This window comes from Haliotis rufescens, unplaced genomic scaffold (genome assembly GCF_023055435.1).
Source record: "Haliotis rufescens isolate VD_foot unplaced genomic scaffold, xgHalRufe1.0.p SCAF_2, whole genome shotgun sequence".
Taxonomy (NCBI): Eukaryota; Metazoa; Mollusca; class Gastropoda; order Lepetellida; family Haliotidae; genus Haliotis; species Haliotis rufescens.
This window is the reverse complement of record NW_025963890.1, coordinates 19,360,021-19,604,370: the sequence shown is the minus strand read 5'-3', so window position 1 is coordinate 19,604,370 and position 244,350 is coordinate 19,360,021. Positions and strand designations below refer to the sequence as shown.

At 39.4% G+C, this 244,350-nt stretch overlaps 3 protein-coding genes across 9 annotated transcripts; 1 reads left to right on the top strand and 2 right to left on the bottom strand.

Moving 5' to 3' along the window:
- Window positions 1-2,711: 2,711 nt before the first annotated feature.
- LOC124138812 lies at window positions 2,712-122,489 on the bottom strand. 7 transcript variants are annotated; one of them, XM_048399733.1, is made up of 33 exons: window positions 122,059-122,489; window positions 98,893-99,662; window positions 78,811-78,905; window positions 71,821-71,937; window positions 68,154-68,257; window positions 67,172-67,236; window positions 64,981-65,135; window positions 55,891-56,130; window positions 53,145-53,510; window positions 52,580-52,684; window positions 51,645-51,668; window positions 49,945-49,977; window positions 45,047-45,150; window positions 43,539-43,736; window positions 42,888-42,953; window positions 41,701-41,809; window positions 40,702-40,848; window positions 40,417-40,510; window positions 40,085-40,190; window positions 39,163-39,218; window positions 38,233-38,250; window positions 33,017-33,143; window positions 31,856-31,959; window positions 29,474-29,576; window positions 25,126-25,276; window positions 19,808-19,883; window positions 16,641-16,707; window positions 15,200-15,285; window positions 14,587-14,713; window positions 13,989-14,030; window positions 12,046-12,105; window positions 11,517-11,541; window positions 2,712-10,883 (listed from the first exon to the last, which is right to left on the bottom strand). In XM_048399733.1, exons 2-33 carry the CDS (start codon window positions 99,546-99,548, stop codon window positions 10,453-10,455), a joined length of 4,257 nt encoding a protein of 1,418 aa, XP_048255690.1. In that variant the 5' UTR covers window positions 99,549-99,662; window positions 122,059-122,489; the 3' UTR covers window positions 2,712-10,452. The 7 variants fall into 7 exon arrangements, with proteins under 7 accessions (XP_048255690.1, XP_046361645.2, XP_048255692.1 ...); XM_046505689.2 differs by lacking the exon at window positions 38,233-38,250 and adding an exon at window positions 34,370-34,384; XM_048399735.1 differs by lacking the exon at window positions 38,233-38,250.
- A 55,373-nt stretch (window positions 122,490-177,862) lies between these two features.
- LOC124138810 (NACHT and WD repeat domain-containing protein 2-like) lies at window positions 177,863-195,900 on the top strand. Its single transcript, XM_046505682.2, has 7 exons — window positions 177,863-178,338; window positions 186,205-186,293; window positions 187,212-187,331; window positions 187,583-187,795; window positions 188,358-188,502; window positions 188,949-189,520; window positions 190,077-195,900. Exons 1-7 carry the CDS (start codon window positions 178,221-178,223, stop codon window positions 194,067-194,069), a joined length of 5,250 nt encoding a protein of 1,749 aa, XP_046361638.2. The 5' UTR covers window positions 177,863-178,220; the 3' UTR covers window positions 194,070-195,900.
- A 451-nt stretch (window positions 195,901-196,351) lies between these two features.
- LOC124138855 (acetylcholine receptor subunit alpha-like 2) lies at window positions 196,352-200,040 on the bottom strand. Its single transcript, XM_048399217.1, has 3 exons — window positions 199,720-200,040; window positions 197,685-198,152; window positions 196,352-196,429 (listed from the first exon to the last, which is right to left on the bottom strand). The coding sequence occupies exons 1-3, from the start codon at window positions 200,038-200,040 to the stop codon at window positions 196,352-196,354; spliced, it is 867 nt and encodes a 288-aa protein (XP_048255174.1).
- Between the last annotated feature and the right edge of the window lie 44,310 nt (window positions 200,041-244,350).

Sequence of the window (244,350 nt, the reverse complement as noted above, 5' to 3'; positions counted from 1 at the left end):
CTCACTAGCCATCGATCAACGTTGTGAGGAATCCGCATTACAACTGGATCCACTAATTCCACTACAACACGTGACTATTACATTACGCAATGAAATGAAGCGTGTGAGTTTCGATCCTTATATAATTGTTGTTCTGTATAAAATTGCATATCTGATTTCTATTCACCATAAAAAAGAATTTTTCAAATATTGTATCTTGTGTAAATATGTATTTTGAAACAAGTCAAGGTCACTGAATAAATCCATAACATCTGCTACAAAACGCTTTAGGTCCACAGATGTGTAGTCGCCGTTGTGCTTTCTCGCTCTAAATCAATATACCAGTATGGAAATTGACATCTTGTACAAAAATGTATTTTGTTTGAACACAATAAGGATGAAAGACAGAGGATTATATTACAAATTTCTTGCGATTTGAAAGCATCCAAATCGTACAAATCTCGGTGATGAGTGAGTGAGGGAGTGAGTGAGTGAGTGAATGAGTTGGGTTTAACGTCGCTTTTAGCCGTATTCCAGTTATATCACGGCGTGTCAGCTTAATGTGGGAATAATGTCCGACGTTTAGACGTTCACCACCTTGGCTCAAACCCACGAGCACGGGTATGGTTCTGACAAACCTTGAAACATAATCGTGGTGAACCAGGATTCGAACTAACAATAAAAGGTTTCTGGCGTGCCCAAGCGGCGCAACTCTGGACCTCCTCAGCACAAATCCCCAACACCCCTTACTCGCCTCCTTTACATGGATGACCTTGAACTTATTGCCAATGGAGACTCCTATCTAAAATAAAGATACTCCTTGTTGAGCCCTTCTCTCATGATATTGGCTTGTCCTTTGGACTCGACAAATGCAACATTCTTCATCTAAAACGAGGTAAGGTAGAAGAGGGTGTATCAGTCAGTTTACTTGGGGGAGGAGTTATTAACCGTCTCTTGGAAGGTCAGGCCAATAGGGATGCAGGTTATAGACAAACTACAGACTGCCTATATCAAAGACAAACTTCGGGTAGAATACAAATGTAGACTTAAAAAAAAAATCTGGAGTTCAGAGCTGAATACTCGCAATAAAGTCAAATCCACAAATACTTATGCTGTATCTGCCCTTTCGTATTCTTTTCGTGTTGTTGGAGGAAACAAGAAATTCAGAATGATAGTATTGCATTGTGCACTTTTGCACACATTATTTGTTTGATGATCCACTTGTAAAGCATGTGATGCCTCATGATGAAAACAAGACCTGCTACAGGTTTCTTAAACGAGCCGAGGATGTAGGACATAATCTCAATGTCAATGTTAATTTTGGTGATGGTTCTGCACTGCTGGACGAGTGTCAACCAAGCGAAGTGCCATTTCAAATCAGCCCAGTTTTAGGAAGACTATTCGAACGAGCACTGCATCGAGTTTATGTACAGTGTTTTGAGATGAACGGCAACCCTGGAGAGTCCTTCGCTTGGGTGAAGTCGGCTAGCCTGAACGATGAAACAGAAGGCTTTCTGTATTCTGCCAGTCACATCCCACTCGAAACCGCCAATGTGTGATTTTGCATCAAGATGTCAAGATGAAATGTAGATTATTCAATGAATTTAATGAGACTGTCCAACACATTGTCAGCGGATGTCCAGCTTTTGCACAAACACAGTATCTTAAGCGACATGATAGAGTGGCTCGATCTTGTTTTCTTCGCCATGCTTGTGGGTTTGACACAGAGGTCCATCCATGGTACGACCAAAAACATGTAGGGCGTCATGGAAAATGACAAATACAAAATTCTTTGGAATAGGTCCGTATACAGCCTCAGACGTATCCAGCCCAACAAACCTGATTTTGTCCTTTTTGATAAATCCATACAGCCCTTCTGACAATCTGGGTAATGCAGATGGCTGCAGTGTTGGGGAGTCTTCACATTCTCCGAAAAGTGCTTCCTGGGAGTAGTCCCATTCCCTGTCTGGGCCGCGTGTAGAGGGGGCAAGGGCCCTGAGCTGATGATGAACCAGCCGACTGAGAGGATCCTGCATTTTTTATTTTAATCTGTAACTACTACTACTACTACTACTACTACTACTACTACTACTACTACTACTTCTACTACTGCTGTAGAGGGCGTCATGGAAAATGATAAATACAAAATCCTTTGGAATAGGCCCATTTACAGCCTCAGACGTATCCAGGCCATCAAACCTGATCTTGTCCTTTTTGATAAATCCAATGAAATCATTATATCATTGAATTTTCTGTCCCCTTTGACACTAATGTGATTGATTGGGGAAAAACATGGCAAATAGGCGGACCTCGCTTTCGAAATGTCACGCTTGCATCCCAAGTACCAAGTTATCCGACTCCCCATTGTTCTCGGTGCCTTAGGTTTGGTATCTCCCAATCTGTTGACTGACATTGGGAGAGTACCCGGGTTTCCTACCAGGAATACAACCCTTCTGACAATCTGGGTAATGCAGAAGGCTGCAGTGTTGGGGAGTCTTCACATTCTGGACTGCGTGTAGAGGGGGCAAGGGCCCTGAGCTGATGATGAGCCTAACCAGACCAGCTTGACTGTGCCAGGATCCCCCAAACCCTCTTTGCTGCATTTTTCTATTTTAATCTGAAACTACTACTACTACTACTACTACTACTACTACTACTACTACTACTACTACTACTAATCCATTTACAAAGCGAGAGGTGATGATCAGGATACAACAAAACAACGAAGATAATGATTTTAAAACAATTTGTATTTCATGAGATCTCGATGCATTTTATGGTACAACTCAAACGTTGTCTTGTTCATTAAATAACAAACTTCACATACAACACAATGATATTAACTGTGACAGATGGGCATGACAACTGGTGACACGAATATCAATAAAGTGACAACTGTACCACTCAACAATCAATTCCTTGTATGTATAGCATTATCTTTGTTTGTATCAGATGAGTTGATCATTAAATGCATTGTTTCCTGTGGGTCAAGGACTGACACTTAATTGTTCGTGTTCGACTTATACGGGATTCAACACATCCGACTCAATCTTATTGTCGTCTGGCCTAGCCATCAGGCAACAGAAAGCAAACCCACCAGGTCGTGCATTTTATGTAAATAGCATTAATATTGTTAGAAATATAAACTGGAGCATGTCTCTTGAAAATATATACTGATTTCGAGACATTCGATAATTCGACACAACCCAGTTAAACTGGTTATGCATACAGTAAGAGTTTTCTGGGACCGAACAATGAATTTGTTACAAGGGATTCGAAACATTTGAGTTCGAGATAACGGGATTCGACTGTACCTGTGGTTTTACAAATCTATCGAATGTGACAATACAAACTTTAGCCTGGTAAAAAAAATGGAGAGATCGTTTTTCATCTCACTTTGGTAGTATCTAACGGATAACCTTTAAAAAAATATAACGTAATACACTTCGAAGTATTCAAACGCACTTTTACCACGAGTAGTACGTGTCACACTTCACAATATCAAACGAAGTACAACAAGAAGTAACTGGTATAATACTTTGAAGTATCAGAAAATGACCCACAAGAAGTAATACGCATCCTATTTCAAAGTTGAAAGGCAACAAAATAATGACCACTACGGATGTAACGAAGATAAAGGTGTGTTGTAGTTAACCTTAGCGATCACAATAATAACATGCACTAAATATTTCGAACTGATTTAGAGGTCTGTTGTAGATGACATTTTCGCAGGATTCATTTTATGATAGGTACTGCTCAGCTGTTCAATATTCGTTTACCCAAAGCATGAAACAACTAATTGAAGATCGATGCGTATTGTTGACTAATGTGTATCAATCACATTCCTTTCAATTCCCTTCACTTTATTTGATTGGACATGCATTTTGTATTTTTTACATGCAGTGTATATTGATTTGTGTGGAGAAAGTATGTTGTAGTTCCCCTTAGCGATCACATTAGTAACACACACTAAATATATCGAACTGATATAGAGGTCTGTTGTGGATGCCAAGTATTGGTGAGCTGTGCTTTGAATGGACCTAGAAAAGGGAGTCTTTGATATGCATGGATGACCAGTTGAGCAAATATTGGTAGTAACCCACTTCCTCCTCACTTGTAGAAAGTTGCTTTAATTTTAGCATTTACTATCACTATAAAACATGTGATTGACGAAATTCGTTACAAAAATTGAAAATATAACTTATTTTCATGTTATCTTCCGACATGTAATCATTATGTGATCAGAAAACCTTTCCCAGTGGTTCAAAGCATAGCCTCTGATTTTTTACAAAAGGATCGAAGTAGCATTTCTGAAAACTTAGTCCTCCGAAATACCCTTCTGGGCAAAATATATACAGCCACGAAGGCACGTTTTCTTGTGTTTAAAGTCGTTACAGCTTAATACCAAACTGTCGAACAGACGTGTGAGCACAAATAAAAAGAAATAATTTTTTAGAAACATATTTATTTCCTTCTGACTCATACATTTTCGTACTACACATAATATTACTACACAACGACTATCGCGAAAGATTTACTTGTCTCATGTAAGAAATGAAAGACAATATAGTGATACCCATTAATGATGGAATAAATAATATTATGTAGCTGTTGAGCTATGCTCAAACCGCAATCTACTCTATGACAATTGTTATCATACGACCAGACAAACTCTCCAACGAGGATCTGACCTCAGCTGGAGTACGATTTATATAACCAGTCAATAAACCACATCGTCTAGAAAGGTCATTAATTTCAATATTTATCTTAATATGAAACGTCCAGAAATATATCTGTACAAAAGTGCATAATACTTATATGTTGATGCCAATGTCATAAACCTTTATGGCATGCATAATCCGAATTTGTCTGACTTTAAACGTTTGTATTCTGCTCATAGGATAAAATAAAAACTATAGATTTTATTTGCAGACGTCTTCTCGTCTGGCGAATATGCTTTAAAGGTCTGAGTTCACAAGGAGGATACTAAGAATATACGAAAAGCCACACTACCCCTCTTGCAAATTATAAGTTTGCCCACAAACTGAGATATCGTTATCACAAAAGACTGAATGTGGTTAATCGTATTGAACACTTTAACTTTTTTTTAAAGTATTATGCAATACTTTCGCTCTTCGAGGCCTCATTGTCAACACTATACACCGGGTGTCATGAGCTCGGTAGAGTATGCATGTACAACCACAATTTACTTCATTGCACAGTACCAGTGTATATAAATAATGGTTAATACACCTATTCACTTGTTAACATACCACATCAGGGATGTAAGGAGTGAAAATATTCAGAGAAAATATATACAAATTTCATACCCTCTGAACATTTGAAACAAACAACCCGATTATTTATATATAACATGGTTAGTATTTTACTTTATCGAAGATATGTATCTGGGTGCAAATGTTAGCATGGTTTGACACCGCTTTCTTTTTCATTTGTCATACTTTACAACCCGATGCCAATGTTAACATCAAAGCATTTAGACCATTTTTAGAATAGTAATATTTTTCGTGTAACTCACATTTCGAAAAATTAGGCACGTGTACTGCAATTTTGTGTATCAGAATCTTACACAAATGGACGAACGTTTGTCTGATACTGGAGAAATGAATAAAAGTATATTTATTGATCACATCTTATAGACTTTATATTTTAAATACACACTATTTGTGCCTACGTTAAAAATGCAAGTGTTTATAGCAGCAGAAACATTTGGTCAAATAGAATGGACAGAACTACTTGCATTTTCGGAAACTACATTTTCAAAAGTATTTTATTACAAGCTTTGCTTGAAATTAGGACTTCCTGAACAGTTTCAAAACGATGATATATTTCACTAAAACGTTAAATGTATGTACCTATATACCTTATTCACATAAACAATAGTCTTTCTTCAATCAGTATAACAACCTCAGATAAATGTTCACTCTGGTTTCAGAAGGATATCTATACTTGATGTTCAAAACCGGTACCAAGCTACCATTATAAATGTCGACTTATGATTTCGTTGTTCGTGGATTCATATACATGTGTGTATGATACATGGTCATTATGAGGAGAATGTTACATGGACATAATGAGGAGTATGATACATGGACATTGTGAGGAGTATGATACATGGACATTGTGAGGAGTATGTTACACGGACATTATGAGGAGTATGTTACATGGACATTATGAGGAGTATGATACATGGACATTGTGAGGAGTATGATACATGGACATTGTGAGGAGTATGTTACATGGACATTGTGAGGAGTATGATACATGGACATTGTGAGGAGTATGTTACATGGACATTATGAGGAGTATGTTACATGGACATTGTGAGGAGTATGTTACATGGACATTGTGAGGAGTATGATACATGGGTATGATGAGGAGTATGATACATGGACATTGTGAGGAGTATGTTACATGGACATTATGAGGAGTTTGATTCATGGGCATGATGGGGAGTTTGAGACATGGGCTTCATGGGCGGATACAGCTCTTGAAAAGGGGGTGCACACTTAAGATCTATTGTCTTTGGTGGTAATTTATACATGGGCTGGGTCAGGCGTTTGATTCATGGGCATGATGAGGAGTTTGAGACATGGACATTATGGGGAGTTTGATACATGGACATTATTGGGAGTTTGATACATAGGCTTGATGAGGAGTTTGATAGATGGGCTTGATGAGGAGTTTGATACATGGGCATCATGAGGAGTTTGATACATGGGCTTGATGAGGAGTTTGATACATGAGCTTGATGAGGAGTTTGATACATGGGCTTGACGAGGAGTTTGATTCATGGGCATGATGAGGAGTTTATACATGGGCATTATGAGGAGTTTGATACATGGGCATGATGAGGAGTTTGATACATGGGCATTATGAGGAGTTTGATACATGGGCTTGATAAGGAGTTTGATACATGGGCATGATGAGGAGTTTGATACATGGGCATTATGAGGAGTTTGATACATGGGCTTGATAAGGAGTTTGATACATTGAGTGAGTGAGTGAGTGAGTATGGTTTAACGCCGCTTTTAGCAATATTCCAGCAATATCACGGCGGGGGGACACCAGAAATGGGCTTCACACATTGTACCCATGTCGGGAATCGAACCCGGGTCTTCGGCGTGACGAGCGAACGCTTTAACCACTAGGCTACCCGACCGCCCCGTTTGATACATTGGCTTGATGAGGAGTTTGATACATGGGCTTGATAAGGAGTTTGATACATGGGCTTGATAAGGAGTTTGATACATGGGCATGATGAGGAGTTTGATACATGGGCATGATGGGGAGTTTGATACATGGGCATGATGGGGAGTTTGATACATGGGCATGATGGGGAGTTTATACATGGGCATTATGAGGAGTTTGATACATGGGCATGAAGAGGAGTTTGATACATGGGCTTGATAAGGAGTTTGATACATGGGCTTGATAAGGAGTTTGATACATGGGCTTGATAAGGAGTTTGATACATGGGCATGATGAGGAGTTTGATACATGGGCATGATGGGGAGTTTGATACATGGGCATGATGGGGAGTTTGATACATGGGCTTGACGAGGAGTTTGATACATGGGCTTGATAAGGAGTTTGATACATGGGCTTGATAAGGAGTTTGATACATGGGCATGATGAGGAGTTTGATACATGGGCATGATGGGGAGTTTGATACATGGGCATGATGGGGAGTTTGATACATGGGCTTGACGAGGAGTTTGAAACATGAGCTTGATGAGAAGTTTGATACATGGGCTTGACGAGGAGTGTGATAAATAAATATCACAAGGAGTATTATTGTGCATGGACAAGATGAGGAGTATGATACATGGATATGAAAACAAGTATGGTACAATGAATAGTATGATGAACAAGGTGAGGTGCAAGGGATGTAGCATGTATAAGAACGACCAGGATAAGAATCAACATGTACTCCCTTGACAAAGAAGAATATAAATAGCTCTCTATATATAATTGTAAAGGCAGGAATATATGTATACGTTTCAATTTCATTTGAATGCATTCGAAAACATATCACAAAACATTAGGGCAACTAAAATGTACAAAATGGTTCAATTTGCAAACACAAGTATTTGATTCCCCAGTCAAAGACAATATAACCATTACACCCTTTTCGGATAAATATTATAGACAAGATAATCATTCAGAGGGAAACTCGAAATGAGAGGAATGTCGATGTTAGTGGGAATGCTAGCAATGGAAAGCCAATTCACTAACGGGTTATTAATTTTCTTAATAAAAACTGTGTTTTCTGGGGTCGGTCAACCGTGTGTTAATGGAATGAGTATTGACTACCGGGACAATAAATGCACTTGCCACTTAAACGCCCGTTTCAATTATCAAGAGGAACGTCTCATGCATGGTGAAGTTATCATGCATACACAGCCAAAATACATTCCGTACCCATTTGAAACAAGGTACAGACTAATTACATGTTGAACAGTTCCGAAAACGTGATAGATAAGATTCCTATGTACACACGAAAAACACCCTTTTCTTTATTTAAATATATCCCGAACGTCCATAAATCTCTGGAACTATAGAACTATTTAGAAAAATGTATCAGCTACCTTCAATACCTGCTAATCAATTGGTGCTATAACATCTTGTTTTAACAGTTGTAACATGTAATGTAAAGAAGCAGATGGTGCGAATGAAAGAGTTGTCAAATACTATTGTCATGGAGCTATATAGTCAAGTGATTGGATAATCTACACGTATATCGATTTCATATCATGTGACGCAAAGGAAACACGGGGTGTTCTTAATTTTTCATGCTGACTTAACGTCATTAAAGTTGATTTTTTGGATAAAATGAAATATTTTTCAACTGAAAATCAAAAATAAAATAAGTTCAACTCAGCGGTATAATCATTTTTGCCCCTATTGAAAAAAATGGCAATTTTATATGGAACTATACAGTCACCGGTGCTAAACAGTTTTCCATGTGCATATTTACATATCCCTGGAAAGATCCATTCCCTTTCATGTCATCCATTCCCTTCCACGTCATAGATACACACATTCGAAAATGAACTTTGAAAGACAAAATACAATATTTCATAGTATTCCGATAGTATGGTAATAAACATGTGTACATTACATCTTGGGACATTGGATAACATGTCCTCTTGTCGCTCACACCATTCATTATATAAAAGATCAATATTGAAAATAAATTATTCAAAATATCGATCACTCATCACAGTATCATCATGCAGTGAATATATTATATGCATGTCTTTTGAGCAATTCATGTTGTAGCAAGATGTTGCATGTTGAAATATAAACTAAATTACTACATTGTTGACCAATCTTCCTTTGAAAGAAGAATTCTTCGTAATGCATTTACTGATATGAAGATTCGAATTAATTATTGTGATATAGACAACTTGCAAAATATTTGTTTTTAGGTATTTCATCTTACCCACTGATATAATTGAATGACTTTTTTATATCGTAAATTCGTAGCTATTTAATATTTAAAAAAATAATTTATTGATGAACATCTTGATATAAAGAGATATAAATACAATAGGTGTACGAATCTCATATGAATACAAGATTGTAAATGGCAACTAAACAACAAATATCAATGTTATGATAATGGTTCTACTTGAAATTAAAACCATACGTGTCCTCTTTATGTACATTTTCAACTATATATTTGTTTAAAGTCGTAAAGCGTTTTAAAAAGTTCTTTAATATTTCTCAGCTTTCTAACTAGACAAACACTCGTTGTGTTGTCTCTTTGAAACACCCACGGAGAGACAGAGTATAGTTTCATCAATAAAGATGTTAGAGAACATGCACTTACATGATGTTTACGTAGGTTTAAAATTATATTGAAATGGAAGAGAGCGGCCACGTGGTGATGTTAAAAACAATAACAAAATAGAAATGGTTTAATCTGTTATGAAAATGACCATTAGGGAACAACCATTTGAAATTGGTGCGAGTGGGAGGATGAGGAATGGGAGTGACATTGATAGAGAGAGGCATCTCATGTTTTCTTTTACTGCTTCAAGAACATACAAACAAATTGTTTTGAAACTAACAGACAAACTTTTTTTCAGACAACACACTTTGTTCCAACACATCCAGTGAACAATATTTATACAAATTATTTTTTTTCGATATAACTCGAAACAAACTCACTATTCACCCATCTTCCAAATCCACCCCTCCCATCCACCCCAAATGATCGGTGTCTTAACATTTACAAATGGATAGGGATCTAGCATTTTCCCACACCTACACTGCATTGTGAATGTAGGTAAGTCGCAGGGGCGGACCGAGATCATTATGCAGATTTCACAGAGTAAGTTATAGGACATCTTGCCATCAACGATGGACACCATATGCCTTATAGGCCACATAAATGAACACGGGAAGTAAATCCATGCTGTTATTGGAATGCACAGTTACGGATCATGTATGCAGAGTCACCAAAGACCGATCGGCCATACGAGAGGCACACACCAGGATCTCAGAAGGACTGTCCACTGAGGAGTCATCATCCAGATCCGCATCACAGTCATTATGATGTTCAGGGACGGGGGAAATGTAATGGATGTCTACAGTATTCTTCGTTGAACATATTTCACTGATGTCACTGTCCGATATTCCAGAATCCCCGGGTGTTTCTCTGTGAGGGGTAATCACAAAACGGATTTGACTCTCTCGGCTATTGTCCGATCCGGAACCGGAAGCGGAACCAGAGGACGAGCTGCCAAGGAGATGCTCTAGCTGCTTCTTACGCTCTCGCGTGAACTTATTGCGGTTGATCTCACTCTGATGTCTGTGGATGCTTTCCTCTATTGTTTCTCGCTGCTCGTCAATCTTCTCGGGCATCATGTATGCTGAAGTGGAAATTAACACAGAATTTTATCCATAATCGAGTGAAATGGGTTTGACTGAAAGTATTCAGCTATAGGCGGCAGCAAAATGTAGGAGACAGTTCTTCATTAATGGTGAAACCTACGAGTTCGGGTATGTTAGTATGTTTTTTGACAATGCATGGATCAGAACCAAGGGTGACCCTTACATTCGAATCCACGAATAGCGGATTCTGCCTCGGCCAAGTTGAACAACTCTACACAGCGAATGGATCAGTATTTCCTTTTCGGAGAAGAACTTGAAAGCTAGGCAAAGATTTTTTTATCCAAACTTAGTACATGCATTAGCCAGGGGCTGAAGTGGTGTCTTTTGCTATTGTAGGGGGCGGGGGATTTGTCATCTCCTGATGACTCTTGTACATGTATTTTTTTGAGGTAGTTGTAAATAGCCTCAAGCAATCTCCCTTAGATCAGTGTCCCTGGGCATTCCAGGGCATGATAGCCATGTAAGGATGCCCAAACACAAATATCTAATTAAGCTTTAAACAGCGCAATTTTCCAACATTTCAGGGGATATGTCGCTGAATTTATATCTTTATAATTTCCATTCCTTCATTTCTACGTTATCGCTGTATTGAAATACATGGTTGGTCTTACCTTTGAAAGACCTCGAAGAAAATTTCTGAAATTTGAAATTGAAAACACTTAACATTATTTCATGGTAACACTTTTCACAAGAACAAGAACAATAACAACAATGATACGAAACATTGTTTTCACAATATACAATTACGTGTATTATAATGTTAAATTTGGCTGCATGTGTACATTGCTATTGACATGTACCCAACATGTATCACTATTTCAACAATGGTTATGCAACACATGCAACAGTTTATTCGTATAAAGGTAATAACATACTTATGCATCAGAATGGTTTGATGTTTGTTTGTGTGTTGTTTACTGTCGCACTGAGCAATGTTCCAGCTGCCTGTAAATAATCGAGTCTAGACCAGACAATCCAGTGATCGATATTATGAGCAACAAGGTACGATGACATGCAATTAACCAATTCACCGAGGCTGACCTCCCGATCCATTAGTCGCCTCTACCGACAAACACGGGGCTACATACATGTAAAAATATTTGAAGTGAATGGCAACTAGAGAACTACAAGCTGTCTTACCCGTGTCATTTCTGACTTCTCCCCAGATCTGTTCAACATGAACACAAGGGACAAGCGAATCTAAAACATAGAAAGGATCGTGATGAATATTACGCACACACATTCGTCTTTTTAACAGTTATCAAGAAACATGTATCATATACTGAACAACAAAGGTTTCTGTGACATTGAATAAGATTTAATGCAAAAGTTTATGTTTTTTACCAAATCTGAAACAATTTCGGTTTGCAACAGAAAAAAGACTCCTGTAAGTGTTCAAATGGTTTAAGTTGCCATAATGACTTCAGAAAATGCGTGATTTCATAAAAAAACATGAACGTGCCAAATGTCAATTTACAAATCAATAGCGTGTGTGTCCACCTCTAGTTGCGATGCAAGCAATACATCTTCGTCTCATGGAATGGACCAGGCGTCGCACAAAGTCCTGTGGGATATCTGTCCGTATCTGCTGGAGCACGTTTCGAAGTTCCTGGAGTGTCTGTGGAACACGTGGTTGACGTCGAAGGCGCCGATCCATCTCATCCCACATGTGCTCGATTAGTGAGAGATCAGGGAAGCGAGCCGGCCAGGGGATGACATTCACATTGTTTTGTTGAAGAGAATCCTGAACAATTCGAGCAATATGAGGCCGGGCGTTGTCATGTTGAAAGGTAATGCCTGGGCTATGACGACGCAAAAACCGGTAGAACAACAGGGCCGATGATCTCGTCGCGGTAGCGCTGTCCATTGAGATTTACCTCTACCACTATCAAACGGGTCCTCTGTCTTGCTGTAATCCCACCCCACACCATAACGCTGCCGCCCCCGAACCGATCTTCTTCCATGACACAATGATTGACGTAACATTCACCTCCACGTCGGTACACTCGAATCCGTCCATCGCTGTGGCTGAGGTGAAAACGAGACTCGTCAGTGAAAAGAACTTGTCCGAACTGCATTGCTGTCCAGCGTAGACGCTGTCTGCACCACTGTAGACGTGCTTGACGGTGGTTTCCTGTCAAAATGGGACGTCTGGCGGGTCTTCTGGCAACAATCCCTGCACATCTGAGGCGGCGACGCACGGTTTGTGAAGATATTCGTCGAAGGCCAGGGATGCTTCTTGCAGTCACTGTTGCTGTCTGGAATCGATTTCGTAGGTGTGTTGTTCGAATCCAGTTGTCTTGTCGATTATTGGTTACGCGTGGCCTGCCAGGGTGGTCTCTGACTGCATTCGTCTGTGCCAACGTTGCCATAAACACAAAATGGTGTTTCTGTGGACGTTAAATTGTCTTGCAACATCACGTTGACTCGATCCTGCTCCAAGCATACCAATGGCTCGCAGACGCTGATTTTCGGACAGGCGTGGCATTTCGTAATTTTGAATAATTGCGTAATTTTGTTGTTTTTCTGAGTGGTTGTTGTCAGCACGAGGCTAAACAATGCATATGGAATCCCGGTAAAACGCATGTTTTTATACCCATAAATATGTGAAATGCATGGGGCTTGCATAAAAGTCAACTTTTGCATGGATTGCATGCTTTTCTGTAGCAGTTGGGTTTTTGTGACTTGATTCCAATATACAATACTGTTATACAATATTGAAAACCAAATTTTACTTGTTTGAAAAATACCCTAAGATATTGGTGTCACAGGAACTTTTGTTGTTGAGTATATATCTTATGGTAAAGGGGTCACTGGTGACCAAATCGGCTAAGCGCAGCAATTCACATTGCAGAGTTGCTTCACTTAGCCGCGTCAGGATCCGCTGATCTTTGGCTCGAATCTAAGATTCGCCCCGAATATGATCGTTGGTTTGCAAGCACCAACGCCATGTATGTGGGTTTAAGAAAGTCGTTAAATCTACGATCTGCGTGGCTTAGGACTTTCCTCCCACATTAGGGCGTTGTGTTTCAGACATATTCTTCGTATCTGCGTTAAACCACCTCACTCATACAACAACATACCTGACGCTTCATTAGGACAAGAAAGCAAAACACTGTCGTCCCCTGAAAACGAAAAAATGTACCATCTTAACATATGTAAGGAAGTACATAGTGAAAGCTCTACTCGATATGAATAAATATACATAACTTTACGCAGTGGTAAACGAGATAACATTCGAATGGTCGAGTAACTTTAAAATACCATGAACAATATCATATACCCATCCCTTTCCTACATGCGCCAGACACAAGGTCGAGAGATGTACACGAAGGCACAGTTCGTTAAGTCCCATACACCCCGCTAAACAGACATAATACGAATTTATCATTCAGTTCAAAAGTCTCAAGAGTTCTTTTGCTGAAATACGTGTGTGTGACGATTACACATCTCTTGTGACCTCCACTGGACTTCCAGCATGGTAACTCAAATGTGCGAACAGGAACAATTCTGACATGACTAGCTAGTGACATCACATCAAACATTATGATGTCATATAAACGATATTCGTACAGGCTGGTGGCCGACTTACAGGTGTTTTTTAAACAAGGGGCGACTGGTCAGTCAGATAGCAAGATTCTTTAAACTGTAATGATAAATATATGATGACGAATCACTTACTAAAGTTATCTCAACAAGAAGGAAAATGTACAGAAAGGAAGTGTGCGTATTGTGCTCTATGAAGGTCCCGGACACACAGGACATCGTCAGCAGGACCTGCAGGACTCCACACTTCCCTGCAGTGAGCCTGCGGAGGGATAATAATACAACTTGAACACTTACAACAACACTGACACTTAATATAATAGCGATTACCGAGACTCTAGGTTATTGCACCCCACTGCTGGTATTAGCTGCCATGCACAATACTTTGTCGAGTAAGAGTTTGTTCATTTAATGTTGCTTTCTATGAAAGCAAGAGCCGAATATTGTGTCAGAATATTTTGCCCAGAAGGTCTTTTTTTATGTAACACCTCAGGATAATTTATATTTTTCTGAATGTTGTGGAATGAACTATTTAAAAAAACAACACCCCAGACACACACATGTTCCCAGCCCCTCACAACCCACCCCACTAAGAAGATCAAATAGTCAGTACCATTAGCATTGCATGGCCAATATATAACTCAACGTCATCAAGCCATATTACGAATTTGTAAGCCACGATACTCGCAACTTTAATAACACTGTAGTAGATATATATGCATTGGTTTTATCATGGACGCATACGTACATATGTTTCCTTCTATCTTTATATCTCCATTCCTCTTTCCATCCCCGCACAGTGATGACACTGACTGTACAGAGAGTTAACTGGGCCTAAAGAAAGAAGCATAAGTAAAACTGTACACAGATTAAACTGAGCTTGATTCATCGCATGAGTAAAACCGTGCGTCATGTAGACTAGGCCTACAGACAGAAGATATAGCATGTGTAGAACTGTACAGAGATTAAACTGAGCTTGATTCATCGCACGAGTAAAACCGTGCGTCATGTTGACTAGGCCTACAAACAGAAGATATAGCATGTGTAGTCATGTTGACTAGGCCTACAGACAGAAGATATAGCATGTGTAGTCATGTTGACTAGGCCTACAGACAGAAGGTATAGCATGTGTAGTCATGTTGACTTAGCCTACAGACAGAAGATATAGCATGTGTAGTCATGTTGACTAGGCCTACAGACAGAAGATATAGCATGTGTAGTCATGTTGACTTAGCCTACAGACAGAAGAAATAGCATGTGTAGTCATGTTGACTAGGCCTACAGACAGAATATATAGCATGTGTAGTCATGTTGACTTAGTCTACAGACAGAAGATATAGCATGTGTAGTCATGTTGACTAGGCCTACAGATAGAAGATATAGCATGTGTAGAACTGTACATAGGTTAAACTGAGCTTGATTCATCGCATGAGTAAAACCGTGCGTCATGTAGACTAGGCCTACAGACAGAAGATATAGCATGTGTAGAACTGTACATAGATTAAACTGAGCTTGATTCATCGCACAAGTAAACTTGACCTAGGGGAAGAATATAAAGCATTTGTACCACTTAAACATGGTAACAAATGGTAACCAAAACATGCCGTTGAAATATTTTATAAGGGTATATTATTATGACAATATCCTTTGTTACGATTCATCTGTAGTGTTGTCAAAAGACAGGAAATTGTCCCACAAAACGATGTTAGTGCCCGTTACTGGAACGTGATGAAATACTTTCTATCAGATATGCCTAAACGTGTTTGACTAGCTTGTCTACATTAGCAATCTTAAAATGGAAATAATTTAAATTAATATTGAGTAATATATATGGACCTTTGCAACGACGTTGCCAAAGCTTTATATTAGTTTATAAGAAAGTATGTGGAATTGTATTAAATACATAACGTCAGCGTCAGAAAATAACCAGTCTCGATTATCCGCCGATACAGAATCCATTGGGATTGACACCAACCCAACTGAACCGAATATTCCAGTATCGATGATGTTTATTCTGGACTATTTTTTTATATTGAATTTGTCGCTTAGGTTCACGTTTTTCACTTTTGTCTTTTCTTGTGACGAGATACGTGCATGAATGCCACTAAGGTAATGGCGTATGAAATTCAGTTTCGTGTAGGATTCTAGAACAGATTCGGAAAGTACAGTGTTGCAAGCATCTGACTCACCACGACTAGAACTATAACAGGCACAAGGAAGGAGTAGAAATGCCAGTGAGAGTCCGACAACCAGCACCTGGAATAAAGGTAATCATAAAAGTCATATGACAAACATAATCCTTTCAGTTTAGCATCACGTTCACCCCACAAATATAAACCCTTTAGGTCAGCATCACGTTCACCCCACAAACATAAACCCTTCAGGTCATCATCACGTTCACCCCACAAACATAAACCCTTCAGGTCATCATCACGTTCACCCCACAAACATAAACCCTTCAGGTCATCGCCACGTTCACCCCACAAACATAAAAACTTCAGGTCATCATCACGTTCACCCCACAAACATAAACCCTTTAGGAAATCGCCACGTTCACCCCACAAACATTAAACCCTTCAGGTTATCATCACGTTCACGTCCAAACATTAAACCCTTCAGGTTATCATCACGTTCATGTCACAACCATTAAACTTTCAGGCTATCATCACGTACATGTCACAAACATTAAACCCTTCAGGTTATCATCACGCTCACCCCACAAACATTAAACCCTTCAGGTTATCATCACGTTCGCGTCACAAACATTAAACCCTACAGGTTATCATCACGTTCATGTCACAAACATTAAACCCTACAGGTTATCATCACGTTCACGTCACAAACATTAAACCCTTCAGGTTATCATCACGTTCACCCCACAAACATTAAACCCTTCAGGTTATCATCACGTTCATGTCACAAACATTAAAACCTTCAGGTTATCATCACGTTCACCCCACAAACATTAAACCCTTCAGGTTATCATCACGTTCGCGTCACGAACATTAAACCCTTCAGGTTATCATCACGTTCATGTCACAAACATTAAACCCTTCAGGTTATCATCACATTCACGTCACAAACACATACCCCCGTGTTATCATCACGTTCATAACACAGCCATGTCACTTACATTTGAAAGCACCATTTTGAATTGAGCTATGTCATGGCATCTCATGGGTGATAATGTATTATTGCCAATGTGCCACGGGGCACTCGCTAACAGTTTTGGTGTGTTAGTGAGCCATCAAGAATAAAATTATTGATCCATCTTTGATCTCAGTGAGGATCTTCACTACGAACTAGATAATTATCAGTTGTAATTTAGATAGTCCCCCCCCCCCCCCCTTCCTTTTCACTGAGATTGATAATATTCCCTTCAATTTCAGAATGCCCAAGCTTGTTTTATGAATTATACAGTGCATCAACCGGGTTCATATTGTCATCTTCGTCCATGTGTTTGTCCATCAAGATACACTCACCTTTTAGCAAACATCTGGTATTATCACTATTTGATAGTGATTCATAAACACATGCACATAAAATAGTCGGAATCGTAAATAGTAGATTTGTTATGAAAAAGAAAACTCTTTGTCGCTTTTATCTAGTGTTGAGAGACATCCTCATTTTTCCATTCATTAAATACTCATCATAAAAAGTGAGTGAGTATTTGTCTCTTTATTAGACTTGAATGATGACTATCAGTCGAGCTAATGATTGTTGTTGTTGCACAGACACAATGTCTCAGTTACGCACATGCGTCTACATTTCGATTGTTCTTGTTGCACAGACACAATGTCTCAGTTACGCACATGCGTCTACATTTCGATTGTTCTTGTTGCACATACACAATGTCTCAGTTACGCACATGCGTCTACATTTCGATTGTTCTTGTTGCACAGACACAACGTCTCAGTTACGCACATGCGTCTACATTTCGATTGTTCTTGTTGCACAGACACAATGTCTCAGTTACGCACAAGCGTCTACATTTCGATTGTTCTTGTTGCACAGACACTATGTCTCAGTTACGCACATGAGTCTACATTTCGATTGAAAATGGGAGCCTGACTTTGGATAATAGTTCCCCTTTAAAAACAAACAGGAGTGCGAGAAAATATATGCTAACAAATATCAATATAAAGCTGAGCCACATTAACAAATTAACAAACGCGTTCATCTCTGAGTTCAAGACACTGCGTCTATCTAACAATCTATTGATGTTTCCATCTATCAACAATCTCAATCTAGCTTACACTACACTCTTTGCCATGCTTCATAAAGTTTAAAGAGGGGAGCAATAGGCAAAAAACGTGGCCTTTTAATTTTCTTGTTTTATGACGAACAGGAAGAATAAATCTTTTGAAGTGTGAAAGTGATGAAACGATAGAAGTCGCCATGTGTTTCAGGCGCTACAATGTGTCCAGTTTTTAATAACGCCAAATCTATCACAAACGGATCGAATTGTCAGTCTTGGTTGAGGTACTTTAAAAAACAACCCCATCATGTTCACTGGAGCAAAGTCAGATATTTAGATGATGTAGTATAGTCACGATATACTTCAATTAAAAATACATTGCAAGCTGACACTCTTTTTAACTTTGTCTTTATGCTTCAATGCTATGGTTAGCAGTGTAGTGTTAGAGAGTGTCAGAAAGTTTTTTTTAACATCTAAACCCGTGGGTGTTAGAATTGGACCTCGGCAACCTCCTGGTCTTATGAGGCCACCAAATGGATCAGGTGGTCAAGCTGGATTGTATGGTCCAGATTGGAATATTTTCAAAATGCCGTCAAAAAGTGGGAACATTGCTGAGTGCGGCGTTAAACACTCACGCGAGAATCATCTATAGTCGTCTCAGCGTAATGTACACGCCTTTTCCTGACATAATGGTCTACAACCATGTTTGATACAGTGGTTTGCATAATGTGTTTGTCTATCATAAAATAACAATTTTTCCTGTAGTGTTTTAATAACTTCGTAGCTTCTTGTTTATTCGGACTAGTTTCCGTTACAAAGGTCTAACAGACTTATATTTCACTTATTCCTCGTTTTTTTACAATCATTTAGCGGATTCTATTTAATTGGTAATTTAATAACTTCGTCGCCTATTTAAGCTTCTTATTTCGTTTGCAGTTGTTTAGTTTCCACAGGAATAAATATTCATGAATATTCTGCGTATCAGTCTACCAGACTGCATTATAGGCGGATATGATAATATGATGACAGCGGCCATTACACTTTCACAAAGACAAAAACGCATACTCCGACCTGAATTACACATACGTTTTTTTCCCCTGGTCAGATTGTCATGTGCCAGAAAAGAATGTCATGACACCTTATACGCGCCATACCTACCACTCGTGACAACTTTCGTCGTAACCATATCTCTCCGAGGCGACAACGACACTCCCGGTTGCCAAAGTAGGGATTCCTGGAAGGAGACAGAAACATGAGTGAGTGAGTGAGTATGGTTTTACGCCGTTTTTAGCAATATTCCAGAAATATCACGGCGGGGGACACCAGAAATGGGCTTCACACATTGTACCCATGTCGGGAATCGAACACGGGTCTTCGGTGTGACGAGCGAACGCTTTAACCACTAGGCTACCCGACCGCCCCTACAGAAACATGAGGCAGAGGCATGTATTGTATGAACTGGAACGTGGGGTATTACCTACTTAGTATTTCACTTATAACACAGGGTGGTAGCTTAGTGTGGGAGTGGGGTCAGGTAGACCAGTGGTTGAAGCGTCGAAGCCGACGACCCGTGTTCAATTTCTCCCCGATTCCATTCACAATGTGTGAAGCCCATTTCTGGTCCTCCCCGCTGCTGGAATATTGCTAAAAGTTAAGCGGCGAAAAACAATATTCACTCACTCAATGAACAATCCTTCGGCGAAAAATGGAGTGATAGTGTTTCAAGATTTCACTGAAAACCGCATACAGACGTTTCCATCCGTATATAGTTCGTACCACACTACAGTCAGTAGGAAATGTGTGTAAAATTAGACCTGGAGCAACGTTTATTTATGGGTTAAGAGTGCCGCCAGACTGTGTTGTGTAATGTATAGTCACATGAATTTGTGAAACTAGTAAATCATGTTGCAATATAGATTCTTCACATTGCTGGCCGAGATAACCTATCTTCTACAGCCACCCGTTGATTTCTATTTCTATTATCATTTTTTCAAAAAAGATTCAGTTTTATGCTGACATGAAAACAAACTAACGTCTAGTAAACTGCCGGGCAAAAGAAAGCATACACCGATACCTGACTGTGGCTAACAATGAAACAAACAAGCAAATGTCACGCCTAAGAACCGAGTTCGATTCTTCACATGGGTACAATGTGTGAAGCCTATTTTTGGAGTCCCCCGCCGTGATATTCGTGTTGTATTGCTAAAAGCTGCGTAACACTATACACGCTCACTAATGTGGCAGGACATTACAAATGGATTTGTTGACGTATAAGTAAACTGCCGAGCAAGAGAAAGTATTCACTTGAAAGTTCACACTTCTCTCGCTCAGTACCATGTACTCTGACAATGCGGACTCCATGTTCCTTGAGACGCCATGTACATGTCACCTGTTGTGAGATACTCATTGATATAATGCATGTTATAGCGTCTAGGACTCCCGTATCAAATACATCGAATAACTATTTCTTTTTTGTTTCATTTTAGACACCGTCAAACATACTTTCCGGCAGTTAATGCATAGGAGAGCAGCACGGATATGGTGCTGACTAAAGATGAACAAACGCGAATCTCGGATTTGAACCCAGTATCGATTATTCGTTTGTTGTTCAATAGCCCAGCTCTATGACGGTTGCCTGTACATAACCGACTATGGACGAGGGAAACATGTGGCTGATTTTATGAGCGACCTCTAGGTACGATGGCATGCAATTAACCAAGTAAACGAGCATGTACACCTGATCTATGTAGTCGCCTCTTCACACAAACATAACATGATCCCTGTGTTAGACATCTAAGACGCACAGCTTATTAAAGTGACAAATTTGCGACTTTGTTGCCTAAATTACTGAGGCCTTCCATGGCTATCACATAGTCTCTCTCTTCCTCCCCTCACACTATGCAGGCGATTCTGTGCTTCTATCACGGATTATCAAAGCAACATGCATACACAGCGAATCGAGTACGCGAATGAATAGCGTTTTGCGCGCGGTAGGAATTTCCAGTTATGTGACTCTGGCATGTGAATAAACAGCCAGACCAGTGGTTAACAACATGAGCACCGATCCCTGTCGACATTGTAACCACCTGATCCTCATTTTAGTCGACTTTCACGACATGTGGCCGCACGGTGGCACACTCGTCTAAGGCGTCGCTATTAACTGAGCAGAGATGCGTCCGTTGGGCACACAAGAAACCTATGATTGTGGGTTCGAATCCCGGTTCGCCCTGATTATGTTTCTAGTTTGTCAGCACCATACCCGTGCTCGTGGGTTATTGGAACTATGACGAATTATGGCATCCATTTAAAAAAAAACCCCATTCAAAACATACTGAAGTGATAAACTAATGTCACAAATATCAAATATAAAATATCTTTACCATTTAAGGTGTATGGCACTGGTTATTGATTAAAATGAGACTTCGTCGAAAATGTGTCAGTAAAGCACAGTAAAAACATAGATATTCAACATAATATTTTTTACTCATATAACAGATTATTATTTGGGGCATTTTCACGTGCCAACCAACTCACATAAATTTGTGTGAAGTAAATTGCAATCAATAATTTCGCAGCGAAATTGACAGATTGAGGCACAGACATCATAGCTTGAATTTCTTTATCAGAAAACAAGATTCCCTCATTAAGTGCAGATAACAGGGATCAACATTGCCCATCGTTGAACATATTCCGCTTTATGACTTTCGTGTCGCTCCTAAAGAAAGTGTTCCTAATTACGCTGCACATGTTCGGTGGTTGCCATAGAAAACTGCAAAAGAAACATTTCTTCTGACAGCCGATGGCACTTAACTTACGTAAAATGTCAAAGTTGGAATAAAGTTGAAGTCCATTGGTTAGAAAACTTATCAATATTTCTAAGAGTCAGGTACAATTTGCACCCGGAGTATGGAACGTCATCATTTTCGTTTGAAAGTAATATATATTTCGTAAGAACCTACGGCCATCTTCTTAGTTGTAATTGTTAGATCATACTTTTGTTTGTGTGGCGGGGCTGTTCTCAATCGATTTAAAGCATGTAAAAGAGTGAAAGCTATGTTTGAGTTTCCGTCTTATGAGCGGGTGAGTGAAAATGCGAGAGGTATCACGAGAAACATGACAAGTGTATTGGTGCACGCCTGTCTGTGGCAACATCAGTGGGGCAATGAACCGACAGGGGAGACAACTGGTGTTGAGTATGAGTGTGTGAATGAGTGAGTGAACGAGAATGAAAGTAGTTAGCGCTGCTTTGAACAGTATTCAGTTACATTAAGATGTAGCAGCTTAGTGTGTGAAGAAAGCCCGATGTACGGAGGTCGTTGATTTTTATCACTGATATAACTCTCGCGAGCCAAGGTAAGTACTCACAAACCGTGCATCTTAAGCGGGACGAACGTTTAATCACCGGATCCTGACATGGCTATGGGACACAACTCTGCACAACGAATGACATATTACGTCAATAGTTTCTAAATTAAGTCAACAATCTCAGAGAACAGGTGAAATCATTAACTACGGTGTGCTTCGTATCTTGAACCATATGAGTAATACAACCCGTATTGGTGAGGAAATTGGGTTTAACGTCGCGTCAGAGATTATTGCACTTATATAGCGACATGCATGCACGTGTGTGTGTGTGTGTGTGCGTACGTGCGTGCGTGTGTGTGTGTGTGGCTGCTTGTACTAGTCCTGACTAATGCCGATTTATAGTGCTAGCTCACTGAGATACCATGCCGCAGTTTAACATTTATACCCCACTCAGACACAAAATACTGATTCCGGCTCGACCAGTCCTTGTTTTAGGCCCTTAACGCCGAGCCCCAGACAGGGTAACAACGAGTACCATCTTTTAACGTCTTTTGGTATGACGCGGCCGGGGATCGAACCCCATACCTTCCGCTCTCCGGGTGGACGCTCTACCACTAGACAACGGAGGCGGTCACCCGTGGTATTGGAAATGAAAAAGTTTGAGAAATTCCCGAAAATATGGTGTTGACGGGAAATTTTACGGTGAACAAATAAATCTACCAGCAAACATACAAACTGTTTCACCAGTCATTCCTTGTCTGACATCACATGACATACACCGTTGATTCATGTGATATTTCTGACAGTTGTTCAGCCTATCTCAAGAATGATACTGAAAGGTATGCCTTTTGTCCAACATCAGTCCACTGTCAATATCCCCGTTCGTAGTTAGATAAAGGGACATATATTCCGTCATAGTGAGTATTTGAGTGAGTGGATGAGTGAATTTTAGTTTACACTTTACCACTTTTGTGAAACCCACGAGCAGGGTTCAGGTTTTGTCAAACCTTGACAAAGGGCGAATTTGTTTCTTGTTTCCAAGGGACGCGAAACTGCAGAGCAAATGTGGGCCACCTGGGTCTCTCCCACCCAGCCTCCCCATCACTTTCAGATATATGCTAATAAGTTGTAAAATCTGGCAAACTTTTTCAATGTGTTTGCTTAAATAGTGGTAGTGGGGGTAAGAGGGTGTAGAATGTAGGCGATGAGATGGGGTGGGTTTAATGTCGCGTTCAAGAAAACTGCATTTACATAGCGACGTGCTGGCATGAGTGCGCGTATTTACTTGTACCAGCCAGGAGTAATGCCGTTTTATAGTGCTAGCCCACTGAGAAGCTCTGTGGCAGTTTAACATGAAAACTCCACCACTCAGACACAGTAAAAGGAAGCATTAATATGGTTAAATGGCCCGGGTGACATTTGGCCCAGGGTGCTGAACCTAATTTAAGTAGTCTCATTTGAATTATCTTCAGACGTCTGTTGAATAGGTCAGGCGCAGACGTAAATGTAGTTATAGCTATTTTGAATCATGCCATCGATACAACGCTGAACAGTTAACCGTTTTACTCGTTTTACTTCTTACAAGTTAGTTCGACATAACAATATCCTTTTTACGGATCCGACCCAAATTGCACAAGTAGGGAATTTTTAATAGGTATTTTGAGAACGGTTCCTATAGTTCATTTGGAATTTTTGATACAGTTCAGTTAATAGACCCCTGTGGGGGTTCAGGGTTAGCACTGTAGGTCACAAGCAATCTATGATGGTCGAAAGAGGCGACTTAATGGCTCGGGTATGGCCCGACCTGTATGGCGTGAATCGTTTCTCATGATATCAATCACTTGATTGTTTGACCTATACTCGATTATTTTCAGGCCGCCGTCAAATAGCTGGAACATTGCCAGGCTTGTACATTGAAAACAGATAATAAATTGTGGTCTTTTATTTGCACATCCGCGCATACAAATGATGCAGTGGTAGAAGGTGAAAATTAAGATGAAATAAAACATGCAGGAAGAGGTAAATCCTCGATTATATAGTGTACTATATATTAGTTCTATTGAGATAAAAACCCTGGAATGTCACAACGCTACAATAGCCGTCCAACCACATAACTCACATGAACGAACAAGTTAGTGACACGATAAATTCAGCACAGTTAGACAACCTACCCCATCCAATGAGGAAGTACTTGAGGAATCCCCCTGACACACTATGCCGGGAGTGTACTGTGACAAACATGTGGACAGCCTCAACGAAGAGGAAGGCGAATGCAGCGAGGTAGAAGAACTGGAGTAGGATCTTGCCGGCGGCACACAAAGTCTGGAAATACAGAGATGGTAACATGATTGCGTCTGTAGTGAGTGAGTGAGTGAGTGAGTGTGTGAGTGAGTGAGTGAGCTCACAATCGTAGGTTTCTGGTAAGCCTAAGGGACGCAACTCTGCACGCCGAATTGCGTGGCTTTAGACGACAGGGTCACCCTTTCCCCCCGTTGCGTCTTTAAACCTCGCATATCATTGTTAGAATTTCTGGTTATCTCCTACAAAAGAATAATCACACATTCTGTTGTGTGTGTTATGTGATTTTTATGATGTAATGAGCGAGTCGTATCTGTGGAGTCGTTTATCCACTCTTCGTTCCCACTCACAAAGATCACAGGGGTAGAATATATCTCCCAAATGCGAAACTGGATACTCTGGTAGCGCTCGTAATTTCGCCAAAGAAATACCACAAAGTATTACCAAATGTGTAACTAGTCTATGTTTCTTTTACATGCCATGAAAGTTTATAGCTACAAATATATGCTAATCATAACTGGAATGCACTAAAAAAGTTTATGATTCCGATGGCGCATACTTATGTCGATGCCTCGCGTCCGCTTGATCACTCATGCTAATTTAACTGAAAAAGTGTGAGTGAGTGTGGTTTTGCGCCGCTTTTATCATTATTCCAGCAATATCACGGCGGGAGTCACCAGAAAAGCGTTTCACCCATTGTACCCATGTGGAGAATCGAACCCGGGACTTCGGCGTGACGAGCGAACGCTTTAACCACTAGACTACCCCTCCACTTTAACTTTTTCAATTTTGTTCCCTTTTAAAAGAAGTAAGGAGTGTATACTTGATGTTTTAAACCAAGGTCAACATTGTATTGATCAATAATTAGAAACAAGTTATCATATTGGTAAATAAAATAAATATATATAGCTAGGCTAAAGGAAAATAATAATTCTTGTTTATTTCATTGTTAGCCACCGTCAGGTATCGGTGTATGCTTTCTTTTGCCCGGCAGTTTACTAGACGTAAGTTTGTTTACATGTAAGCATAAAACTGAATCTTTTTTTAAAGGATGATAATCGAAATATTATTCAAGGGGTGGCTGTAGAAGATAGGTTATCTCGGCCAGTGCGTTGATCGATGCTCACGATGGCAATCACTGGATTGTCTGGTCAAGACTCGACTATTTACAGGCCGCCGTCATTTAGCTAGACGCCGAAGATCCGGGTTCGATTCCCGACATGGGTACAATGTGTGAAGCCCATTTCTGGTGTCCCCCGCTGTGATATTGCTGGAATATTGCTAAAAGCGGCGTAAAACCATACTCACTCACTCATCTAGCTGGAATATTGCTGAGTGCGAAGTGGAACATCATTATCGAAAAGCAATTTCTGTTTTGCTTGTATCATATTTAGACACCATCAGACATGGATGTATACTTTCGTTTGCTCGCCAGTTGACATGAGTATCTACCCAGAATAAAGATGTACGGTCCGTTCCATTACATCTGCAATTGAACACCCCGAAAACCTCTCACATTATACAGGTGATTGAATGAGTTTCGTTGAAGGCAACTAAACAGTATTTCAGTCAGTTTGATGAGTGAGGAAAAACCGAAAGGATGAAGGTCTACCACGTTTAACACTTTGGTGAAACCCACGATCATGGGTATGGTGCAGAGAAATATGATATGGGGTTTGAGCCTAAGATTATAGGTTTCTGACTCTGGGCCTCTCTTGCAACGCGCCCTCCCTTTATTATTAAGGATGTCGGTCTGTAAACGTTTGACATGAAATAAGCCTGACACAAATTATCATTGTAAAACGTTCGTGGACATTTGATAGTATATTTATGTGGTAAGGCGTAAGCTGTATGACGGCAGAAATAGCTGAAATATCATGTTTTATTTTCGATGTCCATGGAACTTGAATCCCCCACGACGCGTTAGAAGCACTTTTATGAGTAATGAACGAGGCTGGTGCACCGTGAGAAAAGGTTTCCCTACACTGCCGCAATCCATCATCCAAACAACCAGATCAAAGAAATATCCTTTCTTCTTCCTGGGCAGTAATACAGTGGGGGCATATCACAGGACAAATTGGGCTACTGCGTATATCCTGTACATAAATATCTCAACCATCAATGACAAGATGACATGACGTACAGCCGTGTGTGTGGGTCAGGTCAGGCAATTCAATTTGTCCTTAGATAAAGTTCTGTTGTCAGTCATGCAGTCATGTTTTCATGGAAACAAATGGGACAAGCTCATGCTGTGTGATGGCAACATAGAATTGCAATTACAGCTTCTATTCCTTCCACAATCTATTTGATGAATAAGTTTATAATATCAATATCCTTCTCGGTGTAAGGGCTTTGAAGCGCGAAGCCCATTTCTTAAGCCATTAACCACACGAATATTTGTTTACCGACTCTCTAAATATCGTTCTCCATACCGGTTGGGGGGGGGGGGGGGGGGGGGGGGGGGGATCAAGGGGGATCAAGAAATTAACTTCCCCTAAAGTTTGTCATGGGATAGCGGTGGGTAAAGTAGTAAAAATTTTTTACATAACTGAATACTTTCTGCGATATACAAAAATACAGTAAATCTTTTGAGTCAACGTAGTATTAATTCCACTTGTCCTTCCTTGATTGTTTAAGTATTATGGCCAAGGTTCAAGGCAGGGATTTGGTGGTAAAAATCTGGACTCAGCAATTTCTTTTTGTATGGATATTTATGGAGCTTTGGAATCCAGTACAACAAAAGATGAATAGACATGTCTTCAGGTCAGACGAAAACTGTCAGTACCGATGCGTGGCTTTGGCAGATGACTGCCTGTATTTGGCATTATTTGATATGTCTCTTTTACCATAACCCGTGAAGATCCGGGGTCTTCAGCAACCCATTCTTGCCGTAAAAGGCGTCTATGCTTGTTGTAAGAGGCGACTAACGGGATCAGGTGGTCAGGCTCGCTGACTTGGTTGATGCATGTCATCAATCCCAATTATCGATGCTCATGATATCAATCACTGGATTGTCCAGACTCGATTATTTACAGACCGCCGGCGCGGCGGAAAACATCAAACCAAACCAAACCCAAACCAAGTCTTTTACGAAGTTCTTTGATCATCAATTTATGTGGTGATGCTGACATATAATGGTTATGTTATTTGAAACATTATCAGTGGAAACAACTACAAACATTTCATGCTGGGCAGCCAGACTTCGAACGACAGCTGGTGGACACAGAATGGGTATATTCCAATTCCAATTCTGTTTCCTCTTTTATATTTTGTGCATTCTACCAATGGCAACATCACGCACGCTGAAAGACATCCAACAAGTTGATCTTTTCTATTGGCCTATGTATTGGCATATCCATAATGATTAGAAAGTTGTGATCCCAATTGGCAGGAGACTGCTTATGATATTTTGGTCCATATTTGAATAACTGAAATGCTTCTATTGTCAACAATAGAGAAGTCACTTGTGATTTTTTAACCAACTGGTGATGAGTCTTGGCACCTACAAGTTGTGGAATATATCTGTAACTGAAATATACCTTTTGATTGTACCTGTATCCGTAGATTTGATACCTGAAACATTTAATTTGAAACCGAAAGCGTGAGGTTTCGAATTTGAAAACAAATACAGGTATTTAATCGAAATTCGAAACCTCTAAAATGAAAACACAGTAGGCTTAACTCCATTCTTCCATGGCACAGTCACAAATGATAGGGCATCGTTTGAGCTTAATATTTTCAGTAAGTCAGGAATTATTATATAAAGCATTATTCTAACTGACATTCCGATAGAAAACGAAGTCTAAGCATCATGAAGCGATAGACATTGTCACAGTGCGTGACAGTAGCGACAAAAGGTGATGCACAATGACGAACAATTACTTAAGGGGTGTATTGTAGTGCTCAGTAACACACTGAGTTCTACAATACATTTTCTAAGTAATTGTTCGTCAAATTTTCCGCCTGAAATTACCAAACATGCCGTTAATAATGCATGAACCGCAACACTTTTATTAGCAACCTTAAATAAGTAAGATCAGTATTTGCAATTACCAAACGGGCGGGCCTGCGAAACAAGTGCATCTGAATAAATAGTTCATGGTAATGCCGTCATTAGCAAAATCATGGCCGAAAGAACAATCGATATCTCTGACGGCCCAATCAGAATGCAGGATTCTAAAATGTCATTGTAAAATAAATAATGTAACATATCGGTTTTACCTGAATCTGGGTCTTCCCAAGACAAGCGATGCATATAACGTTGATGATGGTGAGGCTGAGCACGAAGTTGATGTGAATATAGTGGGTCTCTCCAACTAAGTGTCTGCAAAATATTGTCATATAAAAGGTAGCCATCGAACACCCGTTTCAAGCGCTTGTTAATGCATAAACAAGATTTACATTAATTTACTAGTTTTAGAGGTTTCCTACACACACGGTTAAAACCATTGTGAGTATATAGGGTCACCGCGCGACTTAAGCCTTCCTGTCTTTGAATGTTTTAATCTTCACATTGTAAACATGTATCTAGAACGGCAATAACAAATAACATTAAACCGTCGTTCTGTCTTTTTATGTATATAAACTGACGTCCAAAAGAAACTTTACCAGAGTTTGAAATCACTCTTGCCCAAAAACAACAAAACATACATGCATGAAGTTAAGTGTATTGAGAAGATCAATATATCAACATAATCAACACTGAAAATGACAATCATACCGCGACCGAGAATGACGTCAGAGCCCCCCAAAGTTGGGTGTGGTACAAAACTCGAGCTTTCAGAATCATGAACAATAGGCAGAGTACATAAACAATCGCTCACGTTCAATAACAAGTCATTAGTAGCGTGTGTGACCACCAAATGCCTAAATACACGCAAAAACTCTTCGACGCACAGAAAAAGTCAGTCGTCTGATGAGGTCACGTGGGATTTGACGCCATTCTTCTTGGGGGGCCAAGATCAGTTCTTGCCGGTTGGCTGGAGAGTGTGGTCGTTGTCGAACACGACGATCCATCAAGTCCTAGAGGTGTTCTATGGGGGACATGTCGGGTGAGCGTGCAGGCCACGGCAGGACGTTGAAGTTGTTGGCTGCGAGGAAGTTAGTGACAATTCTGGCTGTATGGGCTCTAGCGTTGTCATGCTGATAAATGACACCACGTTGCTGCTGTTGGAGAAATGGTAGGACAACTGGACGAAGAATGTTATCCATGTAACGCTGAGCTGTCAAGTTTCCGTCAACGATGACCAGCGGTGTCCTCTCCTGCCAACAGATCCCTCCCTACACCATGACACTCCCTCCACCATATGGTACGACCTCCTGTACGCAACACGCCGCCGTTCGTTCACCCCTTCGGCGGTAAACACGTTGTCGTCCATCAGCCCTAAACATACAGAATCGCCTTTCGTCAGTGAAGACAACCCTCTGCCAGTCACGTCGTTGCCAAAGTCGTACAGTCCGGGCCCATCTCAATCGCAGACGACGATGTTGCGCTGTCAATAGCTGTCCTCTGTATGGTTTAAAAGCCCTGATTCCATGAGCCCTGAGTCTCCTGGCCACTGTCGGTCGACTAACCCTGTGACCTAAGGCATTTGTCGCCGATGACGTTACTGTCAGGAAGCGATTTCGGAGGTGCAAGGTACGCAAGTACCGGTCATCATGGGGCGTGGTCACCCTGGGTCTGCCTGGTTTTTGGCCTGTCAGCGGTCCGCCCTGTCTGTCTGTAACGTTGCATCAAGTTGATAACGGCAACACGGGAGCAACCGATGGTTCGTGCAATATGGGCGTGGGTGGCTCCCATCTGTACCATACCCAAGGCTCGTTCACGTTGTTTGACTGTGAGTCGTGGCATTTCTTTTGTGTTTTTTTATAACTGTGGATGTCTGACTTGCCGTTGCAATCGTTTTATACCCTTACCCGCACGTGCATTTGCAGTTGTCCGTGGTGCACGTGTTTTTCACTTTTTCGCGTGTTATCTCGCAAACATGTAACAGACGATTAACATTTTCTGCATTCACTATTGTTGTATTTAGGTTATGTGTTTTAGATAGACTTCATCGAAATTTTTTTTACTTTGTCTGAAATTTATATTTTCAGTTGGTAAAGTTTCTTTTGGACGTCATATATATATCATTTTATTAGTCTCTAAAGAAAAAGTACGCTAAATCTTGATAACCTATAAAGCATCATACGAGTAAGAAGGGATGAAAGTGCAGACCCAGTAACTTCGTATAGAAAAATGACATGGACATGATTCATGACTATCTAGTTTTTCATTCTATTTATGCTCTTAAATAAGTACTTTAGATATAGATAATCTCTAAAGCACCACACGAGTAATATGGCAAGTAGTTGACAAATGGAAATGTTACCTTACTAACTAGTTTATCAAACATCAATACAGCAATGGACCACTAATTTTAGTTCGTTAGAACCGTAGTTTGTTATAAGCATATATACAACATCTATACAGCAAATGGCCGGGACCAAAAATTAAGTTCGTAATATCCGTCAGTTCGTTATAAGTGTGTTCGTTATAAACGTATTTTACTGTATTGTGATCAAATTTGTATCTGTCTCATTAAAATTTCAGGAACGTCCTACCTCCATGTGAACAGATACGCTATGAGGGTTAACACCAGTCCGCACATCGATGCCACACAGCCAGCCAACAGTACCCCTTCATAGGTATCAGGAATGACTGGAATCTAAATGAAAAAAACAACAGATATTGCCTTATCACATACATAACACACCACAAGTGTCATTTCTAAGTATCAATGAAGACAGGATCGGCATGTGGATTTCAACTTCTTTCTTATATTGAAATGCAACTGTTGGTAGAGATGCTAGCACATTATCAATAAAAAGGGTACTAGCATCTGTACCGATAGGTTGCATTGGCAGATAGAAAAGGACTTATAAAGAATGCATAAGTCAATCATTCAATCATCATAAAGATCACAATAACATGCACGCATATAGCAAAGGTAGGCAAATGTCAACAACACAATGGCATGCACGCCTATGATAAAGGTGTCCAAATATCAAAGGCTTTAAGTGTCACCAAACTTAACAGGAATACGATTTAAAGTACTTAGATTTATTATTCAGTACTCGGCAAATAAAGGCGATAAAACCCTTCCATATTCATAAGAAATCGATTGTCGATTGTACGACTTTGAATACAATTTCATGAGCATGTGTTTATGAATCACTATCAAATAGTTCGCGAAAAGGTGTGCGTATTCTGCCCCACCGGTGGCTCCCGTCACAAACACATGCAAAGGCAAGTTAAATGTTCACCTGGAAAAAACACGGGAACATATGGTACATGTCAAAATAGGGAACTGCATCGGACATGATGTCACTGATGCGTCAAATTTGGAAATGCCCTCCACATGTCCACCATAACACTTTTGAAAGTTTTAGTGAAGCCTTGAATGCTGTAACCTTGATCAAACAGTTTTTGAGCAAGAGTCTTGTGACGCTCTTTAAATCTTGAAACGGTTAAATCCGGATTAACGGGTTTCAGTGTACTGTAAATATGACCCATCCACCCATTCATCCATCCATCCATCCATTATTCAATAAGACATAACCTGTCAGATACTTAAACCACAGAGACTTACGTTTAATTCTAAACCATTTCAAAGAAAAGACATTCATTATCCTCTTGGTATGTATATTTCAATTCTAATATGAAACCATACGTATGACAAAAGATGTATCATTTGGAACCTTCAGTTATGACAATTTCTTTACCGTAACGTTTATTTGTTTGACAACAAGTGCAAAGTGACCAGGGACGTCACACCAACAGGTTGTGGACGTGGCATTCCTCTGTATGACGTCGCAATCGTGAACAGACCAATGACCGTTCAAGACATCGCTGAAATATACAAATGTAAAGTTTGTACTACGTGCCTAGTATCAGTCTAATAGAAACAAACATGAAAACAAAAATGTATTTATCAACCATGTCACGAATTAATTCCTGTAAAATTCCAGAAAATATTTCCTGAAAATTACACCTTGACACAAATTAAGAAAAGACACAACTTTATGGATGATAACGTCTGGTTCACTTCATGTGGATTCTGACACCGTTCTCAAGGTGGCATGGAAATAAAGTTGTATGTTTTCTTATTTATTCATCGACTTCTAGAATGTCCATCAAACAGTTGACTCAAAGTATTAACTTGACTTAAAACAATGGTATTTAATAAGATTAATCTTATCATCTCTTGAATCTGTTTGTCAGTACATATATGAACAGTAAAATAAATTAAATATGAATCCAACTTCTAAAACCCTTTGTTGTGTATTTCATTTAACTCGTATTTATTTAGTCTCAGTGGTGATGAAATATCTAAATATTGAAAGAACAAAACGCACTTGAGGATTCCTCAAACACAATGGGGGTAGTATTCTAAAGGGAAAAGCAGGGTAATATTGCAACTATCCAAGCATAAACAACACCACAACCGATCATTCTCCACATGCAATGTTAAAGCCCAATAAATCATGCACTTTATCGGTTTTCTTTATTTTACGATTGTGTTTTTTTTTAAATAAATGAAATAAATACAGTTTTAATCTTGAAAAATGTGTCTACAAACGGAGTGTATAGCCTTTATATATCATTTAATGTCTCAACAAGCAAGTTGTCACATCGCTAGTATTCATCTTATAACTAATGCTTTGTCGCTTTTTTGTAATGATGTAGAAATGAATGGTATAGTATCCATCACAGCAAAAACGACACACAATGGGAGTTGACTGCTGACATCCCTTTAAAGCAATAACCTATTCTGAATTACGTTAACGAATATTATAAACGTCATGTTTGATCATTGGCACTTTCGCTGATAGAATTCGTATCTAAAAATAACTTTAATGTTATTTTGAAATAAAATGCATTAAAGTTTACCTTTTATCGGTAAAAACAATAAAAGAATCATACAACGCATAAAATACACCAATATGTCTAATACAAAATGAACCCATAGACATCCATTAGCATAATGGTATAGGTTGCAGGTAGACTAATGCTTGGGCTTTATTTAGTGTCAAGATATATACCACAGTGTAGTCTTAACATCGCCTAATACTTACTGGTCCGTAACAAATCTATAAAATGAGATAACAAAATCTCTCATGACTATGTCCAGATGGAGTTGAAATAGGTCATGTCTAGGCCATGCCTAAGCCAACATCATCGCAGCAATGACTGTTTGATATTCTGTAAAGTGTGTGTGTATCTGTGAGTGGGTGGGTGAGTGAGTGAGTGAGTGAGTGAGTGCTTGTCTCCAACAAACCTATATTCTAAAACGCATAGATATGGACAAACGTCATTGATACTCTTTGTAGTGACTATAATGTGATGATCCAATATGAAACGTGAAAAACATCGATTGTTGATGTACAAAATCAATTGAATTCCCCTGGGTGGATGGAAAATATACCATCGTAAAATTTGCTCTACCGGAACATTAATAATGTAAGGTATGCTAAATAGGTTTCATATATAACAATCCTCACTTACAAATGCTAACAAAATCATATGAAATGGAAAATTGTGAAAATGTATTTTGCTATCAATATCCGTGATTGGGGCTTATCAATTATGGAAATTTTCATGTTCTTTTGTACATCTGTTTCAAAGGCCAGTTTACAGTGTATGCTGTTAAAAAATATGCAATATATGCATAAACGGCTCTGCGCAATAACAGGAAAACTTGAAAAATGATTATATTGAATTTTATGTCACATATGTTTCTTTGGCTCACAGCATGAACAGAGGCAGGAAAGGGCTTATGTTATTAACGCCACAACACAACAGCTAGTTTAGAAGAACGATTACAATTTTACAGCAATAACACAGCCATTACAACCTCAGGTACAACAACATATTATATATGATATAACGCACAAATACTCCAATGGGCGCTGTTCATATCTTCTTCCGAAATTAATCAGGTGTTATACATAACTTTAACTGAGTCATACATGATTCCTACTGATATTCAAATGAGGTGCTATGCATGACTTACTGACATTCAAATGAGGTGTCATGCATCATTCTTACTGATAGTCAAATGAGGTGTAATGCATGACTGTTACTGATATTCTATAGGAGACGTTATAGGTGTGTGGGGGCAAGTGACATTATGCACATGGCACAGATCACACATGAAGCACAGCAACGCTGAAGTCGGAGACGAGTATTGACGCGTGCCAACGCACGGCAAGATTGACTCTAGGGAGCGTCCTTGGCCTCGTTTCTTCCCCAAACCGAAACAAATGTGATCTAATGGTGTGTTTCCATTGGCGAGGTTCGTTGTTCGAAATTGACCAGTGTTCACCCAACAGAGAATGGGTACCCGGTGGGATGATATGATCATGTAATCCTCTTAGAGGACATTGCCCCCTTGACCGGGGTAATAATTGATTTATGCCATGAACATGATTTCAGGCATGGATACGACGCACCAAAGATATCCATCTATTTTGCTGTTACTGGTATTCTTCAGTGGTGGTATACCTCCTTTCCTTTTGTTCATTGATCAGATTCTTCAGAGGCCTGATACTTTACGTGACGATTGTAAAATGGACGTATTAAGTTAACTCATGTGCTCCCTATTCATAGCTCTCTTAAAAGGCGAAGAACAACGTAGCTAGCTCGCTATCTCTATTAGCGCTGACTGTTACTGTCACACAATTCAATCACCCCTTAAACAGAAATGCTCCGAATAGAAGCTCAAGCTGCAACAATGAACATCAATCAAAAATTACCTCCATTACATGATAGTATCGATTTCTTTAAGAAACATGGTTTTCTGAAGACGAGGTGAATGCGTACACGCGTTCTGAGTCCATGTAAAAGATTATGGATAACATGGATGCCATGCATGCAACGCTGTTTACATGTTGAAGTGCCTTAGTATGAACAACCGAGTGGCACAGCCATGCATGCAACGCTGTTTACATGTTGAAGTGCCTTAGTATGAACAACCGAGTAGCACAGCCATGCATGCAACGCTGTTTACATGTTGAAGTGCCTTAGTATGAACAACCGAGTGGCACAGCCATGCATGCAACGCTGTTTACATGTTGAAGTGCCTTAGTATGAACAACCGAGTGGCACAGCCATGTATGCAACGCTGTTTACATGTTGAAGTGCCTTAGTATGAACAGCCGAGTGGCAAAGCTATGCTAGTCTGTCTCTCAGATTCTAGAGAATAAAAAATAAAAAGGCAGTCAAACTCAAGTCTAGAATGATTTGGCAAGTCTAGATTGCCTCACCTCTTGAACCTGTCCAGATCTCTAGGGCTCACAGGCGAGATACTGGCTTGTTTGTATCAGTAATCTTAATCGGTACGCTGGTGTTTACAGCTGATACAATGCTGCGATGCTGTTTACATATTGCAGTGCCTTAGTATGAACAGCCGAGTAGCACATCCACGCAAACCACTCCGTGAACATGATGTAATGCCTTAGTATGAACAGCCGAGTAGCACATCCACGCAAACAACGCCGTGTACATGATGCAATGCCTTAGTTTGAACAGCCGAGTATCACATCCACGCATACAACGCCGTGTACATGATACAGTGCCTTAGTATGAACAGCCGAGTAGCACATCCACGCATACAACGCCGTGTACATGATACAGTGCCTTAGTATGAACAGCCGAGTAGCACATCCACGCATACAACGCCGTGTACATGATACAGTGCCTAAGTATGAACAGCCGAGTAGCACATCCACGCATACAACGCCGTGTACATGATGCAGTGCCTAAGCAGGAACAGCCGAGAAGCACATCCACGCATACAACGCCGTGTACATGTTGCAGTGCCTTAGCATGGACAGCCGAGTAGCACACCCACGTATACAACGCCGTGTACATGATACAGTGCCTTGGTATGAACAGCCGAGTAGCACATCCACGCTTACAACGCCGTGTACATGTTGCAGTGCCTTAGTATGAACAGCCGAGTACCACCCCACGCGTACAACGCCGTGTACATGTTGCAGTGCCTTAGTATGAACAGCCGAGTAGCAAATCCACGCATACAACGCCTTGTACGTGTTGCAGTGCCTTACTATGAAAAGCCGAGTAGCACATCCACGCATACAACGCCGTGTACATGTTGCAGTGCCTTAGAATGTACAGCCGAGTAGCACACCCACGCATACAACGCCTTGTACATGATGCAGTGCCTTAGTATGAACAGCCGAGTAGCACACCCACGCATACAACGCCTTGTACATGATGCAGTGCCTTAGTATGAACAGCCGAGTAGCACATCCACGCATACAACGCCGTGTACATGTTGCAGTGCCTTAGTATGAAAAGCCGAGTAGCACATCCACGCATACAACGCCGTGTACATGTTGCAGTGCCTTAGAATGTACAGCCGAGTAGCACACCCACGCATACAACGCCGTGTACATGTTGCAGTGCCTTAGTATGAACAGCCGAGTAGCACACCCACGCATACAACGCCTTGTACATGATGCAGTGCCTTAGTATGAACAGCCGAGTAGCACATCCACGCATACAACGCCGTGTACATGTTGCAGTGCCTTAGTATGAAAAGCCGAGTAGCACATCCACGCATACAACGCCTTGTACATGTTGCAGTGCCTTAGTATGAAAAGCCGAGTAGCACATCCACGCATACAACGCCGTGTACATGTTGCAGTGCCTTAGAATGTACAGCCGAGTAGCACACCCACGCATACAACGCCTTGTACATGATGCAGTGCCTTAGCATGAACAGCCGAGTAGCACACCCACGCATACAACGCCGTGTACATGATGCAGTGCCTTAGTATGAACAGCCGAGTAGCACATCCACGCATACAACGCCGTGTACATGATGTATGAACAGCTAACCGATAACCACAGCCAAAGCTGCAACGCTATTTACATGCTAAATACCTTAGCATTCACAGCCGAGTATACTTACCGTATTGTGTAAGGGTATCTGCCAATAGCAATCTAATGTTTCTCAACACCCAACGCCTTACTTACATATCATCGATAGTTCAATAATGACTGAGGAGAGAATGTAATTCAATGTAATATGAACCATATTCTTACACAAACACAACCTGTTATCAAAAGCAGAATTGAAACTTTCTTTTTTAACAACATGTTGAACGCCACAATAATGATTGGTGAGCGTTATTCTTTTTTTAAAACCTGTTTCATTGGGTCTGTTTGTTTTCAGAATCTGAATTGTAAAATAATTTTGACTGTTATAGGGATGGTTGCTTTGTGTTAAAGCTTTAGTTTTATCATAATGTATTTAACAACGGACCAAGTACTTTTTTAGACGTTATTCATAGAAATAACACTACACTGCTGAAACAAAATAAACGAACTAAAAGGGAAAAGACTGGACAAACCGAACAAAACATGTAATTTTCCGTAATGTCCGTAAAATGGGGATCCGGAGTAAAAGGTTCAAACTGGTACCGTCTCCCACAAACCCGGTTTTTATGCTCTCGTCGACAGTCTAAACAATTCTGAAATATAGCTGACTTCAATCAGACTAGCACTTTGTTCAGAATATCAATAAAAGATGTTTGTTTGAACCAAGGCGTTCTAAATTCAATATATGTGTCTAACTGTCTGACCAAAGCTGATATATATGACCCTTCCGTGCTACAAGTCACTCATCGACGTTTAAGAAATCATGGATTGTAGCACTCTTGAAATCGATTCTCCTCTCTTTGTTGCCTTATAGGCTTGTGAGTGATGCCATGGGAATGCCAATGCCATTTTGTGGACCGCGAGTTACATCGTTGCCACGGTGATAGATTGTTTTATTTGAAGAATTTCCTACATTAAAAATTAACAACGGCTGTAAAATGACACATTCATGTACACCTACCTGCGAACAGTTCTCCATGAAATGCACGTAGTTTCGTTTGATCCTTGTAGTATCACCTTAAATTAGATGAATAAAGAGATAAATACATGACTGAGTGACTGAGTTGTATTACACATCACACATTCCTTGCGTCTTTCAATTACCACATTCAAGATGCCATTAGGAGAGTAACGTTTTTTTCGTCGTTTATGTCAATATTCCAACAAAATATAGGAATGAGGCACAAAGAACGGGTTACACACATTGATTCAAACACGGATCTTTGGCGAGATGAATTAACGCTTTCACCACTTGTCTATTCCACCAAGATCAGCTTGACATGTCCCATGGCCCTTATTAAGCAATAACATTTAGGACATGTACAAAGTCTGTGGATTAGGAAGAGTTAGATTGTCAGATGAGTCACTACATCCAACTTTGCCATGCCAGCCAACTATGTCACATTCGATGTCAACTTCGTGATGTCCGGTGAAAAGTTTGTCTTGTTTGGAGATATATTCGTCAGATCCGGAGTTAACTTTGTCATAGCCGGAATTGGCTTCGTGATATCCAGAACTGACTGTCATGGCGGTTTAATATCGGATATAAAGACGTAGGGCACATCACTATCAAACTTAAGCCATACGACCGGGTCAACAAAACAAAAAGTAATCTCAGTATTGTAATTTACATATATCATGTAAGAAAATGAAAGCGGTGAACCTTTAAGCTTCTCGATATGGAAGGGCGAGAGGGTAGCAGAGCGGTTAAAAAACTCGGCAAAAATACTTAACCTCAATCACGCGTATTTGGAGAGTCAACTGTCTCCGAAAAAATTAAGATATGGACTGATAAAACCAAATATTTCTGTTTTAGAAATGAAAAAATCTGAACAATACACGTTTGTTTAAGCCTTAAGCTAACTAAATAGGTCACTACTTACAGAATGCGGATGCTTAAATACTATTTCAATTTTCCTGATCTTCTGGAGATAGAAGTTGTCGAGGGGAAACACTGATCGTATTTCTGTGATGAAATCGGGATCATGACTGAAAAAGAACCAGAAAAAAAGTATTCAGATTTGAGAATTTTAAAAACAAAAAATCTTGCTTTCATTATTCTTTCCAACAAGAACCATATTCACTTTTCCCATGAATAAAGTTACTGTATAAGATTATTTATTTGTACAATTACTGTAACTATACATAATGCAATACAAGCACAATGCATTGTGGAATAGAACATAATGCCATCAATCAACCAAAGTATACCTACATGTTCTCTGCATAGTTGTCATGTAACAATGAGTACATATCAACGTAGTGACATATAAACATTGGTTCGTGGCTGTACACAACATCAGAGTGGTCTGAAAAATAGAGAATAGTTTTTAGTCTTTCAAATCCAGCAGTGTGTTCCAAATCGGGTAGTTTTGAACTTTCCGATTTATAAAATAAAGATATATATAAACATGTAATATGTTAATCTTCAGTGAAAATTAAGCCAAACATGATTATTACGTGAAATCCGAATTGTAAATTTTTAACGACCTGCATGTACCTGAATGTCCATTTGTTGATATTGAAACCTTTTCTCTTCGTAATCGAGAACCGCGGGCCAAGGTCGTCCCATACTTCTCTGTATGGTTAGCCAGCTTTGGTAGACTTGCATTAGGTGGTACAATCCGAACATTCTCCATCAGCGCCACTGATGAAAGATACAGAAGCATAATGTCTGTTTCAAAAATGTACATCTAAACGACGATGCAGTAAAAGTGTGATGTCAACTCATCTGAGAAACAAACAACCAATTAATGATGAAATACAAATCAGTGGGAGGTAGTAAGTGAACAAGTTGGCAAGTTATATGGTATGATGTTAACAAATCTAGGGAACATTATTGGGACGAACCGGAATTCGAACCCAAATTCATAGGTTTCTGGCGTGTCCAAGGGACGCAACTCTGCACTCAGAGGTGAGTTGAGATGAAATCGATTTTAACGTCGCGTTCAAGATTATTGCACTTTTAATAGCGACATGCGCGCGTATGTTTGTTCGTGTGTGCTTGTACAAGTCCGGACTTATGTCGGTTTGATAGTGCTAGCAATAGTTTCTGTGAGGTTTGTCCTTGTAACATAATGGTGAATTTAAACCTCAATAGATGTTGCTTTCTTGGATATGCCTATATTTCCGTTGACATTCATCCTATCAATAGGGACGGCGGGTGCTTAAAGCGTTCGGTCATCACGTCGAACGGCCGGTTTCATTTCCCCACAAAAGTACAATCTGTGAAGCCCATTTCTGGTGGCCCCCGCCATGATATTGGTGGAATATTGCTTACTCACTCACTCACTCACTCACTCATGTCAATAAAAAGGGAGATCCTACGAGTACATTAACTATATATGCATTTCACTGGCGAAATATACAAACGCATACTCATTAACGGACTTCATATCTTGAGCAGAACAATCAACACAAACATGCATGATCCTGCTGAGATTTTTCAACATTAGTCAAAACTGTTTGACTGCTTTACTAAAATTGATATTATACTTACCTATTTTGTCGGTTGTGATTTTTAGTCCAATTGAGAAATTGAAATTTCTGAGATGAAGTCCACAAGTCATCTCAGCAATCTGCATTACCTTTGGCCCAACATACAGGGACTGAAACAAAGCGCATAGACAGTCAAATCTCGCAAGTCCGGGCCCCGTTAGCCAGAAAAACTCGTAATCTGGACGGTTACGGCCGGGAATGTTTAAAGTCAAATATAAAACGAAACACCCATTTCCATTATCAGAAGAAATATCTACTAAAAGCTGATTCCATTGTTCGATTCCGATTATATCATTAGCATGTGTTTATAATTCACTGTCAAATCGTCTTCGCGAAAAGTGAGCGTATCCTGCCCCACCCGTCACAAACACATGCAAATGCAAGTAAAATGCTTCCCTGAAAAACATATGGTATAAGTCAAGATAGGGAATCGCATTGTATATAATGTTTGTCAATGGTGCGTAATTTTGGAACCATTAGCAGTTAATCCGTAGATCCGGAAATGCGATTTCACTGGAAACGGTATTCGTTCATATTGACAGGGTATCATTATACATCAGTATGACACCGAGAAAGTTTTGACACGTGTAATGGCAAGTTTCGTACCTTGTCACATCATGTAAACGTGCAAAAACAACCCTAAAGTAAGGTTTACACAGATCAAAGCTTTCCGAAGAGGAGTATATTTTTCAAATATGTCCGAATCATAGTGTCAGTAGGAATATTTTATATTCCTTATAATTATCATCAATACCCGACTTGCCAAATAGTAACAAAACTGATCATGTCTAATAATATCAATGGTCTTGTCCTATATTTGGAAAGAAATATGATTACATTATGACAGTTACATGTATATGCTTTGACTACCAATTGTATACCTACTTGTGTGTATAGGTGATTATTTAATCTGATATAACGACAGAGATTAATCAGTCACGATTACCTTCCAAAACAGATTCCACTGGGCGTAAAAGGAAAACTAGTGATGAATGGACCACCGAAAATCTTATACCAGAAATTGTAATCTTGTCCATGAGGACTCCTATATCGAATCGAATAAAGAATTTCAGAATCTCGGTATGACTCATTCAACAAAGTCTTAAGTGAATTCGAATATTGATCCACGTATGAAGAGCCTACATAAATCGTTGCTTACTCAGAATTAACATTATCATATTTCCTCACCTCTTTTTCTTCACTTGTTGTAAGAAGAGCCTCTGCCATCAAGATGTTCGTAAGATCAAGAAGACTCTGTATAGGTACAATGAAACAGTTTAATGTAATTTCAAATTGAAAACCCTCAATACATATAACTGTTTAGAAGTGCATTTGTATATGCTTTCCCTGCATCTCGAGTTTAAGTTTCACATTTTCTAACGTTCTTACAAACAGAAGCACACGACGATTGAATATAAGACTCTTTGCTGAAATGGATAGCATTATGTACTTGTTAGTTGATTTGATAATGCATAAGTTTCCTGTTGTCGTCTATATGAGCAATCTTATCTTGAAGACACACGTATTTACGTTTTACATCTTTCTATATTAAGAATTATGGTGGCGAAAGTAATGGCGGCGACGACATTAAATATGGTGGGTTAAAAAGATTTAAGACAAAATCAATTTATCTTCCTTCTTATTGACATTTTTTTGCCAAAGGGCCTTTTTACTATCGGGGGGGGTGGGGGGTGGGGGGGGGGGTGGGGGGGGGGGGTGGGGGGGGGGGGGGGGGTGGGGGGGGAAAAGAAAAATAATAAATACCCACTTTTGCAGTTCAATATTGAAAGTGGATTCTCTCGACAAATTTGCATTATCCTATTTCAGTGTGGGTATTACCATGAGAGAGTACGATCCGTTCCTGGGGGCGAGTGACGGATATTGTGCCAGCGTTTTGACAAATGTGTGAAGAATTGAGGAGGAGACATCCACATCGCCGGCGTACAACTTCCCCCTCGCTTGTCTGATTAGGCCGTACAGATCTTCCCATATAGAAGCCATCTTATCATGCTGGTAGCCCAACTTGATCTTCTCAAGCTGTCGGGTATGTAATACGCATATGTCAACTACAGTGGCATGTAATAAATGTATTTAATTGATATCTTGTATGTTTGAGTCCAGATCTTCTAAACAGCTGCATCTATCTATTTTCTGCCAACTAATCTCTAAATTAATGCGCATGTTGTTTTTCACTGAACAAACTGCTTTGAACATGTCGGGTTCAAACACCTCATTCGGTCCGATTATGGAATTTGGTTTGTAAGTACTCTTACACACCCACACAAACACCCCACCCCCACCCTCCCACACAGCCCCCCTCTCTCTCTCTCAAACACACATACACTAACACACACACTCCCTCTCTCTCTCCCCTCTCTCTCTCTCACCACATTCATTTACACAGACACTCCTTCCCTCCCTCCCCCTCTTTCTCTCACACACATACACTAACACAAACACTCCCTCTCTCTCTCTCTCTCGTTCACACACACATACATAACACACACACTCCCTCTCTCTCCCCCTCTCTCTCTCACACACACATACACTTACACACACACTCCCTTCCTCCCTCCTCCTCTCTCTCACACACATACACTTACACACACACTCCCTCCCTCTCTCTCTCACACACACATACACTAACACACACACTCCCTCCCTCTCTCTCTCACACACACATACATAACACACACACTCCCCTCTCTCTCCCCTCTCTCTCTCTCTCACAAACACATACACTTACACACAAACTCCCTTCCTCCCTCCCCTCTCTCTCACACACATACACTAACACACACTCCCTCCCTCCCCCCTCCCTCTCTCACACACACATACACTAACACACACACTCCCTCTTTCCCTCCCCCCCTCTCTCACACACACATACACTAACACACACACTCCCTCCCTCTCAAACACACACACACACACACACACACACACACACACACACACACACACACACACACACACACACACACACACACACACACACACACACACACACAAACACGCACGCACGCACGCACGCACGCACGCACGCACGCACACACACATGCCCTCAGTGTGTCCAGTGTAGAAGATCTCCATCCAACAAATAACATTGTCACAGTCGAGCAATGCACACGTCGGCCTGATAATAATCAAATCTGAGTATATATCTATGTAAATGAAAAAGATAATTAAGATGATATGAAATGATGTCCCCTGTCAAATGTTATAACCACATGCGATGATATAAAGTAAGGTTCCTTATCATTTGTTATAATCCGATGCCACGATATTGTCATGTACCTCGATCAACTGTTAAAATAAGATGTTATGATACAAAGTCACGTTCTTACCCTATCAAATGTTATAATGAGATGTCCAGACTGGCATTTGACAAAGTTCGGCTTCGACCATTCGCAACGCTGATCGATACACTTGCACCAACGTTTAGAATATCCTGTGGACAAATGTCAGTCTGTACAAGACTATTCATCATAACGACATCAATCTGAAAACTGTCATTACAGTATTATAAATAACGACCATCATTCATTAATACTAGTAAGTGTGATTTTAGAAACAGCTGTCATATGGCCTGAATATTGCTGAGTGCGGCGAAAAAAAACCTCCACACAAACCCACATAATATGTATAATAACAGAGGCGTAGAGCCTTAGGGAAACTACACGAATTTAGGATATGAAAGTGTTATGCATCATCGAAATGATATTTGTAAATGCCATGTTCAATTATGGCGTATCTTATGAATAAACATAATGATATGTCTCACGCGACAATATGCTCTCTAGAAGTTTTGTTTGTTTCAATGCTGTTTTCTGGTAAAATATAAAGTTTCAGAAAAGATTTTGTTTGAAATGTATCTGAACACACATTGAAGTATAAAGAAGAAGAGACGACATGAAAAACACATATTATGACACAATGCTTTTTAAATAGAAACAAAATGAATAGTCTAGACATGGATGATTGGAAAGAATAGAAATAAATCAAGGAAAAAATAACATTGATGGGTTAACTAATTGAGAGCATTGTGCATTTGATATAATTTCGAGGAACAGTTAACTGTATCCATCAATAATGTCAAGTGTTTCCTGCAGAACACACATGGAGCGTTAAAGAATCCACCCTACCTGTCAATTGAATGTGGACATGAACGGTATTTCATTAAGGCATTAGAACAAGCAGGCATATCAAAATATAACATATACTAATAATGCTAAACTATGAGTATATTCATACAGAAAAGGAGATTAATACTGGTTAGCTGAAACAAAACAGGTAACAAGACACCATGCTTTTTATATATGCTGTAGGTATTCCCATGCATATGTTGTTCTGCAGAAGGATATCTACACTACAGATTCATGCTAGAGAATCAGGAACTATAGAAATAATCAAATTGTAAATCTACTATGAAACATAAAATAGTAAATATTAGCATGCTAGCCGTTCTAACAGAGTTCTATGAGAGTGTTGCTGAATTTTGTTCAAGAGAACTTGTCTGCATGAGAGAAGTTCAGTTGTTATATCTAAGAGGTCCATTTACATGACACCCTAATTGGTTTATCTTTGGTGGAACATTTTTTTGCTGAATTCCTATATGTTTATTCTTTTTGGAATAGCCAATTAAGGACACAGTCATCATAAAGACGACATACAGTCATCATAAAGGCGACTAGCAGTCATCGGAAGGGAGGCTGACAGTCATCATAGAGGCGACTGGCAGTCATCGGAAGGGAGGCTGACAGTCATCATAAAGACGACTGGCAGTCATCGGAAGGGAGGCTGACAGTCATCATAAAGACGACTGGCAGTCATCGGAAGGGAGGCTGACAGTCATCATAAAGACGACTGGCAGTCATCGGAAGGGAGGCTGACAGTCATCATAGAGGCGACTGGCAGTCATCGGAAGGGAGGCTGACAGTCATCATAAAGACGACTGGCAGTCATCGGAAGGGAGGCTGACAGTCATCATAAAGGCGACTGGCAGTCATCGGACGGGAGGCTGACAGTCATCATAGAGGCGACTGGCAGTCATCGGAAGGGAAGCTGACAGTCATCATAAAGACGACTGGCAGTCATCGGAAGGGAGGCTGACAGTCATCATAGAGGCGACTGGCAGTCATCGGAAGGGAGGCTGACAGTCATCATAAAGACGACTGGCAGTCATCGGAAGGGAGGCTGACAGTCATCATAAAGGCGACTGGCAGTCATCGGAAGGGAGGCTGACAGTCATCATAGAGGCGACTGGCCGTCATCGGAAGGGAGGCTGACAGTCATCATAAAGGCGACTGGCAGTCATCGGAAGGGAGGCTGACAGTCATCATAGAGGCGACTGGCAGTCATCGGAAGGGAGGCTGACAGTCATCATAAAGACGACTGGCAGTCATCGGAAGGGAGGCTGACAGTCATCATAAAGGCGACTGGCAGTCATCGGAAGGGAGGCTGACAGTCATCACAGAGGCGACTGGCAGTCATCGGAAGGGAAGCTGACAGTCATCATAGAGGCGACTGGCAGTCATCGGAAGGGAGGCTGACAGTCATCATAGAGGCGACTGGCAGTCATCGGAAGGGAGGCCTATTGGTTTATATTGTCTAGGTAATTACCTCACAAGCAAGGTAGGATCTGAGAAGGAGATTTCGTGTTTTGAGTCTGAAGAAGATCTTCGCATATACATCACATATTTTAGGACAATGAGATGCTTGAGAAACAGATCTATCATGACAGTGAATTTATTTATCACAAGCAAACTCCCAAATATAATGACAATAATGCCCCCAAATGGCGAACAATTGACCCATGTCTTAACCAACAATGACGAACGACAGACACATATACTCATAGGCGTAGCTTACTCGTGTTCATTTTTATAATACGGTGATATTTTGAAGCTCATAGCTCAAATCTCGTATAATTATTTCTGAAGATTACATATACACTTTTGTTATATATGGATGAAATCGGAATCAAGGGCTTTCTAAAATTCGTTTATATATAACGATGAAATGAAATGACACGGGCATTTCAATTATCAGCAACTTAAACGGTCGTTTAAAGTAAAGCCCCTCTTCTAAGCAAAAGGTTTGAGCCCGTATTCAATGTACAAAGGGCACTCTGATTTAAAGAATCCAGTTCAGTCCGAGTTTCTGTAAACGTTATTCCGACGAGTGAAACATCGTTAATCAAATGAAATTGTTCCGATTAACGCATTTCCGAGTAACGAATCAGAAGTACGTTGCCAAATTACTGGTAATTTATCTATATTCTTCCAAAAAATAAGAAACGCAATACCGACCTTAGCGGACCAAGAGGTGCAAAATGAAGAGGTTGAATGTGTTATAGTGTCCGTGACAAATTTCCCGGATCAAAATGATTACAATAACGACATGCAAAACATTAGTCGGGAAACACGTACGATTCGGAAAACCGCACACAGTGCATCAACAAAAGGGCCATGGAGCTGAACGTACTGCACGTGCAGCAGCACTATGAACGGTATTAAAGTGCAGGGGTTTTGATTGCCTGGCATCTGCGTCAATCGAACAGTTACAGTTCAACAACATGCTAAGATTAACAGAAGTGCAAAGCAACAACGTCATATGCCGCTTACAGGCAGGGGAATCCCGTTTAGCTGTAGCCAGAGTTTTTAATGTAGCGCCCGCCAACATCACAAGGCTATGGGATCGGTTTCAACGGCATGGGCCAACACGTGATCGGCCAAGGTCGGGACGAACAAGCGAAACCAACCCCGCCCAAGATCGCTACATCCGACTGCGCCGCCTACGTGAAAGGACGACCTCAACCGCACCCCAAATACTCAGACTGCGCAGAATCTACGACCAGACCGTACGAAACCGTTTAAGAGCAGCAGGTCTACGAGCAAGACGTCCTGTTCGACGCGTCATATTGTGTCGACAACATCGCCAAAAACGACAGCATTGGTGTCGTCAGGGTATGGCCTCAACTGCGATAGAGATGGAAGATGAAAGATGGAAGAGCACGGGTCTACAGACGTCGGGGAGAACGTTACGCCGGAGACTGTGTACAGGAAGTGGACAGGTTTGGTTGGGATAGCGTTATGATGTGGGTGGCTATCTCTTATCATGAAAGTACAGGTTGGTCCATATGCAGGGCAATCGTACGGCTCAACCAAACATCAACGAAATTTTCCTACCACACGTCCTCCCAATTGCAGCCAACGGCAACGGTGTATTCCAGCAGGACAACGCCCTGCCGCATACAGTGGGATGAATTGGATAGACGGCTATGCCGACGTCAACTCCAACGACAGACGTTGCAGCAGTTTGCTTTTGCGTTGCAGGCCGAGTGGGCTACCATTCCCCAGGATGTGATACGCATACTCGTCTCTTCCATGGGCAGGGGATGTCAGGCGGCTATCGATTCCAATGGGGGACATACCCGTTGTTGATGGTAGCTGACCTTCACCTTGGACTTTTCCTATGTACCGATAACTGAGATTACAATCACCAAGTATTCTCACAACACCATTTTGGCTCAATACCTTGTACGGTTCCTCGCATAAATGTATTTTCCTACCTCACACAAATCTGGCTTTGCGTTTCTTTTTTTGAAGAGTATATATAAATACGTTTCCAACAATGAACATTTTTTTCTGGTAGTGCTTGTATACTATCGTATCTTGAATTGTTTACCCTTCTTGTTTGTGGCAGATATACTGTTTTACATAATTTCTATCTTACCAATTATTGGTTATATATTGATACATCTTATACACTACCACACACGTACTAAAATACGATCAGTTTGAAATTATTACACATCATAATGCATAGGTATGTAAAATGACATTGGCAGCATTACATATGTGATCCACAGGCACAGTATAATGTTTTGAACCCTCAGCTAAAACTGGAACGCAATATGAACTCGTTAAGCATAACATAAAAATGGTAGCCCAAGCCTACTAAATACACATTATGCCAAAATAATAAATAAACAAATACTGGTCGATAAAACAAAAGCTAATATCCGCACAGCACACTCTCTTGCAAGATTATATGCAAACGATCTCACATTGCTAACCTACTTGACTAGGAGCACTAGTATGAGGCACCTAGAACTTGACGTTGCCTCTGCGATTTACTCACATCTACATGCCCAGAGTTTCGAAACAGGTTGGTATTAATGAAAGCATGCAATTGGCTAGGTCAGCCTGACAGCTGCTATGAAGCGCTGACGCCCACTTACCCTTTCCGTACAACCGGTTCAACCAAACCAAATCTGAAAGAATGTTCAACACGTCCCAAAACCTGTTACATACACAACACACACAAGGCCACTACAAATCTGCAAAGGAAGGTTGTTGGTCAAAGCGAATCTAAATAGAGGGTTATAGAGATAGGGAGGTTGAATGAATGTCGCAGGTAAATGAACGACAGAAGAAGGCACAGGTGATGCGTGTACATACACAACACGCAGTTACAGAAAACTGGTATCAAAGAAGGCCATCAAGGTTATATCCATCTCCAAGAGTGAAGCAACTATCTACACATCACAGGTTTTAGTGAATGCAACTAAACCCCACCCTCTTATGGTTTGTATATATATATATATATGTACAGTTATATGTACAGTTATGATGAAACTATGAAATGATCTAAACTAAAAATTATCAGGCTGTGCAGTGTTCTTTCGATGATCATCTGTTCTGTTCCAGATTAGAAGATATAATGATCCTTGGTCTCTCATTCGTTACCAGGCTCTGGGTTTCGCAAAGTGGTAACTACACCAGTTACATATTCTGCTGACATGCTATGGTATAACTGAAAAGTTGAATATGTCTCTTTAACTGTCCTCTTCTGTATGTTCATTGTTCGATCCGCAGTTCGTTAGGGCTATACGGATCATTGCATGTTCTTGTTTTTTTTATAAGACTGTGCATAGCAATGCCCATTGTGGGTCTTGTTGTCAGTCCATGTCATATATAATGTCCTTGGGCGTCCTTTCAACTCAACACTGCAGTTCTTTACATATTCACACCTTGGGTATTATAGAAAGAGGAGACACCAATAGCCAAGACTATTAGCTGCACATTGTGACAACACATGCACCTCGCCAACTCTTCACAGCGTCTACTCAATACGTCCTTTTGTAAGAGCACTGCGAAGTTACACAGATTATCTCCACCAAACATTGATTATATTCTTTGTCGCTTGTGTTAAACCATATACACCAATACTGCTTAAGCACATGTAGTACAACGCAATGCACACACCACTTGTGGTGATAACATTGCAACACAGAATATTACACATATTGCACGTACATGTATGCACACGTTGCATGCTTGTACCATTTTGTGTCCAACTGCACAACCTTCGCCACTACAGCGCCTGCATACCGACATACAAAGCGCAATGAGCATTCGCAGCAGTTGGCATATACAGCGACAGCACCTGTTCGCCTGTTTAAAAAATACGTCGCACTAGCGCGCTCTTCGTCCAAGTGGCAAGTTGAGAGTCTTACCAAGGATGTTCAGATGGAGGGAGTACATACGCCCTGTCGCCGTTGCAATTAATATTGTCTTATCTGTTTTAGCAAATTATATCTGTTTGCATTTCTTTTATTGAAATTTCATGTCAGAAACCGCATCTAAGATAGCGTTGATGGTGCGCTCTTCGTCGAAGTAGCCATTTGAGAGTCCAATAAAGGACGTTCACGTGAAGCGTGTCCATATATCCGTTTGCCTTTCTAATTAACATTGTACTATGAGTTACATTTGATCTGTGTGTACTTGTGTTACCAAATAATAATTTGATGTCAGAAACTACAACATAAAAAGAGTGTTGACAGTTTTAGTAAATGCAATCTGAATGAATGTGCAGAGTAACATAGCAACATATGTGCGGCCTGTTGGGTGTGGGGTTATTGGCTTCCTCTCAACTTACCAAGCGCTTTTAAAACTCGCAAATCTGAAAATCATTCAATTTCAAAAGAAGTATGTCAATACCAAATCCATGTTAATGAAGCAATCCAGTAGACAGATATGATAGTGATACATATTACACATCTTTCAGTATCAACAAGAACGTGAAATTATAAGTAAAGATACTCCAGAATATAAAAGGGTTACTATCAATATCATAAAGTTAATATCATAAGTTAAATATATATGGGCAAAATATACCAACCAAATAAGTTATTTTATATGAATTGTTTCAAAAGCGTTTTCGGGCTGATATATCTTGATAGACACCTGAACACACGTGACCTAAAAGTAATCAAAAGAGCAATGAGACATATTCCAAAGGAAATGCTGTTTATTGAATTTTCATCTGAGCATCATTGTAACTTGATATGTTATGTATAATTTTATATGGAAAATGTTTACCTGTATATAACATCTGAACACATGGTCCAAGTCAAAATAGGGAATTGCATCGGACATAATTAGTAAGCTCCCCTGAAGCCTTGGGTGTTGTAACAAAGTTTGAGCAAGAATCGTATGACACTATTTGAAATCTACGAAGCATGATCGCTGATGATGATGAGTTGGGGGTGAATATAATGTAACTAATGAAAACATTTAATAATGACATATCAACATGCAGCTTACTGACCTCAAGCCCAAGTGTACATATATTATACTAAAATCATTTACTTTACATAAAAAACAAACGTATAAATATTACAAATAATCTCTTACACGCGTCACTACGTTGTTTTCAGCAATTTCTCAGCTATGTAGAGCCATAAAGTAATACATTAAAGTATAAAGTATATAAAGTCATTCAATATTCATAATACATATAGGCAGTTCTTCAATATTTCATAGTGTATACGATAAAACATTCAGGAATGAACGAAATAAGGAAATGTTTACCTCCGGTATCGGTTGGACAACGTTGTACATCAAAACATCCACCAAAGGTCTTCTTCCAAGTGATGCCCTCGTAAATATCTTGTAGACAGTAACCTTGAATATCCTCTGGAAAATAGCAAATAAGGTTCCCCATAGGAGTACAACCAAGAACATATTTTGCCATGGGGGAACTATGACATCTAAACATCAATACTTAAAGACTTAAAAGGATTTGGGTAGTGACAAACAAATATCAATAATCCATGGAGATGATAAGAAAACACGTAATATTGAGAAAGATCATCAAAGAAGTGGCAAGTCACAGCACTGAATTTATAGTAATCTGAGACAACACAATTCGTTGCGTCCCACAAGCTTGAGATAATATTATTTAATTCGATTTCCAGATTTGACTGATTACATTCTTGTTTTGTCGGCACTTGTCGGTTTTCACTAAAGTTGTGAACGTTAAAGAGTTGCATCAATTCAGGCTTTTCCACTAACATTAAACTGACCCGCCGTGATATAACAAGATAATACTGTTTAAAGCGGCGCAGAATCCAACTCACTCACTCACCCTAAGTACCTGGTGTCTTGACAAAGAGATGGGCAGTTTTATTGGTAGATCCTGCTGGGTTCGTGATGATACATGTGTAATTAGCACTATGTTGTGCATTCCTGATGTTGAGACGCCTCCCGGTGGGGAAAACATCTTCTATTATTTCAGACGGAGAATCAGGTGGTATTTGGTTGTCGTTCTTGAGCCATCTGTAGGTGAAAGTGCCTTTCTCTATCGTGTCGTCAGGGGATAGACACCGGAAGCTGGTGGCGCCACCTTTCGTAAGTGACACCGCCAGAGGGCTCATTTCCAAAAGAGGAAGCGTGATGACGTCAACGATGACAGATGCATTGTCTACTTCATTAAAATCCTCGATTTCGCAGGTAAATTCGCCTAGTGAGGGAAAATACACATTATTCACTGATGAAAATATACCACGATATTTGGGAAATGAATACATGTAAATATTCATACATACGTTTGGCTAACCTTGGCTATTTAACAAGAGCTAACATAGATGATGGCTATCCATGATTGTATTGATCTGTGATATAACCTCCCAATATTCTTGAAACTAATGAATCACCAAAACTTAATATTAGCAGACACAGAAACGTGTTACCTCCAAGTGCGATACGTCCATTTGTCTTCCAGTACGAAGAAGTAAAACGACGTATATATGTCCATTTTGGAGTGGCCCCTTGTTTCAGGGTAAGTGTCATCGTACACCGACGGATAGGACATTGCTCAAAAGATCAATCGTGTTTGTATGTTCCAAACACACAGTCTTCATACAGCTGGAATATTGCTAAGAGCGGCGTTATACAAAAAGAACTGAACAACGATGAGTGTTTCAACAAATGCGTATTTGTGGAAGAGCCATACCTACAGACATTTATCATTAAAACCATGTCATGAACCTTCGGAGTGTGTAGGTGGTTTAGAATAGTTCCCCTGCACTAATTGGAAGAGACTTCACGAAATCTGTTGTTGACAATGTTTGTTTAGACAATGAGACTGATTTTCAGTGATCCATTCAATTAATTGTTAGCCCTATGATGCCTTTTACGTCCAATGGAATCTGTTTCGGCAGAAAAAACGGGATTGATTATTCTCTGGCTTTGACGTTTTGTATTTATGGACACATTCCCAATTCTTATTTGCTTGCTTTTTAAGACATTTTTGACATAATGTATCTGTCAGGTGTCAGAATGTACGCAGTGCAAAGAATCTCATGAGGAGTGCACTATATAAGCATACAGGTTAAGAATGTATTGCATCTTACGAGAACACAGCAATCCTAGAGGGGACATTGTCGCGTTGTCGCCCTTACAAATACAATCTATCGCATTGTCGCGCTTTGGTTAATTTTGACACTTTATGCTTGTTTTGGTAAGGGCGACAACGAGACAATGTCCCTCCTAGGATTCCATTAACTGGCGAGAGTATCATATCTGCTTAAACATGTGGAAGTTATCCACTTTCATAACCAGGGTATGAAAAAAGTATGAAATTTACCGTTTTAGATCGAATGAAATATTCACACTTTTAATACAAATATTCTCGACCCTTGCTGTCCAATACTCAAATATTCCAATTCAAAAATGTAAACATGCATTGATGAAATATATTAAATAAACTAATGATAGGTGAACTTCTTTGGCAGAAAACATTGCCCATTCTGTATTTAACATTTTCGACAAATACTGTAATGCGTGGAAGCTCACCCCCCTTACTCGCATGGGCAGCACTGGTAGTTACCGTCTCACTTGTATATGTTTGTATGTTTGTATGTTTGTATGTATGTATGTATGTATGTATGTATGTATGTATGTATGTATGTATGTACTCAGCAGTGTACTCACATCTGTTCATTCATTGACAATACCCAGTCAGTAAAATATAAAATACTACATTTTGTTGGTAAGTCATGCATTATTTGAGGAAGTATTTGCATGCTGAAAATATTTTCTTCCAAAATTAATATTTTATAACTTAAATGCTACTTCTAAAGTTACCTTCTCGTCAATAAAGCTTTGTATTGATGAAAGCTTATCGACGAAGCTATATACATGCAATGTAGTCCAGCAACAAACATCCTTCTTCGGGTTCCCTGATAGTTCGATTATATATCGCAAATAAACATTGTACTTAGCGAGCCTTGAGGCCAATATATATTTTGCCACTATTTTCTGGAAGACATTATTTTGGGGAAAAAATGGCATGCCCTTAAAGGTACCATACCTCATTCTGCAAAACAGTTATAACCCAAAGACAAGACAAGCACCCGAAGAGTCCATGATTACTTCAGAGTGTGTACCACAATGAGATTTAGTTAATCAATAAGTATATGATCAAGGATGTCAGTTGAACATCGTTTGCTAAAATGTTGTTTATATGTCTCAGATGTAAGTTAACAACGTGTAACAATAATCCAACGTCTAGTTATTTGTTATTGTATGCAGCTGTTTTGTCTGTTCTTACTTACATATCGTGGGAATTTCTGAGCAGTAAAGTTAAGAAAAACGGTAAGCTTGTCGTAAGAACCAATTAGGGATCAGACGCTTACACTGTGCCACCTTGCACTGATGGCGTGGATACCATCAACAACTATTTTGACTGACATAATCGTGATTGATCTGTCGGCTGCTTAACTTAACTGACTAAATGTGACTCTGGTGTCGAACAACATGCACTCACTCACTATCACGATTTTCATTTTACAACAGCTTACAGTTTTACTCACTCATTCACAAAAACTTTAAACTCTCACCTTTATCATAAAACTCAACTCCGTCTATGTTCAGTACACTGATCTGTTTCTTCCTGATGGTCCGAGGGATTCGAATTTCCCATGCATTCCTCTGACTTAGCGTGGTGTTCAACAAGGAGCCGTCCTTATACCAGCGGTATTTCATCTGTCCTGACCCTCGGGCTGTACACATGATGGTCAGTAAGTTGCCCTCAACGGCTGGCCGCTGGCCGTAGTGTTCAACCCCCAACAGTTTCATCTCTGTGAAAGAAAAACGTATACATGGGAACGTCGTTGATAGGAATCGCATGGAAACACAAGGTCTGATTAGCACCCTGTTTGCCCAACTAGATCTGTATATTTTGAAATGAGGAAACCTTTCGGAAATATAGACGAATGTTGTGTGGATCAGAATATACATATGAATAAGGATCAGGGGTTTTAGGAGTAGTTTTGTGATATAAGAAGAAGGCTTCCTTGGTCGAAACTGAGGACAGTACAAAAATTTATCTGATATATATAGTGTTAATGACATCTATTTGTCATGTCTGCATGGACTGGGGCCGAGTTTATGAAAAGACAGAAAAATCGCAAAATCACAACCACGGTTTGGTTTTCATTGATTCTAATCTTATAATTACAGCAAGTGAACAGCGAAAGTATGCCACGACTGACGGAAACCCAACGCCACAACGCCATCGACCGACTGCAAACAGGAGAAATGTCTTAAGCAGTGTCCAGGGTTTTCAGTGAAGCACCAAGCACCAGTACAAGACGGTGGAACCGTCATCAGACACACGGGACAACACGGGACTTTCCCGGATCCGGTCGATTACGTTTCACTACTAGAGCACAAGACAGATTCATACGGCTACGTCACTTACGTGAAATAACCACCACGGTCACCTCTACGACTACGGCAATACCAGGATTGCGTAGGATATCAGACAAGACAATGAGGAACCGTTTACGCGCTAAAAGTATTCGCGGTAGACGATAAACTCGATGTGTCATTTTGACGGACCTGCATCATCGGCCGCGACGTCAATGGTGTCAAGGTCACAGGGTATGGCCACAACTGCGAAGGAGACAAGTTTGGTTCAATGACGTGTCACGTTTTATGCTTCGCCGTGCGGATGGTAGACGTCGTGCTTACAGGCGTTCAGGGCACGTTTTGCACGAAACTGCATAGAGGAAGTGGCAGAATTAAGTAAAACTGACGTGGTGCTGGTTCTGTGAATTTAAACGGCACAACGTTACACGGATAAGATTCTTTGGCCACAAGTCCTTCCGATTACACAACAAGCGAACGTCATTTTCCAACAAGACAACCACCAACCTCGCACGGCAAGGCTGACAACAGCCTATTTCAGGATTCATTACATCCAGGTCCTTTCATGGCCCTCCAGGTCTCCATACTTAAACCCAAAGGAACATTTATGGGATGCACTGGATCAACGACTGCGAGCACGTCAGCAACAACCACAGAACCTCCGACAGTTGGCACAAGCACTGCAGGCAGAGTGGGTAAACATTCCCCTGGCCACAATTTGAGATCTGATTGCTTCCACGGAACGACAAAGCCAGTGCGTTTTTTACTATAATTGTGGCCATACAAGATACTGAGAACAGATGACCTTCACCTTGAAATCTACTCTTCCACGTGTTCCATATGGAAACTGGGTCAATGACAATGATGTGTGCCAATATCCATCTGTTGTTTATTTATATAATAAATAAAATATACATCTAAAATCTCTTTTGCGTTTCTCTTTTTTGCAAAGTATATAATTTCTATCGATGTTTAAAATGGTTTTTTCTCTCATTTTAGTTATGTTCCAGTGGTTTAATGACAATATTGCTTAAGGTTTCCATTAGTATATAAATTGACATTTACAGAGAGACATAAAGGGTCCGCCTTATCATGACATTTTGTTCCGCAAAATTGCTTGGAAGGCTTGTTGGTTATGTAGTGAGATACAAAAAGAAAAGATTTGATAATGAAAGAGAATCAAATTAAGGGAGATTTATATTTTTGAACAACATACAATATCTTGATTTTTAGGTGATGCAAACAGCGTTAAGTATGATTAAACTTGAAAGAAAGAGAATTAATAGTATTAGTATTGATAATTTGTGTCAATGTGTTAACAAATGGACTGTCTCATTTAATTGAAAGGTTGGTAAGCTTGTATAAGTGTAAGCAGAATGAGTGTAGACAGGGTGAGCTGTAAGCAAAATGAGAAGTCACCAGGGCGTGCATCGATCCATGACACGGTTCAGTGACCAGATAAATGAGCAATTTCTTATTTTGAGGATCGCCTTCCAATGAGGTTCTCATGAAGGTACACACATCATATATACTACAGTTGATACAAACTGACTCAGAAGCTTTCTTGAAACAACATGATTTAATGTGGAACCATTGTGCTTTAGTGAGCTTCACAACAAAAAGCACATAGTAGTCGATTTTCTATCAGAATTCCTCACATAATGCTTCATATCTCCGACATGCAGTTATCCACTGTATTTCTATTTTCAGTGTGCTTGCTTGTTGGTTTACTCACTGTGTGTATGTGTATGTGTATGTGTATGTGTGTGATTCCTTACCCAGTGTGTGTATGTGTATTTGTGTGATTCCTTACCCAGTGTGTGTATGTGTATGATTCCCTTCTGCATGTGTGAGTATGTATGCGATCCCCGGCTGCACTTGTGTGTAATGCCTTTCCAATTGTGTGTCTGTGTGTGATTCCCTTCCGCCTGTGTGAGTCTGTGTGTGATCCCAGGCTGCACTTGTGTGTGCATGTGTGTAGGCTTTCTTTGATATGTGTCTTTTGACTAATCTTGTTTATGGAAATCTATGAATGGTCCCCGACTGGCAATATGTGTAATGGTGCTTATTACATTGCCTCAATCGAATACATTATTTGTCAGGAAGTCAAGCTTTTGAACACAACAGCACTTCGATGCATACATTCGAAAGATCTCGTTAGATGTGTAAAGCAAATAAAACGAGTTCCACTGTCAAAACTGTTGAGACGTTAATGGCTGTTTATGGTTGTGAGAATGGCAGTTTTGCTCCGAAGCAGGAGGAATGGTACTTGACTTCCGTTTCAAGCGTCACGTGTGATTTGAGATAGCATGTTATACGTTATGAATGCAATGAAACCAGACTTGGCCGACACTGGAATAATATGAGTATATTTTCACGAGGCGAATTAATATACACCCGCTCTAAGAGAGTTAAATCTTACAACATTCTGGCTGGTAGTTTATAATTATCTTTAAAATGTTCTCAGACATTTCTATATTTGGCCACAACGATAATTGTGGTAATATGGATAATAATGATATAATGATATCATGTCGATCGGACACATGACCAATACATTTCACAACGAACCGCCATTAACCGACGGTGCCTTTTTTCCTACAACGCCATAGACACGTAACAAGAAGAAAAGAGAAAAATGCCATTAGCATGTGTATGTACACCACTGCATCACACGTTAAAAGCATTACATTACTTGACTTGGAGACAAACCAAGGTTATATCATTCAAGGTTAATGAAATCATTTCAGAAAATCACAGAAACTCGGTTTTGGTCAGTAAATAAAATATGTACCCCCTATATATGTAACGTGAGGTAATATGTGACGTCTGATTATATATAGGGGGCATATATTTTTAGTTACTGACCAATAACGAGTTACTGTGTGAAGATACAGCGTAGCGTGGAAACATCCTCTAGAGATGCAGGCTCACAGGGAGTACAATAACACCAGTCAATATATTAAAATAGACTTTACGAGAACACCAAACATGCTCTTGACAGATGACTGCAGTCTGTAGGTCACCTTCATGAGGGAGTGCAAAGTTTGGGTGAGAGCGCGGCGGCAGACTCGAGTGTGGAGGGATTGGTGGTTGTGAGAGTGCGGCAGACTCGAGTGTGGAGGGATTGGTGGCTGTGAGAGTGCGGCAGACTCGAGTGTGGAGGGATTGGTGGCTGTGAGAGTGCGGCAGACTAGAGTGTGGAGGGACCGGGGGTGTAAGAGTATGGGAAACTCAGAACATGAAGGGTGTGTGTAGCTAGGCGTCCGGGCAGGGAGCGTGGAGGGGAGGAGGAGGGTGGAGGGGGTTGTGGTTGGTGTGTGAGGGGAACATGCCCCAGAATAGTTACACTTCCTGAGATCACACCGCCCTTGATTTGACACGGTAATTGGGAGGAGGAGGGTGGAGGGGGTTGTGGTTGGTGTGTGAGGGGAACATGCCCCAGAATAGTTACACTTCCTGAGATCACACCGCCCTTGATTTGACACGGTAATTGTCTGTGTTTCCCATATCTTGCCGGTCCTAAATTACCCTTCCGCTAAAAAATAATTGAGACAAAAGTGTTTTTTTATATCCATCCATTCGCACGCTTGAAACTATGTCAAGCCGCCAAGGACTAGATAACCTCGACCTATATTTGACACGGTACTGTTACGAGCGGTGAAAGAGCCAGCGGTAACAGCGGTAGCTCGAATTCTGCAAATGGTTTCAGTTCAGTGTGTAGAGACCGTCGCTGACAGAAAGCTGACCCTAGCTTTCACTCAAAACATGTTTCTTATGGTATGATGGGTTTGGGCCACGAAAAATCTTTCGTCTTGTTCTTCACGAATATGTTAACTTCAATATGCTTCTGCTTTTGTAATATCCTCTCCGTGACGCCAGATGACTGAAGTAGTTTCAAGTTCAATTAGCCTTTTGGGTGTTTTCGACCTTCCCCAAAAGATACTTTTGAATTGCTTGGTAGACGATGTCGGGATAAGAAACGGAGTAGAGTTGTGTCACTTAGTAGCGCCGTCAGGATCCGCTGATCGCATGTTCGAATCCTAAATCGTTTATGATGATTAGTTTTTCAACACCTTGGATAGTAGGTTTCATTTTTGGTTTTACTCACACATGATATTAACACCCATGATAGAACTAAAGTGCTTGTCATAGAGCTGTTTAACCAAACTCATTCACTCACTCAAAATACACTTACTTAAGAGGACCTTCATTCTGTAATAAATAACATGTCCCATATTTTCTTGTTCGGGTAAGTAATTCTTAAACAGTAACCATAAGGAAATAACAAATAACCAAAAAATTATGTTCACATTTTGAATCGTTTTAGACACACACTGATCACTTGCATATCCGTATAGAGAAGGGAGCTGTACATGTGCACGTTTCTTGCTAAAGTGACAACATCGAGTCGATAGCTTACAGTATCTGAACGTATTTACCATATAAAAGTAGATATATACAAGGAGCACTATTTGTCGGATCGGCACATAATGATAGCGGTGGTGGAGGTGCTCCGGAGCACCTCGCCTAACCCCCTAGCTAGCCTAAGGGTGAGTCCTCACTCTGTCTCTCTGGACCAAGACATATATAGTAAAGGTCACCCTGCACGGATTGAATCATAAATAACAGTAATTAATGAGAAGTGACACAGTCACAAAGCTCGTTGGGGTTGGCTGACATTAAATGAACAATCAACATTAATAAGAATAACAATGAGACAAGCATATTTAAATCTGTAATGGTAGTTGAGTGATTCTACACATATACATGTCATGGCTACATGGTAAATAGCCTTTGGAATTAAATGTCAGTTCAGTCAAAGGGTGTCCTGAATCGGTCTCCATGACAACATCTTGAATTCAAAATGTATATGTTTTAATCTAAATTGTTTTAATATAAATCTGTGGGTCAAAAGAAAGCATACACCCGCGTTTTAATGGTGGCTAAAAATATGAAGAAAAAAAAAGGTCATTCAACGGTGATGTGTTCCTTATGTGTTCCGGCGACTGTTTTCAGCCAAGTATTGTTTGTTTGTTTGTTTGTTTGTTGTTAAACGCCGCACTCAGCAATATTCCAGCTATATGATAGCGGTCTGTAAATAATCGAGTCTGGACCAAACAATCCAGTAGTTGACATCACGAGGATTGATCTACGCAACTGGTATACGATGACATGCATCAACCAAGTCAGCGAGCCTGACCACCCGATCCCGTTAGTCGCCTCTTACGACAAGCATGCGTTGCTGAAGACCAATGCTAGCCCGGAATCTTCACGGGACCTCAGCGTAGTAACGTTTTGATAACGTTTGTAATTGTTTAATCAAATCCAATTTTCAAGTGAATTCTTTCTTTTACCCTGCACTGAACACCATCACCTATCCATGCAAGACCGTATATCTTTCGCCTGCACGAATGTGAAACACAAGGAAAATGATTATCACGTCTACAGTTGAGTGAGTGAGTGAGTGAGTGAGTGAGTGAGTGAGTTAAAAGTTAACGTCACATTGGCAATAGTTCAGCCATATCGTGATTGAACAAGTGGTCTATGCACTGTGTTCTTTTATTGTATTTTACATACGCTGTGTTCTGTCTTGCTCTGAATACAAAACTTTTTATTATTATTTTATAATTATTGTTACTTTGTTATATTCAGCAATATTCATTATGACGCCAACTTGCGAATAATCGAGTCTGGACCAGAGAATCCAATTATTGTTATGTGCAAAACCCCACACCATCGTTGTCTGTCATACAGACCCTGAACCAAATAATTATATCTAATACAGCCCATGCAAGTCCACAATAGTGAGTCTCGATTACTGCAGTTTTAGAACATCAAGAGAGTCTCCGGGCTCCTTTTCATAATATTTTATTGATATAATTCAACAACTGCTTCTTTCTGTAAAATATGTTCATTGCTGAGACTAGATGTTAGTCAAACACTATCGGCGTACGGAGACAGGCAATCAGCCAATCCAACGACTCTGAACACCCGTTCCATTACGTCACCGCATACAGTGACGGGTGTAAATACTCTTAACCTGAAACCCCCTGGGATCGACATCAAAACGAATAAATGAAGAGACATTTTCCTTGTAACAATAGCGTCGTGATGTGAAATTGATATTCTTCTTGATACTAATGAATCTTTAATCGATACATATCTTTTACATTTGAAATAGAAATCACCTAGCCAATATGCTCTCGGTTTCCGTATAAGAGGAAGTGCATTTATAGCAAATGTAATTTGCCCTTACTTCACCTCAAAACTGGACTCTCGGACGAATTAGAAAATTATACAAGACGAATCCCTGAGCAGCGACAGACAGACAGACAGTTTATTCAGTAAGAAGGCCATAGGCCCATAATACAGACAATGGTTGATTGCATGAACTACGCATGCCAAGGAAGTAGTCGATTTAAGTTTCTCTTAGCCGTTGGACTTTATATATATATAAACATGTGTTTTATACAACATCAAAGTTTTCTGATGAAATAATTTCAGTAAAAGATGTTACAGTTTGAAACTTGATATATTGTTTAAGATACATATTTCTTAGGGCTGAATAACGCTCACATACAAGTAAAACATGAAATTCATCTTCAATAAAAGATATACCATTTTCTATACAATATTTACATAATCGTTCAGTGTATGGGACATTTGTGTATCTCCCCAAGTCAATTGCAAGTTTAAACTTGCTACATCTGAAACGAGTCATACATATTCTCAGATGTACCTGAGCAGCGACTGACTATAGGATCAGCTGATTTTAGAAATAGCCGAAACAATTGAAACATTCCAGCCTTCTACAAAATATTTCATTGATTTTCTCTTAATTTAGAAGAATACCAGACGAAGAGGCAAAAGTAGCCTGTGTGTGCATGTGTGTCGGTGTTAAAGTGTAGGCCAAGGGAGATGCTTTGCCGCAGTTTCACAGGGATACCATACTCAGACCCAGTATACTGACTCGAGGCGACCAGTCCTTGTTTTATTCCTTTAATGCTGAGCGGTCAGACGCGTATATATAGTTACTGATAACCAAGCCATTAAACTATTGTAAAAGGTAAACTACACTTAAACAAGGGTTTTGGAGTATTTTGGGGGTGGGGGTGGCGTAGTTCACCTTGGATCTGATACATAATCAATAATCGAGACAAGAGATTAATGTACGTTGTCCTAATTCACACGCCGAGCTACCTTCAATCACATTGACATCTGACCGTAATTCTTTATCTGTCAGAGACAAAACAGATGATCAAATACATGTAGTTATTATTAGGACAGACTATCTCCTCCATACTACTTGAGTATTCTATGGTGCAAACTACATGGTCCATTCATCGTTTTGCCTTCTCGATAGAGTGAGTTCGGTTTAACGCTGTCTTTGAACGGTATTTCAGTTATTTCACGACGTGTAAGGTTAATGTGGGTTTACAAATCCATGGGCACGATGAGGATGCTGACTAACCTAGAAATATAATCACGGGATTCGAACCAACGATCATAGTTTGTAGCACGCCTAAGTGACGCAACTCTGCACCTTAAATTGCGGCGCTTTATACGACTGGGTCACCCGTATTCCCATTCGATAGATCTTACATGAGACACACTAACAAGACATACCAAACAAAATGTGTGTGTTCAGGTGTGTGAACCGTTTTGTGAATTACCCAGAGTCCCCACAGCTGTTTTACTAAGACAGAATTTATGTTATGACTAGTAGTTCAAGAACTTGATCGTACATCTCGCTATACTCGCTTGCTGTAAGCTCATCTGTATTTTCTCATATTTGAGTATCTCACATCCCACCGGATGCTTTTTTCATATCCACACATTAGCACGCGAGACTATATGGCCTGCCCTCGTTAAAAATAACTATTTCCCGATATGAGATAACCTTGCTACGACCCCATCGCCCTATATTTGACAAGGTGCCATTCGGAGCAGAGGAAATCCAGAGCCTTGGCTTTCAACTTCGACACAGAAACTGTTGCACTGCGAACATAGCACTACTTTAAACTAATCAATTGTCAACCGTTTTCTCAAAATCTTCAACAAATCAGTTGTAAAATCAATTTTGTTTATTTTTATATTTAAAAATGTATTTCTCCCCATTGGAGATAAGCAAAACACACCAAAAATAATGTGCAGGGGCGACGCATTGACCCAGTGAAAATGTCCACGTAAGGGACACAGGTTTGTCTGGAATGACACGAAAGGCTTTAAGGAGTAACGCATGTTCTTGTTCTTTGACGACCGAGGTAATTACTCACCTGGATCTGCCTGATATTTCATGGCAGCATTGTCGACTTCTACACCGAATAACCTACTGCCCGTGGTCAAGAACTGCAGACCTCTGTAGACCAGTTCCAACTCAATGTTCTCAACGTAGAAGTGGAACGCCATGACCTTCTCGTCAGATTTATCTCTGTAAATATAATGATGACAGTATTATGTAGTATGTTTCAAATGACCATTATGCATACATAATGATTGCAAGTAATTACATGTACTCTAGTATTTAAAAAAATATAAGGGCAAAGTTTAAAGAAGCACATGGTGGACCCCAGTCCTTTAATAGAAACCCACGAGCATAGTTATGGTACTTAAGAGTTGGCGCAACTTTGCATAATGCACTTGCTCCATGGCGATTAAACGGATATGGTGCTGAAAGGATAATAATCCGGGTGAATCTCAAACACACGACAAGCCTATCCTTGGGTTAAGCGAGTTGCAAACTGCGGCGCCTAACACTTGTTCCCAATTGCTATATGTGCTTGCCACGTTACTAGGACCTAGTAAATATAACACCTCAGGGGGCTGAGAATGTAAATTGAATGTTCACCGATCCTGGGTAATAATTATATATCATCAGCTCAGGTCCCTTGCCTACTCTACACGCAGCCCAGACAGCGAATGGGACTTCTCATTGGAAGCTCTGCCCAGTCGAATCCACCCAGAACTTTTCGGAGAATGTGAAGACTCCCCAACACTGCCGTCTTCTGCATTACCCAGATTGTCAGAAGGGCTGTGTTCCTGGTAGCAAACCCGGATCCCCTTCCAATGTCAGTCAAAAGATTGGGAGGTACCAAACCTAAGGCACCGATCATTGGATTTATCAAAAAGGACAAGATAAGGTTTGTTGGCCTGGATAGGCATGAGGCTGTATACGGGGCTATTCAAAAGAATTTTGTATTTATCATTTTCCATGACGCTTCTATATATTCTGGGTCGTACCATGGATGGACCTCTGTGTCAAAACCACAAGCATGGCGAAGACGGTAATAAAATGACCGAGCCATTCCATCATGTCGCTTAAGATATTGTGTCTGTGCCAAAGCTGGGCTTCCACTGACAATGTGTTGGACAGTCTCATTAAATTCATTGCATAATCTGCATTTCATGTTTACATTTTGATGCAAAATCACACATTGACAGTTTCGAGTAGGATGTGACTGATCCTGAGCAGCAAACAGAGAGCCTTCTGTTTCTCTTTTCAGGCCAGCCGACTTCATCCAAGCGAAGTACTCTGCAGGGTTGCTCATCTTCTCAACACACTGCACGTAAACTCGATTCAGCGGTCGTTCAGCTGCCTCTCCTTGAGTCTGGGCTGATTTGATACGGCACTTCGCTTGGTTGACACTCATTTCTGTACAGCCCAGCAGTACATGAACATCAACAATATCAACACTGACATTGAGGTAACCATCATCATCATTATTATTGCAGAATGAGATATATTCTATGTTTACTAAATCAATCCTTATAGAATGTTCTCCGAGGATTTAAAATAAACGTAATGTAGTGGTTAAAAAGTTGTTGTTGTAAAGTTATTTAGCAAGGAGGTGATTGAGAAACATGCGTTCAATTTGGATGTTTTCAGCAAGGGAAATAAATTATTTGCTGAGGAAAAGCATATGATCCAGGTTTACATCCGGTAGTACTCTTGCACCACTACGCTTCTCTAGAACTGTGGAGCAGGCTATGCGAAGTAATTTCTGAGCTTATTTTCTGAAGAAATGTGTTCCACTTGCCAAGAGCAAAAAATAGAAAACATTAAGCGATAAAACTTGCATTTGAACCAAATGCTATCCACGGCTGTGAGTGAGTGAGTGAGTGAGTGTGTGAGTTATGGCATGTCTCGCAATTATAGTTATTCTTGTGTACTTTAGTGCTGCTACATTGCTGCTACAAGCTACAATAATGCTACTCTGATAACTACTACAACTACACAACATCAACGCTACACTGACGCTTGATGCTTGATGCTATAACGATGATACAGTGATGTGTCAAGTGATGCTGCTATGCTTTCGCGCTATTTTTGTTTTATATGCTCGAAAAATCTATTACATGATAGACTCTACTTAAAAAGGTCTATAATGGCCCCCATGAATCGCTTTATGGAATCACCAATCGTCTTAAACATGTAGATATAAAAACAGTAGAGTAAAAATAACAAACCTGACGCCATCAAATCCAAATCTTGTTACAGATTTTATTCCCGAGAGATCCAGGGTATAGATTACCTGTCGCATGAAAAGACAATTGTTTCATGATGTATATGTAACAGAAATAATAATAGAAGGTAACGTTCTTTATAAATTTGTCTTCCGACATTAGTGAGACAGCGATTGTATCAACTTATGCAACTTGGTTGTGTCGCATGTCGCAGACGTTTGCGGCTTTGGTGGAACCCACAAGAAAGGATATAGAATTGACAGACCAAGGGTCATTCATCACCCGATCCTGCCACGACTAAGGACACGACTCTGCACAGGAGAGCTGCGGCTCCTATATCCACTCGGCCATCCATCCCTCAATATTCAACATCATCATTAATAATAATGTATGTAATTGTGTCATATTGTAATGTGAGACATTAACTGAAATATGTAATGTTGAGATATATCTATTCCCCTCGCTGGCAAACCATGCGCTATAATTGAATCTGAGATTCGAACCTACAACCCTCTGATTCTTGTACTTAAGAGTCACAACTCGTTCCCCCTACGAACTTAAAAATAGAAATAAGTATAGCTGAACTTATTGAAGCAGAAGTGTTTCTCGCCATAATCAGTCCTTATCTGAAAACATCCAATCTTCAAGGCGATAGATAATTTTTGGTTTTGTCCGCTATAAAATCCGGTTATGATTTATATTCTTAGAATGTCACTATTGGCCGGATTTTAACGGAAGATAAATGAAAGCGTCAAAACTATAAAGACAAGACTGTCCAGAGTAATCTTTTCTTGTCTTAACTATGCCACCATGGTGCTTGCACCTTTTCCTCTGTCTGAGATGCAGCAGAAACCCTTGTCATCTGGTCCCCGTCCCACAAAGTATTCGTAGAGCTAAGGCGATCGTAACTCCAATACTAACTAACCGTATCTACTGTCATAAACGACTCGTGGTTTAGGTACAGCTTTTACAACATAACACATACCCGTCCTTTCAAGGTGGCCGTTGCATCAAACTGTGGTGATGTAAATCCGGCAGGGATCATCACGCCTTTTCTGACCGGTACAGTGACAGTAATTCGATACATTTCTGGGAATCAAAGAAAGGAAGTATTTGCAAAATATCCAACATAGCATTCAGGAAAAGAGGAGTGTCGCCGATATCCTTTTGTTCGACAGAGATCATGAATCTTTATATCGGACAACACGGCGTTTGATGCAAATACACAAAATAATATTCGCATTTATTTTGACTTGGTAAATGACACCTTTATGTTTTTACTTAGGTCTACCTCTCTCGTTCGTATTTCCAAATTGTGAAAATGGTGTTGAATCGTCAACAGAGTTGGTGAGTAAGTGAGTACGGTTTACGCCGCTTTTAGCAATATTCCAGCAATATCACGGCGGGGGACACCAGAAATGGGCTTCACACATTGTACCCATGTCGGGAATCGAACCCAGGTCTTCGGCGTGACGAGCGAACGCTTTAACCACTAGGCTACCCGGCCGCCCCCGAATCGTCAACAGAGTGAGTCTTAGCGATGGTTAGAATAACGTAATTACACTATCGTGTGATTGCTGATAGTTGTTACAACCAAGCTTTTTAAGGTAATATGTTGATATCGTACAAACCATATCACGCTTAATTTCAATTAACCCCGAATGGCAAACCACAATATCCCATACAAATTACCATTACGTCTTTGTTTAAAATGAAATCATGATGAGATGCGAAATTAAGATATTTTAATCAGATCAATCCAGTTTAGAGGTTGATGATCTTTGTTGAAGAGGTTTTTCCCCAGATGTGTTGAAAGGACACATTTGTCTGGATTGTAAGACGTTCGTTGAACTGTACTCAACTAACCGTATCTACACTCATACTCATACTCATCCGCATGCTTGAACAGAGACACTCTGGTTTGGACAGATGTGCCATGAACTATCAATGACACAGGACATAAAGAAGATGGCCTAAGAAGTAGTTTTAATAATGTATGAGTGAACCACTTAGGGGCTTTGTGGAAGAACTTGGTAACCTTATCTGCATTACCTTTAGAATAATTATTTACAATAGCAATAAAGGTTCTCCAGCAACAGGTTACGCCTTTTGCCCCACCTACACACGTGCATACTTCAGGCCTCCTCGAAAATTTCCCTCTAATGCCTCGTTTCACATTTATGGTTAGTTGTGCGGATCGGAGAGTTCCTTTGAAATTTATATGACAAGCACTAAATTATTAATTTGACAGTGTGACGTCAGTGTTTGCAACACACCAAACCTGTTCAATGGGGCAGCATATTATCAAAGCTTTAAGCCCGTAGTGCTCTTAATCTTGCATCACTACTGCACCATTATCTAACAAGGAAGGCGTATCAATACCATGATTTGGGGACTGAATGGCCATACTCGGGACACATTGCGAGAACTAGCCATCTAGCCACTAGCCGAACGCAGTAGATTACGGTTGGGCTTTTCCAGTTCAGTTCTACCAATGGTGCATTTTCATGATATGCTCTCTAAATCAGGGTTTGATGGTGAACGTACATCCTACTTTGGCATAAAGAGCCCCAAGCGCACTGTCATATGAAACCTTGCATGAAGCGCTCCAATTACATTATACTATATACCATACAGGCTGCATATGGGACATACATGCGTTATTAACAGTCATAGACATGTGAGTCAGTTTGCCTTGTGATTATTATTCCAGAGACAGATGGGATCAATACCAGCATGCTTCTCAAAGCTAAAGTTCTAAAAAGCAGGCCTCATTAAGACCCCGTGATAAATCTATTAAAATCAATATTCATAAAACAGATTGCGTCTCAAATCGTTAATGGGGGCATGATGAAGCCATTGAGATCATGAGACTAGCTCTTTGATTTAAAAGCACATACACAACGGCACCCTGACCGTAGCTTCTAGCATGGGTTTACAGCCTTCGATTTTCTATCTTCACCACAACGGTAGGCTTGATATGGGGAAATAATGAATCGACAAAGCTGCAAGGGTTACTGTAGAGAAACACCAAGAGCAGTGCAGAAACATCCGCCATATTTCGGACACTTCCACCTGTAATTTAGCTACACTAAAAATCACTTTGGCCTATAAGAAATGGGTTTTTTTATAAGGAAGAATGATCTATTTCTACATCACGACATGTCCACACGTTGCTATTTTGATGACTTTACATGATTCCCTTTTCCATGCTTATGGAATTTCGACTTTATAACATTAACTATTTCCAGATCATTTTTAGAAATGTTTTTTTTACATGACATCGGTACGTCATGACTCGCAAAGAACAATGATGAACGAAGCGTTGTTTATTCCACGATAAAAATTGTTCTATCGTGACGTCGTTTCTGGAGATTCGAACATGCGCTCGCAACTTGATGACGTCGTATATATAAAGATGTTATTTTTGAGAGGGGAGAGTCTTGTGAGTTGTTCCACATAGATGTAGCTGGTCAATGCATATAAACGCAGTAGTCGAACGATCGCATCCCGAATCGGGAGAGATATGATAATCAGTATTGGGTACAGGTAACCTGAGTGAGGAATGTAAGAATATACGGGAAATACCCACCTGTGCATAAAGTGGACCGGATTCTATTGAGAGTGTCATTATTATTTCCATATATATTGCGTTACCTATTTACCGATGCACACAACTTTTTAATGAAAAGGTTTTCTTTAGCTTTACGCTGCATGGCACCAGCAGTATTCATTTAAAAGAAAAGGAATATCTTAATATTACGCCTTTACTGCTACGCATTTGTCGAAGTGAGCGCTTAAGGGGATGTACTTTATTTTTGGGTCCTTTATTTGTTTTTTATGGACGCGCATTCTGTCCGTAAAGCACTTAGTTTGTCGAATCTATTCTTCAGGACATCCTTGGCGTATAATAACATAAATAATATGTTTTGCGGAGCTGTGCAGTGTAGTTTTACGCCGTCGTTAGCAATATTCCAGCAATATCACTGCGGGGGACTCCAGCTATGGGCTTGTACCCTTGTTGGATATCGAACCCGGGTTTTCGGTGTGAGCGAACGTTTTAACCACTAGGCTACCCTTATGGTAATGTATAGGAATTACTCATTTTGTCAGAGCATCTTCTTTTAACAGCGATCAAGGCATATACACACTCAGTATATACTCAAATCAATCATCAAAGAGGCGACTAATGGGATCGTGTGTTCAGTCTCGCTGATTTCGTGCATGCATTTCACCGTATCCCAAAAGCGAAGATCGATGCTAATGACTGGATTGTCTGGTGCAGATTATTTACAGACTATCGTCATATGGCTGGAATATTGCTGAGTGCGGCGTTGAAGAACAAATAGAACAATTATCATTACCGCCATTGTTAATCTTTCATTACTGCCCCCTTGTATTCCTGTTTGCATTCCTAGAAGCTTCTTAGCTTTGTATATGAATATACTCCCCTGTGTAAGCGTAACCAAACAGTATCCATATGTATTGATTCGATCATAATGAAGAGGGAAGAGGTAGCCTCGAAACGTTGTAACAAACACGTTTCATTTCTTCAAGAAACAAATTGTCAATTATTTACGTACCAAGGCTTGTAGTATTATGTAATTACAATATCACAATATGGGCTAGAGACTCCATTTCGTAGGCTTTACCTTTCTCCATGCAAGTGGCATTATCGGTATCCAGCTTAAATCCCTCCAAACACGAACAATAAAAGCTTCCATCTTGAGACTGTTCACACAACTGACTGCAACCAAGGTTCTCACAGTCTGAAACAAGACAACCAGGTGTTTTACATTTTACAAAAATGGGTTAGTCAGAACAAAAGAGATTAGTTCTGATACTGATCTGAGCAAATAACATTTGAATATTTAGTAATAGTAACCTAAAATGTTTTGCAATGGGTGCCGAAGAGAGTTTGAAAAAGCGTGATATGGTTACTTGATTATTGTTATGAACGGTTGGTGCCGTAACACACACGTTAGGTTCATACGGTTAAGTCAGAATAGAGAAATAATGTAGTGGAAGTAATAATAAAGACAGAAGATAGAGAGAATAGCTTAGATGAACATTTGACAATTATACGCGTAAAAGACGATACATCGTTCACGGATTAGTATCAGTTAGTGTCCCTTTCAGATAGGTTCCATTCACCTGACAGCTTTCCAAAAGCATCAGTAAATTACTCCATATAATATCCCAATGTATTGATATTTGTAGGGCTGTGGAGTTTCGTTACCCATGACAATCTTAAAATCACCCAGGACACAAACAGCTTTATACCTTCATATCACTTATTCTACTTGGTGTGATTAGCTATTGTATAACACAACGTCAAATCATTGATGATGTTTTCTTGCAGTTGTTTAACGTTTTGTACTTCCACCTCTGACGCTGATAACAGGAAATATGTTTTACATTTGTATCAGTCCCAACTTAGTCATGACGAGCATGAGTGAGTGAGTGAGTTGGGTTTAATGCCGCTTTTAACAGTATTCCAGTTATATCACGGCGTGTCAGCTTAATGTGTGAGGAAAGCCCGAAGTGATGCAGGTCTCAGACGTTTACCACTTCGGTGAAACCGACGAGCACGGGTATGGTGCTGACAAACCTAGAAACATAATTGGGGCGAACCGGGATTCGAACCCACAATCATGGGTTTCTGGCGTGCCCAAGGGACGCAACTCTGCACAGCGAGTCGCGGCGCCTTAGACGACTGGGCCATCCGTGCCCCCATGACGAACATGAAGTATTAGGGGTCTATTTTATTCCCGAGTCATAAACGAGATGTTTTTTGGAAAAGTAATAATACATGGATATTTTGTAATGCGCTGTAGGCCATCCGTTGACGGATGCTCAAAGTGCTGACACCATTATTGCCCCGGCAATTAATCAGTGTGCATTCGATTCACTCTCTCAGCTCCCCAGGGAGTATAGAACCCAAGCTGCCTATGAAGCACATAACCATATCCTACCAGGTACCCATTCACTGCTGGGTGAGGCATATTTTGAACAGCCTAAGGAGATACCACATGTGCTACACGTTCTTGTAGGTGGGGAAAGACCGAAGCTCCAGACAATGTCAGTAGCCAAGCTGCCGACAACGGTCATCCATCCAACCATTCTCCGTGACACGCGTTGGTTAACTTCACCTGATTTGTGACCTTTGTGGTGTACATAGGACCACATGTCATCACGGCCTAACAATTGTGGAAACCAACATACTCCCACCTGCTTTACAGAAAATATCAGTGTGTTGAAACATAAAACCACTAAAGCATGAAGGTCTATCTATATCTAATGGTCGCATTGTACATACTGTAAACTCATCACATGGAAACGGCAGAGGTACATTGGCTTCAACAGAGGCCGCTATTCTTTCCCCAAATATCTCATTTGTAACTTCGGAGTAGAATTGATCCCTGCTACCTCATGCTCGTCGTGACTGAGATCGGGCTGGTACAAATGTCGTGACTAGCTACTGAACAGTTGCCTTTCATCAATGCTTGGTCTGTCGAGGTTTGTCTTCAGGAAGCAATAATATATAACGGTATTTCTCAAGTTTCAAATGATCGTGGCAGAAGCCAAGAAAATGGGGATCCGAGTGCTGTCATATCCTGACGGTGGGGATAACTGTAATGTTAGTCTGTCACTGGTTTCTCTGGTCCAGATTAACACCTATGACAAACTTATTCACCCATCCCGCAATTGAACACAGAAACGACCACCTCGTTCACAACTCTAGAATCCAGGTGTTAATTCAGACCTTGATGTACAACGAACTTTCCTGATTACGAAAGTCCCACTGTTCTTATAGAAATACTGTTTGACAAGACAACCAAAACAAGGCACGATGTAACAAGTCACTGATCATATTATTAGTATGAGAATATTCCTCCAACGAACGAATGTTTCCTTATCATGCTGAAGTTTCAGTATTGAGAGTTCATTGCTGAAACAATGTTGAATATCAGCATATGAATACCGGAGGCAGGTATATCAGCTCATATCCAATATGACGGAGGTTGCGGAGACCACTATGGGTTAAACTACATGTATCATAATCTGTACCATCCCAATATGATAATTTTGACTACCATTCATATTCCAGGGTAGACACTAACCCAGTTTAGTCACTATAAACCCGAGGATGATTCATACACTTCATTTTAGTTATGTATGCTAGTCCTATAGGTACTTTTTAACATTGCTATATTTTAGCTGTGGCGACTAGACTAGTGACATATCAATGTTGCATTACTCTACGGCTTTAAAACCAAATGAGAAGGGAATATTGAAACTGCATGAACCCGAGATAAAACGTTATCCCTATATCCCGATAGTACGAATTAAGAACTCACATGCTACAAAGTTGCATATTGCAAAACTGAAGTCAGTGAATATTTTAAATTGGCATGCATCCATTAGCGACCGCACTTCACTAGAAACAGTTGTGTGTATGCTTTGTGAAAAAATTGTGGCCACGAAGTGGCGGGTGTTACCGATAGAGGAGGACATGCTTACAATATCGCTAACACCACAGTGATTTTATAAAGGTCATTACTAGTTTGCCTTTTGCGCCCAAAGGAATCTGTTTCGGCAGATCATCAAGACTGAGTGTTCTCTGGCGTAGCGTTTTGAACTAACAGGAAAATACCTTGGCGGGCAACTGAGATGAAAGTGTGCCTTCATCCTTCATCCAAATTTATTAAGCAATAGCACAATGTCAGGAGTTAAGCATTAGAAGTATTAGCTTAACAACACGCAGGAAAGATACAGATACAGAATGCTAGTGCAGTGTCATGTTATGAAAAAGCATTAATGCGACGCAGATTATGAAGTGAAATGAGAATACAGCAGACAACACATTTAGCAAACGCTCGACAAACACATGGACACGTACGCATTTGTATTAAAACTGGTTTGCAACAACTTAGCTGCAGCACCAAGTCTCTGTAGCTCGTCTGATATATGTATATTGGGAATGCTACATCGATGTCTAAAGCACTAACTGTAATTGCTATATAAGAAAACGATATCTATTAAGGGGTTTTGTGGGTAAAAACTTTTGAAGTACAACCGGGAATCTGACAAGGATCGGGTCAGCTACAGCTTATAATGTATTTCGAATAAATATGAATACCATAAAGTTTACTGAACTAGGACTTCCCTTGTTTGTTGTTCAATGCAACGATGCATTTTAGCAACGACCTACAGGATCAGGATACAATGATAAACTCAACCAAGTAATCAAGTCTGACTAGGCGATCCATTAAGTCGTCTCTAACTATAAGCATAGGTTTCAGGGGACCAATTATCGGGAACAACACTTGAAGTAAAATATCGGCCGAATGACATCGAACTGGTTTGTTAATATGGCTACCATACTGGGACCATATTGGAAATAGGAATCTCTCGAACATGCAAACGTGTCACTTTATTGGTCCAGTGGTTTTCAGCCGATGGAGAAACGCATCATGACACATGCTGGACTGGTTTTATAGACCAGGTACACTAAAACACATAAGACGCCACATGGTGATCAGATATGAAACCAATAAGTTAGATGTCCATGCAAGAGATTCCAAAGAACAATAAATGGTGAAAATCCATGTTCAGTATTGTGTCTTACATCACTTCCAGATTGTTCTCAATTTGGGGAATATCATAATAAATGGATGTTGACTCCCTTACTATTGACATCTGATTTGTCTGTAAATTGCAATTTCGAACTCTTTTAATATCCGTTTTCCATCCATCAGTCTCATAGTAGTGGGACCTCATGTGAGTCATCTCAGACTTTCTCGATACACTGGTTTCGTCCCTATGTGGGCAAATGTTTCGAAAATTAATTAACAATTAACAATATTGTGTTGTAATTTTAGTTTAGAAATCAACCCTTGGTCATTTTAGTCGTTATCACATAACCGTAAGATTGATCAGTTGATGATTATTTAACTTGGATTGTAAATTGAACTTCATTCAAATCCTTTAAAACAGTCTCAAATCAATACAAAAATAGCTATATCAAATTTTACAACTGACCGATTTGGATGGCGATCAACTTGAAATTCCTTTGCCCTGACCTGTATCAGTTGGTTAAACTCCATCAAACATCTATCTCAATTGATAGAAAAACAACATCTGAAACGTTCTGCCAGATCATGTATAGCCTATGAGCTACCTGACATGGAGCTTGACCTTTCCTTCATAGAAACGTGGTGGACGACGGACCCATTGTATAAGCTCCTCAAGTCTACGATCAATGAAGCTAATGTATGATGAGTGTTTACGTTATAAATGACACATATGACACCCAATGAATAATATAAACACATAGAAAAAATATATCTTTCAAGAAGAGTAAAAAAGGCTCCGCGTGTGATCATGACAGCTTGAAACTAAGCTGCCAGTGTCTCATTAAAGTCTTACCTTCGTGCATAGGTTCAACTGTAAAAGAATGCGTTAATGGGAGTGAAATTGGAGATGTGTTACTTGTTGACTGACAAAGACATGGTTTAGTAGTGAGCCTTGATTTGATGTATGAACATAATCCTGTCACCACAACCGGTCATGTTTGGTTTTGTGATACTGGAATCAAAATCAGGATTAATGTATTATGAGAAAGTGAATAGGGTTTGGATCGCTTGCTTCAGGTACAGCAGGACACCAGACATTTGCCTCATAACCATTTGGGGGAATCGGACCCGGGACTTCAGTGTGACGAGCGAACGCTGTAACCACGAGGCTAACCCGACGCCTTCTATGTATCTGAGGGGGCACGGGTGGCCCAGTCGTCTAAGGCGCCGCCACTCGCTGTGCAGAGTTGCGTCCCTTGGGCACGCCAGAAACCTATGATTGTGGGTTCGAATCCCGGTTCGCCCCAATTATGTTTCTAGGTTTGTCAGCACCATACCCGTGCTCGTCGGTTTCACCGAAGTGGTAAACGTCTGAGACCTGCATCACTTCGGGCTTTCCTCCCACATTAAGCTGACACGCCGTGATATAACTGGAATACTGTTAAAAGCGGCGCTAAACCCAACTCACTCACTCACTCACTCACTCACTATGTATCTGAAGGAGTGGTAGTACTTTGATTAGATGTGTAACAGGAATGATACCGTAATTAAACATCTATCCAAATTATCCAACACTGTAAGCGGGTATGGTATTATGTCGTTTTTATTCATACTATGGCAATGTGACGAATTTTTAACTACTACGTTGTCCCATCGTCGCTTAAATACTTGGAATCACAATACGTTGATAACTAATATGTGACAACAATGATCAGTTATCAATATTGATGAATGTATCATTACCCTTAAAATTGATTATTCAGTACCCTGATTTATGAGTATGAGAAATGATCACTTCTGTGTGATAGCACAGGGCTGTCATTTTCTCTGAATTATCCATTTATATAGTGAGTGAGTGAGTTGAGTTTAACGCCGCTTTTAACAGTATTCCAGTTATATCACGGCGTGTCCGCTTAATGTGGGAGGAAAGCCCGAAGTGATGCAGGTCTCAGACGTTTGACACTTCGGTGAAACCCGGGTATGGTGCTGACAAACCTAGAAACATAATCGGGGCGAACCGGGATTCGAACCCACAATCATAGGTTTCTGGCTTACACAAGGGACGCAACTTTGCATAGCGAATCGCGGCGCCTTAGACGACTGGGCCACCCGTGCCCCACCCCCTCCCCACAATATAAATAGATTCCGAGGACTAACTTATTAGTCCATACACCAAATACGTACCCACACAAGGTTTCCCCAAAACGTGACAACGTAATATGTATCGTTAGAAGAAGAAGTATCACACTATAGCTAGAACATCCACAAAATATGACAAAGGATCATGCTATCAAATTAGTAGAATGTTGTGCCCGTGCTTAAACGAATAAATACACACAGACTGTTGTGGAATACACACACACAAAGTGTTCGACAATGTACTCTACACAAATCCTAAATAAACCTTATATGTTAAAATTTCTTGATGAAAAACTTGACTTCCAGTTAGGTTTTACAATGACGAGGTTGGAATGAAAGAGAATAGGTAATTACACTGATGTCTTTACACCCGCATTGCAACTTTTGCATTAAATCAATGTCCTAAATTTAAATAATTTGAAGTAAAAAGCAAATGCAAAATTGTTACTTTTTTATTCATTAAATAAAATGTTAACTACCCTGTGTATATATACTGGCGGAAACAAATAAGAGAACACATGGTATTTCAAATAAGGCAGAGATGTAAATGTCTGTACTTCGGTCATCGCGATCGTTAAACAAGGTTTCGATCATCGTCAAACAATATCCAGTCATCACAAATCCATCTACGGCCATCGTCAATCTCCAGTCATCGTCAACAATCTTCGGCCATCAAGAAACATTTCCCTCCATATTCAGGTCACAATGAGAAACCAAGCCAAACAAATGTTTTTTTAATATGTGTCTCCTTATTTCTTCCCACCAGTATAGTTTCAACGTATCAGGATCGACAGGGTCATTTAAACATATTTAATTTAACTAATCTATAAAGTCACACAATATAATTGTATCACGTCTATAAATAGTTTTTTACAGAAAAAATAAATAAATATTTTTTTCCCATATGCTTTACCAAATCCCTACCTTGATGGAAGGGTCTGTCCGTCTTCAGGTGACACTTGCTGCCTTCATAGCCAGGTGGACACTCACATGTATTCACCAGAGAACCATAGAAGTATCTGGAGGAGAAACACAACAATTGTTTTGCAGTTCGATGTATTCGTAATTGAATGTGTCTGCATTCAGGTTAACCCTTAACTCGACATACATCGGTTAAGGCGAAACAACGTAAGACAACGTAAATCTCGTTCTTTTACCGCCACTTTGCTAATTTCGGATAACTCGACCAATTGCCCAAGACAACTCGAAATATCGATCGTGAAGTGTCACTGTATTGCATACAAACACAACTATAGAAATTCAACGCCAGACACTAATGAGTCTCGATTATCTGCCGAAACAGATTCCCTTGGTCATAAAAGACAAAATAGTGATGACAGTTATAGAAATGGCTCCCTGGAAATCAGTGGTGACAACAGGTGTTCAGGGTGAGCATGTCCTTCTCTGCCGCTAGAACATACTATAGCAAGCTTTATTTGAGCCTAATGGTCTCAGATTCCATTACCTGACTAATTAATTAGACCCGATTAATTTCAATTCACCACAAACGTACACGATCTGGGGATAGTTTGACAAACAATCCCGGACATAACGGCATATTGGTAAATAACTGCTGCCTACGCAACATCGAATAATTACAGGTCTCAGATGCAGATGCCGCCGGTACAAGCCGTTTTGACAGTGTACCCAGATATATCTCCCTTGGGACTAATATAAAGGCACCATCATCTCGTAGTCCGCTAAAGTACCGGTACATAATTTGAGGCTTAAGTGATAACATATTGATCAACATATGTGCCATTTAATGTTTGCGTGGGGTTTAAAGGGTTCACTTAGATGTGATAGTAAACACGTGATCGCAACTTTTCATTAGTTGCCATACTTCTGAAAGTTTGATTAACAAGCCTGTAAAACTCATCAACAGCGATCCTCCCTACTCAAATAAAAACATGGTTATATAGAAATGTGATTGGAATACTATTTCACTTCGTGGATCATTCTGGTATTTGTATTTTCATGGATAATTAACGTAACCGCTTTGGACAACCCCCGTCGTAAAATGCAACGTGCCTGAAAGATTGGCTCGGTGATGGCAAGTAAGCACTGACTGTTCATACGTACTTAAACAGAGGCTCCAGCAAAGTTTGCAGTTCCAGCACATGATTTATTCATATCATTCAAAACCATCTTTGTTTGCTTTTTGAAGATCAGTGGAACAGTTAATTATTACTCCAATTACACAAAGACAATTTGTTTTCACACATGGTGCAATTTAGAAATTCTAGAATTAGAGCACTTTTTCTTCTTGAAGCAAACTGATTTGTAATTTCTGCATTTTATTAATTGAACAGGTCCGACTATGGTAATACTCTATACATTATGCGCCCTTGCTGATGCAAAATCAAGAATGCTCCACCAGAACTTTACTAATCTTGTCCACTGAAAATTAAGTGTTTATATAGGTAAATGCAGATAATAATGTTTATTTCGTCTCTATTGCTGCGTCATGTAACAAGCATTTACTTTTTATACAAACTGAGTGGCGGGTACTACCGGTAATGCAGGACATGCTTACATTTTAAACGAACTCCTGGAGTCATCACTGATTTTCACTGATCCTTTCTTATAATTTTCATCACTATATTTCCTTTTAAGCACAGTTTCGGTGGAAAATCAAGACCTGTTATTCGCTGGCGTTGACGTTATATATTTGTAAGTGAATGTAATAGAAATACTTGTATCATATATCATATTAGGTTATATCTGAATCATCCTTATCTCCATTACACGAACGGTTAATTCGATTGACAGATCATTTCATCATTAAACATTGATTGCCCAACTCTACATTTATCAATTTCAGTTGTGTTTTTGTTGACGTTACCTGAAATTTGTAAATTCGTTTAGTGACTATTTCTTTGCACAATACAAGTAGTACCTATCAGATTATCCGTTTCAGTTTCACGAGTACGGCACACAATCTCTAGCGCGTACGTGAATGGATCGGATGGTCAAACTCGGTGACATAGATGATGAGTCACGTTTTATGCTTCGGCGTACGGGTTGTAGAGGCCGTATTTACAGGCGTCGAGGGGAACGTTATACACAAAACTGCATACAGATTTGGTTGTGGATGTGGGAATCCATCTCCTACACTGGTAGAACAGACTTGGTGCAAGTTCTGGGGAATTTAACGGCACCATGTTACACGGATGAGATTCTTTTGCCACACGTCCCTCCCATCATACATCAAGCGAACGCCATTTTCCAAGACAAGCGAACGTCATGGTATCTCAGTGGCACTATTAAATCGGCATTAGTCCACACACACACGCACACACACATATATATATATATAATAGTGGCACTATTAAATCGGCATTAGTCCGCACACTCTGTGTGTGTGTGTGAGTGTGTGTGTGTGAGTGTGTGTGTGTGTGTGTGTGTGTGTGTGTGTGTGTGTGTGTGTGTGTGTGTGTGTGTGTGTGTGTGTGTGTGTGTGTGTGTGTGTGATAAGGGTGCAACGCTACACCGATATTCCGATGCATCGCGATACTTGACCCACGATACGATATACGATAAACGTAGGCCCATTTATCGTTACGCCACGATACGGAACGCAAATCTCAAGTACAGCATTTCCTCGCTATTGTGCCTTCAAAAAATCGCTAACTTGGTTATAGCGCGTGGTAACGCATGGCCCCCAAAAACGTACACGTACTTACATTTTTAATAAGCTCAGGTTTTACACCGACAGATGTTTTTCCCCATCTCAAAAACATTATCAGCTGATCCCCGCAAGCACATAACTATGGAAATACCTGTCAGCAAATCCGAACTGAAGCACGCAATTCAATACCATTATCATACTATCTTGTTATTAAAACGTGTTCATTGTATATCTGGACTTGTGTTTGTAATATATTTTAATATTTTTAAAAAAAAAATCATTTAATATTGTTTTCATTAAGTTATGTGAAATCGTGTGTGAAGAGATACAGCAACCACAGTCAGATTACCGCTTTTGACGCATTGAAACGAACTTCAGTTGCTATAGAATGGATACATATATTAAAAATGTCATACTTTGACTCGTTAAAAGTCATATTTGTGGCAATTTGGCTAATATATGTCAACATAACGTTTTCGCAATTGAAATACATGTAGCGTGTGAAGTCCCTAGGGTGACTGGTCAAGTTGTTCCATGCGTAAAAATATCCTGCACCTGCAATCACCAGTACCAAAATGCTACACTTGTGGTTCTTATGATTTTAAATATATATATAATAAAAGCTGCAACTAAGGTAACACGCTATTGGAATATATTATTCCTGATAAAACAATAATTTCAGATTCAATTTCTTCGACCATTGCATCAAAATTCTTTGACGTTGTATCACTGGTGGAGCACATTAATTATTTTCTGGTGTTTGAACTTTGAATTGTTTTTAAGGAAAGTTAGAGAAAGTTCCACCTTGATGCTGAACAGCTTCAGTAGTCTTGTTATTATAAAACAATTTTGACTATTCCAAAATCATGAAAGGCGCAATCTTTAAGTCTTGTTTTTTTATCATTGCGTATCGAGATACATATCGTATCGTGACCAGAATATCGAGATGCGTATCGTATCGTGACCTTCCTGTATCGTTGCAGCCCTAGAGTGCCACTGAGATACAATGCCTCAGTTTAACATGAATTCCCCACTCAGACACAGTATACTGACTCGAAGCTGACCAGACCTTGTTTTATCCCCTTCATGCCGAGCGCCAGACATGGTAACAACAAGTACCATCTTTTAACGTCTTTTGTTATGACTCAGCAGGGAATCGAACACCGAGCCGGACGCTGTACCACTAGACCACGGTGGCGGTCTTTATCAGAGGAATTATACGTTTTCATTTTAATTGAACATAAAACACTGACCTTTCTTACAAGACTGACGTTTCTACTGTTAAACGAATTACCAAATTTACAAATGTTTGGCTTGTTGCGATACAGAGATGATATGTACAGTAGCCTGTGGTTACCGGAACGGGTACAATGTGAGACAGCATGCCACTCATTCCCATGCACGATTACACGCAATCAACCCAGTCACCGAGCCTGACCCCCGATCCATCAAGTCAAATCTTACGACCAGGTTTCTGGGAATCTGTTATAACGCTGGATCCCCACGGGGCTCGTCTTAAGTGATATATCGAGGTAAAATAGTGATATTTCCGGATTCAGGTGTACGGATTAAAGAGGTTTCACAGTACATGTTTACTGTTAATGTGAATATACATCTGTCGCAACTGTTTCAACATTATTACCAAGCAACATATTTAGCTGGCTCCCATAAGTAGATTGAGCGCTATCTAGATTTAGATCCCGCTGTTCATGTCTATGACATAAATGGTTTACTCTGCATGTGATTGTGTAAAATAATCTTTCATGTTTTATGATGTGTCATCTCGAGCTCACATTACTCTGTTGGAACGAGTGACGAATTATATGGCAATCATGACAACGCATACAAATGCAAATCCCTTTGTTCTGTCAGATTTTCGAGTTGCAAAATTGGAAAATCAGAACATGTTCTGTCTCTGTTGGTGTTTTTATCGTGTTCCCACAATTTTGTTGTTCTTGTTTAACGCCGCACTCAGACGCATTCCAGCTATAGGACGATATGTATATAACCGTCATACATCTCATTTCTCTACGTCACTTGCTTGATAACGGTGTTAGTACCTACACCGAAAAGTCGTATTCACTCTAATAAAGAAGTTGTATATTATCCTTGGAACTATCCCCATTGGTCATCATGCCAACTTTTATGACAATTAAAGAAGTTATATGACAGCGGGTTGTATATAATCGAATTTGGACCAGACAATCCAGTATAGATCGAGTATCGATCTACGCAATTGGGATACGAGGGCATGCATCAACCAAGTCAGCTGGCCTGTCCTCCCGATCCATCTCACGACAAGCTTAACACCTGGTGTCATTACCTTTTGATAGTGATTCATATAAACATGCTCATGATATAGTCGGAATTGAACAATCGACTCCGCTTTATGCAGATATTTCTATTGGATATGGTACGGGTTTTGTCGCTTTATTTACTGAAGATCAGTCCTTACTCGGATTTTCATGGGGAGCTTCTGCAAACAGTCACATTTTCGCGAACACATGACATCCTCACTCTTTGACAGTGATTCATAAACATATGCTTGACCTCTGCTTTTAGCTGCATTTCCTATACTTTAATTTACGCTGCACAATGTATTTAATATTGATGTGGGGGCACGGGTGGTCCAGTCGTCTGAGGCGCCGCGATTCGCTGTGCAAAGTTGCGTCGCTTGGGCACGCCAAAAACCTATGAATGTGGGTTCGAATCCCGGTTCGCCCCGATTATGTTTCTAGGTTTGTCAGCACCATACCCGTGCTCGTGGGTTTCACCGAAGTGGTAAACGTCTGAAACCTGCATCACTTCGAGCTTTCCTCCTACACAGACAAGCATTCAAAATTGCTTTGATGTTAATGCATTAAGAAGGGGACCTCGTTAATGGATGACATTTTCCAATTCCGATAATGTTTTGTCAATAGAATATGTTCAGTTTGAATCATGATATTAACACACCCACGTGGAGAATACAATAAATAGAATGCAAGCCTGTTGGTAAATCTGACAGTCTGTCTCATCCGTGTCTGCCTGTCGACTCCCCTATGGCACCCCACCCCTTCTCGACCATCCATCTTATATCCCCACCCGATAGCGCTTTAACTTCTACATCTACACGTACTTTCGTTATAGTTGTTGTTGGTTGGTTGGTTTGTTGTTTAACGCCGCACTCAGCAATATTCCAGCTATATGACGGCGGTCTGTAAATAATCAAGTCTGGACCAGACAATCCAGCGATTGACATCATGAGCATCGATCTACGCAATTGGGATCGATGACATGCATCAACCAAGTCAGCGAGCCTGACCACTCGATCCCGTTAGTCGCCTTTTACGACAAGCATAGTCGCCTTTTACAGCAAGCATGGGTTGCTGAAGACCTATTCTACCCCTGAATCTTCACGGGTCTTTCGTTATAGTACGTTGCTGGTAATGTTTGTACGCTGGTAGTCACCAGATTGCCGATCCTCATTCTTGAAATCTCAAGTCCACTCTTTGTGCCATTATGAATGCAGATATTACTATACGCAGTTCAATACCCTGTAAATGTAATAGTTGTTATCACAATAGTTTTCAGCAGGCGTTGGCCAAAAATCGTTTACATTATGCGACACGCTCGTTGTTCTCAAATTCAAATTAACGTATGTCTCGTTTTCCGTTGTGAATTCTGTATTGTCATTTCAGAAATCCATACAGAAGATACATGTCAAGGATACATGCAGGATTGCATCCCCAGACATAACGGTGCTTGGTTTCCGTCAACATGACACGATAAATTAATAAAACGTCAAAGTAACATGTCTTGAATTGATTGCGTGTGTTGATAATATAATTATAGGCATTTCCTGTAATACTGTGGCAAAGTGGTCTTAGGCCACAGGATTGCATGCCAGTGGTCACAGGTTCGAATCCCAGATGTGTCCTTATCACACGCTTTGTGTGTCTCTCTGTGGAAATGCTAAACGGAACACGTCCCTAGAGCCCTTTCTCGTCGAAGACGCCGATTATTGAGGATCAAGTTGTTGCAATGTGTGACCTGGGTCATTGTGGGTCAAACTGCCCTGTCGGTCGGGATCGACAGAAAACAACGCTCGAGCAATCCTTTCTATGTCAGCATCATAGTGAACTAGAGTAGTAGTTAAAACGGTCGCTCGGCACGAGCGGGCTCCACTTCCTTCAGTGGTTCAATATGTGAAGCCATGTCTCTTATATTGCCAGCTAGAATTATGAGAGAACTCTATGGTAGATTTTTGAATGACATTTTCAATTTTTTCCGATTCTATTCTCCATTGTGACTATTACCAGATGTGACCGTGTATTTCATGTGAACAATTGACTTGCATTTGCATGTGTTTGTGACGTGTGCCACCGGCGGGGCAGGATACACTTCTTTTTCGAGAACAACTGGTATCATCACTATTTGATAGTGGTTCATAAACACATGCTCATGATGTAGTCGGAATCGTACAATCGAGATTTCTTATTCTCTTGCAGTAACAATTCACATTAGTGAATATGGAATGGGTTCAAACAAAATTACAATCATCGGAACATCATGACATGAGTGAATGACAGTATTGGGTACAACGCCAGTTTGAACGATATTTGTTTGTTTGTTGTTTAAGCCCGCGCTGAGCAATATTCTAAGTATATAAATTCGGCCTGTAAATAATCGAATCCATGCTGTCGTGGAACGATGACACGAAATAAATCAACTGACAGAGAATGACTACCAGATCGATTTAATCGACAAGGGAAGGTTGCTGGGACCTATTTTAACCGCAATCCCCACGGGTTAACGACTTCTGTGAATCCCATAAAAAATGAATGTGATGCTTACAAACAAAGGATCTCAATCGTTGCGAATTTGGGTTTCGAATCAATTATCATCAGACCCTGGCACCTCTAAGGGGAGCAACTCTGTACAACACTCTCACTTGTATTTTAACAGGGCATGGAGACAAGGCTTAACCAAACTACTTACATGTAACCTAAAGTGCAAGAGTGCAAACGCGCTACTGACCTCCTTAGGAAATGAATTAGATGTGCTCGTGAACGATATCTTTGATCTAGAAATCGTCTTTCGGTAACTGTATCTAGCGACTCTTGGCAAGGCAAAATATGTTTATATCTTGTTTCGAATATGTTGGCCCTTCGTATTTTGACCGTTAAACAGATCTAAATAAGTGATTATTCTAAATTATACACGGATTAACCGTACACCGATCCGACCTCAATTCAGAGTTGAATAGTAACCTTGGTTTGACAGGTTTTGGACAGTTTATCAGTTGTTTTGATGCATGTCTTCTCACTATGGGAGGAAAGCCAGGTAAGATGGAAGTGAGAGAAAGATGTTCTGTTCGTTTGTTTGCGGTTGAGTAAAAGTATCTTAGTCTTGGCTGTTACTGCATGTGGTTGGGGTCCGCGTATCGTTTGATAATTCAGCTTTCTATAATATATCATTGGAAAGCTCAACATAGCGTTCGTGTTCATTTGCACCACATTCAAGTTTTTTAACTCTGATTTAAATAATCCAGTTGCAATAGAATTGGAAGGTAATGGTCCATTATTATACTTCAAGTACATACATTACAATACTACTACTACTAATACTACTACTACTACTACTACTACTACTACTACTACTGTACATACTGTAGACGAAGCTATCAGGATCTACAAAAGGACCAATGATGAGCAGAAAGCAGGCTGCTGTGCTTAAGGATGAACCTACGTAGATAGCTGTCCAATAAGGTCTTGTCTCACATTCAGTTTAAAAGTGTATGCTTCAAACAATAAAACTTGTCAATCCCATGTCTTATTCATGTTCGGGTGGCCCAGTCGTCTAAGGTGCCGCGAGTTGCGTCGCTTGGGCACGCCAGAAGTGGTAAACATCTGAGACTTGCATCACTTCGGGCTTTCCTCCCACATTAAGCTGACACGTCATGATATAACTGGAATACTGTTAAAAGCGGCGTAAAAACCCAACTCACTCACTCACACACTCACCCTTTATTCATGTTCAACCATTAGTCTTGCGAGGTTACAATGAGCTTTTACTTTGACGTTAAATCTAGTATGGGGTTTTACGGAGGATAAGTAAAGCCTCGTTGACTTCTTCTTTATTTTGGTAACAACTTCCTGTACAATGGTAATGGTCCACTACAGGTGTACAAGCGTGAAACTTCATCTAAAGTAACCGTTTGTATAAGGTCCTGTTTTTTTGATGACTGAATGTCCGAATACAGTCTACAAATGAGGCATTCGTGACAAATAGAAACATGTTACCCTTATGTTTAGAAGCATTTGTCACACGATACATGTGGCCAAATTAACGACGTGATGTGAATATCGTGAATTTATGTCTTCTTCCTGTCCATAACTCATATATAACATTAAAAAAGATCTTTGAAAAAGATCTTTGAGTTACAGCTGTTCTGTGATTTCCAAAGCATATGGAGCTCCAACCATCAGGACACTGATTCTTGTATGATAAGAATACCATATTTTAAGAAGGGATCTTAGCCCCAAACAATGTAGCGGCTCAAGCAAATGCACATGTGGGTCGTAGGAATGTTGGATAGCGTCATTCTTCTGTGACGGAGTAATTAACCAGATGGGAGAAACACGCGTCTTTCGACCGACAATAAGATAAGCAGAGAATCTGGGCAACTCGCACGCTTTCAAGATTGATTGTTAAAAAAGGAGGTTAGAGCACACACGTTGAGGGCCATGTAGAAACGTGTTGTCTTTTGAAATATCTGTTTTCTCACTGCCCATTGAGACAGGTTTTTTCCCTTGAGTTGACGTTTAATATCAAATATGTAATCTTATCACAGTCAATGGGGAAAATGTAATAAAAAAGACATTAGAGGAGTTGGTAAAAAGAAACTTGACACCAATCTGATGGTCGATTCTTTTGGTCATCATAATCATATTCTTTGTCTGTTCCTTCTTCATGTGTCGAAAAAGAAAAAAACACATTATTTTCTGACTCAATGACTATTTTGATAAGAAAGCTATATGGAAAGGGTTTCAACAAAATCGTAAACATCTCCTACGTCACCATGTGAGAGAATGCGTGTGTTGGGTTACAACGCCACTCTACATTAAACTATATTTGTTTGTTTGTTGTTTAACGCCACTGTAAGCAATATTTCAGCCATATTTTCGGGCGGTCTGTAAATTATCAAGTATGGCCATTCCAGTGATTAACACCGTGAACATCGATCTACGCAATTGGGATACATCCACTAAGTCAACGACCCAGACCAACCGATCCCGTTAGTCGCCATTTGCAAAAAGCATGGGTTGCCTGAAGACCATTTCTAACCCGGACCTACTCGGGGGAGTCAGTTTGTAAAGTACCTAAACATTTAAAACACATTACAAGTTGCCTGCTTTTTCGTACTATAATTTGTTTACGTGTTTAGTGGGGCTGTACGATATATATCTTGTTAAACACTCAGTTATACCCATTTCCATATCCATGAGTGTTAATGAGTTGTAAACCTGGAAAACCCATCTGAAACCGAAAACAGTGTACAAAGTAGTGTTTCTACCGTGACAGCTCAGATGTAGTACAAGTTCGAATCGTAAATAAAAGATGTATCAGGCTTCGTTTGAAGAAGCTGAATATGTGTAGAGTGAGTGATAGGGTGAATGAAAGCATGATTGATATTGTGAGTGATTGGGTGAATGAAAGCATGAGTAATGGTGTGAGTGATTGGGTGAGTGATAGTGTGAATGATAGTGTGAGTGATAGGATGAATGATAGGGTGAATGATAGTGAGTGATAGGATGAATATTAGGGTGAATGATAGTGTGAGTGATAGGGTGAATGATAGGGTGGATGAAAGGGTGAATGATAGTGAGAGTGAAAGGGTGAATGATAGAGTGAATGTTAACATGGGTGAGAGAGTGAAGGATAGAGTGTATGTTAACATGAGTGATACAGTGAATGATAGAGCTAACGGTAACATGAGTGATAGAGTAAATGTTAACATGAATGATAGTGAATGATAGAGTGAACGTTAACATGAGTGAGAGAGTGAATGATAGAGTGAATGTTAACACGAGTGAGAGAGTTCATGTTAACATTAGTGAGAGAGTGAATTAGAGTGAATGGTAACATGAGTGATACAGTGAACGATAGAGTGAGTGATAGAATAAGTGATAAAATACACGATAGCGTGAGTGATAAAGTGAATGATAGAGTGAATGCTATCATAAATGATAGTGTTAATGTTAACATGAGTGATTGGGAGAATGTTACCATGAGTGAAAGAGTGAATATTAGAGTGAAAGGTAACATGTGTGATAGAGTGAATGAAAGCGTGAGTGATAAAATAAGTGATAAAAATCACGATAGCGTGAGTGATAGGGTGAATGAAAGCGACAGTGAACGAGAGTCACACCAACTCTTTTTCAGCAATATGAGAGAGTGAGCGATCAATGTCAATATTTCAGATATATCACAGTTGCCTGTATCATAAGCGACTAACAACGAGGAACATTCATAATGACTATGTGTCCGTCAAAGAGAAGACAATGGGGCATATGTTTGCATGGTCATAAAACATAGACAATGTTTCAATCGATGTTTGAAATAATAAAGGGAGTGCAACATGTTGTCTCTGTGTTAAGCGGAGCACGCAAGAGACTGTGTATTAGCGTACAATAGAAGGGTTTTCGCTGCTATAATCATATGAGACACAATGAACTTTCTACTACCGCACACAATTTATATACATTATTAAATTATGATATATCGTATTAAGTAAGTTATATTTAGAAGACAATGATACGTATATATTCAAACAGTTTTATGGGACAACAGAATGAGGCATGTTACAGCCGCACAGGTGTGTTGTATATTTTGCAACATCACTGGTCGTTCTAAATAAAGTTACATTTATGTAACTGCGAAATGCCTGGATAAGGGTATAGCCGACGAAGTTGGAGCTGTGAAATTTTAAGGACCCCAATAGATATATTAGAAACCTGCAATAGAACATTCTCGAAAGTTAATATTCATAACAGTATTAGAAATTTATACACATACTGATAATGTGCTTATTTAACTGCTTCCATATTCGAAATTACTCATCGACAAATTGAGTTCATAGATGCTTACATAGATGCTGACATAGATGCTCACACAGATGCTTACATAGTTGCTTACATAGATGCTTAGGTAGACACCAACACAGATGCTGACATAGATGCTTACATAGATGTTTACATATATGCTCACACGGATCTTCACACAGATGCTTACATAAAGGCTCGCACAGATGTTGACACAGATACTCATACAGATGCTTACATAGATGCTAACACATATGCTTACATTGATGAGCACATAGATGCTCACATAGATGCTTACATAGAGGCTTAGACAGACACCAACATGGATGCTTACATAGATGCTAACATAGATGTTTACATATATGTTTACACAGATGCTTACATAGATGGTCACACAGATGCTTACACATGCTTACATAGATGCTGACAGATGTTTACATAGATGCTTACATATATGCACAGACAGATGCTTACACATGGTCACGTAGATGCTTACATAGATGCTTACATAGATGCTTACACAGACGCTTACAAAGCTGCTCACATAGAGGCTCACGCAGATGTTCACTCAGATGTTCACACAGATGCTTACATAGGGGCTCTAGCAGATGTTCACACAGATACTCACACATATGCTTACATAGATGCTCACACAGTTGCTGACATAGATGCTTAGATAGACACTAACATACATGCTTACACAGATGCTTACACATATGCTCACACAGATGCTTAGACATGCTTACATAGATGCTGACATAGATGCCCACACAGATGTACACAGATGCTTACATAGAGGCTCACACAGATGTTCACACAGATACTCACACAGAAGCTTACATATATGCTCATACAGATGCTGACATAGGTGTTCACACGGATGCTTACATAGATGCTGACATAGATGCTCACACAGATGTACACAGACGCTTACATAGAGGCTCACACAGATGTTCACACAGATACTCACACAGAAGCTTACATAGATGCTCATACAGATGCTGACATAAATGCTGACATAGGTGTTCACACGGATGCTTACATAGATGCTGACATAGATGCTTACACAGATGTACACAGATACTTACATAGATGCTCACATAGATGCACACACAGATGCTTACATAGATGCTCACAAATATGCTTACATTGATGAGCACATAGATGCTCACGAAGATGCCTACATAGATGCTTACATAGTTGCTCACATAGATGTTTATATAGACACCAACATATAGGCTCACACAGATGCTTACACATGCTCACATAGATTCTGGCATACATGTTCACACAGATGCTTACATAGAGGCTCACACAGATGTTCACTCAGATACTCACATAGATGCTGACATAGATGTTAACACGGATGTTTACATGGATGCTTATATAGATGCTTACACGGAAAAGCGCCAACTAGCAAGCTCTCCGTTGTCCTCAAAACTCGAAATACATTCTCTACGTAGATTTCTATCGTGTTTTATACGAATATCTACTTCCACACAGCCTCAACTTTGCATTTTGAAGCCTATATTTGTACATGCAATTATTTAAATATGCAAACAGACAATGACTGTTAAAGAAGTTTTATTCTAAAAATATTAGGTTCCGGTGTGTCAGGCTTCCGTCAAATCGACTGTTTCAATCAGAGGGGGTTTATTATGATTGATAACCTCGAGTTTGATTGATTGATCGAGTACTTTCCAAGTTCATGGAAGAATAGATGTTTATATACAGTAGGCGTTTGCACAAATGCTTTGAAAAGATACCAAAAGAAACAGGCTTAATATGTATATGGACAATCCAAGCATGTTTTATAGGCATCTAATCTCTACTGTTTCACAACAGTCAAGTGGAACAAATATAATGTTCTCCAATTACTCGTCCTCTTCGCACATGGCAATATTCCAGCAATTATTAAGTTGAAGCCCGTTTCAGTATGGCGTGTCAAACATCCGGAGAGGAAAGAAATTCCGTTCCATCGCCTTATGTGCGATCAGCATTTCTACGGCAGACAAATCACCCTAAGATATTACACGATTCTCTCGTGTAACCCCCGTCATAGTCTGTTGAATCGCTGCAGCTTGAGTCCTCGTGTTTAGCATGATGTGTGCAATTAAACGAGGCATAGGGGAATCCATTCATGTTGCAAATGAATCGCAGTCTTTTGTGCCAGTAATACAAACGAGTCGGAAGAGCGTGCGACTTAAATTAGAAAAGAATGCATATTCCAACTTCAAATAACTGTGGTTATTCACGAGGAGACACAATCCACTTTATGTTGAATAATAAATAGAGGACGACAAGTGATGCTATTTTTGGGATATGTATAGTGGATACGTATACTCAAATATATGGGACCGCCTCCGCGGTCTTATGGTAGAGCGTCAGCCTGGAGAGCGGAAGGTCCGGGGTTCGTTCCCGGCCGCGTCATACCAAATGACGTTAAAAGATGGTATTTGTTATTACCCTGTCTAGCGCTCGGCATTAAGGGGCTAAAACAAGGACTGGTCGGCTCGGAGTCGGTATACTGTATCTGAGTGGGGTATTCATGTTTAACTGCGGCATGGTATCTCAGTGAGCTGGCACTATAAATCGGCATCAGTCCGGACTAGTACAAGCAGCCACACACACACACACACACACACACACACGTGCATGCACGTCGCTTTATAAGTGCAATAATCAGGGACGCGACGTTAAACCAAATTTCACCTCACCTCAAATATATGGAGATATGCATAAGACTTAAAACTCAAATCTCGGGCATCGGCTCGTCACTTTAAATCCTGCGCGTCAGTCATTTATACGACCGATAGAAAATATATCTGTCCAAATGCCCTGGTCATATGGATTATATGATGCAGATCCATAAGGTGCATCTGTGACTAAGATTGGTAACAAAGCATGAGATAAACAGAGTTTTAGGTTTATGAAAAAACAATATCGGGAAGAAATCGTCATCATGAAATAGACAGCAGTGAATTAGAACACGTTCAGCCAAGAGGAATTATTTGCTTTCATTTGTAACAAAACTAAGCTAGTGCTCATGTTTAAATCAAGCACGTTAATAATGTATCCGACAAACTCATCACGTTAAGTCATAAACCAGTCCTGCTTAACTGAGCGTGTCTGTGGAAGTTGTATTTCACTAATGCAAGACGAGTGCTGTTGACCTGTGTGCTACACAGAAACATTTATCAGATGTTTTTCATGGAGCTGTTTTCCCAAACCCGCGATTATAATTAATGCAAAGCATCTGACTAATGATGATAGAGAAATGTTAAACGTATGTCTTTGCTTTCGTGAAGGGTTAACATGGTTATGGTAATAATGTAGGCAGCAGCAGTAATAACGATTATGGATGATTACAATCATCTACTTAGTACACCAATTTTAACAATGGTTGGTTGGTTTTTGCTTAACGTCGCACTCAGCAAAAATCCAGCTATATGACGGCGGTCTGTAAATAATCGAGTCTGGAACAGACAATCCAGTGATTAATATCATGAGCATAGATCCACGCAATTGGGATCGATGACGTGCATCAAACAAGTCAGCGAGCCTGACCACCCGATCCCGTTAGTCGCCTCTTACGATAAGCATAGTCGCCTTTTCCGGCAAGCATGGGTTGCTGAAGACCTATTCTACCCCGGATCTTCACGGGTCAATTTGATCAATACCTAACACGCCTGTTGTCAAGTGTAATGGACCAAACCTTAGTTTCATATCTTGCATTACAACTAACTGTACCTATGGTATGTTGTATATTGTCGTACCAAATAACACTATTGATACCACAAAATGATTTTAGGTCGTACAGCTGTGTTTTCAGATTTTGGGCATTGATTCTATGATTGAGGTAAGTTACTAAAGTGTGGGACAACTATACATGTATATCAACTTGTCCTTGGCCCCGAAAGATTTTTACCACATGTTTGTCACTGTTTATACATACATCGTCTCAGAAAATAATCTTGGGTTAAATACTTGCTTGTGTTCAAATATTAGATACATGCTTCCTAAAAATCTCTACTATCAGAACTTTTGAAACATTCTATCCTTATCTATGCACTTAATGTTTACTTGCAACCCCTTACATGCGATAGTTGAAATGAACAAAGTTTAATTCTCATACATTTGTTACCTTATATACATCTCTAGTGGGTGAAAAAATACCTAGTTATTTACTGTATGGATTTATCTCTTGTTTTCTTTTTTGAATTATCGAATCTGTTTGGACCTTTTTGTAGTCCTTTTTTCGTTATGGAAAAAATACTGTAAGGCATATATAGTGATAGAGATAGGAAATTGTACATGTTTTCGTTATACATACATGTATACTGTTTGGTTAGTTGACTTAATAGTGTTTACGGGCGGTGGATAGCTCAGTGGTTAAAACGTTCGCTCATCATGTCGAATTCTCGCGTTCGATTCGAATAAAGTGTGTAGAGACCACTTCTGGTGTCCCTCAAATTATATTGCTGGACCAATGCTAAAAACATAGCATGCAAATTTATACTCACTCGTTTATAAACCAGTGGCGTGCCTGTTCCAGGCTCAACCATACTTACTCATGGTACTAAATCCAACTGTATCAGATGAGTCTTAACATCTGCTTGGTATTTATTCCCACACTAAACAGACCGATATATCTACAACAAAACCTTTAGAGTGTGTAAGGGTAAAGCGTTTAAACTTATTCCAACAATGTCACAGCAGGGGACACTAATCATTGTTCCCACGCAGAAACGACGGTCTTCATGACGAAGGAACGCTATAATTATTTGGATAATCTACAGCCCCTATATTTTTATTTCATATCTTATCAGGGAGAATATTTCTAAAAACAATACATATGGCCATATATATTTTTATTCGCCGATCAGCTATTTACGCAGCGACGATGATCTTCCAACCTAGTCGCTTTCTAAGTAAATACGCAGTGAACTTTGCAAACAATATTTGTTTTCGGCACATTTATGTAAACGACACCCACTTGACGCTGTACAGACAAATAATGTTGGACAAAAACGTTTACAGAATATCATTCTGCCCTATCAATCAATGAGACACGGTTCTAGATAGTGAAACTCAAAGGAAACGACAACACTGGCATGATATAGTTCATGCTATCCATCATGATAATGGTACATGGAAATATCGTGACTGTCCTGTTTTGTCTAACTTAATAAAAAACGATCATCTATGTAAAGACTGAAAATGATTATACCCAAGATACACTCTGTATCGAAGTTATGATATTGTTTCAATTCATATGGGGTAAAGAGAACGTTACGTATATTTTGGTTTACTTTGAAACTGCAGTTACTGTACATATCTAGTATGAAACGAAAATAACAAAATACCTCACTATAAGTATAACTTGTGTAGACATTACAACATTTGCTAGACAAATTTAATATTTGTCTAAATTTAAATTTGAAAATATTCACCTGAAGGCCGAAGGGTCGACTAGGCCTAAGGATCTCTAAACTTCTCTCGTTAAAATAAAACAAAGGAAAGGACTTTCGAGTTGAGTGCTTCTCAAAAGACACAATATGATAATTAAAAACTTGGTCACAATTATATCAACATTGCATTGATACATTTTTTGAACTGCAGTATTGATTATTGATGTGTTTTCTTGTTAAATACAACATTTTACCTACCATTTCTATACTGGTTACACCATACTGTATGAATAGAACATCACATAAAATAGATTAGCTTCTCACGACTTTAGAAAACGAGCACGCAGGGTCTCAACAGCATGGCTAGCCAAGCAATTAGTCTCGATCTAGGTGCCACAGTGATTGAAGTCAGACAGCCTTTTCACTTTTAGAGGCGCCGCAATTCGCTGTGCAGAGTCGCGTCCCTTGGAGACGTCAGAAATCGATGATTATGGCTTCGAATCCCGGTTCGCCCCGATTGAATTTCCCCGTTTCTGGTTTTATCAGTTTCACTAAAATGGTAAACATCTGAGACATGCATCACTTCGGGCTTTCCTCAATATCAAGCTGACACGCCGTGATATAACTGGATACTCTTCAAAGCGGCGTTAAACACAGCTCATTCACTCTTAGTCACAACGATTGAAAAACATGTTTCACGCCTTAATATTGCATGACTATTCCCCAAAGTGTTATATACCTTACCAACTGACAACTCAGTCGTGTTTATTTTTACTGTAAAATGTTTCTTGTTCTCATAAAGACACACACTTTTAAACGGTGTTAAACCGTTGTCACTTACTCACGCAAGCACGCACGCAAGCACGCACGCACGCGCATCTTTATAATGAATGGAAGTCATACTTCATGAACTGGACATTGCTCATGATACTATCTCTAGATTATCTGGTCGTGTGGTAGGAATATTGCTGAGTGTTGCGTTAGGCAACAAACAAACATTTTAACCCTTTTTCGCGAACACCTGGTGTCATCACTGGTCCATTCACATAATTTTCAGCGCTATTCAATCGTTTTCGCCAAATTGAATCTGATTTTGCAGATAATCGAGACTGATGATTCTCCGGCGTTTTTTGACTTGAGGTACTGAGATTATAGAAGATAGGGGTGTACCTGGGTCTATCTATTGAGACTCCAGATGATTCTCAGCAATCATGTTTATGAGTCCAAGGCATGGACTTATGGGCGATATATGTGTTCAAGAAGCCTGAAACCTATAATAGCTGAGGATTTCTCTGTTCAACCTCTTATACTGTGGTCTTTGAGCGTCATATGTAACATGCACATAACGATTTTGAATAGTTTTAATAAATAAAACGAGCAGACTCGGAATGTAAATTATTTCTCAATGTGCATGAGAAAATGACACACTATTTTGAGTGAGTAAGTATGGTTTTACGCCGCTTTTGGCAATATTCCAGTAATATTACGGCGGGGGACACCAGAAATGGGCTTCACACAATGTACACATGTCGGGAATCGAACCCGGGTCTTCGGCGTGACGAGCGAACGCTTTAACCACTAGGCTACCCGACCGCCCCCGCACTATTTTGAGACCGGAACCGTACTGTGTGCATACTGAACACATTTTACTCTATTTAACGAAACGGAAATAGTTTTACTCACTTATCTAAAACATCATTATATTGTTACTAATATCAATCATCCTAACATATGTAGAAAGTATATCACCAAATCATCATCCAGATAGATGAGATTCTCTCCACTGTAACTTACAATCCTGTGGGTCTCAACACGGCTTAGCCATGCACGACAGAAGCAATTAGTCTCGCTCTCTTTGTGCAGCAGAGACGTCGACATACTCAGACTCACGCACAAAACCTCCACGGAGTTTTAATACCCAGTGACCTACTCCGCCGTGCTGTGAGAGTGACAACTCCAGTTCACAACAGCGTAATGAGGACAGCGCATAACATAGATCAGGTCAGTTTCTGCTTTGTAAACTGACAGAAATATCCGCTTGCATCCCTGAACAATTTGGGTGCCTATTTTTAGTATCAGAAAATCTGCTTGGAGCTGCAAGGGTTTAAAACAAATCGATTTATCATCCGCTGGCTAACATAAAAGTAATCACAATGAAGTTTTTAAGTTTCAAGCATTTCTACGTAAACGGTTTTATTGTTTGTGAAATGGAAAGGCCCCTAGGTGTAAAGGCAATGAGGACAAAGAAACGAATGAAAGGTTGAATTCACAATTATGCTGTGCATGTTAGGCACTGAGATGACTTTTGAATTTGGGCCAGGTATGGTTGCAACATAAACAGGTTTGGAGGGTTTGGTTTGTCAATGGTCTTTTTTGTCCCACTGATAATGACAAATTGTAAAGTTAGGAAAACGTAGACAAGATTAAAGAACACTTGTATTTTGGGCAAAGTCACGGTTAAATGTACCCGCAAAATGTGTACCTGCGAACAAAATGTGCTTTAAACTTATCTTTATTGTTTTCAATGTCAGGCATAATTGAGAAGTTGTTCAAGTTTGGAAATAGGCGCTTATTAAAATCTAGGATATTCGTACAGATACTCATCAATACAATGCAAAAGTACTTCTTTTCAAACCCATGCAGGCAAACTAACTATTTGTACTATTATCATTTTATGCTCGGAATATCACTTCAGGTGAATGATTTGATCATGTTGAATTTAAAACATATGTTCGCAAAAGAAATCTCTAAACACGACCATTCCCTCATGTTAGACATAATAGACTTTTGGCAGCTTCCAGCAGGCTTAAATAAGTCTCTATCCTACGTTGTTATTCTTTCAATACATGGTCAAATATAAAAATACCCAGATCCTTACCTGCATCTTCCGCCGTTTTCACACATATTCGTCCCTTTATCGGGGTCGCAATATGGGCCATACTGGCACTCTTTTCCAAAGAATCCTTCGAAGCAATCACACCTATATTCCGAGTAGTTAAAGTTCGCGACACAGTTCCCGAGGTAGGAACATTCATGCACCGAGCAGGCATCCCTGCCCACCTTCTCCTCCAACCCAACAACCTCATAGGTTATGTTGAATCCATAAACATCCTGGAGGTAGTCCTCCACCCTCAGGTGGATGTTCCCGTTGTCACGGACGTTGAAGGTAATGACCACATATGGCTTATATGCTACCAAGGATGTGAATTCGTCCTCAAAGTTGATCTCTCCGAGGTTGTTCTTGCCAGTATATGATACTTCACTATGGTATTGATCATACTCGGACAGGTAGAATCCGCTCCTTAGAAAATACTGTGTGAAGTACAAGATGATTTTTCTCTCAGGTGGTGCTTGAATGACCCAGTGACATGAGATAGGTGTGGGGAACCTGTGGGGGAATTTAGGGGATTTTATGAATCCCCTCTCTTCTGTCAGGAAACCTCCGCAATCAGAGTACGAGAGATCAGTCACCACGATGTCAGAGAGAAAAATTAAGTAGATGTATACTCCGATTGTCTGCCCGAGGCTCTTCATTTGGCTCCAGGGAAGTGCTTCATGTCACCGCGAAGCTATAGCTGTGTGCGCCTCGTTCCACAGGCCTGATATAGTGAGTAACTGCAAGGGCAGCGAGACCTATCGTTGGCAAGTCTATAAGAAAGAAGATATAAGAATATAGACTCATACAACAGCCCGAGCCTACTATCGTCGTAATCATCACACATAGCGTGCTGCTGGTTAAACTATTGCATGGCCAAAATAGTATTAACACTTTCTCCGCGGAGAAGCTTCGGATCAATAAACACTAAAGCATTGGTGACACGGTGCCCTACACCGGCGGAGTGCCACTCGATACAGTCGGCCGATCTGGATATAATGCTTCCGATCCACCAGTGTGACGCGTCAATGAACTCAACCGTGGAGTAACTCTGAAGATTAATCTCTGTGTAGAATAAAGAAGGTTAACACAGCTCTAGGCTCCCAGTGTTGTCTGTGAACTGAACGCAATATAGCTACTCAACGGACCCGATAAATGAAAATCTAGTAAAATTTGGCTCCTTATCGTTGTACGCGATACCCACAGGGCAATATGATTAGAAATAAATTACGTAGGGTAATATATCGCCTTATACACCACACACTTGCTTACCGACATATGCATTACGCGATGATATCATTCTGGTCAGATGATTTGATTGTTTCGGTGTTATATTTAACAGTATAGCCCAAAACAAGGTTTTGAAGTTTAACTACCTTCATTTCGTGTATGATATCAGGTGAATTAGATCTCCTGTCTGTGCCAAACCAACTTCTTCTCACGCTCATCGTGTCAAAGCACGGATGTTTTAGCAAGCGGTACATACGTTTATTGTTAACCGCAAGATCAATTTCTGTTTTGGAAACGCGTACGTGGTATTCGGTTATATATTCATATATACTGAAGGAAACAAATAAGGGAATGTAAGCTGAACTACGCAACATATCGCGTTCAATGATCTTGTGAACCCAAATTCTCTAATCTGCACACATGTTTATCCCAGTTTCTAAGCAAATTTTACTGTATCTTTACCTTGAATCATAACCATAAATTACGTTGTAGAGTAGATGCTTCATATCAAGTGAGTGAGTGAGTATGGTTTTACGCCGCTTTTAGCAATATTCCAGCAATATCACGGCGGGGGACACCAGAAGTGGGCTTCACACATTGTACCCATGTCGGGAATCGAACCCGGGTCTTCGGCGTGACGAGCGAACGCTTTAACCACTAGGCTACCCGACCGCCCGCTTCATATCAAGAAAATGTCAGTATGTGTTGTGTCAATAGTATAACAAAGTTGCGCTCTTGGGTGTGAATTGACGCATTATAAATATGCACATTTATTATTTCTATCATCATCATCATCATCATCATCATCATCATCATCATCATCATCATTATCATCATCATCATCATTATCATTATCATCATCATCATCATCATCATCATCATCTGATTACCATTATCACATTATATGCACGAAGATAAACTAACTATTCCCTCCATGTCAGTGTATTTTAAGCATTGCACTCACTCTCTTAATTGTTTATATAGGTGAAACTAACTTCGGTCATACAACTACATTGATAGTTAAAAAAAAAGTTAAATAAATAATTATGAAGGCAAAAGTAACATCATGTTTTTACCTCTCATATTGTAACATTTGAACGTGTGGTGAACCTTTTCATTCCCTAAAAAAAGGGTGATGAAGACATATTTGAAACTAAAATAACATTTGACGTATGCTATACGGAAACGTATAAACACGTTATCCAGCTAATCTGCTGTCTCGTTTGCAGGGGCACAGGCGTCCCAGTCAGTCTAAGGTGTCGCAATTCGCTGTGCAGAGTTGCGTCCCTTGGGCACGCCAGAAACCTATGATTGTGGGTTCGAATCCCGGGTCGCCCCGATTATGTTTCTTGGTGTGTCAGCACCATACCCGTACTCGTAGGTTTCACTAAAGTGGTAAACGTCTGAGGCCTGCTTTCCTCCCACCTTAAACTAACATGCCGTGATGCAACTGAAATACTTTTTGAATCAGCATTAAACCCAACTCACCCACTCACTTAACGTTTGCAAGTGACCTGTTGTATACACAAGACGGCTGATGAACCTGCATGAAGTACATATCCTCCTAATTGTTGAATACATGACCAACCTCATAGATTTATCACAATTTATATTGTCCTAATTATTGTTATGTATAAACACACAAAACTCACGGTACTTTTGACCCTTTCATAACTTATACTTACTTATAGGTATTGTATTTACGTACGTCGAAGAAACCGTATTCTATTCCCCACATGGGTACAATCATTCGGGTCTCCTCGGCTTAATCCGCAACAACCATACAACATCGGGAAACAATGGCGCATATGTCTTACTGTAACCCTCACGCCGCCTATCGACGTTCTCTCTGCAACGAGTTCGTACAACATGACGGCCGAGTTTGGTTAACAGATAGTAGGTATACACTTTGATATCGAGCAACAGAGCGCTTTGTGTAATGTGAGACTCACGTGAACGTGTGAAACTAGCGAATCCAGTTTTAACATGGATTTCTCACAATACAGGCCGGGATGGCCTATGGGGTTGAACTAAAGGTGGTGCTATGTATGATTCCCATATTTAGCGTTTCCACACCACCCACATCCTATTATGTTGTCAGAATAATGCTAAAACTCCACTACTACTGCACTTCAATGACATGCCTATACATTATGTAATATACACGTATGGGGATGGTTCAAATTTAATGGGGGCACAAATCGTCTTTGCAGAGTTGCGTCCCTTAGGCGTACCAGAAACCTATGATCGTGGTTTTGAATCCCCTGATTATGTTTCTATGTATCGCAGCGCCATAACCGTGCTCGTGGTTTTCACCAAAATGGTAAATGTCTAGGACGTGCATCACTTCGGGCTTTCCTCCCATATCACCCTGACGCGCCGTGATATAACTGAACTACTTTTCAAAGCCGCGTTAAACAAAACTTTCTCACTCATTCTATGCTAATGAGGGAAGTATTACATAAACGTGATTCACACGAGTACAGTTTGTAAACTTTGTTTCCATTTGGCTGTGCATAAAAAATCAGCCAACTCATCGCTCTAATCGCGTCTCAAGGTATCGGCGATTTTTTTCAAACACTGTATACTAACATAACGTATAACTAATATGATGTATTGACGATGTTATAAAGCAAATGTTATCGATAAAGTCTCTCACATAGAGACAGTTAATTGATATACAATTGTTCTAGAATGATAGGCAAGTGTCATGTAATCTGACTATAATTTGTTCACATGAAATTGTCTCATTATTGCATGTTAGTGTGTGTTTGAATTCAGCATCTGTCATTTACATCTCATCAAGAAAAAGTATCTCCTAGATATGCTCTAATATGAATATTCGAAATTATGTCAAAAGGCAAACAAGTCGAATGCAAATGATAATTGCCTCGTTATCTATAATCAGACAAGAAAATTAACAAAAACTCTCATCAATTACAATTACCAGTATTTGGTATGAGGTATTTACATAGACAAATAATAAAATAGTTCAGAGTTTAGGTCGATGATGTATGGGCTTTGTCTAAAAAAGCGCTTGATAACAAAGGGTAGCAGATTAGGTGATGCAGGATAGCCCGGAGAGACGCAGGTCTCAGGCGTGTACTACTTTGGTAAAATCCACGAACTAGGGAACGATGCTAACAAACAAGAACCACAATCAGCGCGAATTGGAATCCGAACCCAGGAACACAGGTTCCTGGCTCGTCTCTGCGGTCTCCTGGACAACTGCTTATCCGAGACGCCAGCGCAATAGAAACTGGTAGTACAATGTTATACTGCAATTCAGAATTGTGATAGTGCCAAGAGTTTGAAAAATGTTATACCACCGTGCAAAAGAATTTGTTAGAATACAAGATCGCTGTATTAAACAAATTGGCAGAATGTTATAGCACCAGGCAAAAGAAGTTGGTAAAATGCTATACCACCGTAAAAAAACAGTTGGTATAATGTTATACCACAGTGAAAATATAGTTGTCAGAATGTTATTTTACTGTCTAATGTTATTTCACTGTCTAAAGCAAGTGAATAAAATGCTATACCACCATGTAAAAGAGTTAGTAGAATAATACTACGTTACAAAAGAGGTAAGTAGAATGTTAGTTCACTTTCGAAACAAGTTTATCGAATGTTATTCCATGACACAAAACAATTTGTTAGAATATCATGTCACTGTTGTTATATTATCCATCATCACGTGCGTCCAATGCAAGCATTCAAAAAAGAAAGTAACCTCTAGACCAGTCCTTATCTCCAGTACACACGGCGTGCTGAAAAAACAACTATATCTACTCGGGACAGTGGGTTGAAACCGTTATCAAGGATACAAGTATTTGTCACGTGATAAGAGCAACATCGACATCCAGTCATAACACTGTGTCGACACAATGCATGGGCAGGTGATTACGTGACATGAAAGTTACCAAATGGAGGTCCTGGTTCCACTGCTGCATTACTGTCTGCAAAACGACGACAGTACGTGAAAATAACACTACGTGTATGCAATGCCACAATCGTCGTTAATTCATGTATTATATCAGTTGCATGACCAGAGATGACTTGAATGGCATTTTTCAATGGCAACTTTCCCTTTATGGGAAGTAATATTCCAGCAGCTCCAGCCTTTGGTGTCTAGATTTCATTTGGAGTACAAACGAGCACACTCTTTCTACAAAGATTTGAGAGAGCTTCATACGACTATTGCTCAAAGGTTGTATGACCAGGGTTACAACATTCAAGGCCTTAGTAAAACTTTCTAAACGTTTTATTGTACACTTGTGGAGGACATTTCCAAATTTGACGAATCAGTGACCAAAATGAGTCCCTATTGTAACTTATACTATATGTTCCTGTGTTTGTTCAGGTGAACAGTTGACTTGCCTTTGCATGTGTTTGTGTCGGGTGCCACCGGTGGGCAGGATACGCTCAACTGTTCGCGAACACCTAATATCACCACGATTTGATAGTGATTCTTAAACACATTCTCATGATATAGTCAGAATCGTACAATCGAAATTTCTTATGTTTATGGAAAGGGGTTTGTCGCTTTTATTTCATTCATATAAGTGTCATATCACATTTACAGCGTATTAATCAGTCGCAGACGTGCATTTTGAATAGTGTCTACATTTTAGCATGTCAATGCCGTATAACCGACCATGAACAATCGCCACACCAACACAACGTCTATCTCGTTTGCTATCCACATGATATAACTTTTAGTATGACGAGATTAAACACCACTCCTTATTTATGTCCATATAACCTGTAATTTTTTAGATGAACAATTGACTTGCCTTTGCATGTGTGTTGTGACGAGTGCAACCGTGGGGCAGTATACGCGCACGGTTTCGCTTTTCACGTGCATGTGATGTGATCGGAATCGTACAGTGGGCTGCTTTTGATCGAGATATCTTATGATTGTGGAAACGGTATTTGTCACTTGTTTTGGAACCATATACATATGACATTGATCTCATTTTAATAACTGACTAAATACTGCCGGTAAAAATAGGTAAATGATTCCTTGTGATTCCAGATGGAAACCAGTATTGCTTCACATATTCTACAAAGAAGCAGAGGAAGTACCTGAAAGGGTTCTCAAATGGCCGCTGGCATGGAACAGTTCCAAACATGTTATTGGATAATTGATACTGGATTCTGTAATGAGTAGGTCATGCTGAGAACAAAAACAAATGACTATTTCATATGGAAATAAAGCGGTGCTTTACATGTTTCCAGGTGGATACATCATCAAGTCTGTATTAGAAAACAAGGACATTTGTCTATTTTCAACCAGTCAAACCCCTGTAGGAGTTGCTGCTATGCAACATGGTGAGCTTAACGTGTAGTTGTTGTAAAGCCTGGACGTGTTTTTGTTACCTCCTTCGTGTACCTATCACGCGGTAGACAAGAACAGATGACTACATCACGACCAAAACAAACAGTAACGCAACTGCCTCACCTCATTGGTGGTGCTGCAAGTCCTGTTTTATACGACATCCAGACGCGATGGAATACAGTATAATTCCCAATACCCACCGAACCTAAGCCTGACTGGTTAGGCAAATGCATGAAATTGTTGCTTGGGACAGGATGCAGGATCTTTTAAAGTAGGCCTGAAGCAATGAATGGTATACTTTGCAAACGGATTTTAAGTCAAATCATGTGTGAAATAAAAGGTATCGCTTCGAGGGCGATTAAAAGTATCAAGCATGCACTTTCCTTGATGACATGGACATACTGTTATATGCTACAAAACTTAGGGATTTTAAAAATCTTTCCATAATACACATATCTGATTGTCCCTATTAAATGTTTAGTAGTATATATTCAGCTAAATGTAGGGAGGATATGCTCATTTGCAGGATTTGTTTGTTTGTTTGTGGTTTCTCGACAATGAGAAACGTCCCACGTTGTCGGTGTACGATGACACACAGTGAACCAAGTCACCTGTCAACCAATCCATTTTGATAGTCACTGCTGACGACCAGCATAGGTTACCGGGATCCTGTTCTTACAAAGAACCCTGAAGGGGTTACAAACAAGTCATTATATTTGGCTTTATGACAGCTTTTGGTTTTCAACAAGTGGTAAACGTCCAAGATCCGCGTCACTTTGGATCTTTTCCTGTCATGAAAAGTGACAGCTATGATAACACCAAGTTACTGTTAAACCCACACTTCTCATTCATTGGCTGTATAGTTACATATATCTTTCGAGTACCGGCACGTTGCTACATAATGAACCAGGATAGTGTATTTCATCGACTGAAACTGAATACTAGTATCCGTGGAATAACTCCAAGGTACATTTAAAGGATTGACATATTATTGAACTCGAACCTAAATCACGACAAGAAATGTCTCACCGTCCTTACGTATATCATCGCAAACCTATGTGCCATTGATTGGGTAATAAAACTTTAATGATATGTTCTTCGTGGAGACGCATCACTGGAGTGTCTGGTTCATACTCGTGTGGCAGGACTATACTATTGCGTTACGAACGAATGTGTTTATTTTAAGGAAATGATTCATATAAGTATGTTTCCATGACATACGAAAAATCACCGCCCGGCATCCGCCGGCCTCAGAATATTAAATAGCCAACTCAAATGTATATTCAGGGTTTTGAATTTTAATTAATACACGGTCTGCTGGAACAACACAATAATATGCAAGCTTTTTAAAGGTTGGGTGATGACCAGAATTAATATAGACGTGTGAACGTCAGTCTTCATATTCATATGTTTGGGATGGACGCTATTATCAAATTTGAATATGTGATTGATCACTTACAGACTTAAATGGTCTCCCAAGAGGATCTCCATTTCTCTTCTGACAGTATGACTATATTGTACTGTGATTAAATTTCCCCAAGACGTGCGTCGTACTGATGCGCGAAAGGGACGCGGCAAATAAGGAATGACGTCATAAATAAGTTAGTTTTCCTAAACATGTTGAGATTTGGGGATGTGAGATCCCGGCAATTGTTATATATGTCATAGCGTGTTTAGTTAAAACATACACGGCCTCTCTGGTTTTGGGGACTTAAACATAAATCTGCAGCACCTGTTTTATACCTCAACACACTTTTACAGTGTATAAATGTGGTAATATCTCACGGACATGACCCTTAAGAATTCAGTATTGTAGCAGATAGCAGAGAAAAATACGATGTCCTTTATTTATAATAGGGGGCACGGGTGGCCGAGTCGTTTAAGGCGCCGCGATTCGCTGTGCAGAGTTGCGTCCCATGGCCACGTTACAAACCTATGATTGTGGGTTCGAATCCCCGTTCGCCCCTATTATGTTTCTAGGTTTGTCAGCACCATGCCCGTGCTCGTGGGTTTCACCGAAGTGGTAAACGTCTGAGACCTGCATCACTTTGGGCTTTCCTCCCACATTAAGCTGACACGCCGCGATACAACTGGAATACTGTTAAAAGCGGCGTTAAACCCAACTCACTCACTCACTCACTTATATATATTACATAATATATTAGACTTGAAAGTGACAGGAATAATTATACAGTTAATTTGAATCCGAAGGGTTTTATGTTCAAGTGGTACATTCTGTTTATGGGTATACATGTACGTGTAAAACGCAATAACAGAGTATCGATTCATGGAACATGTACCTTTCACTCATATTATCAACTTTATATATATACAAACACTTGAACGGGTAATATATATATATATATATATAATAGGATCATTCCCATTTAGAACGAGTAAAATAAGGAGTGACTACTAAAACTGTGACTAGTGTCGCAATAATCCATTACATCATATCAGCATATCAGGTGTAGCAATACTAAATCTGTCCTTAACTTTTCGTTGAGGACCTTACGGAGGCCTAGTGGCCATGGAAAGAGCAGAAGGTCGGTCGGTGGTTCGATCCCCGGGCCACGTCGTTGAAAAGACGTTCTTTCATGTCATGAGAAATATGTATTTCTCAATTATACACTTTCCCCATCCCTCTAGACATAATACTAATTAATTTGTTGTTACTATGTAATACTCTTCCGCCCAGTCAAACCGAACTGTAGCTACACTAGTTTTGTGAATGAAGAGTGTATACTACTCTATTACAGTATTGAACTTACTTCGTACAAAGTGTGCATATACATTTGCATGTCTTGCATGTCACACTTAAAGTGAAAAATCAATATATTACACATAATCAATATGACATGCGTTTACACATCCTTTCTTACTGACTGAATGGCAGGCATCGTGTTTACAAGAAATATACAAATGTGCAACATCTCGCTCATTTTAACTTGAGTTGAAGCTATGCTACACACGAACACATGCAAATTAGAAGTTGAAACCTAAAACAGCATAGAAGTCAATTATTTTCCAAAAGGTTCACTCATGGGTTTACAAAACCAAACAGCCTGGAAAGGGTCACGCACTGAAAACCCCAACAAACTATCAATACCCATTGTGAATGATAACATGAGAGTTAACGTTCAATGGCTCAAAATTTATTTCGCAACCCTGGTGCCCCACACTCCAACTCAATTGTCTAAAGAACAGGCAACCCGGTGAAGGGACGTGATCAAGCTGGTGACCTAATGGGAACGTGTCAGCTTGCATACTAGTGTTCTGCGTATTCAGACCATCAGCGTCATAAGGTTAGTGAGGTTATATGAGCCTTGATGGCAAAGACATCAACATGTGAAAATAAATATTGAACCCAATATTTCAAATGTTGGAAACATATGATCTTCTTGTTTTTGTACCGATAATATGAGCATATACAAGCCATTCAAATACATACCCTTGATATCCGGAATGATATATAACCATCTAAGGCATGAATTTACAAGATTATAAATTAAGTAAGAAAATAATTTATAGATGAACAACTTCTTTATTACAATTAAGAGCGGCGTTTCGGTGTAGGTTCTAACACCGTTATCTAAGCAACTTCTTAATGCCTATCAAAGAAGAAATTTATAAATAGTCCATTCTTAGAGAACTAGTGTTAAGATCAACCTCTTAGACGCATCTTTTGATATTGGATGACCAATGTTACATTGAAGCGTAGGTGGAACTAGCATGTCCGGCAACTGATCTTACTTGATTCTCCATGCTGTGGTATGAATCCATGCGAACTCTCAATGTTTTGACACGAGCAGAGAACTTTATGTTGAAATCAACAACTGTGATCTCTTGAAAGGTTTTGTTCTGCAGACGCTGTGCAGTACCCATGATTATTGTCTCAGTATTATCCTCATAATGTTAGATTTATTAACTGTCATCCATGACTTGATGGATTGACTAGAACGAGTTTATAACTGAAATATATACATACGTCCTTTGCCATACATCAATGAGAAAAACTCATTTGATAGTTCCTTATTGTTTGTCTTACCAAAGGAGTAATTAAAAGGACTCAATTCTGGACAACAAATTGTAGCTCCTTAAACAACAAGGCCACCTTGCTCAAGGGTATTCTAAAATAAGTAATTACCTTTTTCAGTTCTAATGGTGTGACATCGAATAATGTTATGTTTTTATCAGGCGCAATTAAACATTTTAATTATATAATGATACATCTGACACTATTTATTTTCCCTCATTTGACATAAATCTCAAAACGCAATGTCTGATGATTATAGGCTACGTGTCTAACGGCAGTCAGGATGTAATCAGTCAGAAAGCCATTCACTTTCAGCTGTTCCTGGAAATGTCTTTTTATGATTCTGATAATTATGTTTATTCAAAGTTAGTCCATAATGGACGGGACTTGCAAACATTTGCCATTTATTTTCCGTTATCCCTTGTCAGATTATTTTAGCCACATTTTCCAATGATTAATATGACCCATGATAACGACAAGAATCAAGCTTATTACACAACCGAGGCTGCATCTTCATTTGATAAGCTTTATTGATCAAGTGTCTTCAATAATACTGTTATGATTTCATTTGTCAGGCTGGTTACTGTCCAGCTTAAAGTCAGTTGACAAAATGCCATAGTTATTGGAAGAAAAATCAATAAAAACATAAGGGCGTTTGAAGTTAGGACACTTGCAGACCAAATGTGAAGTCGTGTTTCACAGAATAAATGGTGCCCATTATTTCTTTAACGTTCTGGTAGGATTGAAAGTAAACTGCCCAAAAGAGGACTGAGACAAAAATTGGTTGGTTGGTTTGTTGTTTAACGCCGCACTCAACACTATTCCAGCTATATGACAGCGGTCTGTAAATAATCGAGTCGACCAGACAATCCAGTGATTAATATCATGAGCATAGATCCACGCAATTGGGATCGATAACATGTATCAACCAAGTCAGCGAGCCTGACCACTCGATCCCATTAGTCGCCTCTTACAACAAGCATAGTCCCTTTTTACGGCAAGCATGGGTTGCTGAAGACCTGTTCTACCCTAGATCTTCACGGGTCGGAGACAAAGTAAAGACAAGGTTACAGCTGACGTTATTGATAGTTTTAGCTGATTGTCTTCAACGTCTAACTTAACATGGGGTCAGTGACAGTCAAAACAAACGTTAAAAGCATTTTGAACAATAATAAAATATAGATGCGACCTGTCTAGTCGCCCGTAGGCGTCTTGAAAGAAAAATTGAAGAACACATACAGCATCAGGGGCTGGAGAGTCTGCACATTGTCCGATTGACATATTTGTATATTGAATGATACACGCCTGGTATCCGTAAGCACTTTCCGGGAAGTCATATAATCAATGCAAAAACCTTTGGTAGTAACCAGTGCTTTGAAGAATTATTTCCCAATCAATAACACATCTCGCTGTGCAACTTCAGATTTAATTTGATATTGACATCACGGTTAAAATGCTTACGTTCGTCCAGTGCTGTCTAACCTTTGTATTTCGAATGATATTCCCGTCTTGGGCTCTCTTGGCTTTGCTTTATTACACCATCAAATTCTGGATCAAATTTCACGAATGTGAACAGGACTGCTCATCTCAGTTTCAGTCATCTATCTAATGGCTCACTCACATAAATCCCAGTCATCTTTTTTGACGTGATGTGATTTGTGTGTGAAAACGAGCCGAGCCTGGTCGAATGAAACATTATGTCACCTCGTACAAGCATAGATTGCTGGGCTCCTATTATAACCCGGATCATCCATGTAGCTCGTTTTATTGTAAAACTGACATGCAACAGATATATATTTCTTTTGATGAAATCTTTGATTTAATTTGCTTTGTATGGTTAATAGGCGTCATGGTGGAACTATTAAACGTCAAAGCCAGAGAATAATCAGTCTCGATTACCTTCCGAAACAGATTCCTCTGGACTTTAAAGGCAGAATAGTGGTGAAAAATATATGAATTGATCATTGAAAATGTGTTTGCGATAAGGCTAAACATGTCATCAGACTAGTAAACATGTAAACCTCGACAGTAGACATTTAAAGATCAATGATCAAATATAGGTCATAGCTTATAATGAACATTTGACAAAAAGATGAATATTTGGATGCTTGTTTTCATAAACTTATATCCCAATACAAACATACCCATTTGACAAGGGTCATCAAGTCTTCATCAGTGATAAAGAGCAAACACCAAAACGAACATATAGCTCCACTTCAAAATAAAAACAAGTAAATCTGTAAAAGTATGTATGTCCGCACCATTGCCGGTTCAAGCACATCTTTTGAACTCAATTTTACCATAGAGATATAAAGTCACCACCCAATAATAAAATATATATTTTCCAGATTCAATGCATCATATACAACAGACTCTGTTATCACTGCTTGGCAAATGACATTGTATTAAAGAGTCGAGTTCAGCATGTGTGCAGTTGTGTTAGTTGGTATTATTAATGGCAATAAATAAAATGTGTTCCTCCCGCATCACTCATGTTTTCAATAACAAATAATAAAAAGTCCTACATGCCTCCTCACTTTTTAGAAACGGCTCCCGAGAAACATTTTGTATACAGCCTATTAAAATACCAGCAACAACCACTATCAGTTACTTATTAGACAAAACATGCAGCAACACATTTGAGCCTGTCTGAACGGTCTATTGAACAGTCCACAAAAGTGCAAGTAGGCGTATAGAGAGTATGCTTCGCGAACACAACCTTTTTCAATGGATTCCTACGACTGACAATGTACCAAAGGCAACGAGAATGTGTAACACAAACATGAATGTATGAAGCAATACATCTCTATACAATGTTTAGAATAGCGATGTTTCTATATTTGCAAACATTTGGGCCACGAAGACAGGATGAATAACCTTGATGGTTTGACTTTTACATGCCTGATAGATCTTTGAAAACGAACTATGCCCCTAGCCTCGATATATTGCATAATCGACAATAAAACGTTGGAACAACCGAGTTTCCAACTGGTCTTAGGGCTGATTTAGAAAGAAAAATTGCCATCCAAAGTCATTGCAACAGAAGTTAGCACATTTACAGCATTTAAGGATGTATATTTTAATATATATTTGAACTAATCTTTGGTTTCAATTACGATTAAACTTTTTTTCCATCGATATTAACAAATGTGAGTTTAAATAATCTCAGAGCTTATTAATCACTAGCGACAAGACAATACACGAATCAACATCAATTACCTGGTATTCATGGTTCATAACTCTTTTAATTTCTAACCACTCGCAATGGTCTTTTATGTAGCAATGACGTCGGAAGCGTGCATGGTTAACCATGACAATTATGCATCATGTACCAATGAAACAATCTCGAATGTCAGACGGGTGGGCATGCGATGTGATTACACTATCGAACAACTGTTGCCAAGTCACATCTTTGTTTGATTTGGGTGGAATTCATTTGTCATGCTCTCTGCTCATTTAGCTCAGTTTGGAGGATGAGGCTGCAGGCAAGTATTGATGACAGCGATCACGTTCCCGTATTAACACGTGCTTAGTAACTGTTACGTCACTACAGTCTCAGACCCAAGATAATCCAACATTCAATGCCACATGAGGTCATTTAAATCATTGTTAGTGAAGAACTGTGAATTAAAGGCGAAGTCGTTGTTGAGTAAGTTTCATCTTACATTATATACATGTAACCCCCAAAATTGACGATGACGTCCACTAGTATTGCGTGCATATTTAGAAAGGGAACAGATGATTTACATCGCGTGGTTTGGGGAAAGAAATTTTAGAATGACTATTTAAATAACTAAAACTAATGAAAGAGTGTATGTTGCATTTAAGAAATATCTTACAGTTCGGTGTTAATGATGGATTTTCTTCAATCTAAAATTAACATTGCCGCCTGCAATACGCCCATGGCTTCAGAGCTAATGCAATTATGTGACATCACTGTTACCAGACTGCGACGCCTATATCCAAGTCTTGGCGTAACCCCTCCCCAAACAATCTGTCAATCTGATCTTATAGCTATGGTATACATAAAGTTATTATGCTATTTGCCATAGACATGTTGAGACAAAGTAAATGCTAGAAAGTGAAAAAAACACCCCAAAACATTGAAGCAAACATCTGAGGATTTAAAAACAATTGCATACCAAGTATGATAAAGTTATAGCAGTTCTGCATGCAAAATGTCTTTCTGAAGGCATGCGGTATATGCATAGGGACTATACAATTGTAGATTAAAGTCTTGTGATCGAACAAAAGCAAATTTATTACAGCCCGCCTTTGTGGTGTATTGGATGTAGTTTTTTCCCGGAGAGCGGAAAGTCGGTTGTTCGGCTTGGGGTCAATATAATGTGTCTAAGTGGGGTTTCCTTTTTAAAGAACGGGAAGGGGTCTCAATGGCCTAACATCATAAATCCGGCATAAACGTGCGGACAAGTGCAAGTAGTCAAACACACGTGCATGCATGTATCCGGGAAGATCCGGGGTAGAATAGGTCTTCAGCAACCCATGCTTGCCGTAAAAGGCGACTATGCTTGTCGTAAGAGGCGACTAACGGGATCGAGTGTTCAGGCTCGCTGACTTGGTTGATGCATGTCTTCGTATCCCAACTGCGTTGATCTATGCTTTTGATGTCAATCACTGGATTCTCTATTCCAGACTCGATTATTTACAGACCGCCGTCATATAGCTGGAATATTGCTGAGTGCGGCGTTAAACAACAAAAACAAAAACAAAAAACAAAGCATGTCGCGTTCAGGAAACAATTTCACCTTACCTCACCAAATGTATTACAGACAGATTCATTTTATGTACTATCTTTATGCAGTATCTAGAGGAATAAAGGAATTTTGGTACATTGGTTCTCTATTATATGCAAACAAGTGTTAAATACATCACTATAAAATCAACAGCTTTGCTGTAAATGATCAATTTTCAGTCTTGCTGACAGGTTTTTTAAGCTTTATCCAGTTTTAATTTAAATAGGTATTCTTATTTTTATTGTGATTTGGGTTTATAGATATACAGTTGTGGTTGTAATCTTTAATTTTCAAACCTTCTAAATTACATTTTTGAATTGCTTGGACCGAATCATGCGAAAATCCTTTTAGTGTGACGCAACTTTGAACAGAATTAAAAAATAGCACAGCACAAAGCAACACTGATCGTAGACGGATGCTGGCAAACCAAAGATGATAATCTGATTCGAATCCACTATCAGAGAATGCCGTGTAGCATAGAGTCACAATTCTGAACACTGAACCGTAGCTTAGAGCACTGCATTCATGTGGTATTGGAGGAATGTAAAACAAATGCCTTCCCATTCATTTGGCATTAAAGAAATGTAAAAGGAAATGCTTTCCCATGAAAGTGGTATTGCCGAAATGTGAAAGAAATGTTTTCCGATACATTGGGTATTGGAAGAATGTAAAAAGATGCTGCTTTTTTTTCATGCCTTTCGTATGAAAAGAAAGTGAAAGAAATGCTTGCCCATGCATTTGTTCTTGAAGAAATGTAAACGAAATACTTTAGGAATTAAGAGAAATGCTTTCCCATGAAAGCATGAGGAATTGGAGGAATGTATTTTTCTCTCAAGCATTTGGTATTAATTGAAGGAATGTATAAGAAATGTTTTTCCTTGCATTTGGTATTCTTTCCCATGCATTTCCATCTATTGGAAGAATGCCAAAGAAAATGCTTTCCCGGTTATGTGGTATTGGAGGATTGTAAAAGAAATATTTTCCCGTGCGTTTGATATTGAAGGAATGTGAAAGAAATGCTTTCCCATGTATGTGGTATTGGAGGAATGTGAACGAAATGAAACAATTATTTCTTGTTATTATTGTTATACTACACTAAATAAAGATTTATGTTGATTGCCTACCAAACTATCACACGACCTTATCCATGGCTAATGTTTAGTGAAGTATACAGAAGCACCAGATAGATTTATTAAGCTGATACATTAAGAACATATCTGTATTACATAATTCAATCCTAATTTCAGTTTCACAATACATTATGTGTAGGAATGGACATGTCAACATTTGCGAGACAATTATAAATGTTAGATGCTCATGAAAACAGCTTGTAACTGTCCCTTGAAAGAATAAATCAATTAGGTGGCTTTTCAAATCAGCTTGATGACAATTCCCTATTTTCACTTGTACCTTATGTTCCTATGTTTTTTTCTGGTCAATTCTTGCCTTTGTAGATGGATGCCACCGTTTTGCGAACATCTGCTATCATCACGATTTGTTAGTAATGCGACCCGGAAAGATCCGGGGTAGAATAGATCTTCAGCAACCCATGACTTGCCGTAAAAGGCGACTATGCTTGTAGTAAGAGGCGACTAACAGGATCGGGTGTTGATACATGTCATCGTATCCCAATAGCGTGGATCGATGCTCATGATGTCAATCACTGGATTCTCTGGTCCAGACTCGATTATTTACAGACCGCCGTCATATAGCTGAACTATTGTTGAGTGCGGCGTTAAACAACAAACAAACAACATGTTAGTCATGCATGAACACATGCTTATGATGTAGTCGGAATCGTACAGTCGACGCTGCTTTTAATAGATATTTCGTATGAATATGGAATGGAGTTTGTCGCTTTTTTATATTTAGATACATGAAAGATATACGAATAAATGTCGGTTCATGCAAAAGTACCGTCAAGAAGAAATTGTATTCCGCTTTAGTTCCAAATTACCACTTTTATGCGATGCTATATTTAGCTACAAATGGTGGATATCGAGTCAGTAGCACTGCCATTGGCGCACTTTGCAAAACGGAGTAAAAATAAAAAAACACAGGAAGTGCAGATGATTTTACTCTTATTAAATGTTTGTCAATTAAACACATAGTTGCATGTGACAGATATAATTCTCTATAGTGTTTATCCCACTTCTGGTCGTATCCCACTTCTGGTCGCTACAACCGTCGAGCTCCTTCGTTTGTTAAATTTAACGGTTGTCTGTTAACGTGTTTAACATGAACAATGTTATGGGTAACATAATGTAACAGCAGTGTGCATATTATATTATTGATTATATAAACATTTTGATATGTTTTATTTCACATTATTAATTTCTATAATGTGTCGCAGAAGCCGAAGTGGACTATATTACATCTTCTCCAATCATAAGATGCGGATTCGAAACCCGCTGGCGAGAGATGTTTTTCGGAAAAAATATTAAAATCATTTACTGTGTGTCAAATAAAAATAGTTCCATCAATTCAATTGTAGGTTCGGAATAACGTAGGCATGAATTATTGACAACTGTCCGTTACCAAAATATACAATTATGAAAAATAATGGATCTCTCTTAAAGATAGGTTGACGTCACGTATGTGTTTTAATTACTGTTAGACGACTGACTGAGACAAGACATATGTACAAGATATATCACACCTCAAGCTGACGAAGACAACTGAATCAACCGTGAGATCAAAGCAGTGTGGAGTGAATATGCACAACATATTAACTGACCTACTTCCCTCAGTTCTCACAAAGTACTTCGGTCATGTTAAACACTATAGCAAAAGAGTGTGGTTTCAATTTGAATATCATTAAGCACATTGTGCAAAATGTTATCTATTCCAAGGCACACTGTGATATTATATCTTTTATATACTATAATATTACGACATACTGCCTACATGGCTTGACAGATTGAGCATTTTTCTATACTTCAACCTCCATCTGCGTACACCAAGCCACTTGTCGAGACAGATTAACTTGAGGCCGTATGAACGTGTATTGGGATGAAAAGCCACACCTTTATTATTAGTTCCTCACAGCTGTTGCATATGTATGATCGTAAATAAAATAAACTAGACGTTTCACCATAACTTGTGTTGACGAGAAAAAGAAATTAAACAACTTTACTTTAAAAATTTGAATTCAATAGAAATCCTATGATGTCCACCTTCAGCCGAAATAAACGGTAACGAGTTATTGAGTTATCTGAGTAATTTGAGTTATTGAGTTATTTGAGTTTTTTATTTCTCGAGGTACACCAACAGTACACCTTAAGTTGCCATAGAAAACGAGCTTGAGATATTGTGAGTTATCAAGTTAGTTGAATTATTGAGTTATTTGATTTATCGTGTTATTTGAGTTATTGTGAGTTATCGAGGATTTTTTTAGGTTGTTTACGTGCATGTGTTTCTGTCAGATCACATGACAAATAAGAACATTATCATTCATCCTTTTTGTAGGTAAACAAAATATGACATTTCAGGGCGCGAACCGTACATATTGATAAATTTCAAATTCATCATTTCTTTAAAGAGTTGATTGATACTTCTCATGTGATTTCATCATATGTTTGATTTGCAATTGAAAATAACTTAGCGATATTATATAAAAAAAAAATGAAATGTTGTGGCGCTTTGGAAGCACTCAAATACATATACGTCGTTTTATTTTTGAATAAATGATTTGATTCAAACTATTTAATTAGTTTTCGCATAAAACGTAATTTGCTGATGGGTACCTTAGACATATTATGTTTGAAAATCAATAAATGTGTTTTTTAGCCCAAATTTACATTTCACACATGGTAGATGTCAAATCCATTTCTTACATCTGTTTTCATTGAACCAATTTATTTTTACACAAAATTATCCAGCCACAGATTTCATTTTACACAGTGCTCGGGGAATGAAGGACGGTTAAGTAGACATAATCAAATTTAACAACAGTTCTTTCAATTTACAGTTACAAAAAAAACAAATCGGTATACTTTGGTTGCCCCTCCGTTTATGTCAATATATAAACCTCATAACAACTGGGTGTCTAGGTATTGTCAAACACGAATTTGAACTCTTCTTGTGTTCTACAATGAGCACATAAAAGCTCCCACGTCGTTATATAAATAAATCAAATGATCACGAGGATGGCTTATTTTAATGACTCATGCACCTATTTTTCTCTTCAGTCACAAGACAAAGACTAGCTTTGCCTTAATACATGGTGCAATAAAATATATCTCAATGTGGTAATTTTACTGTAATTGTCAAAGGATTTTCAGTTTCGATGCTTCGTGTAATAACATATGCTTGAATATGGAGAAGAGCCCAGCCAGCTTATCCGTATCTTCTTACCATCTCTTTAAGATGGAAACGATATATAACTAATCCATGAACATAGTGTAGTGCAATTCAATCTCGTAGGATTATGTCCCAGAAGCTACTCGAATAACGAGGGCCTTATGAATATTATAGTAAACTAAATGGGAGTGATTTCCTTTAAAACCCGAAATGTAATGAGAAAGTGATGACCACAATACTTCGCGGATTTCTCGAGCATGAAACGTAAATAGGACATCGGTTATGCCCATCGATTTCACGCTCCAGATGCATCAGAATAACCCCGACGTCATGCTGACAAAACAAATTGTATTAGACTCGCTAGGGTTTATTTGAGATTGTTCATGTGAGTACAATGCACCACGCATATAACCCCATTCTACTCACTGCAGTCACCATGGTCAGATATTTGAAGTATAAAAGTCCCTGAATGGAACCTATTCCCACCCCCCATACAGTACAATTTTTAAAGGAAATTAAGCATGCTCAGCTAACGATATTTTTTTGAGTGTGCACCTTACGGTGCCCTTAAGGCTTAGATTTCCTCATAGTCAACAAACATATTTCTAACACCAATGCATTATGGATGCTATCTTTAAGTCATAGGTGTAAAGCAGCAACCATTAAAAAATATTGTATTGATAATTGTAAATGTTCCCTCCTCCGTATGTTTGTTTCGTTATTGTTTTATGCAATATGTCAGTTATATCACGACGACCTGTAAATAATCGAGTCTGGACCTGACAAACCAGTGGTCGATAGAACGATGAACGAACCACGTCTTTCGGGGACGATGTGCATAACATATACAGTATATGTATTCTCCCATTCTAATCAACAATTTAAAAACAACGAAACGTTTCCTTCTGCATATTGTCAAACCTAGCTTCTCTATCGTACGTATGTTGAAGTATGATAATGTATAAATTTCAATAATGAATGTGGGCTGTGACATTTCAGCATTGGGTGGTACACAATCACACATTATGTGATCATTCTCTCACCATGGGGGAAATATACTGAAGTCCACCCTGATCGGATAACATTCAAACCACCCTCAATCTAAACAAGGCTCTAACTCTAGAAGCAATACTAAACCCACAAAATAAACTAGAAAACTTCAAGGCCTTAGGCGTATTCTTAATAAAAACGGAACTAATAAAACGCATCTAAAAACACAATAACCTACCAAATCAAAATCACATAAACAAACAAACATCCACCATACCCAGCTCCCTTAGTTCTCCTCCCCAATCCCATCGGCATCTATTCCAAATCTCAAAATTCCCAAATTCTATATAAGCAACCCCTAAAACACCCCTCTTGGGTTGCACAGACCACCTTCGCCCCTTTCGGAAACACATTAAATGGCCTGGCCGGGCCCGTGTGCGAAATACGCATCAGTCGGAAAGCGCACGTTAAATCTCCAAAGTAAGTAAGTAAGTAAGTAAGGATAACATTCATTCGTTATTGAATTGCCACCACGTGCCAAGAGTGACAAGAAATTAGCGACACCAAGCCCTTGGACGATTGCAAGCTGGACAAACCGCACTGCAAGTAGCCAATGCATTGCAAGTCCACGTTAGGACCATATACAGGCTCCAGCAACGGTACCAGATCACCAACACTACAGATGACCGACCACGTGGTGGAAGACAAAGTGTCACAACCAGACGTAAGGATCGTCAGATTGCTTTGTAACTGCTGCGGAAACTGCTCGACAGACCATGGGGAGACACCAGCGACACATTAGTGCGGATACCTCGACTGTCACAGGCCACACCGAGGACCCATTCTGACACCACGTCATCGCCGGTACCGTCTTCAGTGGGCAACACAGCACCAGAATTGGCGCCACCAGCAGTGGCGAAGAGTCCTCTTCTCAGACGAGAACCATATCTCAACAGCAGATGGCTGAGCGAGAGGGAGAGAGAGTCTGGCGAAACCGTGGGGAACGTTATTCGGATGCTTGTGTTATTGAGAGAAACTCGTGGGGTGGTCCGAGCATCGTGGTGTGGAGTGGAATTGGTCTTGCACAAAGGGTCGGCCCTGTGGTCTTCCAGAACATCGGTCCAGGGAGAGGCAATGGTGTCACAGCAGCTCGGTACATTGATCAAGTCTTTAGACCACACGCCATACCTCATTTGGCCGCAACCACGAGCTCAGCATGATAACGCCCGTGCCCACACTGCGAGAGCAACAAGAGACTTCCTCCAGCAGAATGGCATCAGAACCATGCAGTAGCCTGCCCTCAGTCCCGATTTAAATCCCATTGAGCACCTGAGAGACGAGATTCAAAGACGGCTGAATGACGTCCGACCAAGGACGACAACTGCAGCTGAACTGCGTCAGGCGTTCCTCAGGATGTGGGCTCAAGTGCCTATGGCCTTCATCAATCGCCTCATCCATTCCATGTATCGACGTTGCACGGCAGTCATCAATGCACATGGCGGACACACGAGATACTGACTTGTGATGCCATTTTCTCAGAGACTAGTGTTGTGTTTCACTTTAAGAACATTTGACACTTTAATTTTAACCTTGATGATCAGTTTTGCCAAGTTTCATCTTTTTAATATGTCTCAAAGTATGTTTACAGTGTTTGGACACATAAGGTTTCTCATATATCTATCCATAGTGACGTTTCTTTTGCGGTTCAGTATATATTCTGTGAAAAACTACATATAATAGAAGGTACAATAACCTGTATGTAGAACCTGTATCACACTCACTCAATGTTTAAAGATCAGATTAAACATTAATTTGTGATCATCAGATTTATTTTTAACAATGAATTAAATCTCCAGGCTCCATCCTCTGGTCTGACTGATCCTCTTCCTAAATGATTTGTGAATGCCCTAGTTCTACGTTGTCAAGCAAACCCCTATTTAATACCAGTATGCACACCACGACAGTCATCGGCTACATAAAACTGTCAGACCATTCAGGATATATAAACATCACAGAACATTTATTATTATGAATTCTGAATGGTAATATAATGTTCTGTCCCTTTGTTTATACGTCAGGTGTATGTATATTCTGTGTCATTAAACCCGTGAAGATACGGGTTAGAATTGACCTGCAGGAACCCATGCTTTCTGTAAAAGGCGACTATACTTGTCGAAAGAGGCGACTAACGGGATCCTGTGGTCAGGCTCGCTGACGTGGTTGATGCATGTCATCGTACCCCAATTGTGTGGATCGATGCTCATGATATCGATCACTGGATCGTCTGGTTCAGACTCGATTATTTACAGACCGCCGTCATATAGCTGGAATATTTCTAAACAACGAACGAACAAACAAACTCTGTCATTATATCATTGGTTATGTCATGACATAGACCAACAAATATGAAGCATGCTATGTGCATAATACATTTCACATGAACAATACGTGTAACCCATACACACGCTGTGAAACAGTAATGACATAGGCTGCGTATAGATAATTAAGAAACATACCTTTATCCGTGAAGTTAGTGTTCGGTATTCGGGTTTAGGTGATCACACACGGAGTTCTACTCCAGTGACCCACTGGCGTAGACGTTAACACAGCGATTCTATTGCTTGTCCGTCCGCAACAGCTTTCGAGCAAATTCACACCTTTAACAATCTAGCCGGGGCCGCGGTTATGAAATGATATCTGATTGTCGTCGCCTTACTATACGAGGCGAGCACACACCGCATTCAACACATGTTGAGAATATTAGCCAGCCACGATCAATCGGTGTTCAGCCAGTCGTGAGGACAAAACACATACAGGCTTTGACACATTGGAAAGTTAAGACGACATTCCTGCTGGACACAGACCTACTTGACTATGCGCTGTGTGGACCAGTATAACAGGGGTGTGTAGGGGCGTGACAGCCTGTAAAATATTCGCGGTTGCAGCCACCATAAATGAATCACAACTAATCACGATGACTTAGAAGGATACACGAATTAAGTGGGTCGAGCTAAGCGTTGTGCGCAGAAAATAAATAGTTCACTCTATGGTTGTAGTCAGAGAAGCTATTAACAATACGTTGCAACATTGTCCCATTCTCCGTTTTCGTTGATACACACTTGTGATAAAATCTGACACCAACGTACGCCAGGCTATTGGTTATTTTCATGGCCATCTGCTGGCGTCTGACTAAGGGGGGGGGGGGGGGGGGGGCGTTTTTTTCAGGCTTTCAGCTAAATGTATTTTATGGTCTCAAAAGTAATTATGTGTTGTTATCGGACAGCATGGATCGTTGCTCGGGTTTATTACAAAAACAACCCGGTTTCAAATTAAACTGAATGAAACAAGGTAAGATGTGTCCTGGATAGTACTTTGCTTACAACTGCGTACGTCGGGACAATATATGTCAAAACGCCAGGGATCAATTTGGAAAAAAATTAAAAACAAAACACAAGACAACAAAGGAGGAAATTCTCAATCAAATTTTTGATTCTCTGAAGGCAAAGTAAAAGGGTTGGACGGAAAGAAAAACAAAGTGGGATAAGAAAAATCATTTAATAAAACAAAATAAATTGTTCAAATCAAATGAAAAACAATTTTAGAGACAATGACAGTGATGAGAAAAGACCCACCATGGATTCCAGTGAAAAGTTTGTGAAACAGTTGTGGTCTCTACCCGGCTACTGTAACCTCGAGGAACCATGGGTAGAGGATTACAATGATAGTGTACACGAAACAATAAGGTCACCATTGGTGTGTTTCATTTCACCTGATTGCCTGAAAAAATAATAATTATAAAGCCCAAATCCAATACGGCACCAGAGCCTGAAACCGGCATTGGAAACTGTTCCCATGTGTCCAAACGCCATTACTTCACTGTTGTGGGTGCAGGGGATGTTTCGCCTTGGTTGTGCAAAAGGCGAACGATACGTCTCCCAAAGAAAGGTGATCTGACTGACCTTAAAAACGTCGGCTCAATTACTTGTTTGAATAAAATATTTTCAGGGTGTCTTATAGATCTCGTGTCATCGTACTGCGCTTCGATTGACATTATCTACATGGAGCAGAAGAAGAGGCTAAAACTTACCAACGTAACCTCTCAATGTGTTGGATAGACTACAGAAAATCTTCTGATTCTGTACCTCACGAATGGATTTTGAAGTCACCGAAATGTATTGACCTCCCCGAGGGTTTACTTGTTGTACTCAAGTCTTTAATTAATTGCTGGTTAACTCACTTTGAGACGTATTCGCAGGGGCAGGTAGTGACTTCGGAACCCATTTCTATTAGAAGAGGAATATTTCAGGGCGATTCTTTCAGTCCTTTGCTTTTCTGTTTGTCACTGAGTGCTTTAAGCTTTTTGCTTGGCAAAGAGGAAGGTTATCATTATTATGAAGGTTATAACTTATTGCCATTATTAGGAAGGTTATCACTTATTGCCAAATGAGGATCCACACTACAAAACAGATTCTCCGTGTCGGCTTGTCCTTTGGACTCGATAAATGCAACATTCTTTATCTGAAACATGGCAAGGTAGAAGAGGGAGGATCAGTCAGTTTACTTGGAGGAGGAGTTATTGACATCTCGTGGAAGGTCAGGCCTATACGTATTTAGGGATGCAGATTAAGGACAAACTCCAGGATGCCCATATCAAGCTTAAGGATAAACCTCGGGCAGAGTACATATGTAGACTCAAGAAAATCTGGAGTTCAGAGACGAATGCTCGCAATAAAGTTAAAGCCACAAACACTTATGCTGTAGCGTGTTGAGAAGGACAGCACACCCTGCAGATTCCTTCGCTTGGATGAGGACGCCTGGCCTGAAATGTGAAACAGAAGGCTTTCTGTTTGCTGCTCAGGACCAGTCACTTCCAACTCGAAACCGTCAATTTATGATTTTGCATCAAAATGTAAATATGAAATGTAGATTATGTTATGAACTTAATGAGACTGTCCAACACATTGACAGTGGATGCCCAGCTTTGGCACAAACACAGTATCTTAAGCGACATGATGGCGTGGCTCGATCCTTTTATTACCGTCTTCGCAATGCTTGAGGTTTTGACACAGAGGTCCATCCATGGCACGACCCAGAATATGTAGAGGGCGTCATGGAAAATGATAGATACAAATTTCTTTGGAAAGAAGCCCGTATATAGCCTCGGACGTATCCAGGCCAACAAACCTGATCTTGTCCTTTTTTATAAAACCAATGAAATCATTTATATTATTTTCTGTCCCTTTTAACACTTATGTGATTGACACGTACATACTTGTTCCCTGGGGTGCTGATGGAAAGAAGGACACGCGATGCCTTTTCTCATGACGTGTTTAAATATTTACCTGCGTGAATCTGTCAAGTAAACGAAACAAGTATATATTCATGTGCACGATCTATCTGAAATGTTCATTTTGAAATGATGTGTTAAAATTGTATGTGCCTTGGTCCTTTTCATGTTTTATAAACTGCTGGCCCACTGAGATACCGTGCCGCAGTTGCACATGGATACCGGGCTCAGGCACATTATACTGACGCAGAGCCGACCAGTCCTTCTTATAGCCCCTTAATTCCGAGCACCGGCAGGGCAACAACAAATACCATTTTTTAACATCTTTTGGTATGGTGAGGCCCTGCATCCACTTCCGCTCTCCGGGCAGACGCTCTATCCACTGAACTACGAAGGCGGTCAAAGAAACTTTGGGCTCACTTAATGAGTGTCGACTGTATTTCATAATACATTTGTGGGTCATTTATTTATGTTTTCCCATAACTTTAGATAGAGGAAATCATACTGAGTATCATTAGAGTTAAGGAGTTTGGTTTTACGCCGCTTTAAACAGTATCTCAGCGTGTTAGCTTGCGGTGGAGACAAAGCATTTCCCACATTTTTGCCGTATCCTCACTAGTTAGGAGTTATTATGCTATAGTCAGAATCGTTCAAATGGACTGAACTTTCAGCAGAGATTTCTAATGATTATGGAAATGGTTTTGTGGATTTATTATTATTATGATCACGAAAATGTTTTCCCGCTATTCAATTGCATCTATATTATCAAAGCTTAGGAACTGATCTTTGAAATGTTTAAAGATTTACTGACATATTATAGGACTTTCTGTGCATTTTCTGTAATGTATTTGTGACATATTACATGTCCATATCCCTAATATTTATGATATTGAATGTGCCAAATCATACTGCAGGATGTGGACTGAAAGATGTGAATCAATCATGCTCTTTCTGTTTCTCTTTCAAGAACTTTTTTACCAAACCATTTTAATAAAGGTAACAGTTAGGGGATTATTTGTGCAATCAGCCATATACATGTAGTTTGTTTGTTTCAAGCTGTTACCTGCTGATTGTGGCGTTGAACAACGAACAAGCAACAATACACTTCCAAAACACACAACGCTCCAACAGAGTATCAGCTGGGATTGACGCCACTTTGAAAAGTATTTTTCCACAATGTCACTGTGCGTTAGAGGAAAACCGAAATGACACAAACATTTAGAACTTTAAAATTTACATTTTTATGTGTGTTTTTTTTTTATATTGAATGAACGTTTTAGTCGTTTGCATCTTCATATTTGAAGCAAGCTTAATTATTTTCAGTACTCTTTTTCTGAAACTGCTAATGCATTTTGTCAATTGCCTATAGACCTTTATATTAAATCGTGAATCAATTCTACAGTCTGTTACACCTACAAATTTCATTTTTAGCTCTTCGAAGCAACTGGTCGGCATTATGGTAACAGGTGGTAACTTCAACGTGTGTTTTTTTAAGAAACATGTTACTTGACATACATTATATTGGCGCACGGCGCTATAACAAAACAACACACGTTCCTACAGAAAGTTGGCTGTCCCTATAAAAGACGATATAATTTTATTGCAGGAATCGTGCTCAATTGCGAAGCTGAAACACCTGCTTGCCTTTTGAATGAGAATGGTTTTATGATGGTTGAAGCGATATTCCACCAATATCACGACGGGAGCCCCAGAATTGGCCTCTAATGCTATGAACACAAGGTTATATACTCATCCACCCTGTCATACATTTACAAATAATAAAATAACCCCTAGTTATATCCCATTTACATTAACCTTAGAAGCAGTACTGAAACTGGGTACACACGATTTTATGGTTGTATAGTTATATAGTTAATGAAACAAGAAAAAATTCTTGTGAATGAAGTTTAAACATAATAGGAAATATAGGAATGTGGGCTACTCAACATAATAAGAAGAGTCGATAGGCATTTTATTCATAAAAGCGACAAAACCCTTAATATTCATAAGAAATCTAAGTCCACTGTACGATTCTGACTGTATTATGAGTAAGCGAATCACTATCAATAGTGATGATACCACGGTGACATTTGGTTCAATTCATAAAAGGGACTCATTTTGGTCGCTGATGCGTCAAATTTGGAAATGTTCTCCACATGTCTACCACAAAACACTTAAAAGCTTTATTTGAATGATGTAATCATGATCAAACAATGTTTGAGCAAGAGTCGTATGACGCTCTTTGAAAACTTTCTCTAAGGGGGTGGTGATCAGAGCGAAAAGAAAACAGTTTTACATAATCATACCAAAACAAACATTACTTTAAAGTGTGTAAATGTAGCTCAACACAGGTTATATGCATATGTAAGAGAGACCTTTGGTGATCACACAACCCTAGGACGGAAAGTTCTGCATAAAGAATATCTTATTAGGTACCAACTTATGCATAACAAAATGATTCTCCTAAAAGATTAGGGGCGGTCGGGCAGCCCAGTGGTTAAAGAGTTCGCTCGTCTCGCCGAAAACCCGGGTTCGATTCCCGACATGGGTACAATGTGTGAAGCCCATTTCTGGTGTCCTCCGCCGTGATATTGCTCGAATATTGCTAAATGCGGCGTAAAACCATACTCACTACCTAAAAGATCAAAAGGCAATTCGTTACTAATAAATAATTATATTTCCATGTGACCTATCAAGTCCGTCCTGGAATAAACCAACAACGTTTCCTGATTAAGGAGGCATCTGAGAAATTCTATTATTTGCGATAGAGGTATTATTCCGTTATTTTCATTTTCAAGGGCGGTGGGATAAACTTCATGTGTCGGGGTAGCGGTTAAAGGGGGGCTATTCACTGCGGTCTGATAACCATTTCCAGCACAGGTGTATATGTTTTAATAAGTGGCTTCTGTCCAAATTAAATAATGTATGTGCGTACTAAGGGTAACAATGGTATTACAAAATTGAAATACTTTATTTTACTGAATTTTTCAGACAAAGAAAGTTTTGATATGTCTTGACCCAAACTTGCAAGTCCCACCATGGCCCCCAATTTTAGTGTTGTTTCGTCATGTCCACGTGCCGGGATCGATTCTTCACATGGGTACAGCGCATGAAGGCCATGTTGGGTGTTTCAAAACACTGAATATTTGTTAAAACACAATATGCACTTAATTTCATCAGCATATATTCTGAAAAGTTAGTCCCCGAATGTCAGAGGAAATGACACATTTTTAATAGTTTCGTCTGTTGTGTTATTTGCATACATCGTCACATACCATGCTTTGCGTTGCGTATGTGGGCCTGTGCGAATAGTGGAGCGAATGTGAGTCGAGGGCACTAGTGGGGAGAAGGGTCACAATCCTATCGCGATTTACCCAACAGGCCGTGTTTGAGCAACAGCATTACGTGCTTTAAAGCAGTTTTACTTACAATATAATTTATACATACATTAAAAACACCATACATTGCAATGCTATTTGTATTTATAAAATTATGAACAACCAGAATATGTTCCTATAATTTTCCTAAGGGGGGGAGGGGGTAATTAATATCCTTGAAACAAAAACAACAACAAAAAGACACCCCCCAAACCCCCCCCCCCCCCCCAAAAAAAAAAAAAAAAAAAAAAACCCACAAAAAACCCCAACAAAACAACAACAACAAACAAACAAAAAAACACCGCTTAAAGGTCGGACAGGGTATGATGAAGTCATGCAGTGGTTCGGTCAAATAAAAACATTTTGTCGCCATGTATCTGGTTATTACTCCCATACTTCCTCATTGTGTAATTGTGAAGTACATGTGTTCATTGTTAGACGAACGATATAAGTGATGAGTCATCATTCTTCATCTTCTTAACATGAATATACGATAAAAAATATAAAATGGTATATTGTTTTCCCCATAAACGTTCATGCTCAAGATCAATTACACTGTCTATATTTCGGTACACATCAAACGGATCACACAGACGCAGATCCATAAAATGTTTTATCGAGGGAGGTTCTTGTCATAAATCGTCTGAGCAAATGCCATCAATTGACTGAACGAACGAGTGATTAGCTCGCTTCAGGCAGGAAAGGGGTTCTGACACATCATAGTTGAAAGGTCAGTACTCAATAAACAGAATAGAATCAACAATAATAATCCATCAAATAATTTTGTTATGAAACTAATTTGTTTATCATGTTATATCAAGTATAATATGTGCTTAAGACCACCATCTTAAAGATTACTATCTATATCACGTTCGCCTGCAGCTAAGCAAGTCTCGAATATCCAAACAGTACATGCAGCATCAGGAATGTCCCGCAGCTTAGGGGTACGATGAAATACAATCAGGTCACGCATTGTGACCACCCAATCCCCTTTGTGATCGTCACTTTGAATTCGTTGACTTGTGCCATATGTTTCCATGTTTCAGGTGAACATTTGACTAGCCTTTGCGTGTGTATGTGACGGGTGCACCTGGTGAGGCAGGATACGCTCACCTTTTTGCGAACACTCGGTATCATAGCTATTTGATAGTGATTCATATGTTCATGGTCGTATGAAACGTACAATACACTCTACTTTTGGCAAATATTTCTTATAATTATGGAAAGGGTTTTGTCTCGTTTATTAACGAGAAGCATGGGATAGACGGCGTTGTATTACACGTTAGTGAGATGATTAACACCAATCAGTCAAAATTCTACCAAATATTAAATTCTGATTGGTAAGTGATTTTTACCCCGTATGATTAACGAACTGTTGGTAAAAACGTAGACTAACGTAGATAGCGGACAGGCAGTTATTTCGAACACTGCCTGTACTCAACATACAAGAGAATAAGTTGGTTTGATTCAGGTTAACGTCGATGTCAGTAATACAGCAGCGGCACCACGGGCATTATACATCTATAAAGAAAGAATCGAACCCGTGTAGTCGATGGGACGAGTGAGCACTGTTCATAGATGTGTGGTTGGGCCGCGTCTGTATAGTCTATCTTTTTTATAAATGTGAAGTGCCTTGCATAGGAGTGATCATGCCATTGCATGATTTTGATATTAAATAAAACTTAAAGTAATGAAAGAAAAGCCAAACTTCTACAGGCAACGTTTTTGTATTTGAATCAGATGAAAGGTAAAATACATTCTTTTTCGAATAGGGTACACAGAAACCAAGACTTTAAAATGATTGCTCTGCTTCATTTGTCCCATACTTTAACCTTCGGAAAAAATAGAGATTAGAGACTGCATTGTCATCCTTTCATCATACATGTATTGCTGACATGAAAGACACATTTTCTTTTTCGGCACAATATTCTCTGCATCATTAAAAAGTGTTTGATAAAGTCCAATTTATGCTTTGATGTCAGTTGAAGATTTCACACATGAAATTGTATTTGACCATAAAAACACATAGTCTCTGGTCAACTGAATAGTTTACATTTATTTAAAGATATTAATTGCGCTGTCGAACATATAACACTGTGATGTACATGAACATGTTTCAAAGTAAAGCCTTGTTTTTCACCACTTTAGTGCTTTCTGCTACGGTATTACAACATATAAAGCGACATATCATCAAATGAGGAACCGTTACAAAACTATTATGTGAGATATATGAGACACATAAAAAGGGAGACATAGCATTTCCATAAGCACAAGAAATCACTTAAACAGAGTTGATTATACGATTCCGACTTTATCACAAATATGTGTTTACAAATCACGATAAAATAGGTGATGATACCAGGTGTTCGCGAAAAGGTGAGCATATCCTGACCAAACGGTTTCACCTGTTGCAAACACATGCACAGCCAAGTCAACTGTTCACCACAGGAACATACGGTGAAGTGAAGATAGGGATTCTTTGCTTAGTCCGTGAATGTTGTAACCTATTCTATGAAAGAATTGTGCATGTATGACTCTCTTTGAAATCTTGGGAGAAAGATTATGCTCGATTGTACCTCAAAAGTTGAAATGTTAACACTAAAGACTGTAGCTGCTGGAACATTGCTTAACATAAAAAGAAAGTTGACTATTGGAAAGTACAAGTCATTTCTCTTGTCAAACTGAATAGACGACGTGTTTAGAATTCTTTGTGAGGGCAATTGCGACTAGTTTCAACCTCTCAAACCACTTCGAATTAATACATAAAAAAAACCCACAAGGCATGACTTCATAATTAGTTCTTCAGGAAAACGATCAACTTCACAAATGGCAAATTGTGTAACTGTGGAAGGTTGTGATGACATAACTACAAAAAAATGGATTGAAGAAAATAATTCATTTAAACTTGGATGTCTAATAAGGAAATATAGATTCTCCGCACGCAGAGTTCTGAAAGTTATCATCAGTCTAAATTCATGTCAATTGATTGAAACGAGTTTCTGATATGATGTCTCAATTATAAGCATTGAATTTACTCACAATATATCTATTTTGTAAATTTAATAAATGTAATTTTATAATGTAAAACATATAACAGCGGATGACTCGAGGGCGGCTTGAATCCGATGATTCAAACACACCGAATCTCTTATCTTTTAACCAAAGATCCCATTGTGACATAGCCAAAAGGCTGTACTTAGTGAATACATGTCGAGTCCATACGTCAAGATTATTTATAACACATTATAATGATGGTATAATTGTACTTATCACCTACAACAAGATTTATGTTACATTTCTGACTTCTACATGAGGTAAACGAAGCAGGATATTATTCATGTGCCCATTTCATTGGTGGATATATTTATTCTTAATTTTGATTGGTTGCCAGGTCGTTTTCCGGTCACCGGTTGGTAGACTGGCGTATGTGTTAGCCTGATCATTGTTCAAACATAAATCTAGGTTCTTGTTCAGATGACTTTTTACTTCAATACTTCAAAATGCCTATTGATAGATTACCTAGAAAATGTTACAATATGATGTTATTGTATGAAAAACATGGAAGCCGCAATTGGGTATATGATGTAAAGTCGTTATTAAATGATTGCGGCTATGGGTATGTTTGGCGTAATCAATGTGTACCAAACAATCCCGATTCATTTTTAGTATCTTTACGCCAAAGAATTAAGGATATATACTTACAAAAATGGGCATCGCATGTTTTAAGTGCAGAAAAATGCAATTACTACAAGCTTTTCAAGACAACAATTTCCCCAGAATACTATTTGTTTGACATCAACTTTAAAAGGTTTAGAATAAGTTTAGCACAATTTAGATGCAGCTCTCATAGACTTAGGATCGAAGTAGGCAGGCATAGAAACATAGACAGAGAATTGAGAATATGTGAGCAATGTGATTTAAATGTGATTGAAGATGAGTTTCATTTTCTGTTAGTTTGTCCAAAATACGACCACCTAAGAAGAAAATATATTGATCTGCCTAGTTATGTACATCCAACTATACAAAGATTTACAACGATCATGTCAACAACTGATAAAGATAGTCTAAAAAATCTATCAATGTTCATTTATCATGCTATGTTAATTAGAATATGACCTGTTAAACGGATCTGTAACCACTCCCGAAAACAGAATTGTACTATGGGCCTGAGGCCTTTCAGTATGGAATAAAACTTATCCTATCCTATCCTATCCTATACTTCAATACGATTATGCTTTAAGTTTTTCCAACAATGCCACTAATTAACTGTCACAATACCGAACTCTTTGTCCATGGGAAATCCTAACTGTGACGTCATAAAGAATTCCACACGTAGTATTTCTGAAGAAATTCAACTCCAGATTAATTAGTTAATAATAATTGATAAGCTGTAGATTGGAGAGACATTTCTTTCGACTTTCCGTTATTTGTAACCCTTCCGCTGTGATCTCACTCAAATGCAAAATAAAGCACTGGGTAATGATCATTTTAGATTTTAGTCGAATAATTTCAGTGCTGATCTCTTATCTTCATGTTTTAAAGAAACAAAGACCATCTGTGTATATATCTATATAAATATACCCCTGTGTTTCGGTGGACAGAGTTTCACATGGACAGTCCATGAAATCAAATAATATGTGAGGCAGTCTCGGTTTTGCATAGCTATGAATGTATGAGCCATTAAACGATAGACCGCCTCCGTGGTTCAATCCCCGCCCGCGTCATACCAAAATACGTTATAAGATGGTACTTGTTGTTACCCTGTCTGGCGCTCCGCATTGAGGGTCTTAAACAAGGACTGGTCAGCTCGGAGTCAGTATACTGTGTCAGAGTGGGGTGTCAGTTTATTGTGTCTGAGTGGGGTATTCATGTTAAACTGCGGCATTGTATTACCATGAGCTAGCATTATAAATCGCCATCAGCCCGGACTAGTACAAGCAGCCACACACATACGTGCATGCACGTCGCTATATAAGTGCAATTATCTTGGACGCGACGTTAAACCCAATTGTACCTCACCTCACCATTAAACGAAATTATTTTTACTTTCTACACACAGAGGACGCTAAAATAGTTCTTAAGTTATCAAAGATTATGTATAAACTCAGATATAGTATTATTCTTACTTACAACATGGGCAATGAGTCACCAGTAACATCAGCTTGGCCATCTTACACGGGACCATTGACTACCAGACTTGAGTATATTTGCTCCCTTCATGATGTCCTAGAAGGAGGAGACAACGGGTGGCCCAGTCGAAGGCGCCGTAATTCGTTGTGCAGAATTGCATCCCCTGGGCACGCCAGAAACCTATAACCTTGGGTTCGAGTTCCGGCTCGCCCCAATTATGTTTTTAGGTTTGTCAGCACCATAACCGTGTTCGTGGGTTTCACCGAAGTGGTAAACGTCTGAGACCTGCATAATTTCGGGCGTTCCTCCCACATTAGGCTGACATGCCGCAACTGCAATACTCTCTCCTTTAGGCAATTATGTCATGACTGAGGTAGCTGTATACTGTACTGGTCTTAATGTTCAAACGATTTATCAGGTATACAAAGCAGTGAAATCCCAGCTGATGTAATGTGAAATAGAACCAACATTCACCAATATATCAATATAACAATATGACTTTATCCTATAAAAACATCAATGCCAGAGAATAACAGTCTTGATTATCCGACGTAATAAATTCTTTGGGAGTAAAAGGCAAAAGGAGCCGTGAAAACTACATGAATGGATCACTGAAAATCATCATTATACATATTCCCTGTGCTGTCATTTACACCAATAGTGTAACCATTTCCAAAATGAAAATGTAGATCCCTTCGCCTTCCCTGTTGATTCTACCCTATGCATATATTGAGACCAAATTAATCCGACCAACTTCCATCACCAAATGCACCATTTGTACTCTCAGTCCCCGTATCGCATTCCATTAGCGGAATTAAAAAGGCAAGAAAAACATGGCCCAACTCACTTTTTAAGTTTTCGGCACTGCCTATCTCAGAACAGCGAATCCGGGAATAATTCCACCTACAGAAGAACGTCTTCTTATGAGATGGTGAGCCTTACTGTAATGCTCTGAAAAAACCAGATGCAAAACAGAGATGTCCAAAAGTAACAACCATCGATACATTAAAGTGTGCTAAATAGGGAAAAAATGGCAATGTCGTAGGGTTTTGACATTCCGTATCATTTCATCATGACTTGTCACATAATAATCTCAGAATCACAGATTCTTGGCTTCTTTATCAGATTGATTAAAATGACATTAATCCATATATGGCGCTAATGGAAACACAGTAACCCTGAAGTCGGTGTTTCTAATGTGTCTGCAGCCTACAGGACAGTATATGCCATAAATGTGTTGGAAGCTTGGCGTATCAAATTGCCTCACAAAGGGGCACCTAATTTGATACAAGAATCAAAATGCGCAGAATATGAAACTCAGTGTAATCATCGTGTGAAAATAATGAGCATATCCATCAGTGGGTGTCAGTGCAATACATTCAGGTATATGTTTCGGCATGCGAGTATGCCCTATCCATCAGTTGTGATGTACATTGTGCCAAATAGTCCTTGTTACCGATATGAGTTGAACCTTATCATGAAATGCTACGAAGCTCAATCTTGTGCAACGTTAACTGGTGTTGAGTAACAAAGACATTTCACATTATCCTTTTATCACGCAGAGGCATTGTTCTCCAAAAGAATAATTAAATGATAATGAAAAAACTGATACACGGGTATATTTCACCTATCAAAGTATGTAGTTTTATAAACAAAACAAAAGCAGTAGCTATTAAAAGCGGTAGTCAAAGTCTGCACTTTTATTTTCATCTGGAATACTCTATCTCCAAATAAATACAATACAATATATTTGGAAATTTTCATAGGTGAATATATACTACCTGTATATCAGTTCTTTCATACATTTTAAAATTATTTTTTATTATTATTTGTGAAGTGCAATACATCTACTTGATACAAAGATAACGCAAATGTCTTTCTTTTACTCAACACCTTTCCAAATTTTAGAAATCTGAGTCTCTCACAATCAGGTTTGTGATGTTGGGGGTATGCTGGTCGTACACGGTGAGCAAGACTGTAGTGTTGAAAGACCAAGGATCACAAATGGGTCAAATCGTGTATATTAGCCAAAACAACACCTCTTTAAACATGTTGTCGACATTCTGTCATATGCATGTAATCCATGCTGCATCGAGACGTGATGAATTGACTTGATGTAGAGCTCAGTCTGTAATTTGAAGGAATTTTAGGGCATTGTCAAAGTGTTTAGATCAATACCAGATGTTTATATACTTCAGAATCTGAATTGTCGAGCATTGCATTGACATTGGCTAACAAGATGGCAAAAATTGAGAGCAAATATTATATATATTCTAGCTGGCGTTGGAATGGGTAATGACATGTTGAATCACAAGGGGCCATTTTTCTGGTAAAAGACATTGCGCATTACTTTTTTGTTTTTTATCAGCTCGAACGGACTGAAAACACATAATAGTCACCCACACTGGTAAATTATATGTAATTTGTTATCTAGAAGATAAACAATGCTTGATTTAGGAATAAACTTGCACATATTCAAACAAATGTGACATAATGATTCTTGGTTCTGTCTATGATGACTGCCTAGTAATACATAGAGGTTCATGAACATGATCCAAACATGAACAAGACAACATACTCCAGCAAATGCTTACATGCATATTTGTATATGAACGTAGGTATAAAAACACGTACCTTATCAATTGCCATCATGGGCTATTGCCAATAACGCCACCACTCTAACAAGGGGAAGGTAGTGTTGTAAGCGAAGCCTAAGAGATTGATGACAGAGATCCAATTTCTCAGAGGTATTACACGAAGGAAAGATGAAAGTAAGCCCATCTTAATGTGTCTGCTAGACGTATTGGTTTTAAGCTGTCAAATCATGATCAACCACGCCAAAAAATACAAATTCTCATGTAGGGGTCTTCCAAGTGAGCCTCCGAACCCAATACAGAAAATATCACGCTTCGGTGAATAAACTCATTTCTCGATCAGTTTATTTCTAAATCTGTATAACTAAATCGTGTCTCCCTTTCAGCCATCTATCCTATGGTGTCATTTTATCAGACGAAATGGACGCCATCGGTTAAATACTTTACAGCGACAAAAATTGAAATTGATTTGTTCAGGATTGCTTAAAGCTTGCGTAACCGGCAACTAAAAGGAGGATTGTGTGGTTACAATGTGGGCCGTGGTGACTGAATGTCTCCGTATCTGCGTACTCATATTACAGCGATATGGATCGTTGGTCATTCTATCAACCACTGATTCGTTCTGATATGAACAGTGCTTTTGAACCACATACACATGCTCGTTGGTTCCCCCAAAGTGGTACATGTACACCATAAGATTCTGCGTACTCATATTACAGCGATATGGATCGTTGGTCATTCTATCAACCACTGATTCGTTCTGATATGAACAGTGCTTTTGAACCACATACACATGCTCGTTGGTTCCCCCAAAGTGGTACATGTACACCATAAGATCTGAATCACTTCAGGCTTTCCTCAAGCTGACACGCCATGATATATCTAAAACACACCTTGCTCACTCACCCTTTGCATCAGTCCGCATTCACACCCTTGGTCAGATCAATTTAGTCCCATCAATGTATCCCGGAATCAAGGTATAAACTGAATAAACTCTCGGAGGAGATGAGGTCATGGGTGGCCCAGTCGTCCGCGGTGCCAGAAACCTATGATCACGGTTTGACTCCGAGATTCGTCCTGGTTATGTTTCTGGGCTCATTTGTACCAAGAGTATATAAGCTTCATTTAAACGTAAGACAGATTTCTTAACAAACATTACACATATTGTTGTTGCTGCAGTGTTTTGGTATCTATTATGCCCGAGTCGATATGATGAGTCATGTTAACAAAAACTATCAGAAACTTTTTCCCCTCACCAGAATAAATGCTCGAATGTAATTTCGATTTCGACGATAGTCTTGATGTTCCAATGGATGAAGTAGAAATGGCCCCACCAAACCTGAAAAGGGTAACCTAACAAAAGGACTAACATTTACACCACATCTCTATCGAGTAACTGGAAACCAGTTAGAAACAAGACTTGATTGTCCCTTAAATGTCACGTCTCGTTTATCTTCGCATCAGGAATTATACTACCAACGTGAAACACATTTCTTGTGACCAGGTCAAGAGATTTAGAATAAAATGGTCAAAATATCAATAATCTAATCTGTTTCCCTGGGGTCGTGCCAGCACAAGACACAGCCGTACACTCTTAACGCATAACTATTGTATCGACCTGTGGAATCAAAATTGGTGGTAAAATAACCAGTTTATCCAGCGAACATTGTGACCTTTGTATTGGAATTATTATTGGAAAAACAGTTTTTACCCAGTTAATTTTAGTTTGTGGAAAGGGTTAAACAACATGGTTCCAATTAGTTACTCGAATAAATTTGTCTGGTATTGTAAGTGTTTCTAAATAATTTAAATTAAAGCGTGTCCGTAATCATAAGAAATATCCATTGTACGACCCCTCCACAAAAAAAGGTTTCAGCCATATCTATTGATTTTCAAGGACCTGGGTAAAATCAAAGAACATTGATTAAACACTCTTAAACCGAAACGTTTCATCAAAGACGCAGTTTAATCTTCTTCTCGCTGCAGAAACAAATTTGATGTTCAACTGAAGCATAATAAACATATCCATGAATTACAACCAAGAAAGTAGTTCGTCATAATCTGACCTTATGTCATCACCATGGAGTAGCCTGTCACAAATATGTTATATATCAGTTATATCAAATGGGTTTTACACCCAGAGGTGTGTAAGAAATACAAAGTACCATAATCTAATTTTTCATAGACACGCAACCGCCTCCGTGGCGTAGGGGATATGGCGCCTCCGCGGAGAGCGGAAGGTTGCTGGTACGGCCCTCTTCACCGTCAAACAAAAGGCGTTAAAATATGGTACTTGTTGTTACCCTGATTGGATCTGGGCATTAAGGGGATAAAACAATGGCTTCTCGGAGTCATTATAATGTGTTAATCACAATAAAATCAGATCTTAGCCTAGTCTGTAATGGATGTCGCCATTTTGAAACCAGTGCCGTAAAGCTCAAAAAAGATGGATAAGGTCGACTTCCTGTTTAACAGTTATTTCATTGGTGGATCAAAGTTCGTGAAAGGTCGTTCTGACGTGACCTGTCCTCAGATGTTTGTGTAGCGGTAATGAGCACCAACATCTGAGATTGTAGACTGTGTTTGAGTCGGTTATCCATGTTTAACTGCGGCATGGTATCTCGGAGGGCTGGCACTATAAACCGGCATTACTTCAAGCCAGTACACGCGGCATGTCAATGTTCTCCGATACATCCGTCCCTGTTGGGCAAGTAGTCTAAAGTCAGGTCATAGAACGCGTCGAACCCACCTCGTGTCGCTCTTATATACGCCAGCCCCTTACTTGCTGCCCCTAACAATCATCAGAAATAAATTTACAATATATACTACTACATAACAGTATGTATGATGTATGTTTGTATATATGTATGTATGTGTGGATGTATGATGGAGGGATGGATGGGTGGATACGAGTAGAGAATCCATCGGGAAATGAAATGATGTATGTAGCTAATTAATATACATGTATATCTTTAGGAAAGAATATTTGGATAAATGTATGCACACACACACGCGCGTGCGCGCACGCACGTACGCTCGCGCGCGCGCGGACTCACACACACATACACATATGGGGTCAGAAATAGGCTATTGTACGTATGTGAGAGTCAAACCTGGGTATGTGTATTCCCACCTGGGTGCCATGTGCAAAGCTGACCCGCCACACCGCTTTTTGGCAGAACCATAGCTAAGAGCGGCCGAAACCTTCTCAACTCACTCATTAACGAGTTCAAACTGGTAGATTTCCTGTTCATATTAAACCGTACACAGTGTCCCTCGGTAGACGCAGTCTTTCAATACTTTTTATGCATTTATCGTATCCTGTCTATTACCGGCATTTTACGAATGTACTAAATAAAAAGAAATAATTTAAAATTAAAAAAATACAATCGACAAATTCCTTCAGCAAATCAGCATCGTAAGAATAAAAGACGGATGAAGAAGACATTAGACCTAGACTCTAGAATGTGCTGTAACAATGTTACAGTTTGCCACACTCAGCTAAAGCAATTACATGTGGATGTTAAGCTTTGCTGAACTTTACTGTGTACAGAGCGATTGTTCTATCTCCGAATATGTTGCTATTAGCCCTAAGGTTGCATGCGATTAGCATGGTTGATGAAAGAGCAATCGCTCGATAACATCTCGCCAGCAACATTGTTATCTCTCAACTTTTATGGAGTTCATTATTATCGGAATAAGGGTGGTGACGACATGTGCATGATGTGTAAGTGAACGTTCAATCATAATGGTGCTACAAAAATATTTATGATTTATTTCAAAGTTCAAAAAGTTCAAAAGTTTATCGCGTTACAATATGCTGTTTATAAAATGCATTTCACGTTGCATCTGAGCATTTGTATATTTAAAATGCCAACTTGTGTGCTTTTTAGCTGCGTAACTCCTACTCCCGTGTATTTGGGTGTCCTATGGACATGTTGCTGGTCGATCGATCGATGTGGACCACAAGCGTATACATATGGTCATAAGCTTTGCCCTTAACGTTAAACTCACGATGAGGCGGGATTAAAATGTGGTTAAAGTGTTCACCTTTTATGCCGAAGGCCCGGGTTCGATTCCCACAAGTGTTCGGTACATGAACGACATGTTAGGAAGTTCCCGTCGTGATATTACTGGAATATTGCTAAAAGCGGCGTAAAAACATGTCCACGCACACAAATATACGATTTATATATTGATCAAAAGTGAACAGATTATTGCTTACGGCTAACCTGAATAAGACTATCCCCACAACGTTCTGAAGTGCATTTCAGCCTCACCCCACTTTATTTCAGCATTTTATGACGTCATTAATGGACTATCGTTCATTATCACAAATCAATGGAGGTAGCGGTGGTATGTATTTATCCATTTCCTAAACATTTTGAACACTAGCATGTTCTATTACAGATGAACAATATTTTCTTTTGTGGTTAATGTATTCCAAAGAGTTAAAATACTATTTTGAAAAATGATGTCCAATGCAAATCCCGTTTTTTACTTGTACCATATGGTCCCGTGATTTTTCAGACGAATAATTGACTTACCTTTGCTGGTGTTTGTGGCGGGTGACACCGGTGGTACAGGATACGCTCACCTTTTAGCGAACACTTTCACTATTTGATATGGATTCATACAGACATGTTCATGATGTGGTCAGAATCGTCCAATCGACTCTGCTTTGGGCAGAGATTTCTGATGAATATAGAAAGGGTTTTGTCGCTTTCATTTGAATTTGATCCATTTAACCATGAACCGCTGTATTCGAGACAATGCCATTAACAAAGGAGCGAAATATGAGGCCTTTAATTCTTATTAGGGGGTTAATGCTTATTTATTGTAAAACCTTGGGTCGGTGTTTGAAATCCATATGCAATAGAATTAGGCCCTTCAATTGTATTATTTTGTTGTAGAAAATGCTGTCGGTACGAGTCAATACTTTTATTTGTCAAGTTTGTGAAAAGTGAAAACAAAGCCACACGTACACCACAATTTGTGATTTCTTTTCTTATGTTTACGTTTGATGCTCTGCAGCAATGGAAAACGCCTTTAGACTGGAATGGTAATTTTTTTATCACTCCTGTTTTAGAGTAAGCGGATCCGTAAACTCGGTATTGGAAAATAAAACGCCTGCCCATAACCGTCTGTCATTGATGAATCAACACCAGGCACAAGACTCTTGCTCATCAACTGAGTGAGCGGACCACGTAGACAGGCATAAGTCCGAGGTGATCGTCGAGACGCTTTCAAAGTAATGTCATTACATCGTATCAATACTGGTCGATAGAAGGATTAGTCCCAATACAAGCATACTGGAGACCTATTCTTCCCCAGAACCCACCTTGCCAGACATTGGCTAAATGACTTTGTAACCCCTACGTAGAAGAACGCTTTAAAATCAATGTTGGAACAATATATTTAAATAACAAACATTTCATAAAAGTATACGTAACGGGTAGTGACAATTTTACAAGTCACAATATATATACATTTACACAGTATTGCAATAAATACAATGTTGGAATTTGAAAGCGATCTCAGGGTAACACAGACGAAACATGTGGGTATCAGACTAGGCGACATCACTCCAAGCTCTGTATAGAAAGCTTTGGTTGGTTGGTTTGTTGTTTAACGTCGCACTCAGCAATATTCCAGCTATATGACAGCGGTCTGTAAATAATCGAGTCTGGACCAGACAATCCAGTGATTAATATCATGAGCATCGATCCACGCAATTGGGATCAATGACATGCATCAACCAAGTCAGCGAGCCTGATCACCCGATCCCGTTAGTCGCCTTTTACGACAAGCATAGTCACCTTTTACGGCAAGCATGGGAATCTTCACGGGTCCTATATAGAAAGCCCTATCCATAATTAAACATACTTGATTTTCGTATTACAGTGTGCTACAAACATGCATAATAACGAGCTTTAGTGTTCAAGTGTGGCACAGGGAGTTGGTTCATGACATAATGTATTTCAAGTAAATACTGAAAAAAATAATGTTTTCTACAAATCAATTTGTTCGCTGACGGCTTCAAAACATATTTAAATTCTGGGACTAGGAATACGTATTCGTTTGTGATTAGGACACATTTATTAAAGCTTTTAGTAATCAAAAGGTAATGAGAAAAATACCGCTGTTAAGAGAAGGTCAAATTGAATGTATTATTTTAAGTTGATTCATCAAGACAATGGTCTTGCCAAGAGCTACAGAAAAAGGCATATTGCTTTCATATGAATTATGAAATTCACTGGAAACGTTTCCTTTGAAAAGTTAACGATGTACAAACAAATGTCAGTGCTGACGCTACCACACGGAGTAGGGTAAACCGTCTAGACGAAGCCCAACGAAAGATAAAGATAACAATCCAAAGTTGAATCATTTTCTCATTATATATCATATAAACTTTAAACACCTCGAGGTGTTTGTAGACATGTTACAGCTGCCCTAAATGGCATCAACATGCACTGATTGGCCATAGAAATAATGCAGATCCAGTTGATCTGGTGTGCAGAACTATATAGAAAGTGTTCACTTTTCGAATCTTACATAACCTATGCCCTTGTTTTAATGTTTTAGTGTTATCGTTGACTAAATATTCAACATTGAAAGAATGGAAGAAAGTAGCTTTCTTTTAAATGTAAAACCTCAACGCAAAGAATAACCAGTCGATTATCCGTCGAAACAGATACCAATGGGCTTAACAGGCAAAATAGCGGTAAACATTATATGAATGGATCACTGAAAAACAGTGATGACACCATGTCTGCCCATAGCACCCGCCACTCACAAAACTTGCAAGTGTTTGTACACATGTCAATATCTGTATATACTTTGTATCTGTCTACCGATTACTAAGCCACATGTTTCTTTACCATTATATTGTATCATAATAAAATTTATTCTTCTTCATATAATAATGTCAACTTCGATCTGCAATTTGAGTTCTCAGCGTCCTTTGCATTCGTCTGCAAACACTAACTACGGCAGTGTAAATTTCATCATATTGACATCTCATTTCACCAACTCTAAAGCCATGTCGATTAGCTCAAATAAGTGGTATCCCACCACATGCGCCAGCTATGAATATTGCAATTACGTGTTTTGTTATGAATTACCAATGAGGCTTACTGCTACGCTGTGCATATTTCACTAATCGATGTTGCCAATTTCGTCAGTAGCGCAGTGTGTCAGTGCACGATCTATTTATAACATAATGTCTGGATATTCAGGAATTTGCAATGATCTTCCCACCGACCTCATTAATGCAAGAGGGCCACATAGCCGGTTTAATGAATAGTTAAAGCGGTGAATTGATACGACATTTGAGAAGGGCAAATACGAATGCATGCAATCGACATGAAGGGCTATTCTACACACATCATCTTTGGGAGCAATTGGTGCTCTTCAATTCCAAAAAGCTATCGTCACCAGTTGTTTGTATGACATCATGTTCTCGATGATGATTGAATTTCTGTCTGGTTTCTTCAAGTGAGAGTACCTTTGTGGTGATCGTGTATACAGACTGTGTTAAACGCATTGCGTAATATATGGCATTGGTGCAAGCTGCACTCTCTTTGCTTAGGGACCGACCATTTGGTATTATGGTGTGTGTGTGTGTGTGTGTGTGTGTGTGTGTGTGTGTGTGTGGTGGGTGTGGGAACCTGACTACACAAAAAATCCGGTAAACTCAATTGGATATAAGTTATTGGAAAATGTTGGTGGCCTTATATTCGACAAATGGTGCATCAAAACGTAGCCATTGTTGACTTGTTAAAAAATGTCATTGAAGAAAACAGTAAAGCAAAATGCACGTGCAAGTTATGGCATTCGTAACTCGTGGTCGTGGCTATAAAAAGGCAAGCATAAGCCAATCATTTAATTTGTCATTCAATTGTCAACATTTTCAAGTTCGAAAATGCCGAGATTCAGCGCTGCCGATCGGAACATCGCCACAGGACGTATCCAGAGAGGGGAATCGCAGTCATCTGTTGAACGCCACTTCACAGTTCATTCCACTGCAGACCGCCCGGGAACCGGCCGACCAAGAGTTACTACCCTTGCACAAGATCGCTACATTCGACTGTTCCACCAACGTCATCGCAATGCCACAGCTACGGAGACTGCAGGGCGCATCCCTGGTTTGAGGAGGATATCGGACCAGACTGTCAGGAACAATCTTCGCGAGGCTGGAATCCGACCCAGAAGACCAGTTATCGTCCCTGTTTTACAACAGATCCATCTACAGCGACGCTTGCGTTGGTGCCATACCTTACCGCCTTGGATTTTAAGAAACTGGAGACGAGTGTGGTTGAGCGATTAACCACGAGTTCTTCTTCACCGGTGAGATGGAAGACAGCGTGTTTACCGTCGTCGAAATGAGCCTTTTGCACCATATTGTGTACGGAAATTTCGACAATTTCAGTGGCGGTACTGCACTGACATCAACGACTTGCCCTGGCTGTCGCGATCTCCAGATCTCAACACAATCGAACACCGCTGGGATAAACGTCAACGTCAGAACATGCCGCAGACTCGCCCACAACTAGCCAACGCGTTACAAGCAGAATGGCGAAGAATTCCGCAGGACAGAATTCGTGCACTAATCAGGTCAGTGCCGAGGAGATGCGGAGCCGTGATTGGTGCCACGGGCGGTCAAACAATATACTGAGTTCAGCGCAACCTTGAGCCCTTATGTGACATGACAATGAACAGTTTTCAATACCTTTGTACAACGACAACATGTGACTATAGAGCTCCAAAATTTCAGATTTGTATCTAGAATATCAAATCAAATATATCGACTTTATTAGGTACAATAAATTTACTAAAAATCTACTCGTGCGTTTCTTGTTTTGAAGAGTGTATTTGTTTCGGTTGCAATTGCAAATCTAGATGTTCTTTTAACAAATTAACACTTTGAGGCTTAATATTGTTGCAACAATGTAATTTTTGTGGCAGTCACTTTCTTTTCAAACAGTACACAGCATAGTTTTTCAAGCAATTTCGGGGATAAAATCTTATTTTCAATCAATGAAATACCCCGCCGCAGTTTAACATGAATTACCCATTCAGACACACAGTATACTGACTCCGAGCCGACCAGTCCTTATTTTTCCAGTCCTTATTTATCGCCTTAAATTCGAGCGCCTGCCAGGATAAGAACAAGTACCATATTTTAACGTCTTTTAGTATGACGAGACCGAGGATTGAACCCCCGACCTTCCGCTCTCCGAACAGACTCTCTACCACTTGACCCCAGAGGCGGTCCCTCTAATCAGACATTAGGTCAAACGAAGTTCGAACAAGAAAGGTGTGTGTTGATTTGCGCTGCAAGATCTCTATGATATATTCGATCAAAAGGAAATTGACAAATAACTAACTCCTTCTCTTTCAAGCAGAAATATTGATTAATCGATCTCTCTCTTTCAGGTGTATCTTGCTTAAATATTATGTGAGGTGCATCTCTGTTAGCGTTTCATAATAAATCTGTTTGATGCTCGCTGGTTACCTGTCGATTGGTTGAGATTTTCTTTGTGGTATTGATCGGTTTAAATCATTCTCCATAACGGTCGCTCTTCATGTGAGCCAAACTGGAACATAAACAGATTGACGGTCGTAACTATCCTATAATCAATACCGGTTTTCATAATACCGACTTTGTTACCAATAGCCTATTTACGCGTGATTGCCTTTCAAATTGTTATTGCCGCAATTAGACTGGCTAGCTGGGACAACCTTGCTCGGTAGTCTCCAGTTAAGGTCTAGAGAAGGAGGGTTGTGCAGTTGGGCCAATTGAGAATTATTTCACCAAGTATTCTGGCGGAAACGAGCTAAGTGAACGCATCTGTGGGCTTTATTCATTCTTGTTACACTTTAGCATTTAACTGGTCCAAGACTCTTCCCATGGTAATCGAAAGGGTTAATCTACTTTTACCGTTGGCCTTTCTCCTGAAAGGCTTGCGTAATGTATTTTTTAAAGATTCGAGATTGATATTTCCAAGTTTATTCTACAGTAACTATAAAAATGTGAAATTAAATTCCCAAAAGAAGGAAGCATGGACCTGTGTGAAGATACAGACTGTAAAACCAAAGGGGAATATCCCATCTTGGCTATGGTCTAAGATTAGTTTCAACAATTCTAGTGTAGACCTCGTGCTGGAGACGTCCATGTACATTAAAACGGCGACGCTACGCAAAACTGGCCGGAAACAAGTCTTCATTCGAAAGGTTTCTCAATTCTGACAGGCGATGATAAATCACTGTGTGGTTAATGTATGTAAAATTAAACGGGTATAATGAATGAGGGTGTTTTAGCTGTGATATGTATAGTGACGTGTTTATGTCAAACTAATTTTGGGTTTAAAAAGATAAGAAAAAACAATGAATACACTAATATGTTTCTGAACCTATTTATTTCTTATTGCATAAAACAAAATTAATACTTTATAACATATCACGATAATAATATAAAATTTACATTTTCAATCCTTCATGAGGCGCAGGGCTTCATGTGTGATGACAATTATTTGATATTTACTGCTTCAATGTTTGGTGGAATCTGTCGTAGTTTTGATACAAATACATCTTTCTTTTGTATTGAGAATCATATGAACCGACTTAATTGTGCGCCGCGAGTCTCTCAGAAGGACGATTCATTGTGAATAAAAGATACAAACCATATTAACATCAACAAGATTTAGCAAGTTGTGATAATTAGCTTAAATATTTTTTTACTTTCAGTCTCAAACTTCAAACATCTGTACTTCAGAGTCCTAGAAACACACATCAAATAGCACTGTAATATCGCAGTATTGTCCTGTATTCGTTTATTCTTAAAATAGATAAAAATCTGCTTTTTGGATAATTGAAATATATTATCAGTGTCGCCATTGAATATTATCGCCATAAGGTAGAACGTTTACCCACATCAAAGCCGGCGGGACTGAAAGAAAGTCATTTGACGAATCACGGCGAAGTGTTGTCAGACCATGAAAGGAGGTTTCTGTCAATGCCGAGAAAGAAATAAGCTTTATTTTTTGCAACATTCCGTAGTGATGGAACGTGGCTGTTGTGCATCGACTCTCATTACCTGAGGCGGATATATCGAGTATGAAAGAGTGCGTATATGAGTAATTTCCATCGCTGTGAATACCTGTCTGGATTAAGAAAAATGATGGTTGACAGAGTGCGCAGATATCCAGGTCATCGGTTGTCGATGACATTTAGTATGTTCATCTTGCTTCGGAAACAACCAAGACGTGGGCATATGCGACGATATGATCATACTTATAATGTAATATTATGTTTTTTTTGTACATAAAACGAATAAGCCTCAGGTAATTTGAACGTTTTTGACACATGTGAATCTTCGGCCGTCTGTTTGTATAGATTTTTTAAGGCCTGTGATACAAGTGTACTTAAGAGTGTGTGAGTTTGTGATTGAGTTGGGTTAACGTCGCCTTTCAACAGTATTCCAGTTATATCAGGGCATGTCAGCTTAATGTGGGAGGAAAACCCAAAGTGATGCAGTTCTCAGACGTTGGTGAACCCATGAGCACGGGCATGGTGCTGACAAACCTAGAAATATAATTGGGGCGAAAGGAAGTCAAACCCAACATCATAAGCTTCAAGGGACGCAACTCTGCAGAGCGAATTGCAGCGCTTTAGACGACTGCGTCACCAGTGCCCCCGTATACTTAAGAAGAAACAGGAACGTTAAAGTTGAAGTTTTCCCTTTTGAAAAGATTTCGATTGTAAAATTCCCATTATAAGTAGGTCGGTTGGGATAAACTGTTCCTAAGCCGTGGAATGATCATCTTGTCGCGGGTTCGAATCCAAATTCGTGCCCGTTTCCTTACAAAAAGTAAACGCCAATGACCAATATAAGTCTTGTCTTCCCTTTCACGCTAAGATGGCACATCGTAAGTTATCCCTCATCGTTCTTATTATCAAGCATCGAATGACCGCCTAGTTGACATTGATGATAAGGTTGGAAAGTTTAACTAGTACCAACTCACATGCAGTATAGATTTTTAGTACTCCGCAGGAGGCCGAGAGAAAAATTTGAAACAGCTGTGCTGATCGGTGTATACGCAAACGGAGGGTAAGAATTAGGAGATAAACACAGTATGTTTATCTCCATTCTACCATGACTAAATAAAACGCGAACTTTTGGTGTTAGTAAATATATTGAGTGAAGCGGCATGGGTTGAGTCCAGTGTTTTGAGTGGTTTGTCGATCTGAATTACGGAATCATCGACAACAGCCTGTGAACAAAATATGGCGCTGTATATACTCAAGCAGTTTGTTTGCACTCTAATATTTCACTCGAACATATGACAGGCATTGAAAGCATATAAGCACGGCAACTTGGTAAGCTAACATGAGGAGGGCATCCCTAAAGAGAACTGAGCAAGCTTTGCAAGGCTTTCGTTCTACATCGCACGCCACCATTATGACATCATATCGCTAATTGTGACGCAAAAGATATGACGTCAGAGTCGTACATAGAAAAGCGCCAAAATTCCAAGCTCACTGTTGTCTCCAAAACGTAAATACATTCTCTTTGTAGATTTTTATCGTGTTTCTGCACGAAATGAATTGCCACACATCCTTTGAATATTGTAGTAACCGCATCTGTGCATTTTGTAACCTGTAATTGTAGATATAATTATTTAAACATGCCTACCGACAATGACTGAAAATAGTACTATTCTATGAATATCAGCTTCCGCGGTAATGCGGCCGTCAAACCGTTTCAGGGGGTTTATTGTGATTTAATAGTCTCTGATTGACCAATCAGAATCGAGTAAATTTCAAATTCATGGTAGAATAGTACTCTATATGTTCTTTTATCATAAAAAATGTTGAGGAATGTCGTTGATAACTTTGGACGTCTAATATTCTTTCATGAAGAAAATATGAAAATTGTGCATGGTACTCCGAGGACACAATCCCTAATTACTCTAGTTTATGTACACTGTTCGTTCCGCGTGCTTAATCAATGTTCACTGAACAAAGTATTAACGTTCATCAAATGACTATCATGACTAAGTGCAGTACCACCCATTTGATTTATGCACTCAAGCGTTTATAGTGCATATTTATAGGTTTTTCGTGATGTCATCCTTAAGGCGCTGAGATATTAATAGGCACCGGTATTTCATCGCTCATTACGTAATAGACAGATATCTAGTTATTAAATACTTCATTTATCTGAAAATACATAATTGATATATCACTCGAGCGAAAAAACATGTTCTTTCTCATGATTGAGATAAGACTAATGCCGGGACTACTTTCAATGTTATGTCTCAGTAAGGTCAGTAAGGTCGGGAAGATCAGTAAGAAAACACTCAGGAGCGTACTATTTGTCTTTGGGTGCCTCAAATAACATGTTTATCTTATCTCGCGTTCGTGAAAATATCAATTTCATAAGTTCTCTCGAAGACACAAACATGTTATGTGACAAGAAAAAGACAAAACTCCTCCATTTATTTGAGTTATTATATATTCATCGTATTCACAAGGTCAAATGTGTGTAACGCTATTTGATTTCTGAAATAACAGGGTAGTGTGTATTATAAATGACATTAAAATTGCCTTGCTGGTGTTTAGCAGTGATGAAGTGGCAAAATCAACGAAACATGACGCTCCGACTAGTCTATCTGCATGTTAAACACATGTCATTGATGCATCACCTTTCAATATACACCTAACACTGAGTTTGAATGACGAAGCAAAAGGCGGCATGCGCCTTTCACGGACGCTTCAATCAGTTGATATCGCTTGAGTTAAATAAAACTCTGCATTTTTTGGAAGGATATTCCAAGAAGGGAAGTAACATCTATCCTTTACTCTCAACATAGGTATCATACATGTTTAAACAATTGACTGCCCTATATAAGATAGCTACGCGTAATCGCAAAGAACATTGAAGAACGAAGCGTTGTTTATTTCACGATGAAACATTGTTCTATCATGACGTCATTTCCGGAGATTCGAACATGCTCTCGCAACTTCATGACGTCGTACATTGGACGAAGTTATTTTGTGTGAGGAAAGTGTCTAGTGAGTTGTTCCCCATAGATGTAGCTGGACAGCGCAGGTGAATGCAGTGGCCGTACGATCGCACCCAAAAGTGGGAGACATATGACAATCGGTATAGTTTATGCTCGTGTCACATGTTTTTTTACATTATTTTATAGAAGTTGGCACTCATTGATTAGATAAAAACATCCGGCCTATGGGACACGTCCATTAAAAAACCCACATAAATGCGGTAATAAAATACACAGTGGCATATATACACTGCCAGTTGCTTTACACATCCAAACAACTTACAACACACACATACAAACAGCACTGACAATACATTCACTACCTACACATGTGCACAGCATAGACCATACATTCACTACCTACACCTGTACACAGCATACACCATACATTCACTACCCACACATACACACAACATAAAACGCACATTCACTACCCACACATACATACAACATATACCAGTATCTTACATTCACTACCCACACATACACACAACGTGAACCATACCTTCACTACCTACATATACACATAGCATAGAACATACATTCATTATATTTACCTATACATATATGTTACACCCAATCTGTGCAGCTGCCCATTGCGTGCATTAGGCAGGCCGTTTGCCCAATGCGTACAATGGGCAATACAGCTTGCCCAATGCACGCAATGTGCAAACAATTATGTGCTCATTGCATGCAATGGGCAATAGTTGTGAATGAAAATTAATCCTCAAAATATTTCCCAACATGGGCTACCAAAATGCTCATTTCACACAATGGGCAGGTAATTGTTCTGCCTAAAAGCACGCAACTGAAATTGGTATTGTTTTACATATTTTGTTTCAATAAAGTAAACTCTATTATTATGTGAATAAACTTTAATAAATAACAACCAAACAAATATGTGATCTGAAGAAACTTTATTATCTAAATAAAACCACATATCAAGCAGTGTTATCTTCATATAAAGGGTCTCTGAATCACGTCACCGCTCAGTTCAGTCACAGTTGGTACAGGATTTGTGGCTATGGCATGCAAAATTGCATCTCAAACCCGTTGTCAAACAGGAGCACCTGGATGTTTTACAAGCACATATGAAGCTGTCTCCTTCCTATCACGTTTCTCAACACACCTCCCACAGCGACTGGTGTATAATGATATCAAGCTTGTGGAGATATTGGCACACTTGTTTAACAGTTTCTTGTGCGTCTCTCTCACCACCATGGAGAGTTTCTGTGTGTGCGTGTGTGATAAACTCTACTACTGTTTCCTTGGTGACCAAGTACTTGCCGTCCTTCTTCGTCACTTTGTCAATTCCATCCATGGAAAAAAGTGAATGCTTAGTCAAGAAGTGGTATTCCTCCCTTGGCATGGATTGCCCAGTCTTCCCTCGGTTGAAGACGTCAGTAACTTTCTGTTCACATTCAGAGGACCACAGGGCAGAAATCCAAATACGTAGTCATCCATAACGGCATGTGAGAAATAACATTTTTTTGGCCAGAACTTAAACGTATACTTAACTTATAATGGTAATTTTAACAAGTATCATCATATGTTTAAACAAACTCTCTCAATTTGAATAGATATAATTAACGTAATGTTTTTCATATCAAAGATAAAACTATTTGTGCCGCAATAGCATTCGTTTAACCTTTTGAAAATAATATACCCTCAGAATGTTTGTAAAAATATGAGAAAACATAACTAGATGTCACAAACCCTTTAATAATGCTTCGGGATGATCAAAGGGAAACAGTGCATTTAGATGAAAGGTGAACTTGTTTACGTTATCAAAACACCTCACAAAGATGAAACTAAATGTAATACAATAAACACCTTATAAAATAATAACTTGTTTCATTCATTCATGTAAATTGATATCAAAACAATACACTGTATGTCAATTATACATAACTTAACCAATGCTTGTAAGCAGGAAATACAATTTTGGGAGTAGATATAGTTCAGATAGGTTCATCTTTTAGTAATTTCAAATAAAATCATAATGATGGAACGCATGGTGCGCATTAAAGTCTACATTTGGTCAGACGTATTATTTTCGAGACGTATTTAATTTGTGTTTTACAGTAGTTAAGAAACCATATAAATAGTAATTTATGATTTAATGTTGATGCATCCGTGTGTGAAAACAATTCAGTGAACAGATCTTCGTAAAATAACTCGGTGAATAGATTCTTATAAAATAACTTTGTCCTTTGGACTTCCGTGAATAAGATTTTGAAACTCATACACGTCACTGTCCATCACACAAAGTATAGACCATGCATTCACTACACACATATACACACTGCATAGACCATACATTCATTATCTATAGATACAAACATCATAGGTCAAACATTCACTACACACATATACATGTACACACAGCATAAACATTACATTCACTACACACATATACACGCATCACAGGTCAAACATTCACTACACACATATACACAGAGCACAAACACTACATTCACTACCCACATATACACACAACATAGGTCAAACATTCAATAGATACATATACACAGAGCACAAACACTACATTCACTACCCACATATACACACAACATAGACAATACATTCACAACCCACACACAGATATTTATGTACAGAAAATGAGACGTAAATAAACAAGTCCACTCTCTCTCGCTAGCCTGTGTCTGAGTGCGGCCTGGTATCTCGGTGGGCTACTCCGGAATAGTACAAGAATGCACATTAATCCCCCTTTCATTTCGCCTCACCTCACTTCCGATCTTCCCTATATGTTAACATTAACATGTAATTAATTGACGTTTCGGCCTCTCTTTCTCTCATCAACTGTAAGTCACAGCTAGTGCAACATGACTATGAAGCTGGTTAATGTTAATTGAAAACCGACTACACTACACGCTTATTAATGGGGTATCCCTGTAGTGGATAAGTACATGTATTGTTGTACATCCCACATTCAAGGCGTAAAGTAAATGATGATGAGGCAAATGAGTGAGTCAATGTTGTTTACGCAGTATAATTTAAACAAATTCCAACTGTGTAAAGGCGGTCTCAGTGTAAATAATCGAGTCTGAGTCAAGCAAATCAGTGAGTGATAGCATGAGCCTCTTCACAGTTCCATAGAGGTATGGCGAGAGCGGTTAACCCGGTCAGTGAGCGTGGCCACTTGATTCAGTTTGCAGTCTCTTCTAACGACATGCACAGGATGCTCGAGATCTCGGACACTGGAGATACTGGGGCCGATCCACGCCATCGTTGCACGATAACACTCTATCAATCGGGTAACATACTGTAACCATCTAATCGGAGTCTAAACGATTCATCATCATGATCGTGATCATCATCATAACCATCATCATCATGCATGGTTATCCTGAAATACAAGGAGGTATATTTCCTATATTCCAAGGTGTCCTTTATTTTTAGTTTGTACTTCAACGAATCATTAAAATTCTAAAATACAGAAGGGACAGATATAGCTACATTGAAATATCCAGCTTTATGCCTGAAGATGCTACCTTTTTTTCATTCTTTAACTATGAACGTTAATTATCAACACGCACGGCGCATTCTACGTGAGAACTAACATGAATAACACCTAAATTCAACGTGATGTGCGTTTCCATGACAGCATATTATAAACAATCTCTAAGGAAACGAATATAAACACGTGACAGGAACACACCTACTCTTGTCTCACAAAGGGTTAATTAGGCATGACAGGCAGGCAGTCAGAAGGTAAACAGGTTTTGCAAATTAATGCGATTTTGTAACACGTACAGACACTGACTTCAGTGAAAGTAAAATTTCACCTAATTACTGGCAATGATGTAGATATTACACGTCCAATAGGACATTTTTCATTTTACTGATAAAGGTTATTTATTTTCCAATAGGTTCGGTGGTAGGAGACCCGTGAAGATCCGAGTAGAGAATAGGTCTTCAGCAACCCATGCTTGCATAAAAGGCGACTATGCTTGTCGTAAGAGGCGTCTAACGGGATAGGGTGGTCAGGCACGCTGCCTTGGTTGGTGCATGTAATCGTATCCCAATTGCGTAGATCGATGCTCATGATGCCAATCACTGGATTGTCTGATCCAAACTCGATTATTTACAGGCTGAGAAACCATGAAATAAAATATCTCAGGATCCTGGTCGTGAGTTCGAATCCCAGATCCCCAACATACCATACCCGTGTTGATGGGCACCACTAAAGAGGGCGTCAAACATTATTCTGACCCCGGTGTTCATTCCTAGTTTCGCTTTTAGTGGAAAGATAACTATGGCTGGATATGTCATGTTAGAATTGCAACAGAAAGTCAATATTGTACATGATGGGTTTACTGGCCCTTCTGAACGTGCATTTTGTCAAGCAAAACTGTCCCAACTATAGATCAACTGTACTATAGAAATTGTATACCATAACATGAAATATCCCTCGACTCTGTTCGGGGCTCGTAAAGTTTACTCCCGGAGTCAACAGATTCGAGTGATTTCCCAGTTACATAACCTATGTATTAGACCTTCGGTTCGATGAAAATTGTGAAAACGGATTATGTACCAAGTAATGACACTGATAGACGAAACCGCCTGCTGTTTGCTAAACGTCCCTGCGGTAATCACGATCATAACTGTGCATATTGATCATATTGGGATCTCTTTATGTAACGTTGTATAACGCTTTTGTATTACTTCAAGGCTTTTAATAATAATAACGGCTTGCACAACAAATGTTCTGCTGTCTTAACCACGCCAAATAAGGAAAAAATGCGTCACGCAGAAAATCACTTGATGGAAAGTTTCTTTTCCACATTTTATATCTTCCCGTGCTTCAAACAACAAATCATAGAGATTTATATTGATTTCTCTTTTAAAAATAAAATGGACGTGTGAATATCGACTGTTGTTCTTGAATTTTTAAGATTACCTTCGGCTAACGTTACCATGACTACATTTACTGATGTTTATTTCAGTCTCTAATAAATCAGTGAGTGAATGTTGTTTAACGCCGCATCAACATTCGATCTAAACAGCATAAACAAGGCTTATAGACTGACGTTTTAGTGGGAGTGGTAAGACATGAGGGGTATAGTTAAAGAGTAAGGCCAAGAGCCGATTGGCCCGAGGTGATACTTTTCGACCTGTTCCTTTAAATACAAGACCTAAAACAATCGTATTGGTTGTTTGTTTTCGTGTTTGTTTATTTTTAACACCGCACTCAGCAGTATTCCAGCAGTATAAAGGTAACCTGAAAATACTTAAGCCTGGATGAAACAAACCAACGTTTGATATCATGGGCAACGTACCACGCCGACGAGGAAAATGTTATTTTGATTTTCATCGTCATGCAAGGGTTAACTGTGAAAGTTAATTATCCGTACGCTAAGGGTGGTTCACGTCAGAACTATCATGATCAACATCTGTTGATGACATGCAAAAGTCACCAGCACCATATCGTCACTTCTTACGACCAGGTAAGAGGGAGGGAAGGAGGGAGCGGAGTTGTGGGTCATTTGGTTGTTATTCTATTTTGAACGATTACAGCAATTCACTTGCTTCGCGATGTTCAACTGAGTGTTGGAGTAGTGTGCAAAGAAATGACAAAGTTTCTTGAAGACTCAACATAATTATCTAATATAATTATTTAATATCAAAACATATATACTTGAAACATATTATGTTTTGAATGGATCAAACAGACTTCAGTATAACACCCTATGGAAACACCATGGCAAATATGATTGAAAAACAACAGCATTCAATGATTTTTAATATATCTTAAACACAAACACAAAAACACAAAACTAAAAAAATAAATAAAATGTGTTCATTGGAAGTACTGTTTGTCTCGAATAAAAGTTGTATTGTGGAAAGAAATTAAATTGTTTGATTTCAACTTTCACAGAAAACAATTGCGTTCTGATGAAGTGCCGGAACAAATATCCTGTCTCTAACATAAGTCCCAGCCCATCCCTGACTCCTCGTCCGTTGACTTGTTAACCGTGAGTGACGGTCGATTTGAAGATCAATTTCATACTTCCTTTGCGATAGTGTTGTTGTAAATTAATTTTGCAGTTGAAGTAAATTGCACATCTTCGATTTCTATGATTCGTACCCTGATCTGAGGTTCTTTGTAAAATATTTTAGTAAATAACCAAACTTAATAATATCGTTTCTATCATGCCGAGTAACAACACTGACATTATCAGAAATGTCTGTCGATTTTATGTCGATCATGTAAAAAATAAAAGAAATATCAATATGTGATTCTGTTAAAAAACGCACTCGCTTTTGTATGTATTTTGGTCCTGAGGCCCTTTACTGAATAAAGCTGTCGGTAATTTAAGTAGAAAGACTTCATCTGTAACGACGCGACCTTACAATGCCCCGCGGTGTGCTGGCGATGTTCAGTGTTGGACTAGACGTTGTAATGAGAGCACTGTGTTCCACTGGGACTTGTTATTAGGGTCATCATGAGGTCTGTGTCATGACATTTGTAGAAGCACAAGAACATGTTTGGATGACTTGATCAGGTTTGCAAGGACTGTCAACCTGTAATCTAGTTGCCCCTAACTATGTGGTAATAACATGTCTGACACAACAAAGTGTTTAAATGGATTGAAAATGTCTCCTGTCATTCTTTTGTCTTAACATATAAATATAAAGCTTTCTTGCTATACGTTTTATGTAAGAGTGTGTGAGTGAGTTTGCCGTGTGTTGCGTCCCTGTGTTGGCAGAGGAAGGTGAATGAGTGAGTTGGGTTTAGCGCCGCTCTGAACCGTATTCCAGTTACATCACGGCGTGTCAGCTTAATGTGGAGGGCAAGCCCGAAGTGATGCAGGTCTCGGACGTTTACCACTTTGGTGAAACCCACGAGCACGGATATGGTGCTGACACACCTAGAAACATAATCGGGGCGTTGTGTGTAGAACGGGATATATAATATATGTGCGTTATCATAAAGCGTAGTTGTTGGAAATTATTAATGAAGTGGTACACTGCAGTAAACGTTCTGGGCGCCTGGGGACAATAGATGAATAAACATACCAATAAGAAGGAAGAACTACAGTGTTACTAAATTCTTAACATACTTTGTACTTACGGCATTAACATAGCGCAGTGGATTAACACTATCTGAGATTAATAACAATATTTACCCCTTACTGAACCATAACAGTTGGTATCATGCATTAATAAGGGCAAGCGTCTGATGAATATGCCCTTGGGATAATACATGTAATTCCCACACCATTAACAACTCACAGTGATGCACGGCATAAGAACGGATGAAAACAAATATAGTTAGCATTTCAAAGAGGCCACAGCTAAGTAACAGCAACAGCGTGACAAAAAGCAGTCTATTTTGAGGGGACATGTTTTTACGTGTCTGTTCATGGTCAGTTATTAACAAGGTCCAAATATACCAGTAACACTGTCACTACCTGTGGATGAGGTAAGGTTGTTAGACTGCTACAAAATATAAATTCTTTGCCTCTGGAGGCGGAGTCGTACAATTTTCTTTTCTTTGACAATACGTTTTTTTTCATGACACTACGGACCTAGTTAAGTCCGTGATGACACCAAGCATGTCCAGTGAACATATAATGTGTTTCAAGTATTTATTGAGACAAAATATTGTTTAATAAAAATACCCAAGGCACGCCATCTCCATGTTCATAAATTAGAGGCCTCTTTTTATGCCAGTGAGTGAGTAAGTGAGTACATGGTGCCGTTGTACAAAACAACCATAGCGCTACGACTATGCTAGGTCTATGCTAAGGTATGGGAGTTACGATGACCATAGCGCTAAGATCGCTTTGTACAACGACACCCTGGTCTATTCATATGACGCTAAGGACAATATTTCAGTTACATAATGTCGTGTTAAGTTTAGGTGTGAGTAAAGTCCAAAATGATGAAAATATAAAAGAAACCTAAAAAACTAAAAACTAAAATCGAAGACTTAATACTATAAAAAAATATAACATAGTAAAATGAAAATAATAATAATAATAATATCTTACATCGAAGACTTACGTTTCTACAAGAATACACGAGGATTGATCTCTTTGTATATTGTCCAAACGTTTCAGTTCATGTTGTTAGTTTTTCAACCCTTCCCCTGAGTGGATTTTTATCCATCGGTCAGGCGCACTCACCGGGCAGATACACGCAGTTGTTTCAGGAAACATTCCTCCGCAGAAAGCAGTGCTATCAAATGACTGATTGGAACTTTTCAACTTTTAACGAGTCGGATACACGCAAAGGCTCCCTATCTATGTCCAAGGTGGATGGTAAAATATCAGATATTCTACTCGAGTGCCCTTCGTTATTGCTTCGCGTTGATCTTTATCAAATCCGCCCCTGTCTTTTCAAGGATGTACATAGGAGCCACAAGGCTATACATATCTATTTTCTGTTCGAATTAACTTGGAAATAACGTCTTAAAGGAAGTTCAAATGATACCTCTGACTTAGAAATTCTAGCTGCATGACGGCGGTCTGTAAATAATCCGGACCAGACAATCTAGTGTTTGACATCACAAACATCTTTCTTCGCAGTTGGAATACAATGACAGGCATCAACAAAGTAAGCGAGTCTGACCACCCGACCCCGTTAATCGCCTCTTACGACAAAAACTCGGACGAGAATCATGGGTTACTGATCGTGAAGACCAATTCTAACCAGAATGTCCACGGGGTCTGACGGAGTTGAATATAACAGAGTCTATGTGCAAGTACTTATCAACTAGTTGGCCTTAAGAACAGAACAAAATGGTATTTTGTTTTCGAGCTATATTACGTGTTTGAAGCCCATGTTAGGTTAACATGTAAGTTTTAGCGAAATCGTTCTGTTTCGCAATATTTCTGTTGCCAAAGTCATGGAACTACGTGTATACAATGTTATCAAAAAGTGTCAGATTACCAGAGATGCAAAATAGAAATGAATCAGGATTAAAACATCAACTTTCACTGGTAACACTTTTCCTGTGTACACCGGTTGCTATGAACTTGTGAACGACAAATCATACTCTGATATACTCGTGTGTGTTTGAAGCATGTGATCACACAGACGCTTTTTGATCATGCGTGTATGATATCAATGACTGAATAAACACGCCCCCATACCCCACCCCCACCCCTACCACCACACACACGTGTGTTCTAACGCGTAAGCGTGCAACACTTTTTTTATGATATACATTTAGTAACTTGACAAATATATGAACTTCTTTATCATCCAAAAACTGGCTTCCACAGGAAATGTCAGAGTTATTTCCCATAACAATGGCGGGTCGAAAATGGGTTGGGGATTGAGTCCTGATCCTCCATTCTTTAAACCGACCACCAGTGAAATGAAAGGAGAAAAACATCACCTGCCCGACAATTCACACCAAACCAGTACATCCCCAAATATGAATCCTTTCGAAAGTGTTAAAATAATAATTCTTACCTTAACCCGTTCTTTACTCGACGTACCTCTGAGAACACACCTACAGGTTATGTCGTAGAGACTTGTTTTTTTCCACAACGCAACTGTTCACAGGTTTACAAGCAATCCATAGTCAATCACGCGGTCCTAATCCTCACCAAAAGCTATTTGGACCCGTGTATTTACTTACATGTAATAAGCTTGAACCAGTCAGGTCGTGTGTAAGTTCCTCGGCTTCAGAGGTAAACAGAGTTCAAGGATTTTCAACGTTGGAAGCTAGAGATGAATAATGACCTGGACCGTGGGCAGCTAAATGACCAGCATACAACTATTGACTTCCGCTGACCAAGCCTCCGTGCATCCGTTATGTTACATACAGTGATGGTCGGACAGAGGTCACGCGAGCGCGATCACGTAACGACTTAATTATCAATCGATGGATAACTACCAAATTATCATATTGATATCATGCTGACATATTTGGTTATCTGTACAAACAGAAAATGGCTTCACTCATGCGGAATGATTTAAGTACAAGGTGCATACGAATGTGGCGACCATCAGTGACCCTATCAGTAAATAACTAGCCACGACAATGGAGGTCGACTCTCGAGATGAAGATCCATCACGCAAGCACCACTGACAGTGTTTGCATCATAGAATTATTTATACGCCTTCAGAAAAAACCCCTCTTGAACTCGTCAAAACACTTCTGGATATGAGTAATGGGTTTTGATTATACTTGTTTGTTAGAACAACTACATTACAACTCTGTTAATGTTCTAAACGTCAAACAATAAACAGATTGCATTGGTAATTGGGGAGACATCCCTCGATATTTCTATCAAATTACCCTTTATTCCGTTCTGGTGTAAGATGGTTGCATTGGAAGATAAGTTTTTAAGTGTAATGTATACACTTGTTTTTATTACTTATTAAAGTTACCCGTTGGGAGGGGCCGGGGCGGCTTTTTTTGTCAGCACAAATTCCATTTGATATATGCTATGCCTTTAATATATCTAAAAAAAGTAATACTTTGTTTGGGCATGGATAGATTGTGTCTCTCCTCGTTTGGACATGGATAGATTGCGACTCCCGTTATGAAATGCGTGCCCCGGGGCAAGTACATAATTCATAGAGGAACAGCTCGGTATTATCAATCACCAAAATACTCGCGCAAGCTGAGTGAGCAAAGATAGCATTGGCCAAGAAATGAATACTTTCTTATGAATATAACACTAATATCATCTTCTATAAATGGATAAGTAAGTGATTGAGTAAGGTTTTACGCCGCTTTTAGCAATATTACAGCAATATCACGGCGGGGGACACCGGAAATAGGCTCCACACATTGTACCCATGTCGGGAATCGAACCCGGGTCTTCGGCGTGACGGGCGAACGCTTTAACCACTAGGCTACCCGACCGCCCCTATAAATGGTTTAAGTGTATTATCTTGTTAGCAAGTATTTAATTGTTTAATGGAGGTTTAGATGTGTCCAGAAATATATAATAAACTTTCAAATATTTTGCAATGTGTTTGTCAATTAGAATGATGGAAACAAGCACCAACACACTTGGTTTTGTCAACTGTAATCATAGCGTATCATTGTATGTGCGTTAAAGGATTAAAATGAATTAAAATAAAATGATTGAAATAATTAAATTCAATATTCAACATTCATAAATATTCGACATTTTTGTTAGTTTGGGAAGGGTTTTTCGCTTTTTATCACAGTAATTTTGATACAAATTGTACGGTTAAGGACTTAACATTATACATTTTTAACATTATATGTAAAAGTTTCAAGGTTTATTCAAGTTTAAGTGGATTCGAACCATTGACCATAGGATCATGAAGATGGGTTTCGATGTATTGGATCAGCCGAGGAAACCCCCCGTAGTTGGAGTCGTACAATCGATTGTGCTTTTAGTATCGATTACGTATGATTATGAAATTGTTTAAAAAAAATAAATCTTTTTGTCGCTCTTTCACATACGCGTTTTACACTTTGGTCCTAGGTAAATAGAAGATTGCCATATTGACAAAATGTAGCATGTATTTTATTGGTTGCAGCTTGGTTATACCTCTTGCTCCCACTGAAAGGATATACATGTAATGGTATCACAAAACGATCGACATTTTTCTTGTGACAAATGCTTGATTTCATCTCAAAAACAAATTGTTCCCAAGGCTCTTTATGATTTTAATATAACGATTGTTACGACAGTTTTTTCATGAAAGGGGTTCTCCTCTTTTATTTGTTATGACCATCAAATCTAGTATATACTATATATATAATATATAAACTAATTTGTTCTGCTTACTGATCCTATACGGGATCCTTTTAGCAGAGATGTCTTATGACCATGGCCATGTTTATAGTTTCTCACCAATGAACCCAATATCTATTCAAAGCGTCTCTGCTTGTTATCTAACTTATAACGTCAAATATAGAACTCCGTTGGTGATAACTTGATGCTAATGTGTCCCAATCGTTGGTGTTGTGCCTTCATGAACTGTCACTTAACCCGACGTCAGTCCAATAGCACATCAGCCAGCACTGTCTGGAATCCATATTCGAATGTCTTCAAAGGCTTTATACATGTCATTAATAATGACGTCAAATTGATCGTAGGGGAAATCAATTTAATAAATTATATAATTGTTACCACAGAAAACTGCGGCACATTCACCTGTCAGTGACCCACGAACATAATCATTTATAACTCATTTATCTTTTTTTGTCTGTAATAGACTCAGAAAGAAGGTTTTTGTGCTTATATAACGTTGTTGATTACTGATGAGTGTAATACTTACATAATATGGACCAATACAGCTATATCTTTGAAGAGTGATCAATATTCTGTATGTGCACAAAGCTAAAAAAAAATATTTCTAACTTTTGTATGTACATTCTCAAAGTTTTGATTTTTTAATCTTGAAAATTATAAATCATGTTTTTCAAATCGTTTGAACATACATGTTTTTATATAATATAGTCAAGGATTTGTCAAGGCAATGTTGTGTGAACGAGTCTGTATATTCTTATTAGAGTATATATGTTTTTAACCTATATGCTTGATAATAATGTCGAGTCGGATGTGTCGAATTACAGTTAAGTCGAATTACTTCTCTGGTGTGTATAAGCATTTTTGAACTGAAACTGATATGCAAATGTTGTATTGTACACGTAGATGGTACGCGCTACAATGTAGATTCCGATTTAGAAAACTCCCCCCACCAAAAGAAACCCCCAAACACCCACATGTTTTTATCGCTTACACAGCCCAATCAATCACATACGTGAACATTGTCCAAAAATAATAACGAAATTAATGACATTCGACGTTGCTAGGAAACAGGTTTAAGATTCCGAAAAGTTCACATGACATGCAAATATGAAGGATGGGTGTGATTGAACTAATTTGGGAGGATGGAGATAGACGGCAGATCCGGTTACACGTCATTACAACACCAACGGCTTCACCAAGCGCTTCTAGTATCTACCATGTCTCTGGCTGCCCACCCAATAATCAATACATCAATTACCACTGGTTACCTCACCGAATTTGAAGGTTCAGCGAGCGGTCACGTTAACAAGTCTGTTGCTTATGTGTGGGCAGCGGTCAATGACCGTATGGGAGAAATGAGGATAATTTAATATCAACAAGCCCTCGTTAATCCGGACAGGAACAGTCTATGTGAAAGGGTTTTCACTGAAACATCCAAGTGAAAGGATTTAGCCCTGAAATGACTTAAAATTAATTAATTCAAATTAAAATGTTACTAAAAAAGAAACAGTTGTTCTCGCCCAAAATAACTAATTTTCGATATTAAAAACGTGTTGTGTAGAAACATTGAATAAATTTTTGAACAAAAACGTGAGTATAGACATCTATGTACATATGTGGTTTTGAAATATGCAGTGAACAATTGATATGATTAGTCGACGTTGTCAGAAACCGTAACCCAGCTATAATAACTTATAGGTTTTGAATATTATTTTGAAAACGTTCTGATAACAATTTGGTTTAATGAAAATTTCAACTGGAGAATCTATTTAGAGATTTCAAATATGCAACAAAAATAATTATTTGTGTGTTTAAAAAAAAAGTTTTTCACGTTTTTTACATAAAAAACTGAAACATACTGAACCATGGATAGATATATGAGAAATCGTATTTGTCCAAACACTGTAAACATACTTTGAGACATATTAAAAAGATGAAACTTGACAAAACTGATCATCAAGGTTGAAATTAAAGTGTCAAATGTTCTTAAAGTGAAACACAACACTAGTCTCTGAGAAAATGGCATCACAAGTCAGTATCTCGTGTGTCCGCCATGTGCATTGATGACCGCCGCGCAACGTCGATACATGGAATGTATGAGGCGGTTGATGAAGGCCATAGGCACTTGAGCCAACACTCTGAGGAACGCCTGACGCAGTTGAGCTGTCATTCAGCCGTCTTTGAATCTCGCCCCACAGGTGCTCAATGGGATTTAAATCGGGACTGAGGGCAGGCCATTACATGGTTCTGATGCCATTCAGCTGGATGAAGTCTATTGTTGTTCTCGCAGTGTGAGCATGGGCGTTATCATGCTGAAACTCGTGGTTGCAGCGACGTGCCAAATGAAGAATGGCGTGTGGTCTCAAGACTTGATCAATGTACCGAGCTGCTGTGACAACATTGCCTCTTCCTGGACTGATGTTCTGGAAGACCAAATAGGGCCGACCTTCCGTGCAAGACCAATTCAACCCCAAACTCCATGATGCTCGGACCACCCCACGAGTCTCTCTCAACATCACAAGCGTCCGAATAACGTTCCCCACGGCGTCACCAGACTCTCTTTCTCCCTGCCATCTGTTGTTGAAATACAGTAACGGCTCTCGTATGAGAAGAGGACTCTTCTCCACTGCTGATGGCGCCAATTCTGGTGCTGTGTTGCCCACTGAAGACGGTTCCGGTGATGACGTGGTGTCAGAATCGGTCCTCGGTGTGGCCTGTGACAGTGGAGGTGTCTGCTCGTCAATCGTCGACGCACGGTGTCCGCACTTATGCGTCGCTGGTGTGTTCCCATAGTCTGTCGAGCAGTTTCCGCAGCAGTAACAAAGCGATCTTGAAGATGCTGTCGCACAATCATACGATCATGACGTCGGGTGGTGACCCTTGGTCTTCCACTACGTGGTCGGTCATATGTAGTGTTGGTGGTCTGGTACCTTGACTTGAAATGCATTGGCTTCTTGCCGGGCGGTTTGTCCAGCTTGCAATCGTCCAAGTGCTTGGTGTCACTGATTTCTTGACATTCTTGGCATGTGGTAGCAATTCAATAACGAATGACAGTTATCCGATCTGGGTGGATTTTTATTGGGCAAGAAATGGGGGAACGCATGTGCATTTCAATTTGCACGGAACTCACGTGCATCGGGTAACCATGGCCGTTGCCGTGATGCGTTTGGGCGATCGGTTTTGTTGTCATCTGCTTTGTTTCTTTATCATCAAATTTCATTTTTCCGGACAAGGTAATGTTAAATTTTAGAAACTTTGACAAACAATACCCAGATATTTAAATTACAACTTTTTATGCAATGTGTACTTGGGGTGACGTTTCTTTTGCGGTTCAGTATAGTTTGACAAATTCGTTTGACAAGTATGCTCATTGACTGAATACCAATGCTTACATGCAGATATAATTTATTTACTTTCAGGATTTGAGATATTCATGATTCTGGTAAAGTATCTAAAAAGTAACTTATCGTGATCAGGAAGTTATTACATACTACGATGTAGAAGGTCCAACGAACAAATATTTCTATTCATCATTTATCAGTCCAATGTCCATATCAACGAATGCTCACGAACAACTATTTCAAATGAGAGAAAAAGCCACAACAATCCCCTGATCAGACTTTAGAAATCATCCATCATAAGTGAGGTACATATACTAGGATCACACAAATATGTCTACAAGACAGCTGATCTGTCTTTACAAATCATCATTTATGAGTGAGGTACAAAATGCTATGATCACACAAATATTACTTCATGCCAGCTGATAAAAAAACACATCTACTCACCTGTAGTAAAGAAAATGGATGATAACTTTCAAACAATCATGACATTATTGCTTGACTTTTGACGAGAGTTATATCAGTTCTCCAATCTATCCTCCGCCTTGTTTCCGTCTTCGTGAAGAGACATATGGGTAGCGAAACAAGGATAAGCTAGCGAGTAAATGTTATCTGCTAATCACTGACAATATCGTTGCCTTGGCGTGTACACCCCAAAGAGTGTTAAAATCACCATGGTTACTGCAGGAAATGCGTGCATAGGTGTTAAGAGTGTACAAATAAACAGAAAGAGCGTGATCTTTGGCCTACCAGTTCGAGGACGGCCTTAGGTGGATCCAAGTTGTTGGTAACGCCTCCAAAGGCGTAAAACGACGCTGTGTTGAACATTAAAATGACGTACAACGGATGATTCTGATTCTCCGGCCTCAAGATGTCCAATGGCGATATTTCGGTCTTCCGCACGCATTCTTGGCATATCGAATGTCTCGGAAAAAAACACACAAAAAGGCGAATGCTATGTACCCTGGTGTCATCCCTTTATACCCCTCATCTTGGAGCACAACTTTCCCAATTTTCAGGTGCATCACGCATTGTGACCCTTTTCCACTTGAAATTTTCATGCATTTAGAAAGAAAAACGTGTTTAGAGTTAATGTTTCATCATGTTGTGTGCTTTGGTGATTGGTTACGATTATGAACTTTCATTCAGTTTGATTTGCGGTAGAAAACAGTTATTTCATCGTTTCAATTTACATGAACTAAATTCACCATAAAATTTCACCTGTGCGTTTCTTTTTTTGGGAGCGTATACATGTACAGATGCAGATGTCTGAGGTAATTTTTTAATAGCGTGCATTAATTTGATTAATATGCATATATGTTAATGTCATTGATATAAGCTTGAGATAATGTTTTTTAAATTGTTTATTCATATTTAACTTTGGGAGTGAACACAAAATAGAGTCATTGATATAAGCTGAGGGGCAAAAGAAAGTATACGGAGTTATTTAAAACAAATCTGCAATGTAATTGAAAATTAAAAGATCTGTTGTTAATTTGTTTATGTCGATTTAACCATCACTTATTCCTGAAACAGTTTGTAATGAGTAATCTGTGGATGGATACTTTTGTGTAAAAATATATTGGTTCAATAAAGACTGGGGCAATAAACGAATTAGCAACCACATGGCCGGCCCCTACTATGTTTGAAATGTTTGCATTTGTGCCGGTAACAAGAAAAAATATTGATTTCCAAAGGTAAGATGTCTAAGATACTAATCAGAAGTTGTGTATAATGTGAATTGTTTTTTCAGTTATAATTTTTTAAGATCAAATTATATTCTTAAAATCAAAACAATATTGAAGTATTCTTTGAGGGTCGAGTGAGCACCAATACAGTCAAAGCTATGACAAAATCAACTCAGCGGTATAGTTTCTTTTGCTCCTCAGTTTATATCAAAATGTCTTAATTTCAGAGGTAGATTTCATTTTGAATTTCCATGTAACTCGGTTCTTTCAGTTACACATCAAGTACAGTAATCTACGTTTATAACGAACACGCTTATAACGTACTGGCGGATATAACACACTGGGTTTTTTGGTCCCAGCCATTTGCTGTATATATGCTGTATATATGTTTATAACGAACTACGACTATAACGAGCTAAAATTAGCGGTCCCTTTGAGTTCGTTATAACCGTAGTTTACTGTATTCAAGTTACTGTCCCCTTCCTGGGCAGGATGGAAACGCATCCTGGTTTGCCCCGATTTTGTTTCTAGGTTTGTCAGCACCATACCCGTGCTCATGGGTTTTATGAAAGTTGTAAGCGTCTGAAACCTGCATCACTTCGAGCTTTCTTCTCACATCAAGCTGACACGCCTTGATCAAACGAGAATACAGTTAAACACAACTCACTCGCTCACTCACTTACTCCTAAATTTGGGTTGACATTACTATTACATCTGAAGACGATTTCTGTTGGACAAACAGATCTATGGTTAAGATCTCAGCAGTTAATTAAAACAGTTTATCGTTTATAATCAGTTCACTAACGTGAACAGCTGCAGTGCATGTGTCAGAATCGCATTGTTGAATACGACAAGAGCATGGACTCGACTAGTTTCTCATTCAGAACCCAGACCCCTCATCCCACTCTCATCTCATGCTCAGCCCTAACTTGCAACCTGTGCCCGTTATAAGAGACTTGAGTGTTCATTTATAAACAGATTTCTATTTAATCCCATACATACATGTAACTATAGGGTGGGGTGGGGTGGGGTGGGGTGGGGGTGGGGGTGGGGGTGGCTTCCAGGGTTTGGAGTGGGTGTCCGAGTATGTTTGTGTTTTTGTTTCTGTACAGTGAGATATATGGTATAATATGGACTTACATATGATATCTTATGATTATTAATGTTTTGCTGAAAATGGTGTTTCGAAGGCCAGTACTGGCCGCATGGTTATTTATTAATATGTGGTGTCGTTTTTTACTGATGTACCGTGTGACACCATTATTATTATTATTATTATTATTATTATTATTATTATTATTTTTATTACATACAGATTAAAATAAAAGAATGCAACAAAGAGGGTTTGGAGGATCCTGCGACAGTCAGGCTTGTTAGGTTCATCATCAGATCAGGACCCTTGCCCCCTCTACACGCACCTCAGAAAGCGAATGGGACTTCTCCGAGGAAGCTATGCCCAGACGAGCCTACCCAGAACTTTTCGGAGAATATGAAGACTCCCCAACACTAAAGGCTTTCTGCATTACCCAGATTGTCAGAAGGGCTGTATTCCTGGCAATAAACCCGGGGACTCTTCCAATGTCAGTCAACAGATTGGGAGGTACCAAACCCAAGGCACTGAGAACAATGGGGAGTCGGCCAACTTGGTATTTGGGATGCAAGCGTGACATTTCAAAAGCAAGGTCAGCATATTTGCCATATTTTTCCGCAATCTTGTCAATCACATAAGTGTCAAAAGGGACAGAGAATTCAATGATATAAATGATTTTAATGGATTTATAAAAAAAGGACAGGACCAGGTTTGCTGGCCTTGATAGGTCTGAGGCTGTATACAGGCCTATTGCAAAGAATTTTGTATTTATCATTTTCCACTACGTCCGCTACATATTCTTGGTCGTACCATGGATGGACCTCTGTGTCAAGACCACAAGCATGGCGAAGACGGTAATAAAATGATCGAGCCACTCCATCATGTCGCTTAAGATACTGTGTTTGTGCCAAAGCTGGGCATCCACTGACAACGTGTTGGACAGTCGCATTAAATTCAGTGCATAATCTGCACTTCTCAACACAATTCATATAAACTCGATGCAGTGGTCGTTCAGATAGCTTCTCCTTGACAAATTGAGTCTGGGCCGACTTGATATGGCACTCATTTCTGTTCCGTCCAGCAGTATAGAACCATCAACAAAATCAACCTAGACATTGGGATTATGTCCCACACCCTTCGCTCGTTTAAGGGCACTGTGGAATGCCTTGTTTCATCATTAGTCTTAACATGCTTCACACGAGGATCATCAAACAAATAATGTGTGCAAAAGTGCACAATACAATTCTATCATGAAGAGCCTCCACGTCAATCAAACCACATGAATTGGTAACTAAAAGCGATTGGTATTATTATTGTTTTTGTTAGTATTATTATTGTTGTTGTTAGTATCATTACGAGAACTGTATGTCTCTTGTTGAACACCTACACGAACTGTCTCACTTCATGTCATCATTTGAAAATGACCCTTGTTTTAAAACACCTACCTTGTTATTTGTACCGACTGCATGCGTACCACTGGGATTTCCAATAGTGACAGCAATGAGACGGTGACTTTGATCAGCAAATAATGAAAGGGAGATAACACTTGAATTACACAACCAGACTTTGAATATACCTTGGCGTAATGACCACTACTGTTTATACTACAACTATTACTACTACTACTACTACTACTACTAGTACTACTACTACTACTACTACTACTACTACTACTTCTGGTACTACTACTACTTCTACTCTAATTACTACTACTGCTGCTGGTACTACTACTACTACAACTACTATTACTACTACTTCTACTATAACTACTACTACTACTACTACTACTACTACTACTACTTGTACTACTACTACCACTACTACGTTTGAAATATACGTATCATTAGGCCGAAAAAGATGCACTTATCAACGCGAGTATGGCACGTACAAACACTTACCCCTTTCGCGAACACCTGGCGCCATCACAGATTATCAGTGATCCATTCAGTTAGTTTTTACCACTATTTTTTTTTTCCACTTTCCAAAGGAATCTGTTCGGCGGATAATCGTAACTAATTATTCTCTGACGTTGACGTAATATGTTAAAAAATAGAATACATGCATTCAAGTCACTATGAACATATATTACAGAGGTATGTCAATATGATATTTGTTTTCATGTAAAGAAAGTATTAATATCATGCATGTGATACCCGTATCAAATGCATCAATATCTATTGACCTCTTTTTGTTTGAATACTTTTAGCAACAGTTAAACATGGGTACATACATTCTGTTAACCGGAAGGTTTTTTTACATACAAGTTACGATATTGAAAAAGAATAGCATTTAGTTGACTGGTTCGGTAATACAGCTGGTCATATCTCCCCCATGCCCCATCTTCTAGCGGCAAAGGTGTTAACTGGCTTTATAAAACTGGACTTTTATAACACCTTTGCCGCGGGAGGAAGCCATGCTCTTCATGTTATGTTTACGTTGTCCAGTGTTAATACATGTAGCTGAATGTTTAATCATGCGAAACCATAGAGGAATATTACAGCAGCTCCCGGAAGACTGAGGATTTGCCTGGTACAGACTCGATTAGATACAGGCTTCCGTCACAGAGCTAGAAGAGTTCGGTATTAAGCAACATTTAGGGAAAAATGCTTAATTTCTTATTCTTTCTTATAGTTCTTTCTGAAATGGGGCAATAACTGCCCTGTAGTCAAACTTGCTACTGTCATTTACTGCGAGTGGGCCCCCTTATCCACGCCAGAATCTGCTGAGTGTCAATTGAAAATCAAAATATACATCTATATCATGGTCACTTTAAGCGGACATATCATGGGATAACTAGTACGGTGGTTAAAGAATTGTGTTCAACCCATCCCACTACTTTCCTGTCTATTTAGGCAGTAAATCCACAATGTACTCACCGTTGTTTCACACGTTATACGATCTTTTGAAAATAAATATGAACGCTATCTGCTTATTAAGAAGAGCCACGTCTGGTGTTATTGTACTAGACAGTGCCATTGCTTCGATTGGCAGGTTATTGTCTTTCATGGCAAGATTGGACAAGCAGGCTTTATACGTGTAATACCGTTTTAACCATGAATTAAGGACGTCAAATGTTATCTTGACCGTTTTACATGTACATTTTATTGTTCCTGTTAGAATATATGTTACAGTAGAGTGTGTTTTGGAACTGAAAATATTATCCGTTTACGTCTGTCGGTCTGTACATGTGTGTGCGTCTGTGCGCGCGTGTGCGCGCGTGTGCGCGCGTGTGCGAGTGTATACGTGTATTTGTGAGTGCATGTGTAAGTATGATCGTGAAGGACCACGTGCTATTGTATTGTAGGCATTTTTATGATATTTATACACATTTGTTTCCAATGATTTTACTTGTCTCCCATAACCTCCGGTTGGTTTCTGTACATTTAGATATTTACTGTATTTTTAACCTGTTTCAATTCCAAGAAGGATGTAATCTGCATGATATGTCTGTACAGAAAGTGAGACTTAATAAACAACCTCTCTATCTCTGTGTTGTGGGATTGGCCTCTTCAAGGTAAATAATTTAAGTAGTGATTTCAAGAGTCACTGATGCGTCATATTTGGAAGTTTACAAGACGTGTCTACAATAAAACTTGTTGAAGGATTCACCGAGGCCTTGCCTTGAATGCTGTAACCCTTTTGTAACCAAAGCCTTCTTGAAGAACTCCATGAAGTTCCAGAGTTCAACATATAGCCAGTGGATGGGGATGGGGATGGGGATGGGGATGGGGATGGGGAGTTGAACTCTGTTTGCCGCAATAATGTCTGGCACATACGTATTTGGGGCTCACTGTGTCTTTACCAATAAAAGCACAGACGTAAACATAAACATTCGCATCGGAAACCAGTTGTTAATGGCAGAACAGGCGCTAGCAATGCGTATGGAGCCATTACTGGTTGTCTAAGTTGCAGTGGACGCTCAGGAGTGGTTCAATTCATCATGAAATGTTAATGTAGCCGTGCCACTTAGTGGTAATGGCGCCGGGCGCCTTACTGCATGTTGAAATTTCCTCTTGACAAACATTGGGGTTTCTTGCTATTTTGAGTATATGCCATTGAAATTATACTTACTGTGCGCCTGTTAGGTTTAAGAGACATTTGCATACACACATTTGCTGTATAGCGGCCACCTGTAAATAAACGAGACTGGATCGCAACGCATCCTAGAGTCTGCCCGGAGAGGGAAAGGTCGGTGGTGCGGTCCAAAAATGTTACCTGCATGCTGTTATCCTGCCTGGTGTTCGGCATTAATGGAATAACACAAGGACTGGTCGGAGACGGTATACTATGTGTGAGTGGGGTATTCATGTCAAAACTGTGTAATAGTATGTAAGTACTATTTAACCGGCAATAGTCCGGACTAGTACATGCACATGCACGCGCACGCACGCACGCACACACTATATACATGCAATAATCTTGAATGCGGCTTCAAGCCTCATTTCAACTCACCTGTAATCCATGAACATTATCGATTTCATAACTGCTTTGACGCAGACGTAACGTATTGAAAGAAGCGGCATAAAATGCAGACAAAACAACTTTGGTCGCTGGCCGGGAATGAATATCTGAATGAAAGGGTGTCCTGAAAAGAAATGAAATTGATCTGTTCTTTCTTCCACACTGAACTCTCGCATGGACATATGGACATAAGTCGAAACGTAGAAACTGTGAGTTGAAATATTCGACATCTGAAAGACCCGTGCAACCGTCTTGTTGATTGGCCTCCGAATGGCAGGGTCAGATCGACAACTGAAGCATAGACACTTCGTCATACTCGAACTAAAAACAGCGAACAAACGAGGACTGTTTACACGGTAACTTTGACATGAGCGTATAACGATGCGTCAGAGCCATGAACGTCGTGATATTGTTTAAAACACATTATAGATCGATGCCTGAGGTTATGGCATTAGCCAGGGTGTGCATCACATGCATTATCACATTCACAGATGTACAAGGGACCTTGTTTTCTAGTCGACATTTGCGTTACTTGAGTGAGTCGCACACTGAAGGGCTGAAATCTAAAACGGACCTATCTTATCGACGCAAACCAACGAGGGGCTGAAGTAATAGATTTTATGAAACTTCAATCAATTGTGTGTTTGATTTTTCTTTCTCGTCACCGCACGATGGATTGCTACAACTGCACGTTGTTTAACCCCGAATGTAAAAATTACTCTTAATGTAAAAACATTTACATGAAAAGTAACAACCCGCAACCCTTAATGTATTTTCCCCCTTTAGGGTTAATATCGTACATATCGCCCCTTATTGTAAACAAAGTTTGACTGGAAATGCAGTGTACGTTTTGCTATTTTCACATTTGTAATTGTTTTGCTTGGTTTCTTATATTAATTATTTGTGATATATTGTTCCATCAATTTTCCGCGTTTTCTCAGGAACTTTGGAACTTGTGTAAGTGCACTGCACCTTTCATATTCCAACAACGTCTCAACAACGACAACCTGGTCGTTATATACAGGTTGTCTTAAAGTGGTCATTACTGACATGTAATTTAGCCGATTTTGTTAAATCTTGGAACAAAGGTGTATCTAGGGACGCTATACAATATGATTTTATTTATTAGCTTCATTGCTTCCATGGCCACTGAAAGTGGCATCTGTAAAGCTTATTGATCAATACTCAGAGATTTCGTTCAAATTTGGTATTAAGGTACAATGTATCTGATTGGTCGAAATTTAGTTCTTCGATTTCGTTAAAAGATATTTAGATATATTTTATATTTGCACAAATCACATTTTATTACAATAGCAACGGAATGGAGTCCTCTGATTGGTCGAAATTTAGATAGTTAACCCTACTTAAGACCATTTCCCGATACTAATAAGTGTTCTTTATGAAACTAGGTGTGGATGATCAGCACAAGGTCCAGTAATATAATCTCATTCAGAAATCCAAGATGGTCTCATAGACGCCATTTTGTAATTAACAGGTCTCAAACATCTAAATGAGTAAATATCTATTTATGAAGTCATTTTGAAAACCCTCGTGAATATCATTTCTTTAGATTATTAGTTCATTGTACCCCGCAACGAAGTTAGGGGGTATAATGGAATCAGCATGTCCGCATGTCTGTCGGCCTGTCCGTAGAAACTATTCGTTCTACTCTAATTGACTGATTTCAATTAAACTTTGTACACGTGACCACTTCAACATGTAGTTGTGTACATTGCAATTGTTTGTTTTTTTCATTTCGGCGAGTAATTTCTATTTGTCAGGAAAACTTCTAAACTACTACATCGATTTCTTTCAGATGTGTACGTTGGTGAAGCTACGAACACTGTACAACATGCCTTCATTTCCATTACCATTGTGGTACCATGGTAACGGAACAAAGGCCTCTGATTGGTCGAAATTTAGAAATTGGCCGATTTCGTTCAAAATCTTTATATTGACATGTTATGGGACTCCGAACTGAAACACATAGGTTTTGATTTTACCGTGTCAGTGGATAGAAGGCCCCTGATTGCCTCTTTAAATACTCTACCCTATTTCGTATAATCTAAAAAAAAAGGTTGCTGCCATTATGTCGTCCAATTTGATTGCAGAGGGACTTTTGGATACTCATGTGAACATTATCATACGTCTGCGGGAGGTATTTAATTCCCCATAGGACAGTTATAGTTAGTATATTGTTTATGCAAGATGGCCGAAGGGCTTATGTGACCTATTGCCATCCGTCTTTGTACGGCGTGCGTCATCCGTCATCCGAAATCTGTTCACAATCCAACACGATTTATTCATAAAATATGTCGAAAGATTGCATTTATAGCTGACCTGGTACGACGTTCCGCTAAGACCTTATGTCAGCCCCAACCCTAGAAGATCGAATGGTCGGTACCTAACTGACATGAGCAGGTCGTGTGCAGGTCGTGTGCCTAATGTTCTTTTTTCGCTGTTTTCAATCAACAGTGGTTTTACTACAGGATAAGCTAAACTGCTATAGAAAAGGTATAGACTTCAAATCCGAAAAAATGTATAACGTTCCATGGTTATTTTTGACTCGACATGGTACTTGTGAAACCAACGGCGTGTTTTTTTACAACAAAAACATCATAACACTGGAATTCCTGTCGTATGTAATATCATTTGATTCTGGTGCATAGCCTACTTTTATGTGTCATACTGCTTCAGTGGCCCAGTCGTCTAAGGCGCCGCGATTCGCTGTGCAGTGTTGCGTCCCTTGGGCACGCCAGAAACCTATGATTGTGGGTTCGAATCCCGATTCGCCCCGATTATGTTTCTAGGTTTGTCAGCACCATACCGTGCTTGTGGGTGTCACCGAAATGGTAAACGTCTGAGACCTGCATCACTTCGGGCTTTCCTCCCACATTAAGCTGACACGTCGTGATAAAACTGGAATACTATTAAAAGCGGCGTTAAACCCAACTCACTCACTCACTCACACAAAATGTCCATTATTTTATGCCTAAAACTGTAAATGGACCATTCTAACAACCCACCACTATCTACGACTTGGTCTGATCTGCTTGGTCTGAGTCCTCCTTTCCGTTGCTATGGTATTCATATTAGTATAGTTACGTAAATAGGGTTACCTTATAGAGTTTCGAAAGATAGAAACCGGTTAAAAGGGTTAAGGGTCATGAACCCTTTTATAAAACCTGCATATAGCAACAAAGTGGTCGTTGTAGAGAGGGAATATAAAAATGATTGGTCATTTGCACATCAAGACAAAGTAACGATCAAATAAATCTGCGAAGTTTCATATTATTTAATAAGTGAATGAGTGAGTGAGTATGGTTTTACGCCGCTTTTAGCAATATTCCAGCAATATCACGGCGCGCGGGGGACACCAGAAACGGGCTTCACACATTGTACCCATGACGGGACAGGAATAAACCCGGGTCTTCGGCGTGACGAGCGAACGCTTTAACCACTAGGCTTTCCAACCGCCCCTATTATTTCACAATGATATCACGCCGAAGACCCGGGTTCGATTCCCGACATGGGTACAATGTGTGAAGCCCATTTCTGGTGTCCCCCGCCGTGATATCGCTGGAATATTGCTAAAAGCGGCGTAAAACATACTCATTCACTCACTCACTCACAATGATAACCCTAAACGAACTAAAAAATATTAGCTGTCAGTGCAACACTTATTGTAATTTTTTTACATAAAGAGTACTGTATTTTTTCACATTAATAGTTGTAACAAGGGTTAACCCGCAACCCTTAATGTAAAATCTTTTACAATAAGAGTATTTTTTACATTGAGGGTTGTAACAGTACGTTATCAGGTGAGAGTTCTGTCCGTTCTTCAATTCGTTATGCAGAGTCGCGCCCCTTAGTCGGGCAAAGACTCGCTTGTTCGAGTACTATATTTGTCATGATTACGATACGTGGTCTGTCGGTGTGGTAAACGACACATCAGTTGTATCTCATTCACATTAAACACACACTCCTTGGTATTAAAGAGATATATAATATCATTTAACTAGCCTAAAATCTAACTAAAGTCGACGGTGTAAAGTATGAAAGTAAAGACTTCACCATTAAAGGGACACATTGCCATCTGTCTATTGTAAAATTTGAAATAAATATAATTTCATTCGGTCGGCATTGGAAATACGAGTAACAAGGAAAGAAAAAAACGTCTCCTTGAATAAACCTAGCAATACAATATAAAAACGCCTATGTTGTTGTATCAACATTTATTTCCAGCAGATTATAACATGCAAATCCAAGGCCTCGAAATCAAGACTCAGTCAATAAAGGCCTGTAGATCAATGTTTCATTAAAGTTCTGCTGGATTTCGGTGACAATCTGCCCTTTATGCTATACACCTGGGTTTATTGGGTCTAGATGTTGGCCAGTGGCATTTTGAAGTGGGCACGCAATCTCGCTGATATTGGTTTAGATTAAAGGCTTCGACTCCAGTCAACACAAGGTGACTTAGCTCAGCGATACTACCTCGGCTTGTCGTTGCATGATCCTTTAATTAAACCACTTCAGCATTCCGTGCAGTTTATCTTTACCAATATTCCATGATAAATCTTTTTAGTTCGTCACGATCAATGCCACAAATACAACACATGCAAAATAAAGCCGTGTTACATTTATTTCTTAACATACGAACATAATTATATAACACATGATATGTTAGGCCCGACAATCTAACAATACTAAGCTAAACAATCAACGATTGCATTCACGATCCAAATATTTGCTATTTTTCGGGACAGTTAAAACGATTATAGCAGCGTTTTATTCTTGAACTAAATTTGATTTTTTCCCGTATTGAGCACACTATATTGTATATTGTTAGCACAAGAGTCCTTATATCAAGAGGCCTCATCTGATTAATATAATCATATATTTATTGACACTATTTACATGTTTTAAATTATTCTGGCTGATCTGTATCTGTATTTGTGGCAATATAAGTGTGTATATCTATAAAAGACAAATAGTGTTCACGTTTCATATTCCTGCGTCTGTTTGTTGTCAAGCTAAATGTTGAAATCTTCTTACAAGTTAAGCCATACATTCAGTTTTACAAGTGTATATACTATTAACGAGGAATTATATCAATATGTTTTAGCCTTTATATTCCTTTATTAGTTCGTTGTCAAAATATACCATGTGTTGAAATTTTCTTGTGACATATGTATTTTCTTTAATGGAATAAATAAACTTAAATTTATATAAATTGTGTCTATCATAAGGTGCTCAACATATATATTAGCTTATCCTATATTCGTTTGTTGTTAAGCTATCGCCGTGTGCGGGAATCTTCCTAAGACTCCGAGAAAACAAACTTTCCTCATTGCCGATCCCTTTTGACAACTGAATCTATAAAGCTATTTCCCTGAATCAATATCGTAAGTGGCTTACTAGACGCCACAACACAGTCAGGGTCAGACCAGAAGCCGATACAAGCTGATCCTGTAAACAATCCATTCTTAACGTCCCGCATGAAATCGAGTAAAAAACACATTTAAATGTGTCAATTCGATCATTATCAGCAGTAGTCATGGTACAGAAGTCAAGTTTCACATTGCTGTGTTGACAAACTGTCATGGCTGACTGAGCACAGTCAAAGTCACAGTCACAGCACACCGCCTCGTCCTACACCTATAGAGGGCCGATTATTGCTCATTTTCAAAGCATAAACAAAGAGCGTCCCTAGCAACCAGCCGTACCCACGAGTGTCAGCGGGACCACAACGAGCGACCGCGACCGGTAGAACACCTGAGCCAGTTCGACACACAGCTCCCCTCTGTAGTTGACAACGAATGAGAGAGGCTAGGTGATACGGCAATGGCGGCCCCGGCTTAACGTGATCATGACTTCAAGTTAAGTTTGTTCATCATAAGAGCGGAATTGATATAGCAATGGCTTCTGTGCTAGATTCACAATGTGTCGACATACTCCGCGGTCGGCTAGGGGATCCGGGATCCTCTCTTGTACCCAGACGGGGGGTTCGGCTCTATCTCTGTTCAACGGGTTCAGGTGAGTGGCACTGTTATTAGTTGAAACAAATATGTTGCAATTGCTTGAAAATAATAATAATAATTTTTATATATATATATTCGTATAAACGACACTTGAACGAGAGATTTCTAAAAATCATTTTTGAAAAGGGTGATGTAGTGTATTATGTGCGTGCGTGCGTGCGTGTGCGTGTATCTGTGTGTATCTATCTAACCTGTAAGGTATTTCATTTCTTGGTTTCTCGGTCTGTAAATAATCGAGTCTGGACCAGACAACCCAGTGATTGATATCATGAACATCGCTCCACGCAATTGGGATACGATGACATGCATCAACCAAATCAACGAGCCTGACCATCTCCTCTTACGACATAGTCGCTTTTTACGGCAAGCATGGGTTGCTGAAGACCTATTCTACCCCGGATCTTCACGGGTCGCATGTATGTATGGAGGGATGGGATATGAAGTGAGTGAGTGAGGATTGGAATACTCACATCTGTATCTTCTTTCCCCCAAATATAATTCTTCTAGAAGCAGCTTTGCACTGGATAGAAAAATAGAAAAAAAAATAGTGACTGTTTGTGATTACCAAACTGATACCACGGCAATGCTATTAAATATGTATGTGGTTATCGACATTCGATACATTCATTCCAGATTAAAATATACACCAAGCATGAAAACTATTTTATTTATATTCATTCATTAATATTAAATCCATTGCTCACCATGAATTCGGCTTAATGACCATAACAAACATATTACATTGTACACATTTTGGTCGAGTTGTTTCTATTTAACCGTTGTTATTGCCTACACATTGGATGCTACAACGTGCATATATACTCAGCGTCATTACTGAGGGAACACCTAGGTTTGTAGGGTGGCAAACGAACATATGCCAACAAGCGTCAATAGGTCTGTGTATGGTGAAAGTGTGATTAACAGTTGAAGATATGATGCGTATGCCTATGCCCCACTGATTGGATGATTTTATGAAACTTTAAAAAATGGACAACGACCATTAAAAACAATGCAAACTGTAAGATTGAAGGTAAATGAAAGCAACCTGCCCAAAACACACAGCCTGAACGTGAGCATTGGTTTGCGCGTGCACGTGCAATACATGACAAGTAACATTCAATGTGGGTACAAAATGGTTAATTCCAAATGCACTCTTGGAAGTTGCGTTTTTGAATACGTTTATCTCGAATTATCTGCGTGGCCCCTCTATAATGACGATGAGTATACTTAACATCATTCGTTTTCGTCGAATAAGCTTTGAGAGTCGGATTTATCCTTGCTTATCAAGACAGCTTCGTTTAGTCGTCTACATACCAGATCCGCCAGGACATGTGTTTTGTCAAATTACAATGCAGAGTTTCCAGAAGAGTGCATTGAAATAAATGTATAGAACTCTATTTAAAGATCTAATACAAGAACACAACGCTATCTTAGACCGAAGACTATCATAAGCATATGTTAATTGAACTATAAACGCTACCATAGTTGTAGCGCTGAGATCAATTAGTCCCAAGCGCCGGACCCACGAACACAACGCTATCTTAGCTCTAAGACTATCATAAACATATGTTAATTAAACTGTAGAAGTGACAACAGTTGTAGCGCTGAGATCAAATTGTCCCAATCGCCGGACCCATGTGCACAACGCTATCTTAGCTCTAAGACTATTATTAACATATGTTAATTAAACTGTAGAAGTGACAACAGTTGTAGCTAATACCGATTTGTGCCAGGCACAGGACCCACGTGCACAACATTATCTTAGCTCTAAGACTATTATGAACATATGTTAATTACACTATAGAATTTACAACAGTTGTAGCGCTAATACCGCTTTGTGCCAGGCACCGGACCCACGTGCACAACATTATCTTAGCTTTAAGACTATTATTAACATATGTTAATTACACTATAGAATTTACAACAGTTGTAGCGCTAATACCGCTTTGTGCAAGACACCGGACCCACGTGTACACATCGATCTCAGCTCGAGGAGATGCAAAAATCGTAGCGCTAAGATCGCTTTGTTGAAAGTGGGGCCTAGATGGGTCCGTCACACAAATCGATCTCAGCCCTACGGTATGGAAGGTACGTTTAATTTTCGTTCGAGTTATGGAAAGGTTCCCTGGTCCCAATCCTACCTTAACCGAAAACTGGAGAAAATACACCCACGCAGTATTGTGATGCGGCTAGACAATTTGTTAATATTATGAGAAAATGAGGAATTGTCATTTAATGAACAGAGAGGAAAAATGCTCACTATGCCAACCCCGATTATCCGTTGTATCATATATCCATTCGGTTATATACCATGGACCTATTCGCTACCATACCTTCGTGTTCAGCCTGATTCGAATGACAAGACATGGCATGAGTGATAAGAGACTTGGGACACTTTCTATGCTGGCGAATGGGTCCAGGGATATTATTGTAATTGAATGGCGATGTAATACACTGGATAATCGAGGATGGATTCATACTTTTATAACCATGTTACAAAGTCCACTTTTTAACAGTGCTATAAATATATATTAGTAACTGTTCTTTAGTGAATATATATGATTTAGTTTTCATGAGCATCTGATTATAAATATATTATCATAATAATTACTGATTACTTTTTACTTTTTTACATGTGTAGGGATTTCACCCAACACTCAGGACACAGGGTAACCACAGAATGTAGCTGTGTGTGTTTGTGTGTGTGTGAGTGTCTCACTCTCTCTGTGTGTATGCATGTATATATGTATGTTCCACTCTCCTCTCGAACACCCCCCCCCCCCCCCCCCCCCACACACACACACACACACACACCTCGTTTCTCCTGCTAATGCCCCTGAGACCACCTCTAGTAGTGTTAATATTCCATGAGTAGCTGTGTGGGCTGATACACCAAAAGAAACTAGCCATGTGTGTCTAGTCAATAGTTGATGAGTTGCGTTGTTGGAGGAAAGGAACCTACGCCCTTGATTGTTGAGTCTAACTAGGTATATATAAAATCAATCTTGAGAACTAGATTATAATCAACCGTTCACGAACATTTCGTGGTCCTATGCGTGTAAACAACAATTGACTGCCCCCCAAACAAAGGTCATGTGGAGGGGTTTCAACCAACTCGGGATACATGGTAACCTCAGTAGGTTGCTGTCCATCGCGTCTCTCTGTCTCTCTCTCTCCCCCTCTCTCTCACTTCATTCTTTTCTCTTAAATTTGCCTTTCATTCACTCTCAGATCTCTCTCACGGAAATATTTTTCTTTGTGAGTGCCTCTCCCCCCCGCCTCTCTCTTTCACATATCTCTCACTCGTGGCTGCCCCTCCTTCTGAGATCATTCTCTTACATTTTTCTGTCGCTGTCATATCTTTCGCTTTCTAACCCCACCCAACCCCTCCCCTCTTCTCTCGTGCTGTCTAAATCAGAATGGTATCGCAGGCAGTTCAGTGTATATCCCCACCAATATTACAGTACACATCAAGCAACTATTGTCAGTTGCGAGTCTGGAACGATTTACAGCCCACCGTAATCATTCACGTCCCTATAATATATCTATCAACAAGACTTAAACACCTATACCGTTAAATGTCAATAACGTCCGCCCAGCCGGTCTCTATTGACATACATTTCAGCACCACAGCGATACTAGGTGTCTTTATGGCCTATGCATGACATACAATCAGTTGTATATTTCAAGTTAATTTCTCGTATATGTCCCTGCATGTCTACAGGTAACGGCGCGTATTCATTTAAAGCGTGGGTATCATTATACGTCCCAGGCTTTCCTAAAGCTACATAAGCGTGTTGCCAAAACATATTGGTAGGGTCATATACACTCAGTAGTTTCTCGCCTAGAGGACAGCGCATTGTGTAGATACAAAGACCCGTTGGGGAGATTGTCACTGGGAGAAACGTCCCATTATATGACTATTGCTATCACGAACGTAAGTAATCGATTGCTTGATATTGATTTGTGTATGTAGTCAGGATATCTTTTAAATAGACATTTTAATCGTGCTCCCTGCGTGTTTCATTTGAGACTGGCACACAAATTTCAAAAGCTTTCGTCATCGAGATATTCAATTCCAATAAAGCACATAGCAAAAAAGCGATTTTAAGTCACGTATTGAAGTCCAATTGATCAAATTGAGATTGAAGAGAGTTAGAGCATGCATGTGAATATCATCTTGAAAGATTACATATGAATTTATTACCCCCAGTGCGGGAACAACGGGCAATGTTTCTGGTAATGTTCACAGTGAATTAGAACTGCTACTGCAAGCTAATTGTTCCTGTAATTGTGAGTTAGTGAGTTGGGTTTAACGCCGCTTTTAACAGTATTCCAGTTATATCACGGCGTGTCAGCTTAAGTGAAGTTATGCAGGTCTCAGACGTTTACCACTTCGGTGAAACCCACGAACACAGGTTTGTGCTGACAAACCTAGAAACATAATCGGGGCGAACCGGGATTCGAACCCACAATCATAGGTTTCTGGCGTGCCCAAGGGACGCAACTCCGCACAGCGAATCGCGGCGCCTTAGACGACTGGGCCTTCCATGCCCCCTGTAATTTTGTGTGTGTGTGTGTGTGTGTGTGCGTGCGCGTGCGTGCGTGCGTGCGTGCGCGCGCGCGTGTGTGTATGTGTGTGTGTCTGGTTGTACTCTTCAGGACTTATGCCGGGTTCATAGTGGAGTTGACAGAGCATCTGCTCGGAGAACGGAAGCTGGATCCAAAGACAAATAAGAAATAGCACTTGTTGGTATCCTACCTGTCGCTCAGCATTACGTGAATAAAATAAGCACTGGTGGGCTTAGATTTAGTCTCTCTTACAGAATCCTGAGCATATATTTAATTAAACAATCACACCCATTATCCATTTAGTTTCTCAATCTCAGCCTATTTTCGTCCCATTCTCATCGCTCAAGCTTCGTTAAGATTCCAGGATTCCTATATATATTTATTTTTATATTACCTTATAAATACCTCTATTTCAGTGACTATGCTAGCCTAGGCTCGAAATAAGTATAACGTGTTTGAGTAGGATATCCATGTTTCACCGCGGCATGTTATCTCAGTCGACTAGTACAAACAGCCACACAAACACACAAGTGAAATTATCTTAAACACAACGTTAAACTCTACATGTACCCCACCCAGTGGTCTAGTGGTAGAGCGACCGCCCGGAGATCGGAAGTTCGGGTGTTCGATCCCCGGCCGCGTCATACCAAAAGCACGTTAAAAGATGGTACTTGTTGTTACCCTACCTGGCGTTCGGCACTAAGGGGCTAAAACAAAGACTGGTCGGCTCGGATTCAGTATACTTAGTGGGGCATTCGTGTTAAACTGCGGCATGGTGTCTCTGTTGGCTAACACTATAAAATCGGCATTTGTCTGGACAAGTACATGCAACCACACGCACACACACGTGCATGCACGTCGCTATATAAGTGCAATGCTCTTGGACGCGACCCATTTAACCTCACCTCATTTCGTGTAACAATATTAATCAGATATAGCTATTTAATTAAATCCGGTAAAACCGGTATTGCTAATTACAAAGTCATAAATATAAACAGTTTAGTGCTGGGATTATGGTAATCTAGTCAGTAATTTACCTCATAGCTATATCGATTACATATGAAAGCCACGTATTGTAGGCTTATGATTGATTGACATTGAATAAAGCCATCTAACAACTGATTGAGAAAAAAGGCTAATTACTTTATTGAATTATCAGACCTGATAAGAATTAGCTGATCATCTATCAAGTACATGAAACGTCAACGCCAGAGAACAGCTAGTCTCGAGTTCCCCCGAAACAAATTCCAATGGGCGTAAAAGGCAAGAAGGCGGTGAAAACTTTAGAACACTAGAAATCAGTGATGATGCGAGTTGTTCGCGAAATATGCACGAACCTGTTGTACCTCTATGAATATGCATGCCTACATGCATACATGCATTTTATGAACACAAACTATTGAGACAATAATTCTTACCTTTATGTACCAGGTATACCCGAAGAGCAAATTATCAATAGGAGCCCAGAATGTGTGTAACGTAGCACACAAGGTATTTCAGAACGTTTGACTTCAATTTTTCAGTTTGATGTCTCAAGTCTGTTGTACACCACGATTTTGGTATCCGTGTTTTAAATAGGATAATGTTTGCGATAGAGTCCGGTGTTCATTTTTATTTGGGAAGTTTAAAGAACGCACTTCAATATTTTCTGTTACTCAATGGAAATATCAAGGTACATATACATGTTCAGTGTCAACTTAAGCAATCATGAAGATCTCGATTCTTCACTGATTGTAACGACGTGGCTTCTTCTTGACCCTCCATCAGGTTAATACTCACGGGTAAAGTAGCCCTGAAACGTCGTTACAAGTGAGTGAGTGAGTATGGTTTTACGCCGCTTTTAGCAATATTCCAGCAATTTCACGGCGAGGGACACCAGAAATGGGCTTCACACATTGTACCCATGTCGGGAATCGAACCCGGGTCTTCGGCGTGACGAGCGAACGCTTTAACCACTAGGCTACCCGACCGCCCCACGTCGTTACAAACAGTAAAGAAGTTTTTATCCCTAAATGTCCCATGTCTTCACGTTCAAACACTTCACCGGTCATCGTTATGAGCAAATACTCGATCGATCATGTGTCTGTTTGAAGGTTTTTTTATCGGAACAATTTATCGATCTTAGCACACACCAATTATCCCTTATTTGGAAAATTTACAAATGGATTCATATCTAAACATTATCGAAAGCAATATTTCGACGGATGTTTGTAAGCAACAGAGGATCAAGTAATGATTGAACAGGCTCATATGCTGTTTGACTTGTCTTACAAAATTGCTCATGGATTCAACGCCACTGTTTGACTTCTCAATGGTGCAAAGCATTTGATTTATTGTTTTATCTATGTTTTGTTTAACATGCTCTTAAGACGTTGACTCACACTGAACGCGTTTCAAGTGACAGCTTAACGCTCGACAACTGGATCGAACATTCCTGGTAAATTTTTCTAATCTGTGTTGGTTGCCCTGGCGTTGTAGGGCGATTTCAGGTATTGCGCTGGGTAAATGAAGTATGCCATACACATATTGATTACTTTAATGTGGATGAATGAGTTGGTGAAATAGTATGGTTTTAAGCCGCTTTTAGCAATATACTAGCAATATCACGGCGGGGGACACCAGGAATGGGATTTAACCAATGGGCTACCCCACCGCCACTAAAGTAGATGAAATAGAAGACTAGATATATATAGATAATTCTCCTGTACATATACAGCGAAGATTGTTTGGCACAATATTATGCTTGTTTAAGCTTGTAATAGCTGTTTTCAGGATTTGTATCACCGCTTTGGTTGTTTACTAACCGTACAATATTAACAGTCAGTATCGACTGATCTCAATCTCTCTTTGCACTGCAGAAGCTTTAAGAAGTGATGACAAGTAATTGATTATTCAAGCAATTTAATAGTTGCACGATTGGTATCTTCGCTCATGACAGGGTAAACATGCAACATGTAGGTATTTGGTTTTAATATTTAGAAATTGTCTTGTTTTATCATCACTTCCGAAGTTGTACCTTCTCATCACTTTTGAAGTTGCACTTTTTGATATACCCGCCATGACGACAACTATTTGTCTTCTAATTTACGCCATATAAACGTACTCCATAATGTTTTATATCCACGTTTTTACATTAACTACGATTGTGAGTTTTAATGGAGGAAAATCGAAATAATTATAAAATAAAATTCAACCTTCCTACCCGTTCTTTAACAAAAAAGTGATGAGAAAAAAAGAATATTGTTCTGGCCTTAAGGGCACAGAATATAACTGGTGGTATCTATTCCAGATTCCCAAACCGAGCGCAATGCATTTGTGGAAACAGTCTATCCAAAGCTTCGACAGTATTGCAGGAACCAATATGGCGTGGAATTCCAGGTAAGTGAACAACCAGGGTTCGCCGCGTGTGGTATCCCCACTTCAGTATTTCTGATATTCACATCGAGCAAATCAGGACCACTTGAAAATAAGTCCCGTGTTGAGGCAGATTGACACGGGCAGTTCATGTTGTATCTTCGAGCCAGCGGTCTTTGTTTTTAGTGTGCTGCACTGGGGGTACTCCCAGATTAAACCGTTACGTATCGAGGCCATGTTAACTGCGAAACGTTTTATTTGTTATTGTAATGTCTGATAGGCTTTGCATAGAAGTTGACGGATGACAAAATAGACACAATTTATGAATAATAACGTTTTTATATACATTATCATAGCGGCATTTTAGTATATACCCTTACACCCTTGTCAAGCAAGTCTAGGCTCCTCTTGACAACGGTATAAGAATCTATGGCTAAGCGCCGCTGCAATGGTACATGCACATTAAAGAAGTTGTTATCTATAAATAGTACCTACTTTATTCCTTATTATTAAGTTTACGGATTCGCCGACTCTAAGAATAAGGAAGGTTGAAAACATAAAAAAAGATTTTTAATTACTCCCTGATTATCACACCTTTGAACAAAATAATCAGAAATTGCAGACAAGTCTGAAATCTGCAGACAAGTAATACATGTTCTACTAACTGTCAATGTTCGCTCGTTGTATTCATAGCGTCAGAGGTACTCCAAGCAGCATGTGTTTTGTTCCCCAGGTATAATTTTTGCACATTCCCTTCACACTTCACATACCAGCCAAATGCAAATATAAAATATAAAATGCTTTTTATCATCCTACCGAAACTATTTGTTTACTTGTTTGAATGGTTTAGTTATATTTCTAATTTGACCAAAAATGAATGGTTTTAGAACAACATTTCGTTAACTAACTAATAGTTACACAATCTTTCTCTTCTGTTATCAGGTGGTTGACCTGGAGTGGGGACTTCGGCCTGACATAGATAACGTGACTCCTGTATCAGCAGAATTCCGACAAGGGGAGATAACTCGATGTCAGAAGCTTTCTGTTGGGCCGAGTTTCCTGGTATGTCCATAAAATATCTGTTGAATATTTTGTATATATATTATGACGATTTCACGCGTCTCACATCATTATTGGGACCGTAATAGAGTAATAATGTCACTTTAGATTATGACGTCGACGCCACATCCTTTCAGTATAGACCTCATGGCTATTAATCAATATTCCTAGTTCATAACTCTTTTTTACAACGCGATTTATAGATGGATACCTAATGCATAAATATACCTTTATATCCAAAAATTCGTTTTCAGGCATTTGTTGGACAAAAGTATGGCGCCTCTCCATTACATGCAACCATTCCGGCTTCCGAATATGAAACTATCCGAATGGCTCTTCACAATCACCGGAGTCGTGAGACCCGCGGCGCCCCCTTGCTTGACGATTGGTATATCAGGGACGATAATCACATTCCACCCGTCTACGTCCTGAAACCCGCTTCCGAGGTCATAGACGATATCAGTAGTGTGAGTTGTTGCTTTGTACATGGGTTGTGGTGGGACAGTTAGTAAGGCGTTAGGTTGCAATGCCGGGTTTCCGTGTTCGAGTACCACTGGTACAGTGGGCTGTGCTTCAGCTTGTGCGCCGGTTTTATACCGGTGCTAATCATTCATAAGGCGCAGTATATATTGCCCATAATTGGTATCCTCGCCCGCTAAAATTGGCGTAGAATCCAATTCAGTCATTCATTGTATACACTCACCTAGCTAAATATACACCAGTAACGGTTAGAGCACAGCTGAAGCCCTGGTTGAGTTATTGTCGTCGGATGTAATACAATTATATCTCGTTATGTCCTCTAACACATACACTTCGTCGCTAAGCCGGATGTACCTAGAAACGTACGCTATGGCCGTGGGTTCCTGGCCTTCAGTGGAAAATAAAACGTGGATTGATCACTTTTTTTGTGTGAATAATTTCTACATCACTACCATATGCACCTTTCTCAGTATCATTAAAAGGCAATATTTAAATGGCCTATTTCAGTCTTAAAATTATGTGCCTGATCATTAATTGTTTCCCATACAGGAGGATGAGAACAAGCGATCGGCCGCCGAGTGTTTGAAGAAGGAGACAGAGGCCAAGATAAGACGTCTATTACAGAAGGGAGCAGAATTCTGTTATAGCGAAGGCTCAATAGACAGTGACACTAAAATAAAGTACTTCATATCAGGTGAGCCTATCTAAAACAGATACGATAACCATTTATATAATATTTATAACACATGTAATTAAACGTATGGGGAACACTTGCATTATGGAACAAGTGCAGGGTTCCATTTAGCGTTAATTGGGAGCTGAAAAGCCCCCCGGCTCTGATGCTCTTTTCTGAATGTTATACTTGATGGTTTTCTTTGTAATGATGAGACCCTGTTTACCCTATTGATTCCTATACATCATAACATTTTGTTCACAGATAAAGAGAGTGGGTTTTGAATCACTTCAATTTGACTTTTAAATCCAATTCACTGTTATTTCGGAAATTAATATCTTATGTATATTGCTCATTGTTTCTGTGTTTTTATGGGGCTCTCTTGTCAATTAAACTGATCTTGAGTAGTATTATATATGAAATCTAAATAAATAGATTATTTATTCTATGTATTCAATGTCTTCCAGAACAAGACATTGAGATGACCATGGGCATCTGCGACAGCGGTAATCCCCAACAGCACTGTCTCCTTGTCCTAAGGGACATCATTGACCTCAAGAATTACATTGGAGATGAGCGCACGCCATGTTTTACCGACATCATCTGCAACGACAAGACTGACAAGCTGGAACTGGATGCGGAGGCTGACCTGAAACTACAGCAAGTGAAGAAGCGAGCAAAGAATCTAGTATCCCAAAACAATGCAATTTGTTACGATGTTTTGTGGCGGTATGACGATGTCATCAACTCCAAGCTACACAGGAAATATCTCGATGGGCTGTGTAACCAGGTTCATGATCGGTTGGTCCAGCTTATTGACGAGACTGTTCCTAGAAGAAGAATGGACTTTCCAGAGCTATGTCTTGAACCATTGCTCCATCTAGAGCGATGCAAGCAGCTCGGAGCTCACTTCTATGGTAGACAGGACACGCTCTCGCAAGTCCAGGCATACCTTGAAGAGGAATCCTCATTGCCTCTGATCATATATGGGGAATCAGGAAGTGGCAAAACTAAACTTCTGTCAAGGATTGCGCAAGAGGTAGGCAAGCGCTTAATTATGTTCTTCAAATTCGCTTGAATCTCGAACAAAGAGTAACCTTAAAATTCAGCTCCAGCATTTTGACTTTGATCCCTTACATGGAATGGTTATTAATGATAATTAATTTTTGAAGTTATTGATAATACTTATTCCCCCAAGTCAACATACAATAAAACCCAGTTAATTTGCGATTATCGTTATCCATAGTTAAATATATATATATATATATATATATATATATATATATATATATATATATATATATATATACATATTTATAGTCAGCACCATACCCGTGCTCGTGCTTTTCACCGAAGTGGTAAACGTCAGAGACCTGCATCACTTCGGGCTTTTCCTCCCACATTAAGCTGACACGCCGTGATATAACTTGAATAATGTTAAAAGCGGCGTTAAACCCAACTCACTCACTCACTCACTATACATATTTATATAGCTATCAATATTCATCGATTCCAGCAATGCAGTACAATGTCAAACAAGTTTGCCTTTGCAAGTGCCAATAGTTGTATCACTAATAATACATATTCTTTTGTAGATTTCCAATATATATGGAGACGGTGGAACCTTGATCATCCGGTATGTGGGCTTCACCCAGATGAGCTCGGATGTTCGACAAATACTTTCAAGCATCTGTTCTCAGTTGTGTGCCATCATAAACAGAGACCAGGCAAGCATACCGTCAGACGTAAAGGACCTCCCTGTCTATTTCCAGGAACTTCTTAACTCTGTTCCAAATTATCTCTCAGTTGTGATACTCTTGGATGCACTGGAGAAAATTCTACCTGACAATAATGCAAACCTTATGACATGGTTTCCTGCATCGTTGCCTGTAAATGTCAAGATGATAATAACATGCCAACCAAGTTCTAACAAAATCCTTGAGACGTTGAGAAGTGATATTGTTCAGGATGACAGTGCATATATGCAACTTGATAACCTCAGTGGTGACGAGTGTGAAGGACTAATGAAAGAAATCCTAGCAGCGTCTGGAAGGCAAATCACACAAGAACAATACGAAACCTACAAGGAGTCGTTTACAAAATGTTCTCTGCCTATGTATATTCATCTATTGGCTGAAGAAGGGAAGACCCTTCACAGCTTCCTTGGGACAGACTCTATTTCCAAGACTTCAGGAATCTTGGATGCTATCAATATGTTTTTCAGCAAACTTGAAGCACGCCATTGTAAAGTTTTTGTTTCCAGGTGCATGGCTTTTATGGCTGCTTCTGAGACAGGTCTTAGTGACTGTGAAATGGAGGATCTCCTTTCTTTGGATGAGGATGCTCTGAACAGCATCTACACTGGCTACCACCCTGCAATACGGCGGATACCTCCTCAGAAGTGGCTGGAACTGAAACGCAATCTGGAACAGTTCATGACATACAGAAATACAGATGATGCAACGATTTACAGTTGGAATCATGATCTGTTCCTTCAGGTGTGCCAAGCAAGATATTTATGTGAAGAATCTGTCAAAAGGAAAACGCATTCAGTCCTTGCAGATTACTACCTAGGAACCTGGACTGATACACCGAAACCAGTGACAAAAGCTGAAACCAAAAGTGACGTTATCTTGCTTCCATGCGGTGACACATCTGACAGGAGAGTTCCAGCACAACCTTTGACATTCACAAGCAATGGGTCAGGTGTGAAATTCAACAAAAGAAAGTATGACAAGGTTCCTCGCCATCTTGATTTATCAGGAAGAGCTGATGAGTTCAAAACTCTAGTTCTCTTCAACTATGAATGGTTATACAACAAGATTAAAGCCCTGTCATTGCAGCATATAATGGCAGACTTTTCTCTTAGTCCTGCATCAGAAGCCTCTCTTGTCGAAGGAGCATTGCGTGTATCTGAACCAACCCTACAAAGAGACATCAACAATCTCCCTGCAGAAATCACTGGTCGCCTTCTGCCCTATTACACAACACATGCAAATGTTCGAGAGCTTGTCAACCAGTGTGATACAACCGGTCTGGACCACTGTGCCCTCATACCCAATTTTCCATACCTGCAAGTTCCCGGTAGCTCTCTTCAATTTACCATGGAATGCCCGGTGCCAAGTGAGTATTTTGGCATAACAAACAAAGACAGATTCCTTTTGACAAAAGAGAGGGACAGTTCATATATCTATATGTTTGATCTTTTGAATGGAGGATTGAAAGACACAGTCTTTACTTCAAATGGAGACTTTTTGGTCACACCAAATGGAAAATATTTCGTCATCGTCGATCATGTCACAGAAAAGGCAATCAAGTTTCATGAAGCAGATACTGGATCATTCCTTGGACAAATAATTATTCTGAATCATATTCAGATGAAACCCACTGAAACCTACAAGAAAGGACCGATGTGTATCACTGATGACAGACTCTGTGCTATAGTGACAACAGATACCAGCTTTCTGTGTATAGCAGATGTGTCATCTTGCAAATTGTTGCAAATCGTAGCTTTGGATGGTAAATCTACAATATGCGAAATCTCCCCAGATGGAAAATATGTCTTTTGCAGTTCAAATGAATACCTCCTGTCTTACGATCTTGACTCGCTTGATCTTCTGTGTACTCTATCGGTCGGCTATAAACCCAGTTCCTTCACTTTTAGCCATGATGGATACAGAGCTTTTTTGTCCAATGATGTAGAAGCTAAACTGTACACACTGCACATCAGTTTCGGTGTGGTGGACATGAGCTACAAAGGAATCCTTGATGAAATTCTGCAGGATGACACAATTCTTGATCTAAAGGTATCCCCAGATGATGAGCTTGTCCTTGTTCGTGGGAACAGGATTCTACTCGTTCACGATAGAGCTACTGAGAGTGTATGTGCAAAACTTGAGAGACCCCGTGACATCCCAGAAGAGTTCAGGCTACCAAAGAGTCACTACGTTGAACTGAACTTCACCAAAGCTGAATTCTCTAGTGATGGCAAATATGTCATTGGTACCATATTCCGGAATGTGTACATTTGGCAGATTGAAACACAAAGTGTTGTCACCAGCCTTCAGGCCCCTATCGGAATTATCACATCCCTTCTGGTTACCAAGCACAGAAACCAGGTAATCACACAGCTCCAAGGACACAAGACCATACAGGTGTGGAACATAGAGGAAGCTGTTAACAAGGTGGATATGCTAGACAGAGTTACTGGCCCCATCCAACAAGTTCTTTTGACGGAGGATGGTTCTGTAGCAATTGTTCAGTGTGAGGAGAGTGATGCCATAGGCATGATAGACATGAAGACTGGAACAATGCTTGATCTCCTTACGCATGACTCAGATGTCAAGGATATGGCCATCACACCAGCTGGGGATTATCTCTTACTCACAGTTGTCCCCCAAATGAGTGATACCTCAACGCGGATCTGGGACATGACTGACAGAAGGGTTATAAAGGAGTTTGGCAATGCTCCTGGATACTGCGTTTGTCTAAATGAGAAAAACATCATCATCTTCGTTGGACAGAAAGACATTACCTTCCGCGCCCCTTACTTCATTACAGTAATGCAGTTCGCAGCAGGAGCATTTGCAGAAGAGGAGCATGCGCAAGCATTGAAATTTGTTCTCAAGAAGCCCTTTGTAACAAGAAATGATCGTTACCTGGTTGCTCTGACTGCTAAGGACTATCTTGAAAACTCAGGTGTGTATGACACACCAACCATATGTATCTTTGACTTGAACAAGGATATGAGACTTGCATGCTACACGCTTGAGAGCCTAGGACTGGTGGATAATGAGGACAATATCATAGACCTCAGACCATGTCCTTGCATGGAGAACTTGATTGCGGTCATTTACTCAACCAGCACTTCCCCTGATGGCTGTCACAACGGTATAGAGAATGGGTATCAGAATAACCCATCTCATTTTGGCTTCATCCTCTTTGAAGTCGGAAATGGATGGGTTATCAGAAAGATCGACCCCTTTCTAGACTCAACAGCTGATATCCAAGATGTTCTGTTCGCAAAAGACTTCAATTTCTGCTTGGACAAAGAATCACGTATATTTGACCTCTGGAGTGGCGAATACACTGACCAGATTGCAAATCCACCCTCAGTGCCTAAGGTCCTTGTATTAGATGGTTCTGTCGTAGTGTACTTTAAAGGATCAATGATATACGCAATACGTATTTGTGACAGTGAAATCATTGCCCAGTGTGATGTCCATGCACCAGTTTGCTCCTTGACACTATGCAAGGATGACAGAACTCTGATTGTTGGTTGTACAGATGGAGCCCTTGTCTCGTATGTCCTCATAGACCCAGCCGTAGAAAACCCTCAGCTTGTTCTGGCTAGAATAAGCAGCAGACAGCTGCCCCAGTCTCCAACACCTGCTGTGGACGGAAAGACATCACGATCTTGGGATAAAATCGACCAGTTAAGCTTTCGCAGTTACTCCCGTCCACCTTCTGTGGTTAGCTTGGGCCCAAGGGAAAAGGAACTCCTGAAGAGGGTTCCACATCTGCCGAGGGAACGACCCAAGTCTGACACACAGATGTATTCAAAGTCTGCTGTGTGTTCAGTAATGTGATGACATTAATGGAGAGTGACTTAACATTTGACGGCAACATACTTGAAAGCTATGCAAGAGTCACTGAATTCTGCATGTGACCTGAATCTCCCGCAGCGATATTGTTTGAATATTGCTAAAGGTGGCCTAAAACCATACTCGCATGAGTAAACTTTCTGTACAATTTGTAATAAGTTGATTCACAAGCCCCCACCTGTTTTCGCAGGTTTCACTGAAGAGGTAAACGTCTAAGACAAACATCAGCTTGGGCTTTTCTCCCACACTGTTGACAAGCCGTGGTCACAGTGACGTGAAACCGAACCCATAGCGCAATCTTTAAAGCACATTTTGGCTATCTATCGAAAGTTGTGGAAGCCATTAGAATTATGTTTGGATAAACTATTGATATACTGTATAAGTTACTTCTCTGGATAACAAAAAATAAATATATCAATTCCTGGTCCAAGTGACCCATGTAGGGAAAAAAGTGTTAAACAAGCCTTAAACAGTAAATCAGAAAGAAAGAAATACGTAGTGTAGATAATTTTATTGGATTGGGAAACACAACCATCTTTGATAAATATCACAAATTCACAAACAAATATTAAACAAATCATGTTTCATAACAATGTAGGCATGTGTACATAACACTCACAGATACCACGACACACACTATGCAATATATATGCAATGGTAAATCGCAATACATGTATTTCATTGTTATTTCACTGAATTGCCACTTTAGTGTCCTTATAATCAGTAGAACAAAGTTAATTTGAAAGTTTATTACATATTATCTCCAGGTAGCATTAGATGAATGCACCTGGGTCCACTTGTACAAAACAATCTTAGCGCTAAGCTAATTTAAACTTCTAATTTTTAACATAAACCTTCAACAGTTGTAGCACTGAAATCGGTTCAATTGGACCCAGAACACGTTGTCAGTATGTTGATTTTAGGAGCGCTTTATTGTAATGATGTTATAACCCGTTTCTTACAATAACATGATACAGCAAGAAATAATATATGTATGCAATCATCATTTATACAGATAGATACTACTCACGATACGATGGAAGCATATCAATCCAAGTGAAGGCGAAAGGCGCAACCAGTCTAAAATGAAGGATATCTGATGTATTCTTATGTATTTATAAAGCAAACTATAAATATGTACATACCTTTTGTGGCAGCTGTAAATACATGTCAAATCTATGTCATTGAAATCTTCGTCAGTCAAACTGAAGTTGAGCGCGTTGAGTTGAGTATATCATTCGGCTCAATCCCTCAAGTCATCTCGGCCAGATCTATAACTCGGAAGAATCCATGTTTGTACTTGTTTCGTGCATGTGCCTATCTCTTGACACAATTTACCCCTAATTTTAATCTTCAGACGTTTTGCTCAGAATCAAATGATATGCCCAATTTATATAAACCTTTCAATAAGCTGTTTGTATTTTGGGAAATAGCTTTACTGAGATTACAGTGAAATCATGTATCACTCCAGTAATATCTGAGGAATTATGTCGGCAGCAGAACACGAGCGCGCCTACACCAACATGGGTTGCCTCCTATTTTATTCCGAAAACTCCTGTCTTGATTTTAATGACGCTTGAGCTGATGAGCTGACATTTGTGATACCGAGGACGATGTCTCATGTTGTGATACGGGTTAAGAGAACTGATATAGAAATGTGATGTTTGTAAGTTTTTTGGTGTGATTTGTTATAGTCAAAACATTCTGTGATACATCGATAGTGCTTTCAGTCATAGGTTCCATGACGCTACACCGTTCTCTTTTATGCCTTGTTGTTTATGATTGATACCTTTTAAAAAATAAATTTTATCTAGAACATTTGGATTCTCGTTGTTACTAAGAACAACCGCTATTTGAAATCGGATGTAATGTCTTCTTTGATTCCCATTTAGAAGTAAGCGTGATAAACAAGGACAACTTCTTCGTTACTGTATATTACTGTGTATGGAATGATACTGATATTACCAATTTAATTGCGTGGAAACAAACTTTTTTCTAGCACAACTGAGTTACAAAATACGCGGACTGTGCGCATATTGACGTTTAAAGGAACATATGTATAAAAAACTCACATAAATCATTTGGTGACTTGTCAACATGAACAACCATTAAATAAACAGTTTTAGGCCCAACAGTACTTCAACCATTATTCACAAACAATGAGTGTGGCAAATGTGCAAAGTGCAAAATTCAAGTGTTTATTAAGAAATAGATGTCATATGTTTTGGGATTTGCTAACATTATTGGGTATTCAATATCTGCAAGTTTCATTTGGGACCAGTGGAATCTGATGGAGAGAAAAATGGTTGAAGTTTCACCATCACATACTCAGTAAAACCAGCAATCTGAAATGATATTCCAGTATAAAATATTGAAGTGAAAATACCATTTGATTTGGGGGAACTACTTCATTTTTGGTTATTTGCTGGTTTATATAACCAATGTTTTCAACCTATCTTTGGGCAATATGAAGCGAGGGGCAGGTTAAACCGGGATTCCGAGTTTCGATTAGTTTATTCTTTATATAACATAGGATAGTTATGAAATAGAATATGAAGGTAAACAAGAATAGATAGGGCGACAAAAACCTTTCCATTTTCTTAGGAAATCTCCTTTATACGATTCTGACTATATCAAACACATGCAAATGTAATTCATGTTATCTCAACAAACACAGTTTCAACTCCAAATAGGGAATTACATAGAACGGGAAGTCAACTTACTGTTCAGATGACTTATTATCATCAACTGGTGGTTGATGTTCTTTCGTATTGTTTTCAACAATGTAGCAACGTGACGTCATATTGCTTCAAGTAACATATCAGCACTGACATTCACTAAAATGCACATGTTCAAATAAGGGAAGGTTAGGTTACATTTTATATCTTTCTACAATGATGGATAATGTTTTCCAGTTTACGAACGGTGACGTATTACTTACTGCAACAGTGAATGATAGCGCATGAAAATTAGTTATACTTCAGTGCATTGTAAATGTTTAGCATATATGCAAAATGTTAACAGTATAACATACCTAAGTATCCAAATACACAGTTTGCATACTTAACATGGATATATATGTTCAGACACATACCAAATATATTTATGAGATTCATGATTAACTGCTCAGAAAAGCATTCTGAACACTGCATAAAATGTAACTGTCAGAGATGCCGATATAAAAGCAACGAAAAATATTTTATCCAGATATTCTATTTTAGGTTTCAAAGTTTTCTTTGATGCCCTTTTTTCTTGAGCGAGATTATTCATATTTGTAGTAAAATTGTGGTTGATCTCGTCAGAACAGTTAATATCCTGACAATCGATACAATGTAGATCATTTTGATCACCAGCCTTCAATCGACGGGTCGATATCCTCTGAAATATTTCAACCTCCTTGCCTTCCTCCTCATTCAGTCTCCATTTGAAATGGTAGTTCAATGTTATAATATTGCAAATAATGGAAAGCGCCCCTAAGGACAGGTGTAGAACAACGAACATCGCGAAGACGGGAATATTATCAGAATTATTGGGTGTAACGTCACCAATGTAGCTCAGGAATACGGTCAGAGAAAGCATTGTTGTCACAGAGATAGATACCTTCTCGCCAGATTCAACTGGAACCACGAACACAAAAGCATTAAGCAACGACAACAGAATCGTCGGAATGAGAATTTTCAAAACGTAGAAGACACTATGGCGTTTGAGAATGAATCTGAATGTCACACCGTTCTGATGGTTGTTGCTGAAGTTATAGAAGGCATCCTCATAGTCCAGACTCTGCAGCTCCCATTCACTGTTTTCCTTGTAGTGCCGCAGTATCACACCCTTGCTGTAGGGGACGAGGCGGACCTGATCCGCGTAGTAAACCCATGAAGATATGTTCATGTAGCAGATCTGCGAGTCAAAAGGGAAGGTCCGGACATCTACTTCACAAATAGTCTGGTAGACATTTGCAGGAGACCATTCAATGTAACCAGATGAAAAGACCCTCAGAAAGTCATCACTCATGCCCACGACACCCAAACTATTGACGGCGTTGCGGACTACTATGTCGGGCTTCCATACCTGAAAGAAGGAGGACTAGTTTCCGTATATTGACGGCTTGAAACCTTTGTTAATTGTCTTCTCTTTATCACCTACTGTCCAAAAACTGTCCGGTTTTGGTACTTGGTATGCCTTGGGAATGTCGACTAATTGCTGACGATCTGTACGAGGTTTATTGTACATGTAATAGAGCATAAACTATTAATGGACGTTATCCTTTACATATGCCTCCCCCCGAGTAGGCTGGCGTTGTTAAAAGGTTGCTTATAGTGAACGTGTTTTGAGTGAGTATGGTTTTACGCCGCTTTTAGCAATATTTCAGCAATATCACGGATAGGGACACCAGAAATGGGCTTCACACATTGTACCAATGTCGGGAATCAAACCCGGGTCATCGGCGCGAGGAGAGAACGCTTTAACCACAAGGCTACCCGACCACCCCGAAAGTGTTTTGAGGTTACAATAGCCATATCATATTCCCTGAATATGAACATTAACTTCTGGTATCATCTTCGTGTATCCAAACAAGAACAAACAGGTACCGCAAGCCTTTATACCGGTTAGTATTAATCTTTTGAATCCAATTCAACCCCCGCTACGAGTACATGTGGTGTATGTATGTTAAGACACAAGCGGAATATCTTTAAGACTCATCTTTATATTCATGTATTTTGCTGATGAGAATGCAACAATGAACACTATCCATTGGGATCATAAAGCTCTATCCTTTCTCATACTTCTTTCGTTAAGACCTTGTAACTAAATTCACTTGCTTCGAACGTTATATTTCAATCGTTCCCAAGAAGTTCGAGTTGACGAGATTTGGCTAAAGGAATACAATTGTGTCTTACATACACTCTAGCAACCCAAATAGAAAAAGCTAAGGATGTTCATATAGTATCATATGCTGGTATTTCTAACGCCATGGGGATTATGAGGAAGAATTGCTCTGAAGTAACCCATATGTGTCGTTGGAGGCAACTTAGATGGATCGGGTGACTTGGCTGAATGCGTTCACTAGCACATGACGGCGTGGGGCATAACTCCTTAGAGCACTGATGGTAGTTCAAGACTCATTAACAACCCAGCCCAGTATATACTACTCCAAAGAAGTTAAAGACCACCCGATGCTTTCGTATTACTATAACCGCCTTCGTGGTCTAGTGGATAGAGCCTCTTCCTGGTGGGCAGAAGGTCTTGGGTTTGATCCCCAGCCGCGTCATGCCTAAATACGTTAAAAGATTGTACCTGTTGTTAACTTGCCTGACGCTTTGCATTAAGGTGCAAAAACAAGGACTGGTCGGCTCGGAATCAGTATACTGTGTCTGAGTGGGGTATTCATGCGGCATGGTATCTCAGTGGCCTAGCACACAATAAAACCGACATTAGTCCGGACTAGTACAAGCACACGCACGCACGTACATCACACACACGCCGCTATAATCTTATAGGCGACGATAAACCTAATTCCACTCAACTCATCTTATATTATTATAGTTAATCTATCATAAAGGAGGTAGTCTTCAACATGTTTTGTGTTACAGAGCTTGAAAATTGCTGATAGCGACAAAAGAAAACATGCACGCACCTTCTCATGAAGCACCATAATGGACTCTATGCCTCCATACTCTGTAGAATTCCAGATGTACCGATCATCATTCCACCACAAATCCAGCCAGCCGCTGGTTGTCAGAATCTGTTGACGTTCATCCAGTCCAATAATAAACAGAAGATTGAACCACATATTGACGTCAATCTGCTGTCCTGCCACAGGGTCGGCTTTGGCAAGCACGGATCTTCTCTCGATCTCAAGTGCAAGGCTAAGCTGTTTTTTCAAAGTTTGGCCCGAGAAGACCTTCGCCAGGAGCAGTAAGACGAAGGAAAGGTGTAGGGGAATTAAGGGCGTCATGCTTTTTCACAAAGTATCTATACAATTGCCTTGTCCTAATAGAACTTAGTCTAGTTTATGTGATCTGTCCTCAACTGAAATGGAATATGCGTATGTAACAGGACGAAGGTAGCTGATCAGTTCGAGTACAAAATACTTTAAAAGAGATCAGAAGCAACAAGCAAGTCTATTAACCGTTCGTCATCGATAGAAGGAAGAGGAAAATGCAATATTTGTACTCATGATATTGATAAAAAATGTGACATATATTGACAAACTAACTAAATAGATATGATTAATAATATTCAAAATAATTTACCACTATCATGGCAAATGCTTCCTCAAGTAAATGTTATTTGTTTAGTGACACGTTTTCGGGGATATAACATCTCAATGATTTTCTTAAAACATATGAACGTCGATTGCGATCTTACCGAAGTCCCAGTGCTTTCTTGTGTAGGGAATATACTGTCTGTATCACAGTACGTAGTGTTCAACCACACGTAATAAACATCTGGCTCTACGTGCCATCTCCATACACTGACTGCAAAGCACCAAACCTTTTCATTGATTCCAGTACACTGAGGCTCGCTGTCGTTGTTTGTCTCGTATGTGATCTTGGATTATGCATGTCTTCGTTTGGGTACCCTGGTCGTCTCATTCAGGACATCATAGCATCGCGTATTTGTTTTGTCTCAGCACCCCGATATAGTAATACCCTCACCGATACACACATGCGTCTTGACAGATACTTTGCACTGAAGTGACTATCTATTACAATAGAAAGGACAGTCGAACACAAATACCTGAACAAATACTAGGTGATTTTCCTTCATGACTCTATTCAAATATTGCAGGGAATGTGTAAATATTCTTTCCGTCACAAACTACCTGATTAATTTTGTTTGTTATGCGATCTGTCATGTGTTGAGTGTGTGATACAGCTTGTGGAGACACACTAATCAATACCTCGGAGGTCAATGCTTCTGTGGATGTAGTTATGTTTCCTTTGGATAGTTTTGTTTAGAGAAACTATAATTCCATTGATTGAAATCATTAGGAATATCCTGCAAATACGTCTTTCGTCTCTCGCCTTGAACAGTTTCGTCCATCCATTTATTCCTGGTCTGTCAGAACGATTTTATGATAACTTCTTTGAAATTAACACTTATTTCTGCCCATGATTTCAAAAGCCGAAAAAATCAGATTAGAATGAGCAAAAACAAATTGGTGAGGGTCATGTGATAACCACGTGCACACCTTACCTTGACCTTTTCTAGAAACCAACCAGAAGAAACCTCTGAAGGCGCACAGCCAAAATAGACAGACAATATGCGCTTACTACCTTTGTCCCACGACTGTATGGCACGTGGTACAACGGCTGACCAGGACCGCTTCAAATGGCTGCTTCATTTGAGGCGAAGGTGAACAAAAGTAAGATCCGCCCATGGCCCTCTAAATCGACAGATGTGAAGCCGAGTGAATACATGTGGGACGATTTGGGTTCGCCTCGGACGTCGGCCTCATCCTGAACAACATACACCGCAACAGCTTTCACATGCACAGCAGGCACAGGGGTCTTCCCAACATTCCTCAACATGTTACCCCTCTTTGGGCAGGAGGTGCAAGGCAGTGCTTCACGCAAATTGTTGACCCACGAGATACTTAGTTCTGATGGCCCTGACCTCTGTCATTTCTAATATCCTTATGTAGTTCAGTTTGCAATAGATCCTCATTCATCAAGTGTTCAAATGTGTAATAATTTTGTTTAATAAGAGTTAATACATTCCTTAAGGATCACAACACAAGCTTCATACAATCTTGCTTCTCTCCAAAAAAAAAATTCAGGGTTTTCATAACTTTTCGGGGGCTTTTAGATTTTTATCAAATTAGATATTTACAAAATAAAAATAAAAGTTGAATGATGCTTTGTGAACTGTGACCCTTTGTGTACGACTCTGTTGCCTCTGTAGTTCTAGTTTCTCCGCGCCCACTGTATCTCAGTGTGCTGTCTCTTAGTGATTGTCGTCTCTCTAAAATATCACCTTTCGCTTACTGCTTCAGCAACAAAACGCCATGTGCATCATGACCATCAAATGCCAGTATTCACAGATTCCAAAGGTATTTCAATTTAATCATTATCGTGGAAATTTCAAGAACTAAATGTAAGTTTCAACGTCAATAAACATTTGACTCTGCCATTTTCTAATACACTGCTTTATTCTGTGGCATGATTCACCAAACAGACAATTTTAAAAGTGAGGCGATGTGAAATGGGGTTTAACGTCGCAACCAAGATTACTGCACTTATGCACCCAGGTGCATGCACGTGTGTGTGTATGAGTGTGTGACTGCTTGTATAAGTCCGGACTAAAGGCGACTTTATAGTGCTAGCCCACTGAGACAGACACATTCCTCAATACACAATACACAATACCTCAGTTTAACATAAATACTCCACTCAGACGCAGTATACTGACTTCGAGTCTGTACTTGTTAAGGCCCTTAATGTCTAGCGCCAGGCAGGATAACAACAAGTACCATCTTTTAACGTCTTTTGGTATGACGCTGCCGGGGATCGAACCCCCGACCTTCCGCTCTCCGGGCGGACGCTCTACCAATAGACCACGGAGGCGGTCAAATTTTAAAGAGAAACACGTTACATATGTTTACACTGTTGCGTTTGTAAGTACCAGTAGTATAGAATAAGAAGCATGTTCAAGCTGAAACCATACAAAAAATGCAGACTTGCTTTCATGTACAAAACACAGCTTGTCACATTCTTAATGCGGTAAATACGTTAGCAACATGCACTCAACACAACAACACGTTGGTAACTCTCTAACCGTTCGGGCTATAAACGGAGATATTACGATATTACAATGTATTAAAGACAGAGGGTGTCCAACACCTCCCATGAATCCCTTATGTCCCTAATCCCTAGTTTTTAAAGCGTTAGCTCGTCACGCCGAAGACCCGGGTTCGATTCCCGACATGGGTACAATGTGTGAAGCCCATTTCTGGTGTTCCCCGCCGTGATATTGCTGGAATATTGCTAAAAGCGACGTAAAACAATACTCACTCACCTAATTCTCCCTGAATTTAATTGGCTCACCCCTAAATCCCCAATACTACTTAACAAAAATCGCTAACGGTATTTCTCAGTGTGAGGTACAGAAGAGCCTATTGTTCTTCAAAGTTCTTAACTCTACTTCGGTACTGAGCAAATAGTACACATACGTGTATTCATTTCGTAATTTTGAAAACATGTGACAAATTTAGAAATAAAGCTAAATACTTATTCAACCTCAAACCTTATAACTATCATATAACCGTACACTTCCACATACAGTCATACAAAAGTGTAGATTCGTCCTGATTATGTTTCAAGATTTGTCAGGATTTGGTTTCACCAAAATGAGAGACGTCTAAGACCTGCATCACTTCGGGCTTTCCCGATTACATAATGTAATACTGTAATACTGTAAAAATACAAAGCGATGTTGAAGCAAAATCTCTTGCTCATTCATGCAAATGGTAACATGAGGAGAGATCCTCTGGGTTTAACGCGGAAATGTATAACTGTGTAACGCAATATAAAAAGGTAAAACACCCTCAAACCTCACTGGCACACGATCCAACTCGCTGTGGAATTATACTATTGACAAAACACTTGACGTTTTGATTGAATTTCAGTGGTCGTGTATAAATACTGCACTGTGGTCTTTGCGTTTCTGGTTAGCTATAAGAACCGTGTAGTGAATCCTTTGAATACACATAGATTATTATACGAGCATGTGTGTCGTGCTGGTGTTACGAAACGTGTGTTTACGTGGGTAAATTTACTCTCCAGCTGTGTCATTTGTCATAATATTTCTTCTGATTCGACCCCTACGGATTTGCTGTAAATGCAGTCGTCAAAAAGGTGGTATATTGCTTCTCGAAAAACTGTTTGGTACAATATTTCTACGTAGCTATACATGTTCATCTTTGAAGTATTTTGTACTCAAACGAAGAGACGGTGACATAATTTTAAACACACAACGTCAACGGCAGAGAATAATACATTTCGACTATCTGGCGAAAAAGATTCCATTGGCGTAAAAAAAGGCAAATTAGTTAACGTAGAAACTAACCAAGCAACTGCTAAAGCCAATGTATTATGCATTTTTCCGCCATCCCAAAGACATGTTCACAAAAAAGGATCAACTGATTTCGATGATTTGATGCGCATCCTTCAACAACCATCGAGACTACACTAAATACGAACAGCACTTTACTTATTGTCATTGAAAGAAATCAAACGACTTCATCTTTTGGTAATGGATGGGCCTACAAATAGTAAGATCGCACATTGTCGACAAGAGAGGACATTGGAGAGTCCAACAAATGTATCACTAAAGCACTGTCTCCAAGATTAATCTCAATTCTTAATACATTCAAGGAATGATCTATCGAGCAAGAGTCGTAGAAAGAGCATGCTCGCTTGTACCTCAAAGGTTGCGAAATGTAGACATCAAGAAATGCTCGACATATAGCATTAAAGGAAAGGTGACTTTTGAAAGTTGAAGCCATCCCGCTTGTGGATAGTTCTGTTGTCACTGTGAATCTTTATGCACACATCTAAATATGAAACTGGTGAGGGAGTTTCACTTGGTCTGGTCTCGTTAAGTTTTAGTTCAGGTGAGTAAATCAGCGGAAGGGAATTGCTACTTGACAATTATTGAATGATATCAGATTATTGATATACCTGTAGAGTTCGTCACATCTTGGTCAAATTTCGGTGTTTAGATTATGCCAATCCATGCAGAATTCCGGTTCATATGATTTAAGAAACAGATCAGCAAGAATCGGAGTATAATCGGTGCCCATGAGGTGCTTACTTCTTGCATAAAATGCCCCATCCCAAAATGTCACACTGATCATGGAAGTAGTACAACGTTTAACACATTGGTTTCTCTGCAAACTTCAGATGCCATTTGCTTTCACTGTGTTCACAAATTGTCCCGGACCTTTGAGGACAGAGATTTAACAATGTCTACGGTTACCGCGATTAGTGTCATCTCCTACATGGATCAAGGAATTAGTGAGTGAGTGAGTGAGTTAAAATTTTAAGTCACATCGGCAATATTTCAGCCATATCGGATCAAGGAATGAAGTACAATGTATTTCCTTATGTTTGTCATGTGGCATGATGGTCTAACCAGTTGATAAACCCTATAGAAAGCCCTTTCTTGATTGTATTTAGGATTATGGGTAATCTATAAGACATTGATTTCGTGGTACATATGGCTCCTGGAATATCTCTCTCTCTTTATAAGGATATTAATGGAGCTTTGGAATCCAGTATACAAGAGGAAAGGACATGTATTCAGGCTTTAGAGTCAAGCCGAGAGTTCAAAAAGCCTTATATGTGGCATCGTTTGATGTCACTTATGCCAAGTTCTTTAAATTGATGTTATTTGGGGCCATGTAAGTGGGAAGAACTACACACGTTTCATATAAGCTGGGACAGAAAGGGTCTATCACATTCTGTGACCTCTTTTTCAGTTTGTGCATTCTACCAATGACGACAATATGCACTGACTAAACCCACTCTTAAAGACGTTCAACGGGTAAATCTTCAATTGGTCCATTGTTTGGAATACGCTTCGATAGCATTCATAATGATTTTGAAGTTGGTAGAAGGCTGTTTACGATATTTGGGCCATATATAAATGGCTGACGAAGCTTTCGTTTGTCAACAATAAAGAATTCACCTGTAACTATATGTAACCAATAGGTTGGTATGATTAATCTTGGCAGCTACACGTAGTTGAGATTATGAAAATGGGCTGTCCCTTTACTATCACTAGACTTGGATGATATGGTGTTCGTAATATATATGAAAGTGTTAGAATTTAATATTCCTTTTGATTCAGTCTCTGTGGAACGTTGGGTACCATTTACAAGTAAAGGTCCAAAGTTTTAAAAAAAAATTACCAACACATATATGACACTTAAATTAACGAAAATGGCAAGCTCCGGTAATTTGTCAGATGTCTTCAGTTGCTCTTTAGACAGTATATCAGTGTGAGAGTTGGATATTGAATCAAGACTTATGTTTTGTGTCCTACTTGTCATTGGAGTGTTTTCCTTCTGCTTAGATTTGTAGTGCATGGCCAGTATTATGATGTTACATATGGCGGACAGTGCTCCCAGAGCAAGATGAAGGACAATGAATAGTTCTATATTTTGAATATGTTGTGTCTCACAGATATAATTGAGAAACACAGTTAGAGACAGCTTGGTGGTAACTGACATCGATATCTTTCTCCAGACTCTAATGGAACGATGAACACAAGGCTATTCAACACTGATAACATGACGGTTGGGGTGATACTTATTCTAACGTAGAAGCTTTGTCAGTTTTTTCTGAAAGTACCATACTCAGAGATCGATGTGTTCAACAAGTTCCATTCCGAGTTGCGCTTATGAAAGAACAAACCGACAGAATCGCGGAAGGTCAGTCTTAAGACGTCACTGAAAGACATTAAAGAAGAGATATTCAAGAAACAGGTTTGATAATCAAATGGAAATGCTGAAACATCCATTACAATTAGTCTTGCAAACATTTGCTGGTGTCCACATATCTGTCATTCACATCATTTGTTGTTTGACATACATTTTTTCGATCCCGCCATAGTCAGTAGCATTCCAGGATAGTTGTGAGTCCGTCCATCTAGATTCAATCGAACCACTGGAGGCGAGCACCTGTGCTCTTTCAACCAATCGAACAATGCACACGGTGTAAAAGATAAAGTCAATGGAAACATACCATAAATTCTGGGGATCACATCCAGAGAAGACCGATTGCTTTTCAATGACAATATTGATCAGCCTCATCTCATCTTCTATTCCTTCTGTGTCGTATAAAAGCAAAGTACCAGTGAAACCGACCCGTGAAGATCCGGGGTAGAATAGGTCTTCAGCAACCCATGCTTGTCGTAAAAGGCGACTCTGCTTGTCGTAGGAGGCGACTAACGGGATCGGGTGGTCAGGCTCGCTGACATGGTTGATGCATGTCATCGTATCCAAATTGCGTGTATCGATGCTCATGATATTAATCACTGGATTGTCTGGTCCAGACTCGATTATTTGCAGACCGCCGTCAAATAGCTGGAATACTGCTGAGTGCGGCGTTAAACAACAAACAAACAAACCAGTAAAACCACTAGGAATCTCATCTTGGATGGTTAGAATTCACGATCACACGAACCATATATCATTTGTACTTTTAAAACTATAGGAATAGGTTCGTGTTCCTACATACTTACCTCATTTCCACTAAGACTGTTTGCTGACGTTGTGACACCAAAACCCAAGTTCATCATCAATCAATACCATTTTCTGTTGAAACTACCAGAAATTGCTGTAATTATTTACAATGATTCAGACTGCCTGGAGTGCAATGCATACAAACGAGTATCAAATAGGCGCTTTGTGACAACACCTTATGCTATTGCTGTTAACCGCTGAATAGAAACGTAATAGAAATCGCACGTGAAGAACTAATTGAAGTTTATTTTCGATGCACTGTTTACTATGTATGGCTGGGATAAAACATTTTGTAAATTTGCTCTTCTTATTGTGTCAGGTATCGAGAAACAGTCACTAGACAAGGATAAAAGAATATTACATGTATCATTTGCCTTTGGTATGGAACGTAGCCATGGAAAAGCCCTGAATCCGTGGCACGGAATCCAATCTAAACTGTTTACACCGATGCATCACACCATGCTTTTTTAATACAATTTTCAAATTGGATCTGGAACACTGTCTGTTAATTCCTGTGTTTCCTTTATTTTCTTATAAGTATTTGAGACAAGTGGAATTAATACCATGTGGATTCTAGAAAAACTCAAATGATTTGCTTGACTTTTTGCAATCTCAGAAAAGAACCAAGTTCCACTATGTCCAAAGATTTGGTTTTTCAACTTTGTACGCCACTATCCCACATGACACACTTAAGGAAAAACCTCACTCCTTGATCTGTGGGGCTGTTGTTACAAAACGTGGTGACAATAGAATCTGATGCAGTTGCCTGTCCATATTCAGAGGTACAGAAGTATTTGTGAAAATTGAAAGCAAATGCCATCTGAAGTTTGCTGAGAAAACAATAAGTGAAATGCTGGACATCCCAATTAATAACATCTACGTAAAATTGGGGGTAAGACATTCAGGAACGATTGGGCATCCCCATGGGCAACAATTGTGATCTGTTTCTTTATGCATATGAGTAGAGAATTTCTGCTCGGATTGGCAATGTCAAAACAAAGTTATTTGACCAAGAAGCTTGACTTAAACTTCAGGTATATCGATGATCTGATATCGTTCAATAAACATCAAATACCAAATTCCCTTCCACCTAAACTAGAAATAAAGGATACCAGTGCGACGGCCTTTTCTGTTTCATGTTTAGATCTATGCATAGTGACAAAACACTCTCCACAAGATGTCCGGTGCAATTCCCTATTTTGAGTTTTACCATATGTTTCCATGTTTTTTCCAGGTTTTAAAAATTGGCTTGCCTTTGCATTTGATTGTGACGGTTGCCACCGGTGGTGCAGGATACGCTCACCTTTTCGCCAACACCTGCTATCATTACTATTCTATAGTGATTCATAAACAAGCCCATGCTCATGATATAGTCGGAATTGTATAATCGACTCTGCTTTATGCAAGGATTTTTCTATTGGATATGGAAAGGCTTTGGTCGTATTATTATTATTATTATTATTATTATTATTAATATGATTTATTGATTGAACATTTGACGTCTTGAAATTGATGTACTTGTGTTTTGAATAACAAGTGGAGGTTATTTCTCCTTTATATAGTTTTGCAGCTGTCAATCCAAAACGTCATAAAAATTATTTCTGAAATTATTTAACTTAAATTGGCATAATGAAGTGGAATCGAACCTCGTTGTGTCGAACTCGTGAGGACCTGCAACAAAGTTCGAGTTCGAGACATCAGGGGAATGGTATGCTTAATTTGTATACTTTGGACTCCCAAATGTGAGACAACCGGGAATTCAACATATCCAAGTTCGATTCAACAGGTTCAACTGAATTTATTGTTAACAACGACCTACTCAAAATCCTTCAAAGTTAAGATGATTGAACATAATTTCAGTTAATAACACGAAGAAGAGTCTTCGAATGATTTTAAATCAAGACGCCATTTAACATATTAAATAAAAATACGTGACAGGATTATATACCAGGTTCTAATAACACTGATTTGACATTAAAAAAAAAAATCATTGTGAGCAATTATTTCTCTTGTATAAATAGGAAACCTCATTTTCAATATTTGCTCTGCACTTGGTGCGCATGTATTAAATATCGATTTATGTCCTCCTCAAACATTGTAGCATCATGCTTTAAGTTTACTTTGTGTATCATGGCTCTTTTATTTATATGTACATTTTAGATCGGTGACATTATCGACGGCTTGACATGAAATTGCATATATGCCATATACACTACATTTCAAAAGTCACTTCCCCTGTATCGCGAAACTATTTCGCTATACGTTCGCGATAGTGCCGTGAAAGTATCGCGAAAGTGTCGCGAAAGTGCCGCGATCTTGTAAAATGTTATCGCGAAAATGGCGCGAAAGTGTCTCGAAAGTGGCGCAATAGTTTCGCGTTAATGGCTCAAAGGTGGCGCGATAATTCCGCGTTAGTGCCGCAATAGTGGCGAGAAAATATCGCGAGATTTTCGCGAAAATAGGGGAAGTTACTTATGAAATGTAGTGTAGATATATTGACAAAATATAAGACGTTGGCAGTTGGTCTAACTAACGAATAGCCAACGTCAATGTATTGAGTCTGTTTCTTGCATCCCAAAGATGTCAGTGCAGCCAGGGTCACAAGAAAGGCCGAAGGACGAATGATAGCATTCATTCAAGATTTGTTGCCTCTCCTTCAGTAGCCATTTGCATTTCAAAAGTAAAACAAAAGTCTATATTGTGTCTGTGTCTTTAAAAAAATCAAACTACGGCAACTTCTAATGATGGGTGAGTCAGCAAACAGGAAGAGCCCACGGTATCGACTCGAGAGTATATAGTTGTTTTTTTTAAAACAATTGCATTAAAACATTCGGACAAACCAGAAGGCGACTCCACTTTATCAGACAAAGATCGCATGTTTTTTTAATTTGAATTTCAAGAGAATTGATGCCTTAAACTTAAATAGCATCGTAGACAAAGATTAGAAAAATAGGAAACAGAAATGGAACATATCCATTCTGTCCCAGCCATGTCAAGATGGTGTGATAACAAGCCGGGATCAGACAGGCTCCGAGTGAGCCATTCGGTCTCAGTGCACCAAGACCCGGGGAAAGTTTCTGTGTAACATCATGAAAAGTTTGTAGATGTTCCCACTGACAAGGCCTCAAACAATATACCCATCATAAATATGTAAGCATCACTCAAATAATTATCTAATCAATATCAATAAATTATTTGAGTCATCAAATAATATGTTTATTGAGGAAGAAATCTGCCAAAACCATGTGTCCGTACTAACAAGTTTGACTCTAAAACCTGAGGACACGTTCATTCCTCTTTTGAACTGAAACAGATATCCCTGTATCCAGCAAATATACCACCAAAACCCTGTCTCAATGATAAACCATAATCCTGTATGACAATGAAAGACGGGTGGTTGGTTTGTTTGAATGTTGTTTAACGCCGCACTGAGCAATATTCCAGCTATATGACGGCGGTCTGTAAATACTCGAGTCTGGGCCAGACAATCCAGTGATTAATATCATGAGCATCGATCCACGCATTTGGGATCGATGACATGCATCAACCAAGTCAGCGAGCCTGACCAACCGATCCCGTTAGTCGCCTTTTACTGCAAGCATGGGTGGCTGAAGATCTATTCTACCCCGGATCTTCACGGGTGGGTGACAGAGGTAATCAAGTCAAATCATCATGAAGCATCAGCACAAAATGCATCATTTGTCTCTTTTTAGCTTCATGTTCATCAGCACCTACTTGCATCTGCGGCTCTTTTTTTCCAAGGACATAAAAGAAGTAGTTTAGTGTCTGTCAAAGAAATGTCCGCTTATCCAAATGTGAATATATCAGATTGTCAAAACAATTAGCAAACACAATAAATGCATCATTATATTTGTACCTATTTTTGCGTATAAGGCGTAATAAATCAAAACAAATGCCAAACGGTACGTTCCATAACATCATCCGCTGATCGTGTTATGGTGCTTTGATTGTCAACATGTGTCTACGTCCTGTGCTACTTTGGGCTTCCTGTCACATGTTCTGTTTGTTCATCCTTATTATATCTTGATCTGGTGGCAGCAGTGGCTCAGAGAAAAAATGGGCCTAGTGGTTAAAGCGTCACCTGAAGACCCGGGTTCGATCCCGAAATAGGTACAATGTGTGAAGCCCATTTCTGGTGTCCCCCGCCGTGATATTGCTGGAATATTGCTAAAAGCGGCGTTAAACCATACTCACTCACTCACTCAGAGAAAAAGGCATCGTCAATAGATGTGCAGATTTACGGCCCGCACCAACAACTGGTCTTGGGTTTTAATCCCTTATGACCTCGAAATATGCTATTCGCTTGACAAAACCAGATATATCTTTTTCGTGGGTTTAAGTATTGAAGTATTAGGCGTTGATCTTCCATTGATATCAATTGACATTTCTGAAATGCTGTTCAAACCATTAAACGTAACTCACTCACGAAGGTTTACGTCATGTCAGGGTACACGATTGTTGGATATAATCTCAGGTTCCCTCTGATTATCTGATTATGATCACGAGTTTGTGAGGTATATACAGCACCAGTCCTATCAAAATGAATGACATCTATGACCTGTGTCAATTTGACCTTCCTGTCACATGATGAGAATTGTCACACTGAATAATAGGTGAATTACTTGCAAAGAGTCGTCAAAATCCAAATCTTTGATTCACGTTACCCAAGTATTTGCCATTACTGTTTGCAGGTGAAGACGTTATATACATAATGAGTAGAATCGATTAATCACCACTGGATTATTAGTAGGTAATACAAACGTATTTGATAAGATACGTATGTATCCGTGGAAGAATAGATCACGTGTATCCCTTGCCTTTCTTACGAACTGATAGAGCAAAGATAATCATGCGGTCAGGCTCGAGGACTAGACTGTTAACGTTTGCATCTTTGATTGTGTGAATAACTTTCTTGTTGTGGTCTAAACTTGTATTTGTGGTTAAAACTTGTTATCTGACATATCGTGTATGTCATGGCATAAATTATTGACGTCAGGATAGTAACACCGACGTTTCGACCGCCTTCGTTGTCTAGCGGATAGAATGCCTGCCTGGAGTGGGGAAGGTCGGTGGCGCGATGCCCTGGCCCGCGTAATACCAATATACGTTAAAAAATTATACTACCTGTTTCCTTTGCAAGTGCTCGGGATTAAGGTCTGTTGTCCTACACCCACCCCTTTCACGGAATCATAACCAGATAAACACTGTGCAGTACAAGCACGGTCATTTATTGTTATACCATAGCCATACAGACACAACAGTCCCAACATGGGCTTCACACATATACCCCACGCATTTCACAAATTGCTGAAGCACGACACGTGAAACCAGAGATAACGACTTGTTGAGAAAACTCCCTCAATGAGTGCAGCAGCAACAGTAGATGATTTTAAGTTATAAATGTAAAACAACATTAACTTATGACATACAAATTAGTATTTACTACATGTATATGTTATACAGACTGGCCATCGATGCTGTAATTGTGTCGTGGCTTCAAAACCATTTGAAAACTATTTTAAATATCAGGTCTTTGATAGGCATTTAGAAGTGATACACATAAGGATGAGAATATATTTATTATTTTATGTATGTCAACTTCTTTATTTTAAGGAACACAACGTTTCGGAGTGAAGTTTCAGTTTCAGGTGAAAAAAATAGCTGATATAAAATTAGCATAATAAAGAAATTGACATCCATATATTCTCTCCCTTATTTTGAACGATGCCTTGTGCATGCTGAAAATTTTCAGTAGTATTCTAGTGGCTTTTCAGCCCAAACGCAAATGTTGGGCAAACAATGCTTGTATAGACATTCGTAACAGAGAGTGTTATAACGGCTCTGCAGCCAATTCAAACTGATGCACATGAACTAGCGTGATGTATGTCACACTATTCAAGCCTCAATAAGTCATCAATCACAATCAACAAAATATGAAACACACGGAAACATTATAAGAATATGTTACAACATAAATATATATATATAAATACATAATATAAATTAATAAATTGATCAAAATTTACATAAAATTCTCAAAATCCATTGCGTCAAAACGGAATTCAAAATTGAAACACCATTATAAACCATAAAACTATACGCAATCGAAGGACACATAATTTCTCATTTCTCCTACACACAATCATAACACTGAATCATAACCATATAAATTACATCATATTAACACATATCAAAAATTGAATACGTTGTGCAGTACGAGATTGCAAAAGAAAGTCCGGCCCGTGGAGAAAGTGACATAAGTCATTCTGCATTGTATTTTGCACTACATTTTGCATTGTAAGTAATTTTATTTCATCAGTATCATAATATCTGTGGGTTTAATCAAATTATTGAATGTAACTTTAGACTTCAATGTTCCATAATATAAAAAGAAATGCAGTTATAAAGTTGCATTAAACCCAACTCACTCACCAACTTAGCTACATACCTTTGTCGTGTCAGGGCACAGTGGATCATTAATCGGAATAGCACATTCGCTCTCATTACAATCCTTCACTTATCAGCACCGTCCACGATTCGTGTGTATTTACGCCCTGTGTCATTATGAACTTTATTCCGACATTGTGCTGAAATACTCTCTAATACATAACTGAAATAATGTAAACTCCGTCACACTCAGGCACTGACACACTAAAGCATGGGCATGTTCTGATTGTGAAATTGAGTATTTAAGGAAAACGTAACATGGTGAGCACTCCCGGTTGCAACGAATCTTTGACGCAATCAACAAAACGGAAGTTGTCTTCTAGGACACAACCACATTACTGTCACTAGATGTGCACATACACAACATGTACGTGTTACAGTTGTTGCTGATTATTTACTACTTGTTATGTAAATGTTAAATTAACATCATTGCTACACAGGCAATAGACAAAGCAACAGATAGGAACATGAACAGACCAAAGAAGAAAATATCAAAGTGTCTCATAATTATCATGGTCATCTGAGCCTTCGTACCTTCAGGGATTTCCCCACAGTTTTGTATTGTGTCCAAAGTCCCTTCGTCAGGTTGAAAATTGTTTGACTTTGTTTCCTTTCTTAAATCTCTCTTTTCTTTTTCCTTCATAGCTTTGTAGTGTATGTTCAAAATGAGGATGTTACATATGATGGATAAGGCTCCCAGAGCAAGATGAAGGACAACGAACAGAGCTATGATGGGGATGCTCTCAGATTTGTTTGGGGTAATGTCACCGATGTAACTGAGGAACACTGTCAGGGATAGCATTGTGGTTACGGACATGGATACTTTCTCTCCGGACTCAGGTGGAACGATGAGAACAAAACTGTTCAAAATGGATAAGATCACAACTTGAATGATTATTTTATCGACGTAGAAAACACTGTGGCGTTTTAGCTTAAATCCGAAAGAAATCCCCTCCTGGTTTATATTTTCGCCTTTGTAGGAATATACACTCTCAGAGATTGATATGTTCGACTTGTAAAACTCCATATTAATAGATTCATTTGTTGACACGAAATTTACCTCATTGCTGCGATACATCCAGGAGGTGATATTTAGGGAGCACTGCTGAGAATCAAATGGAAATGTGACAACATCAATTTCACATATTGTTTTGAAAATGTTTCCTGGTGACCACTCAGCTTCTCCATCAGAATGAACCATAACAAAATCCTGACCAGATCCCAACATACTAAAACCTGCAACAGAACTTTTGGCCATGATATCTGGAATCCACATCATGTTTTGTTTAACATACATTTGATAAATTCCGCCATAGTTGCTAGTATTCCACGTTAATCTCGAATCCGTCCACCACAGGTCAATCCACCCACTTGAGGTAAGAACTTGCTTGCTTTCATCCAGCTCTATGATAAACATAGGGTTAAATATGACGTTGATATGAACAGTCTTTCCACTTTGAGGGTCACATTTGGAAAACATTGAACGCTTTTCGATAACATCATTGATAAGGTTAAACTCATAATCTGCCGTCACCATGAGCTGGAGCGAAGAGTACATCATTATCAACAAAACAAGTAAATATAGTCGGGGTTGCATTTTGAAAGTATGCTTCAATTCTTCTTGTCCCAAGGAATTCTACAAATGACGAAACTACACGTTATATTATTTTCCTCTTGGTTTATTACGCGTCAGTCCCCATCAAGAATCGATCCATTTGAGTAGGGAAGGTAGATACCAAGATACGATTGCCCTGTTGATTGTCTGTATCATACAGTACTTTCAGTCATTTGTCTATCGATTGGCTGTGGGAGGTACTTGTTCCAAAAATAAATTATCATTTACTTGGTTCGCGCTGAAAGTAAAGCAGCTTGATGAGGTGATGTGAAATGAAGTCACCAGTTCGCGAGCACGTGATATCATCATGATTTAATAGTCGTTAATAAATACATGTTAAAGACTCTATATGAACTCTGCATTTAAAATTTGTAAAGTATTTTTTCACTTATAGATAACGTTCCGTTCACTTTATTGCACTTATATAGCGACGTCAAAAGACGCGGACAGGGAATTGGACCATCGACCTTCTGCTCCACCCACGTTACCACAGAGGTGGTCAACACCTGATGGACACTATTAGCACACATTGTATTTTGGGCGCTGCAAAATCACTTCAAGAAGAGGAGTTATCATTTAAATTGTTTTCGTTTAAAAATGCATATGTACATGTATCTACAGTTCGTTTTCATACGAAATGGAAAAGTATTCTTATGTATGTGTCCATTTACAAGAATGCAACTACACTTAATTAGTGGTGTCAGGTATTGTAATTAGATGTGCAGGGTTGCCTGCCAATTCATCAGCTGATTGTGGATTCACATCCCTGATAAGCTCCAAATGTATTTGGCGTGTCAACACTACATTTTATATTGCAAATCCTCCTCTGTCATCTGCATATACTCATGGGTTTAATCAAAGTATTGAACGTCTCTTTAGCGTTAATCTTGCATTAACATCAATAGACATTACTAAAATACTGTTCAAAGCATTAAACCCAAACATCACTATTCTTTTTCTCGTCATAAATAGGAAACATGTCAGTTTGGATTTTATTCCAACATTAAGTGAAATAGTTTCTCTTATACAACCATAATATTGTTCAAAGCAATGTAAAAACCTATTCAGGCTTGACCATGTCAAACCCAGTCATGGATTTCACACCGTCTACGATCTTTGCCACTTTAGACCGTTCTCTAATATGGGTAAATACTATCCAAAGAGCTGTTAGAAACCATAATCACTCATTCAAACAACTCTATCTTATCCTTACTTTTCATCACATTTAAAGATATAAAAACCCATCAGGTTTCAATATAGAACTACAGTTACAATCATTTAGGGGATGTCGTGGTAGTAATCGTTCAAACTATATGCCATTCCTGTTTACAGGTGAACGCGTTTTTTGCACAGTTAGAATCGATTCATCAGTGGGGGATAAAAAGTACGGAATACATATTTACATGTATCTAATTGGGCGATAAACGTACTATGCTTCCAATTAGAGGTTGCAATCCTAAATTTCTCGTCTGTACATGTGCGTTTGGAACCTATACATTGAAAACACTATTAGTTTCTTTTCCATTACACCATGACAAAATGACAAGGTAACGCAAAGTCTTTGGTTATAGCGGAGATGATTAGCGATGTGGCATCGATTAAGCCTATTATTTTCAATAAATTGAAAGGGCATATTGAGGGATCAGTGAAGATTGGTTTTTATCTGCCTATATATTTTGTCCCGCGCAGTGATACTGGTGGATTGATTCACTTACTAATATATACTAACTAAACATAGTAATTCTTCTTCATGTAAAGTGGTGTAAATGTTATGCTATTAAACATTAAAACATAATATTTGGTCATTCGTCTGATCCATTTTTTAGACAAATTCATTGACAAAACCCACCCCCTGGGGGGAGCGGAGGAGCGACACGCCATAAAAGAGGAGTAGTGTCACAACTCAATTAACAATGTCACTATAGGGTGTGGCATCCATTTGCGCTGGTACAAGCGAGGCAGCAGCGGTGCATAAGACACCAGTTATTTGAAAACAACCTTGGGTATGTTGATTCAAATGTGCAACTGGACGAGCTTTACAAGATGGTTCTGGTCCTGTTGTCGTAGGTGTCCTGAATCTCATCCCAGACATGTTCTGTAGGGGAGAGGTCAGGAGAAATATCCGGCCATGGTGGTACAGCAATGCCTCACAAAGCCTGTTACAACAGGTGCAACATGTGCTGGCATTATCCTGCTGCAAAGTGACTTTACGTCCCTGCATTTGGGCAATGGGTAGAACTTGATCTCGAACGATGTCCTCCCTGTGGCGTACGCCATTCAAACTGGAACTTCCCAGATGAAACCTGGACTCATCTGTGAACAGTATTATGTCCCAGTCTAGTATTCTGATCCGTTCTACACCAAGCTAGGCAACCCTGACGGTGACGTGGAAGCAAAACTGGGCGCATCGCTGGACGTCAGGGTCTGATCTTTTGCTCCCTCAATCGGCTGCTGTATTTGAAGCCCAGTTATATTTTCCCGTTATGTTTGCATATCATACCCAAAGCATACATTTCACTATTTCACAAGCATTATTCAAACATACATCCCTAGAGAAAATGATGAGACGTTTGTAATGTTGTGTTCTAAACTACAGACCGACATTATGACGTCATAAAGGCATGCCTGCCGGTAACGTGGAAGCAAAACTGGGCGTATCGCTGGACGTCAGGGTTTGATCTTTTGCTCCCTCAATCGGCTGCTTCAATTTATGTTATATAACTTTATTTGAAGCCCAGTTATATTTCCCGTTATGTTTGCATATTATACCCAAAGCCTACGTTTCACCATTTCGCAAGCATTATTCAAACATACATCCCTAGAGAAAATGATGAGTGAGTGAGTTAATAGTTAACGTCACATCGGCAGTATTTCAGCCATATTGTGACGAGAAGTTATACATTAATAGTACATATATTTAGACTAAATAAAAACCTGTCAACGATTGACAGTACAATAAATAACTAGAATATCACAGATTCGATTTAAAACTAGTTGAGATCTAGAATATTGAAAAGCAGAAAGTATTAGTTAACGACACAATATAAAAATGGGCCAGAGATAGTCAGTCACTGAAGGGTGATCACCACACTAGGGACCATGGGGACTTACAGTACCTTTGCTTCCTGCCTGGACCCCAGCAGGATTCATTTCACCCTACAGTAACTGGCGATAGTTTGCCAGTTAAGCCTAAGATTAAAATAATGAATGATGTGGAACTTTCATACCCTCTTAGGCTGACAATAATTTTACGCTACTTCAACACCGAAGGAAACGAGTGAATTATTGTTCCACAAACAAATCATCATTTACTGTGTTGATTTACTGTCAAACTCAACAGCTTTTAATTAATTACCAATACCACTTACATTTCACAATGAATGTAATATATTTACCCACGTCCTGACATAATAACAACTCTCAAAATGTCGCGTGACCTAAGCGTCAGTGGGTAGCCTAATTCATGTCGGGTTGGATAGATTGTTTTGGTCTGAGAGTTTAATTATATTCATTTGTTTGTTGTTCAATGCTACACTGAGCAGTATTCCAGCTATAAGACGGCGGCCTGTACATAGTCGAGTCTTGACCAGACAATCCAGTGATTAACACCATGAGCATCGACCTACGCAACTGCGATATGATGACATGCATCCACCAAGTCAGCGAGACTGATCACCCGATCCCGTTAGTCGCCTCTTATTACGACAAGCATGAGTTGCTGAAAACTTATTCTCTTCCCGGATCTTCACGGGTCTTAATGGTCTTAAAACAATCAAAAGCGACCAATATTGTATTGCTTGAACGAAATAGTATGTAGCTGAAGTTTCTTCCAAAAGCCTCAAAGTTAAACACTATTTTCTTTTTTGTTGTCTCATGATTTCATGCGACCGATCTATAGAGTGACACAAATTGTTTAAAATGTCAGAAACTGCTAGAATATTACTCGATGTCAATGGGATTAAGAGAAAATATTTGGAAGCTGTGAAACGAAGACATGCGTAAAGACAAGAAAATGAAACTTTGTCACACGGAAAAAAATAAAGTTTTAGCCGAAAACAAAGAAGAGGTTGATTTCGTTTATAAACGAGCAAAGACAAAATCAAAACTTTTCTTGGAGAAGGAAACCCTAATCTAGTGTAAACAAAGCGACAAAACCCTTTTCATATCCAATAGAAATCTCTGCAGAAAGCAGAGTCGATTGTACAGTTCCGACTATATCATGAGCATGTGTTTATAAATCACTATCAAATGGAAATGATACCAGGTGTACGCGAAAAGGTGAGCGTATCCTGCCCCACCGGTTGCACCCACCGGTTGCACCCGTCACAAACACATGCAAATGCAAGTCAATTTATCACCTGAAAAAAACCCATAGGAACATATGGTACAAGTCATTATAGGGAATTGCATCGGACATTTTTGTCACTGATGTGTCAAATTTGGATATGCCCTCTTCATGTCTACCATAAAACGTTTTGAAAGCTTAACTGAGGCCTTGGATGTTGTAACCTTGATCAAACAACTTCTGAGCAAGAGTCGTACGACGTTCTTTGAAATCTTGGTAGAAAAGGCGTGCCCGATTGTATCTCAAATGTTGCGAAATGTAAACACCAAAGAAACAAAATGTCGATAATGCTGTGTCATAATTTATTGATGTAAACCATGCAAATAGAACTGATGGATGTGAATCTTCTTTCTGCAAATGTGAAAGTTTGAGATGAATGTAATCAACATCTTTCTGTGCCTCTTGAAATGCTCTTGAAAAGCTAAAAGATCAACTTTATTTGCAAAGAAATCGGACATGAAAATGATTGGACATCCTGCTAATGTTACCTACCGATGTGAAAAAGATCCTTCGATAACATAACCCAGTTCACCCACAGGCCCCTGAATAAGTAATATTACTGAAACACCGGACCAAGATATATATATCTCAATAGACCAGGTACGTCACTCGCCATCTTGGCCGATGTTGAAATACACTGTATCGTTTAAAATAAAATAACGTATGTCGAGTTCACAAAGCCCCCTACCTATCTCCACATACGCTCTGCATGTCACAAACATGTATTGCCTATATCGGGTGATTAGATTGAGATCAATCGCCTCTGTCGGTAACGGAAGTAAACAAAATCTCCGCGCTTAATGACGTCGTGCGCTATTATTTACAAAAAAACAATTGTGTTCAGTTGTTTAATTTTCCATTTTTGTGTTTTTAGCTTGAATTCGTCTGGAGGAGTGTCAGGCAAGCGGAGCTCTATTATGGAGGAATACAAATAGTATGTGTAGATGACTGGTTTTAGATTCCACCTGTGCCTAATAAATCCACAAATGACCCAGGCAAGCACTGCTACCTTCAGTGTATGGAAGGTTGTTATGAAACATGAGATTGTTCTGACAAGGGTCTTAAGGCAGACTGATTTACAGCATATCACAGCCATCAATGCGAATAGGGACACCTTCTCGATCAACAAATTTGTTTGTAGACAAGTTATCTAGACCTTTACCACTGATAAACCTACAGTATTGTATGGTACCAACTTTGAGGTTGACTGGCACAATGCTTCTGCACTTAACAAGGTAACAGAAGAGATGACACTCTACAAGTCAGTTGATACTGGAAATGTTGTCAAATTGAAAAGCCTTACTGCCAAAAAGAAATTATTTCTCAAATTTAAATGCCCGGTAATTCTTCTTCGGGATTTTAGCAAAGATTTCATTAATGGCATGCAATGAATCATCCCAAAGCGTGAATCAGATGGACCTGCTGTCAAGTTTCAAACTGGATCACTAAAACTTCAGAGAGAAACATTTTTCAGTTTTTAATGTGGAAAGAAGCTCTACAGAAGCTGAGAGGTACCAATGTCCTATTGCACCTTCATTAGCACTGACCATACATAAGGCTCAAGGTTTGACATTTCCTCGCTTAATAGTAGACTGCAAGAATGTTTTCAGTGCTGGTCAAGCAGGTGATGGCATTTGACGGGCTGTTAACACCGATGGATTGCAAGTTCTGCACTACTCACCAAAATCCTGCAAAAGACATCCAGAGGAAGTGTATGACTTTTTCAGCCAGCCGGGACTGCCACTGAGTGATGATGTTTCGTGTTGCAACCATGTATGTAATATTGGTGAGATCAAAATTTAGCTCTTACAATGATAACATGGCGTCCCTTTTCAATTCAATTTCATATAAAATTACATCATAATCACCCTTGTGTTGTTCTTAAGAAGTTAAAACAGCAAAAGATCAATTTCTCCTGTTCGTGGACTATGTATAGACATGTATCCAGTAACAACCTGCATATTCAGTTGTATTACTGACTGTGTTGTGTGTTCTTATGCTGTTCAGAATATTTTGATTCTGTTTCATCTAGGTTCCATTTGACAGTGGCCACACTGGTGATGGTGACATGCATGTGGACTTTAACATACCCCTAGATGCCTCAGACTGTGACCTGCAGAAGATAGCCACTTGGAAAGATGTTTCTGATGTTCAAGCAGAGGTAATGTTAAACACACACACACACACACACACACACACACACACCTGCAAAGCCAAAATGTGACATTATACAGCAGTTACTATGTCATATGCTGCATATGGACTCTTCAATCATATTACTTATCAAATATACGAAGAAACCTTATTGAGGAAAAAATGCCTTTCAATTTATTCAGTGGAACATGTGGATTTACCTAGCTAAAGTTCTAAGCACCCATAATCTACATGTAAGTAAAAATGTACATGCGTAAAACTTTTACTAGGAGTAGTTTCCATCATGCTTAAACAGGGTTTCACTGTCTGTCACTTATTTTGTGTTTATTCTTTAAGATGTGAGATATGCAACAAGAAATATATATTTCAGTTAAATACATGTTAGATATAATTCTGTTGACAGACTGCAGAAACACCTGACAACATCAGTCATCACTACACTGAAAAGGAAGAATATTCAATTGTAGATTCTTTTTAAACTCCATCATCCAATCCTTGGTTGATAGGCTAGTAGTACACGGACAATGTAATTGTCTTAAATGACAACCAACAAGAAATCCAGCGCCAGTGCCATATGGGCTGAAAAAGGAAAACAAACGATTCCTCTTGGGGACAAAGGTCATTTAATAATGACAAATGTTTAATCAAAACATTAGAACCTCCGGGTGGGAGGGTGGGTAAACAGATTGAGAAAATTCACCAAATTCCTGAACAACATGAAGTTTGCATGTTACGTATGGCGCCTGTGACATGTCTCTTGCAACAATAAAAAACAAATACCGCTTACAGCATAATCAGCAATTGACAGTCTGGATGGTCTCCCCTTGACTGTTAAATTAATGGACACTAAAACAGATGCCATTGCATTGCCGTTTAAATTAAAATAAACCAGGGTTTATTTCTTACTAAAAGTGTCCACGTCATCAATTTAGGACAGAAAAAGATAAATGACAGCATTGAATGTCTCTAAGGTTTTCCAAGGTTGATGTCCAGCACAGTAAACTGACAGACATGCTGAATGAGGCAACAACAGGTAAAATCGTGAACGACCACACAGTTTACCTTCATATCTTCCATACCTACATGAAGTCAAAGTCATACGATGATTGTTGTGAAGCATTATTTGCACCCTTACCAGTTAATAAGCTGCTTGCTGGAAATATGGTCACTCACATCAGAAAGGCTGTCATGGAGGAATCAGAGTGTGTTGAGAAAGGGAAAGGTAGCACATCACCAGAGATTCAAATACCAGTATCCTCACACTGTAAAATTAAATATGATGGGGTTTTTGCTGTGGCCAAAGTCAAATACAGATACATGAAAATAGTGAGGTATGCCCTAAACTCTTGAATTGTTGCTCAAGGTGGATCCTTTGAACTCTATTGTGGTTCCCCATTCAGAAATAACTGAAACAACACAATATCCCAAAAGTGTCTCAGAGGTGTCCCGTAATCAGAATCTGACCTTTGGTCTTACAAACATTTCTGATGATCCTTTCATTTTTGTCTTGGCACTTGAAAAAAAGAGAATACCCATGTATTCAGAAACTAACTTGAAGAAGTACAAATCAGATCTTTTACTGCATATTCACAAATCTGTGCAATGTGACAAGGTCTTACTTGGACAGTTTTATGCTCTGTTTCGTCAGTCAGAGCTGAAATCTGAAATTGATATCAGAGTTATTTTGTGTGACATTGTTCAGGAAAGTGCAATTCTTACTGTTTGATGAGGTAATAGACAAGTGCCTTAGTGTTACAGACACTGAATTCAGGAAAAAGCTACTTGATGAACGAGGAAGGATGAAGACTAGGGTTTACCATAAGCAAGTTCTCTTGAACCAACCATCAAAATCATCAGCAACCATTCTGTCCATGGCAGTTCTGCAACAAAATCAAACACCTGGACATGAATGCTCACGCTTGAAACTTAAAGCTGCAGTTATGTTGATTGCTGCACTGTCTGAACACACCCTGTCAGCAGAGGGTTTCACTCATCCGGATGCACTAAGAATGGGCAGTCAAAACACAGATGAACCTCAAGCCAGCACAAGTCAGTTGAGCACGGATACCGACATGGCTGACATTCACAAAAAGAAAGAGGATAAATATCAGAACATTGCAATTGGCAAGGGAAAAGACAGTGGAAAAGGAAAAGGCAAAGGCAAGGGTAAAGAGAAGGGGAAAGGAAAGAAGAGTACTTCTGGAAAAGCAATAGAGACCGACCAAGATATCTGTGGGGAATGTGAATTCATGTATCATGATGAACATGAAGAGTCTTGGATTGGTGGCAGCAAGTGTTGCAGATGGTATCATCGATCATGTGGTGGGTAAGCTGATGATAAGAAATGGCCAGAATTTTCCTAGGAAGATGTTACATGACTTTGTCCGAAGTGTTTATAGAATGATGTCATGACGTATTCCCAGATATATTTGTTAGGATACTAACTGAAATATATTTATATGTGCTGCTGACACATATAAATGCCCTAGGTATGATGGATGATAAATTCCCCCGTAACAGGGTTTGATCTTCAATCGCCAGCAGTGGTTATTTTTTTCACCCAATCTGATTGGCTGGCTGAGTGAGTGTGTGTGTGAGTGAGTATTGTTTTACTCCGCTTTTAGCAATATTCCAGCAATGGGCTTCACACAATATACCCATGTCGGGAATCGAACCCGGGTCTTCCCATTGCCACCACTGGCTGGCTGGCTGAGAGTGGAGAGTTGTGTCATCGCGTTTTGATTGTCTGGCTAAAAATAATTGACGGCACTATTTTCGGATCGGGTTTGGTTTGGTTTGTTGTTTAACGCCGCACTCAGCAATATTCCAGCTACATGACGGCGGTCTGTAAATAATCGAGTCTGGACCAGACAATCCAGTGATTAATATCATGAGCATCCATCCACGCAAATGTGATCGATGACATGCATCAACCAAGTCAGCGAGCCTGACCATCCGATCCCGTTAGTCGCCTTTTACGACAAGCATAGTCACCTTTTACGGCAAGCATGGGTTGCTGAAGACCTATTCTACCCCGGAATCTTCACGGGTCTTTCGGATCGGGGATACCCGAGGTCGTCTTGTACAGGAAATCCCCAGCTGGCAAAACATTACCGTAGCTAGTGACGATGTTTCCATCTCCGAAAGTTGGTGACCGAGAGAAAATTTGTGGGGGAAGAAGTGGTGTGATATGTGGAGATATATATCAGAGAATTTCGGCTTCCCAATGTACCAGATTCAGTTGCAGAATGAGAAGACGCTAAGCGAAGCGAGATACCGCATCGATATTACGGGACCAGTCGAGCAGCTCCGGTACATTCTTTACTTTGCGTTTTCTAGGCTAATAACAAAGCTAATGAAACAGCTAATTAATTCATGTAAAAATACCGATGAAATAGTGAAACAAGCCATATTGTTTGGTATTTAAAAATAAATAAATTATCAACCACATAAGAAATGTCACGTTATAACGAAGTGTTGATCTAGAGCCGATCGATCAAAAACATATTTCAAAGTTATATTAAAATAATCGAGACTTAAATTTCATATTTTAAGAAAATAAACACTCAGATAATTTGGATCTAAAGCAATACTCAATTTTAATGCAGGAAACGATCAATCTTTGCCGGACGGACCGTACATCTCACGACCAAGATGATTGCAACCACAGCAGTTGTTTCCCCTTTCAACGGGTGGAGTTTATCCAGATCAATATAATTAATGTATTTGGGCCTAATATTATTTTGTGTTTTTTAAACATGAAGACTTCAATTATTTAAGCATATTATCTCAGGACAATTAAGAAGTTAATTATGAAAAATCAACATTACCCTGTTTAAACTTAATGTATTAAGTCATACCTAAATCCATATAAACTCAAGAAAGTAATATATTATCTTAACTATTTTGATTTCTTATAGGGAGCAGACAAAATGATGAAGATAAAGATGTTGGGCACCAATCAACCTCATTAGGTAATACTACTTTTTTCAAAAACAATATTCTTTTTTTTTCAACAATGATGTACATTTATGCATCTTAAAATATATTTTCTTTTTTAGATAGGATGAAATAATCTCAAAATTAATTTCATATTATTAGTTTTAGGTAGAATCTCAATATCACAGTTAATTATTTTCAGAATTAACGGACAATACAGAGTATTAAGACATGTAGAATTATGTTTGTCTCAAGTATATTCTTTAAACTAAAGATTTATTATTTACCATGTTTACTGAAAAAACACTTCTTAAATAATGCAATTGTTATATGATCACAGCAGATAAAGAGCCCCAATATGCATGGCTAGCTTAATTTTAATGATAATTATTTAGCATTTCTTGGGATGATAAACTGGACAAAATAAGAAATGTATTTTTATTTATTATTCTCCCATTACAAGGTTTACAGTGGTTTATGTTTTTGACATAATCTAATTGGCTGCCTGTGAGTATAAAGCTGTGTCGCTATTTTAATCAGAGACCTAAAATTATTCTAATTTGTACATTTTCAGATGGTAGGTAAAGAAAAACTGAAATTTATGGAGGATGAAGAAATGACCAACAAGAGGTCCTACATATTACCATAAACCTGATTTCTTTACATTAGCAATGTCTAATTTTAATACTTAAAAAAAACAACAACACATATGAACAGGTCACTAAACTACATATGTATTATTATGTCTTGTTTTCATGAAGATAAAGAAAATGTTAATTTTAAATTACCTATTATCAGTAAGTCTTAACGTCTGATCTGATAAAATAACAAAAGATGAAATTTTGGAGGTAACTGTTGCAGTAAAATAACAATGTAAAATTACAAGGGTATTAAAATGCAAATATTTGTAGAACTACTGAAATAATCATGTATTGTTTACATATATCCTATGTATTTATGTTTTTACACACAATAAATGATTGTGCTTGTCAAATTCACATTGTTTCTTGTCATTCACAAATATGGGGAAATTAGATGACTCATTCAGTAACATTTTTGGTGTCATGATGTTAAATATTATGTTCAAAAGAAAAATTGTCCATTGAATAAGTTTTTTTATATTATTTTTAATAAAAACACATGTGCTCGCCATGTTCAGGAACAAAACAAAATGAATAAAAGATGACATGATATAATCATCATTTTACATATCAAATTATACAATATACAATGTTTCACAATATTTAAGACAATATTTAATTTCCTCTTAATTGTGTTATTAACGTTTGTTTCTAGCAAACAAATAACGAAAAACGTATTTACATACACTAAAAAGGGTGGCACAGTGGTTAATCCTCTATTTATTAGCAATTAAAGACATGTATTATCTATTAACTTTAAGTAGAACAATTGACAACATTGTCGGCACACATTTGACTTAATTTACCATGTTACATTCTCAAGGTCTTCCACAAATGAGTAAATGGCAATGAAACATCGGCTTGTGAATTTTTCCGCGTTGCTGCATTTGATTTCATGGACATAGTGCATTGGCCCAGTATGATGCTATTGGTAACTGTCCTATATTCGTTATAGTTGGGATTCGTGGTCACTGTTGATATACTGTGGTGTCAAACTGATCTTGAGCTGCTGCGTGGTTTTGAGGACAAGTTTTGTAAATCCAGAAATGAGGAACTGAATGTCCTCTCTTGTCTCCCAAGACATCAGATGCTTTGTAGTTTCCATGTCCTCCCACTTTTGAAACCAGCAAAGAATGGCTTTTAACTGCTGAAGTCTCGCATCCGTACGGTTGGTTGGTTGGTTGGTTGTTTAACGCCCCACTTAGCAATATTCCAGCTATATGACGGCGGTCTGTAAATAATCGAGTCTGGACCAAACAATCCAGTGATTGATATCATGATCATCTATCCACACAATTGGGATCGATGACAAGCATCTATCAAGTCAGCGAGCCTGACCACCCGATCCCGTTAGTCGCCTTTTACGACAAGCATATTCACCTTTTACGGCAAGCATGGGTTGCTGAAGACCTATGCTACCCCGGAATCTTCAAGGGTCCGCATCAGTATGGTCAACTATGGGACGTCTGTCGTTGAAAATGTGGATAAGAGTACATGTTTGCTCCACCAGAGACACAGACCCATCAAGTACAGATGCACCATCTCTAAGGTGCTGCTGGTTGGACCTCATCAGGTTTAACATTTGGGTATCAAGTACCTCCTCAGCTAAGTGGTTTCGCATGATGTCAGCTTTGTTTGGCTGGATGTGATCATTAGAAAGCTTATGGCGAATAGACAGGACATGTTGATGATCCCACTCATAACTGTCGATTTACATCTTCCACACAACAGGCTTGCCACTGATAGTTAGCTCCCTGGAATGCCATTTTTCAGGTCCACTTTTAAGCAAGTTATTCCAGATCTTCTTAAAGAGATGACTTGGGTGTGCCAGAAATATTAAAGGATTGTCACCGAATGGATTGTGGGTTTCATGTCATATTGTCCAGGTGACCCCTGAAAGTGCATTTTGATGTAACTCCTGTTAGTAGAAGCTCCATCAATGGAGACATACAGTGCATGAACCCCACATCATTCAAGCGATGACATTATGTCCCAGAAGGAAGAGTTTATTTGAGGAGCATTGGCCTGGTTGGTTGATAAGTGAACTATTGGAAAGCGAAATCCAGTGAATCCATGATATAAAACTCTAAAACATGGTTGGTAATGTTTGCAGATCCAGAGCCAGATGTTCCTGGAATATCTGAAAAGCCAACAAGCTTAATCTAATCCCCCCACATTTCGTGACAATCTGTACATTTTCCTTTATTGATATTTCATCCAAAACAAGACCTCCATAATATCCCTGCTCAGGTTTGTTCCTGTGGCAGGCTTCAATGTACATCCATTTAAATGCATCTTCATTTGGCCCTACATGTTGTTGTACTACATTTTTGTACCTTGATGACGTGGATACTGACGGCAGTATAAGAGACCAACTCTTAAGCAAGTTTTGGGACTGCGAGTCCACATTTTTAGAGACATTTGTATAATGTCACTATCACGTCTGCTAGCATGTTTATCTGAAACACTGGGATTTTGGAGTTGGGATTTGATGACATTCAACTGACTATTGTTCAAATAAGGAGCCTTCTTCTTGAGGACTGACAATATGTCATCTGATTTTGACATGTTTGAAGCATCTTCATGAACACTGTGATCAGTCAAATTCCCTTCAACAATAGATCAATTGAAGACAGGTCGATGTGGACTACATTGGAAATTCCACTCTGTGATAGAACACATTTTGTGCAAACAAACACATCATTTGAGTCCATCATTTGATAATGTTGCTTGCATTATGACCATGTTTCCATTACATTTTAGATTAGTGTCCTTTCCACATTTCAGGTGTGTGTCATCATACTCAATGATGACAAAATCACTGGGAAGCAATTTTCAAACAGCTTTGAGAGAAATAGTTGCTGCTGTGTTTTTCTCTACTGAATTCTTCTCCCCTAACCCTTTGTAGGCGTGGCTACTCTTTGTCCAGTCTTGATGACGCCTTTGTCTTGTCCTGTTAATGGTCGGGAAAGCAATCCTAACATGCCTCCCAATAGTTTTTGTATCCTTAAATTTTTCACCAAAGTTAACACAACAAGAGGATATGAATTCATTTTCTGCAGAAACCTCATTCAGTTCTTCTTTATAATTTTTGTGCAACCTGTAATTGATTGGTACGTGTGAAAAAAACATGTGAAAAGAATTATATCATGGCATGTCAAGCTATTACAATGATCATCATGGCAAATCATCATCCAGTTATTTTGGTTGTGTGTGTGTTGGCTTTTAGAAATTTGATATGTATGTTGCCTTTACGAATTTTAATATGTATGTTGCCTTTGACATATATTCTAAGTACGTTGCTTTTAAGAAATTTGATATGAATGGTGTCTTTAACAATCATTACATGTATGTTGCCTTTAAGAAATTTAATATGTATGTTGCCTTTAACAATGATTATATGTATGTTGCCTTTGACAAATAGTATATGAAAAATTAATACTCTTAATGTTATGGATAGTTATACTGCACTGGTCAAGTATCAGATTTTATAAATGTTTTAAGTATATTCATAATATGTACATGCATATTTATGTCATGTGTATGATATTTTCTTAAACAAATAAAAAAAAAAGATTTTATACTTACCAAAAAAATTAATTTGTTTTCAGTCATTTTGCGTCTTCTTTCAGATGCTGACACGTTATCGTCGTTTGTTTTGCGTTTTGAATATCAGCACGTGCGGTTGTTATGGTTTACGCGCCGACCAATCAGAGCGCTCGACGCCATTTAGCGCGGAGATTTGGTTTACTTCCGATACCGATATAGGCGATTGAGCCAATATCTCGATAAAATCACCTGATATAGGCAATCCATTGCAAAAAATGAAGGTTTGTAACATGCAGTGCGTATGTGAAGAGAGGTAGAAGGGTACTGTGAACATGACATACGTTAATTTACTTTTGTTTTTAACGATACAGTATATTTCAAAATCGGCCAAGATGGCGAGTGGCGTACCTTGCCAATTTATAGATGGGTCTGGTGTTTCAGTAGAATTATTATCCTGGGTCAGGGGCATGTGAGTTCACCCTATCTTGAAACAAATGTTGGGCAAACTCTTGCATGCGTCATGGATACCTTATGTTTTTAATCTTACCCAATCAGTACGACAGATTTGTGAAAGCAGCTGATATTGGTAGACTTGGTTCAGTTTACATGTCTGAAATGTTTTCAAACTATAAGAAGTTGTTTTTGATTTGGGTCGTCAATGATGAGAGCATGCACTTTGGAGGAAATTGTGACCTACCCGAATATGGATGGAATGAACATTCTTACTGACGCTTGCCACGGCACACGGAATAACTCTAGTCTTACTGATGTGGTTTGCATTGGCGATATCACTCACAAAGGTTTAAGGACGCAAAATGTATCAAACGTAGACAATTACTGCACACAAAACACGAACTTATTGAAACTAAGGGTATATATGAATATCTTGTCAGTGTTGTTAATGGTGTCGGAGTACAGCAATCTGGTCATCAATGAATTTATCAGTGAGGTTCAACTGTCACGGTGCTAAACTAACAATTACCCCGCCTGCGCTAGAGTAACGCCTCACCCAGAGAGGAACTTAATTGTAATTGTCAAAATGGGATTACAAGCTGTTGGAATTACACCGGGAATACAGGATGAAACAATATGTACATTTATTCGACGTATATATGAATATAAGTCTGCTGTGAAAACAATGCACACAACTGATTATAGAGACACAATCGGTTCAGCCCTCCATAACACGCCATACCTCTTAACCGTTACCCCAAAACTAACCGCCTCCCCACATCACACCATGACATCACAATCTCTTAGATTTTATGTACATACACAACATAGAATGTAACGAATGCAAGGATACAAACAAACCTCGAGCGTTAAACGAAGCCGGAAGTGATTTTGTGTGGAATACGAAGGGAGATAACCCTGTCATGGGATAACGTAAAGGTCACTAGAGAATATGGTTTGAATATAACTATACAAAGCGTACGCAGGCGTGTCGTTGAAAAAAACATAAATTGACTGCATTAAGTGAAATTGACAGAGATAAACCAAAATAAACATTAAGCAATAAACCAAGGTAAAGCAGTATGGCTTTAAGTAGAGCAGATATAAGTAGAACTCATGGAGGGTTAGATATGTCTAACAGGCGAATACAATTTATGAACACTAGTAGTAAACCAGTGAGTAATAATATACCAATGCCCTGATCTAAATACACGGAGGGTATAAATTTTATACAGGTATACAATTGCCACGACGCCGGACAAACTAGGTTTCAAGAACATTAGCTCAAACCACCTGTTTCATAACCAGTTTCTGTCGGGCAGCGACTCCTCCCTCTGACCCTGCTTCCGGGACGACTGACGGTCATACAAACTGTGACCCAGGTTGGGAGAATTTCCAAAGAGAAATACAGCATAACCCATATATACTATCCAAAAAAAGAAACGCATAGGTGTTACTGACATGTCAAAATGAAAATAATACCTATTGTATTCATATTATCGTCAAAATATGTATCAATATTGGTAAGAGCATCAATTGACACACTTCCGTTTGCAACAAATCGATTTTGCTTGAAAATGTTGACTTTGATGTGATTTTTTGAGAATGAGTAAGAAATGCATCGCCAACAACGCAACAAGTGGCATTTTGCACGTTGAAATTGGGCAGGAAAAGCATGCAGTGTATGGCAATAAAAAGCAAGGCTGCTTTCGGAAATAGGCATTCGTTCAGAAGGTATTTCCAAGCCAAATGAACATGCCACGTCTTGATGCTGCCACAAGGAACATCGACTGCAGGCTGGAGAGTCCGAATCTTCTGTTGCCCGACGTCTGAATGTTAGCCAAAGCACAATATTACGGCTTGCAGCTCGCTACAACCAAACAGGCACAACAAATGACCGTCCCCGTACAGGAAGACCTAGAGTCACCACACCAGCCCAGGATCGCTACATCCGGGTCCTCCATTTGCGTGACCGTACTGCTACGGATGAGAGCACTGCAGCCAGGGTGCCAGGACTTAGGAGGATATCATGTCAGACTGTACGGAACAGTCTGAGAGAACATGGACTGAGATACAGGAGACCCTACGTCGGGAACGTGCTACGTCGTCACCATCGTGCTCATCGTCCCCGTTGGTGTAACAACGTGACTGCCAGGAACCTTCGCAACTGGCGACGCATTTTGTTTAGCGATGGGTCCAGATTCCTGTTGCAGAGACGTGATGGTAGGAACCGGGTCTACAGACGTGTTCATGAACGTTATGCCCCTAACTGCGTGCGTCAAGTGGACAGATTTGGTGGAGGGAGTGTGATGATGTGGGCGGCAATATCCTACACTGATCGTACCGATCTTGTCCACGTCCAGGGAAACCTGACGGCTGTACGCTACGGACACACCATCCTGCTACCACACCTCCTGCCAGCCATTGACGTCCAACGTGAGATTTTCCAGCAGGACAACGCCCGGCCCCACACGGCACGTGTCACAATGACCTTTCTCGCTGCTAACAATGTCAACGTGCTGCCCTGGCCGTTGCCTTCCCCGGATCTTAACCCAATAGAGCACCTGTGGGATGAACTTGATCGCCGTCTCCGTCAGCGTCAACATCAACCCCAAACTCACCAGGCACTAGCTGCATTTCTGCAGGAGGAGTGGCGAAGGATTCCCCAGGCCGTTATCCAGCGTCTCATCCAGTCCATGTCAAGGCGTGTGAGAACTGTTATTCGTGCACGTGGTGGGCACAACAGATATTGATACTCCATTCACGTTTGAGGAATATTGTGAATGCCTTACCTCAAGTTATGGACATCATTGTATAGACATTGATCTCTCCTAAACGGATGTAAAATTTCATGTACTCAAGTTCATTTCCTACCAAGTTACTTGGATTATCTTTCTCCGAGGCAGTCAGCGAAGACTATTAAGAACAACGCAAGAGAGCCACAAAGGGGAGCACTAACTGCTGTCTTCAACGTGATACAATATTATGGTACGGACAGACTGGAAAAACATCGGCCAAGCTAATGTCTCCGCCGGACAATCGCCCCCCTAAGGAGGACCGGTATTTGCTTTCTCCACAATCGCTTACACACAGTGGCGTCATCGGCGGCGGGTTATATTTATCAGGGTGTACAGGCCATACAGAGGACCGGTGAACATCGGCGTTGGCGACTGAGATGGGCCTGAATAATACAACGCTGGCAACCTCGTCTAGACTGTCAAAAAGTCATCATCGCAGACGAAAGTAGTTTCTGCTTGTAAAGGACTGATGGCAAACAACGTGTGTCGCAGACGTGAAAGCACAGCGCCTTGCTGCGTTCAGGAGGTCGTACAATTCAGTGGCAGGAGTGTCAGGGTATGGGGATGTATCTGTGGCGAGCAGAGGACGCCATTGATCACCGTTGATGGAAACGGCTCAATGGTACATAGATCCACGGGGCGCAAATCGCCCAGGACTCCCTGGCAAGCAACAATGTCAACATCTTGATGTGACCGGCACGTTCACCAAACACGTTCCTCTTTTAAAACCCGTGTGACATCATGGATCCACGTGTTAGACGCATACCCCGCCGTCCAGTTAACTGACAAGAGTTGGCGCAGGCTCTCCCAAGATGGATGGCAACGAATTCCATGTGGCGTCATCCGACGATCTGTGCGACGGAGAGTATTTGCGAGCATTGAGTCATGGGGTGGTCACACACGCCATTTAACGCCTTGTATTCTGACTTAAGTGTCATCATTAAAGTGTTCTTGCATAGTGTCGGCGGTGTTAACAAACTGATTGTTGTTCCCCAGCTGTCTTATGGCAGCTCTGACATTATCCTCGGCATCTGCATTACTATCACTTCCCGTATGGATTACGTCGACCTTTTCATCTATTAAGCACATTTTATTTCATTCTTCTGTTGTTTGCTCTTTCTTAATATGGGTGATTTTATATCTCTTGTAAAGGTTCTTTTGGTCATCGGCTTAAAAGGTTTAACCAGGTTAATTTGTTGCATAACGATGTTCACACATTGCCAATTTCCGCGTATATTTTAGTTTCAGACATGTCGGTGTCTCTAATTAGCAGGCTTCGCCCATTTTCCCTTATATGTAAAATAATTTGCTGCACATGCTGATCAGATATTGGAGCTTCAAGTGAAATACTTTCTATAATGTAACCGAAAAAACTGTTCAAAGTGACACAGAGGGCACGGGTGTCCCACTCGTCTAAGGCGCTGCGATTCGCTTTGCAGAGTTGCGTCCCTCGGGCACGCCAGGAACCTATGATTGTGGGTTCGAATCCTGGTTCGCCCCGATTATGTTTCTAGGTTTGTCAGCACCATACCCGTGCTCATGGATTTCACCGAAGTGGTAAACGTCTGAGGCCTGCATCACCTCAGGCTTTCCTCCCACTTGAAGCTGACACGCCGTGATATAACTGGCATACTGTTAAAAGTGGCGTTAAACCCGACTCACTCTTAGTGACGCAAAGTCCTACTCACTCAGGCACTCAGACTTGACAACGCCATACATATGCTCATGGATTCCACACCAAAAATGGACTTCATCAAAGATCTTTGTTTCTATCAGATTTCCTCTAATATAGGTGAAATACTCTCCAAAGAGCTGTTAAAAACCACAGTCACTCATTCAAGCAGCCCTATCCTTTACATACTTCACATCACATATAAACATATCAAAAGAAACACCAAGATCAATATGTGACCAAAATGTAGCTTAGGGACTGACGTAGCAGTTTAGTAAGAGCTTTCTCTCATATTACCGAAATTCTGTTCTGAGCGATGTAAAGTCCTACCCACTCAGGTGCTCAGGCGTCAATACAGAATAATTAATGCTCATTGATTTCAACTCTACGATACGTGTCACGTCAAGCTTTCGTCTAATATAGGTGAATATAAAACGTCAACGCCAGTGATTAACCAGTCTCGATCATGAACCAAAGCAGATTTTATTTAGGGTAACACTCCCCAAAGAGCTGTTAAAACCACAATAACTCATTCAGACAACTCTATCTGTCAATACTTCTTATTGCATTTAAACATGTGCAAAGATACACCAGGATCAATACAGGGCCAAAGTGAAAGTCATTTAGGGGCTGCCGTAGTATACTCAACAACAAAAGTTCCTGTGACACCAATATTTTAGTGTATTTTTTTAAACAAGTAAAGTTTGGATTTCAATATTGTAGTACATGTATGGAATCAAGTCACAAAAACGCAACTGCTACAGAAAAGCATGCATTCCATGCAAAAGTTGACTTTTATGCAAGCCCCATGCATTTCACTACCCAAGAATGGGTATAACAACATGTGAGTTAACGGGATTCCATATGCATTGTTTAGCATCGTGCTGACAACAACCACTCAGAAACAAAACAAAATTACGCAATTATTCAACATTACGAAATGCCACGCCTGTCCGAAAATGAGCGTCTGCGAGCCATTGGTATGCTTGAAGCAGGGTCGAGTCAACGTGATGTTGCAAGACAATTTAACGTCCACAGAAACACCATTTGTTGTTTATGGCAACGTTGGCAACAGACGAATGCAGTCAGAGACCATCCTCGGAGTGGCAGGCCACGCGTAACCAATAATCGATAAGACAACTGGATTCGAACAACACACCTACGAAATCGATTCCAGCCAGCAACAGTGACTGCAAGAAGCATCCCTGGCCTTCGGCGAATATCTTCAAAAATCGAACTTCGTCGCCTCGGATGTGCAGGGATTGCCGCCAGAAGACCCGCCAGACGTCCCATTTTGACAGGAAACCACCGTCAAGCACATCTACACTGGTGCAGACAGCGTCTACACTAGACGGCCATGCAGTGGGGACAAGTTCTATTCACTGACGAGTCTCGTTTTCACCTCAGCCACAGCGATGGACGGATTCGAGTGTACCGACGTCGAGGTGAACGTTACGTCAATCATTGTGTCATGGAAGAAGATCGGTTCAGGGGCGGCAGCGTTAAAGTATGGGGCGGGATTACAGCAAGACAGAGGACCCGTTTGATAGTGGTAGAGGGAAATCTCAATGGACAGCGCTACCGCGACGAGATCATCGGCCGTGTTGTTCTACCGTTTTTGCGTCGTCATGGCCCAAGGCATTACCTTTCAACATGACAACGCCCGGCCTCATTTTGCTCGACTTGTTCAGGATTCCCTTCAACAAAACAACGTGAATGTCATCCCCTGTCCGGCTCGCTCCCCTGATCTCTCACCAATCGAACACATGGATGGGATGAGATGGATCGGCGCCTTCGACGTTAACCACGTGTTCCACAGACACTCCAGGAACTTCGAAACATGCTCCAGCAGATATAGATCTAGACAGATATCCCACAGAACTTTGTTCGACGCCCGTCCATTCCATGAGACGAAGATTTGTTGCTTGCATCGCATCCAGAGGTGAACAAACACGCTATTGATTTGTAAATTGACATTTTGGCCCTTTCATGGTTTTTTTTTTATGAAATCACGCATTTTCTTAAGTCAGTATGGCAAATTCAACCATTTGAACACTCACAGGAGTCTTTTATCTGTTGCAAACCGAAATTGTTTAAGATTCGGTAAAAAACATAACTTTGCATTAAATCTTATTCAATGTCACGGGAACTTTTGTTGTTCAGTATAGTATTCGTACAAACTATTCAGGGACATTACTACATGTCCATGCAGGTGAATGCGTTTTCTACATAATTAGTAGAATCGATTCATCAGTTTTGGATAATAACTATGCGATACATATCTATCTTATTAGGAGATAAACCTACACTTGTTTTAACGTAGCGTTTTCGAACATACATTTCTGGTAATAACAGATGTCATGGTAAAAGAAAATTGCGCCCTCTTGGTATTCCGGGTTAGAATAGATCACTTGTGTCACTTGTTCTTCGTAAGCACAGATCCAATTAAGAGGGACAGGAGATCAGGTTCGATGATTTGACTGTTTGAGTGTCATAGTGCACCAGTGTGTGGATATTTGATTGCACATATTCAATTCAATTCAGGGTCTAAAATTGTCGGCTTGACTGGTTACAACTACAAACGAAATGCACTAGGAAAGGGAGATTTAAGGTAAATAAATCGACAAATGTCAAGCACTCTGCCATATCAACAGTTTACTTTATCAATGCCATGTAGTTGTTGTTGCATTAAGTGTTTAGGAGGTCGCCTTCTGCCTAGGCAATTTCGGCTGACCTGTCCCTCTTTGGGACTCCTGTGTGTGAGTAGGGTACACCTATCTATTGTGAGTTTGGTGTTCACATAATTTCTGTTTTTGTATTGATATGATTTCTATTTTCTTATATTGATATGATTTCATTTCTATCCTTGGCTGCTCTGTTTATATACGTTCGAGTAGCTGTCCATCTCTCAGAAATAGAATTAGTTTGGCCTTCGCTATTGCATCTCTTGGCTTTAGGAGATCTATGACAGATTTCCTGTTTTAACCTAGCCCGGGCTGGGGCATGGTCTTGACATTCTAGTAACACGTGATCAATGGTTTCAGCCTGATTGCAAGATGAACAAACCTTGTCATAGTGCTTTTTGTGACCGAGTCTGAGGCGTGAGATAGCAACTTCAATTTTCCTTTCATTTGAGTATGAGTTTGGCTTTTGTTGGACCTTGGGTTGAATTTTGTATAGCCATCTGCCGATCTTACTTGCGTCCCATTGGGCTTGCCATCTTTCTGCTATGGAGGCTTTGATTTTGCTTTTTATCTCTAGTTTACTAAAGGGAATAGGCTGTATATCCGCTTTGTCTAGAGCTAGCTTCGCCAGTGAGTCTGCGTTTTCATTTTCATGAATATCTATGTGAGAGGGGATCCAACACAGCTCCACCTGTTGCCCTTGGTCCGATAGTTTTGCATATTCGTATAGAATATTGTTGACTGTGTTTGGCCTGGAGTTTGAGTTTCTGCCACTGATGGCCTGAAGTGCACTTAGGGAGTCTGATAGGACGACTGCCTTTGCTTCCGGAAGTTCCGGAATGAGTTTGAGTGCATGATGAATTGCCTCCAATTCAGCCGTGAATACTGACTGACCATCAGGCAAGCGAACTGAATGTGCTTGGGGTTTGGAGCCAATGCCATGTACCAACCACAAGGTGACTTATAACCCCCATTGCACAATGTGATATATTGTCATTAAGTAATTCATCATCGTAAACAATACTACCACTTCTGTTTTCTTAACATGATGTACCATAGGCCTGATACCCTACAGTATTTACAAAAAAACACGTCTTAATTGACAGGATATATGACCACAGAAACAGCTTTTGTTTTTGTTTGATACAGGATGGTGGCTAATGGGTTCTGAACAGTGTTTACAGTTCAATAAAACAATATCAATATCTAATCTCTTCCCAGCATCAGTCTTCTAGCATAATTGAGATCAGTGACATGATGATTGGCGTATCATCGTGTCAACCCGCTGCTCAGGATCAGTTATTCCCATTAGTGTAAATCAAACATGTAAACATATGTACATACACCAAACGTTGTTTTAATGGTGTATTGTACTCAGAAGCAAAATTATGTAATGCTTTTAAGGATGATATGTGGTTGTTAATTTAAGAGGATAACAATTGCTAACATAAACATAATATCCAGTTTTCTTCTTACATTGTTTTATGTAATTAGCATCTTTAATTTGGTATTCATGCTAATGTCCCTGACAGTTAAGAACTTTATAACGACCATATTATGCTTTCATACCATTAACATACTACGTAAGCTTTATGCAATCGATCGTCTACTCACTTGTGTAAAGAAAGTGGTTATTTGCAGACAAGTTCATCAAAGTGTGTTGAAAAGTGTGTACATACCTCTCAGAGGTTGCGTTACTGAACTGAACTAACAATCATCTGTTGTCCCAATCAATTTGTACAATTTGTAAGATACGAAGACACATGACCGTTTTTGGTCGATGTAAATCAGTGGGATTTTAAAATGCAAGCACATGTGGTGGATAACCTAATCATCGTTTGCCAAGCTATTATCCATTACATGATGTGAAGATTTAACATTTCCGAATGTTTTTGCTTCTTGGGTGATGTAGGGTAAAGTATAACACAAACAAACACTACCACAAATCTCGGGGAAAATGCCTGGTATAAAATTGAGAAATCCATCAGTCGCACACACTGATAGCTTATATCACACTTAGAGATCAAAGTGAGGTTTGGCATAATGAACACATGTTCGTCTCCGGGTCTACATCTGTTTAGTTAGACAACAAGTCTGACGAACATCAGGCGAAGGCAAAATCTAAACTCAAACAGCCCAGGTCTATTGCCTGGTGATATATATACTCAGGCTCGTAAACGGATTTCCACAGTTGGCTCTTTGTTCAAAACCTGACGCATCTGCTCTAGTAATTTGCAAATGATATAATGATTTTAATTTCAATAGTTTCCATGTGCCAATATGGTTTTCACCTGTCGAATATCAATCTAAACTAGGGGTATAACTAATCTGATTCCCCTCATAATCAAGACTGGTTATTCTCTTCCACTGACGTTTTATATATATTTGATGTGTGGTCGTGATACAGCTCCTAATTTATTGATGACGTGGTTCTGTTGACCAGGATATTACCCAGATGTCGAGTTTATGTCCTGCATTAGCGTGACAATTGTTCACCACCTAACTATGCCGCTGTCCAAACTGTGGGTGAGATTAGAAGACTACAACAGAATTAGTGGGGAAGAAGTCTGCAGAATTAGTAGCGGAGGGATTGGGCATACCCCATACCCCTGATATATATATATTACATTGTAAATTCTTCTTTGCCATCAGCGTAATTAAGCTCGTCGGATTATTCAAAGTATTGAACGCCAGCTAAGGTTTTAATCTTCAATTACCCGGTAATAGCAATTGATGTTACAGAAATACTGTGTGCATTAAACCCAACACACTCATTTACGGAGCTACATGCCAACCGCGTATCTCAGTCGCATCAGGGCATAGGATATTATCCCGTCCTTGTGCTGAAGTATTGCACTTACACATTACACACGTGCAAGTTAAGCAAGTTCATGTACTAGAATTGTGAATTTAACGTAAATGCGATATACTCCAATGTGAACATTTAATCATTCCAAATTGCAACCAATCATTGACACTATAAACAACATCTAAGTTGTCTTTTAGGGCACAATCACATTACTGTCATTCGATGTACATACACCACGTGTCACACTTACATGTTTAGAAGGTGTTCACGTAAATGTTAAATTAACATCATTGCTACACAGCCAATGGTCACACATAGAGATAATCAATATCAAGCTACCCCTTGGACTTCGTTCCTTCGGGGAATTCCCCACTGTTGGGTAGTGTGTCCAAAGCCACTTCATCAGGTTCATTATTATTTGACCTGTTGACCTCGTTGTTTTCCTTCTTTAAACCCTCGTTTCTTTTTCATAGCTTTGTAGTGTATATTCAAAATGAGGATGTTGGGTGAGGCTCAATGAGCAAGATGAAGGACAACAAAAATAGCAATGATAGGGATGCTTTCTGTGTTGTTTGGGATTATGTCACCGATGTAACTGAGGAACACATGGTTGTCCAGACTCTGGTGAAACGATGAACACAAAACTGTTCAAAATGGATAAGATCACAGCTGAAATGATTATATTCAGGACGCAGGAAACACTGTGGCGTTTAAATTCAAATGAAATGTTCTTCTGTATATCATTTAACTCATGTAGGTATACACAGTCTCATAGAGTGATATGTTGGACAATTTCCATTCAGAGTTTGCCTTAAAAAAGTCTATAATAATGGAATCCCTTGTTGCCACGCGTCTTATCGCTGTAATACACCCAGGAGGTGATATTCAGGAAGCATTGCTGAGAATCAAATGGAAATGTGACAACATCAATTTCACAGATAATTTTGAAAGTGTTCTCTGGTGACCACTCAACTTCTCCACTAGAATGAAAGATAACAAAATCCTGACCAGATCCCAACATACTAAAATCTGCGACATAATTTTCAATCTTGATATCTGTAATCCATATAACATAATGTATAACATACACTGTTATCAATTCCGCCATAGTCGCAAGCATTCCACGTTTATATCCACTATAGGTCCGCCCTCTTGATGCAAGACTTTGCTCGCTTTCATCCAGCTCTATGATAAACATAGGGTTAAATATGACGTTGATATGAACACCTTTTCCACTTTGAGGGTCACATTAGATGACATCATTGATGAGGTTAAACTCATTCTATGGTTGCAGTCACCACCATCTGGCACAAACAGTACATAATAAATCATTAACAACACAAATAAAAATAGATGGAGTTGCATTTTGAGAGTATGATTCAATTCTTCTTGTCCAAATGAAGTCTACAAATAACGAAACTACAAGTGATTTACTATCACACGTCAGTTCCCGCCCAGTTTCGATCCATTAGGGTGGTGGAGGTTGAAAACAAGATACTGTTGCCATGTCAGTGGTCTGTATCATGCAGTACTTTTAGTCTACTTGTCTATTGACAGGCATTGCGAGGGAACGAATTATTTGTTCCACAAAGAAATCATCATTTACTTTGTTTCGCGTTGAATGTCAAGCTCTGTACCCTGGCGGTATTTTATTCAATACCTGAAGAGGTGAGGGAAATGAGCTCACCTTTTCGCGAACAACTGATATCATTATTATTTGATAGGGATACATAAATAAATTGATTATGGAAATAATTTTGTCACTTATAGTCAACGTGTGTGTGTGTGTGTGTGTGTGTGTGTGTGTGTGTGTGTGTGTGTGTGTGTGTGTGTGTTTCTTTTGTATTTTTCGGACTTGTGTCAGTTTTATAGATCTAGACCACTAAGGTGCCAACCCGCAATTAAACACTCAGACACGCAATACTAACTCTGAACCAATCAGTTTTCGTTTAATCCCCTAGATGCCAATATTGTTATAAGACAGTGTATTTTATTGTTTAACAATGAATGTAACTATGTCACATTGTTTCTGTTGAGTTTCATTACATTGTTTGGACAGTGATCAGTCGTCAGGAAGTTACTATATTTAGATGCTAGTGTGGTCTGAAACCTCCCGTCTGGTATAACGCGGACGGTGTTGGAACATTACAGAAATGTTGGTAACATACTATGTTGTGAGGGAAGAAGATGGAACTTTCCAGTGGCTGGTTCAACAACATAAGGGGACAATCCCCCTCAATACAAATTCATGCAAATCTTTTGAAATACTATTTTTCCACGTTGTGTCATTTACTTTTTGCTTTTCATGTTGTTTTTATAACCTCTAAAATTGAGGGTTATAATCAGATGATGAGGAATGGATTGCCAAAGTTTCACCAAGCTTGCTGGCAACTTCAGATTTGATTGTTAATAGTTTGTTACTATCTTTGCTGAACACCAAATGTTAATCCTTTGCTCTTAATCTTTTGAATCATGTTCCACACCTTGGACATGGGCGTATGGACATTTTATAAACATGCATAGTTTCTCCAGGATTGACGTCTATTTCGACCACAAGTACATTATAAAGGTTGCGCACGGTAGGATGTCGGCGGAAATATTTCTCAGCTTTCTTCCTAGTGTTCCTAACTTGTTTACAATCATTATCAAACCATGGTTTACTGATATGAGGGTTTGCAGAGGACTAAGGAATGCCTTCGTCTCCAACAGCATTTCATTGATCTGAAAATCGTTGTATTGGATCAGGAACATTCTTGATGTTGTTTTTATGTATATAATGTTTGGAATAATGACCATTTGGCCTTTGTTAAGTTTCACCTTGTTGAAGGTGGTTCACCAGCGGGATTGATAGTTGTTATTGTTGGTAATTAAGGGTCACTTCCACAAAGGTCATCATGGACCGACCATTCAACTTCGTTTAACATATTTCAATCTGACAGTGAAAGATCAAGGCCACATGTGCCAGTGGAAGGATGCAGATAAGTATTAGATCCTTCTTTGAGGATGCATAAATCATTGTTTGAGATAAAATCTTTTCTCTTATTAGTTGTATCAGTACCTGCCTCATAGGGATTATGACCGTTTAAATCGCCCATGATTCGGGAACTGATCAAAGTCTGAAGATCTGATTGACGGACAGTGGTGGAAGGTGGAAGATAATATAAACACTATGTTCAGAGTTAGAAGAACAGCTACAGTTTGAAGATTAGTGCTAAGTGGAACAGGGCCATAGATCATGCCCTGCTTCATCGGGATAGAAGAACCTCCTGTTTCTTTATCACCAGGAGGGGAAAACGAGTGGTAAGAACTGTACTTACGGTTATCAAATTGATACCTGTTTTCAGTTAGGTTTCTTGGAGACAAAAAGCTGATGGTTTAAAACCTTGAATCAATCTTCAAGTCTTCATGTCCAGAGGACAAATATGGACTTCTGTGGAATCCTCGAAAGTAGATGTGGCCCTTGGTGTTGTTGTTGGCAGCTGCTTTTTTGGCTGCTTTTGTCTTAAAAAAATTCTTTCTTTGTTAAATGTACAATTTGTAGTTCTGGTTCAGGTACAGGTTCTGGAGAGTCGACAGTTTTTACAGGTTTTGGTTTGGGAGGTATCACAGACGAAGGTGTCACAACTGGAATTTTAGTGAAACAGTGGTAGGTGGCTGAACAGACTTGACGCATGTCAGATCAGTCTTGCAATCAAAAGAGGCAGTAGTAACAGCAGGACGGGAGACTGCAGCTGAGTAAGAAATAGTAGATGTGGTTGCAGTAAGACCTGCATCCCTCTTCTAAGCTTCTTGAAAGGAGATGTTTTATTCGTGTTTGATTTTCATATTTTGACTCGCGTTGCCACAGAAGGTCGGATTTAGAATATGCCATATGGTTCTCACAGCAG

Bases quoted from the DNA above. Each gene is read 5' to 3' on its own strand.
- LOC124138812 (XM_048399733.1), bottom strand. From the start codon at position 99,548: ATGAAGAGCCTCGGGCAGACAATCGGAGTATACATCTACTTAATTTTT. The intron at 40,511-40,701 runs GTACATGCAGGT...TCTATTTTTCAG, and splicing joins ATCAACAAATGGACATTCAG to ACCACTCTGATGTTGTGTAC. The intron at 15,286-16,640 runs GTGAGTCAGATG...TTCTTTCTTTAG, and splicing joins CTGTTATAGTTCTAGTCGTG to GCCCAGTTAACTCTCTGTAC.
- LOC124138810 (XM_046505682.2), top strand. From the start codon at position 178,221: ATGGCTTCTGTGCTAGATTCACAATGTGTCGACATACTCCGCGGTCGG. The intron at 186,294-187,211 runs GTAAGTGAACAA...TTCTGTTATCAG, and splicing joins AATATGGCGTGGAATTCCAG to GTGGTTGACCTGGAGTGGGG. The intron at 188,503-188,948 runs GTGAGCCTATCT...AATGTCTTCCAG, and splicing joins AATAAAGTACTTCATATCAG to AACAAGACATTGAGATGACC.
- LOC124138855 (XM_048399217.1), bottom strand. From the start codon at position 200,040: ATGACGCCCTTAATTCCCCTACACCTTTCCTTCGTCTTACTGCTCCTG. The intron at 198,153-199,719 runs GTGCGTGCATGT...TCCTTCTTTCAG, and splicing joins TTATGGTGCTTCATGAGAAG to GTATGGAAGCCCGACATAGT. The intron at 196,430-197,684 runs GTATCTATCTCT...ATATCATTTCAG, and splicing joins CAGTTGAATCTGGCGAGAAG to ATTGCTGGTTTTACTGAGTA.